General features: G+C 50.5%; 6 protein-coding genes and 2 long non-coding RNA genes across 27 annotated transcripts; 3 read left to right on the plus strand and 5 right to left on the minus strand.

Moving 5' to 3' along the window:
• Positions 1-1,396: 1,396 nt before the first annotated feature.
• On the minus strand, positions 1,397-58,093 carry LOC116940167 (uncharacterized). 13 transcript variants are annotated; one of them, XM_032949518.2, is made up of 16 exons: positions 57,594-58,090; positions 47,175-47,295; positions 46,110-46,175; positions 38,947-39,068; positions 37,315-37,468; positions 35,236-37,023; positions 33,276-33,484; positions 31,421-31,523; positions 25,703-25,778; positions 23,906-24,308; positions 22,066-22,146; positions 8,366-8,449; positions 7,267-7,383; positions 6,743-6,812; positions 6,138-6,169; positions 1,397-5,577 (listed from the first exon to the last, which is right to left on the minus strand). In XM_032949518.2, the coding sequence occupies exons 6-16, from the start codon at positions 36,920-36,922 to the stop codon at positions 4,558-4,560; spliced, it is 3,882 nt and encodes a 1,293-aa protein (XP_032805409.2). In that variant the 5' UTR covers positions 36,923-37,023; positions 37,315-37,468; positions 38,947-39,068; positions 46,110-46,175; positions 47,175-47,295; positions 57,594-58,090; the 3' UTR covers positions 1,397-4,557. The 13 variants fall into 13 exon arrangements, with proteins under 13 accessions (XP_032805409.2, XP_032805411.2, XP_032805405.2 ...); XM_032949520.2 differs by lacking the exon at positions 47,175-47,295 and having other exon boundaries at positions 37,383-37,468; positions 57,594-58,091; XM_032949514.2 differs by lacking the exon at positions 47,175-47,295.
• Positions 58,094-65,736: 7,643 nt separating this feature from the next.
• Positions 65,737-87,734, minus strand: LOC116940169 (uncharacterized). The gene is made up of 6 exons (XM_032949524.2): positions 86,447-87,734; positions 85,033-85,152; positions 82,521-82,627; positions 77,329-77,409; positions 74,464-74,619; positions 65,737-70,844 (listed from the first exon to the last, which is right to left on the minus strand). Exons 1-6 carry the CDS (start codon positions 87,181-87,183, stop codon positions 68,470-68,472), a joined length of 3,576 nt encoding a protein of 1,191 aa, XP_032805415.1. The 5' UTR covers positions 87,184-87,734; the 3' UTR covers positions 65,737-68,469.
• LOC142924097 (uncharacterized) lies at positions 87,075-108,925 on the plus strand. Its single transcript, XR_012941249.1, has 2 exons — positions 87,075-87,187; positions 108,491-108,925. It is a non-coding gene; the product is annotated as an uncharacterized LOC142924097 (long non-coding RNA).
• Positions 108,926-110,247: 1,322 nt separating this feature from the next.
• On the plus strand, positions 110,248-120,328 carry LOC116940171 (uncharacterized). 2 transcript variants are annotated; one of them, XR_012941248.1, is made up of 7 exons: positions 110,248-110,408; positions 112,304-112,466; positions 115,526-115,567; positions 117,107-117,243; positions 118,344-118,397; positions 118,974-119,071; positions 119,527-120,328. XR_012941248.1 is itself a non-coding variant. In XM_032949527.2 (6 exons), exons 2-6 carry the CDS (start codon positions 112,346-112,348, stop codon positions 118,977-118,979), a joined length of 360 nt encoding a protein of 119 aa, XP_032805418.1. In that variant the 5' UTR covers positions 110,248-110,408; positions 112,304-112,345; the 3' UTR covers positions 118,980-120,328. The 2 variants fall into 2 exon arrangements, 1 of the variants encoding a protein (XP_032805418.1); XM_032949527.2 differs by having other exon boundaries at positions 118,974-120,328.
• Positions 120,329-123,599: 3,271 nt separating this feature from the next.
• On the minus strand, positions 123,600-128,801 carry LOC116940380 (uncharacterized). Its single transcript, XR_012941250.1, has 3 exons — positions 128,685-128,801; positions 127,705-127,767; positions 123,600-125,928 (listed from the first exon to the last, which is right to left on the minus strand). It is a non-coding gene; the product is annotated as an uncharacterized LOC116940380 (long non-coding RNA).
• A 2,669-nt stretch (positions 128,802-131,470) lies between these two features.
• Positions 131,471-152,780, minus strand: LOC116940172 (glutamate dehydrogenase, mitochondrial). The gene is made up of 13 exons (XM_032949528.2): positions 152,196-152,780; positions 149,288-149,368; positions 148,459-148,514; positions 145,717-145,780; positions 144,985-145,079; positions 143,553-143,732; positions 142,431-142,568; positions 140,932-141,069; positions 139,366-139,446; positions 137,577-137,700; positions 136,290-136,381; positions 135,310-135,372; positions 131,471-133,791 (listed from the first exon to the last, which is right to left on the minus strand). The coding sequence occupies exons 1-13, from the start codon at positions 152,578-152,580 to the stop codon at positions 133,675-133,677; spliced, it is 1,614 nt and encodes a 537-aa protein (XP_032805419.1). The 5' UTR covers positions 152,581-152,780; the 3' UTR covers positions 131,471-133,674.
• A 193-nt stretch (positions 152,781-152,973) lies between these two features.
• On the plus strand, positions 152,974-208,349 carry SHLD2 (shieldin complex subunit 2). 5 transcript variants are annotated; one of them, XM_076065562.1, is made up of 11 exons: positions 152,974-153,043; positions 153,566-153,706; positions 158,114-158,231; positions 163,090-165,503; positions 179,641-179,748; positions 181,997-182,194; positions 188,676-188,831; positions 190,198-190,401; positions 196,677-196,971; positions 199,837-199,952; positions 202,307-208,349. In XM_076065562.1, the coding sequence occupies exons 4-11, from the start codon at positions 163,877-163,879 to the stop codon at positions 202,483-202,485; spliced, it is 2,883 nt and encodes a 960-aa protein (XP_075921677.1). In that variant the 5' UTR covers positions 152,974-153,043; positions 153,566-153,706; positions 158,114-158,231; positions 163,090-163,876; the 3' UTR covers positions 202,486-208,349. The 5 variants fall into 5 exon arrangements, with proteins under 5 accessions (XP_075921677.1, XP_075921678.1, XP_075921676.1 ...); XM_076065563.1 differs by lacking the exon at positions 152,974-153,043 and adding an exon at positions 153,063-153,311; XM_076065561.1 differs by lacking the exon at positions 152,974-153,043 and having other exon boundaries at positions 153,063-153,706.
• Positions 208,284-237,722, minus strand: LOC142924098 (synaptotagmin-15-like). 3 transcript variants are annotated; one of them, XM_076065568.1, is made up of 8 exons: positions 236,762-237,722; positions 231,884-232,154; positions 225,192-225,382; positions 221,986-222,329; positions 219,785-219,958; positions 212,029-212,149; positions 210,767-210,955; positions 208,284-210,102 (listed from the first exon to the last, which is right to left on the minus strand). In XM_076065568.1, exons 1-8 carry the CDS (start codon positions 236,766-236,768, stop codon positions 209,966-209,968), a joined length of 1,434 nt encoding a protein of 477 aa, XP_075921683.1. In that variant the 5' UTR covers positions 236,769-237,722; the 3' UTR covers positions 208,284-209,965. The 3 variants fall into 3 exon arrangements, with proteins under 3 accessions (XP_075921683.1, XP_075921682.1, XP_075921684.1); XM_076065567.1 differs by having other exon boundaries at positions 231,884-232,157; positions 236,762-237,721; XM_076065569.1 differs by lacking the exon at positions 231,884-232,154 and having other exon boundaries at positions 236,762-237,716.
• Positions 237,723-245,069: the final 7,347 nt, after the last annotated feature.

The raw sequence follows: 245,069 nt of genomic DNA on the forward strand, positions 1-245,069 counted from the left end.
AATCGAACTCGGCTCGCGCCGGGTTCGTAGCGCTGCGCGCTAACCGCTACACTACCGCTCCCCATCTGCTGGTGAGCAGCACCAGGTTCACGAGCATAACACTGACGAGCAGATGCAATGCCATCGCTGTACCAAGGCATGATGTCGTCCATGAGACCACATCACACACAGTCGCCCAACAATGAGTGCCACATGTTTATAGGACCCCCGCCGCCGCCCCTGGCGTATTCAGTGAGTCACCATCTTGTTAAAGCTAATGTCCGCAACAATTCTGCACAGCAGCAAAAATGACAAATCATTTTCCTCCGCCGTGTCAGAGGAAGCTGCCGTGGCAGGTGCCCTGCCACTATAACTGCACCCGGAGAGCAATTGAGGGACCTCAAATGCTGTTGCAGCATCAGCCTGGTTTAATGCACAGCGCCTGAGTATTGCTACCATTCATGACTTTGATGATGATGAATCTGCAGTCGTTACAAACATTCTACATTTTATATTATTATACGGACTGTTAACTGGGCTCCTAAAGATTCGCCTCCTCTTGTGGTTCGATCAATTGTGACAATTCAAGGTGCCTTACAAACACGACACACTTATACTCTTAGTTCTTTCGGTAAAGTCACGTTGAAGGAAAACAACAAAATAATAAAATATAAATAAAACAATAAAAATTCTCACGACGTTTCGACCATAACACAACCTGAAGACGACCGTTTGTGTTATGGTCGAAACGTCGTGAGAATTTTTATTGTTTTATATATATTTTATTATTTTGTTGTTTCCCTTCAACGTGACTTTACCGAAAGAACTAAGAGTATGAATTACTGCAGTCACGAAAGCTTTAAATCAAAATTTAAACGACACACTTAATTCACGTGGAATGTCCCACCAACCCACCACATTGACTGGAAGAATGGACGCGTGATCTCTCAGATGTGCCGTGGCCCTGGTAACCTTGGAGGGGTGGGGGGTCTTAACGAAACTATTTTTTATTTAACCAGGTAATGTCCACTGAGCTATATAGCTCTTTTTCAGAAGTGACCTGGCCACAAATGACGTGGAAATTTATAGCAGCCAAATACTCTAAACGGATATTTCTAAATGTGGAGGGAAAAACCGGAGAACCCGGAGAACAATCCAGTCACCCACGGGGAGACAGAACACGCAAATATACAGCAGGCGTCAGGGTCGGGATCGAAACCACGACCTCGTGTATACCAGGCGTGGTAGTTAACATATCGCCACTGCATCTTGATTGAGGGGCTGTCATAACGACGCATTAATGCGTTGGGGTTTGTGTTGTCATAGTGAACATGGAGAAATGCATTTCCATTGTGTGCTTTCCAACAATTGCCAACACAAACAAAATGTTATACACATGAGCAGAACTGCGTACGAGTGAAATTCAGACTTTGACATTTTTATTTTTTCACAGGTGAAACTTTAACCATTGAACGTTTTTTTTTTATCCGTACCAACAATCAGCAACACCTTCGCATAAAATCAGTTAAGAGTGTTTTGAACCTTGTATGGAGGGAATCCCGTAAAAAACATAAAACACCCATCACATACTACTGGAAAAAGATTAAAATGTGCAGCTACCCACTAGACACAAAAAAGCACTGCTGCTGATACAAAGAACGGGTAACAAAGAATGGTAGTTTAAAAAAAACCCTACACGAGCACAACATAGTTTATCTCCTCCCTTTGTCGGCTGCAAGAAGTGCAACCGCTCTCCCATATTGCACAGGCGTACCACAAATAACTATCGCCGCTGCACGTGACTGGCCGTAGGGGGTTATCCGCTCCAGTGTGTGTGCGCGCGCATATGTGCGTGCGTGGCGAGTGGTAGCGTACCGGTTGGCGCGCTGCGTTACGAACCCGGCGACCGGGCTTCGATTCCCCGCTCACGGCCAACGCCAGTGACAATTGTCTGAACCGGTGCTGGGCCTCCCCTGGGTCGACTCAGCCTTAAATAAGTACCTGGTGCGATGTGTAGCAAACATCGCCACTGGTTAGACAAAGGCGGCCGGGCGCGCGGTGCCGGCCAGCGCGCGCGCGTGCACACACACTCACATCCCGTGGGGAGAGCGCGTGCGGGATGCGATTCCGGTGTCTCATCAGCGTGGGAATCACTCGAGAAACTCTGCACGCGCGTGCCCGCAACGCAAAGCGCGCGTGCACACACACGCACGCACGCACACACACACCGCGTGCACAACGATGAGAAGAACACTGAAGAGGTTGGCCACCATCGGGCACACTTGGGAGTTGCTTGGCAACGAAGGGATGTCACAGCACCCCGCTTGAAGATGCCTCCCCGCAAGCGCTGTGGTGATAACATCAGGAGCTGGGGGGAGGGGGGGTCAGGACTCCTGTACGGAACATCCCTTGCGCGTGGTCACTTTACAAAAGAGATGCAAAGTTTCCTCGATTGTTATATTTGTACATTGATGTTTTTGTGGTTTTTAACACGTTCACAGTTGTTACATTTCGGCTGCATGTTAAAGCTTCCGTTACATTTCACGCGTTGTGACGAGGCCAGAGGATGCCTCGAATGCACGCGATGCTTGTGCATCGCGGGCTGGACATCCGTGTTTGCGAGCGGCGTTTTATAATTTGTTCTGGAAAAGCATGCGGCTAGACCACGCCCACCCCTCCCATTGTAATTAAATCTATATTTGCCCTCAAAGAGACCAACCACAACACACCCCATAACATCTGTTCTTGCCCACAGTACTTCATCAAGTAATTCAATGCACGGTTTTGCTTGTTCACCTATGGCTTAAAATATTAATAAAATATCGCTGCGTAACAAGCGAAAAACAATTCGCCGTGGAGTGATGCGGTGCGAGACCCAGGCAGCCGTACATATTCGCACACGAGCATCGCGATCCACAGTGCGCTTACTGTCACTCAAAAAACGTACCAACAAAAATGACTCTCAAGTGGGCCATATTGTTTTACATATTGAAGCCACCTGTCCCGCACAACCAACTGGAATCGGCGTTTATCATTCGTTGCAGCGTTATGTGCCAACAGGCGCACGCGCGCGCGCGCGCGCGCGGGTCGAAGATGCGAAAGATTCACACTTCGTGATCACAGCACGGAAGGTGGAAGGCGTCGCATCTCAAATGTCCAGGGACACAACCGCGTGCCGCCATCCCAGACAGACAAGACAGCCGCTCGTCTGCATCCAACCCGAGCGGCTTCGGCCCAAAAGAGCGGAGAAAAGTGGACCTTACACGGGGCAACGTCGCGCGCAATATATATTTAAGTGCAAATAAATAGGCGTCGTTGCACTTGCGCACGCAAACACGTGGGGACGTCAGACCCACACGCGGTGCGGAGCGCGCTCAGGCCGTGGAGATATGGAGGAGTTCGCCACAGCAACAACATTAACATTCTGCATCTCAACCACAAGCGATGGCGGTCGTGCTGTACACACGTTTTCGGGTTGTACAGCGCAATGTTCGGCACGGCCACGTGCTCGGTGGGACCTTGTTCAACTCCTCGGTTCCTCAACAAGCTCCCCGGCACATGGAGAATCACTTTGAGAACTGATGGAGCTCCCAAGCACGTGGAATGAAACGTCGGACATCAAGACGAACAATGCGCAGTGCAGCCTGAGAATGCCCCATAGAGTGATGAGTGAAAGGTTCCACAGAAACCCCCCCCCGCCGGAATCGAGCAACTACTCCCAGCTCCTGCCGCTGTCCACCCTGTACCACCACAATGCTGTTCTCCGATTGGCCACCTCCAGCCAAGCCTCTCCATTACCGCCTCCTCCACCCCCCTCATCAATGTAAATTGCATTGTGCCCACACAACAAGTAGATACCAAACAAAAACAATCGTTTACAGTCATTAGAAACCCAGTGTAAGAGTGTTTACTTATCCTGTACAATACAATGGAATGTGCAATATTTTGAGATGTACCCTTAAAGAAACGTGGATTTTTTTTTTATCTCATATATACATTCGAGTCGCCCGATGCATTTTAAAGTAATTCCTGTCACTCGACGTTTTTCCTATACGGAGTCTTCCAGCACTCGCCCCTGTTTGATAACGCTTGGAAAAGCACAAGTGTTTAAAAGGTCTTCTTCTATTCACGCCATCAAAATGTCCTTGGACATTTGTCTCAAGAAATAATATGTACAAAGAGTTTGGGTTTTTTCGTTTAAGAATACACGATGCATTCAAGTGGCGTGGGTACGTGCATGTATTTGTTTGTGTTTCTGAACCACAAATCTACTTTTTGGAGAATTCAACTTTCTAACCTCTACTGCGTTCCGTGTGTGTGATATAATGTCGAAAAATTTACACCTTATGTACACCACATAAAGCAGGCCACCGCTATGGCTATTGTTATTAATGTGGTACTCATAATCTGTGTGTTATTGTACTTTATGTATTGTGCATTAAAGTAGATCACTGCCCTTCTTTTATGTATCGTATCAACAAAAATCAATATCCCCAATAAACAGCTCCACAAAAAAAACAACCTTCATTCCCATGAAGGTAAAGAGAGAGAGAGATTACAAAAAAGGCATCTGGAGAATTAAACACTGACAACAAAACCGGGTTTGTCTTGAGCGATAAGTTGACAGCAATTTCCTTCTCCAGACACCGCAATACCCGAGCCGTTATCTGCAATCTCGCCTTCGGAGCAGACCCATTCCGCTAAGTGCCCCGGGAGCGGTGATGAGAAGCACCTCAAGTCCCCTCCTCCTCTTCCTCCTCCTGCCATGGGGATCGACGTCAGGTGACCCAGTCCTCGCATCTGGTCGCACGGTCGCCCCGTTTGGCTTTGCCATCCGCTCGTCGGTTCGTCCCGCCGCGGGCCAGGAAATCTGTCCTCCGAACCGTCAACCGGTTCGCCATTCCCGGTCGAGGCACACAGGCCTGGCGCGGGGCTATCGAGGCGGCCGCTACCGGCGGCGCCGGCCGCGAAGTCGGCGCGTTCGCCGCGCCCGTCGCCCACCGATACCCAGGCGGCGTGCCTCCGGAGGTCGACCGGCGCGTCGTCGACGCCGTTCTTCGCCCCCGCCGTCCGGGACACGACGGGGGCAATTCCCGCGCGGAAGCCTTCGACCGGCCCGCCTCGTGCGGGGTCGCACGAGCCGACCGGCCGGCTGCTTTCACCCGGAGGCCGTGCCGGCGCCGCCTCGCTTTCGCCCGGCGCGGCGGAAGCCGAGGCGGCGCAAGGTCCGCAGCGAGACTGCGGTTCAAAGAACCGCTCTCGCGGGCTCGCGCAAGACCTGCACTCGCCCGAGTCCTTTGCTCTCGCCGTTTTGCCGTCGCGATCAATAAGGACGCTGCAGGGCCCACAGCGGTAAAGGCCGTCGGATGCGTGCTGCTGCTGCTGCTGCAGCGACCGGGACAATTCTGCAGTCGCGACGAGTTCCGTTTTGACGAGTAGGTCCCCGACGCGTCCAGAGGATTCGTCATGGGAAGCTTGAAAACGATCGGCAAACTGGAGGTCTGGCCGAGCTGCCTCACTGGGGCCCGCGGATGGCCGTGTGGCTGCCAAAGTGGCCGCTACGCTGGCCACTGTGTCTGTAGTCGGGCGGCGGCACGTCTGAAATGAAATAAAATCAATAAAAAAAAACTTTAACACGGCCACTTTTTTTGGTGTGGAAAAAAACAGTTTTCTTTCATCGTTAAAAACTAAAATAAATAGACACTGTCTTGGAGGAAAAAAAGTCGATGTGCAAAAAATAAAACGTACAGCCAAGTTATACTCCACATGAGCTCCTATTTCTATTGAGAAAAAAAAGGATAAAAATATATATCCGTCGGCAAGGCTCTTAAATTAATGGGATAAAAAAAACGCCTCAGGTTATCTTAGTTAAACTTAATAAGAACAGGCTATAAATTAACCTGGCTTTCGTATGTAATCCAATTTTCTGGTATCAGAAACAAAAAACGGCCCATTACGCATGATTTCACACTTGCTATCATCGACTCCGCAATCCAGGCGGGGTAAGGGGGGCAACAACACAGGGGACAATGGTGGGTGGCAGGGGGGTGGTGGGTGAGGGGGGGGGTGTGGCAGGGGGGTGGTGGGGGGATGCACACCGCATAAACCCGCGCGCGGACATCACGGCAAAACTAAGCCGAGGAGTGCAACCGCTTTACCTTGTGCACTCGGACTGCGCTGAAGAAAATGGCTGGAAGGGGGGAGCGGGGAAATCGGCAGGATTACACGACAGGAGGAGGAAAAACAAAAGGTGGAGAACAATGAAATGAGAAATAAACCAGCAGCAGCGGCAGCGGCAACGCAACACGGATAACAACAACAAAAACCGTCGAGATGAGGAGTCCGAACATTCGTCTTTCTTCTTCACAAGTCCCATCGACGACACTCAATTAGGCCCGCTCGCGCGAGCCGCCGGTGGCGTCTAATCGCCACGCTGACACGCCTGGCGGCTTTGGTGAAGTCAATCAATTGTGGCAGCTAATTTCACCTCCTGAAATCACTCCAGACCCGACCGTGCCATTTTCGTCCCCTCTCAGGTGAACCCACTGGGGCCAACTTGTGGCATCGTTTGTTTTTCTTTTCCGCCCCCAACCCTCCTCGCCCGCCCCCCATTTTATTTTAATCGCCGAGTAGAGTGGGGGGGGGGGGGGGAGAAACGGAGGTGACGGCTGTAAACATTAAATACAAAAAAGACCACAGAAGGGGGACAGAGAGAGAGATAGGAAGGTGGGGGGGGGGGGAGTGATGCTGCAGAACCACTCACTCTGCTTGTCTGGACGCGGGCCTCGTGCCGTCCGCACAGGCAAAAAGGATTTGCGTGGCCCCGTGGCCTTCTGACGGCGGCACGATTTGATCAAGTCAGAGGAAGCAGGGCAGGAGGAGAAAAAGGAGTTACACAGGAGCAGCAACAGAAGAGACTTGCAAACAACAAGGGACGAGACGCTTAAAGTTAAGTCACCTTCAAGGCTCCTCTGAGACGCGCAGAGGCAAGAAAAGAGGTTTGGCTCGAAGCACCAAGGTCCAGAATAAACCCTTTCTCGCGTGGGCCAAGCTATCAAGATTACGGGGGTCAAGGCTTACTTCCAAGATACCACCGCAACGAATGTTAACACGGGGCACGACAAACGCTCAACTCTGCACACTCGAGGCAGGTGCCCCCCGCCCCCCTCCTGCCCTGCAAGATAAACAAGTGTGAACAACTGTGGTGGTTGTCTCAACGGTCGCGGTGTTTTTTTTCCCCTTCGGGTTTTTGGGACACGTGGACGGACGAGAGCGGAGGTCACGCACGTTCGCGGGCTGCGTGGGCTCGGTGGTTTGGGTCCCGCGCTCGGCGCGAGGGGGCCGTGACTCGAAGGAGCTCCCCGCCGCGACAGACGCCGATCTTCCGTCCCTGCCTCTCTCCTCCTGTCAGGGGCGACAACAGTCGTGGGCGTGGGGACACTTGGAGCAAAGCGGCTGGCATTCGTCAAAGGGGACAGCAATCGCCGGCAATAGGAGCCGTGCTCGTGATTTATTTTTGTTCCACCCTGCGCGTGATGGCATTCGGTGTCACCTTTGATCGATTCACTTGGAACGTTGAGCCGCCGCCGCCGCCGCCGCTCCCGAGCTCTACAAGTAATGGATCCTCTTCGGCTATTAAGAGGAGTTCTCGTGACTGCCCTGCGCCCGGCTACGACATGACTTCAGTTTGTCTTCCAAGCTGTAATTGTGTCTTTTTTTTATTTTACGTATGCATATACAAATGTGTCTAAAAGTTTTCGAACGTCATTTTTCAAGTATTTTTTTTATATTAAAGTGCGCGTTATTGCCATTATAATTCAAACACTACGCCGCACTGGCTCGTGGGATCATGGGATGGTGTAGTGGTCCGCATGCTAGCCGCTGGGCTAGTTTGTGCCGAGTCATCTGTTTTATTTCTGCCGCCACCCAAGTGCCTCTGCTTTTAGAGCAGGCATTAAAAACCTGTGATAAAAACAGGTAGACTCACGCCACATTGAATGTAGATCTCATAACAAATTGAGAACCACTCACAACTACAACTATCTCAAGTGTATTTTTTTTCAAGGTTGCACCACTCGTCCGTCGTCTGACGTTTCGCTCCAATTTTGCGGAAGCTTCTTCAGGAAACTCCGTCCCTCTACTTAGGCTCCTGAAGAAGCATCCGGCTTGTGAAGCGAAACGTCGGACCTTGGGCTGAACAACAATCGGCTGAACCTGGAAACGTGTCGGACAACTGTATGTGAAACCCGCTCGTGTTATGTAACTTACAGATATTTTTCTTATGAGATCAACTGCGAAAATGTGTGAGGATGCATCTCGGAGGATGCCCACCTGCTGAAGTAGGAACATACGTTTGAGAGGAGTCAAATCGATGCGCGGCACTCACCAGCTCCACCTGCAGTCGCTCGATCATCATCTCCTGATCTCGGACTTTGTCCCGGAGTCGTTCCATCTCCTCCAGTAGCAGAACCTACAGACAGCAGCACGTCGCCATGGACAACGTTAAACCATCATCACGTGAACTCCGGGCCATCCTCGCAGCTGCGGCTTTTGGCCGGCCATCGAACAAAGATGGTCATTACATCGTGCGCTTTCAGATGCACTTCCGCGGTAATCTGGAACGTACTTCCTTCTGATATTAGAAAGTCACTGGAGCTATGCATTATAAAATCCAGATTTCAAACTCATTTCTTTAGAAGTGCTGTTTGTGTTTAGTTTGTTTTCCTTCCCCGCACTCCCGATTAGCACGGTTGGCTACGTACGGTGAGGGGGGAAGTTCAACATACATACATGTCACCATGTCTGTACCACTACAACCATCCTGCAACTTTGTTCACAAAGGCGATGTTACCGAAACTCATGCACTTTGTGCAGTATGCTGTGTGCGCCTTGGGATAAACACGCTTAGGCAAAATGCTGCCCGTACCGACATGAAACTTGAACAAACGTACGTCCCGGTTGTATGAACTGTGGAGGAATACGAAGGTTGAAAAAGTATGAGCGCCAACTCTCGCACGTGGAGCGAAACGTCGGACGTCGTGCCAAAACAACACACGGTACGACCAAAAAATAAAACATCGGATAGCTGTTCAGCACGAACGTGAAAACCCACATGGACATACCGACTCCGACTCCTTCACAAAAACTCTGGGCCCCACGCATTCGACGGATCAACGGCCGCACGTTATTCTTAGGCGCACTCCACAAAGCGGGCACGTAGGCATTTCACGAATTATCCGTTTAGTGGGACAGACTCGTGCTCTCTTTCGTAGACGCAGCCCGTTCGCTCCGAACCAATCGGCACGGCGAATCCGCCAGCGATGAACCAGGTGGCGACGCCCGTGTACAGTTCGCCGCCTACTTCAAAACATTGCAGCAGCTCTTCACAATTCCTGACTGCACGCAAAACCCCGCTTTTTCTAACCATGACGTGCGCGTACAGCCTCAGTTCGTCAAGGCATTCTTTCAAAGGAGACCATCCTACTTAAAACTATTTTGTTTATTTTACCTAAGACCCGGAGATTCCCCCGTATAGCCTTTAACGGACTGTTAGGGTAAGTGCCCGCTAGTGAGCGCATATGAAGGCAGGCACAACACACGAGGAGTCGGATGGACGAAACAACGCCTGGCCACCTTTGTCTCCCCAGTGCTGATGGTTACATTTAAGGCTGAGCCGACCTAAGGGGAGGCCCCAGAACCAAATCAGATATTTGTCACCGATGTTGGCCGTGAGAGCGGGAATCGAACTCGGGTTGGCGCTCCCATACGTACACAGGCAGGCACTCGCGGGCAACCCTAGTCCCTGACCACTCTGCATGCAGGGCACAATTTCTGATACGCTGCTAACAACCAGACACAATTACTGCGTACTGTGTAAACAAGCCCCTGACCTGCACATCAGCAAAACAAAATTGATGTTTCACAGACGGCTGTAGAGGACATGTCGGAGCCACTTAGATGAAATAATTGACAAAACCAGGAGCCCAAATTTTCCATGAATTGGAGGCAGCTGATCTGCTAAGGGCATCCGTTGGCTGCTGTTCAACTCACAAAAATATCCCCCCACCCCCTCGCTGCCCCCCCCCCACCGCCCTAACCCCCCCCACCGCCCTAACCCCCCCCCCCACCGCCGTAACCCCCCCCCCCCGCCGCCCTAACCCCCCCCCGCCGCCCTAACCCCCCCCCCACCCGCCGCCCCCTCCTGCAAATAGGCTGGAGCCAAAATAATTTTCCAAATGGGTAGCCACCAAGATTCTAGGTTCAACGGCGATATTCAAGATAATTGTCTCAATTTTATTCATGCACGCTTGTTGCGTTTGCGTAAGCATTCGTCAAAATATCAAGCCTTCATATTGGCTGGGCAAACCTCTGTGAAAGTCTACGCGAGATTTGATTCACCACATAGAGCCCATCCGCGTTGCAAGTAGCAACAGTTACGAACCATAATCAGCCATGCGGCTGCACCGCCTGCACACTCGACGACGGCATCGCTACTGCGCGGTCGAGCAAACCCCACCAAGCCACGGATCCCCTTCGCAGCCGCGTGCAGCACAAAACCGCAAAGACAACCCCTTTTGTTCGGCCGAGATCAGAGCCAAGGGGACAGACACAGGGCCGCGACAGGCGGCGGCTCCTTTGCCTTGCGCCAAGCTCGGAGCGGACGGATTTTCCTCTATTCGCACGGCGGCCGGGCGCGCGAGCGTTGGCAGGGCAAAGCGGCGACCGTGTCACGAGGGCCCCGCTAATGGGGCAGCCCGTCGCAGAGCAGAGGCGGAGCGAGAATTTATAATTGCTGAACTATCGATTCCTCGCATCGGGGGCGGAGGCGCCGGCCGGCCGGCCGGTCGGCCCGGCCGACCGACCGACCGCCTGCGGCAAGGCGTATTAGCGCTCTACGCTGCTGCTGCGGTGGTTGTGTTGACCGTCTCAACGGAGCGCGATTCTGCCTGGCCCACCTCGAGCAACACAGCGGAGCCAGTTCGTGAAGCCGGTTCGAGGAGGATGGTCTAAGTTGGGCGGACGGAGGCGCGCCAATTGTTTTATGTGCCGCGCTGGGAGATCGAATCGGACCAGCGACCTCCGCATTACGCCGTCCAGAGTGGAGCCAATGGAGGTTCATGTAAAAGAGCTGAAGGTAAAAAAGGTAAAAGGTACAAAAAATGGTAAAGGTTCAACTCTACAATTGTTCGCTCATGCCACCGCTGGCAGAAAGGGCGTCCACTAGAGGGAGCTCTCGAGGGCATCTGTGCCTCCTCTTCTACGCTGACCAAGGGGTGCCAATGGTGGCGAGGTGTTCACTACCTCACCTGGTATACAGGAGGTCGTGTGTTCGATCCCGAACCCTGGCGCCTGGTATACATTTTGAGTTTGCTTGTCTCTCTCCCCGTTGTTGCGTGGATTTTTCTCCTGGTCCTCCGTTTTTTTCCCTCCACATTTAGCATCTACATGCGTTCACGAGCATTTAGCTGCCATAAAATCCACGTGATGATAAGCCACTTTGTTGAGCTAAGTGGCCAGATCACTTCTGAAAAAGAGATACAGCGAGGGAAAAAAGTATTTGATCCCCTGCTGATTTTGTATGTTTGCCCACTGACAAAGAAATGATCAGTCTATAATTTTAATGGTAGGTTTATTTGAACAGTGAGAGACAAAATAACAACAAAATCCGTAAAAACGCATGTCGAAAATGTTATAAATTGATTTCATTTTAATGAGGGAAATAAGTATTTGACCCCTCTGCAAAACATGACTTCGTACTTGGTGGCAAAACCCTTGTTGGCAATCAGAGTAGTCAGACGTTTCTTGTAGTTGGCCACCAGGTTTGCACACATCTCAGGGGGGATTTTGTCCCACTCCTCTTTGCAGATCTTCTCCAAGTCATTAAGGTTTCGAGGCTGACGTTTGGCAACTCGAACCTTTAGCTCCCTCCACAGATTTTCTATGGGATTAAGGTCTGGAGACTGGCTAGGCCACTCCAGGACCTTAATATACTTCTTCTTGAGCCATTCCCTTGTTGCCTTGGCCGTGTGTTTTGGGTCATTGTCATGCTGGAATACACATCCACGACCCATTTTCAATGCTATGGCTGAGGGAAGGAGGTTCTCACCCAAGATTTGACGGTACATGGCCCCGTCCATCGTCCCTTTGATGCGGTGAAGTTGTCCTGTCCCCTTAGCAGAAAAACACCCTCAAAGCATAATGTTTCCACCTCCATGTTTGACGGTGGAGTTGGTGTTCTTGGGGTCATAGGCAGTATTCCTCCTCCTCCAAACACGGCGAGTTGAGTTGATGCCAAAGAGCTCCATTTTGGTCTCATCTGACCACAACACTTTCACCCAGTTGTCCTCTGAATCAGATGTTCATTGGCAAAATTCAGACGGGCATGTATATGTGCTTTCTTGAGCAAGGGGACCTTGCGGGCGCTGAAGAATTTCAGTCCTTCACGGCGTAGTGTGTTACCAATTGTTTTCTTGGTGACTATGGTCCCAGCTGCCTTGAGATCTTTGACAAGATCCTCCCGTGTAGTTCTGGGCTGATTCCTCACCGTTCTCATGATTATTGCAACTCCACGAGGTGAGATCGTGCATGGAGCCCCAGGCCGAGGGAGATTGACAATTATTTTGTGTTTCTTCCATTTGCGAATAATCGCACCAACTGTTGTCACCTTCTCACCAAGCTGCTTGGCAATGGTCTTGTAGCCCATTCCAGCCTTGTGTAGGTCTACAATCTTGTCCCTGACATCCTTGGAGAGCTCTTTGGTCTTGACCATGGTGGAGAGTTTGGAATCTGATTAATTGATTGCTTCTGTGGACAGGTGTCTTTTATACAGGTAACAAGCTGAGATTAGGAGCACACCCTTTAAGAGTGTGCTCCTAATCTCAGCTCGTTACCTGTATAAAAAACACTTGGGAGCCAGAAATCTTTCTGATTGAGAGGGGGTCAAATACTTATTTCCCTCATTAAAATGCAAATCAATTCATAACATTTTTGACGTGCGTTTTTCTGGATTTTTTTGTTGTTATTCTGTCTCTCACTGTTCAAATAAACCTACCATTAAAATTATAGGCTGATCATTTCTTTGTCAGTGGGCAAACGTACAAAATCAGCAGGGGATCAAATACTTTTTTTCCCTCACTGTATACAGCTCGCTGGGCCTTATCTAGTAAAATAAAAAAAAATGTTGCAGTTTAGTTTAATTCATCTTGAAAGAACTGAAAGAGCTCACACTTGACCCCAACACATGGGGCCTGCTGACCGCCTGCTTTGTACACAATCTCATATTGCTGCGTGGACAGAGTTGGGGGGTGGGAAGGGGATATTGAAAAAACATGCACCGGCTTTTTCAACTGCAATGCCGGGAGGGGGAGGGGTTGGAATTGAACCGTCGAGTTGTGGATCGCACGTCCTGTGTGCGCTAACCATTACACCGCAAGCTAATGGAGGCGCCGCAAGACGTCGGTCGATCGATGTTGTCCCCTTCGACCGATCTCGCACGCCAGTTAAGCTCGTTTTTGCGGGATAATGGAGGTGACGCGAGATGGCACACGCGCGGCTTCGCGAGGAGATCGCGCTCGCAGCTCGGTCTACATTTAAACCCTTATTAGAGCACGGCTGCCCCCAAGCGTGAACATAATGTTCGGTGTTTCGTTCCACTCCGGAGCTTCATCGCCACGGGACAACCCGATAAGACACGCCGGAGAGCTCGTCGGCACAGCCACGAAAACCTACGCAGTTTGTTTTGCAGAGCACCTGTGATTGACTGTTTCAGGGCAATGGATGTGGGGTTGGTGGATGACATCGTGCATGACTGATTCTCAATCCGCTGCGATGCGAGGTGGTGACTAAGTGGGTTAGAAAATTTAAACGCTAAAAGGTGCACATTCGCAACGTGTACACGTTTCCTTAGATTCAAAGTGGTGGGAAACCATGGATAAGCAGGAAGGCAACCAGTAGCGGTGACAATAATTGCCCATGCAATTATTGTCACCGGGCCTAACCGGGTGTTTGGCCCACTCCATTCATTACTGATTTTGCATGCGAGTACCGGAGAAAGGAGAAAACCCCATGCTTGCGAAGGTGGGGGGGGGGGCAACACTCAATCCCCGTACAATGTGAAACTTCTTTCATACCGTATGTAGCCAACCGCGCTAATCAAAGGTGCGGGGGAAGAACAAACTAAACACAGAAAGAAGTTTTAAAGACATCAGTTTTCTATCAGTCAACAGGGCAAGATCGATCGACGTTTTACGTCACCTCCATTAGCTACAAATAGAAACAGATGGAGGTGAATCCACTCACTGTTCTGCCATCTGCTGGCGAGCCAGGTTTATGGATCCTCGACACTTAACGGAGAGGGAGTTTCACGACATCAGTGAGATCCACCAGCGCTCACCACCGCAGCGCTGGATTTATACAGCAGTGCGTAGCCGCAGCCGCCCGGGCTATCGGACTATTTTTACGTATATTCACGAGTGCCTATTTCTCTGGTAAATATTCAATCAGGAATTAGCCAAACATTACACACAGGACCGGCCTGGAAAGAACCCTCGAAACTCGTCGCAGCGTTTCTCGACGAGCGTAGAATTTCCGAAAAATTATTCAATTGCCTATGCTTCAACGGGACGAGTACGCTTCCCATAATTGCTTTATTTCCCCCCAGGTCTCCCCTTGCAAGAGGCTGTTCGGCTCGACGGGCGCTTGGCTGATCGCGGAGCGCACGAGCGAGCGAATGAAACGTCGGAGAGCTGCGCGGACGTTGACGACGTGAACGCAGGGGCAGCGAGAGCGCTCGAGAACGACCGCCGCCCTCCCTCCGAAACGAATGCCAACAAACAGGAGGGTCGTGCTCGACGCCAACGAGCCGCTTCGACGGGGGGGGGGGGGGGGGGGGGGGGGGGCGTTGCAACTCGTTTCAATTTCAGGAGTCCGTGCACGAGGGAATAAAGTGTTCGCCGCATCGTTCCATTGTGTCGTGATGAATAAGCGCTGTCAGCGCGGCGATAATGTATCGTGTGCCACTAATGCGCCATCTCCGGTTTGTGTCACCGCAAACGCCCATCGGCGCAACCGTTCGCAACATCCGGCAGCAGCAGCCGGCACCCTGAATTTTAAAGAACGCCAACCGTGAACGTCTTTGCCAATGGGCGCTTCTTCTTCTTCTTCTTCCTCTTCCTTTTCTTCCTGTTCTTCCTCTTCTTCCTCTTCTTCCTCTTCTTCTTCCTCTTCTTCTTCCTCTTCTTCTTCCTCTTCTTCTTCTTCTTCGTCTTCTTCGTCTTCTTCTTCTTCTTCTCCCAAAATCGTCTCCAATTTAGACATTGTTTTTTGTTGTGCATGCAATATCGTGTTTGTGTAGACTTCATTGGAAGTTCTCTATTAATCAATTTATTTTCCACGAACAAAGCAGAAGCATTGAGCAGCAGAATGTTAACGATGATGGCGATGACAATGGTGATATTGTACTGTAAGCACATGCGTGTGTGTCTGTAACTTATAAAATACAGTGAGGGAAAAAAGTATTTGATCCCCTGCTGATTGTGTACGTTTGCCCACTGACAAAAAAATTATCAGTCTATAATTTTAATGGTAGGTTTTTATTTGAACAGTGAGCGATAGCACAACAAAAAAATCCAGATAAACGCATGTTAAAAATGTTATGAATTGATTTGCATTTTAATGAGGGAAATAAGTATTTGACCCCCTCTCAATCTGAAAGATTTCTGGCTCCAAGGTGTATTTTATACAGGTAACGCGCTGAGATTAGGAGCACACTCTTAAAGGGAGTGCTCCTAATCTCAGCTTGTTACCTGTATAAAAGACACCTGTCCACAGAAGCAATAAATCAATCAGATTCCAAATTCTACACCATGGCCAAGACCAAAGAGCTCACCAAGGATGTCAGGGACAAGATTGTTGACCTACTCAAGGCTGGAAAGGGCTACAAGACCATTGCCAAGCAGCTTGGTGAGAAGGTGACAACAGTTGGTGCGATTATTCGCAAATGGAAGAAACACAAAAGAACTGTGACTCTCCCTCGGCCTGGAGCTCCATGCAAGATCTCACCTCGTGGAGTTGCAATGATCATGAGAACGATGAGCAATCAGCCCAGACCTACACGGGAGGATCTTGTCAATGATCTCAAGGCAGCTGGGACCATAGTCCCCAAGAAAACAATTGGTAACACACTACGCCGGGAAGGGCTGAAATCCTGCAGCGCCCGCAAGGTCCCTCTGCTCAAGAAAGCACATATACATGCACGTGTGAAGTTTACCAATGAACATCTGAATGATTCAGAGGACAACTGGGTGAAAGTGTTGTGGTCAGATGAGACCAAAATGGAGCTCTTTGGCATCAACTCAACTCGCCGTGTTTGGAGGAGGAGGAATGCTGCCTATGACCCCAACAACACCATCCCCACCGTCAAACATGGAGGTGGAAACATTATGCTTTGGGGGTGTTTTTCTGCTACGGGGACAGGACAACTTCACCGCATCAAAGGGACGATGGACGGGGCCATGTACCATAAAATCTTGGGTGAGAACCTCCTTCCCTCAGCCAGGGCATTCAAAATGGGTCGTGGATGGGTATTCCAGCATGACAATGACCCAAAACACATGGCCAAGGCAACAAAGGAGTGGCTCAAGAAGAAGCACATTAAGGTCGTGGAGTGGCCTAGCCAGTCTCCAGACCTTAATCCCATAAAAAATCTGTGGAGGGAGCTGAAGGTTCGAGTTGCCAAACGTCAGCCTCGAAACCTTAATGACTTGGAGAAGATCTGCAAAGAGGAGTGGGACAAAATCCCTCCTGAGATGTGTGCAAACCTGGTGGCCAACTAAAAGAAACGTCTGACCTCTGTGATTGCCAACAAGGGTTTTGCCACCAAGTACGAAGTCAAGTTTTGCAGAGGGGTCAAATACTTATTTCCCTCATTAAAATGCAAATCAATCTATAACATTTTTGACATGCGTTTTTCTGGATTGTTTTGTTGTTATCCTGTCTCTCACTGTTCAAATAAACCTACCACTAAAATTATAGACTGATCATTTCTTTGTCAGTGGGCAAACGTACAAAATCAGCAGGGGATCAAACACTTTTTTCCCTCACTGTAGCACCCTCCCCTCCTGTTTCGTGAACCCTCTTCAACTTGCGAGCGAAAGGAGAGCGCATGGCGGACACGGCTCCTCACGAACGGTGGGTAATTATCCAGCGCGAGCGGGCACACGGAGCCAGCAGCCGCCCCCCCGTAACAGAATGAGACGTCCGCCCGTAGTCCGTCCCACCACGAGTAATTTAGTTCCCCGCCCGCCCTCCCTCCCCACCCAGCGCAAATAAATAAATAAACGTGCGGAAATGACTTCCCGAGATGAAGTGTCAGTCACGTTCCACGAAAAGGCAGCTGCCGCCTTTTCAACACACGGGGAGAGAGGGAACGGATGGGGGGGGGGAGAGAAGCGACCGAAGCCTCTTTCTCTGGGAGGTCCAGCTCCTGCTCGCCGTGACGCTCCCGAGATTCGTGAGCAGGGGGGGGAGGGGTGGTGGTGGAGGGGGGAGGAGGGAGGGGGGGGGTGTGTGGAGGCGGGGGGGCTCGCACATGTGAGCACAGTAGATGTGAACTTAAGTATGAAACGGACAGGCAATTTTACAGGCGAATTACATTATTTAATTGCTTGAACCGACCACGGCCTTCAGATGCGTTTACCGTGTTTAACAGACATTACAGAAAGAGAGAAATATAAAAAAAATGTTAAACTGGTATGCAAGAAAATGTGAATTATGAGGGGGGGGGGGGAAGGGGGGTTTCCACGAATGTAACGACCAAAGTGATCAAACCGGTCATTTTTACTTGCATAAATATCTCCATTGAAAAGGCCAAGAACGTAGTAAATATAAATAAATGGCATTAAAAAAAAAACGGTTTACTTGTGCGTCACAGTGGAATATTGAATCGAGTTTATTGAGCGTTCAGTCAATATATCAGAGCATAGGACAGCTCATCACGGAATCTTAAAGTGAGCAGCGTATTTTATCCAAATGACGCAGCACTGTCAAAAAACGGCTTGCAATAATTTTTACAAACCAGACAGTGGTATCATAGCGGAAACCAAAAGTGTCGGCATCATTTGTGCTTTCACCACTGGACACGGTAATGCGGTAAAGAGCACCCGCACGCATGACCGCGTCTCTGTGCGGGACTCGCACTCCGCGTCAATGCAGGGGGAGCTGCACGCACGAGTCTACTTTCTAAGAGTTCCACGTGTGTCCGGCAAGCACCACCCCAGCCGATGATTTCAGAGGAGGAGGAGGTGGGGGGGGGGCAAATTCTTTTGCATCGTAATACAAAGTCACTGACTTTGGTTAACAAGACCGATGACCGAAACGTGCACCGCCGACAGCTCTCGGACGTGTTCCCAAGTTGTTGGGCGCGAGGTTCCGACGTTTTACTCCACGTGCTGCGAGCTTCTTTTTGTAACCGAACTGCCAAACGCGAGATGAATGCGAAACCGAACAAAAGTGTTGGGGCCCCGCGGAACATCACCCTGCAGGTGTCACCGCCGAAGTGTGCTGGCATCAAACGGAACGACCGCCGAACCCTAACAACGATGCCTGCGGGGGAAAAAAATAATTAAATAAACACTTCTCCAGTCACCTTCTGGCTCTGCCAAGCATGCTGACAACACGTCTGAGGTCCACCCCGACCCGCAAGCAGCGGCAGCAGGTGCGCACTTACAGCAACAAAAAGAAACGCTGCGCTGTAATCTCTCTGCGAACAGATTGCGTCAACGTGAAGCTGGGGGACCGCCGACCGGCCACTCATTTGCCCGCGCTCGCCACGACCGTGCCCTGGCTTACCCCCCCCCCCCCCCTTACTCGGCTGCTCTGTGACCGGCGAGGTTCAACGTGCCCGGCACAGGGCCCCGGTGTGTCGCGGTGCTCTCGTGCCGACAAGAATCCTGGCGCTTAACGAGGGCAAAGCCGGCGCAGGGCAGCGAGGGCTGCCTGCCGAGGAAAGGATTAATTTCTCGCTCGGTGTTTGACGCATCAGCATCGTATTCCGGGAGGTGCCACGTGATTCATTAGCCACGGCCACGGCGACCACATCAGAGATCGGTGCCAGACTGGAGCATATTGGCAGAAGACAGAGGAAAGTGGAAACAAATGATGACATTCGCAGTGGACACCTACTACGGGCTATCTGCCCATGGATGATGATGATGATGGCGATGGCGAGCGGAATACTGGATGATGTGGTGTGCCAGGCACGGAGATATTCCCAGGATCAACACAACCCGGAAAGATCCGGATACAATTAAGCCCTGCTGCCCGCGTGCTCAAGTGACACTTCGCAAAACCGCTAAGTGCATCGCTTGCTTAGCCAATCGCGGTTCACCGTCACGGGGATCCGATTCAGGTAGTTCATTCACTATCCCCGGAGCGTGTTGCAGGAAAATATGTATCGAGCTCGTACGGAAGTTTTTGATCAACGTGTTTCCAACAATAATCCATCTCCTCAAAGTGGCTTATTGTTCGTCACGTTTACAGTATATTAACCCGATTGTTGCATGAGAACGATTGACTTTCTTTCACTTAATAATGGCTATGACAGTACTGTTTCATGAAACTAACGTTGTACGAATTAACCATTAAAGATGTTGCTCCTTTGCACACAAGCAAGTTTTTTCGCACTATATCGATGCTGAATATAACTGCATGGGTTCGCATCATGGCATTATACATTTGAATAGAATGTATATTTAAGATAACATATAATGCTATGTAAGTGAAGCATGGTCAAAATAACCCCCGTAACCAACAGCGTGGCGAAGGTCTTCAACCAGCGGAGGACCGACAAAAGGGTCACCACGCGTGCGCACAACGCCGTTGCTAAAGATTGCTGTAAATGTCTACTATATCGCAGAGAATGACAGTCACTGGAAGGTGGACGGAGATCGGTTTTGAGAGACACACCCCAGGGTTAACGGCTTTGCCGATCTTCCCCTCGCAGCGCCACCAGTCGTCAGGAAGAACTGGCGTTGGGTGGGGAGGGGTTGGAAGGGCTGGCGCCTCGCTTGCGCACTCTGCTAGCGCGGCAGCTCCGCTCAGCGAGCAGCTGATGTCGCCCCCTCGTGTTTTCATTTTCCCGCCCGCACCGACTACAATGAATATATACCCACAGATATCTGCTGCCAAGAAAAATTTGGTGAAACCTAAAGTTGAAAATATCGTCTCGCCCGTCAGCGGTTACATAATTTTATGCTCTATCGGAAATGAAAAAAAAAACAAATAAATGTAAAATCTTCACAATATTACGTCGAATATGCTTAACAGCGTTACTGAATTACAAAAACCGTGGCAGGCGACTTTTTTTTCTCTTTCCGCCCGCAAATGGAGATGCAATATTGATTTAATCAGTCACACACAGACTTCGTGATAATATTTTCATGAAATTACGGCATAATGGTTGTAAATGAGTCGAGCGAAAAAGAGCGCAGTCAAATGTGAAACATTAATAGGAGCCCTAATGGGCACGCGTTGGCGTCCGCCGGGATTTAATGGCAACTCAAGACACGCGCATTCAGCGTTCGACGGCCCAGATAGAGACTAAAAGATGCGGTGCTCTTTTCAATTCCCAAGCACTGTGACCAATTGGAAATGACAAAATGCATTGTCCATTAAGGATTCTTCACGATCCCCCTCTCCGCACAGCTCGAGTGAAGCATGACGTCATCTCGCAAATGCACATCCATTCCCGACGCCCCAATGTCAGAGTCCCGCCGTCCCTCTCGCTGCAAGGAAATAATTTGCCCGGGAGGGAAAGCTCTCCGTCTGTTAAATACTGCATCATGCCAAGCTCCCGTCTCGTTTTTTTTTTTGGTAGCGAGAATTAATTTAAAAAATGGAAATCACTGTCGGTACCCCTGCTCGCGAAATGAAGCCACTAAAACATGTGTGACGGCTGGCGTTTTAATGCATTATCGGACGGATTGAGGTGGCTTTTTTACATCAAAAAACACGTATTCAGACACACAATGTTACATCGCGGCCGACGCGCGCAAAAGGTAATATTTGTTTGCGTATTCTGCAGGGCGATCCATTTCGAGATACACCAACTGACTTGTGATCTAATGATCCCCCTTCTTGCCTACATCAGGCGATTGAATAATGCGAAAGCGATGGCTCCATATATGATAGAACAGAGTGCTTCAATGGCCTAATACGTTGCATCGATACCAAGATGCAGGACGGTCACGGCTATGCGCCGCTTCTCGGTGGCTGTCCCAACAGTCTGGAACGCCATCCCTCTGCACATTCGCAGCATCACCTCAATTGTCTCCTTCAAGAGACACTTACAAACTCACCTCCACAACCTCGCTTCGAAGAACAAAACGCAAATTTGCGCGCGTTACAAATTGCATTATTATAATCGGTGGGAGACATGCGGTGGCTTTGAAATAATAATATCTCCCTATTATTTTATTGGGGGTGCCTCTGAACGGGTGGCCCTGTACTAGGGTGTACCACGTATTAAAGGCCGTGACGCTCGGTGCTCTGGCGTTTTAATGTTCCACTTGCTCGCGCTTCTCGGCAAGATGAGGAGACAAAACCAAACAAGAAAGCAAGAGGGGCGCGCACGGGGACGATTCTTACGGCAACTCCACAGACAACAGGGAACTCACGGAAACAACCAGAGAATGCGAAAAGTAAATGGCAATAATTGCAGCCCCCCCCCTCCCCCACCCACTGAACGGCGTTAACGCCGTGCAAGACCAACGATCGGGTGCGCGCGCGATACCGGGAAGAGAGCGGCGACGGCTTCAAGTGCAATGACGGGACGACATTGTGTCACCGAATGTTAAATTAGAGCCCACTGTACACGTGTCATTTTAAATCAATAACGCCGCCTTCACCCCCCCCCCCCCTCCCTTATCCGTTACCACACAGCTACAGCGCAGCACACCGGAATCTGCGTCTCCCATCCACCCATCTCATCAGTGAGGTGCATGTATATAGCATCCCCCATCAACACCCTCCCACATTGCCATCACCGCCCCCCCCCCCCACCGCTCCCAGTGTGTGAAACGTCAACCCTACCTGATCAATGCAGTCGGCCTCCTCCTTCCCGCCGGGGAACGCCGGCGGCGGAGTGGCAGGCGTGAGGCTCACATCCGAGTCCTGGGGACGGGGATGGGCGGAAGCGAGTCATCGATTCGGGGCCCCCATCGAGCGCCGCGTTCAAACGGGTGAACGTGCGCGCGGACGATGCGTTGGCTCTGGCTGCCGATCGCCACGTATGTATGTTGAACTTCTTTGGCACCGTATGTAGCCAACCGTGCTGATCGGGGGTACACGGAGCACATCCAGCTTGGTTGTTGCCCGGCAGATGCGGCGTCTCCCCCGATTGCTTTGTTTTTATTTCAAGAGCCCAAGCGGGGCGAGTGACCTTTTAAGTTTACAGGCACGCGTAAAGTAAGCAACAGTGATAATTCACAGCCACCTTTTGTCGACCCACCATTGGATGAGTTCCTCACCAAGCTGTGTGGGTGATGGACAGTGCGGAGCGTTGAAATAAAAAGTAAACGTGACTGTGTATCGAGTTTGTTCCTGGCCTACTGTCACTTAACCCTACCCACAATGATCAGAGGGATGATATTTTGATTATTTAAAAAAACACCAGTGGCATGGGAGGCTTTCATCCATTGATGGACTGGGAATGGTTGGTGGCGCAGTGGTAATGCTTGCGTCTCACAGCAAGGAGGGCCTGGGTTCGGTTCCCGACTCTGTGTGGACTTTGTATGTTCTCCCCCTATTCTGCATTGGTTCCCAACGAGTCCCTCAGTTGCCTCCCATAGCTAAAAACACATTCACACGTTGTAAGTGGAATTGGGCAAATATCCCAATGCTCAAATATTACCTACAAATTTACTCAACTGGGATTGGCACACAGCGGCATCCTCATCATCATCGCCAGCCTACGGCAAACACACTTGGCAGTAACTTCCTAAACTGAGTGAGGCTTTCCTGGGCAAACAAGGGCAAGTAAATAAAAAATATATATTTGTATTCTTTTTTTACTGAGGAAGTGCCTGCAATGCCGCGAATGTTCTGCTCAGAGCACAGTGGGTGCTTTGCGGTAGCCGTTTTCTGTCTTGAGCGTGCACGCGCGTGGCATGACAATACCGCTCAGCGGCCAGCACGCAGCCGGGGCCTGCCCGGCGGAGATCATCGTTTCACCTTCATCTCTGGGCCGCCTCCATCCATCCCCCACCCCCCGTGTTACATGAGATGAGGGTCAGAGCAGAATAAGATGTCAAGCTGTGTGGAGAGGCCAACCGAGATCAGAAGAGATATATAAATAATAAGACATCTGTCCGCTGCGGAAGAACAAAACGCCAAGTGAAAAATAAACTGCAGCATCAGTATTAAATTGTCAAGAAAAGATATCCAACCTAGGGCGGGTTTCACAAAATGTTCCGCAGAGATGTCTGGCCATATATTAGGGGATGTGTGAACTACTTATGGAAAAAATATAATCAAGTCACTTGTTTTTCTTTAAAAAAGGCAGTATTGGATAAACGATCGTGGACCCGATGTGTTCTGCATGGACGTCACTAAGCGTGACGTCCATGCCAGCTTAAGTGTACTTTGGGGCCAGGTGTATGTATGCATGTTGAATTTCTTTCGCATCGTACATAGCCAACCGTGATAACCAGAGGTGTGGGGGACGGACAACGAACTAATTAAAACAAGCAGAACATGCCGTTCTTTATATATCATAATAATAATAAGTTGTTGCTCTTGGTCAATCAACTGCTAGTTGAAGGCTTCCTCAAAGCCGTGTGGGTTGTAGCGGTGTGGGTGGTCGTGGGACAGACCCAGGTGCTATGGGTTTAACGCAACCCCAACACGGCGGCACCAGCGAAACAAACATCACCTCATGTAGCACTCTCCGCAAGCGGAACAGCATCGTCTTGAGCGCCGTGCATTCGGCCATTATGTGCCTGTAGGTGGTGCCACGCTGCTCGGGGCTGCAAAGGCCCTCCTCCGACGACCAGGGCAGCTCGAGGGGGGAGCGGGGGTGACGGCTAGCCACTCGCGACGGGGGGCTCCCTCCAAGGGGGGGCAGGGAGCAGCCGTGGTGGCGCACGCTGGGGGAGCTGGGCGGGGGAGCGCCGTTCCCGCCGCCGTCTTCGGGGGTGGCCGGCGACGGCGAGGGAAGGAGGGAGGTCAGGTGGCTTGCGTGGGCCGAACTCGTACGCTGATGCGGAGGCCCTGCGGGGTCCGGCTGCTCCGCTCTCTCCGGCTGCGAGCACTCAGAGCGCGTCCGGGTGCGGCCCCTGCGCGGGACGGCGACGGCGGGAGGAGGGAGGAATTAAACGAAACGAGGAAGGCGCCACGCAGCTCTTCGAAGGCCGTGGGCGACGCTCGCATCACCGCCAGCGCCGACCTCTTTTCCTGCATGCAAGCCGACGCCTTTGCTCACTCGCTCGCACGGCAACAGTGGCTCTTTGATCTCATCTGTCGCAAATAAGTGAATGAAATATAGCCGAGGTTTGTTTTCAGTCTCCAGAAAGACAAAGATCTTCTAGGAAGCCTCTGCCGGCTGCCACGGTGCTGTTAGTGAGCACTTTCTCAGGCTGGCGCAGCACATAAGGCGGGTGATGTGGCCACCGCCACGCCTGGCTGGCTTTGTCTCCCCCAGTGCCAATGTTTACGAACCACACCAGTCACGTTGAAGAGAAACAACAAAATAACAAAATATATATAAAACAATAAAAAATTCTCACGACGTTTCGACCATAACTCAAACGGTCATCATCAGGTGTGTCGGTTTGATGATGACCGTTTGAGTTATGGTCGAAACGTCGTGAGAATTTTTTATTGTTTTATATATATTTTGTTATTTTGTTGTTTCTCTTCAACGTGACTTTACCGAAAAAACTAAGAATATGAATTACTGCAGTCACGAATGCTTTAAATCAAAATTTGAACCACACCAGGTTGAGTTTAATGTTGAGTTGACCTAGGGGGAGAGCCTAGGAAAAGGTTCGGATATCACTCGCCACTGATGTTAGCCGTGGCTGGTAATCAAACTCTGGTTGACGGGTTGATAGCGCAGTGCGCAAACCGCTGCGTTATCGCGCCCCACATACGAACAGACACAAAGATAAAGATCCCCCGTTTAGCCTTGAACAGATTGTTAGGGCAAGTGCTGTTAGCGAGCACGTATTAAGGGCAGCACTGTGCCCAAGAGGGCGAGTTGACCCTGCACAATGCCCGGCCACCTTTGTCTCCCCACTGCTGATGTTTACACACCGCACCAGGCGCTCTTTTAAGGATGAGTCGACATATGGGAGGCCCAGGAACGGTTCAAATATTCACCACTATTATTGGTTACGAGCGGAAGCTGAAATCGGGTCGCGAGGTTCAAAGCGCAACGCGCTAGCCACTGCGCGACCGCTCTCGCGCAATACATAAAAGACAGACGCACACACGCATTCACACATGCACGCACACACGCAATACAATATCCCATCAATACAGTCGTGTCTACAGTGATCAACGTGATGAATGAGCATGTTAATTTAAATTAGGCAAATATGGAAAACATTTCCACAGGCTTCATCGTTGTCATAAGCGAGAATATTAAGTGGCATATTAATACATGCATATGAAAGGATTGAGCAAAAAAATATTACAGATGGTAATTCGGTGTAATTAAGTCGGAAACCTTTGTGCGTTCTCTGTCCAGCGCTGGAGATTCAGTTGCCGAATGTCCCCAGGGCTTTGCAGCGGCTCAATGCCACCTGGAAACAATGGCACAGCCACGGCGAGCATGAGGCATGAAGGAAAAATGACAATTCACGTGATTTTGCAAGATCTAATCCGGGAACAATTCTCCGCTGTTTAATGACAACAAAAGCGCACACCGAGCACACCCAGCGTCCGTTGCGTACGACGACAGTTGTTAGCGTTGTCATACAAAAAAAAACAGATGAGTGTAAATATAAACATTTTCCAACACTTTTTTTTTTTACTCAAATCTCTATCGAGCACCCTGATAATGCAGCCAATTCCATCGTTTCTTGGCCCCTCGGAAAGAGATTTATTAATAAGCGTGCACGCACGTGCAGGGTGCTGACGGAAATATGGTGACGAGGCAGAAAGCTGACGAAGCTAATCAGCAGTGCCAGTCACGACAAGGAGTCTGGAACCAAGTTGGTTCACGACGTCCGATATTTGTCCAAAGCATAAAGTTTAAATCCACAGCCAATACCTCTCAGAATGCATTTGCCGAAAGAGGGTGGTGGAAAAGGCTCCCAAAGCTAGTGCAGTGACACAAAGTCAGTATTACACGCATGCACAAATAGCGCCACGTATAAAAGCGGCCCATTAGCACCCGACGCTTATATTCGCCTTGCGTTTTTTCCCCCCCCCCACATTTAATTCTGCGCGGGCTACTGGCGCCTGCATCGTAAGGCGACGAATCCGACGGGAAAGCTCACAGAGCGGCGTGGCGGCCAGACGTGTCAGAGAAGAACGGCATGTGGGGGGAAAAAAATCCTACAGGTGGCCGCTTTATCCTTTAAGGGGGCGCACTTTCTCCCACACACTCTGCAAGATGTTGAGCGCCACGGTGGCGAGATGTTAACTAACTCGGCTGAGAAAGGTAACATCTCTGATGCCTATTTATTTGGAGTTTGCGGTGTCTCTCTCCCCGTGGTTGCGTAGATTTTTTTCTCCGGGTCCTCCGCTTTTTCCCCTCGACATTTGCAATCAACGTCACGCGTTTAGGAGTATTTGGCTGCTATATATTTCCACGTGATAAGCCACTTCATGGAGCTATCAACTGTGGCCAGGTCACTTCTGAAAAAGAGCTATATAGCTCAGTGAGCTATACAGCTCAGTGAGCTTAAAGGTCGAGGTCTGAGCGTGGCGGTGTTCCACTCCAGCGCTGTCCTCGAGACAGCCTGATCCCTTCACCTGATGAAGGCTGCTTGTGTTGTGGCCGAAACGTCGTGAGAATTTTATTGTGTTATTATATTTTATCAATTTTATTATTTTATTCTCATTCTACGTGACTTTACCGAAAGAACCAAAGAAGATGAATCCTGGCAGTCACGAAAGCTTTAAATCGAAAAATAAAAATCGTAGTTAGTTTAGTGTGTCGCAAGACAGTTTTGAAGCGATAATTTTTATTTTACTTCGGCTCAATCAAATGTATTAAAAAACAAATGTAATGACGGTTTGTTTACTCATGCAGTCCATTGCTAAACAGACAGGTGGAGCCCATCGGCCTGTCATATCTAATACCATTTGAGGAATTATTCAGGGACTTCAGAACAAGGATAAGGCAGAGGGTGTTCCAGATGTCCGCCTTGAAGTCACCACTAGCACCGCGAAAGTATAAAGTTATCCCAGAGGGGATAACTATGGACATCATCAAAAAAGTGAAACCAGCCTCTTGGTTCAAACTTAGAGGAGGTATTTATGAAATGTTTACTCAGCGATGATAGTGCCTTCATTTTAGTCTGATGGCCTCTATGCTATGGGAAGGCTCTCATCCAGAAGTGGATTGACACAAGTAAATGATTGTTATTAATGATTCAAATTAATCCCTTGCAATGCGAATCGGGACAACGCAATTACATTCGAAACCTTTGTTAATTTCACACCGTGAGTCTTCATCCAGATAACATTAAACAGAACGAGGATAATAGTTTTTATGTAAATTTAATTGTGATTTATTGTCACATGACTAAGAGGCATCCCTGGGCCCATAAGCCGAGCTCCGTTTGATATAACCATTTCACCTAAGGGGATATTTAATTTTCTGAACCGTCGCTATTAATAAAGAGACTATGGACAATTATAGAAAAATAATTAAGAGCGAGTGCCAGCCTAATCATTTGCTGTAGGACCCGAGGAAACATCACTGTGGGGCATCTGCCAGCTCCATAGCTGCTGCTACCACTGCTGTTACTACTACCGCTTCTCGAAACAAAGAGGGAAAACGGTGGGAAATATCTTCCACCCGTTCCAAAAATAAATGTTCTCTTGAGACGAAGAGCCCTGTGAAATGAGCTTGGGCCTGAAACATAGCAACGGCTGCTGCCTATCTCTCCTATTTCAAAAAAAATTATGATCAACGCGTCCGTCAATACCACTGTGCGGCATTAACAGAAAACTATGTAAATAATAGGCGACATTTCAGGCAATGGCCCATATTTCCTCTCCACTGTGGAGGAGGTAGTGGGTTCAATCCCAACCCTGATGCCTGCTGTATATTTGAAGTTTCTCTCCCCGTGGTCGCGTGGATTTTTCTCCGGGTCCTCCAGGTTTTCCCTCCACATTCATAATCAACAGAACACATTTAAGAGTATTTCGCTGCTATAAATTTCCGCATAAGCCACTCTGTTGAGTTATCATTTGTGGACAGGTTTGCTTATGAAAAAAGAGCTACATAGGCTCAGTAGAGGGCCTTACCCGGTAAAATAAAATAAAAATTGCGAGTTATTAGCCGTGAAAAGCTATTCAGAGGAGCATGGTGGCACGGTGGTGAGTGCAGAGAGGAACCGCCAGGGAGAAGACTGGGCCACGTGCCCCACCACGCGGGGCCACCGCGCAGCAATCTGTTGACCTTCTTGTTGGAAAACAAATCAGTGTTAATCTGCCCCAACGCCGATCTGACAGGGAAGTTCGTAGCAGCATTCCTTCATGGGATTTGGGACGGTAAATCAATTCAATTAATCAAAGGATTGAATTCTGTAAATCGATATCATTGATGAATTAACCTTCCATTTGAATTAACTCTTTCATCCATCTATTACCCTGAGAATGCACTAACACAATGCAAGTATGACAAAGCAATTGTTTTGACTTTGATTTTTCATGACGGAGTTACTAAAAGCATCTCCATTGGCAAAAAAACATTTGGACCACACGGAATCAAGTGGTGGCACGGTGGGGAATAAATTCATATGCACGTGCTTTGTGGGGCTTCTTAAATTATCTCAGATTCTGTAAACGAGCAGAGCACCTGCCAAACCCTGAGAGCCCGAGAGAACAAAAAATAAATACTATGCCTCCCCATCTAATAGCGATCCGAAATTATCAACCTTTTGGGGACTTTTCATTCCATTTTCAAAGTGGCTGGAAATCCAATACGCTTGTTGGCAATTTTGTCCAATTATGCTGCTGTGCCCTAAACCAAAGTATCTGAAACAGAGGGCCTGCATTATTGGATTCATGCAAATATCATCGGCAGAGGCGAATCAATGGCCGGGATACGCCCCCTGCTCATGGCCCAACCCGCCTGCCAAACACCCCGTTCCCCGTGCATCAATTAAGCCCATTGGTCACTAATTGAAAACAAATCCCCACGAGCATTCTCCACAATTAAAATAGGTATTGACAAAACGGTCCGATTCGGACGAAGGCTGACAATCCATCAGTCCAAACCTGCCGTCTCCAATTCGGTGGACAGATAACGATGGAATTGGGGTGCGAGTAGGGAGGGCAGGGGGGGGGGGCGTGTTTGTGTGTAGGCTATCTTTGAACACGGGGAGGTGAAAAATAGCAAGGACATCGCTAGCTTGTACAGCGGCGCGAGGGATAAAAAAAGGACCCATTACTCAAATTAACACGGTGCTGCAGTGTTGGGAAGAGGAGGACAGAGAGAGTGTGCCAGGATAGGAACACCGAGACGGGATTCCCTGTGATCCTGAGATTGAGCCCCAGGGCTGACAAGCGACGTAGGAGCAGTCCAGGTCCTGTGTTCAGGAGATTTCATACGCGCAGTGAATGTTACGGGTCTTAATTCAGTCACCTCTGCACGTCAAAAAAAAAAGCCCGCCTTCAATTTGCAGTCACATTCGATTTAACCGTTCTTAACTCTTAATGTGGGAACTCATTTAAGCGTTCAACGGCAGCACTTTTGCCATTCGGGGTGAAAAGAAGAAGGGAGGCGGTGCGTGGAACAGCGCTGTGTGGATCTGGGCTGAAACGGCGCCAAGCTCGTGGCTCCTGTGAGGATACACATTAACTACGGTGCACCGTGCTTCCTTCTTCCAGTTGCTGTAGTCCTTACCCCGCACCGACGATTAGCACGGTTGGCTACGTACGGTGCGAAAGAAGTTCAGCGTACACACGTACGTACAGTGACAGGGCCGAGCAGTAGCGCGTTCGCCGATTGTTGGAGAAGTTCACACTTCGAATCCAGCGGCCGCCCTGCTTATTACTACCGGTTTAATGACCATCTTACTATGGGTGTAAAGACCATCTTACTATGGGTGTAATGACCATATTACTCGGGGTCTAATCACCATATTACTACGGGTGGAATGTCCGTATTACTACTCGTCACCTGTTTCACAGTGGAAGTTCATGATCCCCTGATGCAGTGTGCCAGGGGTCAGCGTCCACATTTGCCAAAAAAAAAATACGCCGCAAATGACTAGATTGGTATCACACACAGCAGCGATTTATTGCCTACTGGCAGACTAATGCCCCGGGTCACTCTTGCAAGTAAGACTCTATCCTGGTCTCTGTGTTCTCACCTTGTTAAAGAAATGACAATAGTTACTTCCATAATGGGCACTTTTCCAAACGGCCTTTTGAGTAGGCCAAGATGTCTACATCATTAGACCTCCTTTGCCAGTACCAAAATGTAATAATAGGGTTTTTCCCCTTTTCTTTTTCTGGCAACAAAACTGAAACCAGAAAAAAGGGGAAAAACCCTATTATTACATTTTGGTACTGGCAAAGGAGGTCTAATGATGTAGATGCTCACCCATAGCCCTCATTACTTTGATAGTGCATTGTCTTTGAGCTGTACGCCTTTTGGCGTCATCTGGTCCAGCACCAATTGGGTCGAGGCTCAAAAGAAAGCCGTCCCTTGGTGTGGACCAATCAGTTTCAAGGACAATGCATATATTATCATAGTATGTTTTTTGTTTGCATTTTGACTGCAGGTATTGTGGCTAATGCAGACATGAATCCTCGTAAAAAGGTTTCAGTTTTGCTGCCAGAAAAAAAAGGGGAAAACCCCTATTGTTAGGCCAAGATGTGTTCGAGAGTGGCGTTCAAAAAGATGAGAGTGGCATTTTTAGGCATGGTGATGCGTGGTTGCAATCCATCACTGCACAGGTGGGGTTGGTGGCTCACAGAAAGAGGCCTCTGTGCGTGGTACACGGATCTGCTGTGCTACATGTGGTTGCCTACACAAGAGGATGGAGCAATGTGATTATTGACCTTTACATACAGATTTCTCTGGGTACAAATGTTTCCTCCCACGTGTATATATATATAAAAAAAATATGAAAAATAAGAATTTCCTAAATATCCTGTGCAGGTCCTGCTACAAAGAAAGCGTGTTGAGACACGGTGCGGATTGCACACTGCTAAACTGGTGTCACTCGCTCACACAACAACTCACTCACTCCCTCACCTGTGAGCAAGCTCAGCCCATTCAGCGATAGTTCAAGGTGCTCCGAGTCAAGCATGAGGTCATCCTCATCGAGCTCCAGAGAGCCCAGACTGTGCAGCATGTCCTGTACACACATAAGAGCGTGGGAGAAGACAGCAAGACACGTGCACAGAAGCGTTGGAAGCGCTGGCACCACGTAACGAACAAAGACCCTTCGCACCCAATAAGAGGAGCCCTCCCTCGACTCCGTATTCTACGCAAAAGGTCCAAGGCATCATAGAAATCGAGCCGTAGACGTTTTCGCACTTTTTTTCCGTGAAAATTTTTTTTATCTTTTAATGCCGCACTTTTTTTTTTAAACTTATTTTCAGCTGCACTGACCGGGGATGCATTCTGCAAGCGCCACGCAGACCACAAGACACGAGTGGCTGACTGGCCGCTGGCCCGCGAGGAGGAAGGGGCGGGGGGGGGCGGATGGGGGGGGGGATAGGGGGGAAGGGAACACTTGATCCTGCTGATGGACAGGGATGTGAATTAAATGGCAAGAAATTGCCTGCGCAGGGTGCACAGCCGTTGTGCTATGAGAAAAAAAAAGGGGGACATCATCAAAGGTTATATTTTCTTTTTAAATATTTTAAGTAGAGCAATAGAAGTTCACGTCAGTCACGAAACCAGAAAGTACATATATTTTTTTTTAAAACGCCTGGCGAAGACGGCGCAGAGGCTTTTAACGTGGCCACGCGTGCAGGGAGAGAGAGAGAGAAAGGGAACGTTGCTCCCAGCTGCGCGTGATGCACAACGCGACTGAGCCCACGGGGTTAGAAGGCCGCCACCGCCACCCGGTGGGCAGAAGTGGCAGCACAGCTCCCAGAACCCAGGCATAGGATTTCTCACTTGAGCATCAGATTCAGAATATTCATTTGTACTGGAGGAATCCGAAGTTCAGTAGTTTTCACAGATGTCCAGTAGACCTACAACTGCTGGACTACTACTACTGTCTGTAACTCAGTTATCTGGCGGTGCTTGCTGCTGCGTTGCAAGCGATGCATGAGCACAATTAACAAAAGATAAACCCCACATTCGTCAATAGCACTGCGGCATAAAAAAAAATGTAATAGGCGACGTTTTGGGCAATGGAGCTTCTTCACAGCGCATTGATATACTATGAAGAAGACCGCTGCCCAGAAAGCATTGTGATTTGACGAAGGACCATCATTGCCTGAAAATGCGCCTGTTATATATTTAGCATTTTCACGCAAAGTTATTGACGTACGCGTTGAGGTTTTTTTTTTGCATTTGCCTAATCATTTACACCTCTTTGGTCTGCCAAGTGAGACGTTATTTGGAGGCGAAAGGTGGCATGCAGGTGGCACGTGATGTAGAAACACAAGGCTCGAACGCCGTTCCTCTTGAATCCACCTTCCGCTTGTCATTGCACGGTGTTACGTTGTGGGCAACAGAGTGCGGCGCATCAAAATGCACCGTTCTACTGTACTTCTACACTCCCGAGTCTACCCTCCCAGGCCTCACCGCACTGGCCAGGATGGTGAGAAGCGCCGAGTTGACTCCCACGACTGAAGGTGGCACGTGTGGGAGGCCTTCGCCGAGGGCTGCAAGTTACCGTTACAATTCAATCAAAACGCAGCGGCGATGCTGGTGGGCACATCGCAACGACCCAATAAACGTCGTTGTGAAGTTCACACGGTGACACTTTATCCAGAAGACAAAACGAAAACGTGACTCATAAAAATTTAAAAGGCACCGCCGGTGCGGTCGGTCCCTCCGCCTTTCGCCCGCGTCTGAACTCATCGGCGTCCTGGGGCCAGCTCGGCACGGCAGCGGGGCAGGCGAGCGACGGCGCGCGGGCGCGACCCACCATGCTGTTGACTCCAGAGGAGGCGAAGCTCTCGCCGCGGTCCCTCCGGTCCTCGTCGTGCTGCCGGTGCCGCGACGCCGGCACCGGCATCGCAGCCGCAGTAACCGCCACGCCGCCGCCGTCGTCATTGTCGTCGTTTAGCGCTCCGTCTCCCTCCGAGCCCTCGGACAGCCGCCGCAGACACTCCCCGGCCTGCGCCCTGCCGCCCGCTGAGGAGTCACGCGCCAATCGCACGACGAGAACAAGCGTCAGGTTTAGGAGACCTCGGCAGGTTGTTTTCAGGAGATGCTTGGGACGGAGGGGCGGCCGGTGGAGAAGCAAAGAGGGAAGTGCGAGGAGACGGTTCAATCTTCGCTCGCGCTGCTCCACTTTGGATTTCCCTCCAGCGCTCTTTGAACCTCGCTCAATGCAAGAAACGTGTTAACGCTGATCTATTTTGCAGCTTCAATCGTGCTGTTTGTTGCTTGCCGCTCGGCGTTGTGGGAATTCGGAACCTGTGCTCAGCGACTGTATTTTAAAAAAAAATAACAATAATCGACTGCCTCAAGCGCGTTCAGCTCGCCTTGCCGTCAATTTCCTTCTCCACTCCCCAAACCCTACACGCCGAAGCAGCCAATCAGGCAGCCCGATACTGTCCTGCGAGAGCTACACGCAGTTAATTGTCAGGCGTGTGGCTCCCTTACGGGGGGAAGGGGAGGGTCAATAGCAGTGTTGGGAGTGGGCAGAGCAAAAGGAATGGATCCGCAGGCAATGCTGAACACAACTCTAATAGGCTCTGCCTATCTCGTGTTTGAGCTGTGAGGCCATTATACGTGGTGTCGACTGGGTTCCCCCCCCCCACCACCCCAGCTGGACGACGAGAGCTCAGAGAGTGACCGCGTGGGATTGTCGCGCTCCGTGCGCGGGGCCCCTTTGTTGGTTTACGCTGCATCACGAGGCGCTGTCGATGCACGACGTGCCACCGTGCACGGTAGCCTGTGTGCGGGCCAGCAGCCGAGTTGACCAGGGCACCGCGCTGGCCAGGAGATGTTCACTACTTCACCTGGTATAGAGGACGGCATGCCTGTCGGCATGTTCTCTCCGCGGTCGTGTGGATTTTTCTCCCGGTCGTAAAGGCTTTTCCCTCCACCTATATAAGCATGCATTTACAGTATTTGGCTGCTATCAATTTCCACATGATAAGCCACGATAAACATTGGGGTGGAGGGGAATACAAATTTAAGCGAGTTTTGCTTTGAAAAATCGGTAGGCAGTAAGACGGTTCCATCATCGGCAGCTTGCCACGCAAAACAGGGTTCGGCGAGTAGGCCGGAGTGCGCGCAAACTTCCGCTCGCCCGAGTTTCCCCGAACGGATCAATCGCGGCAGCGCAGAAGGACGGGCGAGGCTCCCCGCTAATGCGGGCTCCGCCCACAGCCGGGAGAGGCGCGAGCGACCGCGGCTTTGACGGCTCGAACATCCGAGACCATGCGCCAGCGATTGGCGTTTTTTGTTTCAGTCGTGTATCGAGTAACGTACAACTCGATTGGCCATGTGAGGACCAACGCACTGTCTGGCTTTCCGAGCCATCGTACACACTGGAGTGATTTGCACACACCGACAGTTTACCAGCTCAATGAAGCACTTGAAGTCACGTGGTGCCTAGGTGAAATGGTCGCGCGCTTTGGTTTTGTATTTGTTTTTATATATGAGCAGACCAACTGCGCAGGCTACTAACCCTCCCTCCATTTCACTACAATCTGAGTGTCACAACAGCCGGCACACGACCAGTCCTACACACCTGTTGTGACAGGCATCGTACTGACAACCACATGAACCACTGTTATTACATCAATTGTGTGTGCTAGGGAAAACGACGCCCCTCCTCTTACATCCGCGCGGTACAACGTTCGGGTCAACGAGGCCTCTGGTGAACCGTCACGGTCACAAGCGGCACGGTAGCGACGGCGGCATGTGTTTACCCTTCAGCGGAAGAACTCTGTGCGGAAAGCCGGCGTCTCCGCCAGGGTCCGCGCCGGGTCCCTCCACCGCCCCGGGCGCCTCGTCCCAGCACGCGGCCGCCACCGCCACCTCTTCGATGTGCAGCTCATGGGCCACGCTCCACGCCAAGCTCTCGGGGCCGCTCTCCGTGCGCCGGGGGTCGACCTCCCGGGCGCCGGCGACGTCCCCGGAGGGGGCCGGCGCGTCCGCCGCCGTCGGACCGGCGCCAGCGCCGACACCGCGAGGGTTGGTCGCGGGGCGATGCGCCGAGCCGCCCTGGTAAAAAAAGCGCGATCCGCCCACGGCACGCCCGTCGCCGCCGGGCGCCGCGGCTTCCCTCTCCGCGGAGCGAGTCTCGGCGACGAGAGGAAGGCCGCGCCGCGACGGGTCCGCCCTCGCCTGTGCCCTTCGCGGGGACTCCGGGCTGGCGGTGCCGACGTGCGGCACAGACGCTCCCGGGGCGGCACGGTTACGGCCGTGGTGCCCGTCAGTCGGCGCTGCCGCGGGCTTCGCGATGCAGCCCCGCGCGTCGTCATCGTCCGCTCGGTCAGCGCCGGCGTGCGCGTTGGCGTTTTTCATCGCCGATTGATTGGCGGCGTTCGGCCCGTCCGCTCGGTGGAGCCGACGCGGACTCTTCCCGTCGCCGGCTCGGGGGGCCGCATCGCCGTCGGCATCGGCTTGGTTTCTCTCCCAGACGTGGCTGGAGGTGCTCTGCGTCTTCACGATAATGTTCTGGAAGACGGAGCTCTCCCGCGACCCTGTCAGGCTCCACACCTCGCACACGTTGTCCGCCGACGCCGTCTTCACGAACCTCAGCGGCCTCTCCGCGGCCGCCTCAAGGGAGTCCACGCCTGGCGACCGCTCCTCCTCCTCCTCCCCTTCTACCGGCGCCGCAAGCGCCGGCGCAGCGACCCTCTCCTGGAGCTCCCGAGGATCCGTTTCCTCGGCCAGCTCCAGCAAGGGAAGCGCCACGGCGGCGTTGCGGTAGCCCGTCATCACCGCCTTGTCGAACTCTCCCGAGTTGCGGTTGGGCCGGATGCAGCTGCGGAACACGCCGCGTGTCGCCGACGTGAGCAGCGACTCGCGGGCGAACGAGTCGGAGAGCGACCGCTTCACCTTCTTGCCGCTGCGCTCGCCGCCCGTCGGGAAGCGGAAGCCTCGGGAGAACCTGGACCCCGAGGCCGCGTCATCCCTGCTGTCCACGCTGCTGCTGCAGCGGCTCGACTTGGACTCGAGGGTGGCCGAGTTGGACCCGTCACGGGGCGACTCGCAGAAGCTGAACTCCCGCTCGCCGCTGCCCATCGAATCGCGGTTGGCCGCATCGCCTCCCATCGGCCGCATCGGCACCATCGTGGGCGTCGCCACCGACGCCGCCGCCGTCGGGGACGACGGCGTCTTCTTCCTGCTGCTCCGGAGCGCAAACGACGGGCGCCGGAACAAGCTAAAGCGCTTGCCCGCCGAGTCGCCTGTCCCGGCGCTGCCGGCGATGTTGCCGCTGCCGCTGCTGCCGTTGCTGCTGGTCTTCCCCGACGTGGAGCTCGGGCCCGAGTCAACGCACAGGGGGCTGCTACCGCTGCTCGCGGACGGCCGTGCCGGAGAGCGGCGCGTCAGCCGCGGCAGACGAGAGGCCAGTGTACTTTTCTTGTGGTCTTTCACTTGACCCTCCATCGTTGGTCGCAGAGTTCGCGTTGGGGGGCCTGGCGGCGATGGGATTTTTTTGTTTGTTATATAATACTACGACGCCTCGTGTTCAGCAGCTCCACTCCCACCTGCGGGATAAAGAATAACAATTTGCCGCTTTTAATTAAATACGTTTGGAGGAACAGCAGCACAAGCCACGGCAACAATGATTTTAATTGTATATCAAATATGATAACACGGGAAAAAAGAAGAATGTAATCGAGTTGTCCGGGGAACAGCCCCGAGAGGACTCTCAAAATCGAAACATTTGGTCGTTTGTCCCGCGACCAATAACGTCGCGTGCATCAAACAAACGGAAAAAAACTCAAGTCACTTAGCGGATTAGAGAGACTCAGGGGATCCACGTTGGCGGCGCTCACCTGAGCCCTCTTACGAGCCGCCCGTCGCACATTACGGAATTAGGCCATGGCTCCCGGGCAGCGCTTACTCCGGGTCGCGCGTCATCTCCACGCGAACCACGTTTACGACGTCAAGGCAACCGCACGTCAGCACATCGCGCTCCGGTCGGTCACTCTGCGAAAGAGGAAGTGGGGGGGGGAGGCGACGTCAATGAGCCGGTGTCAGGACTTTTAGCGCGACGGATTGCGCCGCGTCGCAGCCAGAGCACGTCAAAGAGCCCCGGTAACGTTCCGGCCTCTACCATCGGGGGCCACGCGGTGGCGAGGATCCTATCCTCTGCCTCGGATTATTTACTTACAAAGCTGACTGCAATAGCGAGGCGTGCATTCATTTCCGTTCGTATATATTTTTATGACGCACAAGCAGGCCTTGCTGGTGTGAATACAGGAATGAGCGGCTGCGGGGGGCGAAGATATTCATCCGTGAAATAAATACGGGGTATGTCCATCGCCGTCTTTTTCCCCATGACAATACGAGCGATGAACGGGCGAGTCCGCGCGTCAATACCCCCCCCCCACCCACGAAGGACATTCAAACGCGCGGCAACACGGCACGGCAAGGACCGCAGCACTTTCACGCCGTAAGCCTTTGTTTTTAATTCCAAGCCTCCCTATTCGGAGAGAGAATGGGCCGTGGATAATGCAAATCCTTCTAAAAGCAGAAACACATTTTGGCACTTGTGCCGTGGACGCAAACACAAATGCCGAAACGACAACTTACGGAGACAAAAGGGTTATTCCAAAGGCTTATTCCGCACTCTATTACAGACTCTTTTAATTTCCTGCTCGTGCGGGCTTTTGAGAACAGAGCCGTGCTTAGCTGGCCACATTTTGCCTTGTGAGATGTATGGCTGCTTTACGATGGGCAAGTTGTCATGATACCCTGATCCACAGTAGGGAGCTAATGCAGGACTCAGCGTTGCGGTGTCTGTCAGTTACGGGGAACTCAGTTAGCGATTCAACCATGTATGTATGTATGTAAAAATGTCACCATCACCGATGTGGAGCAGGGGATTCGACCCTCTCCCCTCCCACAATGCCTCGCTCCGTTTGTCTCTTTCCCTGTCTCTCCTCATGTCTCTATCCTCGTATGCCAGTGTGTCTCTCCCTGTCTCTACTCATGTTTCTCTCTCTCTGCCTTCGCACGTCTCTCTTTACAAGTGTCTTTCTCTCCTCGTATTTCTGGTGCAAAAGAGAACATTTGCTCCAAAAATTCTGACCGTGACTTTTAAAATGTGGCGCTATACTCTCACTAGCTGTGCACATTAATTATTTCATATGGGTCTACATATCCATGAATGTGCTCGTATTGATTTCCCACCAGCTTGTTAACAAAAACAAAGGCCCCCTGTATAGCCTGAACAGACTGTTGGGGAAAGTGCTGTTAGCGAACACCTATGAAAGCCAGAACGGTACGCATGAGGTTGGGTGACCAGCACCACGCCCGACCGCCTTTGTCTCCCCCAGTGGCGATGTTTATACACTGCACCAGTTACTAATTTCAGGCTGAGTCGACCTCGGGGAGGCCCAGGACCGGTTCAAATAATCGGGTTCGTAGCGCAGCGTGCTAACCGCTACATTAACGCTCCCCACCTGCTGGTTTGCAGCACCAGGTTCAGGAGCATAACACCGATGAGCAGATGCAATGCCATTGCTGTGCCAAGGCATGATGTAGTCCATGAGCCCACATCATATATATCACTTGCAGGTATCACCTGGCAAACAACAGCGAATTGAGTGATAATTAACCATTTGAAACGAGTGTGTTATCAAATAATTCACTCTCGTTAGCGGTACAAATAAATCGGTATGACTAAAGTTTTGCTACTTTAGGTGGTACCAGCTTCTGCTCTGGCCCATGTGATGAGTTTGCGGTTGTGATGCGTTTGCAATAAACGTTTAAATGACCGATATGGCTCCAGGATCATATTCCACAGGGCAGTCAGTAATCATTAGTATAATAATGAAGTGTATCTTCACTTTTAAGCACAGTACGAAATCCAATTAGGACTGTGTTTCAGATGCAGATGATTTGTTTAACTTCCTTAATATCGGGTGATGGTGCTTATAGTTTTCGCGTTTGTACCAAACCACTAGCCGCATCCATTAATGAGCCACTTTTGATGAAATCATAATTAAATATCTCCAACGCGATACCTACCATAAATCATAGTTTCCTGATCCGTGGAGCTGCCCAAATGCAAAAACGCTTTGCCAGACGAGGCGGCGTACCAAATTATTAAACCGTGTGCGGATTACTCTCCCACCAAATTGTTCAACCTGTGGATTATGCTCTCTCACACACACCGGTCGTGCTAGTGAAGCCGTAATAAATTGGCACGTTTGTTCATCACGTGACAACTTTCTCAATTGACCGTGTCGAATGTGTATGCATGAATGTTGAACTTCTTTCCCACCGTGAGTAGCCAACCATACTAATCGGAGGTACGGGGATGAGTGATGGTGTTGATGCCGATGATTGTGATGAGACTGATGTTGATGACGGAATTGGTGGCAGCAGCGATTGTAATATGGGTGATGATAGTGGTGAGGTGCGAGTGGTGGTGATGATGGCAGTAATAGGCTAATTAAATGGTGCTTATCATTTATTTACCTGACAATGCCGATGCCTTTGACGCTGATGAAGGTGGCAACCCAGAGGTTACATTCACACACTTTAACAGTTTTACTCTTGGAGTTTAAAATTGTTTGTTTTTTTCATAAAAAAAAACTTTAAGGCAGCAATTGTGTACTTATAAACATGTAATTCACAGCGAGCGATTTTATTGTTATTTATTTATACGCTAAGGTTTACGACACAGTTTACTTACGCATCATACACACACAGCGACCTATCGCGTCATACACACAGCGAACCACCACCGCTCATAAACACAGCGAACTGCCACATCACACACACACAGTGAACCGTCTGGGAATCTTAAACGTGAGAACCCACCACCTCCTCGGTGGTGGTGATGATGGTGATGACAAGAATGACGTCGAACAGAGACGCATCGTGAAAACGCACGCCCCTTCATATCACCTGGTATCGGCCGCATTACCGCTCTCGAACGTAAAAATAATCAACGCCTAAATCGCCAGCTCTCTCACCGAATTGAGCCGCTATGCTCACGTTTTCTAGGAGTTGGCACAAAATCACCCGGCACGCGCCCGATTTCGTCAGAGGTTGCAAGCCAAGCAAGAGCTTGAGCCTGCATGCCGAGTGGTGGATGGGGCGACCACCACGGATGGTACCTGTAAGGGCACTACGGCAAAATCCATTGATGAACTGAAATTCTAAGCTCCAAACGTCCCGTCTATGCTCCTCGCCTACACCAAGCCCTGGCTGACCAGCGTGGTAAAGTATGGTCCAATAACCTCCACGTCCCCCACAGCGTGGCGAGGCCCTCAACCGTCAGCGGCTTGAGACAAGGGGCGATGCGTGCATGCATCGAGACCAGTACGAGTGTGGGTCCCCGCCACCGTTTTGTGTCCTTGGGGTAGCATTAAGAAAATGTGGGAGGGTGCATTCTATTTATGTACTGACTGCTATTATACAATGAGCCACGTAATTAATTGTAAACACGCTGCACAGTGGCCAAACAGGTCGGTCCGCACCTGTCAAGAGCCGCCTCACAGGTGTGGCCCTGGAGATTTCACGACATACGTGAGAGCCAACAAAATGGAACCAATCGGGCCAGTCACTTAACTTGGCCGCACAACACAACACAGGGCTGACCCTCGGTACCTTCCGAGGAATATAATGTACAGGAGGCCACAGCGAACCTCTTCCCCCGCAACCTCCAGTGCTAACGATTTAGAGGCGGCACCGCTGGAATACTGGGTTCAAGTCCAGGCAGCAGCCTGTGATTAAACTGGGTTCCCAAGTGCAGCGAGTTACGAGTCTCAACATGGCCACCAATGACTGCACAAACCCGCCTCCCCGGCCCCCATCACATTCAATTTGGTTTTGAACTTAATTTGGCTTAAATTACAACTCTAATGGGACTCATTTATTTGTTGTGATAATTTTTGTTGTTGTTGTTTCTGCTTTTTGTTTTGGTGCCATTTTCTAATTTGTTTATTCATTTTACATTTTACTTGGTCGTAGCGTTTTCATTTTCTCGGTATGCACACGTGTGCGGGATGCTGTTGGCATGAATGACGCTAGTATTATTAATTAAAATTATCGGTTTAACTGTCATGCGGCGAACATTACTCTCGGTCTGAAAGTGTTGCCACCTATTGCGTGGACCCGAGGTCAGTGGAAGGAATCTCAGAGGCAGCTCTGCGAGATCCACTTCCGCGGTCCCGTCGCAATGCCCTGCCAGAGAACCGGATGGATTCTGTCTAATAGACGCGAAGCCTATAGAATAATCTGGGGGGAAAAATGTATATTTTTGGACGGACAAGCTGGTGCCTGAGCTCCCCAGACATACCCCTGCTGTCTGCATCCTCCGCATGCCCCGCGGGGGGAGCTCGCTTGCTCATCTCATTTACAGATAACATCAGATGCATTTAACATTCCTTTCACAAAATGCCTTATATAGTATAACAGGAGCAGTGAGCCCATGTTTACTCCCCTCTCTCACTTCAATTACCCTACATATAATTAAACACAAATAATAATTATTGGTGTTTTTGTTATTATTATTGAAGCTGCTGCAACGAGTCAAACATAATCCATTACGAGGTCAACAAATACCATTAATGATGTTGGCAATAAAACACTGCAAATCGAACTTTCAATTTTTGATCAAATGTCAAACATAAGGTCAACGTGGCCCCTCTTAGTCTGGGAGGTACAAGCGCTCGCACGTCCAGAGCGTGCACCCGCTGTTCCCCGAGTTGCACACCACGATCCCTCTCATCATCATCATCATCATTTGCCATGGTCCGTCCACTGCTGTGCATGAAGGCCTCCCCAGGCCACCGCCACCTCCCGCCGTAATCACCCTCGTGAGCCTCTTAATTCCCGCTCGACCCTCGGGGCTGCGGTGCAAGCACCGTGCGGCTGCTCAGCTGGAGAGGCTTTTGCCCAACGGCTTCATTGTGGCTCAAGGGGTTGGGCGAGTGCCTCCTAATCCAAGCTCCTTGAGTCCAGAGCTTCGCAAACTCCAGTCCTCGCGACCCACCACAGTCCAGCTTTCGAAGGTAACCCATTTACCTCTGGCCACTAAGCAAGCAGCACATGCCTGATGATTGTAAAATACGTTCCACGTGACTTTGCAGAGCACCAATTCGTTTTTAATAAGCGCTCTCTTGCCGTTCGCCATTTAGTCACGGTGATGTTACCAAGGCGGTTGTGCCAGGCTAGGTGCACGTTGAGGCCACGGGAAGTTTGTAAAGCTCACCGGCAGGAGATCACAGGACAGACCCAGGTGGTATGGGGTGACTGAGTTGACTGGCAGATGCACCACCCGTGCTCCCCACGATGCCAACTGTTGGCATATGGGACAAAGATGCTTTTAGCGAGCACCTATGAAGGCCATCACAGCACACGAGGAGGTGGGTGGCCAACACCACGCCAGACCGCCTTTGTCTCCCTAGTGACGACGATTACACACCGCACTAGGTACTCATATGAGGCTGAGTCAACCTCGGGGAGGCCCAGGACCGATTCAGATAATAGTCACTGGTGTTAGCCATGAGCAGGAATCGAAATCCGGTCGCCGGATTCAGAGCGCAGCATGCTAACCCCTACACTGCCGCTCCCCCCACACGTGGGACACACGTGGGACACACATGTACCGTACACAGCCCGCGTTTTGCAAAAGCAAAACATTACAGTAAGATTTGGTACAGTACACAAAATTCAAAAACTAGTATCTTGCACTAAAGACGCATTACCTAAACTATCAACAGAAGGTGTATATCGGATTAATTGTTCATGTGGCAGCTGCTACATTGGGCAGACGGGACGTAACATCAGCGTAAGACTAAAAGAACATCAGAGAAATATTAAATTATCTCAAACACAACTGTCGGCAGTGGCAGAACATGCCTGTCAACAAGGACACTCAATTGATTTTGACAATGTTGCAGTGGTGTGTAAAACTAATTATTACTGGCAAAGACTAATTAGAGAATCCATTGAAATTGAGAGGAACAAGAATAACTTTAATCGCTCTGACAGCTACCGGCTTAGTGCGGCCTGGAAGCGTATTATTAAATAATACACATTACATTTTGATTTAAAGAATTACTAATCTACAACTCATTACTAATCATTACCAATGACTGATTACTAATCGATTATATAATTACATTACCCCCCCCCCCTCCGCCTCTAATCACTGCACCTGATGAGTTAAGTGATGACGTCACCCTGCTGCTCTATATAAAACCGGGAGCAAGCGAGGGCTTTACCATTCTGGCGAATTGCCCGATGATGCTGGAAGTATTTACCAGCGAAACGTCGTACTCAAACTGTAAATGTGGATTAACTCTTCAACACACCGGTGGGCTGAAGTAGTGAATTATTTGTCTTTTGTCAACGTGACACTTTTTTTTTTACTGATTGGCCGTGTCGGGTGGTGGAGGGTTACGACACATTTATAAATAAACGCGATCTAACCCAAAAACCTTTATTATGAATAATATTGGTCGCGAAAGCCTACGTGTTAAACTGATATGTTGTATAGTACTGTGTTATTTTACTTACCTTCATAAGGATGTCATAAGCATATTCAAAAGTGAAAATGTCAATTAATAAATGAATATTATATGGTGTTATTTAAACTTATCTGTAATAATGCAACTCTTCTTTCTTGCTTGGGGGTTATGGGTAACGGTAACACAGTACACCTTTCCAGAAAATTTATAATTAAAGGTAATTTGTCGCAAATAGCCAAAACCTTGATTGTAAAACCCGCGAATGTTAAGGGTTTATGTATCGCATTTTGTTCTTTTCTGGTTTAAGATGTGGTGTTGCCAAGAGAACTAACCATCAACATGTATAAAGTTTCATATTTTACTTCCGATTGTTAGGTTTCCGGAAACCAAACGGGCATAGAGAGAGAATGTCAAGGTTTTCCCCTCGCTTTATGCTGGTTTGGTTTGTGCGATTTCACGCTATATATGCGGCCTAACTATTTCTACCCAAAATTCACAATAAGCGGTTTTAATTCACTCTACATGTGGCTATGCGGTCGGACTTGGGACAATGTTGTGCCTGTATTCTGTGTACTGTGTGTGCTGTACGCACTACTCGGCAGGCAGCTGTCCTTCTCGTGCAGTTTCGCTTTGTCGCGCCCATTTTTTCGGAAAGCATCTACTACTACTACTACCGCGTAGAGCGAGAGGAAACCTGTAAATTTAAGTTTTACGAAAATTGTAATGGCACTAAGTGTTGCTGTTAATGCGACGCGATTACCCCACGCACTTTGTTGGCAAGATTACGACCGGATGCACCCGCTGCGCCACATCTCCGTTGAACACAAACTGGAGCCACCTTGCAGCTAAAGGCGATTGCCCTAGGACAGCGGTTTCCCAACCTGTGGTCCCGCAGACCCCTGGTGGAACCAGTCAACCCTCATCAGGGAAATGTATAATTTCGTAGCATGTGGTGGTTCGCAAAAATTTTGGAGGTTGAAAAGGGGTCTGCACACTAAGAAAAATTATATTATTTTTCATCTCTAGCAGGTAAGGCCTACTGGGCAATTTAGCTCTTTTTCAGAAACGACCTGGCCACAAAAGGTAGCTCAACAAAGTGGCTGATATCATGTGGAAATTCATAGCAGCCAAATACACAATGTTTCTAAACGTGGAGGGAAAAACTGGAGGACCCGGAGAAAAATCCACGCGACCACGGGGAGAGAGACATGCAAACTCCACATATACAGGTGTTAGGGTCGAAATTGAACCCACAATCTCCTTCACACCATGCGAGGTAATTAACATCTCGCCAGCGCGGCGCCCTTCTCGCCATCGTGAAAAGGTTGGGAACGACCTCTCCACGGCACTGTAAATAACTAAGCACATGTACAGCGGCGGGGGAGCATTTCCGCGTTGTTTCGTTTCCAACAATATGAACTCGACGGTGATGTCAGTTCGATAGCCAATAACCACTGGCACCAGCGGCGAGTGACATCCCAACTGGTCCTGGATGTCCCCCCAACTTCCATGGCACATGATTCGCCATGCTGGTCCAACAGCCCCCATCACCCACACAGCGTGGGGAGGCCTTCACTCGGCAGTGGGTTAACACGCAATTATCATTTAATGTTAATTGCGCACACGCACACACACGCATTTGCTGCATATGCAGCACAGAGCATTATCACACAAACACCGCAAACACGATCGATACATGCAGCCCTCAAAATGTTTGGTTGAACAAAAATCTAAACCTTGACTTAAAGCATTCGTGACTGCAGGAATTCATACTCTTTGGGTCTTTCGGTAAAGTCACGTGGACGGAAAAATAATAAAATGAGAACACATTTCTTTTTCTATCTACGTGACTTTACCAAAAGACCCAAAGAGTAAAAATTTAAACTTCAACATACTGGGAACAACCACCGACTCTCAAACTCTGTATTGAAGATTTTAAATGACCCAAGCGCGCAGAGCGCTAGAGAAAGTGAAGGACAGACTTTAATGCACTTAGCTAAATGGCAACCCCCCCCCCCCCCCGCCTTGCACACGAGAGCCACTGCAATAACCTTGCCTACCCCACAGGACGGCTTGGCCACCGCAGTGTGCCCCTACTGTGGCCGATTTGGGGAATGTCCCACGCACGTGCTATTTACCGCTCGCAGCTGGGCAACAACTTCTCCAGCGAGACTGCAGCTGCTGCTGCTGCTTGTTCACGAAGCCTGGAACAAAGACAAACACACACAAACACGAGCGTTCTGTTAACTTAGCCACAAGTACCAGCACCGCATAGCTCTTCCGTGTACCCAAAGCGACACTGGGCATCCGCAGCAAATGGCCACTTCCGTGACATCAGCCTCGCTGAAAACCACAGGTTAGGTTAATAATACACTTGACTTTTAAACCCCAATCATAAGAGACATATAACGGCCCTTTCTTATCTATGGCGAGGCAGTCAATCAATAATCAGCTCCCCAAACGTGTAGTCAACACTGCTTACCGCAAAATGGATTTTGAACTTGCCGAGAGTTTTTTTTATTTTATTTCATCCTTCCACCGCCGTGCTGCAATTCCAAAAAAATTAAGAAGTAAAAATCGCTCTCCTGGGAACGTACGATGCAGCACTTCTTACCGACCCACGGAGTGTTAGCTCCGCCGTGGCAAGTTTGCGGTGGAGCGGGCGAGGCGCGCAACATGGATCGAGACGCGTCCCGTCCGCTCGCTCGAGTTCCCTTGCCGGCTCTCGGGTTAACGAGCACTCACGTCGCACGCTAACACGCCCCCCCCCCCACCTCCCCACGTGAGAGCCACGCACGCGGCTGCGCTAGCCCCGCTCGCTCGCAGATGAGAGGGGCACGGCTCGGGGATGGGACGGCGGTCGTTCTATTCCGTGCCCCCGTTGCGCAGGAAGTGTGTAATTATGGCACGTCTCTTTTGGTAAACACTTGGCCCGAGGATGGTGTGGGAGTCACGAAAGCCAACGGTCTTGGCCACCGATTGTGACAATGTTCGCAGCGTGCCGAGGCAGGATAACGCCTTTTAATGTATTTTTGGGGAGTGATTTGAGATGTTATAAAGTTGTTTAACAAGCGTGGTGCCCCCCCCCCCCGCCCCCCTTCGATTTGGAAATTTGAACAAGTGTAATTTACGTGACACACTTGGTGAGGAGCAAAGGACAGTGCAGTAAAATCCATTGCTGTGATATACTTCTATGTTCCCACCTCTACATCCGCCACCTTCTTCACCCGGCAATTGCTAGACGCGGTGCAGTACGATCCAATAACACCCACGAGACCGCACGGTGTGTGGAGGTGATCATCCAGCAGTAGATTCAAAGAAGGGCTGCTTGTACATGTACAAGAGACACGAGTGTGTTTGCCTGTTACATGGCAAACACTCAGTGCACAGAAACGGTATTAAGTGACATAAACAGAGCAAACAAACAGGTGCTTCATATCATACACCCAGTCTGGTTGTAATATGGATTACATTACGTAACACAAACAATGCTTAGTGAAAAGCAATACCCTTTCCGCTAAACAGAAAACAATGTTGAGAAGCATTATTCTACGTCAATCAGCGTGCGAGATATACATCACACTCCAGTTTTGCTTTCACGTCTTATCCAAACTTCCGTACAATTGAAATCGTTCATTTCATCAGCAAAAGCCACACCGAGTCTCTGGTCTCCTTTTCAGTTCACGAAAAGTGCTTAGGCATGTGGATAGGAAACTGGCATGGGGGGGAAGGGGACACTGAAACCCCCTCCCAGTCGGGTTTGCGAACCCACTTGCTCTACTGCTACCTCATTCCTACCCGCCGCACAGCCCAACGCATTTGGGAGATTCACACGCACCCCCACGACCTGCTTACTACTGCCCAGGTATTACGAACACACACCCCTACTCCCTGCTTACTACTGCCCAGGTATTACGAACACGCTCCCCCCACGCCCTTACTATGGCCGATGCAGCAACAGGAGTGCTGTGCTAGTTCGTAAATTCGCCAAGCCCTCAGATAATAAAAGCACCGATAATTGCGCACACTTGAGCCAACTTACACACGGAGCTTCGGGTCACATTTTCCCAGGCTTCGAAGGGTCCTTTACCATTGTTCACCACCCGTGACTTTCAAGAGCCTAAGCACCCACCCTGGCCCATCAATGGATTAATTCCGATCAATACCATTATGGGAGGCTTTCAGCAACGCATGCAGGCGGGGATTCCCGAGGCCCTTCACGCATGTACCACCTTCTCTCTCTCTCTCAACGAGGGCGCACTTCAATAAAACCACTTAAATCCAGTTTTGTGCATCTTCTTGCGTCTCTGCCTCTGTGTGCAAGTACATGGCCTTAGGAGATCCTCCTGCCCCTGACAATCTTACAGTAACGTACTCCATACTGTACAGGAAACACTTGACTTTGTTTTTTGGTGGTGCAGTGGTTTGCACACTGCACTATGAACCCTGTGACCCGAGCTAATTTCCTGACCACGGCTAACATCGGTAAAATTTGGTATTACAACTTGTCCTGAAGCGTGGAATAGAATTTGGGTCGCAGGGTTCGTGGCGCAGCGTGCTAACCACCGCACTCCCGCGACCATCAACACAGACGCACGTGCACACGTCAAGGACCAGCTCTTCTAACCCGCGATGCCGGTGAACCGGCTGCCCACCTCACCCACAATAACTAATTCATGCGCGCCAATGCATCAGCATTTACAGGCGCATTGTAAAGTCCGGCCTGGGAGCATCGTCAGTGGACCTGGAGCCACCGTCGCTGTTGGCGGGCACCTGCCAGGCTCGAGCGGCACACCCTGCGCTATTTAAAGTGTCGGCAAGAACACGCAAATCGCGGCCACGCCATAGTTGCGGGGAGCCTTACCGATCACCATCATTCAGGGTAGCCGGGCAAAAACAGAACGGCACATTTGAGAAAACAAAGCATAGTTTGCGCACTGAGTTCCTCAGCTTTCATGATAATAATCATTATTATGAAGTCAGGCGGGTCAAGAGACACTGCGATTCTGACTTCCTGGATTATTACTGTGACCTACTGGATCCTGTCCTGACGAGGCTTGACACAGTTTCAGACTGTAGATCGTATCGAATTGCGTAATTTGGTTGTGAGAACTGTTCGTCAACTTAGCGGTGAGCGATGTGAAACAATAATTACCGGAGCTCTAAAACGCTTGTACATCGCTTGACGATTTATTTTATTTGACTGTGTTGAGTGCTGCGGGGTTCTTAATGACATGGATTTGGTCAGATCGTGAGATGGCCTAACCCAAAAAATATTATTAGGACTTATAATATTAGCTGTGAAAACCTGCGTGTCAAAACTTTTTCAGGAGGGTTATAATATATTTTCAAAATCGGGGGGGCGATTGCGATTATTGCGATACTTTCCTTTTAAGTAAAATGCGAATAATCTTTCAAATTTGGCAAATTCGGACCGTGACATCGGCACACATGGCTTACTCTTTTTTTGAATAACGTGAAGGGATCTTGAAAAGTCCAAAGTAAAGCATGTGGCGCGTAATACTTTTGTTTTTTGGGTGAATACACAAGCAGCAGCAATGAGGGGGCGGCCATAGGCTCAACAAAGGCGGATGTGCATTTATCCACGGGCTATTCCATGAAGCACCATTCAACATTTTGCACGATCACCCTTCTACTACCAACAAAGCGAAAGTGACATTCTCTTCACGCTCACCCAGCCCGTTAAAAGTACAACCAACAATGGCAATAAAACTGTTCAATTTGCGCTGATTAACATGCTGACAGTGACAGCGACATCTCAGAAAAGAAGTCTCATAAAAAATATATCGAAAGGTAAACACTAAGCATGCAAGGATATCTCAACCCCAGCATCAACAGCGATTTTATGAATTGTTAAGATTCATGGTTACAATTGAATTCAATAAATTATTGGTCTCGTTGTATCCACCACGTATGTTATTGGTTTCCTTTCTCGTCTCATTTGCACAGTCATATTTGCTCCATTCACCAAAAAATTATATTTGCACAAAACGAAAATGAATAAATTCTCACGCACAACTCAACGCAATTATCGCGTGCGTGAGAATCGATTTAATCCATAACTACATGCACGTTTGTGGTCTTCTGGATTAAGCTGCGTGTGTGAGCACATCTTTTCAACTCCTGAAGAGGCCCGCAGTAAGTGGTGCGTGGCAAAAGGTTGAGAGAAAAAATTCTCGACACAGGGCGCCAACCCGGAGTAGCACGATTGAATTAAAGGCTGCACAAAAACCCTCCGTGCCGAATCGATGCATCGTTACACGCCGAGCAGGTACGTCTCTTGCAATTCCAGAACTTTCTACCAATCCTGGGACTCCCTTGCACAAGGATATCGATGTCAATATTGTACACAACAGCTATATCGCATTTATATTACCTGTAATGTATTTTATAAATATGTCATTTTATTTATAAAGGCATATTCAGGACAAAGGCCTCACCGAGCAGTTAATAGGATCATAATAGGTATCGAAATTTAATAGTTATGCAATTTTACTATTTAACTAAAATTCCACCCAAAATATTTGCCTTTGTTTACAATGTAGTTTAGTTCTTAACACCAAGCTCAGTATGTTTTATTTCTACTACTTTTATCGAACTTTAATTTGCAATTCATGTTTTGCAATTCACATCACAGAGTGCACTCTCATTGCCAGGTATTGCTAAAAGATCAATTTAGTGTTTCTAAGAGACCTCTTCTGTGTTATTCGTATCCACAGATAAAACAAATAATGGGATGAAATTTCCATCACTTCCAGGTCACTCCTCTTATCTGTAAAAAAAAACATTTGAATTGAAAAAAAAACATCTACCCTAGGTTAAATGCATTTTTGGGGATCAATTGGGGCCACAAGTAGGATTTAAAGGAAATAGGGCCCTCAGATAAGAGCAGTTTGATTACATAGTAATTTTGGAAATGTAGCCTGAATTATGTGATGCTTTGCTCAGGAGCCCTAGAGTGTGTAGTTGACCGTAGCGAACATGGAATCCATCATGAACACCGACGTGCAAATAAAACTACGGCAGCTGCCAATGGTAACCACTGTCCACTCGAACTCGTAGAAAGGATACATTCTCATCATCTGACTATTTCTGCACAATAAAGGACAAAGATCCCTACAGAGCCTAACAGACTATTGAGGCAAGTGATTCGAGTGAGCACATTAACAGCCGACGCAACACGCGCAAGGGGATGGTGTGGTCAGAAGAACACCCGGCCACCTTTGTCTCCGCAATGCTGACGTATTACACACCGCAGCAGGTACTCATTTAAAGCAGTCGACTTAAGGGAGGACTAACGACATAATGGAATAACGCAACGGTTGTACAATATGGAACGATCATGAATGTATGTGTCTGGGTCCAATGAACTTGATACAGGAATCGCAGCAAATCAGATTATCGGAATCAAAATAAACTGCAGACTATTCTTGATGTATCACTTTAATCCATGCATGTAGTGCAACGTAGGTGAAAACTATTTACAGCCTCAGCATATCTGCTCGAGTAACACTATCATCTATGGTAATTGGCAGCATGTGTAACATGTGCACAACGGAACATAGATGGACTCGTCCATCTGAATAACTGCCAAATCGCTCTCCGTGGTGCTAACGTATTTAAAAAAAACCGCCACTTTTTTCAAATTTTCTTGCTGTGGTTTTCACACCTGATGACGATTGCTTGTGTTGCAGTCGAAATGTCGTGAGAATTTTATTGTTTTAGATTTTTTTATTTTATTGTTTCCCTTCTACGTGACTTTACCGAAAGAACCAAGAATATGTGCACAACCATTATCTTCTCCACGGGAAAGCCTATCGACTGAAACTCTGCGCCTGCATTCACACCAACTATTCAAATTACAGCCACTTACATTCGTTTCATCCACAGTGCGGGAAATGGAAAAACTGTGATGGCAGCCCAATAGAAGAGGGGGGGGGAGAATAGATTCTCACATGGCCATCTCTAAGCACATGCGGGATTGGAAAAATGAAACATGCCTACAGACGGCATTCAACGATATGCGCTTATAGAATCGGTTGAGTGGAAATTGGAAAGCCTGGACAAGACGTACAAGGGATGTTATGGTTTCGGGCACCCGGCTCAGATGCCCGCAGGGGAAATGATCGCGTGGCCTCCCAAGGTTAGAAGGCAGCACGATTTCCTGTAGCTTCACCCGACCCCCTTAGAGACATTACGTCAAGATAGAAATTTAACCAATATCCTCCTTTGTTTATTCACGTGAGGGCCTGGTGAAATGTATGATCCCTTCTGTAAAGAGCTTGGCAACCAGTAGATTACACGTGCAAAGTGATCTGTGTGTAAAGCACTGTACAGGCGACGTACAGAATTGGACTTTGAGATATGGCCACGACACAGCATGGCTCACGCTTGCTAATTACGACGGAGAATTTAGGCCCACAAATGACCACCGCCTGCAGCGCGCCCGTGACAAAACCAAATCTGTCAACACTCGGAAACCCGTCCACTCAGCGGCACCCAACGGCATCTCCACCGGCGTTCAGAACCGCGGTACTGGGCTGTGCTGCGAGCTTCCATTAGCCAGGCCGTGTCGACACGGCCCACGGGGTGACGATGTGGTGAGTGTGCCACGCTTTGAAAGCATAACAGTCCCCCCCATTGCAGTAATTCGTTCTGACTCTGCATTTAATGGAGGCCCTTTCACACGCGCACACACACGATTCACACTCACACTGGCGAACAAAAGTGAGGCCTTATCTCGTTCTTTTCACTCCGTCGGATACGTCGACACCGCTGGGATCTCTGTCGGGATTGAATGTATACGTGATCCATCACGGATTTATTATGTACGGCTGGCTCCAAGGTGATACAGCAGATGTTGCCTTTCTGGCTGTTTAAAGGTGCAGTGTCAACGAGTGAAGAAAAACCTTGCCGCCTGCCACCCAATAGTTGATGATGGTGATTGCAGCTGTATATGTGGCCGTGTATTGTGTACACGGTCACATATACGGAGGGAGTGGTGGTGTAGCGGTGAATCCGACGACCCGAGTTCGATTCCCGCTCACGGCCAACACCACTGACGATTATCTGTACCGGTCCTGGGCCTTCCCTAAGTACCTGGTGCGGTGTGCAGTAAACATCGCTAATAAGGAGACAAAGGCGGCTGGGTGTGACGCTGGCCACCCACCCCCTCGTGTGCCGTGCCGGCCTTCATAGGTGCTGCTCGGTAAGAGCACTTGCCCCGACAGTCTGTTAGGCTATATGGGGGATCTTTGTGTGGAGTGTATACACATACGGCCCTTGGGTGAACGCACTGCTGGATGAGGGGCTCCCCAATCTGTGCGGGTTATGGGGATTACCCGACGGTACTTCACCACGCCGGCCAGCCCAGGTTGGCAATGGACATGGGAGCATGGCTCAGTAAAACAATGCATCTTGCTGCGCTGCACTCTGCTTCTCACAACATACACCGCACAGCAGCCAATGATATCTGTTTAATGTGCGGCGGTAGCCCATCCGCAAGAGCTATCCAGGCTCGTACCTGCTTAGCTTCCGAGATTCGACCAGGTCGGGTGCATCCCAGGCGATGCGGCAACAGGTGTTGACCGCCACGGTAAGTAGCAACGCAAAGGGTGCGGCAATTGAACCTTTGGAATGTGTGGCAGCCCAAGGCTCTTTTGCCGCGTGCTAACCTACATTCTCTGGAGGGGCATTTTTTTTGTTGTTGACCACAATGAAACGGTGACAGGGCAACACGTGATTCAATCTCACTTCCTGCATTAGGGCACAAGAGGAATTCAGACATTCAAACCAACGCCAGACATGGACACACAGGCATGACCACCACTCCACTGTTAGCATGAGTCACCCATGCCTCCTCACCCCTGCAAATGCTAGGAATAAGAATGTAATTTCCCCACACGCCAAGAGAAAGCCTTGACGTAATCGCTCATAGTCCAACGTCATATATTTGTGATACGCATTGTCTGTGGCAGTGGTTCTTAATCTTTACTACTGCAGCCTGGCACTCAATTTGGTTCTCAATTATTAACAAATATATATGTTAACAAATACATAGAGGGTTTAATGACACAATGTAGTTGTATTTCGATTTAACCTGATGAAGGCCGCTTGTGTTGTGGTCGAAACGTCGTGAGAATATTATTGCGTTATTTTATTTTATCAATTTATTATTTTATTCTCATTCTACGTGACTTTACCGAAAAGAACCAAAGAAAATGTAGTTGTACTTAAGTGCCCGTGCTTGATTTTTTTTCGATGATTTACCTTCTAGAAAATCTGGTCATGTCTCGTACCCCATGTTAAGAACCACTGGTCTATTGGATGCCTTTTGAGCACGCTGGTTCGATCTCCAGGAGCGGAAGTTGAAACAATGGGCACGTTTCCTCAATCCACCCGCCTCTGTTTCACCCAGCGGTGGTGAAAGGGCGACTCTAAAGCGAGTCGCTATGGGCAGATCGCGTCTGGTGGGGTTAAAACGTGGGTACCACGATGAGCCAGTACGTAACGACCAACATGGACCCAGTACCCACAACCCAGTCCCCACGTACTGGATACGTACTGGCTCGTCACGGTGGCGAGATGTTAACTACCTCGCCTGGTATACAGGTCATGGGTTTGATCCCGACCCAGACGCCTGTTGTATATTTGGAGTTTTCGGGGTGTCTGTCTCCCCATGACTCCCGTGGATTTTTTTTCCAGGTCCTCCGGTTTATTTAGAATCAACATCACGCGTTTAGAGTATTTTGTTACTGCTATAAATGTCCACACAGTGAACGCACTTCAGTTGAACGGCCATGCGTAAGCCAGGTCGCTTGTACACGCGATCTGCCCAGTGGGGCCTAAAACCAGTAAAATAAACAACATAGTTTAGTTGTCATACCTATAATCTTAGCCAGCAATATACTATTACCTACACAACTGTCTATTATTGTTATTATTATCCGTACAAAATATATATGTATTTTAAATGTACTGTGCTCAACGTAAGTGTGCAAAGAAGTGTGGAAGAAGATGCAAGCTTGGGGTTACATTGAGAGGGCCCCCATGAACCCTCTGGATTCCAGGGGGTTCATGGGGGGCTGCAGGTTAACAACCAACATCGTCCAGAGGGTTCATGGGGGGCTGCAGGTTAACAACCAACATCGTCCAGGGGGTTCAAGGGGGGCTGCAGGTTAACAACCAACATCGTCCAGGGGGTTCATGGGGGACTGCAGGTTAACAACCAACATCGTCCAGGGGGTTCATGGGGGGCTGCAGGTTAACAACCGACATCGTCCAGGGGGTTCATGGGGGGCTGCAGGTTAACAACCGACATCGTCCAGGGGGTTCATGGGGGGCTGCAGGTTAACAACCAACATCGTCCAGGGGGTTCATGGGGGCTGCAGGTTAACCAACACAGTCCAGGGGGTTCATGGGGGGCTGCAGGTTAACAACCAACATCGTCCAGGGGGTTCATGGGGGGCTGCAGGTTAACAACCAACATCGTCCAGGGGGTTCATGGGGGGCTGCAGGTTAACAACCGACATCGTCCAGGGGGTTCATGGGGGGCTGCAGGTTAACAACCAACATCGTCCAGGGGGTTCATGGGGGCTGCAGGTTAACCAACACAGTCCAGGGGGTTCATGGGGGGCTGCAGGTTAACAACCAACATCGTCCAGGGGGTTCATGGGGGGCTGCAGGTTAACAACCAACATCGTCCAGGGGGTTCATGGGGGGCTGCAGGTTAACAACCAACACCGTCCAGGGGGTTCATGGGGGGCTGCAGGTTAACAACCAACATCGTCCAGGGGGTTCATGGGGGGCTGCAGGTTAACAACCAACATCGTCCAGAGGCTTCATGGGGGGCTGCAGGTTAACAACCAACATCGTCCAGATGCTTCAAGGGGGGCTGCAGGTTAACAACCAACATCGTCCAGAGGGTTCATGGGGGGCTGTAGGTTAACAACCAACATCGTCAAGAGGGTTCATGCGAAGAGAAGATAAGAGTCGGTGGCACTTCGGGGTCAGGGCAACGTCCACGGCTCAGACTCGAGGACGTCTGACGAGGAGATGGAGCGATGGGATCAGTTCAAGATTGTTTTACCTTCTGAATATCGTAGCCTTCATCCAGCAGTGGACTGAGCATGGCTGATGACGATGACGACGACGATGTTACTACATATGACCATCTGGCTATCAAGTATTCCACTAAGGTACAGCAATCGCCAGCCCGGATTCGACAACTGCCGCTTACTAACACTAACAATTGACCATCTGGCTATCAAGTATTCCACTAAGGTACAGCAATCGCCAGCCCGGATTCGACAACTGCCGCTTACTAACACTAACAATGCAGTGGCACTGTGATTGTCATTATAGTACATTATTAGCGAAGCTCACAGCAAGCACACAGCAACACCGTACACAAACATCACGTGTGTACAATATGTACACAGTACACACACACACAGGGGGCTATTTCATATCCGATTGGCGGAAATTCACAACAGCGACATTGCAATCTGTGCGAAGCATCAAACGTTACACAACCTTACAATTCTCACATCCTAAATTGTTATATCAGCTATGTACGGGGTACTGTACACTACAGTCTATACATTACAGTATATCATACGGTGCTACAGTAAACACTACAGTCTATACACGACCGTATATCATACGGTGGTACAGTAAACACTACAGTCTATACATTACAGTATATCATACGGTGGTACAGTAAACACTAGTCTATACATTACAGTATATTATACGGTGGTACAGTACACACTAGTCTATACATTACAGTATATTATACGGTGGTACAGTACACACTACAGTATATACACGACATTATATCACACTACAGTATATACACGACAGTATATCACACGGTGGTACAGTATATACACTACAGTATATACACGACAGTATATCACACGGTGGTACAGTATATACACTACAGTCGATACATTACAGTATACACACTACAGTATACACACTACAGTATATACACGACAGTATATCACACGGTGGTACTGTATATACACTACAGTATATACACGACAGTATATCACACGGTGGTACTGTATATACACTACAGTATATACACGACAGTATATCACACGGTGGTACAGTATATACACTACAGTATATACACGACAGTATATCACACGATGGTACAGTATATACACTACAGTATATACACTAAAGTATATATATTACAAATCACACACGTGCGCGTGATATCGCCATCAGCCGCAACGGCGGTCGAAGCGGCAGCCACGATCCATCCACTGCTGGACGAAGGCTCTCCGCCCGCGAGCCATCAACCACTCACCACCACCAACCACCACCAACAACAACAACAACCACCACCAAACACTACGGGACTGTCGTAGACATCAGGAGAGGCGGCGAGGGGGAGGTAGGTGACGAACAAGCGATCCCCTTTAACGCTACAATCAGCCGCGTCCTAGCCACGTATCATGGAAGGGAACCCATCGCTCCGTGTTGTGCCGTCAACACCTCGCGCACCACATTGCGGTAGGAACACGCAGTGGCGAACAACAACAATGACAACAACAACAAGTTTGTAACCTTCCTACGGAGAGGCTCACCTTGAAGGCGGCAGTCGGCGGCGTCGCATGGGGCCCACCTTCTTCTATCACTATTTTATTTATTTTATTTATCAATTCTCGCTCTCTCACATCCGTGTGGCTTGTGGTCCGGAGGGGGGGGCGGTACAGTGTAAGCTCACAACAAGCCTGCACGCACACACTGTCACCACCATCACCACCACCATCACCTCCAAAGATAAAGATCTCCCGTTGTAGTCTTTAACAGACTGTTGGGGCAAAGTGATGTTGGCGAGCGCCTATGAAGGCAAACACGCGAAGGGGGCCTTGTGGCCAGAACCACGCCCGTCCGCCTTTGTCTCCCCCAGGGGCGCTGTTTTACTACACGCCGCACCAGGTACTCGTTTGAGGCTGAGTCGACCTAGTGGAGGCCCAGGGGACCGGTCCGGATAATCGTCGCCGGCGTTGGCCGTGAGCGGGAATCGAAATCGGGTGGCCGGGTTCGTGGCGCGACGCGCTAACCACTGCACTGCGCCCGCTACCACCTCCACCTCTACCACCTTCTCCTCCACCACCGCTACCACCACCACCTCCACCACCTCCTCCACCACCTCCACCACCTCCTCCACCACCACCGCTACCACCGCCACCTCCTCCACCACCACCGCTACCACCTCCTCCACCACCGCTACCACCACCACCACCTCCTCCACCACCGCCACCACCACCAGCTCCACCACCAGCTCCACCACCGCCACCACCACCAGCTCCACCACCACCAGCTCCACCACCACCGCCAGCGGCACTTGCCACCATTCCCTTGCGTGGACGCCAGGCGGCAGCGCAGGACCACGAGTGGGTTGGTCCGCTCTGTACAACTCTAAACATTTTTATTTAAAGCTTTCGTGACTGCAGGGATTAATATTCTTGGTTCTTTCGGTAAAGTCACGTAGAAGGGAAACAATAAAATAATAAAGATATGAAACAATAACATTTTCACGACGTTTCGACTGCAACACAAGCAATCATCATCAGGTGTGAAAACCACAGCAAGAAAATTTGAAAAAAGTGGCGGTCTTTTTTTAACGTTAGCACCACGTTATGTTCGGAAAAGAGGAGGGGGTAGACGAAAATAATGGATGCGGTCTGAAAACCACCGTAAGCGTGAACAATCAATTAAGACCCGAAATGTCAGTTTTGATGTAGTTTCCTTATTCACCAAAGTTCCTGTACCTGACACCATCGCAATCATTGAAGACTTGGTTCATCAAGGACTAAACACTGAGGTACCCCCCCTGGTGAGACACTGCTTAACCAATACATACTTCACTTGGAATGGAACTTTCTACAAACAAACTGAGGGGCACCCCAATCGGCTCCCCCCTATCTCCGGTTGGAGCCAACATTTTCATGGAGAAATTTGAGACTGACGCCATCCAGACTGCCACTCTGCACCCAACCTTATGGAAGAGGTACGTGGATGACACTTTTGTCATCTGGCCACATGGCCGGCTTACTCTAGACCAATTCTTCGACCACATCAATTCCATACACCCAGCCATCAGATTTACCATGGAAGTCGAAAAAGATGGCAAGCTACCTTTTTTGGATGTCCTAATTTAAAAGAGACCTGATGGTTCAATGAGCCACTCTGTCTACAGGAAAGCTACCCATACGGATGCTTACCTGAAACCGGATTCCCACCACCATCCATCCCAGAAGAATTCCCTCATCAAGACTCTGCACCATAGAGCCCAATGCATATCCGACCAGGAACACATAGCCAGTGAACTCAAGCACGTACACCAAGCTCTTAAGGCTAATGGTTACTCCGACTACACAATCCGCAAAGCTATCACTCCAACCATGAAGAAGGACCCTCTTGAGGAGCCTTTCAAAACCACCACTTTACCCTACACTGCGGAGATCACAAAAAAGATCTCCAAAATCTTGAATAAACACAAGATCCAGGTCCGATTAAACACATTACATAAAATCCGTGATCTGGTTCCGTCTGTAAAAGATGTGATTCCTGGCGTCTACAAACTAAGTTGCCTCTGTGGTAGTAGTTACATTGGAGAAACCAAACGACATGTCTTGGACCACATTCGTGAACACAAAGCAGACCTAAAACACGGTAGGACCAACACCTCGGCTGTGGCAGATCACTGTTATAATTCAGTAGGCTCACATGACATTGACTTCTCCAAGACAGAGGTTCTTTGCAAAGCCATCTGGCTACCATGAGAGATTCGTTCATGAGGCTATCCACATATACAAACAGAGACAATTTCCACCGAGAAGATGGATTCTGGCTTAGCAATCATTGGAAGGATTTGATAAACCATTTCGGGTCTTAATTGATTGTTCACGCTTACGGTGGCTTTCAGACCGCATCCATTATTTTTTTGTTTCCCCCCTCCTCTTTTCCGAACATAGATGGACTCGTCCACCTGAATAACTACCAGATCGCACTCCGTGGTGCTAACGTTAAAAATAACCGCCTCTTTTTTCAAATTTTCTTGCTGTGGTTTTCACACCTGATGATGATTGCTTGTGTTGCAGTCGAAACGTCGTGATAATTTTATTGTTTTATATTTTTATTATTTTATTGTTTCCCTTCTACGTGACTTTAACTATAAACATTGTTTTTATTTTAGCAGATAAAGCCCCCCCCACACACACACACTGAGCTGCACGTAGCTCTTTATATTCGTATTACTATTTAACGCTTTTTTATTAACTCACTGTTGTTGTATTCCTCAAATCTTGTAACTCAATTTTAACCCACTTCCCAATGTGGTATCGACTGCAAACTTGGTATACTTATGTCATACTGATGACAATACTATATTCTATCATTAAAAAATACAAATAAATATTTTGAAACGTTATTTTTTATATGTTATGTTTCGCCTTGGGTATAATTGTCATTTACGTTGTGGCAAGCTTCGGGGCCACTTTCTGGAGTTGTGGAGTTCTTACATTACTAGTAGGGTACATTTCATTAAGCGTGTTTTAAAAAAAAAGTTAAAAAAAATATTTTTCAGAAGCGATCGCAAATGATAGCTCAGCAAAGTGGCTTATCAAGTGGAAATTTGCAGCAGTTGCCAAGGACTCTAAACGCGTGATGTTGATTGTAAATGTGGAAGGGAAAACCGGAGGGCCCGGAGAAAAATCCACGCGAAAACGGGGAGAGAGACCCCACAAACTCCAAATATACAGCAGCAGCAGGCGTCAGGGTCGGGATCGAACCCACGGATCTCCTGCATACCAGGCAAGGTAGTTAACATCTCCCAGCCACCGTGGCGCCCTCGAGACGCTGCTCGAGGGCGATGATAGCAGCAGCAGCAGCAGCTGTTGCAGCAGTAGCTACAACCGTGTTCACAGGGGCTATAGAATACAGGGGTATGAAACACAACTAACAACTAGAACTATTTTTGTTTCGAATTCGGTATGAAAGAAAACTCTGCATTTCAGGAGCCGCAATGCAATTTGGCAGCCGCATGCTGCTTCGGTGTGGCAGATTGCTGACTCCTGTCCATGGTAACTGGGCTTCCATGGTAAACTGAACTCCCATAGTACACTGGACTTCCACGGTAAACTGGACTCCCATGGTACACTGGACTCCCAAGGTCACAGGTCGGCAACCAAAATAACAAAAGAGACTTTTTTTCTGAAATCGGTAACCCCCTCTCCCTCAATATTTCGAAGAGCGGCAATGCAGTCCCTAAAGAGCCGCATGCGGCTCCGGAGCCGCGGGTTTGCCGACCCCTGGGCTAGAAGCCCACATATCGAGGTCTGCTGGCCACTACGAGTCGAGCTTCAGGAGTTTAGAGTTCGTGTGGCGTTGCTATTCTTCCTCCTCTGTTGGAGGAGCGCAGACTACTGTCGGTTTACTGTGAGCTCCATAGCTTGGGTTGCATGGCCACAATAGCACTACCTGTGACTTAGCAATTAATGTACAGGACTGTGTATGGGTCTCGATGTCTCTATGAGTACAATATGTATCTGCATGAGTCTCTATATCTCTCTATGTAATTGCGTATGGCAATGTGTCCAAAATCGAGGTGTGCTGGCCACGACGAGAGGGCTTCGGGAGAGAGTTCGTGTCGTTTTATTATTCTCAATGGTTCATAGTTTCGGTTGCATTACCACGACTGGCGTCTTGTGCTGTAGATTACACTGAAAACTATGAAACTTTTTTTTTGTTTACCGGGTAGTGCCCACTGAGCTAAATAGTTATTCTTTTAGAAGCAATCTGGCCACAAATTATAGCTCAACGAAATTAGCTTGTCCTGTGGACATTTATCGCAGCCAAATACTCTAGACGCGCGTTGATTCTAAACGTGGAGGGGAAACCGGAGGACCCGGAGAAAAATGCACGCGACCACGAGGAGAACGACATCCAGATCCAAATATTCAGCAGGCTTCAGGGTTGGGATCAAACCCACGACCTCCTATACCCCAGGCGAGGGAGTTAACATCACTGTGGCACGCCATTATTTTCACGGCAGGATTGCATTCAATCACAGACGGTTATAATTGGGACGATCACATGTGGTTTATTTCCACTTAAACCGCAACCACTGCGTCCTAAACGCATTTATTTAACGGCGAGTATTCGTGGCGAGCGATATTTGCACCGTTATATGCCTTCCCTTCACCAATTCGCACTGACCAGTGTGGTGAAGTATGGTCAAACAACCTCCCCCAAGACAGGCAAGGCGTGTGGAGACCTTCATCCAGAAATGTATTTGAGAACACCCGTGTCAAACCCAAGGAAGCTGCGAGTTCAAATCCCAGTCCCGATGGTCGACTCAACAGTAATTTCTACAATAAACATGGTATGTCCTCCAACATTGGAATGTGGAATTTCCACCACTGGCTCAGGATCTGTCGACAGGAGGGTATACGCACCGCCCGATGATGGCCTTAACGTGGAGTTACGGTTTGCTTTGACCAAAATCGCAATGCATTGTTCTCAACGTCACCTCTTTCGTCCCGCGTGGATTCCTCGAGATTAATTGTGCCGGGTTGGTTTTCGGACTCCCACATCGCTATCAGCGTTGTTTGCTTTGTTAACTACGGCACTACAGCAAAGTTTATTTGAACAAATCAGACGTCAATTGCCGGGTGCAGCGGTCAATTGTTCGGGCTGGTTTCCATGAGCTCAGCTGCCCTCAGCCCTGACCTCGTGACAGCGCGTGCGTGTTGACGTGTGATAGTGTGGGGAGCGGTGGTGCAGCGGTTAGCGCTCTGCGCGAACCTGACGACCCGAGTTCGAATCTCGTTCACCGGGAACACCAATGGCGATTATCTGAACCCGGTCCTGGGCCTCCCCTAGATCGACTCAGCCTCAAATGAGTACCTGGTAAGTGTAAACATCGCCACTGGGGAGACAAATGCGGCCGGGCGTGGTGTTGACCAACCGCACCCCCTCGTATGCCGTGCCGGCCTTCATAGGTGCTCGCTCACAGCACTTGCAAGTCTTTTATTAGAGGCTATATGGGGAATCTTTGTCTTGTGCGATTGTGTTGGGAGCGGTGGCGCAGACCGAGAGTAACGCACTGCGCTGCGAACCCAGCCACCTGCATTCAATTTACTGGCCACGGCGAACATCAGTGGGGTGTGATATCAGAATCAAGCTGCGTGCTTCCCCTATAAATATAGGTCCTGGCGTTGTTGTGTGTGCAAACATCAGCACTGGGGAAACAAAGGCAGCCGGCCATGGTGCTGGTTATTGGCTACACCACCCCCGTTGTGAGCCTTGCTTGTTTAAATAGGCGCTCGCTAACAACACTTAACCCCGACAGCCCGTTTTTTTTTTGCTTTGTTAGCGTTGGTCATATAAATCAGCGGCCAGGGGCCCCCTTTGCAAAGCGATATCTGGACACGTGGGCGCGCGCAGAGCGATAGAGGAGGAAACGGAGCTCTCATCCGCCTCTCGGATTTCCCACGCGGGAAGGGGGGGGGCGGTGGCTGAACGATTTGGCAAAAAAAAAACTGGTTGCAACTCGTCATACCCCGATTTACCAAGGCGCTTCACAGCAATTTTCAAATTGTGCATGGCGTGACAATCATTTGAAATTAAGAATTGGTGTTGTACGTGGTGTAGTTTTGATGCTGCAGCAAAGCGAGATGTATTGATACGGAGGGGTTGGGATAGGCCCGGTCATGGCGTTGTGTCGATATTCGTCCTCGCACCTGTCAGGAACGCATCCCCGATGTAAACCGGGGCATTACTGTGTTCGATTCGGGGGTGGTAGTGGGAGTAACGCACGACCCCTGGACCGATGCCAGCATCGGGTGAACTGCAAAGAAGATAAAGGTTCAGCCCTGCAATTGCTTGCTGGCGGAAGAGCCCGCCCCCCCCACGACCACTTGGCAGATATTGCGGTGGAGGTGGGAGTACCCACACTTTACCCCACCACACGTGACTCTCCCATCGATTGTGGTGTACCCGCTTATTCTGCTGGGTGGACACAGGCGGTGGGTTAGGAAACTCGCACCATTGCTTCAACTGTCGCTCACCAGAAAGGAAACGGAGACATCTAAATTGCAAGTCCGCTGTGCCCCCCCCCCACCACCACGTACGTGCTTGTGGGCTATAACTTTAATGTGTGTGCTTACCTAGGGAAGGTGTTTCCCCCCCCCACCCCCCGCATCTCAAGACTCTGTAACGTTCTGACCTGCCCCCTACTTGACACCTTTTTCACACATCATACACTGACTCACTCACACCATGCACTGACTCACTCACACATCATGCACTGACTCGCTCATCATGCCCTTACTCACTCACACATCATGCGCTTACTTACTCACACATCATACACTCGCACAACCACTGACCCATTCACTCATCATACACAGGTTCACTTATCCTGTGCTGGCTCACTCGAGCATCATACACTAACTCACACTGCCGCTAACTCGCTCACACATCATACACTGACTCACTCATCATGCGCTGACTAACACATCGTGCGCTGACTCACACATCATACACTCACTCAACCTAATACCGACTCAATCATCATACGCTGACTCGCACATCATACACTCACTCACGCTCCTGCTGACTCACTCACACATCATACACTGGGAGTGTCGTGCTGCCAGCTATGGCTGCAGGTTTTGTCGTACGTGTTTTGTATATCGTTTATTGTTAAATTTAAAATCACAGTTCTTGTGATTACTGATGTTACATTGTTTTGTAGCTTTATTTTGGTCTGGTTGTGGTGTAATAGTTTTCTGCAATGTAGATTCATATTTTGTTTGTTGTGGTTGCACCCGACTTAAGAGCCGCATAGCTCACAGGGCTATACCTAATAAATGAAACTTGAAACCTGTGAAAAAGCTCCGTTCCTGGGACGATCGGGCTTTTGGTAGTGCAGCTCCAAGACGATGGAACGCGTTGCCTCTGACAATAAGACAATGATAGTCTTTGGTGCTATTTAAATCTGCCCTGAAAACTCACCTCTTAAAAATGTCCTTTTCCCCATAGTTTAGGTCGTTCACGCTGCTGGCTCTGTCTTGTTCCCCTGCTTTCCCTCCACGGCGCATTAGGATCCTTGGATGAAATGCGCCGTCTGTATGTAAATTATCATTCTTATTTTTTTTTATAGCTCATCGGATTCTCATTTTAAGGAGGGCCGAGCAACACTGGCAAGTTTCAAAATTTGGTCAATTCCATGAATGAGCGTGTTTGTTTGCTTCACGTGGGCAGGAAACTGGGGAAATTAGGAGGAAACGTTTAAAGTTCTGCACGGACTGGTTCACGAAAGACACGTGATGTGCTGCCATCTTCTGGGCGCCTCTCAGCCCAACGGGCTTGGGAGTTTCACAACGCATTGAGGTAATAACGATGCAGTCACGACACAATTCACCATCGGGTCTGGCTAGTACGGTACGGCAATACCCTCCATTTAGTCTCCCCCTTTTACATAGTTTTCGCAAATACGTCGTCACTTTATTACTAATACCGCTGCACGATTTGCATCGCGTTAACCCCACACACGGTTGGCGGCGTATGGTGCGAAAGAAGTTCAACATGCGTACATAAATACATGAGAAATCTGCTTAAAGAACTAAGTTTTAAATAGCACTGTATTCAACTGCATCTCGGGCATCAACGAAGCAACGCGTCCGCACTTCAGCTGCAGGTCTACTTGTTCAGAAATTACGGTACAACTCGAATTTATTTATTAGGGAAACACTCGTGGTAAAACACGCGTGTACACACAATGCAACAAAAACAACAATATTCGGACAAATGTACATGAGACAATTTCATATGCACAGTGTAGGCGTTCACGACCGACATGAAGTGTTTTGGGTTCGATCATGTTGGCGCAAAGTTAATCAGACACAGCCGAACAAATCCAGTTATCAGCTGGACAAATGTGCCAATTGAATTTGGGTTTGAATTTTCAAAGGGGGAAAAAAATCAAACGATTAGTCAATAACAGAATCAGAATCTTGACTTATCCTGGAGAAATGCGAGCTATGAGGCTCTTTTTTCACACATGCCCACTAGGGGTGGGTTATAAAGTTACAACAACAGACACTTTGGCCTTAAAATAAAAAAAAACATGATAGGCAACGTTTCAGGCAATGGCCCTATTTCATCGCATATAGGGAGGCCAGAGAGAGTTCATGAGCGCTGGATACTGCACTGAACACCATGGGGACTCATGAGAGTTACGTTTTAAAATGTTTCCTGATGAGATATTTGTTTAAACAGGCATGTGAATTGTTGAAGAACAAAAACTGTTCCGCACATTTTTTCAGGTGACAACAAGATTTGTCGGATGGTGGAGGGTACACAACTCGAATCGAGTTTGCACCCACACGCTCTATCACCGAATACTTATTATGAATTACATTAGCCATATAGTATTTGGCAATTAAAGGAGCTTAACGTTAGCACAAGAGGTATATCTTCACACTTAAGGCTATATTTAGCTATACAATACTCCACGGTGTTCGCTTCCATTATATATAAAAAAAAATTGAAGAAAAAATAAGATTTACTTTTTTTAAAATACATCACGATCACATTGGTATTCTCCAGCTTGCTTTATTCCCCGCTGGATTCTAATGACAGCGTGTGATGATGAATTCTCAAAGCTTGCTTTATTCTCTGCTGGATTCTAATGAGGCCGTGTAATCATGAATTCTCACGAGGCCTCGCGGCCCCCGACCCACTCTTCTCCATCATCACCAACCATGATCAATCCACTGCTGATTGAATGCCCTTCTCCATACAGCGCCACGCCATTGTCCGCGTGAAACGCAACGGTCATCCCGCGCCGATCTCAGGGGTAAAAGTTGCGGTCCCGGTTCTTCCGTAAATTAAACAAAATACACGAAGGCTGCGCCCATGACACACAAGGTGCTCGCCACAAATGAACCACAACACCTCGCTGATCTCGACAAGGAGCATGAACCCATCACGCGCACTCCGATCAGCCTCTCAGCCGGCGGCCTTTGGCTAGTCATCGGACAAGGATGGTTCCCGCATCGCTCGCTTTCAGATGCGCTGCTTCTGTGGTCGTCTGGAACGCTCTTCCTTCCCACATTAGGAAGCCACTGGAGCTATGCACTTTTAAATCATCCAGATTGAAATTTTATTTCTTTATAACTGCTATTTGTGTTTAGTTTGTTGCCCTTGCTCCACACCTCCGATGAGTGTGGTCGGCTGCGTACGGTGCGAAAAAAGTTCAACATACACACCAACAGCTCTTATCTGGTAACCACTGGTAACCACTTGCACGCCTTTGCTGGGCGCCCCTTGGCTTCCGTAAGCAGAGCCGTAGCAAGCTTCTCGTATATCCACCGCAGCGACCTTTTGTGATTTTCGAATGGGTTTAACTGGTACAACTCAATAGCCACTGTTTGTCTAACTATTCACATGCCAATTCAAACACGGGTCGTTAGAAAGCAAATAAAACAATTTAATTCTTATCAGGTCCCATGGTGTTAAGTGCACTCTGAAACCGTAATTACCCTCTCTGTCTCTCTCTGGCATCTCGCGACCACGTTGGCGAGATGTTAGCTACCTCGCCAGGTATGCAGGAGGTTGTTGGTTCGATCTGCACCCTGACGCCTGCTGCTGCTGTACATTTGGAGCCTGCGTGTTCTCCTGGTGGTCTCGTGGATTTTTCTCTGGGTCCTCCAGATTTTCACTCCACATTTTTAATCAATGTGCATTTAGAGTATTTGGCTGCTATACATTTCCACGTGATAAGCCGCTTCGTTGAGCTATCATTTGTGGGCAGGTGCCTTCTGAAAGAGAGCTTTATAACTCAGTGGGCCTTACCTGGAAGAAAAAAAAGTTTATTTTTATTTTTTTCCATGTGCTATGAAGAAGGTCCATTGCCCGGAATGGAACCTATCAATATTTTTTTTTTATTTTAAGGCCGCAGTGTTATTGATGAATGTTGTTTATGCTTGTGCACCATGCGCAACGCAACAGAAGCAGCACCAGATGATTTGTAAAAGGAAGGGAATGGCAGTCACATTCCAGCGATGACACAAAACGATAATTCGCGACGCTCCCGAAAGCAACTTTAAAATAACTTTTTTTTTTGCTCCACATTCATTATTAAAATCCAATCTTTTTTAGATGATTTTTTTTATTTTATATGTCAAAGGAACTCTTTCCGCAAATGTGTTAGGATTTGCATTTATCATTTCAGAAGGGTCGTATAAACGAAACGAGTCCACCACAGTCAGTGGACACGACGCAGGAGATGACTGATACAAAAAAAGCTTCAAGCTGGCGTGGGATGGTCCGGCACACCGGCGGGGCCGGGCGTGGAGCTACAAGAGAAGAGCCGCTGGTGTTTTGCTTCTGGGTCGTGCTGCCTTCAACGCGGGTCCCTGAGTCGGCCCCGCCCTCTGGGCTCGCTCACGCGTCCCTGCGCTTCCTCCTCTCCAGGTGGCTCTCCGCGTCCTCGTCTCCCGCCAGCTCCCTGTACGCCCCTGCTCCAGCAAAATCCTCGCCGCCGACACCACCGCCACCGCCACCACCGGCATCGTCGTCATCGTCGTCGGCCTCCTCCTCGTCGTCGCCGCCGCTCCCGCCGCTCCCGCCGGCTCCCGGCCCGCGTCCGGGGCCCTTTCCCTTCTTGCGCTGGCGGCGTCGGCCGGCGCCCTTCCCCCGCCTTGCGTCGAGGAGGGCGGCGTTCACGCGCTCGCTCACCTCGGCGATCAGCTCGCGGCGCACCTCATCCAGCGGGATGGCCTCCAGCGTGAGGCGCACCGACGTGATGTTGTGCTCAACCTCCTGCCTGAACTCTTCCAGGACGTCTCCGATGGTGATGGAAGAGGACGAGTCTCCGCCGCCGCCGCCGCCGCCGCCGCCGCAGCAGCTGCTTTCCAGGTCCCGTAGCTTCTCCTCGAGGAAGCGCCGCTGTTGCCGCGACTCCCTGGCGGCCACCTCGAGGTCGCGCAGCCTCGCGACCTCCACCCCGAGGGATCCGTCTCTGGCCGCGTCTCCCGAGCCGTCCCCGTCCCCGCCGGAGCCTCCCACGCCTCCTGCCCCGCCGCTCAGGAAGCGCCGCTCCAGGTTGGCCACCCTGTCGTCCAGCTGCTGCTTGAGGTTGCGCACCTGCGTGACCATCTGGTCCAGCGCCTTGCCATTGCGGAGCGCCGAGTCCGAGGCCGCCAGCACCCCTTTGTTGAGCTCCAGGAGGTTGATGCTTCGTTTGGGAGCTCCGTATCCATCGTCGCCGTCGTCGCCGTCGTCGTCGTCGTCGTCGTCGTCGTCGTAATCGGACTCGTCGAAAGCCCCCATGGCCTCGAGCACCAGCGTGTGGCGCAGCGTGTCCTCCAGCAGCGTGTTGAACGAACTGTTGAGGTCGTCGAGGCGCTGGCCAAGGCTGCTCACGTGCAGCAGGGTATCCACGCTGGAGTTGTAGAGGCGCTCCACGTGGCGCTCGAGCTTGCCGTGGTCGTGCGCCATCGCCTCCCCGCGTGCCGCCAGCACGTCCAGGCGGGCGCCGGCCTTCCGCGCGCCGCCCTCCATGCGCGCCGCCAGCGCGTCGTGCAGCTCCTGCACGTGCAGCGCCTGCGCCCGCGACTCTTGCTGGACACGGGCGAGGAGGTCGTCGTGGGAGAGCTTGAGGGCGGCGACGTCGCCCGCCAGCTCGTCCAGGGTGGACGAGGAAGCGTCGAGGCGTTCGTCCGAGTGCCCGGGAGGAGGCCGCGTGTCCGGGTCCGGCGTGTCGGCCCGAGCGCGCGGCGCGTCCGTGTTCGACTGCTGCTGCTGCTGTTGCTGCTGCAGCTGCTGCAGCTGCTGCAGCTGCTGCTGCTGGAGTTCGCTCAGGGCCAGGCGCAGCTCCCCGGTCTCCCTGTACAGGTCCCGCACGGCGCCCGTCGCTTGCCGCAGCCCCTCCTCGGTGGATGACAGGTTCGCGCGCAGCAGCCGCTGCAGGCCGTCGAGCCTCTCCTCCGCATCGCGAGCGCCGTGGGCCAGCCGCTGTGCGTCCCGCGCCGACGCCACGAGCTCCGTGCACGGCATCCCGCACGCCGCCGCCTCCTCCTCCTCCTCCTCCTGCCGCCACTGGCGCAGCAGCTGCGCGAGCTCCCACACGCGCTCGCTCGTGTCGTTGATGAGCGCCGCGTGGATGGCCATCGTCTCCCTCACGCCGTGCCAATCCCCCGTCGGCGCCGCGTGGCCGGGCCCCGCCGTCGGGGGCGACTCCGGCGGAGGCGGCGGAGGCGGAGGAGGCGGCGCGTCGAGGAGCTTCCGCAGCGCCGCCTGCTGCCACTGCTGTCGCCGCTCCGCGTCCGCCACGGACGCGCCCAGGGCCTCGATGCGGCCGCGGACGTCCTCGCGGAGATCCCCGAGCTGCCGGGAGAAGTCCGCCACGACGCTGTGCCGCAGGCGCTCGAGCTCCTCCCGCACGCGCTCGGCCGCGTCCTCGCCCTTCTCCTCGTCCCCCTCCTCCTCCGCGACTCCGTGGTTCCCGATCGCGCCCGGGGGCGGGCTCTGGCTCCCCACGTGGAGCTCGGAGCTCGCCAGCTCCGCGATGGAGCGCTCGTTACCCCGCGCCAGGAGAAGCGCCTCCCCGCACGCCCTCGCCGCGTCGGCCACGCTGCCGTTGAGGACCGCGGCATCGCGCCGGCTCAGCTCCACGTCCTTGGCCAGACCTGCCACGGTGGAGGCGATTCGGCGCACGGGCTCGTACAGGGCCCGGTGCAGCTCAGCCATCTGCTGCTGGACCAGCTTCTTCACCAGCTCCGTCACGTCGTCCTCGGAGATCCTGTTGGAGGTGGCGTCTGCGTCCGGGGTGCGAACGAAGGGGGAGCGGGGCGAGAGCGGCACGGCGATTGGCGACTCGTTGAGTCTCCCTTCAGTCCCCACGCCCCACCTCCACAGCGCACCCTACCTTATTATTCATTATTATTATTAATATTATACCAGGTAAGGCACACTGAGCTATGTAGCGCTTTTTTGAGAGGCGACCTGGCCACAAATGATAGCTCAACGGAGTGGCTCATCACGTGAAAATGTATAGGAGCCAAATATTCTCCGATTAGCGGAGTTATTTGCAGCCAAATTGCACCTCCAATTAGCGGGGTTGGCTACCTACAGTGCGAAAGAAGTTTAACATACATCCTCTAAATGCATATATTTATAAATATGGAGGGAAAACCCGGAGGACTTGGAGAAAAATAATTTACCAAAGCAGTTAGGTTGAATGAAATTCAGTACTCACTGATTGATGCCTCGTTCCACGAAGTGGTCAGCTGCCTCCGTATCATTCTTCTATCGCTACTATTGTAGTAACTGGCCCCATAACTATTGATTACTTCGCCCATGTTAAAGTCTACCAGATTTGTCTCATTCACCCTGTGTTCAAGCACCACACTGCAGGTCACAACAACTCACTCAATCACCCACTCATTCACCCATTCACTCACCCAAACACTCACTCAATCATCCACTCACTCACCCATTCACTCACCCACACACTCACAACACTGCAGGTCACAACACTGCAGGTCACAACAACTCACTCAATCACCCACTCACTCACCCATTCACTCACCCAAACACTCACTCAATTATCCACTCACTCACCCATTCACTCACCCACACACTCACAATACTGCAGGTCACAACAACTCACTCAATCACCCACTCACTCACCCATTCACTCAGCCAAACACTCACTCGATCATCCACTCACTCACCCACTCACTCACCCATTCACTCACCCAAACACTCAATCATCCACTCACTCACCCATTCACTCACTCACCCACACACTCACAACACTGCAGGTCACAACACTGCAGGTCCCAACAACTCACTCAATCACCCACTCACTCACCCATTCACTCACCCACACACTCACAACACTGCAAGTCACAACACTGCAGGTCACAACACTTCTCTTGCCGCTTCTTCACCCTCCCACATCGCTTCAAATCCCGAGTTCTTACAGCCTTACTCGATCCAAAGAAAGCGTTGTATTATGATATATTACACCTTGGACAGTGCTGTTTGTTGCTGGCTGCTTGGAGTTTTGTGCATTTTGACCCTGTGCTCAGATACTGTTATCTAAAACAAAATGAAGCGGTATCCATTCAGTTATATGTTGTACGTACAAATTTTGATTTAAAGCTTTCATGACTGCAGTAATTCATATTCTTAGCTCTTTCGGTAAAGTCACGTTGAAAGGAAAAAATAAAATAATAATATATATATAAAAACAATAAAAATTCTCACGACGTTTCGACCATAACACAAACGGTCGTCATCAGGTGTGTCGGTTGATTGAGTGAGTTTGCAAACCGACACACCTGATGACGACCGTTTGTGTTATGGTCGAAACGTCGTGAGAATTTTTATTGTTTTTGTATTATTAATGCAAACCGACACACCTGATGACGACCGTTTGTGTTATGGTCGAAACGTCGTGAGAATTTGTATATATATTTTATTATTTTATTGTTTCCCTTCAACGTGACTTTACCGAAAGAGCTAAGAATATGTTGTACGTACGTTGAACTTCTTTCGCGCCGTAAGTAGCCAACCGCGCCAATCGGAGGTGCAGGGGAACGACAAGAAACGAAACACAAAAAGGAGTTCTAAATAAATGAGTTTTCAATCTAGATGATTGAAAAATGCATGGCTACAGTATCGTCCTAATATCGGAGGGAAGAGCGTTCCAGACGGACCGCAGAAGCGCATCTGGAAGAGCACGACACAGTGACCGTCTTTGTTCGATGGACAACAAACTAAACACAAAAAGCAGTTCGATAAGTAGAGTCGTCACTGGGTGAGGGCGCACTCCGGTGTGCGGGGTTATTCTATAAAAGTACGGGGAGGAATTTAGCGGAGTTGTCCGGGCGAGGCATTGGGAACGCGGCCACGTTCGCCGCTCACACCGCGTCACGTGACGGGCCGGGTGGCGTTTTCCCCCTCGTTGTTTGACGATGGAGACATCCGCCTCGGATTTTGCCAAATTCGGAACGAAAGTAAACATTCGCCCCCCACCCCGCATTCACCGTGTCGGGAATACGTCCACCGCATCCATGAGCCACCTGTACACCGCGTGCTCACAAAGGAACAATTCACTCCTGTGGGCCACACAAAGTTGTGTTTACTCAACGTTGCTGCACTGCACTGGCAAGCCAGTCCAGTAAGCGAGGCTCTTCCCGCATTGTGTCTCGTTGGTCTTTGTTTGTGGCGAGATGTTAACTACCTCGCCTGTATATTTGGAGTTTGCAGTGTTCCTCTCCTCGTGGTCATGTTCATTTTTATCCGGTTCCTCCGGTTTTTCCCTCCACATTTAGAATCAACGTCACGCGTTTAGAGTATTTGGCCGCTGTAAATGTTCACGCGATATGCCAACTTCGTTTAGCTATCATTTGTGATAGCCAGGTCGCTTCTGGAAAAGAGCTACATAGCTCACAAAGTCTGACCCGTGACCCCCGTTTGTCTAGAACACCTGACGCTCCACAAGCCCCACTGTGCTCGTGTAAGGTCCGTGCCTGGAACATCGGGCAAGCCAGTAGCAATCACTTAACAGGCCACACTAAGCTAATGAGACTCAGAAGGTTGAAACGTGTCCGGACTTTGCCTGTTTAGACAAATAATAAACGAATTGATACCGCTTATGTCTTTTTTAACCATCTCGGGAGGTATGGACAAGTAAAATACGTCACTTTGGCCAACAGTAATTCTACTTCGCAGAGTTTTCACTGTTGCATGTTTTGACGGTTGCATGTTTTCACGGTTACATGTTTTTGCTGTTGCATGTTTTCACGGTTGCATGTTTTCACGGTTCATGTTTTCACTATTGCATGTTTTCGCGGTTGTAGATTTTCACGGTTGCATGTTTTCACTGTTGCATGTTTTCACGGTTGCATGTTTTCACGGTTGCATGTTTTCACGGTTGCATGTTTTCACCGATGCAGGTTTTTCTGGCTGCAGGTTTTCGTGGTTGCACATTTTCGCGATGTCTGGCTCGATGTGCGACCGAAGAAGCTCCTAACGCGTGCAGCGAACCGCCGAACGTTGCGCCGTGCAACCCGGCGCCACGTCAGATCCACGTCCTTCGCCAGCCCCGCCACGGTGGATATTAGGAAGCCACTGGGAGCCTGCCACTTTTAAATCATCCTGATTGAATACTGATTCCTTGAGAACTGGTTTTTGATGTTCAGTTTATTGTCCTGTCCCTCGCACCGCGACCCCCAATATTAATAATTCTACTTTACGTCTATGTCTCCATTGGAAATAACAAAAAATATTCTGACACAACCCGCACCTCCGATTGGCACGGTTGGCTAGGTACGGTGCGTAAGAAGTTCAACGTACACACGTACACACCGAGTGGAGCGGAGGGGGGGGGGGGATAAGAAAAAATAAACCCCAGCAACCGCTCACCTGGTCGGGGCACGGCCACCCTATCCTCGAGGGCACGCAGGCTGCCACGCACGTCGCCCAGGGCACCGGACACGTTGGCCACGTCACGCTGGAGCTGGGCCAGGTGTACCAGGTGCTTCTCCAGGTTATTGATCCCGTCGTGGCGCCCGGGCCGGTCTGTGGGCAACGCGATCATCATCATCATCATCATCGTCGTCGTCGTCATCGCCTTCACCGTCGTCATGGCATCATCATTTAGTTCATGCAACATCACCATTGTATCTCATTAGACAATCTCTATCCACTGGCGGGCGAAGGCCTCCGCACTCTGGCGACATCCCCCGCGGGTCTTGCTGCGCCACAATCCATCGCACTACCTGCGCGTCTGTGGTAGCTCATCCTCTCGGTTGAATTCCCTCCTTTGGCAAACAATTCATTATCATTCTCGTTCATTTGGCCATCGTTCCTATTCTAGCTATGACGTGTCCTCCCCAAGCGATGTTTTTTTTTGTTTTACAGTAAATATGACGCCTCGGATTTTTGGCTGATTGTTGGTCCATCTGTTCCTCATCCTTGTCTCTCCATTTCACTTGGAGATCACGTCTGAGCACTTGGCAGAGAGAGGCGTCTAGCAAGGAGCAAGAATGCCAAACTGAAGTGCACGTGTAAAGAATCTATACCAGAGAGAGAGAGAGAGAACTTGGACTGAACTTCAGTTTAACACGCTTCGGGACCAGTATTCATAAGAACTTTATTTTTTGTTAGATCACGTAAATATAAATGTGTCGTTAACACGGTTGGCTACGTACGGTGCGAAAGTAGTTAATTATACATATACCGGTGTGATGAGGTGGTAACTAATTGGCACTTTCCGTTCACGTGAGAAGCATTACTACTAATTCGCTGTGTCGGGTGATGGTGGGTTAACGACACGTTGATATTTACGCGATCTAACCTCAAAAAAACCCTCGATTGTGGACCGAACTTAACAGGTACAGCCGCCTGACATTGAAACGCGTGTGAATTGTGGAACGCGACACTGTGACGATGATTGTCCGCGCAACCGACATCAACGTATTTAGACGAGAATGTGACTTGACGCAAGTTTGACCTGTGGTAGCGTGTGTTCTTCACGTGGGACACGTTTTGCCGTGTGTACATTGCCGTTTGCTGCCAAGACAATGGTCCGCATTGCAGTCGGAATCAATCAAATAAACTAAACATCCTCTCTCCCCCGACCGCTACCCTCAACAGTGGAGAGAAAGGTCGCCCTCGTACGAACACGGAACTCCCAGTAGCACTGCCTTGGGACAGGTACCAACCTCGGCAGTGCCTGCCGGCTGCACTCCAGACACTCAATCACCGTGGCAGTTTAAGGCTGAGTCGACCTTGGGGATGCCCAAGCAAAGGTTCAGTTACAAATAGCCACGAATGTTGTTCATCACGACCATGAAGCGACCCTGAGTGGCTATGATAGCCTACAAGGACAAAGATCCCCCGTATAGCCTCGTACAGGAGGAGACTGTTGTGGCGAGTTGCTGTCAGCGAGTGGCACCTACAGTGTGTAGGCCGGCACGGCACACGATGGGGGTGGGTGGCCAGCACCACGCACGGCCACCTTTGTCTCCCCAGTGACGATGCTCACACACCGCACCAGGTTTCTCAATTTGAGGCCGAGTCGACCTAGGGGCGGCCCAGAACCGATTCAGATCATCGTCACCGGTGTCGGCCGTGGCCAGGAATCGAACTCGGGTGGCCGGGTTCGCCGCGCGGTGCGCTCACCGCTTCGCCGCCGCTCCCCACGATGATAGCCAGCACACAAAACACACAACAGCAGCTGCCACTCAGTGAGGGTGACATCTCCACGCCGACCCGTGCCAGGGACACGTGCGCGTCGAGGGCACGCGCACGTGGAGATGGATGAGGGCCGTCTGGAGAAATGTCACCGGCCGAGAGGCTGCAGATGCTGTGGGTTGAGCCGATTGATCGGGGCGACGGGCAAAATCGCGCGCGCCGCGCGTTCTCGTCTGCCAAAGTGATCTCGTCATCGTCGTACGTGCATGGCTAAAACACATACCAACAAAAATAGATATATATATGTACAGAGATCCCCCGTACAGACTTCACACATTGTCTGGGCCAGTGTCATTCGCGAGCAACTACCAAGGGTGCTGCTTGTCCCACGTTGCGTGGGGGGGGGGGGGGGTGCTACGTGGCCCCCACCACGACCCTTAGACGAAGACAAAGATCCCCGTGTAGCCTTCAGAGAGGTTTTGGGGCAAGTGCTGTCAGCGATAACTCATGAAGGCCGTTACTACGACGCACTAGAACTCAACTCGAGATGTCACTACAAAGATAAAGACCCCCCCCCCACCGTACCCCCCATATAGCCTTAACAGACGTAGGGGTGGGTGGCCAGCATCACGCCTGGCCGCCTTTGTCTCCCTAGGGGCAATGTTTACACATCACACTCGGTACTTATTTGAGGCTGAGTCGACATACAAACACACACACATTTCGATTTAAAGCTTTCGTGACTGCAGGGATTCATCTTCTTGGTTCTTTCGGTAAAGTCACCACGTAGAATGGGGATAAAATAATAATAAAAATAAAATAAAAATAAATATTCTCACGACGTTTCGGGGGCAACACAAGCTTCCGTCTTCAGGTTGGACAGTCACAGCAAGATCGCTGATCACACTTGATCAGCGATCTTGCTGTGACTGTCCCACCTGAAGACCTGAAGACGGAAATTGTGTTGCCCCCGAAACGTCGCGATAATTTTTATTTTATTATTATTATTTTATCCACATTCTACGTGACTTTGCCGAAAGAACTAAGAAGACACACACATACATACACACATACATACACACAAACACTCACTCTTTTCATCGTTGAGTGGAGGCGAGGGGATGGCGGAATCTTTCGAGTCAAGCGGAGTGCCCTGCACGAACCCAAACGGCCCTGCGCACACAACACACACAACACACACAACACACACACAACACACACAACACACAGACAACATACACAACACACACACAACACACACAATACACACACACCACACAGACAACACACAGACAACACACAGACAACACACACAATACACAGACAACACACACAACACACACACAACACACACAACACACACAACACACACACAACACACAGACAACACACAGACAACATACACAACACACACACAACACACACAATACACACACAACACACACACAACACACACACAACACACACAACACGTGCGCTGGTTCACAGGGAGGCGGGCGGTCACCGTAGCACCGATCGTCTTTGCAGTACATCTTGCCGCGTCTCGTGAAACGAATGTTTAAATGTGGACACCACGTGCGCGAGATGTTAACTACCTCGCCTGGTATGCAGGAGGTCGTGGGTTCGATCCAGACCCTGACGCTTGCTGCTGTATATTTGGAATGTGCGTGTCTCTCTCTCTCATCATCATCACGGTGGCTATGAGATGTTAACTACCTCGCCTGGTCTACAGGAGGTCGTGGGTTCGATCCAGACCCTGACGCCTGCTGCTGTATATTTGGAGTTCACACTGTCTCTCTCTCTCTCTCCCCGTGGTCGCGTGGATTTTTCTCCAGGTCCTCCGGGTTTTCCCTCCACATTTATAATCAACATCACGCGTTCAGAGTATGTGGCTACTGCTATAAATGTCCACGTGATGATAAATCACTTTCGTTGAGCTATCATTTGTGATGGCCAGGTCGCTTGTGAAAGAGAGGGTTCGATCCAGACCCTGACGCCTGCTGCGTGTCTCTCTCCCCGTGGTAGCGTGGATTTTTCTCCGGTTTTCCCCTCCACATTTAGAATCAACGTGCATCTAGAGTATTTGGCTGCAATAAATGTCCACGTGATAAAGCCACTTCGTTGAGCTATCATTTGTGGCCAGGTCGCTTCTGAAAAAGAGCTACATACGCTAACTCAGTGGGCCTTACCTGGTAAAATAAAAATAAATACATAATAGTAGTAAACAGTTGTTGTTGTTGTTTATCGTGTTGTTTCGGACGTTCCCACCCTACATTTAGGATCGGAGTAAAGTTATTGTACGCCCTAGGCACTTCTGTTTCGTAGGCTGTGCAGGGATAACTTTCTACGTTGGTACTGCTGCCCACGTTACTACCGCCAGTGTCACTCCGCTCTCTATTGAGAATGAGATTGTGCGAACAACACCGTTTTTTAAAAATGTTGTTGCTCATTTTGCAATGAAAAAAAAATATCGAAAAGCTAATTTCCGTTGTACATGTTTCACCTTGTGAAAACAAAAACCGAATGACACGACTCTGCCTCTTTGTATGTACACTATGCCTATCCTTTTTGCTATATATAAATATATTTATTCAAGAAGATCTCTTGGTTTTATATATATACATTTTATCATACAAACTAAAAAAAGATGCTGCCACCGCGAGGCTCATCCGGGACAAGCGGATTGAGAAACTAACTAACCGACAAAAAAACACGCTCACAATTTTTGTTATCGCAGAGACCTTTCGTTTTCGTAGACCCCAGGCACAGTGCCTGCCGGAGGTTTGGGCCCGTGGCCGCCCTCGTAACAGAGCCGCTGAGCTCAGTGGGGCCTTAGCGGCTGAGATAATCAACTCAGTGTCTCTCTGCCCCTATCCGGCGTTCTCTCTGCATCATCCCACATACACAACATTGAATGATGCAATTGGCCAAAAACCGCAATGTAGCAGTTACCCTCCTTAAAAATAGTCTTGAGACTCAGTGAGGATGTATAATTACATTAACGTGTGTATGTATATATTATATATAACATGTGAGAGTGTAACACAGGAGTCTCCAACCCCCGGGCCGCGGACCGGTACCAGTCCGTGACCTGTTAGGAACCGGGCCGCACAGCAGCAGGAGGTGAGAGCGGTGAGTCCACGCGTGGCCCACCCCCATTATTTTATTATTTACCACTTCCGTCTGTGCCTCTTTCCCGCACTGCGCAACTCGTCTCAGTCACAGTTTTGGTAAGCCCACAAGCTGACCCCTAGTAGCCACAATGAGTAAGCCCACAAGCTAACCCCTAGTAGCCACAAGGAGTAAGCCCACAAGCTCTAACCCCTAGTAGCCACAAGGAGTAAGCCCACAAGCTCTAACCCCTAGTAGCCACTGAGTAAGCCCACAAGATCTAACCCCTAGTAGCCACAAGGAGTAAGCCCACAAGCTAACCCCTAGTAGCCACAATAAGTAAGCCCACAAGATCTAACCCCTAGTAGCCACAAGGAGTAAGCCCACAAGCTCTAGCCCCTAGTAGCCACAAGGAGTAAGCCCACAAGCTCTAACCCCTAGTAGCCACATGGAGTAAGCCCACAAGCTCTAACCCCTAGTAGCCACAATGAGTAAGCCCACAAGCTCTAACCCCTAGTAGCCACAAGGAGTAAGCCCACAAGCTCTAACCCCTAGTAGCCACAATGAGTAAGCCCACAAGCTCTAACCCCTAGTAGCCACAAGGAGTAAGCCCACAAGCTCTAACCCCTAGTAGCCACAATGAGTAAGCCCACAAGCTCTAACCCCTAGTAGCCACTGAGTAAGTCCACAAGATCTAACCCCTAGTAGCCACAAGGAGTAAGCCCACAAGCTAACCCCCTAGTAGCCACAATGAGTAAGCCCACAAGCTCTAACCCCTAGTAGCCACAAGGAGTAACCCCACAAGCTAACCCCTAGTAGCCACAATGAGTAAGCCCACAAGCTCTAACCCCTAGTAGCCACAATGAGTAAGCCCACAAGCTCTAACCCCTAGTAGCCACAATGAGTAAGCCCACAAGCTCTAACCCCTAGTAGCCACAAGGAGTAAGCCCACAAGCTCTAACCCCTAGTAGCCACTGAGTAAGTCCACAAGATCTAACCCCTAGTAGCCACAAGGAGTAAGCCCACAAGCTAACCCCCTAGTAGCCACAATGAGTAAGCCCACAAGCTCTAACCCCTAGTAGCCACAAGGAGTAAGCCCACAAGCTAACCCCTAGTAGCCACAATGAGTAAGCCCACAAGCTCTAACCCCTAGTAGCCACATGGAGTAAGCCCACAAGCTCTAACCCCTAGTAGCCACAATGAGTAAGCCCACAAGCTAACCCCTAGTAGCCACAATGAGTAAGCCCACAAGCTCTAACCCCTAGTAGCCACAATGAGTAAGCCCACAAGCTCTAACTCCTAGTAGCCACAATGAGTAAGCCCACAAGCTCTAACCCCTAGTAGCCACAATGAGTAAGCCCACAAGCTCTAACCCCTAGTAGCCACATGGAGTAAGCCCACAAGCTAACCCCTAGTAGCCACAAGGAGTAAGCCACACAAGCTAACCCCTAGTAGCCACAATGAGTAAGCCCACAAGCTCTAACCCCTAGTAGCCACATGGAGTAAGCCCACAAGCTCTAACCCCTAGTAGCCACAAGGAGTAAGCCCACAAGCTAACCCCTAGTAGCCACAAGGAGTAAGCCCACAAGCTCTAACCCCTAGTAGCCACAAGGAGTAAGCCCACAAGCTAACCCCTAGTAGCCACAAGGAGTAAGCCCACAAGCTCTAACCCCTAGTAGCCAATGAGTAAGCCCACAAGCTCTAACCCCTAGTAGCCACAAGGAGTAAGCCCACAAGCTCTAACCCCTAGTAGCCACAATGAGTAAGCCCACAAGCTCTAACCCCTAGTAGCCACAATGAGTAAGCCCACAAGCTCTAACCCCTAGTAGCCACATGGAGTAAGCCCACAAGCTAACCCCTAGTAGCCACAAGGAGTAAGCCACACAAGCTAACCCCTAGTAGCCACAATGAGTAAGCCCACAAGCTCTAACCCCTAGTAGCCACATGGAGTAAGCCCACAAGCTCTAACCCCTAGTAGCCACAAGGAGTAAGCCCACAAGCTAACCCCTAGTAGCCACAAGGAGTAAGCCCACAAGCTCTAACCCCTAGTAGCCACAAGGAGTAAGCCCACAAGCTAACCCCTAGTAGCCACAAGGAGTAAGCCCACAAGCTCTAACCCCTAGTAGCCAATGAGTAAGCCCACAAGCTCTAACCCCTAGTAGCCACAAGGAGTAAGCCCACAAGCTCTAACCCCTAGTAGCCACAATGAGTAAGCCCACAAGCTCTAACCCCTAGTAGTCACAAGGAGTAAGCCCACAAGCTAACCCCTAGTAGCCACAAGGAGTAAGCCCACAAGCTCTAACCCCTAGTAGCCACAATGAGTAAGCCCACAAGCTAACCCCCTAGTAGCCACAAGGAGTAAGCCCACAAGCTCTAACCCCTAGTAGCCACAATGAGTAAGCCCACAAGCTCTAACCCCCTAGTAGCCACAAGGAGTAAGCCCACAAGCTCTAACCCCCTAGTAGCCACAATGAGTAAGCCCACAAGCTAACCCCCTAGTAGCCACAAGGAGTAGAAAAACAAACGTGGCTGGAGAGCTTCTTTGAAAAGGGGGAAAGACCCAATGATGAACCCCTCCCACTCGGTCCGTGAAAAAACCGGTCCCTGGTGCCAAAAATGTTGGGGACCGCTGTTGTGACAGACCACACGGCCCAGCGGCAGAGCTAGAGCAGTATTCTTCTTTGCAAATCTCGCGGGTCACTGGCAACTCCTGGTGACCTTTAGTGCGGCCCCCGACAACACACGACACGTGACAACACCCCCCACCCCCCATCATCATCATCATCATCGTCGTGCTGCTGTCAAACCCAACAATGGTTTCAAACGTGTGTCGGCCCTCACACGCTGATGATGTCTCATCGGCGAATGTGGGCCCCTCCTCTGAAATGTAGTGAAGAACACTGGGCTAGCGGCTCGCAATCCAAAGGGTTCGCGGGTTCAAATCCTGACCAGGGTTTTTTACTCAGCCAACATTGCCATGGGGTCGAATGAGTGTCGCTTTAGAAGTCAACATTGGTTTCCCGTATGCACAGGATGTACAGGAAAATAACATATATATAATCTGGTCCCCCGCCATAATAATGTTGGAATGTCCACCACCAGCTTAACCAGAGATGAGCACCGCGTGTGCCGCTTCAGTCCCCGCAGGGAATGCCGCTCGGTGGCCTCCCGACCTTTGGGGTCGCAGTTGGTGCCGTCGTGTCCCGGGCAGCAGCGCCACTCGAGAGAGGTGACGATGAGATGCTTGACGCGGTATGACGGCCGCTGCATCACGCGGTACCTGCAACAATCCGGGGGGGGGGGGGGGCAGCGGGGGAGGGAAAAGCAATCAATGATGGGAAGGGAGCTCCAAAGTCAGTGTGGCGGTGGTGGTGGTGGTGGCGGCGGTGGCGGCGGTGGTGGTGGTTGAAGACGAGGTGGATGAGATTAAACAACAGTCAAGCTAAATTTTGATTTAAAGCTTTCGTGACTGCAGGGATTAATATTCTTGTTCTTTCAGTGTGGCGGTGGTGGTGGTGGTGGCGGCGGTGGTGGTGGTGGTTGAAGACGAGGTGGATGAGATTAAACAACAGTCAAGCTAAATTTTGATTTAAAGCTTTCGTGACTGCAGTAATTCATATTCTTAGTTCTTTCGGTAAAGTCACGTTTTTTTCCCTTCAACGTGACTTTACCGAAAGAACTAAGGATATAATATAACAGTCAAGCTGGTAGAGCGGAGTCCTCAAAAAATGGGTGGTGCAGGAGGAATGAAGGGGTGAAGTTCACGGCAACAGTAAACATTGTAGTCGCGATAGAAGAGTGATAAGGAGGCGATTGACTGCCCGAACGAATTGGGGAATGTTGGGCCATCAAGTCAACCGGGTTTCTTTACGTTGTGATATTCACAGACGTGTACACAACACGTGCATAAATTCCCGCTATTCGCGCGTGTGTAGTGTGTAGGTGGTAGTGTAGAGACAAAGGCGGTCGGGCGTGGTGCTGGCCACCCACCCCCTCGTGTACGGTTGCGGCCTTCATAGGTGCTGCTCGCTAACAGCACTTGCCCATACAGTCTGCTAAGGCTATACGGGGGATCTTTGTCTTTATCTTTGCGTAGCGGTTAGCGCGCTGCATTACGAACCTGGCGACCCGGAGTTCGATTCCCGCTCACGGCCAACACCGGTGACAATTATCTGAACCGATCCTGGGGCTCCCCGAGGTCGGCTCAGCCTTAAAATGAGTACCTGGTGCGATGTGTAGTAAACATCGCCACTGGGGAGACAAAGGCGGCTGGGCGTGGTGCTGACCACCCACCCCCTCGTGTGCCGTGCCGGCCTTCATAGGTGCTACTCGCTAACGGCACTTGCCCCAACAGTCTGTTACAGGCTATAGAGGGGATCTTTGTCTTTGTTTTGTCTCACTCTGACATCGCGAGCACGATTCCCTTGTGCAAATCACCGCTCGCGGCCACGCGTGCACTCCCGGGTGAGACGACGAACACAAGCGCCGCACATCCCGTGCGGACAACAGCGAGCGGACTCGGGCCGTGGCCAAATTGTCCGTCGGACGAGGCTGGTGGCGGAACGACAGCCGAGGAGGGGCGACACGACCCCCCACCGCCACCGCGGGGAATTGAGTCGATGAGCTCAGCTCGCGTGTGGCGGCGGGGGCGGCGGCGTGCACCCGTGCCTCGCGCGCGATGCGCGAATGCGAATTGCCGGTGAACGGAGGAGCTCCCCGATGCGAGTTCGGTGTTGCGCCGCGTGTCGTTCGGCGTGGTGTCCGACGTTTCGCTCCGCGTGCCGGGGAGCTTGTTCTTTCGTTTGTTTCGTTTCCCGAATAAGGGCCCTTGATGGCTCGTTCGCCTTGCCACCGTGCGTTCCGAAACAAGCTCCAGGCACGGTGGCACGAACCGTCGTACATCGTGCCGCGGAGTGCTGTGTGCAACACGACAGCGGCAACCTACGAGAGCTGATGGGGTTTTTTTTTTTAAAACACCTAACGGTGCTGGTCGTGATGGTCTCCAGCGAAACGTCGTACAAAAATAGGGAACGTTTTACTCGAGCTATTTAACATTACCTCATTCTCCTTGTTTGTGTTGCTGATAACCCAAATCTCAAATGGGGCATTTGCCCATGACGTGACGCAACTTGATCAGATTGGCTCTGTCGCTGGGCAGTGGAGAGCTGTACCATATTTAGAAGAAAAAAAATGGCATACAAACTATACACTAAAACTACTTTTTTGTTTCATTTTACCATGTAAGGGCCACTGAGCTATTTAACTATTTTTCAGAAGCGACCTGGCCACAAATTATAGCTCAACGATGTGGCTTATCATCACGTGGAAATATATAGCAGCCAAATACTCTAAACCCACGTTGATTCAAAAAATGTGGAGGGGAAAACCGAAGGACCCGGACAAAAATCCACGCGACCACGGGGCAGAGAGCACACGCAGACTCCAAATATACAGCAGCAGCAGGCGTCAGTATCGGGATCGAATCCACGACCTCCTGTATACCAGGCGAGGTAGTTAACATCTCCTAGCCACCGCGGCGCCCTCATTACGCAGTTCACGACGACGGTCTGGCCGGACAGAAACGAGTGGTGAACCGTGCACATATCTCGCGCGAACTGAATTCAACACGGGGGTCGATTGACCGCACGTGACAAAGCGGGGGGAAGGGGGGGGTGTGCAACTCACACGATGCCGCACACTCCGTACGTCCAGGGGCACTGCTGGGTCGCCTTGCCCACGTACGTCTCGCTGCCGTCGGCGAGCGCCGTGGGCGAGAGTCGGGTCCGCACGTAGGCGCACCAGTTCCTGCGCGCGCACAGAAAGATGCCCCCCCCACACACACACACAAACACCGTATAGCATCAACAGACTGTTATTGGGGGCGGGTGCTGTTAGCGAGTAGCGGGCAGCTACTGAAGGCCGGCACGGCACACGACAGCGCTACGCCCGGTTCGCATTTTGAGGCTGAGTCGACCAAGGACCGCTGAAGATAATCGTCACCGATAGGCTGCCTCGCTTGGCGCTCGCACCTCCGACGAGCACGGTCGGCTACGTACGGTGCGAAAGAAGTTCAACATATATACAGACACACACACACGCTCTGTGAAACGGCGCTTGTTCGAGGCGCGAGGGTTGACGGATCGCGCAGGGATCGGTGCGAAACGGCGATTCTCCACCCCAGCCTGGGCTGCTGCAAGAGTGGGCCAGCGAGGTCAGGAATCAACAAGTAATTGTGGCCAAAGCCGTTGATGTCACCACCACCACCACCCCCTCGCCAGAGCGTCCCCACCCTCTGCCAGATCCCGCAGCTGCTTCACCGCCCTGGCAGTCACCACCCCCCCACACCACCACCAGTGCGGCGAGCGGGTTCGCGAAACCCTTTGCGTCGTTGTTACAATCGTATCGCACGTCGGAATTTCTGGCGAGTTGCACTCCGATTCGCCTCTCGCACTTGCGCGGCGCTCATGATTGTGAAGACATTTTGACAAACACCCCCCACCCCCCCGCCCCGGTTGCAGGACCCTCCTGAAAACAGTCTTGAGACTCACTGATGGGCTTCTGTTTTGCTTATTTCTGAGTGGCAGCACATGGCGGTGATTTCACGTGGACAGTAGTTCTATGACACCCACGTATATGTGTGCCGTCTTCACGAGTGTGAAAAAGTGTGGTCAAAACATAAATTGTCTGCGGAGAAGCCGTCATCTTGCGGTGGAGCGACAAAAGGGTTGTGCGTGGACATGTCTAACGGTGGAGGTGTGTGTGTGTGCTGAGTGGGGAACGGAGGCGCAGCGGTTAGCGCGCTGTGCTACGAACCTGGCGACTCGAGTTCGATCCCCGCTCACGGCCAACACCGCTTAAGATTATCTGAACCGCTCACGCGCCTCCTCTAGGTCGACTCAACCTGGTGCGGTGTGTAGTAAACATCGCCACTCGGGAGACAAAGGCGGCCAGAGGTGGTGCTGGCCACCCACCCCCTCGTGCGCCCGTGCCGGCCTTCACAGGTGCTCGCTTACAGCACTTGCCCCTACAAGTGTGGTAAGGCTACCCAGGGGGGGTCATAGTCTTGGTTTGGAGTGGACCGTGTCTCCCAGCCGCTTACCGCCCTCTCGAGTTGCGCGCCTGCCGAGACGTCCGGGTGAAGCCCCCCTCCTCTTGAACCAACCCCGAAGCCTCCCAAATGATCCCGGGCGACCGCGCCCCTCCGCCCGCCTCTCCAGCAGCAGCAGCGGCGGCGGCGGCGGCGGTTCCCCCTGGAGTCTCCGTGTCTCTCTGTCGCTGCTGCTGCTGCTGATGACGATGAAGGAGATGGTGGTGGAGCGGCTGTCGATGAGGCTGTTGCTGCTGCTGCTGCTGGCCATGTTGTGGCTGATGCTGGGTTTGTGACACCACAGTCGCCACCTTGTCGTGCGCGTCTCCCGTGGAAGAGTCGCGCTCGTCCATCCTCCCCGTGTGAATCGCATTCTCGTCGCGATCAGGATGATGATGTTGCTGCTGCTGCTGCTGGTGGTGGTGGTGGAGCGCCGGGGTGACGATGGCACGGCCCGTGATGCGTCCACCGCGCTGTCTTGAGTCGGCGTGAGCGACAGGGAGGCGCGCATCGAGTCCAACCTGAGTCGCATCACTGTGAGACTGATGTAGCTGCTGCTGCTGTAGCTGCTCCTGCTGCTGTAGCTGTTGCTGCTGTAGCTGCTCCTGCTGCTGTAGCTGCTGCTGCTGCTGCTGTAGCTGCTCCTGCTGCTGTGCCCGAGCGGACGATTGGCTCGAGGAAAACGCTCCAGCACCAAGCGCCCCGCACCACGCCAGCGAGAAGAACAGCGTCCAACACGTCACCAGCATCGTGGTGAGTTCCGCGGTGAAACCTCTCGCAGAGCAGAAGTCCCCGTTCCAGCTGCTCTTTGTAGACGCTCGCTCGCCGCACGTTTCCCTGTGCTGCCCCTGGTCGCGAGTAGTTGCGGCGAATTGCGTAAAGTTTGTGTTTGCTTTTTTTTTCTTTTCTTTTTACGCAAGAACCGCGCGCGGCTTCCGAAGCTTTGCGCAAATGCAGGTTCCGCGAATTCCGCGACCCCTGGGCGTAAATTCGGCGTCGCCGCTCGAGAGGACTTCACGGACCCAGCGGCGGGGTTTGTCTGGTCAAGTCGCTCCCTTCCCTCTCCTCTCCCGAGGAGCGCGAATCGAGCGGCGCACCCGCCACGTCAGACGCAGAGTCTCTCCGCAGGTCCGTTCCGTGATCGCTCCATCGGGACGCCGGGGCCGTGCTCCCTCGGCCACTCAGCCCTCTCTGCTCGCCACTCCCTCTGCTTTCTGGGCGCTGCGTTCCGCTCGCCTTCCCTTAAAACAGCTGCCCCCTAATACAATTATTATTTTTTATTATTATTATTTTAAGAAGCTCGGTGTGTGTGTGTGTGTGTGGGGGGGGGGGAGGGTGGTGGAGACTTGGAGAGGGGAGTGTGTGTGGGGGGGGGGGGGGGAGGGGGTGGCGAGGTGAGTTGGAGGGGCAGTGTCGACTGAGCGGCCAGGAAGGAACTCGAGATGCAGGGAAACGAAGCCCCCCCTCCCCCCACCCACACACCCGCGAGCTCCGCTTCCTCAGCCCCACGGCACGAACAGCCGAAACGCCACGGTCGTTGAGCGCGCCGAGGTGGGCCAGCAACAAACAGCACTCTCTCATGTTAAGCTGAGAGAGTTGACGCGTCTCTTGAATTGAGCCAAGGTTCTTTGTAGAACTTGGCGGTGGGGTGCGGTTAACGATGGCAGGGAATTCCAAGGTGGAGCGGCAGGTAGTGGTGGTAGTAGTAGTAATAATAGTTTCAACTTCTAACACGCTGCGCAGTATTCGCTCGCTCTCGTAGAAAGACAGAGAGAGAGAGAGAGAACGACTCAGAGGCGAGAGAAGGAACCGCAGATCAGCAGCAAGGCAGACAACAATTCCCAACAATTCCCAAGCTCTGCGGTGTTCTAGGGATGAAGGTCTTATCAGACGATTAATGATGGGTTTTTTTTTTTTACATGTGGGAGGAAACCGAAGCACCCGGATTAAACCCACGAGTGCGAGGGGGAAACACTCGATCACATACAGACAGGGCAGGTGGAGTCTATATTTGTTGCTGTGCCGCATTATCCTGGCGAGGCAGGGGCACGGCTCTTCCTCGACGCACACAGGAAGGGATTGTCACAGCCCATCTGTGTTGCCATCCACCAACCCTCGCTGATGCCTCCAAAGTGCCGGCTCATGGGCCACGGGCAGAGGTCACGGGCCCAGCACGAGGGGAGATGCTGAAGTGTGTGGACCTGCAGTGTGGTGTGTGAGTGTGGTGAGTGAGTGTGGTGAGTGTGCTGTGTGAGTGTGTGAGTGTGGTGTGTGAGTGTGGTGAGTGTGGTGAGTGTGGTGTGTGAGTGTGGTGAGTGTGGTGAGTGAGTGTGGTGAGTGTGGTGTGTGAGTGTGGCGAGTGTGTGTGGTGAGTGAGTGTGCTGAGTGTGGTGAGTGAGTGTGGTGAGTGTGGTGAGTGAGTGTGGTGAGTGTGGTGAGTGAGTGTGGTGAGTGTGGTGTGTGAGTGTGGTGAGTGAGTGTGAGTGTGGTGAGTGTGGTGTGTGAGTGTGGTGAGTGTGGTGTGTGGGTGTGGTGAGTGAGTGTGGTGAGTGTGGTGAGTGAGTGTGGTGAGTGTGGTGTGTGAGTGTGGTGTGTGAGTGTGGTTAGTGAGTGTGGTGAGTGTGGTGAGTGAGTGTGGTGAGTGTGGTGAGTGAGTGTGGTGAGTGTGGTGTGTGAGTGTGGTGTGTGAGTGTGGTGAGTGTGGTGAGTGAGTGTGGTGAGTGTGGTGAGTGAGTGTGAGTGTGGTGAGTGTGGTGAGTGTGGTGTGTGAGTATGGTGAGTGTGGTGTGTGGGTGTGGTGAGTGAGTGTGGTGAGTGTGGTGTGTGAGTGTGGTGAGTGAGGTGTGTGACTGTGGTGAGTGAGTGTGGTGAGTGTGGTGTGTGAGTGTGGTGAGTGTGGTGAGTGTGGTGTGTGAGGGCGGTGAGTGTGGTGTGTGGGTGTGGTGAGTGAGTGTGGTGAGTGTGGTGTGAGTGGGGTGAGTGTGGTGAGTGTGGTGAGTCTGGTGTGGTGAGTGCGGTGTGTGAGTGTGGTGTGTGAGTGTGGTGAGTGTGGCGAGTGTGGTGAGTGAGTGTGGTGTGTGAGTGTGGTAAGTGTGGTGTGTGAGTGTGGTGAGTGAGTGTGGTGAGTGCGGTGTGTGAGTGTGGGGAGTGTGGTGTGTGAGTGTGGTGAGTGTGGTGTGTGAGTGTGGTGTGTAAGTGTGGTGTGTAAGTGTGGCGAGTGAGTGTGGTGAGTGTGGTGTGTGAGTGTGGTGAGTGTGGTGTGTGTGGTTTGTGAGTGTGGCGAGTGTGGTGTGTGAGTGTGGTGAGTGTGGTGTGTGGGTGTGGTGAGTGAGTGTGGTGAGTGTGGTGTGTGAGTGTGGTGAGTGTGGTGTGTGAGTGCGGTGAGTGTGGTGTGTGGGTGTGGTGAGTGAGTGTGGTGAGTGTGGTGTGTGAGTGTGGTGAGTGTGGTGTGTGAGTGTGGTGTGTGAGTGTGGTGAGTGTGATGTGTGAGTGTGGTGAGTGTGGTGAGTGTGCTGTGTGTGGTTTGTGAGTGTGGTGAGTGTGGTGTGTGAGTGCGGTGAGTGTGGTGTGTGAGTGTGGTTTGTGAGTGTGGCGAGTGTGGTGTGTGGGTGTGGTGAGTGTGGTGAGTGTGGTGTGTGAGTGCGGTGAGTGTGGTGTGTGGGTGTGGTGAGTGAGTGTGGTGAGTGTGGTGTGTGAGTGTGGTGTGTGAGTGTGGTGAGTGGGGTGTGTGAGTGTGTGAGTGTGGTGTGTGAGTGTGGTGAGTGTGGTGAGTGTGGTTTGTGAGTGTGGCGAATGTGATGTGTGAGTGTGGTGAGTGTGGTGAGTGTGGTGTGTGAGTGCGGTGAGTGTTGTGTGTGGGTGTGGTGTGTGAGTGTGGTGAGTGTGGTGTGTGAGTGTGGTGAGTGTGGTGTGTGAGTGTGGTGAGTGGGGTGTGTGAGTGTGTGAGTGTGGTGTGTGAGTGTGGTGTGTGAGTGTGGTGTGTGAGTGTGGTGAGTGTGATGAGTGTGGTGTGTGAGTGTGGTGAGTTAGGTGAGTGAGTGTGGTGAGTTGGGTGTGTGAGTGTGGTGTGTGAGGTGCGTGAGTGTGGTGAGTGCGGTGTGTGAGTGTGGTGAGTGTGGTGAGTGTGGTGTGTGAGTGTCTGAGTGTGGTGTGTGAGTGTGGTGTGTGAGTGTGGCGAGTGTGGTGTGTGAGTGTGATGAGTGTGGTGAGTGTGGTGTGTGAATGTGGTGAGTGTGGTGTGTGAGTGTGGTGTGTGAGTGTTTGAGTTTGGTGAGTGTGGTGTATGAGTGTGGTGTGTGAGTGTGGTGAGTGTGGTGTGTGAGTGTGGTGAGTGTGGTGTGTGAGTGTGGTGAGTGTGGTGTGTGAGTGTGGTGAGTGTGGTTGGTGAGTGTGGTGAGTGTGGTGAGTGTGGTGTGTGAGTGGGATGAGTGTGGTGAGTGTGGTGTGTGAGTGTGGTGTGTGAGGTGTGTGACTGTCTGAGTGTGGTGTGTGAGTGTGGTGTGTGAGTGTGGTGAGTGTAATGAGTGGTGTGTGAGTGTGGTGAGTGAGTGTGGTTGGTGAGTGTGATGAGTGGTGTGTGAGTGTGGTGTGTGAGTGTGGTGTATGAGTGTGGTGTGTGTGGTGAGTGTGGTGTGTGAGTGTGGTGAGTGTGGTGTGTACGTGTGGTGAGTGAGTGTGGTGAGTGGGGTGTGTGAGTGTGGTGAGTGTGGTGAGTGTGGTGTGTGAGTGTGGTGTGTGAGTGTGGTGTATGAGTGTGGTGTGTGAGTGCGGTGAGTGTGGTGTGTTGGTGTGGTGTGTGAGTGTGGTGAGTGTGGTGTGTTGGTGTGGTGTGTGAGTGTGGTGAGTGTGGTGTGTGAGTGTGGTGAGTGCGGGTGTGAGTGTGGTGAGTGCGGGTGTGAGTGTGGTGAGTGTGGTGTGTGAGTGTGGTGAGTGTGGTGAGTGTGGTGTGTGAGTGTGGTGAGTGAGGTGTGTGAGTGTGGTGAGTGAGGTGTGTGAGTGTGGTGAGTGTGGTGTGTAAGTGTGGTGAGTGTGGTGTAAGAGTGTGGTGTGTGAGTGTGGTGAGTGTGGTGTGTGATTGTGGTGAGTGAGGTGTGTGAGTGTGGTGAGTGTGGTGTGAGTGGGGTAGTTGTGGTTGGTGAGTGTGGTAAGTGTGGTGTGTGATTGTGGTGAGTGTGGTGAGTGAGTGCGGTGTGTGTGGTGTGTGAGTGTGGTGTGTGTGGTGTGTGTGTGTGGTGAGTGGAGTGTGTGTGTGTGGTGTGAGTGTGGTGAGTCTGGTGTGGTGAGTGTGGTGTGTGAGTGTGGTGTGTGAGTGTGGTGAGTGTGGTGAGTGAGTGCGGTGTGTGTGGTGTGTGAGTGTGGTGTGTGTGGTGTGTGTGTGTGGTGAGTGGAGTGTGTGTGTGTGGTGTGAGTGTGGTGAGTCTGGTGTGGTGAGTGTGGTGTGTGAGTGTGGTGTGTGAGTGTGGTGAGTGTGGCGAGTGTGGTGTGTGAGTGTGGTGAGTGTGGCGAGTGTGGTGAGTGAATGTGGTGTGTGAGTGCGGTGTGTGAGTGTGGTGAGTGTGGTGTGTGAGTGTGGTGTGTGAGTGTGGTGAGTGTGGTGTGTAATTGTGGTGTGTAAGTGTGGCGAGTGAGTGTGGTGAGTGTGGTGTGTGAGTGTGGTGAGTGTGGTGTGTGTGGTTTGTGAGTGTGGCGAGTGTGGTGTGTGAGTGTGGTGAGTGTGGTGAGTGTGGTGTGTGAGTGCGGTGAGTGTGGTGTGTGGGTGTGGTGAGTGAGTGTGGTGAGTGTGGTGTGTGAGTGTGGTGAGTGTGGTGTGTGAGTGTGGTGTGTGAGTGTGGTGAGTGTGATGTGTGAGTGTGGTGAGTGTGGTGAGTGTGCTGTGTGTGGTTTGTGAGTGTGGTGAGTGTGGTGTGTGAGTGCGGTGAGTGTGGTGTGTGGGTGTGGTGAGTGTGGTGAGTGTGGTGTGTGGGTGTGGTGAGTGAGTGTGGTGAGTGTGGTTTGTGAGTGTGGCGAGTGTGGTGTGTGAGTGTGGTGAGTGTGGTGAGTGTGGTGTGTGAGTGCGGTGAGTGTGGTGTGTGGGTGTGGTGAGTGAGTGTGGTGAGTGTGGTGTGTGAGTGTGGTGAGTGTGGTGTGTGAGTGTGGTGTGTGAGTGTGGTGAGTGTGGTGTGTGAGTGTGTGAGTGTGGTGTGTGAGTGTGGTGAGTGTGGTGAGTGTGGTGTGTGAGTGCGGTGAGTGTTGTGTATGGGTGTGGTGTGTGAGTGTGGTGAGTGTGGTGTGTGAGTGTGGTGAGTGTGGTGTGTGAGTGTGGTGAGTGGGGTGTGTGAGTGTGTGAGTGTGGTGTGTGAGTGTGGTGTGTGAGTGTGGTGAGTGTGATGAGTGTGGCGTGTGAGTGTGGTGTGTGAGTGTGGTGTGTGAGTGTGGTGAGTGTGATGAGTGTGGTGTGTGAGTGTGGTGAGTTAGGTGAGTGAGTGTGGTGAGTTGGGTGTGTGAGTGTGTGAGTGTGGTGTGTGAGGTGCGTGAGTGTGGTGAGTGTGGTGTGTGAGTGTGGTGAGTGTGGTGAGTGAGTGTGGTGAGTGTGGTGAGTGTGGTGTGAGTGTGGTGAGTGTGGTGTGTGAGTGTCTGAGTGTGGTGTGTGAGTGTGGTGTGTGAGTGTGGTGTGTGAGTGTGGCGAGTGTGGTGTGTGAGTGTGATGAGTGTGGTGAGTGTGGTGTGTGAGTGTGGTGAGTGCGGTGAGTGTGGTGAGTGTGGTGTGTGAGTGTGGTGTGTGAGTGTGGTGTGTGAGTGTTTGAGTTTGGTGAGTGTGGTGTATGAGTGTGGTGTGTGAGTGTGGTGAGTGTGGTGTGTGAGTGTGGTGTGTGTGGTGTGTGAGTGTGGTGTGTGTGGTGTGTGAGTTTGATGAGTGTGGTGTGTGAGTGGGGTGAGTGTGGTTGGTGAGTGTGGTGAGTGTGGTGAGTGTGGTGTGTGAGTGGGATGAGTGTGGTGAGTGTGGTGTGTGAGTATGGTGTGTGAGTGTGGTGTGTGAGTGTGCTGAGTGAGTGTGGTGAGTGGGTTGTGTGAGTGTGGTGTGTGAGGTGTGTGACTGTCTGAGTGTGGTGTGTGAGTGTGGTGTGTGAGTGTGGTGAGTGTAATGAGTGGTGTGTGAGTGTGGTGAGTGAGTGTGGTTGGTGAGTGTGATGAGTGGTGTGTGAGTGTGGTGAGTGAGTGTGGTGTGAGTGTGGTGTGTGAGTGTGATGAGTGTGGTGTGTGAGTGTGGTGAGTGTGGTGTGTAAGTGTGGTGAGTGAGTGTGGTGAGTGAGTGTGGTTGGTGAGTGTAATGAGTGGTGTGTGAGTGTGGTGAGTGAGTGTGGTTGGTGAGTGTGATGAGTGGTGTGTGAGTGTGGTGAGTGAGTGTGGTGTGTGAGTGTGGTGTGTGAGTGTGGTGAGTGTGGTGAGTGTGGTGTGTGAGTGTGGTGAGTGTGGTGTGTAAGTGTGGTGAGTGAGTGTGGTGAGTGGGGTGTGTGAGTGTGGTGTGTGAGGTGTGTGACTGTCTGAGTGTGGTGTGTGAGTGTGGTGTGTGAGTGTGGTGAGTGTAATGAGTGGTGTGTGAGTGTGGTGATTGAGTGTGGTTGGTGAGTGTGATGAGTGGTGTGTGAGTGTGGTGAGTGAGTGTGGTGTGTGAGTGTGGTGTATGAGTGTGGTGTGTGAGTGTGGTGAGTGTGGTGAGTGTGGTGTGTGAGTGCGGTGTGTTGGTGTGGTGTGTGAGTGTGGTGAGTGTGGTGAGTGAGTGTGGTGTGTGAGTGTGGTGAGTGTGGTAAGTGTGGTGAGTGCGGTGTGTGAGTGTAGTGAGTGTGGTGTGTGTGTGTGGTGAGTGGAGTGTGTGTGTGGTGAGTGGGGTGTGTGAGTGTGGTGAGCGTGGTGAGTGGGGTGTGTGAGTGTGGTGAGTGTGTGTGTGTGGTGAGTGGAGTGTGTGTGTGGTGAGTGTGGTGTGTGAGTGTGGTGAGTGTGGTGTGTGAGTGTGGTGAGTGTGGTGAGTGTGCTGTGTGTGGTTTGTGAGTGTGGTGAGTGGGGTGTGTGAGTGTGGTGAGTGTGGTGAGTGTGGTGTGTGAGTGCGGTGAGTGTGGTGTGTGGGTGTGGTGAGTGAGTGTGGTGAGTGTGGTGTGTGAGTGTGGTGAGTGTGGTGTGTGAGTGTGGTGTGTGAGTGTGGTGAGTGTGATGTGTGAGTGTGGTGAGTGTGGTGAGTGTGCTGTGTGTGGTTTGTGAGTGTGGTGAGTGTGGTGTGTGAGTGCGGTGAGTGTGGTGTGTGGGTGTGGTGAGTGTGGTGAGTGTGGTGTGTGGGTGTGGTGAGTGAGTGTGGTGAGTGTGGTTTGTGAGTGTGGCGAGTGTGGTGTGTGAGTGTGGTGAGTGTGGTGAGTGTGGTGTGTGAGTGCGGTGAGTGTGGTGTGTGGGTGTGGTGAGTGAGTGTGGTGAGTGTGGTGTGTGAGTGTGGTGAGTGTGGTGTGTGAGTGTGGTGTGTGAGTGTGGTGAGTGTGGTGTGTGAGTGTGTGAGTGTGGTGTGTGAGTGTGGTGAGTGTGGTGAGTGTGGTGTGTGAGTGCGGTGAGTGTTGTGTATGGGTGTGGTGTGTGAGTGTGGTGAGTGTGGTGTGTGAGTGTGGTGAGTGTGGTGTGTGAGTGTGGTGAGTGGGGTGTGTGAGTGTGTGAGTGTGGTGTGTGAGTGTGGTGTGTGAGTGTGGTGAGTGTGATGAGTGTGGCGTGTGAGTGTGGTGTGTGAGTGTGGTGTGTGAGTGTGGTGAGTGTGATGAGTGTGGTGTGTGAGTGTGGTGAGTTAGGTGAGTGAGTGTGGTGAGTTGGGTGTGTGAGTGTGTGAGTGTGGTGTGTGAGGTGCGTGAGTGTGGTGAGTGTGGTGTGTGAGTGTGGTGAGTGTGGTGAGTGAGTGTGGTGAGTGTGGTGAGTGTGGTGTGAGTGTGGTGAGTGTGGTGTGTGAGTGTCTGAGTGTGGTGTGTGAGTGTGGTGTGTGAGTGTGGTGTGTGAGTGTGGCGAGTGTGGTGTGTGAGTGTGATGAGTGTGGTGAGTGTGGTGTGTGAGTGTGGTGAGTGCGGTGAGTGTGGTGAGTGTGGTGTGTGAGTGTGGTGTGTGAGTGTGGTGTGTGAGTGTTTGAGTTTGGTGAGTGTGGTGTATGAGTGTGGTGTGTGAGTGTGGTGAGTGTGGTGTGTGAGTGTGGTGTGTGTGGTGTGTGAGTGTGGTGTGTGTGGTGTGTGAGTTTGATGAGTGTGGTGTGTGAGTGGGGTGAGTGTGGTTGGTGAGTGTGGTGAGTGTGGTGAGTGTGGTGTGTGAGTGGGATGAGTGTGGTGAGTGTGGTGTGTGAGTATGGTGTGTGAGTGTGGTGTGTGAGTGTGCTGAGTGAGTGTGGTGAGTGGGTTGTGTGAGTGTGGTGTGTGAGGTGTGTGACTGTCTGAGTGTGGTGTGTGAGTGTGGTGTGTGAGTGTGGTGAGTGTAATGAGTGGTGTGTGAGTGTGGTGAGTGAGTGTGGTTGGTGAGTGTGATGAGTGGTGTGTGAGTGTGGTGAGTGAGTGTGGTGTGAGTGTGGTGTGTGAGTGTGATGAGTGTGGTGTGTGAGTGTGGTGAGTGTGGTGTGTAAGTGTGGTGAGTGAGTGTGGTGAGTGAGTGTGGTTGGTGAGTGTAATGAGTGGTGTGTGAGTGTGGTGAGTGAGTGTGGTTGGTGAGTGTGATGAGTGGTGTGTGAGTGTGGTGAGTGAGTGTGGTGTGTGAGTGTGGTGTGTGAGTGTGGTGAGTGTGGTGAGTGTGGTGTGTGAGTGTGGTGAGTGTGGTGTGTAAGTGTGGTGAGTGAGTGTGGTGAGTGGGGTGTGTGAGTGTGGTGTGTGAGGTGTGTGACTGTCTGAGTGTGGTGTGTGAGTGTGGTGTGTGAGTGTGGTGAGTGTAATGAGTGGTGTGTGAGTGTGGTGATTGAGTGTGGTTGGTGAGTGTGATGAGTGGTGTGTGAGTGTGGTGAGTGAGTGTGGTGTGTGAGTGTGGTGTATGAGTGTGGTGTGTGAGTGTGGTGAGTGTGGTGAGTGTGGTGTGTGAGTGCGGTGTGTTGGTGTGGTGTGTGAGTGTGGTGAGTGTGGTGAGTGAGTGTGGTGTGTGAGTGTGGTGAGTGTGGTAAGTGTGGTGAGTGCGGTGTGTGAGTGTAGTGAGTGTGGTGTGTGTGTGTGGTGAGTGGAGTGTGTGTGTGGTGAGTGGGGTGTGTGAGTGTGGTGAGCGTGGTGAGTGGGGTGTGTGAGTGTGGTGAGTGTGTGTGTGTGGTGAGTGGAGTGTGTGTGTGGTGAGTGTGGTGTGTGAGTGTGGTGAGTGTGGTGTGTGAGTGTGGTGAGTGTGGTGAGTGTGCTGTGTGTGGTTTGTGAGTGTGGTGAGTGGGGTGTGTGAGTGTGGTGAGTGTGTGTGTGTGGTGAGTGGAGTGTGTGTGTGGTGAGTGTGGTGTGTGAGTGTGGTGAGTGTGGTGTGTGAGTGTGGTGAGTGTGGTGAGTGTGCTGTGTGTGGTTTGTGAGTATGGTGAGTGTGGTGTGTGGGTGTGGTGAGTGAGTGTGGTGAGTGTGGTGTGTGAGTGTGGTGAGTGTGGTGTGTGAGTGTGGTGAGTGTGGTGAGTGTGGTGTGTGAGTGCGGTAAGTGTGGTGTGTGGGTGTGGTGGGTGAGTGTGGTGAGTGTGGTGTGTGAGTGTGGTGAGTGAGTGTGGTGAGTGTGGTGAGTGTGGTGTGAGTGTGGTGAGTGTGGTGTGTGAGTGTCTGAGTGTGGTGTGTGAGTGTGGTGTGTGAGTGTGGTGAGTGTGGTGAGTGAGTGGGGTGAGTCTGGTTGGTGAGTGTGGTGAGTGTGGTGAGTGCGGTGTGTGAGTGTGGTGTGTGAGTGTGGTGAGTGTGGTGAGTGTGGTGTGAGTGTGGTGAGTGTGGTGTGTGAGTGTCTTAGTGTGGTGTGTGAGTGTGGTGTGTGAGTGTGGTGAGTGTGGTGAGTGAGTGGGGTGAGTGTGGTTGGTGAGTGTGGTGAGTGTGGTGAGTGCGGTGTGTGAGTGTGGTGTGTGAGTGTGGTGAGTGTGGTGTGTAAGTGTGGTGAGTGTAGTGTAAGAGTGTGGTGTGTGAGTGTGGTGAGTGTGGTGAGTGTGGTGTGTGATTGTGGTGAGTGAAGTGTGTGAGTGTGGTGAGTGTGGTGTGTGAGTGGGGTAGTTGTGGTTGGTGAGTGTGGTAAGTGTGGTGTGTGAGTGTGGTGTGTGAGTGTGGTGAGTGTGGTGTGTGAGTGTGGTGTGTGTGGTTGGTGAGTGTGGTGAGTGTGGTGTGTGTGTGTGGTGAGTGGAGTGTGTGTGTGGTGAGTGGGGTGTGTGAGTGTGGTGAGCGTGTTGAGTGGGGTGTGTGAGTGTGGTGAGTGTGTGTGTGTGGTGAGTGGAGTGTGTGTGTGGTGAGTGTGGTGTGTGGGTGTGGTGAGTGAGTGTGGTGAGTGTGGTGTGTGAGTGTGGTGAGTGTGGTGTGTGAGTGTGGTTTGTGAGTGTGGCGAGTGTGGTGTGTGGGTGTGGTGAGTGTGGTGAGTGTGGTGAGTGTGGTGTGTGAGTGCGGTAAGTGTGGTGTGTGGGTGTGGTGGGTGAGTGTGGTGAGTGTGGTGTGTGAGTGTGGTGAGTGTGGTGAGTGTGGTTTGTGAGTGTGGCGAGTGTGATGTGTGAGTGTTGTGAGTGTGGTGTGTGAGTGTGGTGTGTGAGTGTGGTGAGTGTGTGAGTGTGGTGTGTGAGTGTGGTGAGTGGGGTGTGTGAGTGTGGTGAGTGTGGTGAGTGTGGTGTGTGAGTGCGGTAGTGTTGTGTGTGGGTGTGGTGTGTGAGTGTGGTGAGTGTGGTGTGTGAGTGTGGTGAGTGTGGTGTGTGAGTGTGGTGAGTGGGGTGTGTGAGTGTGTGAGTGTGGTGTGTGAGTGTGGTGTGTGAGTGTGGTGAGTGTGATGAGTGTGGTGTGTGAGTGTGGTGTGTGAGTGTGGTGAGTGTGATGAGTGTGGTGTGTGAGTGTGGTGAGTTAGGTGAGTGAGTGTGGTGAGTTGGGTGTGTGAGTGTGTGAGTGTGGTGTGTGAGGTGCGTGAGTGTGGTGAGTGTGGTGTGTGAGTGTGGTGAGTGTGGTGAGTGAGTGTGGTGAGTGTGGTGAGTGTGGTGTGAGTGTGGTGAGTGTGGTGTGTGAGTGTCTGAGTGTGGTGTGTGAGTGTGGTGTGTGAGTGTGGCGAGTGTGGTGTGTGAGTGTGATGAGTGTGGTGAGTGTGGTGTGTGAATGTGGTGAGTGTGGTGTGTGGTGTGTGAGTGTGGTGAGTGCGGTGTGTGAGTGTGGTGAGTGTGGTGAGTGTGTGAGTGTGGTGTGTGAGTGTGGTGTGTGAGTGTGTAAGTGTGGTGAGTGTGGTGTGTGAGTGTGGTGTGTGAGTGTGTGAGTGTGGTGAGTGTGGTGTATGAGTGTGGTGTGTGAGTGTGGTGTGTGAGTGTGGTGAGTGTGGTGTGTGAGTGTGGTGAGTGAGGTGCGTGAGTGTGGTGAGTGTGGTGTGTGAGTGTGGTGTGTGAGTGTGGTGTGTGTGGTGTGTGAGTTTGGTGAGTGTGGTGTGTGAGTAGGGTGAGTGTGGTTGGTGAGTGTGGTGAGTGTGGTGTGTGAGTGTGGTGAGTGTGGTGAGTGGGGTGTGTGAGTGTGGTGTGTGAGTGTGGTGTGTGAGTGTGGTGAGTGAGTGTGGTGAGTGGGGTGTGTGAGTGTGGTGTGTGAGGTGTGTGACTGTCTGAGTGTGGTGTGTGAGTGTGGTGTGTGAGTGTGGTGAGTGTAATGAGTGGTGTGTGAGTGTGGTGAGTGAGTGTGGTTGGTGAGTGTGATGAGTGGTGTGTGAGTGTGGTGAGTGAGTGTGGTGTGGTGAGTGTGGTGAGTGTGGTGAGTGTGGTGTGTGAGTGTGGTGAGTGTGGTGTGTAAGTGTGGTGAGTGTGGTGTATGAGTGTGGTGTGTGAGTGTGGTGAGTGTGGTGAGTGTGGTGTGTGAGTGTGGTGAGTGTGGTGTGTGAGTGTGGTGTGTGAGTGTGGTGAGTGTGGTGTGTGGGTGTGGTGAGTGTGGTGAGTGAGTGTGGTGAGTGTGGTGAGTGTGGTGTGTGAGTGTGGTGAGTGTGGTGAGTGGGGTGTGTGAGTGTGGTGTGTGAGTGTGGTGTGTGAGTGTGGTGAGTGAGTGTGGTGAGTGGGGTGTGTGAGTGTGGTGTGTGAGGTGTGTGACTGTCTGAGTGTGGTGTGTGAGTGTGGTGTGTGAGTGTGGTGAGTGTAATGAGTGGTGTGTGAGTGTGGTGAGTGAGTGTGGTTGGTGAGTGTGATGAGTGGTGTGTGAGTGTGGTGAGTGAGTGTGGTGTGGTGAGTGTGGTGAGTGTGGTGAGTGTGGTGTGTGAGTGTGGTGAGTGTGGTGTATGAGTGTGGTGTGTGAGTGTGGTGAGTGTGGTGAGTGTGGTGTGTGAGTGTGGTGAGTGTGGTGTGTGAGTGTGGTGTGTGAGTGTGGTGAGTGTGGTGTGTGGGTGTGGTGAGTGTGGTGAGTGTGGTGTGTGAGTGTGGTGTGTGAGTGTGGTGAGTGTGGTGAGTGTGGTGTGTGAGTGTGGTGAGTGTGATGAGTGTGGTGTGTGAGTGTGGTGAGTGTGGTGTGTGAGTGTGGTGAGTGAGGTGTGTGAGTGTGGTGAGTGAGGTGTGTGAGTGTGGTGAGTGAGTGTGGTGAGTGTGGTGTGTGATTGTGGTGAGTGAGGTGTGTGAGTGTGGTGAGTGTGGTTGGTGAGTGTGGTGAGTGTGGTGTGTGAGTGTGGTGAGTGAGTGCGGTGTGTGTGGTGTGTGAGTGTGGTGAGTGTGGTGTGTGAGTGTGGTGAGTGTGGTGTGTAAGTGGGGTGAGTGTGGTTGGTGAGTGTGGTGAGTGTGGTGTGTGAGTGTGGTGAGTGAGTGTGGTGTGTGAGTGTGGTGAGTGCGGTGTGTGAGTGTAGTGAGTGTGGTGTGTAAGTGGGGTGTGTGAGTGTGGTGAGTGTGGTGAGTGTGTGTGTGTGGTGAGTGGAGTGTGTGTGTGGTGAGTGGGGTGTGTGAGTGTGGTGAGTGTGGTGTGTGAGTGTGGTGAGTGTGGTGAGTGGTGTGGTCAGTGGGGTGTGTGAGTGTAGAGCTGTCTGCTCAGCCTCAAACGAGTACCTGGTGCGGTGTGTAAACATCGCCACTGGGGAGACAAAGGCGAAGCGTGGTGTTGGCCACCCACCCCCTCGTGTGCCGTGCCGGCCTTCACAAGTGCTACTCGCTAACAGCACTTGCCCCAAGATCCATCTGAGACTATACGGGGGGGTGGGGTGGGGGGTCTTTGTCCAGTGTATTACTGTGACTGGTGGGCGTGGTTGAACTCAGTCAAGGTTGGCAGACCGAATCGTCAGCACGAGTGGAGGACTCCGTGGGTGACGTTCATCTCCGTGCCGAGTCCTGGGGGCAGAGCCGTAGCGGTGGTGGGCCGTGCCGATGGCCAAGACGCCCCGATGGCCAAGACGCCCCGTCGAGCGTCTTGGCCATCGGCACGGCCCACCACCGCTACCTTGTGAGGTCCGAGCACTTCGGACCTCACAAGCTAGGCGGGAGGGGTTGTGCCCGGTTAGTACGGTTCCTATTGAATGTGTGCGAGTTTTCATCACGCGGCAGGTAGCATCGGTCGTGCTCTATCCACCGCTGGTCGATAGACCTCACTCCAGCACGAGGTAGGGCACAACGGTGGCTACGAGATGTTGACTACCTCGCCCGCTATGCAGGAGGTCGTAGGTTCGATCCCGACCCTGACGCCTGCTGCTGCTGTATATTTGGAGTTTGTCTCTCTCCCCGTGGTCGCGTTGATTTTTCTCCGGGTCCTCCGGTGCTACCCTCGACATTTAGAATCAACAACACCACGCGTTTACAGTAATTTGGCTGGTGTACATTTCCACTTGATATCAGCCACTTTGTTGAGCTCGCATTTGTGAGAGCCAGGTCGCTTCTGAAAAAGAGCTACATAGCTCAGTGGGCTTTACCTGGTAAATTCAACACGTAGGCTGGTAAACTAAAAATAAATAGCTTAGTTTGGCATGCATGTTGAACTTCTTTCACGCCGTACGTACCCAATCGTGCTTATCGGAGGTGCGGGGGAAGGACAACAAACTAAACACAAAAAAGCATTTCTAAAGAAATTAGTTTTGGAATCTCGTAGATTTAAAAGTGCGTATCACCAGTGGCTTCCAATGATCGGAAGGAAGGGCGTTCCAGACGGACGTGGCGTTAGGTAGAGGACGGGTTATTAGGGTCAGTGCGTGAACCAGAACACATTTGTAACTACTCTTTGGATTTTTTTCGGTAAAGTCACGTAGGTAAAAAAACAATAAAATAAAATAAATGAAAAAGAACTAAATTAAGACGGAGGCTTGTGTTGCCTCCGAAACGTCGTGATTTAATTTAGTTGTTTTTTTCATTTATTTTATTTTATTGGTTTTTATCGACGTGACTTTACCGAAAAAACCCAAAGAGTATGAATCCTTGCAGTCACGAAAGCTTCAAATCTAGAACATTTGTAACTGTATGACCACTTTGTTCGGGTTATTGTTACGGCCAATGCCAGTGACTAGATTGATGATTAGTTAGGCTTAGAAGTAGGTTAGTACCAGTAGTTGGTGTAGTCATTGATTAAGGATAGGGCATGGCTATTGTTTATAGCTTAGTTAATCTAATCGGTTATAGATATAATAGAGCGTGAATATCAGTGGATGGTTAAATAGTTGGTTGAGGGTCGAGGTTGAGTGAGAGGGCTCGTACTGATGGTTAGCTGACTTAGTTATAGAGTGAGTCTAGTTAGGGGTAGGGTTCGTATCAGTGGTTAAATGACCATTTCCTTAGTGTGCGATGTGTAAACATCAACAAGAGGGCAAGTACTTCGTGGTTGGTAAGCTGGTAGACGAGGCTTAATGGGGCAGCATTTGGGTGCCCAGTTCAAATACCCGCCACTGTTATTGCTCGCGAGCGGGAATCGAATTCGGGTGGCCTGTTAACGTCGCTCTCAGTGCGCTAACCACTGCGCCACCGCTCCTGCTCCCACCCAACTCCCCGTCACCTTTCCAGTCATTGGCCGCTGCTCAGGCGAGGCTCGCGTTGACGCCTCCTGCGGAGGGAGCTCGCAACCATGAATGGATCACAAAACATATCTCCAAAATCTTGAATAAACACAAGATCCAGGTCCGATTCAACACATTACATAAAATCCGTGATCTGGTTCCGTCTGTAAAAGATGTGATTCCGGACATACAATACCCTGGCGTCTACAAACTAAGTTGCCTCTGTGGTAGTAGTTACATTTGAGAAACCAAACGACATGTCTTGGACCGCATTCGTGAACACAAAGCAGACCTAAAACACGGTAGGACCAACACCTCGGCCGTGGCAGATCACTGTTATAATTCAGTAGGCTCACATGACATTGACTTCTCCAAGACAGAGGTTCTTTGCAAGCCATCTGGCTACCATGAGAGATTCGTTCATGAGGCTATCCACATATACAAACACAGAGACAATTTCAACCGAGAAGATGGATTCTGGCTTAGAAATCATTGGAAGGATTTGATAAACCATTTCGGGTCTTAATTGATTGTTCACGCTTACGGTGGCTTTCAGACCGCATCCATTATTTTTCGTCTCCCCCCTCCTCTTTTCCGAACATAGATGGACTCGTCCTTCTGACTAACTGCCAAATCGCTCTCCGTGGTGCTAACGTTCAAAACACGCCACTTTTTCAAATTTTCTTGCTGTGGTTTTCACACCTGATGATGATTGCTTGTGTTGCAGTCGAAACGTCGTGAGAATTGTATTTTTTTTATATTTGTATTATTTTATTGTTTCCCTTCTACGTGACTTTACCGAAATAACCAAGAATATGAATCCCTGCAGTCACGAAAGCTTTAAATCAAAACCTGAATGGGTTGTTGTTATTATTATTATTACGTAACATCCAACCACCACACGAGAGCCGCAACAATGATGCAGTGCAGCGCGCGGTGCGCTGGCAACAAGAGTCCACACAAGCCAGTGCTCCAGCTCCCTCCTCACCTTGACCAGGGTCACAGTGACCTTGCATGTATGGGTATCGGGGTATGGCTATGTATGTGTGTGTATGGGGGCCTTCATAGGTACTCGCTAACAGCACTTGCCCCTACAGTCTGTTAAAGGCTATACGGGGGATCTTTGTCTTTGTGTGTATGGGGAGCGGTGGCGCGCTGCGCTATGAACCCGGCGACCCGAGTTCCGAGTCCCGCTCACGGCCAACACCAGTGACGATTATCTGAACCGGTCCGGACCTCCCTTAAGTCGACTCAGCCTCAAATGAGTACCTGGTGCGGTGTGTAACCATCACCACGAAGGAGACAGAGGCGGCTGGGCGTTGTGTCGGCCTTCATAAGTGCGCGCTAACAGCACTTTCCCCAACAGTCTGTTAAAAAAAAACTATACGGGGGAATCTTCCTCTTTGGGTAAGCGTCCATGTACGTTGAACTTTGTTTTCTTCACCGTACGTAGCCAACCGCGCTAATCGGAGGTGCGGAGAAGGACAACAAGCTGAACAGAAGCCGCCGCCGCTGCGAGGATGAGCTGAGTTCGCGTGACGATGGTTGATGCTCCTTGTACGAGATCAAAGATGTACTGTGGGTACATTGTGGCAATCACTGCGTGTGTCATGAGCGCAACCTTCTCTTCACCTTCCCAGTGATCTTCCTGCTTGAGTCAGTGACCAAACCTCAACCCCCTGCGCCCAAATGTTTCCTCAGTTGAGAAGTGCGTGCGGTACCGCAAATCCACCGTTGTACCGTACTTCAACGCCCTCGCATCTACGCTGCGCGCACATTTTTAGCGCCCCACGTTGACCAGACTGGTTGCAGCGTGGTCAAATAATTCCCACGACCCGCAAGGGGCGGGGAGTTCCTTATCCAGCAGTGGATTGACCAAAGTCTGTTCCATGAACAATGTGCATCCTGACGCACCGGTCCTCATCCCTCCCAGCACCACTCTAAAATAATATGTCTCTTGGCAGAGCCTCTGCGACAATTTGGCAGTTCCGCAGATTTCTAACGGCAATTAGAGTGGCCTGCGGCCAGGGCAGCATTAAGAATTGGAGCCTGTCGCAGAGAGCGAGGAAATGCACCTTCCACTCCTGGAGTCAAGCGTCTTCATCGCACGGGACACCCACTCCCTCAACCACTCACCCGCTCACCTACCCACCCACTCAATAACTCATCCATCCACCCACCGACTCACTCACTCGCTCGCTCGCCTACCCACCGAATAATTAATTACTCATCCATTCACTCACCCACCCACTCACTCACCCGTTCATCCACCCACTTACTCACCCACTCACTCATGCATACACCCATTCATCCAATCAACCACTCAGCCACTCACTCACCCACTCAGTCACCCGTTCATCCACCCACTTACTCACCCACTCACTCATGCATACACCCATTCATCCAATCAACCACTCAGCCACTCACTCACCCGCTCAGTCACCCACCCGCCCACCCACCTCGGGCGATGTCGCTGAACAGAGAGAGCTGGTGTCCTTCCTTGTTCGCCAGCTCCCTCACTTTATCTTGACATTACAAAGGCTCCCGGGACTCGACAATTGCCAGTCAAGGCGAGGCTGCAGTCGATAAAGTTTTACTATTCTAAAACAGCCACATCTTGCAAAACCGCGATGGAGTCATTGGTGACCCCGCGCAATAGCAAGACGAATGACAACAACTACGAATTATAACGCATTCCACTCTCGTGCAAGAGCCGCTGACACCATTGAGAGGCGCGGGATATCGTCATCATCATCAGTCGTGATATAGCCACTGCTGGCTTAAAGGCCATCTCAGACCAGCGTCATGCGCGCATGCAACCAGCCACCCAGGTGATGCACCCCAGTTGATCCCATCGCAATGAGCTCAGCGGTTTGCACGGACGCCCTCTCGGGCGAGTTATCGCCTGTGACTGAGAGCCGCGACATTGTGTGCGCGTGTGTGCGTCTCTCTCCCCGTCCGTGTGTGGGTATGTCTGTCTCCGTGGTGTCTGTCTGTCTCGGTGTTTTCGTGTCTGAGCTCTCCGCGTGTGTCTCTGTATCTCTGTGTCCGTGACTGTCAGTGCCTCTCTCCGTCTCTCGGTTTCTGTGTCTCTGTATGGCTATCTCTGTCTCTCTCTCTCTCTGCGTCTCTCTCCGCGTCTCTCTACTGGACATCTGTGAAAAAGAGCTTCATAGCTCATCGGATTCCTCCAGTCTAAATGAAAATTCTGATTCCATCTGTCCGTCCGTCTGCGTTTCTCTCCGCGTCTCTCTCTTTATGCGTGTCGGTGTTTCCCCTTCTTTCATGGCCACGGTGTTGTTTTGACGAATCGCCCATCCAATTGCTATTCAGGCTCGAACGCTGCTTAGCTTCCGAGCTCTGACGAGTGTCGGTCGCGTTCCGGGTGGTGTGGCCAGCAGCCACAATGCGCAACGCTTGCATACGTCACACATCCAACAAAGACAAAGATCCCCCGTATAGCCTTAACAGACTATTGGGGCAAGTGGTATTAGCGAGTAGCACCTATGAAGGCCGGCACGGCACACGAGACACACACACACACGTGGCCGAGCTAGGAAGTTAGGATTCCAAGAGGCGATCTAGCAATACATGCAGACAACACAGTGCTCTGCCTGCTGTGGTAGTAAAGACATGAGATCACCCACACTCACACGCGTGGGTGAATAGGTAGAGGCGCTGCCCTGCAATTGTTTGCTCACGTCACTGCTGGCGGGAGTGCCTCGGCTACAGCGAGCTCTACAGAGCCACTCTAGAGGGCATTTGGCCTGCTCTACCTCACTGGCCGGCTGTCTTGGTAGAGGTGGGAGTAACCACACTTTAGTCCACCGCATGCACGACCTGCCGATCGACTAGCTATAAAATGTAACACGATTTTTGTTCCTGGGTAGTAAGTGTTATTTTCTAATTGCTTATGCCTCAAAAGTATATAAAATGGCTATTATTCCCTACAAACTTTGCTTTTGTGACCAGGACTTTACGTGAAGGAATGACACAAATGCACACCACGTCTTCTCAATGAAAATATGTACATTTCAAAATATTTCTGTCCTGGTCACAAAAGCAAAGTTTGTGGGAAATAATAGCCATTTTCTGTACTTTTGAGGCATAAGTAATGGGAAATAATGGTTTTGTTCCACAGTAGCTATCAGCATCAGAATCTTTGTTTATGCTGGAGGAATCCGATGAGCTATAAAGCTCTTTTTCACAGATGTCCAGCAGAGGCAGATGAGAACGTTACAACAACAAACAGTACAACACCCACAAGAGGAGTGGGAGGGTATAAGAAAGGTAAACAAATAACTTGTTTAAAAATAGATGCAAATAAAACTAAATATTTTTTTTTATCTTACCAGGTAGCTATAGAGCCTACGAAGCAATTAGCTCAATTTTCGATCTGGCCACACATATTAACGGAACGAAGTGGATCATTATCCCATGGAAATGTATATCAGCCAAATAATCTAAACGCACGTTGGTTCTAAATGTGGAGGGAAAAATCGGAGGACCCGGAGAATAAATCGACGCGACCACGGGGAGAGAGAGAAACACGCAAACTCCAAATATACAGCAGCAGGCATCAGGGTTGGGATCGAACCCCCGAATCCTGCATACCAGACGAGGAATATAGCGTCACATCACTGTGGTGTCCTTTAAATAAAAAAAAGAGTATGGAGACAGGAGGGGGTCGATTTAAGAATGTTATGTTCCTGCCGCGGCAGGAGATCGAACCGACGACCTCAGGATCGCAGGTCCAGTGCGATAACCACGCCACCACCGAACAGTAATTCACATTTGTAAATGACAAAGACAAAACCACAACAGAAACAAATATAGTTCGGGATCCCAGAGGCATTTAGCAGCAGCAAACATTGATGACTGTACCGTACCGATGAGTACTAATGAGGACGAAACCGGTCCGTCTTTGTTTCCCCGCTACCGACAGTTTCTAGACTATTTGAGTCAGCGGTCTGAAGTGTCTCTCAACGACGCAATGGTCACACGTTCAGTTCCTTTGAGCTGATGGTCTGGATGAGGCTGAGACCTGTTTTTAGACGCAACGTGCATTTCCGTGCATTGTTAAATCTATCACAAAAATGGACAATACGGTTAATTTTACGTGCAGCTTTTCACGACCAATATTACAATTCATAATGAATTTTGATTTAAAGCTTTCGTGACTGCAGTAATTCGTATTCTTAGTTTTTTCGGTAAAGTCACGTTGAAGGGAAACAACAAAATAATAAAATATATATAAGAAAAAACTAAGGATATAATTCATAATGAGTTTATTTTGTGTTAGATCTTCGTGTGGGTGTAATGTCAACTTGTGTCTAAAAACCCTCCACCACCTGACAGAGTCAATCAAATTTAGTTGTCACCCCATGGGCAAACATGCACCGATTATTTTGTTTTGATTCATCAGCAAAAGCGGAGCAATGTTGAGAAGCGAGCAAGATCTTTTACTTTATTTTTGTACGTCCAACATCATCATCGTCAGGTGTTGACACGCGCTCAACGTGATTGTTGACGTTTATTTGATTTGTTACAGGGATAATGCCGCACTCTTACCGATAACTGTTAACTACCTCCCGTGGTATACAGGAGGTTGTGGGTTCAATCCCAACCCTGACGCCTGCTGCTGTATGTTTGGAGTTTGTGGGGTCTCTCTTCCCGCGGTCGCGTGTATTTTTCTCTGGGCCCTCCGGTTTCCCCCCTCCACATTTGCAATCAACATCACGCGTTTAGAGTCTTTGGCTACTGCTGTAAATGTCCACCGTGATGATAAGCCACTTCAACGAGCTATCATGTGTGGCCAGGTCGCTTCTGAAAATAAAAGAGCTACATAGCTCAGTTGGCCTTACGTGGTAGAAGAACACGTTTTAAATCAACAAAAAGATTAATTTCATTTGGAACTCACCACCACCACCGTGACGCGGATGTGTGGTGCCGTAACTGTTTCCCCTTCTCCTCCCTGCGCAGTCACCACCGAAGTGGCGCGGGAAGCTTGCATCACGGACAGCCATCAAACCCTGCGGTGACTGTGATGAGCGAACAGCATCGCGGCAGAATACTACGGCGCAATCCGGAACACCGGAACGTTTCAAAACGCGTGACGATGACTCACTCCGACGTTGTGCATTGTGCAAGGCCGTCAACGTGATTCTCACCGTGTCACCTCGGTGCTTTATGAAATAATTCATTTCATTTTGATGTTGAGCTAAGGCATGGGGACCACAATGCACTTCTTCAGGAATTCCTGGTGGTTGTTTGCATAATGCAAAAAGGCTGAGTGATATTTACACGTCTTTCTTTGTTACGTATGGGGGATTCGTGGTGATGCTTACAGCGTGCAATAACGTTGTGTGTAATATGTACTGAATATGAAATGATGATTAAAATTACAGTCATATCCCGGTCCACGTCGGGCATGCGTTCCTGGCAGGTGCGACGACGAATTTCGAAACGTCAATCAAAGCGATGTACAGGGTAGTCGTCGTAGTAGAGGGTGGTGGTGGTGGTGGCGGAGGGCGGAGAAGCGACGGATAACGAGACAGGAGGGACGATGCTGTCAACGACGTAAGTGTGGAGGTTGAGGCGACGCAAAATCACGTAGAGGTTTGTAGCACTTAATAATAAAGTGACAACGTATTTGCGAAACGACGTAGAAGGGGGAGTCGTACATCGGTGTATCCCTGTAGCACGAACATGGACAGCCGTACACCTGGCACTCTCTCGTGGCATTTCCTTATCGCAGTTTATTGTCCTTCCCCGCACCTCCGATTAGCGCGGCCGGCTACGCACAGCGCGAAAGAAGTTCAACATGCACGCACAGCACACACGTACGCACAGCACACACGCACAGCACACACACACGCACAGCACACACGCACGCACAGCACACACGCACGCACAGCACACACGCACGCACAGTACACACGTACGCACATTCCGACTCCAAACCGATCCCGAGGAGCGTTCCCGGAAAAGTGCCGCGCGAGAGACGTTCAACGCCCAGCGGTGAGTGCGCGAATTCACGCACGCGCCAAGCCGCATGCGAGCCGGCGCCTCGAGAACCCTCGAGGCCGAGGAGCATCCTCATCCTCATCCTCCTCCACTCCGCAATTGCTCGCCCTCTGGCCGCCCGCTCGCTGCTGCAGTGATGACGCGGCTCTCTCGAGAAAGGGAGCAGCTCCCACCCCGAACTCTGCAGCAACCACCACCACCACCACCCCCCGCCCCCATTCGCCAAGGCTCTCTGCCCACTCTCCCTTCCCAGTATATTGCTCTCCAAAAAATATTGCCCGAACAGACTGGTGGGGCAAGTGCTGTTTGCGAGCGCCTATGAAGGCCGGCACGGCAACACGAGAGGGGTGGGTGGCCAGCACCACGCCCGACCGCCTTTGTCTCCCCACTGGCGATGTTTCACACACCAATTTGAGGCTGAGTCGACCTAGGCGCGGCCCATGACCGCATCAGATAATTACCGTCACTGGTGTTGGCCGCGAGCGGGAATCCAATTTTGGTCACCGGTTTCGTAGCGCAGCGTAGCGCTCACCACTACACCACCGCCACTCTCATCTTACGAGCTCCCCTCCCTCCCTCGACCACTACCAATATCTGCCATCGTCAGCAGTAAGCCCCCCCCCAACCCCCCGCAGGGCCCCTAGACCCCCCCCCCCGCCCCCTCATAACTCTGGCACGCGCGCGAGGAGCGACCACTCCCCTCTCTGTTGCTCGTGAATCGATCCGTGATGGATTGATGTCTCCAAATGCTGATGCGCCCGCTCGTCCCATATATAAGCGACGCGCCCGCCGTGCCGCATTCGACGCAGCCAGCGAGACGAGAAGACCCAGCCCAGCCACAGCACAAGACCAGCCCGCCCCGGCACTCCTAAAGGTACAGAATTTCGCCCTAGACTCGGTAAGACGACTGCTCGAAGGGTGGTTGGTGGTGGCGGCGGGCGGCGCAGTGGTTTTGCGCGCCCGGCAACCTGAATTCGATTCCCGGCCACGGCTAACATCGGTGGCGAGTGGGTATGTGACCGGGTCCTGCATTTCGGCCCCCACCCTGTGCTGACCAGCGTGCTGAAGTCTGGTTAAGCAACCACCCGCCCCCCCCCCCCCTCTATGGGCCGACGCGGCGTGCGGAGGCCTTCATCCAGCAGTGGAGTGACACGAGGAACTACTGCGAATGGTTGGTGATTGTTACGTCTTAAAGGGAGGAGCCGAAAACGGAGTCTGTGCAGAGCAACCGGAGTCCTCCTCCTGCTCCGCGCGTCTCGCCGTCAGTGGCTCCGGGCGTGGCCGCCACCGCGCGTGACCGCGACTGGGCGGCCCAGCGGTCGCGCGCTCGTCGCTGATAGCGGGGGGGGGGGGCTCTCGCCCCCCACACCTCACTAGTGGCGTGGTAAAATACACTACCAGCTCAGGGGGGGAGGGGGGGAGGTGCAATCTGTCAGGTAGGGCCCCAAATACTGCTCGAATAACAACAACACGCGGAACGTAACTGGGAGTATTTTCATAACAAAAATGAATAAACCGCGTTTTAGATAAGCGCTGTTGTAATTTTACACTGTTGATGAAAACAGATCTCACGGTGGTTGTCACGGGGGGGGGGGCAACTCGTAGCTTTGGCCACCAGTTGGGGCGGGGGGGGGGGGAAGGCACCCCCTGCCTGCCCCACGCTAAGTTACGCGACTGCCCACGACCTTCTCTTGCTTCTTACACCTCTCACGACTCTGTTCCATCCCGCACTCTCCGCTCCCGATCTCTAACCACGCCGAGTCGCCTTGTGCCCCACAAGGACAGCTGCCACCGGGAGTGCCCCTTTTTCGAAATGTTTGAGATGAGATGTCAAGCGCTCTGAGACTCCCAGGCTTATATATCATCATCACTATCTCGATTTAAAGCTTTCGTGACTGCAGGGATTCATCTTCTTGGTTCTTTCGGTAAAGTCACCACGTAGAAGGGAAATAATAAAATAATAATAAAACATAATAAAATAAAATTCTCACGACGTTTCGGCCACAACACAAGTAGCCTTCGTCAAGTAACCTTCGTCATGATACTTGTGTTGTGGCCGAAACGTCGTGAGAATTTTATTTTATTGTGTTTTATTTTTATTATTGTATTTCCATTCTACGTGGTGACTTTACCGAAAGAACCAAGAAGATCATCACTATCGTTAAACTCCTCAATATTTAATTCTCAGAAGTTAAGCAGAACCGAGCCTGGCTAGCACTGTACTTGCATGGGAGACTGCCAGGGAATGCCAGGCGTTGTTGTTGGCTTGGGCTGCTTAGGTAGCCAAAAGATTATGTATATCAGTGACGGATTGTTGAATCCATCTGTGCGGGGCCGATGGCATTTGCCCTCTGGTATGCGTGAAGGGGTTTTATCCGGTTTTCTCCTACTTTAAGTCAAATATTAATGAATGTAAATGGCCAAACATCCCAATGTCGCATCAGGAGGACCCTGGCGAATGAAGAGTGAGACAACGATATCATGCTGGGGTTAATAATTGGCATCATCATTATCCATCCTACCTAAAACGAGTAGCAGACAGCATTGTGTTCCGAGACAGCGCCTGGTGGGTCACATCAATGCGCAATAGCCGGAGCGGGAAAAAACAAATATTGCGCAGTGATCGAGATGATAGTGATCATGATCAAGAGTGTTTCTCAACACCGCGCAGACGCGAACTTAACCCCACGCAGCAACAGCAGCAGCACGCGGTGCTCGCGTGAGTGACTTTCACACCGAGCTCTCTGTGCGTGCGCGCGGTCTTTTAAGACCTCTCTCGTTGAAGCACAGGAGTAAGACAAAGAAAGAGGAATGGACGCGCTGAAGAAAGGTTTCTCCAAGGCGAAAGAGGGCGTGAGCTCTGCCGCAGAGAAGACCAAGCAAGGCGTGACGGACGCGGCCGGGAAAACCAAGGACGGAGTCGTGGCCGTGGGTAAGGATGGCGCGCGCACCCCCGCACGGGAACAGCGGGACACGCGCTGTGATCTCCCCTGAAATATCTACTCGACGTCTGTGACAAGAAGGAGCTTCGTAGCTAATCGTATTCCTCCAGTGTAAATACACGTGACAATGGGCTTGCATAATGCGCATGCATTAGGGACGTTGGTTACCATGTTAAAAACCCAACCGGCAATGGATACCCATTGTCATTTATATGAATTCAAAAATCCCCCGCCACACTTCGCTCAAGAAGGGCTCCAAGGAACGGAACAGGAGGATTGCTCCACAAATGTGGCTGTCGCCTGATGAAGCAAGTTGTAATTACTGGTGAAACGTCGTACTCAGCTTGTAAATGTTGTGGCTTTGCTCTCCAACACACCGGTGTGCTGTACTAGTGACGAATTGGCCACGTTCTGTTTACGTGGCAAAGTTTACTAATTGGCTGTGTCGGGTGGTGGCGGGTTTAACGACACATTTATATATTTACGCGATCTAATCCAAAACAACCTGTATTATGGATGATATTGGGCTTCGTGTTAAACCGATACCTATTCTGATTGATTCTGATATACCATCGTCATCGTTTACTGTCCATCTCTCCACGCTGTGTTAATGTATCGAGATGTTAACGCCCTCGCCTGGTCTACAGGAGGGCGTGGGTTCGATCCCGACCCTGACTGCTGCATATTTGGGAGTTTGCCTGGTCTCTCTCCCTGTGGTCGCGTGGATTTTTCTCCGGGTCCTCCGATTTTGAATCAACACGCGTTCAGAGTATTTGGCTGCTATAAATGTTCCACGTGATGGTAAACCACTTTTTTGAGCTATCATTTCTAATATCCAGGTCGTCGCAATCTGAAAAAAGAGCTTTATAGCTCAGTTGACCTTACCTGGTAAAATAAAATATAGTTTAGTGTCGGTCATCGGCGTTGTTTGACCATACTTCACCACGATGGTCAATTTGGAGTTGGTTAAGCGTGAAAGGTGGCAGGGTGGTGGGGGGGGTGGGATGACAGACGCGATCTGGTTAGTATTCATCTCTGACGTTATTCGTGGGCGGGAATCGAACTCAGGTGGCTGGGTTCAGAGTGCACTGCTGCACGGCGCCCCCACCGGGGCAACGTTTCTCGGGAGCCAAAGCCCCCCCAAAGAATCTCCTGTGCAGCGGCGTAACCTGTCTCGGTACGCAGGCGGTGCCACTGCACCGGGGAGCCACAGGCCGGGGGGGGGGGGCCCAGGCGCCAGGGCTACGAAGAGGGGGGGGGGGCGATTGGACAGCGCCCCCCACCCCCCCCCCCCGGCCCATGCTAAGCAGGCCCAGGGATCCGTGTCACCATTCCCACTGCAGCAGAGCAGTGGGAGTTGCTATGGAGCATGGCGTAGGCAAGTCGCTTGTGAACAAGAAGCCAATGGCTCAGTGGGGCTTGAAAATTTAGTTTAGTTGTTATTTGTGTGTATATTTTTTTAATTATTTGATTGCCTGTCCTATACCTTGCACTCCTATCGTGCTTCTGTACTGTTTGTTGTTCTGACGTTCTGACCCCGTGCCCCTTACTGGATATCTGTGAAAAAGAGCTTCGTAGCTCATCGGATTTTCCCTGCAGTATAAATAGTGGCAAGTGAAGGCACCTTAGAATAATGTAAAGTGTGCCCTCTGGGTGTATGGTGGTTCTCGCTGGGTAGTGCTCGGATGGGTGACCACCAACAGCAGTCATAGGACTGCGCGGCTCCGTGGGTATGTATGTGGAACTTCTTTCGCACCGCACAAAGCCAACCGTGCCAATCACGAGTGCGGGAGAGCAGAGGGTAGTGCCGCATAACCAAGTTGTTGTACTGTACTATACACTACCGCGTCTATGCCTCCCCCCCCTCTCCCCCCACAATAACGAACTCGCAGTGACCAGTGTGGGGAAGTATGGTCTATAAGTCGCTGCACGGTGTTGAGACGTCCTCATTAGCACAGGGGACTGACGCAAGGGCTGGCGACACGAGCGCGTTCACGGATTGTAATTCTGTGATGTCATTTCCAAGTTCAATTTTTCTTATATTTTGATTTGTATTTACGGCACGAATAATTGTTTATCCTGTTTACAGTACGTTCTTGCGTAGGTTTCATGGACATTATTTGGCTTTGCTCTTGTTAATTTGCACGTATTCACCCTGCAATGTTCTTAACTATAGCCACTGCTGACGGTCTATGGATCTCCATGTAATTCTATGGATCTCTACGTAACCATATTTGATCTCTACGTAACTCTATGAATCTCTACGTACCTCCATGGATCTCTATGTAACTCTATGGATCTCTACGTAACTATTTTTGGTCTCTACGTAACTCTATGAATCTCTACGTACCTCTATGGATCTCTACGTAACTCTATGGATCTCTACGTAACCATATTTGATCTCTACGTAACTCTATGAATCTCTACGTACCTCTATGGATCTCTACGTAACTCTATGGATCTCTACGTAACTCTATGGATCTCTACGTAACTGTGGATCGCTACGCAACCATATGGATCTCTGCGTAACTTTATGGATTTCTATGTAACTCTATGCATTTCTACCTATCTCTATGGATCTCTATGTAACTCTATGGATCTCTATGTAACTGCCAGCACTGTCGACAGCGTTGGGCTGTGTCCCTTCTTGTGACGGAGCTGCCGAGCTCAGTGATAAACTCCCGAGTCTGGGAATGAAGGAGGGAACGCCGCAACGGCCGGTCACGGGAATTCCGAGCGGACCTTTCCTCCGCTCTCAAAGCGACACGGCCAGCAGCAAGTTCGGTAGGGGAGTGGGGGGGGGGTTACGTTGAGACGTAGGCAAGAAAATATAAACAAAAAATATTAATGAATATAACGCGGTGACGCTCGCTGCAGGGCAATTGCGTCACCGGAGTGTGGCGAGGGCAGGGGTGATGTGCATGGCTCAGGGCGTGGCGCTGCGATCAGATTAAAATAAAATAAAAACGGACTGCGAGGGGAATTGCCGATCGTGAAAGATGGTCTCGTACTAGAGTCGCCACGTGTCTCGCCTCCCTGGTGCCCGCAGGCACCAAGACCAAGGACGGCGTGGCTCACGGAGTCAGCACCGGTACGGCGACTCATCTCATCCCCGGCTCACCGCACGTCTCCCTCACGACACCAGTGGGGGGAGGGTCGGCGATCTGCGCATCTTGAGCCGCACGCGGCTGAGGGCTTGCATTCGCCACGTTATTTATCAAGGACCGCCACCCAACCTTCTCGTATTCGCCACAATGCATTGGCGGCTTTTGAAATATTGATGGGGTGTTTTTGTTTTAAATATTTGACAACCGAATCCGAAACTAAATATTTGGCTCTTCTTGGTTCTGTAATTTGGCTGCCGGCCCTCTGCACTCGACGATTCGTCATTCAGGCACCTGAGCTAAACGGGACACGTGGAGTGGCACTGCGGTGGCAGGGCTGCGCAAACAGACGCACACACAATGAAAACCACGAGACATATTTGTCAACCCCGCACGAAGGGCACCGCGGTGGCTAGGAGATGTTAGCTACCTCGCCTGGTATTCAGGAGATCGTGGGTTCGATCTCAACCCTGACGATGCCTGCTATATATTTGGAGTTTGCGTGTTTTCTCTCTCCCCGTGGTCGCGTGGATTTTTCTCCAGTTCTTCCCCCACGTTAATAAACACGCGTTTCGAATATTTGGCTGCGATGAATTTCCACGTGAGCGGCTACTTCATTGAGCTATAACTTTTGGCCAAGCCGCTTCTGAAAAAGAGCTACATAGATCAGTGGGCCTTACCTGGTGAAATATAAATAAATGTTTAGACTTTGGATAGTTTATGAGCGGCATGGTGAAGAATGATGAAACATCACCCATGACCCAAAATGGCGTGGGGAGGCCCTCATCCAGCAGTGGATTAGCAGTACTGGAATATAGATGGCGTGGGTGTCTGGCGTGGTTGCCGTGGTTGTCTGGCGTGGTTGCCGTGAGTGTCTGGCGTGGTTGCCGTGGGTGTCTGGCGTGGTTGCCGTGGGTGTCTGGCGTGGTTGCCGTGGGTGTCTGGCGTGGTTGCCATGGGTATCTGGCGTGGTTGCCGTGGTTGTCTGGCGTGGTTGCCATGGGTGACTGGCGTGGTTGCCGTGGCTGACTGGCGTGGTTGCCGTGGCTGACTGGCGTGGTTGCCGTGGGTGTCTGGCGTAGTTGCCGTGGGTGACTGGCGTGGTTGCCATGGGTGACTGGCGTGGTTGCCGTGGCTGACTGGCGTGGTTGCCGTGGCTGACTGGCGTGGTTGCCGTGGGTGTCTGGCGTAGTTGCCGTGGGTGTCTGGCGTGGTTGCCATGGGTGACTGGCGTGGTTGCCGTGGGTGTCTGGCGTGGTTGCCGTGGGTGTCTGGAGTGGTTGCCATGGGTGACTGGCGTGGTTGCCGTGGCTGTCTGGCGTGGTTGCCGTGGCTGACTGGCGTGGTTGCCGTGGCTGACTGGCGTGGTTGCCGTGGGTGTCTGGCGTGGTTGCCGTGGGTGACTGGCGTGGTTGCCGTGGGTGTCTGGCGTGGTTGCCGTGGGTGACTGGCGTGGTTGCCGTGGGTGACTGGCGTGGTTGCCATGGGTGACTGGCGTGGTTGCCGTGGCGACGCTGTCACCGCAGTGGCCGGCAAGACGAAGGAGGGGGCCCAGGCGGTGGGGGGCGCCGTGGTGAGCGGCGCCAACGCCGTGGCCACCAAGACGGTGCAGAGCGCCGAGAACGTCGCCTCCGCCGCGGGGATTCACGCCAAGGAGCGCAAGGTGGGGGGAGGGGGGCACGGGGTGGGGGGGGGCACGGGGTGGGCGGGGGCACGGGGTTGGGGGGGCACGGAGTGGGGGGGCACGGGGTGGGGGAGGGCACGGAGTGGGAGGGGCACGGGGTGGGGAGGGGGTACTGGGTGGGGGGGGCACGGGGGGGGGGCACGGAGTGGGGGGGGCACGGGGCAGGGAGGGGGGTACTGGGTGGGGGGGGGGCACAGGGGGGGGGCACAGAGTGGAGGAGGGGATCAGGGTTGGGGTGGCCCAGGGTGAAGGGCGGGGGCATGGGTTGGCGTGGGAGGGGGGCTCGGGGGGAAGGGTGGGGAGTGGCCCAAGTTAATGTGTGTGTGGGGGGGGGGGGCACGGTGCGGGGAGGACAGGGAACACGAGGGGGGGGGCAGTTTGCCCTCTGCCTCAGATCTGGAGGGGACTTCGTCTGACACAACCCGCCGACCGGCTTTCAAAACAACAAAAATGCTGCTTCGTGTTAGAGCCCAGAAAGCGCGTTCATAGCAGCAGAGCAACGTGGTGCAAAACGTACGGCGCGCTGTCCTGCTGTGTCTATCAAGGCCGTAGCCATGGAGTCAACATTGGGGGGGAACAAATCTCCCAGGGGGTCTAGGCGCCCCCCCCCCCAGAAAAAAATCTAAATTTTAAAACAAATCTGCCATTGCCTGTCTAAAATATTTTAAAAATTCACTAACACATGGGATGGACTGTTTGTTTTACAATAATGTCTAATAGTGTATTGCATTGCTCTGTTTTTTCTTTTTTACCTTTTCTTGTTTCATTCTGTGTAATGACAGAGATTAGGGATTTATAAAGTACAACCATAACCACAATCATATAAACAGAAATCTATGCATTGTTATATGAAGACAAGTCCAGATATTGTGGCCAAGGTTTAGCAATTTTTTGTTTTTATTTACATAGCATAGAATTTTTTTTGAAAAAAATATTGTTTATAGCAATATATTGTGGGGGACATTTTTAACATATTTGAAAATTGGGGGGGGATGTGTCCCCCCCAATATATATTATGATTACGGCCTTGGTGTGCATCGTGGGCTACGCGCGTTTCATCCGGCCGTGTCTCATCACAGGATGAGGACAAAGAGGCGGAGACGGCACCCGGAGCGGACGAGGCTGCACCACAGGCAAGGACAAGATCTCTTGAGACATTACACTCGACCTCACTCACACGCACGCACACACACACGCACACGGGTCGTGTGCGTGCGTGTGTGTTACACACACACAACACGTTAGCGTAGCGGTCAGCGCGCTGCGCTACGAACCCGGCGGCCCGAGTTCGATTCCCGCTCACGGCCAACTCAAGTTACGATTATCTGAACCGGTCCCGGGCTTCCCCGAGGTCGACTCAACCTCAAATAAGTAGCTGGTGCGTTGGATAAACATCGCCACTGGGGTGACAAAGGCGGCCGGGCGTGGTGCTAGCCACCCACCGCCCTCGCGTGCCTTACCAGCCTTCATAGGTGCTCGCCAACAGCACTTGCCCCAACACCTGCATTATTGGTTTTAGCACCTCCGGTGTTATTCTGTTTTCATCATCTCGATACCGGCCAAAAAGGGTCCCACAGATAAAACACAGAAACTGTGGTCTTGAAAATGGTGAACGTCCTCACCTCGTGTGATTGTGCGCTGGACAGCGCGGCAACGCAAAGCTACTCGTAAATGAAAAACCGTTCTGGTTCTTTTTCGATCTCTTACAGGAGTAGTAAAGTTCCGCGGAATCTGCTGCTCGTGCCGCCCGTGCCGCCCATTTGACGTCTGGGGGATGCGTTCGTCGTCGCTGTCACCACGCAGAGTTGCTCAGCGCCACCACGCTCAGCATCTCGCCCGTTCAGCACCACCACGCTCAGCACCACCACGCTCAGCACCACCACGCTCAGCACCACCACGCTCAGCGTCTCGCCCGCTCAACACCACTCCACTCAGCACCACCACGCTCAGCACCACCATGCTCAGCACCACCACGCTCAGCACCACCACGCTCAGCACCACCACGCTCAGCGTCTCGCCCGCTCAACACCACTCCACTCAGCACCACCACGCTCAGCACCACCACGCTCAGCACCACTCCACTCAGCACCACCATGCTCAGCGTCTCGCCCGCTCAACACCACTCCACTCAACACCACTCCACTCAGCACCACCACGCTCAGCACCACCACGCTCAGCACCACCACGCTCAGCGTCTCGCCCGTTCAGCACCACCACGCTCAGCACCACCACGCTCAGCACCACCACGCTCAGCACCACCACGCTCAGCGTCTCGCCCGCTCAGCACCACCACGCTCAGCACCACCACGCTCAGCACCACCACGCTCAGCACCACCACACTCAGCACCACTCCACTCAGCACCACTCCACTCAGCACCATCACGCTCAGCGTCTCGCCCGTTCAGCACCACTCCACTCAGCACCACTCCACTCAGCACCACCATGCTCAGCGTCTCGCCCACTCAGCACCACTCCACTCAGCACCACCACGCTCAGCACCACCACACTCAGCACCACCACGCTCAGCACCACCACGCTCAACACCACTCCACTCAGCACCACTCCACTCAGCACCACCACGCTCAGCACCACCACGCTCAGCACCACCACGCTCAGCACCACCACGCTCAGCACCACCATGCTCAGTGTCTCGCCCGCTCAGCACCACTCCACTCAGCAACACCACGCTCAGCACCACCACGCTCAGCACCACCACGCTCAGCACCACTATGCTCAGCGTCTCGCCCGCTCAACACCACTCCACTCAGCACCACCACGCTCAGCACCACCACGCTCAGCGTCTCGCCCGCTCAACACCACTCCACTCAGCACCACCACGCTCAGCACCACCACGCTCAGCGTCTCGCCCGCTCAACACCACTCCACTCAGCACCACCACGCTCAGCACCACCACGCTCAGCACCACCACGCTCAGCACCACCACACTCAGCGTCTCGCCCGCTCAGCACTACCGCGCTCAGCGTTTCGCATGTTCAGAACCACCGCGGCTGAGCGCCACCGCCCTCAGCTCGTCACAATAAACTATCACAGCATTCGCCGTGGACCTGGTCTCTGCTTGCAATGAATTTCCTTTTAAAGAGCACCGCTGCATTTGCTCGTTTGGAAGATGGCTTACTTCCAATAGCATCGAAAGCGCCTCGAACCTAAGCGATTACTTCAAAGTCACTTTGAAGTAAACACTCTAACTTGTGGGACTATTTTCCCGTGGTATGCAGTTGGCATCAGCACGAGTACTGGCACACAGGGTCACCAGTTAGAAAGTAAGTAGCGAATTATTCAGACCACGGACGTAGCCTTTGAGTCAGCCTCAGCGTTTGGCTTCAAATGCTGCGATATATCCCCGATCTTCTTGTGCCTTCCCTTTGCAACCAGGGACGGCTCCACCCGTCCATGCAGGCGATCTAAAGCGGTCGCCTTGGGCGCCAAGTTAAGTTGAGGGCGCCAAATTCGAGGGGAAAAAATATACAAATACAAAAAAGACAAATAAAAGAACGAAAGATGTCATTGTCAATTCCCGTGCGCGTACAGCTGGAATATGAATGATAATGAATTTCTTAACGTTTCTGAGAATGTATTGGTTGGACAGACGGACGGGCGGACAAACCGAATAATCATTCCTCTGTTTAAAAAGATACGCCTTCAAAAACACATGAAACGGAAAATAGGGGGCAAACTGTTTCCCAGTCTCCCAAAAACCTCGGCCTAGATCTGTTCTTGTAGGTGCGGGGGCGCCGATTGCACGGTCTGCCTGTAGAGAGGGGAGTACGACTCCAGATTGTTACAGCATGGACAGATGGTTTTGTTTGAGGGCATTTGGTAACTATTCAGGAACGAGCTTTCCCAACACCTCCCGCTGTTGTTCGGCCTCGTATGCTGGCGCATAGTGGCAGCAGTGGTACAGTGGTAGCACCCGTGCCTTGCAGCAGCAGCAGTAGCAAAAGAACATGCGTCTGGGTTCGATCCCGGGCTCTGTGTGGAGTTTGTGTATTCTCTCTCTCTGTTCTGAACGGGGTTTTGTCCAGGATCGCCGGTTTCCTCTCCCTAGCTAAAGAGACAAACTAACAATGACATTGCTACTGGCCAAACATCCCAATGCTGAGACATTACCTGCAATTGACACGACTGGAATTATACACAGCAGCCGCAGCAGCATCAGCATCGCACCCTGACTGCAAAAAACATCACACACACACACACTTGGCAGGACCCTCCTGAAAAAGGGTCTTGAGACTCGGCGACGCTTTCCCGGGCAAACGAGCGTAATCACTAATAACAATAAAATACTATTGATGTTCACGCGTTTTTTTCTCGCTGTCCTTTGTGAACTGGGCAGTTGAATGGGAAACACAGCGAATGTCCCAAGCGAGGAGTCGGATTCACGCATGCAACATTAAGGCAGCGACTAAGCAAGTGATGGTCGCACCGGTCCAAGGCAGTGAAAGCATCTTCAATGAAGCATTTTCTGCACGTGTTGACTCTAGTTTGTATTTCGATTATTACCATGCACGCTACCTTACAGTATACACGACTGTAATGTGATGTAGCTGCTGGTTATATATGCGTATGCATATTCAACCAGCGCTTAACTTCAGCCGGAATAGTCTAGAACGCTGTTCGGGGAATAATTTCAGCGCCCCATAATCCATCTCATATTTCGATTTAAAGCTTTCGTGACTGCAATGATTCATCTTCTTTGGTTCTTTCGGTAAAGTCACGTAGAATGAGAATAAAATAATAAATTGATAAAATAAAATAACACAATAATATTCTCACGACGTTTCGGCCACAACACAAGCGGCCTTCATCAGGTGAAGGGACGAGACTGTCTGGTAGGACAGCGCTGGAGTGCCACAACACAAGCGGCCTTCATCAGGTGAAGGGACGAGACTGTCTGGAGGACAGTCTCGTCGCTTCACCTGATGAAGGCCGCTTGTGTTGTCTCGTCCCTTCACCTGATGAAGGCCGCTTGTGTTGTGGCCGAAACGTCGTGAGAATATTATTGTGTTATTTTATTTTATCAATTTATTATTTTATTCTCATTCTACGTGACTTTACCGAAAGAACCAAAGAAGACCATCTCATTATTATTTTGTCTTCACGATATAAACCTGTTCGTGCAGTTATAGGAAGGAAAAACAAATACAGCCGTATAGGAGTATATAAAATACCTTTGCACTCTAGTGGTAGTGCCTTACACCGACGGTCCCAACTGCCTGGCGGCCTGGCAGAGCGATGGAAATGATCTGGTGAGAACTTAAGCCCTGAGCTGACGCGCAACGGTGCAGCGAGTGCGGTGGCGTCGCGAGCCGGAGACTCGCTTGTTGCGGTATAACGCTTTGCCTGGGGAGGGGGGGGGGGTTGAGAGGCCGAGCTCTTGGAAGGACGCCCCGAGAATCTGGGCAATGTGTGGGGGCGGAGAAGGCGGGGAGACATTGCGTGGGTCGCGCGTGACACCCACGCGCTCCGCGAGTGGCGCGCAAGTGTGAAGCGGTGCGGGCGACGGAGTGTCGCAAAGCCACCGCTAACACGGCGGCGAAAAATAATAACGATGAATACCATTATTGTTGAATTACGACCGTAAGTTATGCATAGACGGACCCGCGGACGTGCGAACCGTGGAATTTCTAGCACTGGCTCGGGGCTGCGAGTGGAGCACAGCGCTGCACCACGCTCGATTCGAGCTGGAAGACAAGCAGCGCCGGCAAACGACGGCTTCCTGTTGGAATGCCTCAGTGGCGTAACGCATGCGCCTGTGAATTGAGAAATTAGCTGTAAATTTAATTACCGTTCGTATTAATAACTTCAGTAATGTATTGCCATCGAACGGTTTCCAGATGCGCGTCTGCGGCCGTCTGGAACGCTCTTCCGATCTTCGGAAGCCACTTGAGCTATGCACTTTTTTTTTACTTTAGACTGAAAACTCATTTATTTAGAACCGCTTTTTGTGTTTAGTCGTCCTTCCCCGCACCTCCGATTAGCGCGGTTCGCTACGTACGGTGTGAAAGAAGTTCAACATGCGTATATTATACAGCCTTTTAATCCACTCCAAGATAAAGGCTTCCCCATTCCGTGTCAGTTATAAGGGTTGTTTGCCCATACTTCACCACGATGGTCAGTGTGGGTTGCTGAAGGGGGTGGCCAGGATTACCACATATTATTTGGCACTCATGTTAGCTGTGGCCAGAAAATGAATTGAGGGTTCATAGCGACGAGGCACGCTCACCAGTGCTGTCCACCAGAGCTCAATCCGCTTAAGAAAGTACATGGGATTTGATTTGGACAACCAATTTATGGCATAGAAAATGTACGACATATAAAGTTTAAACGGCAACATTTATTAAATGTTTGAACGTCAACTTAGGTTTCCAGAAGACATGAAGTCATCGCCGCCCCATGTGTGTCCACTGATCGCCAACCGGTGACGACCCAAGGAAACTCTCTCCCCCCCCACCCCCACCCCATTGGCGACCCTCAACATTCTCCCTCTCAACTCGGCAGACAAGAAGTGCAATGCGAGGGAAACGGAAGCAACTCCCCCACCCCCCCCCTTCCCCACCAGAGACTCCGTGAACACCACGCCTGCTTTAGCAAAACGCCATGGACGGAATGAGGCACTTGTCAAGAGTAAGAATGTCTTTTAGAGATAAATGCGAATCTGCAGGCTCGCGTATCGGGACTTGCAGTGCCCGATACGCGAGCCGAAGCAATGTAGAATGGTTTCACGGGCAGCAAACGCGTTGGCAACACATAAGAGGCTGCTTCGGTTAAAAATGCACGGAACGCAGGTGGCACATTGAGTGCGGGCGTCTCTCGCTGTTTAAAAAAAAAAGTGCTGCTGCCCCCCCCACCCCCCCAAAAATGTAAATCGTTGCCACTGAACTTCACGGGGGGGGGGGGGCAGAACAAGCTTGCACGTGCCAATGGACGGTACACGTTTGTGTGGATGCACTCAAAACGTAGAAGTCAGCCAGACTTCTTCGTTTAAGTCGCACGTTCAAAAAAATATAAAAAATCAACGTCCTCTGAAAAGTGTTCCTTGCATTCGCTTCAGGCCAGTGCAACGCATCGCACGATGTACGGCGAAGCCCATAGGAGACCGGGAAGTTATCTGGAGGGAGGTTTGCGAGTGAAATGCATTGTGGCCGTTATGGCATTTTGGACAGTGCTGCCGTCGACAGTGAGCAGCCTTCATCCAGCAGTGGATTTGGAATGGCTGAAAATTGGATACGTATGACAATATATGCATTTAATGTTAAGAGACTTTAAGCACATTGCTGAAATAATTTGTTTTTAAAAATAGCTTCTGTTGCTACACATTTTTGTAAATCCACACCAACACCCCAGCCACTTAAAAGGTTTGGAAACGCAAAAGACAAAACACACGTTTAAATGTGCCTCCAACTCTGCTGTAGCGTCCGAGTTGACAGTATTAATCGTGCTCGCAAAGTCATTGGTTGTGAAAGCATCAATGGCAGCCCAAGATTACACACAGCCTGGCATGATCAATGACAGTGTGCGAAGACGACAACACAGGTCTGACCAACTCGGTCCACCCACGAACGCAACAATGCACACCCAATAAAAATTGGCATCTGACAATGGCCTGGCCCATGTCCCCACAGTGACGGGTTGCATTAGTTTGAGTAATATTAAAGTGCAAAATGAAGCACAATCGTAAAAAAGAGAAAATATCGTAACATTTCTTTGGCAATATTTTAAACACCGTTATACTTTTGTCGAGACTGTATACGTGGAATTTTTTTTTTAAATTTAAAACGCGGATGACTTGGTCGCACCGGGGCAGAAGAAAGCAAGACGCAGTGTCGACATTTCCTGCGTCTGTCACGGGACGTATAAACGAGCATTCTATTTACTGTGTAGCTTCCTGCGTGGCGTGTTCTGGCAGGGGTCTGTGTACATTGTGCGGGAACCCGTCGAGTCTCAGCCTACAGGCTACACTTGCAGACGCGATAATCACTTCACTCCTAAACAGTGGCGATAACCCCACACCAACAGCTGACAGCCCACAGGTGACAATCGACACTACATTAGCCCTAAGGTACATCTTACGCTATTGTTGTTTATTTTGAAATGTGGCGTGGCTCATCCTTGAGGCCACAGTGGCTACAAGCATCCACTGTGCGGCAACGTATAACAGTGAAACTCCCACGTGGTCACCGTATCCATAGGGCAGTGGTTTAGAGAGATGCACGGAAAATCGCGTAACAAAAAAGTGAACCCAGGAATGACCGACCCTCGGCCCGTGCCATGGTCAATCTTAACTACTTCCTGCGCGTTGCACCGTTCAGAAGCTAAATGCCAACGGCCTGCTAGCCACGAGAGAGGGCTTCAAGGCGAAGTCTTAGCTCGTCATGCTAAAAGGTGCTGTGTGGGTTTTTGACACGTGGTGTTGTGCGAGTGTTTGACACGTGGTGCTGTGTGGGTGTTTGGCACGCCGGCGTTTGGCAGCGTGGTTGGTGTGCAGGCGTGTGAGTGTGGTTGTCCCGTTGTCTCGGGTGAGGGCCTTTAGAAGGTGAGGCCGGCCTCGTTGTAGACACGGAACACTTTCTCGATGGCGTTGACGTACGCCGCCGTGCGCAGGTCCAGCCCCAGGTTGTACTTCATCGCCGTGCGCATGATTTGCTGTTGCAACGCACACGTTCACACATACGCGCACGTGCACACACACACGTGCACACACACGTGCACACACACGTGCACGTGGAAAACGTGGCACAGTTAAGCTTGGAGAGAAAAAAAAATATATATCATCAAACCTGTTTGCTTGTTTTTTTTACCCGCAGATAAACGATTAAACTATTGTTTTAGTTTAACAGGTAAGGTCCACTGAGCTGTATACCTCTTTTTCAGAAGCAACCTAGCCACAAATGCTAGCTCGATGAAGTGGCTTTTCACGTGGCAATTTAGAGCAGCCAAATACTCTAAACGCATGTTTATAACATGCTCACAAGAAGGCGCACTGACCACGGGGAGAGAGATATGCAAACTCTATATATAAAGGCACCAGGGTTGGGATTGAACCCTCCTGTAAGCGACCGTGGCACCCACAGTTTCTACATAGTCAGAACTGCTTGCCTTAACATTCATAGGCACGTAATAAGTCTCCAGCCCCAGCGACTTTGTGAAATATCACAATGTGAGTTGCATTTGTACAGATCAGCCTACGTGTTAAACTAGCGTCCAACAGGTTTAAGATTATCATAACTTGCAAGATAATGTATTCTCATACCCACAACTCAATGTGCTATTATGAACGCAGGAATCGACTGCAATAAGTGGATCGATGGCTTGTCGCATACATCATAATTTCACACACGTCACATATATGCAGCCAGCGAAGGATGTTTCCACCGCTTGATAATTACGTTCATGATGATGTAATGAGAGCGTCTGAAGGATACATGACTCAAACTGCACGTGACGCGGCTGACTGATGGGAAGTTCTCCCTCTGCTTGATCACCACCACAGGGCACTTGGGATGTAGGGGACTCAGGATGAAGGGGACTCAGGATGTAGGGGGCTCAGGATGTAGGGGACTCAGGATGTAGGGGACTCAGGATGTAGGGGACTCAGGATGTAGGGGACTCAGGATGTAGGGGACTCAGGATGTAGGGGACTCATGGTGTAGGGGACTCAGGGTGTAGGGGACTCAGGATGTAGGGGGCTAAGGATGTAGGGGGCTAAGGATGTAGGGGACTCAGGATGTAGGGGACTCAGGATGTAGGGGACTCAGGATGTAGGGGGCTCAGGATGTAGGGGGCTCAGGATGTAGGGGACTCAGGATGTAGGGGACTCAGGATGTAGGGGGCTCAGGATTTAGGGGGCTCAGGATGTAGGGGGCTCAGGATGTAGGGGGCTCAGGATGTAGGGGACTCAGGATGTAGGGGGCTCAGGATGTAGGGGACTCAGGATGTAGGGGACTCAGGATGTAGGGGGCTCAGGATGTAGGGGACTCAGGATGTAGGGGACTCAGGATGTAGGGGGCTAAGGATGTAGGGGACTCGGGATGTAGGGGGCTAAGGATGTAGGGGACTCAGAATGTAGTGCACATATTCCAATTGCCTACCACACATCCCCCCCACCCACCCCAAAATATATTTAGATGGCATTGAATGTAGTTGAGGATTTTTTTGTATGTCATGAATGTAAAATTGTCAGGATATAATTCAACATTTTAATGTAATTTTCATTTTATACACATTTAATCGTGCAAGACGAAAACACAATTTATATGCTACTACTTTTGCTTCGTTAAACTTTGTACTCTGGTGGAAACAAGAATCATCCTGCGATTTGTATTCTTTTTTGCGTGTGTGTCACTGATCATCGATCCCACAACCTCCACCTCCCACCACCGCCCCCCCCCCGTACCGCCCCCTCCGCTTGTGCTTACTCACCCTTGCGGAGCGCTCCATCGTGTAGGCCAGCCCCGAGTGGACAATGTCCTTCTCTGAAGCACCCTGGGAAGCACGAGGAACAGGGGGCCACACGGCGAAGGAAACACGGCTGAGCGGCAGCAGACACCGCAGCAAAAACATCCTCGCGACCACCCACCGGCTTCGTAGGATAGACGTGAACCCCGGTTTAACTCTATTGTAATAGCGGAGCAGTGCGCGTGCCCACGTAAGTACACATTCACATGATGACGAATGGCTTTAAACGTGCAAAAAGAAATATGGCTACGAAGCGATGGTTTTAACCGAGCGAACACTGACAATTTTACGTGCCTTATCGATCTCTCGCTACACATGTTGCTGACAGAAACGTTTCAAAGATTTCTCAGCAGAAGAAGATAAATGAGTCGGTGACGATACGTGTTAACAATCGACTATGCAACAAGCTTCGACTGACAAGTCTTAAACCACTGTTGTGGATTTGTACATGTGTACATGCGCAGCCCTTTTTTGTCAATAGGCCACGAGACAAGAGCCGGCCGTGGTAGTTATTTGATCGTATTTCACCACGCTGGTCAGTGACGAAGGTGGAAGGAGGGGGTGGGCATAGATGTAGCAGTATAGCACAGTATAATAAGACATTTTCTGTACTGCCCTCTGCTGACAAGGTAAACCCACGGCAGCCTACAAGACCTGTTTTACACATGGGTATTATAATAATTATTGTGTTAGGGCCTTGCATACGAATGCCGTGAGGTTCGTTGTGCCAGGAGGCTTCAGCAGAACCACCGTCGTCGCCGTGAGTTTGTTGTCTTTCCCCCGCACCTCCGATTAGCACGGTTGACGACGTACGGTTCAACACACATACAACAGACGTGGCTCTTCACCGGCGCCTACGGGGCCATTGTGTGACCGAGTAGAGCGGCAGGGCGGGGGTTTGGTAAAGGGGGGGGGGGGCGGCTTCCCTCCGCTGAGACACTCACGGCGATCCGCGCCTGGAAGTCTTCGGTGGGCACGATGGGGATGCTTCCTTGGTGCTTCCCGAACTTTCGCTCGATGCTTTCTTGTACCGAGTCTGCGAGGTATCGGTGAAAACACAGACACACGTTTTTATAAACTAAAAGAAAATTCCCCCGTGTAGCCTTAACAGACTGATGGGGCAAGTGCTGTTAGCGAGCACCTATGAAGGCACAGCACACGAAGGGCTGGGTGGCCTGCACCAACCCTGGCCGCCTTTGTCTCCCCAGTGATGTTTTCACACCCCACCAGGTACTCATCTGAAGCTGAGTCGACCTAGGGGAGGCCCAGACCAGTTCAGATATGCGTCACTGGTATTGGCCGTGAATGGGAATTGAACTCGGGTCCCCAGGTTCGTGCACAACGCACTAACCGCTACATTACCGCTCCCCACCGGTGAGCACACACACCTGTACATTAACACAGACACTTACACATACATACACACGCACGCACGTTCACAATGGTGCGAAACTAAAGCTTGCCCATGGAGGTCGCTTGAGCCGACTGCCCCAGCACTAATCAGTGAGGGTTGGCCATGGGTGAGGGGTCCAGGAAGGGTTCAGATACCACTCGAATTATACACAGCAGCCGCAGCAGCATCAGCATCGCACCCTGACTGCAAAAAACATCACACACACACACACTTGGCAGGACCCTCCTGAAAAAGGGTCTTGAGACTCGGCGAAGCTTTCCCGGGCAAACGAGCGTAATCACTAATAACAATAAAATAATATTGTTCACGTGTTTTTTTTCGCTGTCGTTTGTGAACTGGGCAGTTGAATGGGAAACACAGCGAATGTCCCAAGCGAGGAGTCGGATTCACGCATGCAACATTAAGGCAGCGACTAAGCAAATGATGGTCGCACTGGTCAAAGGCAGTGAAGGCATCTTCAATGAAGCATTTTCTGCACGTGTTGACTCTAGTTTGTATTTCGATTATTACCATGCACGCTACCTTACAGTATACACGACTGTAATGTGATGTAGCTGCTGGTTATATATGCGTATGCATATTCAACCAGCGCTTAACTTCAGCCGAAATAGTCTAGAACGCTGTTCGGGGAATAATTTCAGCGCCCCATAATCCATCTCATATTTCGATTTAAAGCTTTCGTGACTGTAATGATTCATCTTCTTTGGTTCTTTCGGTAAAGTCACGTAGAATGAGAATAAAATAATAAATTGATAAAATAAAATAACACAATAATATTCTCACGACGTTTCGGCCACAACACAAGCGGCCTTCATCAGGTGAAGGGACGAGACTGTCTGGTAGGACAGCGCTGGAGTGCCACAACACAAGCGGCCTTCATCAGGTGAAGGGACGAGACTGTCTGGTAGGACAGCGCTGGAGTGCTGTCCTACCAGACAGTCTCGTCCCTTCACCTGATGAAGGCCGCTTGTGTTGTGGCCGAAACGTCGTGAGAATATTATTGTGTTATTTTATTTTATCAATTTATTATTTTATTCTCATTCTACGTGACTTTACCGAAAGAACCAAAGAAGACCATCTCATTATTATTTTGTCTTCACGATATAAACCTGTTCGTGCAGTTATAGGAAGGAAAAACAAATACAGCCGTATAGGAGTATATAAAATACCTTTGCACTCTAGTGGTAGTGCCTTACACCGACGGTCCCAACTGCCTGGCGGCCTGGCAGAGCGATGGAAATGATCTGGTGAGAACTTAAGCCCTGAGCTGACGCGCAACGGTGCAGCGAGTGCGGTGGCGTCGCGAGCCGGAGACTCGCTTGTTGCGGTATAACGCTTTGCCTGGGGGGGGGGGGGAGGTTGAGAGGCCGAGCTCTTGGAAGGACGCCCCGAGAATCTGGGCAATGTGTGGGGGCGGAGAAGGCGGGGAGACATTGCGTGGGTCGCGCGTGACACCCACGCGCTCCGCGAGTGGCGCGCAAGTGTGAAGCGGTGCGGGCGACGGAGTGTCGCAAAGCCACCGCTAACACGGCGGCGAAAAATAATAACGATGAATACCATTATTGTTGAATTACGACCGTAAGTTATGCATAGACGGACCCGCGGACGTGCGAACCGTGGAATTTCTAGCACTGGCTCGGGGCTGCGAGTGGAGCACAGCGCTGCACCACGCTCGATTCGAGCTGGAAGACAAGCAGCGCCGGCAAACGACGGCTTCCTGTTGGAATGCCTCAGTGGCGTAACGCATGCGCCTGTGAATTGAGAAATTAGCTGTAAATTTAATTATCGTCCGTATTAATAACTTAAGTAATGTATTGCCATCGAACGGCTTCCAGATGCGCGTCTGCGGCCGTCTGGAACGCTCTTCCGATCTTCGGAAGCCACTTGAGCTATGCACTTTTTTTTACTTTAGACTGAAAACTCATTTATTTAGAACCGCTTTTTGTGTTTAGTCGTCCTTCCCCGCACCTCCGATTAGCACGGTTCGCTACGTACGGTGCGAAAGAAGTTCAACATGCGTATATTATACAGCCTTTTAATCCACTCCAGGATAAAGGCTTCCCCATTCCGTGTCAGTTATAAGGGTTGTTTGCCCATACTTCACCACGATGGTCAGTGTGGGTTGCTGAAGGGGGTGGCCAGGATTACCACAGATATTATTTGGCACTCATGTTAGCTGTGGCCAGAAAATGAATTGAGGGTTCATAGCGACGAGGCACGCTCACCAGTGCTGTCCACCAGAGCTCAATCCGCTTAAGAAAGTACATGGGATTTGATTTGGACAACCAATTTATGGCATAGAAAATGTACGACATATAAAGTTTAAACGGCAACATTTATTAAATGTTTGAACGTCAACTTAGGTTTCCAGAAGACATGAAGTCATCGCCGCCCCATGTGTGTCCACTGATCGCCAACCGGTGACGACCCAAGGAAACTCTCTCCCCCCCCACCCCCACCCCATCGGCGACCCTCAACATTCTCCCTCTCAACTCGGCAGACAAGAAGTGCAATGCGAGGGAAACGGAAGCAACTCCCCCCCCCTTCCCCACCAGAGACTCCGTGAACACCACGCCTGCTTTAGCAAAACGCCATGGACGGAATGAGGCACTTGTCAAGAGTAGAAATGTCTTTTAGAGATAAATGCGAATCTGCAGGCTCGCGTATCGGGACTTGCAGTGCCCGATACGCGAGCCGAAGCAATGTAGAATGGTTTCACGGGCAGCAAACGCGTTGGCAACACATAAGAGGCTGCTTCGGTTAAAAATGCACGGAACGCAGGTGGCACATTGAGTGCGGGCGTCTCTCGCTGTTTAAAAAAAAAAGTGCTGCTGCCCCCCCCACCCCCCAAAAATGTAAATCGTTGCCACTGAACTTCACGGGGGGGGGGGGGGGGGCAGAACAAGCTTGCACGTGCCAATGGACGGTACGTTTGTGTGGATGCACTTAAAACGTAGAAGTCAGCCAGACTTCTTCGTTTAAGTCGCACGTTCAAAAAAGATATAAAAATCAACGTCCTCTGAAAAGTGTTCCTTGCATTCGCTTCAGGCCAGTGCAACGCATCGCACGATGTACGGCGAAGCCCATAGGAGACCGGGAAGTTATCTGGAGGGAGGTTTGCGAGTGAAATGCATTGTGGCCGTTATGGCATTTTGGACAGTGCTGCCGTCGACACTGAGCAGCCTTCATCCAGCAGTGGATTTGGAATGGCTGAAAATTGGATACGTATGACAATATATGCATTTAATGTTAAGAGACTTTAAGCACATATTGCTGAAATATTTTTTTTTTAAATAGCTTCTGTTGCTACACATTTTTGTAAATCCACACCAACACCCCAGCCACTTAAAAGGTTTGGAAACGCAAAAGACAAAACACACGTTTAAATGTGCCTCCGACTCTGCTGTAGCGTCCGAGTTGACAGTATTAATCGTGCTCGCAAAGTCATTGGTTGTGAAAGCATCAATCGCAGACTAAGATTACACACAGCCTGGCATGATCAATGACAGTGTGCGAAGACAACACAGGTCTGAGCAACTCGGTCCACCCACGAACGCGACAATGCACACCCAATAAAAATTGGCATCTGACAATGGCCTGGCCCATGTCCCCACAGTGACGGGTTGCATTAGTTTGAGTAATATTAAAGTGCAAAATGAAGCACAATCGTAAAAAAGAGAAAATATCGTAACATTTCTTTGGCAATATTTTAAACACCGTTATACTTTTGTCGAGACTGTATACGTGGAATTTTTTTTTTTAATTTAAAACGTGGATGACTTGGTCGCACCGGGGCAGAAGAAAGCAAGACGCAGTGTCGACATTTCCTGCGTCTGTCACGGGACGTATAAACGAGCATTCTATTTACTGTGTAGCTTCCTGCGTGGCGTGTTCTGGCAGGGTTCTGTGTACATTGTGCGGGAACCCGTCGAGTCTCAGCCTACAGGCTACACTTGCAGACGCGATAATCACTTCACTCCTAAACAGTGGCGATAACCCCACACCAACAGCTGACAGCCCACAGGTGACAATCGACACTACATTAGCCCTAAGGTACATCTTACGCTATTGTTGCTTATTTTGAAATGTGGCGTGGCTCATCCTTGAGGCCACAGTGGCTACAAGCATCCACCGTGCGGCAACGTATAACAGTGAAACTCCCACGTGGTCACCGTATCCATAGGGCAGTGGTTTAGAGAGATGCACGGAAAATCGCGTAACAAAAAAGTGAACCCAGGAATGACCGACCCTCGGCCCGTGCCATGGTCAATCTTAACTACTTCCTGCGCGTTGCACCGTTCAGAAGCTAAATGCCAACGGCCTGCTAGCCACGAGAGAGGGCTTCAAGGCGAAGTCTTAGCTCGTCATGCTAAAAGGTGCTGTGTGGATTTTTGACACGTGGTGTTGTGCGAGTGTTTGACACGTGGTGCTGTGTGGGTGTTTGGCACGCCGGCGTTTGGCAGCGTGGTTGGTGTGCAGGCGTGTGAGTGTGGTTGTCCCGTTGTCTCGGGTGAGGGCCTTTAGAAGGTGAGGCCGGCCTCGTTGTAGACACGGAACACTTTCTCGATGGCGTTAACGTACGCCGCCGTGCGCAGGTCCAGCCCCAGGTTGTACTTCATCGCCGTGCGCATGATTTGCTGTTGCAACGCACACGTTCACACATACGCGCACACACACGCGCACACATACACGCACGTGCACATACACGTGCACACACACGTGCGCACACACACGTGCACACACACGTGCACGTGGAAAACGTGGCACAGTTAAGCTTGGAGAGAAAAAAATATATATATCATCAAACCTGTTTGCTTGTTTTTTTTACCCGCAGATAAACGATTAAACTATTGTTTTAGTTTAACAGGTAAGGTCCACTGAGCTGTATACCTCTATTTCAGAAGCAACCTAGCCACAAATGCTAGCTCGATGAAGTGGCTTTTCACGTGGCAATTTAGAGCAGCCAAATACTCTAAACGCATGTTTATAACATGCTCACAAGAAGGCGCACTGACCACGGGGAGAGAGATATGCAAACTCTATATGTAAAGGCACCAGGGTTGGGATTGAACCCTCCTGTAAGCGACCGTGGCACCCACAGTTTCTACATGGTCAGAACTGCTTGCCTTAACATACTACAATTCATAGGCACGTAATAAGTCACCAGCCCCAGCGACTTTGTGAAATATCACAATGTGAGTTGCATTTGTACAGATCAGCCTACGTGTTAAACTAGCGTCCAACAGGTTTAAGATTATCATAACTTGCAAGATAATGTATTCTCATACCCACAACTCAATGTGCTATTATGAACGCAGGAATCGACTGCAATAAGTGGATCGATGGCTTGTCGCATACATCATAATTTCACACACGTCACATATATGCAGCCAGCGAAGGATGTTTCCACCGCTTGATAATTACGTTCATGATGATGTAATGAGAGCGTCTGAAGGATACGTGACTCAAACTGCACGTGACGCGGCTGACTGATGGGGAGTTCTCCCTCTGCTTGATCACCACCACAGGGCACTCGGGATGTAGGGCACTCATGGTGTAGGGGGCTCAGGATGTAGGGGGCTCAGGATGTAGGGGACTCAGGATGTAGGGGACTCAGGATGTAGGGGACTCAGGATGTAGGGGGCTCAGGATGTAGGGGGCTCAGGATGTAGGGGGCTAAGGATGTAGGGGGCTCAGAATGTAGGGGACTCAGGATGTAGGGGGCTCAGGATGTAGGGGGCTCAGGATGTAGGGGACTCAGGATGTAGGGGGCTCAGGATGTAGGGGGCTAAGGATGTAGTGCACATATTCCAATTGCCTACCACACATCCCCCCACCCACCCCAAAATATATTTAGATGGCATTGAATGTAGTTGAGGATTTTTTGCATGTCATGAATGTAAAATTGTCAGGATATAATTCAACATTTTAATGTAATTTTAATTTTATACACATTTAATCGTGCAAGACGAAAACACAATTTATATGCTACTACTTTTGCTTCGTTAAAGTTTGTACTCTGGTGGAAACAAGAATCATCCTGCGATTTGTATTCTTTTTTGCGTGTGTGTCACTGATCATCGATCCCACAACCTCCACCTCCCACCACCGCCCCCCCCCCCCCTGTACCGCCCCCTCCGCTTGTGCTTACTCACTCTTGCGGAGCGCTCCATCGTGTAGGCCAGCCCCGAGTGGACAATGTCCTTCTCTGATGCACCCTGGGAAGCACGGGGAACAGGGGGCCACACGGCGAAGGAAACACGGCTGAGCGGCAGCAGACACCGCAGCAAAAACATCCTCGCGACCACCCACCGGCTTCGTAGGATAGACGTGAACCCCGGTTTAACTCTATTGTAATAGCGGAGCAGTGTGCGTGCCCACGTAAGTACACATTCACATGATGACGAATGGCTTTAAACGCGCAAAAAGAAATATGGCTACGAAGCGATGGTTTTAACCGAGCGAACACTGACAATTTTACGTGCCTTATCGATCTCTCGCTACACATGTTGCTGACAGAAACGTTTCAAAGATTTCTCAGCAGAAGAAGAGAAATGAGTCGGTGACGATACGTGTTAACAATCGACTATGCAACAAGCTTCGACTGACAAGTTTTAAACCACTGTTGTGGATTTGTATATGTGTACATGCGCAGCCCTTTTTTGTCAATAGGCCACGAGACAAGAGCCGGCCGTGGTAGTTATTTGATCGTATTTCAACACGCTGGTCAGTGACGAAGGTGGGAGGAGGGGGTGGGCATAGATGTAGCAGTATAGCACAGTATAATAAGACGTTTTCTGTACTGCCCTCTGCTGACAAGGCAAACCCACGGCAGCCTACAAGACCTGTTTTACACATGGGTATTATAATAATTATTGTTTTAGGGCCTTGCATACGAATGCCGTGAGGTTCGTTGTGCCAGGAGGCTTCAGCAGAACCACCGTCGTCGCCGTGAGTTTGTTGTCTTTCCCCCGCACCTCCGATTAGCACGGTTGACGACGTACGGTTCAACACACATACAACAGACGTGGCTCTTCACCGGCGCCTACGGGGCCATTGTGTGACCGAGTAGAGCGGCAGGGCGGGGGTTTGGTAAAGGGGGGGGGGGGCGGCTTCCCTCCGCTGAGACACTCACGGCGATCCGCGCCTGGAAGTCTTCGGTGGGCACGATGGGGATGCTTCCTTGGTGCTTCCCGAACTTTCGCTCGATGCTTTCTTGTACCGAGTCTGCGAGGTATCGGTGAAAACACAGACACACGTTTTTATAAACTAAAAGAAAATTCCCCCGTGTAGCCTTAACAGACTGATGGGGCAAGTGCTGTTAGCGAGCACCTATGAAGGCACAGCACACGAAGGGCTGGGTGGCCTGCACCAACCCTGGCCGCCTTTGTCTCCCCAGTGATGTTTTCACACCCCACCAGGTACTCATCTGAAGCTGAGTCGACCTAGGGGAGGCCCAGACCAGTTCAGATATGCGTCACTGGTATTGGCCGTGAATGGGAATTGAACTCGGGTCCCCAGGTTCGTGCACAACGCACTAACCGCTACATTACCGCTCCCCACCGGTGAGCACACACACCTGTACATTAACACAGACACTTACACATACATACACACGCACGCACGTTCACAATGGTGCGAAACTAAAGCTTGCCCATGGAGGTCGCTTGAGCCGACTGCCCCAGCACTAATCAGTGAGGGTTGGCCATGGGTGAGGGGTCCAGGAAGGGTTCAGATACCACTCGCCACTGTTGGTTGTCATGGCGATTCGAACTCAAACCACTGGGTTCACAGTGCAGTGCACTCACCCACTCCACCACCACTACCCAAGCATGCATTACCACTCGTGCACACACACACACATGCGCGCGTGTTCGTGTGCTCGTGCAAACTCATATAGGCGCAAACATGCACATATAACATGCACGACCCTGCAGCAGCTAAACTAAAAACATGACATACACGATAAACAAATGGTGTCGTTCTGACTATGTAAAGTTATCGGTCAGTGTCGCATAATTAACACTAATTTTATTATTGTTGCTATGAACAATAACAACAGTTATTTAATGATATATAAAGTCACAAAATGGACGGCCATGATGCATAATGGCCCAGTTTAAAATCATAACAAAATCATTCAAGTTGGTTTTGTGTGGAGGTTTGTGCTATTTCTGGGCACGGAGGTTTTTTAGATGACGCTTGTGTACCCAGGAAAGCCTCACCGAGTCCCAAGACTCTTTTGCAGGAGGCTCCTGCCATCCTAATTGAGCTAATTCAAAGGCACATTTACAGCACTGGGATGTTTGGGCAACATAAGTTAAGTGTTTTTGGGGATTTTTTTTCAGGTACGGGGAAAAAACCGAGAATCCAGAGGAAACTGATAGGTGCGTGGAGAAGTGATGCATTGTGGGTCACTCACTCAGCAGGTGGTAGTTGGACTCGCGCTCGTATTTGAAGGTCAGGCGCCCGTAGCTCACATGGTTGAGGTTCTTGAGCCACTCGAAGAAGGAGACCGTCACACCGCCCGCATTCAGGTACAGGTCCTACAAGATGGCACAGAGAGACCGCCGGCTCCGCCTCACAGAGTTCACACACAGCGCGAACACCGAAGCGCCAATACGTACTTCACTAGAGAGATAGCGGAAGTAACAAAAAAAAAACACCACAAATAGCCAGACGGTTCCCACCCCCACCGCCCCCGACCCTTTTTCCCGTTAATTTTGCTCCGTTTCGCTCGCCTTCCCCGTATAAAAAGTCCGCACTCCCGCTCGCAGCCCCGACGGTCGTAGTAGAGTAGTGAGCCCATTCCACTCGCTTCTGCCCGTGGAATTTCTGTGCCTCCCTCCCTATTCTGTCTCGTGCTCTGTACCGGGCTCTTGTCAGAATAAATAAATAAAAAAACACACACAGATATATCACAGACTACATGTTTCCCAAGACAGGTTTCCTCTCGCTTTACGCAGTAGTAGTAGATGCTTTCCAAAAAAAAGGGGCATAAAGCGAAACAGCACGAGGAGACAGCTGCCTGCCGAGTAGCATGTACGGCGGTAGACATGACGTTGTCCGACCGCGCAGCCGCACGTAGCGTTAACTGAGGGCGCCATCCCACAACCCGAACCCGCGTAAAGCGAGGAAAACCTGTAGGAATAAGAATACATTTTGAAATAAGAAAAAAATGTATGTCTGCGTTGGTAAAAAAATTTAGACTAGCCATGTTTGTCATTACGACTGTCTAACAATGGAAAAATGTATAAGCTGACAGTACTTAATTTGGTCAGTAACCACATAGCAACTTTGTCCCCTACTAGCAGAGTGGTCCTGTAAGTGAAACGCAGCACCCTTGTGATGGACTTTCTCTAAGAGAATCGTGCGAATACCAAACGTACTCGTGGTCTGATTTGTTTCTCTCTGAAGAAGGGCCATTGCCCGAAACGCTAGCCTGTTAAATATGAATTTGTAAGACAGTGCCAAGGATGAATGAAGTAAAATATTAATTTTCATGAGTATACATTTTGTTGAAAGACATTGGCAACAATGAGACGATTATTCTGCTTGTTTACCCAAAAAAGCCTCACCGAGTCTGCGAGGCTCAGGCGAGGCCTGCCAGGTGTTCCCAGCAGGGTGGGATATTGCTGCTGTTCTGTGTGTAACCCTGTACAGGAGTAATTTGCAGGTGTTTTTGTTTTGCATTGGAATGTTTGGCCAATTACCACGGTGGTAAGATGTTAACTACCCCGCCTGGTATACAGGAGGATGTAGGTTCGATCCCGACCCTGACGCCTGGATTTTGCTCCGGGCCCTCCGGTTTTACCTTGCACATTTAGAAGCGTGCGTTTAGAGTATTTGGCTGCTATAAACGTTCGCGTGATGGCAAGCAAACTTCGTTCAGCTATCGTTTGTGGACAGGTTGCTTCTAAAAAGAGCTACAAAGCTCAGCGGGCCTTACCTGGTGCACGCTGGTTTATTTGCCAAAGGAGGAAACCGGAGAACCCAGAGAGAAAACCCATACACAGGACAGGGAGAGACAGAACGTACAAACTCCACGCAGGAAAACGCCCCGAGTGAGGAATCAAACCCACGCCGCCCGTCTTGCTGTCAGGCTCAGGTGTTAACCACTGTGGCAGCGGCGGTGCCACCCGCACAGCCCACTCGACGCCGCCGCTGCACTACGGCGGGATTTGCTGGAAAACGGGAAGCGTCCTACGCACCGGGATGACCATGACGTTGTTCTTCAGGAAGATCTTATCCGCGTCGGGGGTAGTGGGTCCGTTGGCTCCCTCCGCGATGATCTGCACGCAAAATCACGACCGCACGGCACCCGGGGGGGGGGGTGGGGGGTGGGGCCCAACCCGCCACAACCCGCCGGTCACACCGCGTTGCTTTCACCGTTCCTAGGCAACGCAATTTCAAACTGTAGCGCAGACAATGCAAGCACATCTCCAGCAGATACTGCGCGACGATAAGGGAACGTGTGCCTTACGTGGAAAATGAAAAATCGGGGGGGGGGGGGGGGGTCGTGGGGGTTTTGGTGGGTGAGGAAGTGAGGGGGTAGGGGTAAGGGAAGTGTAAGGGAAGTGACAGTATGTTGCGATTAAAGACGCTGTATGGAGTCATAGGCAGAGGAGGAAAGGAGGTTGTTTGAGAATGGGATCTTAGCCGGAAGGCAGTTGGCTGAGCGGATGGGTTGGGGGAGAGAGTTCCAAACTACGGAGGCAGCTGCAGCGAAGCAGTGACCTCCCATTGAGTGGCGTTTGACCGAGGGCATTCTCCCCTCATGTAATCCCAATCGTGCTATCGGCGTTGCGTCACGGGAAAGAGAATGCATTCGGATCTCTCGCACAGCAGCACGACTGTCTGTGCTAGATAACTGCCCACAAAGCTACCTCCTAGATCCCTTCCAGATATCTCTGGTCAGCACAGTAAGTGGCTGCACTTTGCCAACTGCCCTGCCACAGAGATTAATGTTAGCGGCATGACAGTCAAACCGATATATTTTTCACTGAGATTTAACCAAATAAAGCGGGCACATTTCTTTTAGGCGATAGTTTTTTCATTGCAGTCAATGGTGACCAGACGGAACCCATCAAGTCGCTACGCTTGAGAGCCCAGTTTAACCACAGGCTCGAACCGAGTATCTAGGCGGTGCAAGCTCAGCGCTCTGACATCTGAGCCCCGCGGCCGCCTGGGCTGCAGGCTTTAACGGAGGCCCTTGGTCGGTGGAGCGGCAAACAAAAGAGAGGGGAAGGGGTGATCAAAAACGAGGTCGCTTGACCCCACTGCCCCAACGCTGGTGAGTGCGAGTTGGCGATGGGTGAGGGATCCAGGGAGGGTTTAGATGCCACCCGCCGCCGATATTGGCCTTTGTAGCGATTCGAACTCCAACCACTGGGTTCACAGTGCAGTAAACTCAACCACTCGACCACTACCCAAGCATGGAAAACCACCCGTGCACAAACCCACACGCGCGTGCGTGAAAATTCATATAGGCGCAAACTTGCACATATAACGTGCACGACCCTGCAGTATGCAAAATAAAAACATAACATACATGACAAATAAACAATGCGGTTCTGACTATGCAAAGCCATAGATCAGTATCAAGTAATTAACACGAATTGACTGCTGTTATTAACTCGAATAAGGCACGCAGGCGCCTGGACTGCGGGGGCCTAACGGAGGCCTTGGCCGCTGGGGCGGCGAGCAAAAAGAGGCGGCAAGCGGTCACCAAAAGTGAGGCTGCGTGTGCATTCGTGCGTCCGCGTGTAGTTCACCACCTTGGCCTTGATGCGGTGGGCATTGAGCCTGGTGAGCTGCTTCTCTCCGGCGGCCGGGATGAGGATGTCGCACTGCGCCTCCAGGATGTTTCCCTCGTACGGCTTTGCCCCCGGGAAGCCCAGCACCGTGCCGTGTTGCTGTTGGGTGCCAATGGCAAGAGGCGGATCGTCAACGAAGTGCCAGAGACGTGGTCGCGGGCGAAGAGCGGTGTCATTGCGCGCGGGAGGCGATTGTCACATGCACTCCGCTGATCTCTCATGGCTCAAATTCGTAAAGAACGATTAAAAAAACATTAGAAAACAATTTTCATTTTACCAGGTAAGGCCCACTGAGCTATATAGCTCTTTTTCAGAAGCGACCTTGCCATAAATGATAGCTCAACGAAGAAGCCTTTTCATCGTGTGGAAATTTATAGCAGACAAATACTCTAAACGCATGTGGAGGGAGAAACCGAAGGACCCGGATAAAAATCCACGCGAAAAGAGGGAGAACATCCAAACCCCAAATATACAGGCGTCCGGGTCGGGATCGAACCCACGACCTTCTGTATACAAGGCGAGGTAGTAAACATCCTGCCACCGTTGCGCCCTCTAAAGGCACTGGAAAGGCCCCATATGGTCGTGGTGAAGACCATATAGAGCCCTTTTGTTAATCTGCTGCTGGATGACGGTCTCACCATCCCACACAGGTCGTGGAGGTGTCTTGACAATGGTGAAGGTGGGAAGCATAAATGTACGAGCAGTGAGTACATTCCAACAATGGATATTGCCGCACTGCCCACTTCTGTCCACTCTGCAGCAGAGCCCGACAGCCCGTCCACGAAATCCTGACGTGCGTGGTGTTCGCTCATCCGAGCACTATCCAGGCTCAACCCTGCTTGGCTTCCGTGATCTGTGCCATCCACGCTCCTATCTCAGCATTTTTTTCTGAACGTGGCGCGTTACAAATCTTGGACTGATTGGTCTGACGAGGTCGGGCGCATTCCGGGCGACTTGGTGAAGACCACAATTGTTACTCACAGATGGCTGAATGGCAGAACAGAGCATACGAATGTGGTAATACTAATTAAGGAAAGGGTTGCTTTGCTGGGCATGTTGGCAGCTTATGACAGCTGTCAGTTCGCCCTTTCCCATTCCGATGACGTATTATTACGTCATCAAAGCGAAACCGGAAGAAAAAAAAATAACTTTTATCGGTACCGAGGTTCTCACAAGGCCACACGGGAGGGCGTGTGGCAGTTTGGCGCCAGCTATCGTAGAGTGCAATCATGTCGCTACACTTCTCTGCGGTGAGCACAATGTTTTTAAAAACAACGTCGCGCAACGCCTCTCTAAATAAGACGTATCGCTGAGCCGCTTGCGCGTCCCAAGATTCAGCGGCGAACGGACCCCCACCCTGCAACTTGCGGACGTCTCTGAACAGGAAAAAGAGTTAAACTAAAAAAGTGAACAGGCGTGGAAGCAAGCCAGGGTGCGGTGAGCACGGGCGTGCATCTCACGAGCTTGTACTCCTCCAGGTCTTTGGGGTCGATGCCGCTGGGGTTGTACAAGTTCCCGTCGAGCTCCCCGATGCCCACGCACTTCGCTCCAGCCCGGTGCAGGTACCGCATCGAGTGCAGACCGACGTTGCCAAAGCCCTGTGTTCATTGCAAAAAAATGGGGAAACGACGCCATGCATTCAAAAAGTCTGACCCGCTTCTCACGGGTCAGGGTTATTTTACATTGCAGTGCACCTGTGTAGGCGTGTAAGCGATGAATGAACTGTTACAATTCGAGTTCACGATTCAATTCAACGGTTGATTTAGTTTTTGCCTCGTTTCTTCCCTTCTCACCTGCATTCTGTCATTATTCTCAGTAATGTCTGTAACGTATGCCTTGGTAATTATGTCTGTCTCAGTCATTCTGTCATCTCTAATTTGTTTATTTCGTCCAGTCTTGATTTGAGTTTCTCCCAAAGAGGGAAACTAATAACTTCAGGCCTGCAGTTTTTTATATATTATACACGGTAATTATAGATCCTCATCTGCTCTGCAACCCCAAGCCCCGGACCCCACAATTATGATATAAAATTTAAGCCAAGACTTCCCCCTAAAACCATGACATAAGCTTCTCCATCCTGTCAGTCAGGGAGATGTTTGCTACTACTGCACAGCACTAGTAAAGACGCGTTAGTAAAAAGGGGGGAAAGACAGGAATGGTCCAGGTATCACTTGCCAGTAACGATAGCGTGGCTGGGAACGAAATTCAAATCCGTTGTTGCAAGTTGCCCAAGCCACAGAAAACCGTGTTAATAATTCCTAAGATGACGTATATGCCAGTGGCATTTAGACTGAATTAACCGAACTACAGAAACGTATCGAACATTCGAGGAGCAGGAGAAAGATCTTTAGCCGTCTTGCCTTGTTAATGTCCGTACATTATGTATTATCTCGTTTAATCGTTCTCATTCGTCAATCTCATTCATTGCAACCATTAGCTTCAAGTAAACCTTTCCCTATATCACTCAAGCACGCGCGCAATTCGACGCACGTACTTCACAAGCGCAAGCACCAGCACCGATTCGGATCGACTAGTCGTCGTCGCGCCCCTGCGACCCGCTGCATGCGTGCGGCCGCCCGTACCTGCACAATGAAGGTCTTGTCCTTGAGCCCAGGGGGCAGACCCACGGTGCCCATGAGCGACGCCTCGTTCGTGAAGTTCTCGATGCCATGGAAGACGCCGCGGCCCGTGGCCGACACGCGCCCGTGGATGCCCCCCTGGGTGATGGGCTTGCCCGTCACGCACGCGTGCGCGTTGATGTCCTGTGAGAGGCAGCGATTCGCTTCACTCAGATTTATCATTTTTTGCCTGCCCAGGCAGGGAGACGTTTCTTACGTCGATCTGATAAAAAAAAAAAATATGCAAAAATAAGACGAATTAACGTTTGAAGGTGAAGCACCAATGAGGACGGAGCCTTTGATTGGTGTGCGGTTATATCTGCTTAGTTTCATATGGCCCACGGCCACATGATGAAGCCTTCCACTTCAAAACAGTCCTCAAAAAGATACTTATCCATCACTGCAAGCATCTTAGCCTCTCTCATCTCATACTGGAGGGCAATATTCACGACCTGACAGCAGTGTTTCTCATGTTAACGCGCACAGCCACTTGCATCATTGCAAGAGTCTCTTCATACCCGTTTGACACGCACGTTATTTTTCGCATTATATTTATCATTGGATAATGTTGAGGTGTGTGAGCGTGTTAATGTGTACTTAAAAGTGGGGCGCGGGTAGTGCAGTGGTAAGCACTCTGCGCTACAAACCCGGCGTCCCGAGTTCGATTCCCGCGAACGACCAATAACAGTACCGATTATATGAACCGGTCCTGGGCCTTCCCTAGGTCGACTCAGCCTTAAATTAGTATCTGATGCGATGTGTAAACATCGCCACTGGGGAGACAAAGACAGCCGAGCATGGTCCTGGCCACCCACCCCCTCGTGTACCGTGCCGGACTTCACAGGTGCTACTCGCTAACAGCACTTGCCCCAACAGTCTGTCAGTGCACCTAGCCTGGCACAAGCGACATGGTGACGTTATTGCTAGTTTGTGGCGAATGGCGGCTGTTGTTGTTGTAAATGTGTGGCCTGCCAAAAGCATCTGCAAGTCCTATCCAGCCCTCGGTATGGATCCAGTTCATTACCCCTCCCGTGGTCTCTAACCAATAACTATTTAACAATTTTTATTTTACCAGGTAAGGCCCACTGAGTAATGTGGCTCTTTTTTTTAGAAACGACCTGGACTCAAACGATTGCTCAAGGAAGTGGCTTATCATGTGGAAATGTATGGCAGCCAAACACTCTAGATGCATGTTTATAAATGTGGAGGGAAAAACCGGAGGACCTGGAGAAAAATCCACACGACCATGGGGAGAGAGACATGCAGACTCCAAACATGCAGTAGGCGTCTGGGTCGGGATCGAACCCACGACATCGTGTATACCAGGCGAGGTAGTTAACATCTCGCCACCGTGGCTCTGCTGGAGGTGGGGGGGCAGGCGTGTGCAGGGCCTTACGGTGTGGCCCATGGTGTTGGCGAAGGTGTCGGCAATCCACGACATCTCGCGCTCGCCCGTGCTCATGTCTGGCGCTGGCACATCGATGCCCGGTCCTAGCGCATCACAAGGGCAACACAGGTGAGAAGATAGCCCGAGGCGACACGGGTGAGATGATACCCGCAGGTGACATGGGTGAGATGATACCCCACATTCAAATCGATGCTCAGATCCTTGCATGGAGTGTGACTGTACACTACTTATACATCTTCTTAGCTCTTTCGGTAAAGTCACGTTGAAGGGAAACAATAAAATAATGAAATATATATAAAACAATAAAAAATTATCACGACGTTTCGACCATTTGTGTTATGGTCGAAACGTCGTGAGAATTTTTTATTGTTTTATATATATGTTATTATTTTATTGTTTCCCTTCAACGTGACTTTACCGAAAGAGCTAAGAATATGAATTACTGCAGTCACGAAAGCTTTAAATCAAAATTTAAATACTTATACATCGTTATGTTCTCAAACGTGTGATTTGGCATCTAACATGTCCCTATTGAAAAGTTTTCTTAATAAACTAGAATGACTTTCATGACGATATGATGGCAGCTTGCACACTGCCAACGCAATATATACTGCACTATCATGAAAGCCCATCGTATTGCTAAGTTGGATGAATCAAAACAAACATCAATTCACTTCCCGCACCCCCATCCCCCAACTCAACACAAACTCTGGCTCTTACCGATAAAGCCCTTCTTGGCCAGCTCGATCGTGAAGCGACGCGTGATCTTTTCCAATTCCATGTCCTGTGAAAGCAACGGCAGAGAACGGGGGGCGCAGGGTGACCCGTGCCACCGTGTTCACATTTTCATTGAAAAAAAAATCACCAACACGTGAAGTGAGAAGGTTAGTAGCTCCCCGGTCAATATCAATTTCAGAATGTCAAATTTGATGCTCTTAAAAACAACGTGCCTCTGATCAAATCTACTTTCTACTTTTTATTTTACCAAGTAAGGCCCACTGAGCTATATAGCTCTGCGAGCAAAGCGACCTGGCTAACACAAATTATGTCTCAACAAAGTGGCGGCTTATCATGTGGACATTTATAGTAGCCAAATACTCTAAAAAAATGTTGTTTCTAATTGTGAAGGGAACAACTGTAGGACCCGGAGAAAAATAGACGCAACCACGGGCAAAACGTGCCAACTCCAAATATACAGGTGTCAGGGTCGAACCTACAACCTCCTCCATACCAGGCGAGGTAGTTAACATCTCGCCACCACTTGGTATATGCACCCGATCTCACCAGAACTCAGAAGCTAAGCAGGTGTTAAGATGTGGTGAAAATGCTAGCAAACATGCTTTAATAATATATGCATTGTCTTTGAAACCGATTTTCATGTTCACGACAAGTACGTGTGGTTAATGCACACTTGATTCCTTGCAAAAAGTTTATATTTGGTGTTTGCACATCTTAACACCTGTTTTATTGTCAGAAAGGGTAAAACCTATTCTTATTTTTTTTTCCTACTCAAATACTCACAAGCCCACGCTTACCAGTGTGGTGAAGTTTGGTAAAATAATCACCATGGCAGGCATGCTGTGGTGGGGGAGGCTCTCATCCAGCAATGGATTGACATGGGAAAGGACTCGGTCAGAGAGGGGAAGGGTCTCACACTGCGCCCATTGGACAAGGCAGGACTACAGCGGCACTTCTTACGCAACACGGATTTCCACGCCGTTATCAGCACTTGTTAATGGTCAGCAAAATACCGGATTGTTAACTCGTACAAGGAAAGAAAAAACGGCAGTTCGCATTTTTCTTTTTCAGACAATTGTATGCCGCACTGAAAATCAACAGGTCACCACGCCAATTACTTTTTTGCACTTCGGTTTTAACCAATTATTATTCTAATGCCACTGTGTTCAAAATGCTGACATGGCCACAACTTTGCAATGTGTTAATAGATTAACCAACAGCGCCACCACCACCAGTGCACACCATTCATCTATGAACTCTGGCTACGGTCAACCCACCCCACTCCCAACTCCCAGCCAGGTTTATCTGCCAACGCTTAACTGATGAACACATGCCATCAAATATTTTATTTTACAGCCATGTTTTTTCACTCGCTGTATCTCACAAAAACCTAATCCCAATCCATTCGAGGCTGCCGAAGGTTGCGGGCAGGGATCAAGGTACTGGAGGAGTAGCGCTTCTCATGTCTGGCGTGGTCCCCAGGATGCAGACACAAACAAAAGATCCCCCCCCCCTCCCGTGTAGCCTTTATAACAGACTGTTGGGGAAAGTACTGTTAGCAAGTAGCACCTATGAAAGCCGGCACGGTACAAGAGAGGTGGGTGGCCAGCACCACGCCAGATCGCATTTGTCCCCTCAGTGGTGATATTTCTAAAAACAACACTAGGTGCTCATTTTGGACTGAGTCCACCTCGGGGAGACCCCCAGAACCGGTTCAGATAATCTTCACTGGTGTTGGCCGTGAGCGGGAATCGAACTCAGGATCCCGGGTTTGTAGTGCAGAGTGCTGACCACTGCACTACCGCTCCCCACTGCAGAAACACACGTGCGCTCGCACACCCACAATTCCACCAATCACCCAGTGGCATGGGTTTACACCCACACGGGCAAAGGTCAGAGCTCACTGTAGATAGCCTGCACTAACAATCTGCGCCTTTGCATCGTCCAAGTGCAATCACAGTTAATTATCATAGCAAAAAGATTAACAATAGCATCGTACAGATTCAGCGTTTAGGGTGTACGTTGGGGTAGAGTGATGGTGCAGTGGTTAGCGCATTGTGCGATGAACCTGGAAACCAGAGTTTAATTCTCAGCCACGGCCAATGACAAGTGACCATTGGTGCCGGTGCTGGCCATGCCCTTAACCAACCTTCGATGACTAGCGTGGTGGGGCTTGGTGAAAGAATCCCAATGTTCGAAAGGCATAGGAGGCTTTCACCCATATTAATCTAGAAAAATGCTGCTGGGTACTGTGCTGTGCAAAAGATAAATAAATATTTTAATGTTTCGACTCTAACGTGGCTTGTATAATTAATGTAAAATAATTTTCCAGAATTAATAAGTGATGACTCATCCCATTAAGTGGAGACAATGATTTTTTTTAAGTCCACGAGGACTTAGTCCTGTTAAGATTCCCATTATTGCAAAACTGCATGGGCATTCATTCCAAAACACCTGATTGTGATCATCGCAACGTTATTATCACGGGTCAAAATCCAGGCTGTTTATGCTTGCAAAAAAACCCACTATCTGTCACTGGGTCCCATGGGGTTGCTGATAGCTGTGGAAATGCAGAGTCCTACGAACTTAAGCAACATCATCAGTTTTTTGGTTCAGCATAATTGTCAGTGTGAAAGACTTTGGTACAGGCTCGAACTTTAGATATCACACGTTCCAGGGCAATATATGAAGGCTGAAGTGCATGCCTGCATGCTGTGTACACACCGAGTAGTTTCTGGGGTTGATCTTAACTCCAGCTTTTGCACCTCCGAAAGGCACATCTACACAAACAAGTGACACACGTACACAATCAGTCAACGTTCAGACATTTCAGGGAGGTTCTTTAATCAAAGACATTCGTGTGTTTAAACTCTCCTGCATGCGTATCACATACGTGCGCCGTGTATTTTGTCACCGGTCAATATAAATGCAAGCGGATATATTTGTGATGCTTTCCAACTAAAGTTGAGAGCTAAGGTGCAAATACAGGTTGTTAAGATGTTCAAACACCAAATAGACACCAATTACCAAGGTATTATGTCTGCATGAACCACACAGACTCGTTTGTGTTATTTACCACAAGTATTGGTGGTTAATGCAGACATGACCATTTGATAAGATTGAGAACATTTATGAATGATCTCTATCCGTCTGTAATCGGGCGGGGGGAAGGGTGCACATCCTAACTCTCATGAAGGGAATCCAATGCGACCAATATGAACCAATCTGTAGAATATAGATGTGTTGCTATTAGAGTTACCGGACTGAAAACCAGACAAATTGAACCAAGGGTTGCACAAATATATTTGTCCTGACAGCCACCCATCAGTTTCAGTACTGCTAATCAAATACTTCTAAAAACAACCACATGTTGGAAAGAGTTGCATAAGTCATGCATACGCAGGCTCTTCCCTAACGTGTTTAAATTTCTTGTTGTATGCTTGGTGAGAGTTTGCACTTGGTATGCCATTGCAAGTGAACAGCGTGTAATTGCGTGCATTGTTTCTCCATTTCCACCACCCCCTACCCCCCCAGGTGAACGATTAAAACGTACCCACAACAGCGCACTTGTAGGTCATGAGCGACGCCAGGGCCTTCACCTCGTCCACGCACACGTCCATGCTGTAGCGGATTCCTGGGAGTCCACACGCACCACCGCACCACATCACAACACCAATCACTATTTGGATCCATAGAGCATAAGAGAGAAGGTCTGAAGCCTGGACTTGAACAGGCTGGCAGGATGCATGTATGCTGAGCTCCTTTTGCACCGTACATAGTCAACCATGCTATCGGAGGTGCGGGGAAGGACAACAAACTAAATACAAAAAATAGTTCTAAAGATATGAGTTTTCAACCGAGATAATGATTTCAAAGTGCATATCTCCAGTAGCTTCCTAACATCGGAAGGAAGAGTGTTCCAAATGGCCGCAGAAGCGCACGTCTGAAAGTGTGCGATGCGGTGACCGACTACAAGAAACGTCTGACCTCTGTGATTGCCAACAAGGGTTTTGCCACCAAGTACTAAGTCATTTTTTGCAGAGGGGTCAAATACTTATTTCCTTCATTAAAATGCAAATCAATTTATAACATTTTCGACATGCGTTTTTCTGGATTTTTTTGTTGTTATTCTGTCTCTCACTGTTCAAATAAACGTACCATTAAAATTATAGACTGATCATTTCTTTGTCAGTGGGCAAACGTACAAAATCAGCAGGGGATCAAATACGTTTTTTTCCCTCACTGTATATATGTAATCGTAGATGGTTCCAGATTGGAATGTGTGTGTTAGAAATGCGCCCGTGTCACACAGTTTGATTTAAACCTCACAGAGAGTAAAAAAACAAGATGGCCCACATTTAATGGGGTATATAAATAACAAAAACTTAAGGAATTTATCAATAATGTTGCCCTAAGAGCAAACACAAAAAGGGCCACTGCCCGAGACGTCTCTTGTAAGACATCGCCTATTAAACATACTCTTTCCTTTTAGGGTAGTGTTATTGAAGGATCAGTAGTGCTTTTGTTATTTATGCTTATGCCAATTCAGTATTACAAAAATGTGTCTCGGGGAGGGGGGGGGGTGCTCGCTGGGTGTGGCCCACATAGAGTGGATGTCATTCCTGCAGCTTTCAGCCAAAGGCGTGGTCATTTAAAGCACAAGCAGATAACCCGTGTAGAATAAAGCAGTGTTGGTGTGCATTCCTATTCACGCCCGAGAGAAACATTTAACGGCGTGAAAGTTGGTGGCTGGAGAGGCACTTTGCAGGAGCTACTTTTATCCCAGTCTATTATAAAAAAAACATCGTCTATGATGCTGTTTTTTTTCTCTCTCTTTCTTTTCGGGCAGTATTCTTGCCGATTGTGCCGAGTTTTTAATTTGACTTCATGGACTGGGGTCACCTGAGTGTGAGTGTTGTGTGCCCCATGTAAGACGAGGATGCTCACCAACTTACACCGACGAGCGTGGGGAAGTATGGTAACATGTGTATCCCACCACCACCTCCAATGCCAGTTTTGGGAAAACCTCCATCCAGCAGTGGATTGATCATAGCTGACAATGCTGATGCCTTAATGTAGGCTGCACTGCCTTTGTAACGCGATGATAACCTATCACTCGTGTGTGGGTGTCGTTGGACTAATGAAGGCTCAATATGGGACCTTTCTTGCCAGTATTAAAATATAACAATAGGTTTTACCCCTTCTGGCAATAAAACAGGTGTCAAAATGTTAAAACACCGCACAGAATCCTTATTAAAGGAATCCTGTCTGCATGAACCACACGTGCTTGTGGTGAACATACAAACAAAAAACATGCTCTGATAACATATGCATTGTCTTTGAAACGGATTGGTCCACACCAGAGACAGCTTTCTTTTGAGCCTCGTCTCAAAGTGTGAGCCCAGAGAACGCCAAAAGGCGAACTGCACAAAGGCAATGCCACTATCAGGGCATTTATAGCTCGGGGTGAGCAGCTACAATATGCTGAAGAACATTCGGGGCCCCTGACAAATCAGAGCCCCTTATAAAATGCCAAAATTCCAACGGCCCTCACTTAATGACGTGGCTCTTAGTCTCCACCAAGGATGAGAGGTGGGGGCGGCGGGTGCCTTGGCTACATTTTGTTTGCTCTATAAGGAAAAGTTGCAAAGTTTAAATGAGACTAAGCCAATCAATGGAGACATGCAGCCAGCCCACTCGACACGATTATTATGTAACGTGCAGTGCTGCGCGTTTCAAGTTTTCCATCGCCGTCAGAGCTGCGAATGCCGCCGTGCCTATGACCTCTCTGCCTGTGCCAAAGTGCAGAGAGGAACAACGGAGAATCTGGAAAACATCCGTGGGTATGTTCAACAACCCCGGACGTGCACTTAAGACGCTTCAAAGATGTGGGCAACCATTAGTTGAACCAAGAAGTCGGTTTTAAATTGGGTCATACACTAAAACACCATTTAGGACTTTAATTCAGAGATAAATCGTTTGTCAACATTGACGAGGAAAATTAATCCCGAAAGCCATCATTTCCTTTATGGATAATGTTGCGCCTTCAAAATAACACCAAACATACGAAGGGACGGCACACAACGGAGGTGCCGTGTGCTGCCCTGAGGTGAGATCGCCCCGCCAGGTGACAACAGGTGATGCTGCCCCTAGTGACACATGCTTTCCACATGGAGATATTCTGACCAGGCCACTCGTGCTGCCCTTACGTAACAAGTGCTGCCCGCCCCCCGGGGCGAGATGACAGCCCGAGGTTACACAGATGAGATGATAACCCGATGTTCCACAGGCGAGATGACAGAATTGGGTGGCACAAATTATACTTTAATTGTAGGTGACTCAGGTGAGAGGATTGTCCCGAGGTGACCACAGGTGAGATGTTGACGATAGCCCCAGGCTACCCCTCACCACCACCACCACTACCACCACCGCCACACACACACACATACACAGGCGCGCACCTCCTTTGCAGGGCGTGCGGTGCTGGCTGTGCTGCGCGCGGTACGCCTCGATCACCTCCCACTCGCCGTTGTCCCTCTTGATGGGGAAGCACACGCTCAGGATGTGGTTGCAGGGCTTCACGATCTTGAGGATGCCTCGCACCCGGCGTCTCTTCTCTTCGGGCGACTCCCTGGTGCGCAGGTCCTCCACCAGCTTGTCCTCCACGATGCTCACGCCGCGGTCGAAGAAGCCCTCGACCATGTGGAAAAAGTTGGGGTCGTCCACGTCCGACGAGGTCCCCGCCGCCGCCGCCGACGAGAGCGGCCTCGCAATCGGAGCAGGCCCCGTCAAGGCGGCGCGGGAGGCGGCGCCCCGCAGCGCGGCAAGGCTGAGGAAGCGGTGCATTGCGACGGGAGTCGAGTCGAGTACGGGCGGTGGACGCGGCGGCGTGTGGCGGCGTGTGAGGTGCCCGCGGGGGTGGTGTGGAGTAGGCGAAGTGAAGCGGGCGTCGGGGAGGAGTGAGAGAGCGCAGAGGAGGACCCGGGGTCGGAGTCTAACCGGGGTGAGGACTTGGGCGCGGGGGTGGAGGGGGGGGGGCAGTCTGAGCTCAGCTGATTGCAGCGAAAGGGGGAGGGTGCAGGGTTGGGGCGTGGGGTGTGGTGGGCGGGTGCGACGTCATCAGCGGTGTTTGTGTGGCCATCTTGGTGAGGGGTAAGTTTGATTTGAGTGAGTCGCGCAATGGGGGAGACGAGCGGGATGGTGGGTGGCGGCCATATTGGTACAGCAGAGCTGAGTGTGATGAGGGGGAAGGTGGTGGTGGTGGTGAAGATGGTGGGGTGATGGTGGTGGTGGTGAACTGGTGATGGTGGTGCGTGACTGGTTTAACTCCATTGACCCCCCTCCCTCCCTCCCTCGCTTATAATAAATCAAATCTCCGCCACGGTTCGTGACGAAAAAAACAAATATTAGACTGTACTGGAGTGTAATGAAAGGAGCGGTGACGCAGTGGTTAGCGCCTCGCGCTGTGAGTTATAGCAAGCCCCTTCGCCAACCCGCACTGAACCAGCGTGGTGAAGTATGGTCGAACAACCCCCGATGAGCCCACACCACCTGGGGGAGACCTCCTTGCAGCAGCAGTGGGTTTGCTTGTAAACAATAACAATTTGTATTGTCAACATGAGCACTTGAGACGCGTAATGGGTGCAATGCACGTGCTCACACACGTGTGTGTGTGTGCGCATGCTTATTGACATTGCACAATTGCGGTTAAAGTCTTAGCAAATTATTGCGGGTTTTTTTTTACAGCGTAATTGTGTTTCTTGTTTTGATCAAATGTTCAGTTTTGTTATGAGAATTCTGATAGTATTGTCGGTACTGTGTTTTATCCCAGGTCTCTCTATTGAATAAGAGAACTGTGTTACGACAATCCTGTATATCAGACAAGGTCTTCGTTTGTACGCGGCTGGCGGGCGAAATGAAAGAAGATTTTGACAGTACCCGTAGTTCGAGGCGGATGTCCTGAACATTCGTGGTAAGTGCAGAGCTTCCAATTTTCTTAAAGAGAGAAAAAAAACGGACTTAAAGATGCTTTCTAGGAGCGCGCCGCTATGTTAATTACGTGTGCTGAACTTCTTTCGCACCGTACGTAGCCAACCACCGCTCATCGGAGGTGCGGGTGTAAAGACAACAATCTAAACACAACAACACAGCGCTCTCTGGACGTAAACCAGTGAGGTTACTGCACCCGAATGTCACTCGGGATGAGCGAGGATTTGGATTCAAGTCTTGACAACTGGCAACGTGTATTTTAGTTTTTTTTTTGGGGGGGGGGGGGGGCATTTAATGTAAAGAAATATTAACTGTTACATGAGTCACTCCAGTTGTAAATGAACACATCAAATTTATTTATTTTAGACTTTTACATTTTTTTTTTGCAACGAGTGCGGCTTGTGTTGATTAAATAGTATGGAATTGTTAAGGAAATGAAACGGATTCGAAAATAGTAAGCACACAAAAGACATGTCTATGGGACCCTTTTGCCAGTATCGAAATAGTTTCTGGCATAACACAGGTGTTATATAATACCATATAGACACACAAGTTTGTGCCCCTGCATGGAAATACAACGTTTAGATCACCAGCCTATGGGTTCAGATCAAATGTTTTCCAGCAAAGAGTTTGGTCATTCCACAGTAACGGAGTTAGAAGATCAAACACAGTTTTATCAGAGATGTTTTACTATATTGTTGCAGGATGAGGTTTCATCCAGCAGTGGACTGACAAAAAAAGGTTTAGCATGTTTCGCATGAACCTGCTATATAAGAGCATGACAACACGAAAACCCCCTATTCCTTTTACATTTTGTGAAGGTCAGATTCAATGCCCCGTTCTATAATGAATTTAATTGATTTTAAAACAACAGACAATATGCATCCTCATCATATTCGATTATACCCATCAGTTCAGTTCATTTATTTGGTATTGCCTTGTGAGCCATTCGGCTCTTGATTCAGGTGCAACCGGAACAAACAATTACATTAACAAGACATTTAAAATTGATTGAAAGCTTTCGTGACTGCAAGGATTCATCTTCTTTGGTTCTTTAGGTAGAGTCACGTAGAATGAATAAAATAAAATAACACAAAAAATTATCGCGACGTTTCGGCCACAACACAAGTGGCCTTCAGGTGAAAGGAACAGACCTGTCGGGACGACAGAGCTTCAATGAACGTTGTTAAGATTCGTAGCGTCTTTTAAGCTGGTTTAGAGAAGTGAGGCACCTTGGCAAAGGGGTTTACATATAAAACAGGAGAATTTAGCATTGAAATAGCTGAGTGATTAGCTTGTGACTGGTCACAGAAATGGCTATGTTAAAGTCAAAGCCTACACATCCACAGGCTTTGACTTTAACATAGCTATTTCTATGACCAGTCACAAGCTAATTCCTCAGTTATTTCAATGCTAAATTCTCCTGTTTGATTTGTACTAGGTGCCTCTGTGGATGTGTAGGCTTTGACTTTAACATAGCCATTTCTGTGACCAGTCACAAGCTAATCACTCAGTTATTTCAATGCAAAATTCTCCTGTTTGATTTGTACTAGGTGCTCTGTGGATGTGTAGGCTTTGACTTTAACATAGCCATTTCCGTAACCAATCACAAGCTAATCACTCAGCTATTTCAATGCTAAATTATCCTGTTTGATTTGTACTAGGTGCCTCTGTGGATGTGTAAGCTTTGACTTTAACATAGCTATTTCTATGACCAGTCACAAGCTCATCACTCAGCTATTTCAATGCTAAATTCTCCTGTTTTATATGTAAACCCCTTTGTCAAAGTGCCTCACTTCTCTAAACCAGCTTAAAAGACGCTACGAATCTTAACAACGTTCATTGAAGCTCTGTCGTCCCGACAGGTCTGTTTCTTTCACCTGAAGAAGGCCACTTGTGTTGTGGCCGAAACGTCGTGAGAAATTTTTTTGTATTATTTTATTGTATTAATTTATTATTTTATTCTCATTCTACGTGACTTTACCGAAAGAACCAAAGAATATTTAAAATTGACTGCACGCAAATAGCAACATCTAGGGAAAAACATTAAAATCTTGCAGAAAAAGCGCCGTTAGTTTATGCTGTGTGCAAAAAAAAATCCCAGTTGGATGCTAGATAAACAATAACAATACAATTTAGATCAAAGTAATGTCTAAATTAAATCTTATTCGAAATCACTAAAATAATGCTATAAAAACAATGTTACAGTGTACATAGGAACTGTGATCGAAGTTTAACAATAGCGATATACATAGCATGTACTAAACTCTGCAGCATATCGTTGGCTGTATGAGTCACTCCATGGCAGCACGAGTATCAGTTGGAGAAGCAGCAGCACACTATAATCAAAATACATGATCATTCTTTGCTGAGGTCATCCGTTACGATATATTTGATGTATTTGTTTAAACATGAAAGCCCTGGTACCGGTTTCGAATCCCCCCCCCCCAAAAAATCGAAAACTGGGAGCTCTGCTCTACTGGACATCTGTGAAAAGGAGCTTTATAGCTCATCGGATTCCTTCAGTATAAATACACATTCTGATTGCAGCCCCATCATAAGCGCGTGACCATTTCAACACATACTGACTCTCTCGAGCAGAGAGAGCTTATTTTCTCTATGAACATTCTCAGGGTTGGTACGTGAATAACATCCACAGACATCGCGAGAAGTATAAATACATACTGGATGTAATGTGAAATGAAGTCTGCCCTATTCATGGGTTAGCCAGGTTGTCTAATAGCAAGCGTCCTTCACTGCTCTTGCTCGGGTCAACGCCACGCGCGGGGAGGTCGTGACAAGGGGGCGTTGTCCGTTTCGTGCTCGCAGCCAATGGCAGGAGGGGGTGGTGTCCGCCTTGTTTGCTTGCGGGGAACCCGGTAGTGGGTGTGGTTGGCACGTGGTCTCGCAAGCCCACGTGTTGACAGAATTGTTGCGGCAGTGCAGTGTTCGCTCGTACGGGTTGGTCAGTAAGCAAATTCGCGATATTATTTATAGACAGATGTGATATAATGTAAGGGAGAAGTTACAGCCCCGTTTTCGTCCACTGCCGGATAGAGTCCTCCCCACCCGCCCCAAGTTGGTCATGGGGATTGTTTGACCATGCTTTGCTGGTCTGTGCGGGTTTGGGGATTGTCAGAGATTACTCGCCACTGATGTTTGCCTTGGCCAGGAATTGAACCGGGTTTATAGCGCAGTTCACAAACTACAGTGTCACGGTTCCCAATGTGATAGGACATTATACTGTGTTTGCGTGGCCAGACCTGTTTGTGAGCCAAAATGCGACTTTTTAACTGCGGCACTTCTGCAAGTTTGTCAACCCTGTCAATGTAAGCCGCAGCCTGTCAACTTTCAAACTCTTACCGCGTGCTGATTTTCAAAGCTAATAATACTACAAGATAAAAAAATGTTTTATCAGACAATCAGCAAGCACGTTATTTGGACGTTATCGTCCCTCCCTCCAACCAGCCAGCCAGCCAAACTATATTATATAGCGCGGTTGGCTACGTTCGGTGCGAAATAAGTTCAACATGTGAAGTATGGTGCACCTCCAACCCCCAACGTCTCCACCTCCCTCACCCCTGAGTGACCTCTCGCGCGTGACAACCCCCAGGTCCCCCGCATGTCTGCCCCCCCCGCTCCACCCGCGCCTGCCTCCTTGCCCCCCCACGCACCCCCCACCCGCGCTTACCCTCGGTGCCCCCCCCCACTCTCTGCACGCCCATACCCCTGTGCCCCCTCCCCTATACGTGCTGCTGTGCTTCGCATGGCCTCCAGCCAGACGGGTGGCGTGCTGGGGTGGGGTGCGTAGCCAGCCAGCCAGCCAGCAAAACTTCTGAAATTTTACGAACTTATTTTACCAGGTAAGGCCCGCGAAGCTATATGGCTCTTTTTCAGAAGTGACCTAGCCACAAATGAAAGCCCAAAGAAAGTGCTTTTTGTGGAAATTTATCCCAGCCAAATACTCTAAGTGCGTTTCTAAACATAATATGAATCTGATGCAAAATGTTTCTTTGAAAATCTTTATTTAAACACAGTTGCCGAGCACAGACCAAAACGCCCAAAACGCCAAGCAGCAAGCAACAAACATCACCTTTGAAGTTGTTTTAGATAAGATTTACAGGCAGACCTCGCTTAGCGCTCGTGATGCGTTCCTGGAGAAGTGGGCACTAATCGAATTAGTGCTAAAAGAGGTCATTATACCGTTGTATATATGGGGATGCATTCCCAATAGCGGCGTTATTAATTTAACATGAGCAACATATTGGGGTATTGGTAATAGCGCTCATATTTCAGATGGGAAACAATATTTCATGAGTAAAAATATTAATGTATTATTATAACATAAATATTATGTATTGTGCTCACAAGTGCATTCTACTCCTACAAGGCAGCGGTGGGAGAATGGGTTGGAGGATCTTCTGCTGCACTCCCAATCTGCGTCAATCTCAGAGAAGAGCTCCAGGACCTCCGTCATCTTAATAATGCCCTCGGTCTACATTTCTGTGGTGAGGCTTCTTTCAGATGGAGCCTGAGAGTCTATACTGGTTCCGTGAGTTCTCACCTGACTCCTCACCTGACTCAACGAATACTGTAAATATTGAAAAAGTTAGATTTAAAAAAATGTAATCGTGACTATAAATAGTGATAATCGAACCTCGGGGGGGAGGTGGGTCTGGTTGGCTTAGTGTACGTCGTTCTCATTGGTCACACGAATGATGGGGGTTGGGACATTTCCTTGCCCAGCGCTTCTGCGTGTTCTCACTCGTAAGCACTTTATAATATTTTAAGTTTTTGTTCATTTGTTTTAGTAAACCAAAACATCCAGGACGTAGAGCGCTTCGACGAATCGACGTGTAACGTGTTTCTCGAATTGAGCAAGGTTATAGCTGATGGGACGGAATTTACAAAGTCGGGCAGTGTGAGAAAAGCAGGTTAAATGTTTTAACCTGCAGTACTGCGGTTTGACGCGGTACGGACGATAAATGACAGTTTCAGTGGACCGAGTCATCGGCATGGGTGGTATGCACTGCGTGGACTTGGCCACTGAGCTGTGCGGAGTTGGGAATTGATCCAACGTGCCGCGGGGTTTTGCGCGAGGGAACGCCTCTCCATGGCCTGCTCGCTTAACACGCGGTCGGGGTTAGAGGAGAACACAAACACCGCAGTGTTCATGAACGCCCCCCAATGCTCGTTGGCCAAGAGTCGGCCACTACCCCCTGAGACTCCCATCGGCAGCTCCCAAGTTGCGTCAGTTGTGTTCAGTTGGGCTCGGTCGTCTGTATGAACCTCACTGGAATTTAATGACCGGCGATAACTCGCCACCAGCTTCGGTAATTCTGGTCACTGTGGCCACATTTAGAAATTTGAGATGATTTAACGGAGACATTTTTATTCTTATTTATCGTTCACTGTGAGTCTTATCACTAGATTAAATGGGGTGCACCCACCCCATCTCGTCAGATCTCGGAAGCCAAGCAGGCTTGAGCCTGGATAGTGCTGGTACAGGTGACTGCCATGCATAAAACAAGTGGTGTAGGCTATTGTAGGGTTACATTGTCAGCAGAGAGCAGGAGAGAAAAAATGCTTTGTTGTACTGTACCATGTTTCCAACGCCTATACTCTTCAAATAACCCTCACGATCTACATGACGTGGGGAGGCCCTCATCCAGCAGTGGATTGACAAAGGGCTGTAAATTTTTCTAATAAATAATAATTGTTTTGCTTGGTGGTTGGATATATTTGTAAAGGAGACACGAGCTGACAATCTTGAAACAAGCTTTAAAATGTGGGCAGTACAATACAGGATTAATATAATATTACATTGCTATTTACGATTGAGAGGGTATGCATCGGTGGCAATTTAGTGATATCTGAACCCATCGTGCCTCTTTACTCTTCGGTTCTTTCGGTAAAGTCATCACGTAGGTATAAAATAAATTAAATCACGACGTTTCAGGCGCAACATAAGCGCCCGTCATCAGGTGGAAACAACCCCAGCAATAAAAAAATTGCTGAAATGGGCAAAAGGAGGCTGCTTGTGACACGAGGCTATATATACGTAAGAGGGGGGGGAGGAGCCAGGGAGGAGAGATAGAGGGGGTGGGGGAGGTGGGGTAGGGGGCGTGGCGAAGTGCAAGCTCCAACCCGAGCCCGAGTACGACAAAATGCCGGGTCTGGGAAGTGAGCGGGACTGGAGGGTAGGAGGCTGAAGAAACTGGAGATGCGGATATGAAGGCAAACTATAAAGCAGTTAAGGTTTTACCTGGTTAATAACGTCCTTCCAATGATTGCTCAATTTGTACCCATCTTCTGGGTTGAAGTTATGTTTATATATCTGGATGGCTTCATGAACAAAACCTTTGATAGTAGCCCGAAGGTTTGCAGAGCAACCTTGGTCTCAGAACAAAACAATATCATGAGAGCCCACAGCGTTATAGCAATGGTCAGCCACGGCGGAGGTATTGGTCCTGCCGTGTTTCAGATCTGCCTTGTGCTCGCGAACACGGTCCGACACATGTCGTTTCGTTTCCCCAATGTAACAATCACCACAGGAGCAACTTAGTTTGTAGACTCCCGGATATTGCATGTCAGGAATGACATCCTTCACAGATGGGATTAGATCACAAATTTTATGTACTGTATTGAACCGGACCTGGATCTTGTGTTTGTTTAGAATTTTGGAAATCTTTTTAGTAACGCCTGCTATATATGGTAGTGTGATGGTTTTGATCGGATCCTCCCCCCCTCCCTCTTACGTATATATAGCCTCGTGTCACAAGCAGCCTTCTTTTGCCCATTTCAGCAATTTGTTTATTTCTGGGGTTGTTTCCACCTGATGACGGGCACTTGTGTTGCGCCCGAAACGTCGTGATTTAATTTATTTTTTACCTGCGTGATGACTTTACCGAAAGAACCAAAGAGTATGGATTCCTGCAGTCACGAAAACTTCAAATCTAGATTCATCTTGTCTCTTCTTCGTGAACTCGCGCTGACCAGAGTGGTGAAGTATGGTCGGACATTCACCATGACCAACGTGCCGTGGGGAGGCCTTCAATGATGGATGCTCTAAGAGGGCTGAAAATTGTCCTGGACTTCAGCGGTATATATTTTTAAAAGAAGCGTTATTTTGATTCAAAAAAATGTTTGGCTCGAATAAGCTCCTCAAAACGCAAACTGGAAGCCCAGTCGATGTGTTCTAAAGAAGGGTCATTTCCGAAAAGATGTTAGCACAAGCGGTGGACAAATATCATGTGCTGGGTGCGTGCAAGTTATCTCACAATAACTCATTAAAATGGCAAAACTGGGTCAAGAATTGGAACGTGTGGAATTTTCAGGATGGACTCGTTTAAAATTGTTTTGCAAACAGTGATAAGTGCTCGGCGAGTAAATAATCCGTAAATTGTTTCAAGCAGCCCAATAAAATAGAGGAAAGAGCAGAAAAAAATGGACCATTTGTCGTTGGACTCCCTAGGATATTGATATGTTCTTGCAGTAGACAAAACATACTACAGTTGTGGACCAGGAAACTCAAGGTTTCCTTAATATGGCTCCCCCGCACAGTAAATTTTAGAATGTAAAAAACAAATCCGTGTTCACATTGTTCGTACAATGGTTTAACACGTAGGCTTTCGTGACCAATATACAGGGGTTTTTTTTTTGGTTGTAACTACCGACAAAACGTTGTACTCGAATTGTAAGTGTTGTGGGTTTACTCTCCAACACACCAGTGTAACTAGTAACCCATTGGCATGTTTTGTTTACGTGACAAACCTTACTAATTGGCTGTGTCGGCTGGTTTAACGACACATTTATGCGATCTAACTTAAAAAAAAAACTCTTATTGACGTTGTTCGCTGTAAGCTGGTTGGATGCTACTATGGTCCATCAGTATGTGTAGAAATTAGCTAATGGGATGAGGTACCTGCAGCCCGTGACTTCACTTCATACGGCCACAAGAGGTCTGTCGCTTCGAAACGACTCAAAACATGAATAAGCAGGTCTCTTTCATATCTCCGTCACCATGTAAAAAATATATATTTCTTACACAGCCAATCAGCTGCACAGCTTTCTGGGAGTGTGTAATTCCAGCAGCATAGATTCAAGACAAGTAATCTCTGGACCGGTTTCAACGCACATTGTCTCATGAGTAGAGTCAGGCTTGCTTGAATCAAGGGTGAACTGCCGGTCTTACGAGCAAGGCGGGCGAGGACTCTGTCTTTACGCTATGGCGTCCTAGTTTTTCAGCAAAATTAAATAACGCGGAATATGTTGTGTTCTCCGCAATGACGTGAATGATTATTTTGAGTTACGCAAACAATATCATCGGCCTCCAAGTTATATGCGCTAATCATGTTCTCTACTAAACCTAGATTGAAAACTCATTTGTTTAGAACCGCTTTTTGTGTTTAGTTGTCCTTGCCCCGCACCTCCGGTAAGCACGGTTGGCTGTGTAAGGTGCGAAATAAGTTCATCATCCATAATACCAAGTTTTTTGGGTTAGATCGCGTGAATATGTAAATGTGCCGTTAAACCCGCCACCACCCGACACAGCCAATTTCTCAGGTTTGTCACGTAAACAGAGCATGGCAATTCGTCACTAGTACAGCACTAACCGGTGTGTTGGAGAGCCAAGCCACAACATTTACAATCTGAGTACGACGTTTTGCCAGTAATTACAACTAGCTTCATCAGGCGACACACATTTACGCGATCTAACCCAAAAAAAACCCACTATGTATGACATTGGTCGCGAAAGCCTATGCGTTAAACTAAGTTCAACATACATTTCATGCACTCGAGTTGAAATATTTTCCGGCTGACCACAGCGCTGCTAATTTTAACACGCTCGGTCACTTCTCTAAATGCTTGGGCCTTTGCAGTGACAGAAGTGACGAAGGTGCTTGTTAAGGCGTTTCTCCCGACCGGTATTGGAAAGTCATATTTCGCCCTCGACTTGGAAAAGGTTCCCCACCGCTGTTTTTTACGAGGGCTGTATCCAAATATTTCTCCGAGCTATTTGATGAGTCGACTTGACTCATAGCGCGAAGTTTTGTTTCCAATGGAACATCATTTTTCCACTCATCGTTCCACTCTCCTGGCCCGCTACGATCGCATGGATGCTCTCTGGCCATTGCTCATGTAGCGTGATTAATCGTGGGCTCCCGGGGGGGACGACGGGTGCGGTCAAAATGCAAGTCTAGGTGTAATCAAGGAGGTGTAGCACTGATATATATTTTATTATGTGTCAGGAAACTGGCTTGTCGGTTTATTTTTCGTTCTTTTGAAGGCGTAAAATTATCGTAAACATTATTTCGTTTCCAGTTGGCACCACTGAAGCTGAGACTGGTTTCTGTTTCCTGGCAGGATGTTCAGAACCTGGCAAGCCGGGGGGCGGGGGGGGGGGCGGGGGGGTTCCTCTGGACCTTTTTGTGCTGCCAGCCTAATCTACCCACAATGCCGCTACAACCGCCTGTTGGCTGCATCTCTCAACAAATGGAACGTTTGCATCACAGCATTGTCGACGAACTCGCGTGGGATTTTAGCGTTGTAAAAAAAAACATCAGAAACACCTCATGTTTTTAAATGTAACCCCCTTTTTTTACATATAACAATCGATCAATTGTACACTTGAAAGTCTGGGAGCGAATTGTGAATTGTGTGGACAGTTACAATAGAGTGGGGATCTGCTGCCAAAATGAAATATGACAGTGCTGACCGTTGCAAACCCCCGAAACAAATAAAGCAACCGCTGCAAACAATAGCACCGCTTCGATACTCGATGCCAGATATATTTCGTGGATACTCCCCTCTCATGAAAATTCACATCACTGTATATATCGCGCTTCCAATATGGATGTAATGAGTTCCTTCAAATAATTATTTTAACAAGATGGGATTCCAATGCGGGGATAACAATTGCTAATCATGGAAGGCGTAGGCTTAAAACTACACTTGAAAGATCAGTATCTTCCAAACGTCGTGTGAAACTCTGGAGATGAAATGAATACCGTTGAAGAATCATCTTCTTGGCGAGATCTGTCCTTACCGATACTTGCGAAGATATTAAAACGTAGTGTGAGCGGCCCACAAATGTGAGAGCTCCCAAATTTTTCCAACACAACGTAAAGTGTTCGTGTGAAATAATCGAGAAATGAGCGGGTCACGCCGAGTGAGGAGGGTGCACGTGTTCGTGGGTGCCCCCATCGTTAACCCCGATTGTTGTGACATGAGGAACAACGTGCCGGGGTCGTCAAGACCTCCAACGGGCTTCCAGGAATTCCTGTGCACTTGGCAAAAATCCACGTCGCAGCTCCTGCTGAAATGCACCTCAAGTGGCAGTGGCGGCGGTGACGGCAGGATTCCAATGTCGGCTTCTACAGCGGGAAGCGACGCGACCGAGCAAAGGGTGGACCGCGATTGGGAGGATGAGAGCGAGCCTTGCGTGATGGACGGCTCCCAAGAACTCTTCGACTTGCAGCCGTCTCTGCAGGAGTACATCGACAGCACGTTACCCGGGCCGTGCGACGACTTGACCCTCGGCAGCGCCGCCGCTGGCAACCATCACAAATGGTTCACGAATCCATCGGCGAGGACGTTGCAGGCTTCGGGGATCCTCGCGAGCCAGTCCTCCGCCGACGACTATTCCCAAGTAACCTTTCCTTCCCTTCTCACCCAGCAGCCGCCACTGGTTGCGGCGTCGGCCTCGGACCGGCTGCTATCACCTCCGTCGTTGGCAAAATGGAACGAGGAGCCCGGCGGCGGTGGTGGCGCCGGCACCGTCTGCGAGGAGTACCGGCGCGGTCACCCCAGTGGCCGTGACGTCGCGTTCAAGCGTGGCCTCGGTGCCGATGCCGCGGAGCTCGGGCGCACCTCATGCAGCTTCGGCCTAGAGGAGCTAAGTTTCGAAGCGTTTGGATCGGGGGTTCTGTGCTCACAGGTCGTGCCGCCGACCCCCGTGGCGCTCGCCAAGCGCGGCGGAAAGGCGGCTCGGTTGAAACAACACTTCGTTAGGAAGAGGAAGTTGGAACAAGAGGTCAGAGGTCACGGCAAAGCCCTCAGAGGTGAAAATAACAAATTGGCGACTTGTGAAAATGAGAAAGATGCTTCCGTAATTTTGAGTGGAAATGAGAAATGTGAAGTGGAAGCATCCCACCCTTTAACCCAATCCCCTTCTATTGTTGAAACTAAATATGCTATGGGGGGTGCTGGGGAAATTATATCAGAAAATCCACAAACACCAATGCTGCCTTTGCCTGAAATCAATGAGTGTGAGCTTGCAAGTCAAGCCGATTGGGTCGAAGAGGCGGTTTCAGCCACGGACCCAAAAACCGAACGGCCAAGAGATGGCGATGACAGTGAAGCACGGGCGCCGGCGCCGATTGTCTCCGACCTGGGGAGGCTGCTGCAGCGGCAGCAGCAGCAGCAGCAGCGGCAGGAGAGGGCGGCTCGAACGCGGCGCGGCGACCCTCAAATGCGCGCCGTCCACACCACCCCGCTCGCCGAATGCACCGGTGGCGGCGGCCGCGGCGGTCCCGGCAGCGGCAGCGGCCGCGGCGGCAGCTTCGGCGCGAAGCGGCGGAACGTGCTGGTGGCCGTGCTGGCCTGCCTGCCGGTGCGAGACGTGCGAGTGAAGAGAGGCGCATCGGCGGGTCGCTCCGTGCCGGTGGCGGGCGTGGTGGCCACGGACCAGTCGTTGGCGAGCGCCAGGGTGGTGATGTGGAGGCTGGCGGCGTTCTGGGCCCTTCTGCTGACGCCGGGCGACGTCGTCATGCTCACAGGTAAAGTGGCGGCGGCGGGGGGGGAGGGGGTTGCGAGGGGCAACTCTGCCAAGGTGTACGATGCGGCGGCGGCGGTGGCTTTCTCGTGAATGCGGTCCACGTGTCTCCCTGTTCAGATGAGCGATGGAGATGGTGCTCATCTCCTACTGGCGTATCTGAGCCATTTGCAGAAATGACATTCGCATAGGAGCGAGCAGTGCTCATTTTTATTAACAATTGGAAGGGTCATGTGTCGGCACCCTCGATTGGGCTTGAGCAGAAACCATCTCCTTGTGAGTTGAGTGCTTGAACCGCAGTGCTATGTGTGTGCCGCACGTCAAACTGAAATTATTGTGAAGTCTTGGGGAGTCAAGGATGTAATTTGAAAAGTGTATACTGGGTAGAGATGGGGACGAGGCCATGAGGGGTGAAAAATTCGTGGTGATTTTATTAAAAGCCTTGGCTTTGGTCACCAAATATTTCAATTCGTATCATCAAATCGATTGCGACACCTATCTACTGGAGCATTGGCTGACCGGCAGATCCCTCATTCAGCCGGATGTTCTCTTGAACCGTAGACATCACAGTGTCCGTTATAAATTCAAATTAAAAACTGTAATTATATTTTACCAGGTAGAGCCCACTGAGCTATGAGCTCTTTTTTTAGAGGTGACCTAGCCACACATGGTCCCTCATGAAAGTGGCTTATATCATCTAATGTGGGAATTTATAGTCGCAGCCAAATCATCTAAGCGCATGTTTCTAAATGTGGAAGGACAAACCGTAAGAACCCTCAGAAAATTCCATGTGACCCAGGAAGAAAACATATGGACAAATATACAATATTCATTGTACAATATCCAAATGTACAATATCCAGGCATTGTCAGGGTTGGAATCGAACCCAAGACCCCCTGCATACCATGCGAGGGACATAACATCTCCTCGCCACCACGGCACCCCATTAGAAGAAAATAAGTCAAAACGTCGAATAGAACCAAAGAGTAAGTCAAGGTGGGTCGGTGGCTCAGAGGGCTAATGCACCGCCAGTGCACTGATGCAGCACCACTGACATTTCTCGACGCCACCCATGATTAAACTAGAATCTCAAGACGTTTCGGCCACAACACAAGCGGCCTTCATCAGGTGAAGGGACGAGACTGTCTGGAGGACAGTCTGGAGGACAGTCTCGTCCCTTCACCTGATGAAGGCCGCTTGTGTTGTGGCCGAAACGTCGTGAGAATATTATTGTGTTATTTTATTTTATCAATTTATTATTTTATTCTCATTCTACGTGACTTTACCGAAAGAACCAAAGAAGATGAATCCTTGCAGTCACGAAAGCTTTAAATCGAAATTTAGAATCTCAAGGACAAGAAGTTGATGGTTGAAGCTCGGTCACCAATGGCTGTACAAAAACATCTGAAAATAAAAATGTCGAAAGGCAGCGGTGTCAACTGTGTGTGCCGACTGCCGAGTTTGCGTACAGAGGCCTGTTGAAGTGGCCTACAATGGTAGTTCTTGTGACATGATTTTTCCGGGGTTGTTTTCTCACCATCACAAGGTAGGGCACAGGCTCTCTGTGAGCGGAAAACGTCTTTGTCTCGTGACGCGTGACGCAGGTAGCAACACAATTCAAATTGGAAACAAAGCAGAAAATAACCATGAGGAAAATAGGTCGGGTGGTACATTGCCCTGCCGCTCCAATGCCGGTATACGTTGTGTGCAGATGAGGATGATAAAATGCTGTCCCTGGCCTTGGAAAGAGCCCAGCATTGTCTGTGAGAATCCTGCTTCCTGTTTACAGGGTGGGGGTAGGGTGGGGCAGTGGGAATGACAAGCGGTCCACTTGCAATGAACATTTTAACTAATCTGAAACATTATTTTACCAGGTAAAGCCCACTGAGCTATGTAGCTCTTTTTCACAAGTGACCTGGCCACAGATGATAGCTCAACGAAGTTGGCTTATCATCACGTGGATATTTATTGCAGCCAAATACTCTCAACGCATGATTCTAAACATGGAGGGAAAATAGCAGGGGACCCGGAGAGAAATCCACGTGACCAAGGGGAGAACATGCAAACTCCAAATACACAGGCGTCAGCGTCGGGATCAAACCCACGTCCTCCTCCACACCAGACGAGGGAGTTAATATCTCGCTGCCGCGCCGCATTTGAAACGGTCACAAATCCAAAACTTTCTCTTGCACTCCGTGCTTTTCTAAAAGGCGGTCAGTAACGGCTGAGCGCGTTGGTCAAGAATAATTACGGGAGTGTCCAACTGTGAGATGGAGCGATGAAATCATCCCGTGTGCAGGTGCAAGGTGAATTGGGGGGAGGCCTTCATCTAGCACTGGATTGACCATGGCTGCTGCTGCTGATGATGATTGTGTGAAGCCAAATGACCTCACTTTTTCGGGGTGAACAACAATGGTGTCAAAAATGCAGCTCGAGTTATTTAACCATTTTTTTTTCCCCCTATCCTTTCTGTTGATTGTCCCACCGAGGGGGCACTGTGTAAACGTTCCCACAGATACAAAGAGGCCCCTGCATAACTCTTGCACGGCCCCGAATAACAAACTGTGGGTGGGGGGGGCATTGTGCGGCACGGCACTCGCTCGCCGTACCAGGCTACGCCACCCCGCCGTTTCCAAGCCTTCCTTCCATTATTTTCCGCCCGTCCAAGAACAACCGCGCCCACGGCACTGGCGGGGGTGTTTTTTTTTTTTGCGTGTTTTACACGAGGAATGTTTTACAAAAACACTTGGAGCCGCAGTCAAGTAATGTTGTGTGCTGTACGTGTGTATGTTGAACTTCTTTCGCACCGTACGCAGGCGACCGTGCTCGATTGTGTGCTCGCGATTGATCGGCGGTGAGATGAGGTGTGTGCCCCTCTTTGCGTGTTTTTTTTTTAAATGATTAGTACAACCGGACATGTCACAGCAGGTGAGATATCTCCTCATCGGCGTCTTCCTTCTTGAGGCACGTTTTGTATGAAACTATCGATTTACAACAACAACTCCAACACGCTCGTCAATAACACTGTGACGTTATAAGGAAGACAAATATATGAAAATAGGTGATGGTTCGGGCAATTGCCCTTCTTCGTAGCACATGTTTTCTAAATTATTTACTTGCTATGAAGACAAGCCATTGCCCAATACTTCACCTATTGTATATATTTCCATTTAAGCCCACACAGTTTATTGATGAATGTGTTTTGTTGTTATGTGTGCACCACTACCAATGGGAGTACCACTAGATAATTGGAGTAGACTTTAGCTGTGTTGCTGTGTATATATATATCTATCTCTCCGACGCATATTCTGGGTGTACCGCGAGGTGTTTGTTGAGCACGATGGGAGCCTCCGTACGTCACGGCAGGGGCTCGACGTTGAAGAAGCTCCCACCACGCGGAGCGAAACGTCGGACTTCACGCCGAGCAACGCGCGGTACAACCAGAAAATGGAAGAGCGGAGCTCTTGCATTGGTGCAGTATGTTGCCTTCCATTCAGTAAGTTCAGTTTTCCATAAGCACTGCAGCCTGCTTATCATCTTTTTAAACGTGGGCGTTGATACGGAAAATGGAACAAAAGCTGGAAAGCATTGAGAGGTGCGTGCTTGGAATCACGTCTGGAAGACAGGTGGCGAGATGTTACAGTGAGGGAAAAAAGTATTTGATCCCCTGCTGATTTTGTACGTTTGCCCACTGACTAAGAAATGATCAGTCTATAATTTTAATGGTAGGTTTATTTGAACAGTGAGAGACAGAATAACAACAAAAAAATCCAGAAAAACGCATGTCAAAATGATATAAATTCATTTGCATTTTAATGAGGGAAATAAGTATTTGACCCCTCTGCAAAACATGACTTAGTACTTGGTGGCAAAACCCTTGTTGGCAATCACAGAGGTCAGACGTTTCTTGTAGTTGGCCACCAGGTTTGCACACATCTCATGAGGGATTTTGTCCCACTCCTCTTTGCAGATCTTCTCCAAGTCATTAAGGTTTCGAGGCTGACGTTTGGCAACTCGAACCTTCAGCTCCCTCCACATATTTTCTATGGGATTAAGGTCTGGAGACTGGCTAAGCCACTCCAGGACCTTAATGTGCTTCTTCTTGAGCCACTCCTTTGTTGCCTTGGCTGTGTGTTTTGGGTCATTGTCATGCTGGAATACCTATCCACGACCCATTTTCAATGCCCTGGCTGAGGGAAGGAGGTTCTCACCCAAGATTTGACGGTACATGGCCCCGTCCATAGTCCTTTTGATGCGGTGAAGTAGTCCTGTCCCCTTAGCAGAAAACACCCCCAAAGCATAATGTTTCCACCTCCATGTTTGACGGTGGGGATGATGTTCTTGGGGTCATAGCATTCCTCCTCCTCTAAACACGGCGAGTTGAGTTGATGCCAAAGAGCTCCATTTTGGTCTCATCTGACCACAACACTTTCACCCAGTTGTCGTCTGAATCATTCAGATGTTCATTGGCAAACTTCAGACGGGCATGTATATGTGCTTTCTTGAGCAGGGGGACGTTGCGGGCGCTGCAGGATTTCAGTCCTTCACGGCGTAGTGTGTTACCAATTGTTTTCTTGGTGACTGTGGTCCCAGCTGCCTTGAGATCATTCACAAGATCCTCCCCTGTAGTTCTGGGCTGATTCCTCACCGTTCTCATGATCATTGCTACTCCACGGGGTGAGATTTTGCATGGAGCCCCAGACCGAGGGAGATTGACAGTTCTTTTGTGTTTCTTCCATTTGCGAATAATCGCACCAACTGTTGTCACCTTCTCACCAAGCTGCTTGGCAATGGTCTTGTAGCCCATTCCAGCCTTGTGTAGGTCTACAATCTTGTCCCTGACATCCTTGGATAACTCTTTGGTCTTGGCCATGGTGAAGAGTTTGGCATCTGATTGATTGATTGCTTCTGTGGACAGGTGTCTTTTATACAGGTAACAAGTTGAGATTAGGAGCACTCCCTTTAAGAGTGTGCTCCTAATCTCAGCTCGTTACCTGTATAAAAGATACCTGGGAGCCAGAAATCTTTCTGATTGAGAGGGGGTCAAATTCTTTTTCCCTCATTAAAATGCATATCAATTTATAACATTTTTGATATGCGTTTTTCCTGATTTTTGTTGTTATTCTGTCTCTCACTGTTCAAATAAACCTACTATTAAAATTATAGACTGATCATATCTTTATCAGTGGGCAAACGTACAAAATCAGCAGGGGATCAAATACTTTTTTCCCTCACTGTACATATCTCAGTGGGCCTTACCTGGTAAAATAAAAAAATATAGTTAATAGAGCAGAAACAAATGGAATAGAGAACTTACATTAATGAAAGGCATTGGAATTGACTGTTAATGACAGTAAGTGGGCTTGGACAGCACACTTTCGCTAGAAGGGATGATGATGATAGCCAGGAGTCGAGACGAACGACGGAGCTGCAGCCGAAGGAGGGAGCGTGCTTGAGATGACGTCGGCTGCCCGGTCCCCCCCCACCGATGTCCACTGCGAGTGCCCCCCCCCCCCGAGCATGCCTGAGATTTCTCCAGGAACTCCGGCTTCCTCCCACATTACCAAACGAAACTCATCGATGGAATCGGCCAAGCACCCAATGCAGGCTCCTCCTGTAAAAGAGTCTCTTGACTCAAGAGGAGGCTTTTCCTGGGCAAGCGACTTCTCATCATTTGTATTGTTATTCCGGAGGGTGCCTTCCGTGTACGCGGCCGTGTCACTTTCCAAAGCGGCGTACGGGAACGAAGGGGGCATGCTTTTCCAAATGGATCTTTTAAATGTCAGCCTCACCTTGCGACTGACAGCATCTCTGCTTATTTATGCTCCCATTGTGTTGCGCGTAAGTGTTTGCGGAACAGAAAGCGCTGGTCGCGTGCCACGCGCATTCCAGGGCCCCTCCTTCCACTGCGAGGAATTGTCTCTCGGATAGGAAAAATACGTTTTAAGCTTTCTCCCTTTCCTGTCCAAACTGGGGTTGTGTTGGCACCGCAAATGGAGCGGCACCTCGCCGGCACGGCAGAGACAACGAATCCGGCCCCCCCCCCCCCCCACTCCGCGGCGTTTCACCCGCGCGCTGCCCTCTCTCGGCGGAACGATGCAGAGGAACGGTGCGGAAGAACCGTGTGGCGGAATGATCCGGTGCCGGCTGCGGCGTAGCTGACCGATCGAGCAGGCGGTGCAACTGCAATTTTATAAAGCGCCTTTCATCTTGAAGTATCTGAAAGCAAAGTGCGTCAAAATAAAACTTACACTCGCAAGTATAGATATAGAATCTAAGTGAAATAGAAAGCTGATAACAATATAAAATACTTACAATCGAAATTCCAATAAAATGAACAACTATGATAAAAGCGAATAATAATAATAATTACAGAGTAATCCAATCAGACGAGGTTTTTTTTTATTTACAGCGAAACTCTGCAGTACAAAAGTCTGCAGTACAAATAGGGGAGTTTTAAGACCGATTTAAAAAGTGAAACAGACTCGGAATCTTTTATAAACCGAAGAAGGAGATTTCACAATCGCGCAGCCTGGCTGCAGACGGCTCCGTGTCTCCCTTAGAACAACAATACCACAGTGTCCTGTCTTTGGATAGAGCCCATGCCAACCACGTTTCATCCGACTACGCACGGCATATTTCTGCGTTGAGTAACACCGACCCCTGCCAATGGAGTGCACGGTGGCCACAAGATTAGCTTTTTCTACACGCATGTGCTTTCTTTTGGGCGTGGATTTAATGGAATGTCCAGCTTCGTTAGAGAGAAGCTATTTCGTTGTAATTTGTAATGTAGCCTTTTGGGAGAAATCTGCCCAGCCCAAAAAACGTTTCCGTATTGTGATGAGAATAGCACCACTTCGCCGACCAGTACGAACCAGCGTGGTCAAGTATAGTCATGCAACCCACACAACTCCCCTGCGCTCAAGCATATGAATTGGGTGCCATATGATATTGTCTTTACAGAATTATGCAGATTGTATTATCAATTTCTGCACCATATTTACAATTTTATTTAAATATTTATTTTAATATTTACTTTATACGGCACGGTACCCGCCCTAGAACATAACTCTACCTAATATAGCGCATACATTACTCTGCCAGAACCTGCATTGGAAAATCGGTCACCCGTCCAAGTGTAATCCACATCCAAATCTGTTTAGACATCGAACGTAATGAAAGTCCGTGGCTCAGTAAGTTAATTATATTATGCAACGGGCGTGTTTTCTTGCGGAGATTAAATTCCGTACCGGTAAAATTCTCGTTTTGCATTTACAGCGACGGAATGTTCGAAACTGTTCACTGTGCCAGTATAACCACCTCCCCTGCGCATCAGCTGTGCCAGTATAACCACCTGTCCTGCGTGTCAGCTGTGCCAGTATAACCACCTGTCCTGCGCATCAGCTGTGCCAGTATAACCCCATGTCCTGCGTGTCAGCTGTGCCAGTATAACCCCATGTCCTGCGTGCCAGCTGTGTCAGTATAACCACCTGTCCTGCTTGCCAGCTGTGCCAGTATAACCCCATGTCCTGCGTGTCAGCTGTGCCAGTATAACCCCATGTCCTGCGTGCCAGCTGTGTCAGTATAACCACCTGTCCTGCTTGCCAGCTGTGCCAGTATAACCCCATGTCCTGCGCATCAGCTGTGCCAGTATAACCCCATGTCCTGCGCATCAGCTGTGCCAGTATAACCACCTCCCCTGTGCATCAGCTGTGCCAGTATAACCCCATGCCCTGCGTGCCATCTGTGCCAGTATAACCACCTGTCCTGCGTGACATCAGTGCCAGTATAACCCCATGTCCTGCGTGTCAGCTGTGCCAGTATAACCCCATGCCCTGCGTGACAGCTGTGCCAGTATAACCACCTGTCCTGCGTGACAGCTGTGCCAGTATAACCACCTGTCCTGCTTGCCAGCTGTGCCAGTATAACCACCTCCCCTGTGCATCAGCTGTGCCAGTATAACCCCATGCCCTGCGTGACAGCTGTGCCAGTATAACCCTATGCCCTGCGTGCCAGCTGTGTCAGTATAACCCCATGTCCTGCGTGTCAGCTGTGCCAGTATAACCACCTGTCCTGCGTGACAGCTGTGCCAGTATAACCACCTGTCCTGCGCATCAGCTGTGCCAGTATAACCACCTGTCCTGTGCATCAGCTGTGCCAGTATAACCCCATGTCCTGCGTGCCATCAGTGCCAGTATAACCCCATGCCCTGCGTGCCAGCTGTGCCAGTATAACCACCTGTCCTGCTTGCCAGCTGTGCCAGTATAACCCCATGTCCTGCGTGACAGCCTGCCTTGTTTTTCGAGCATGACTTAATACCTATTTAGGAACAAAAAGGAGTGGTTATTAATAAACACTATCCCAAGGGTTGCGTAAAAAAAAAGTTACGTAAGAAAAAACAATGCACAAGAAGGTTTGAACGAACAAACAACGCCGAGTGAGTCACGGTGGTGGTGGTGGGGCACGGGTGCCCGCCCGTCCGTGCGCGTGTGTAGGAAGGAAGGGTTGTACCGCTTCTGCTGCTGCTGCTGCTGCTGCTTCAACGGCTGCCGCTGCTAGCTAGCACGGCAAGCGATAAAATTAAATTGAATGTCTCCGTTCCGGAAAGCGCAGGGCGGTGTTGCGGGCGGAATAGACGCTTTCCACCCCAACAATAACACGCGGCCTGCAGTCGTGTGTTTCCTGCGCGCACACTTGCACGTGTGTGTGTGCGCGTGCAAAGTGAGTGGCCGTGTGTGTGTGTGAGAGCGCACGTGCACACTTACACGCGTATGCACGTGTGCGCACACGTGTAAGAGTGTGTATGCGTGCAAGTGAGTGGCCGTGCATGTGTGTGCGTGCATACTTGCACGTGTGTGTTTGACCAGGTGTGCGTGTACACGCGTTATTGTGTGTGAGCGTGTGTCTTTGGCCCGCCTGCTATGCATCCTGGGTTTATACCAGGCTGGATTGTGTGAGGAGCTCACAAATCCTTGAAAGATCTGAACACATTCCCACCAGTCGGCTCCTCCGGCAGGCAAGGCTGCGTTGGCTAGGTCATGTTGTTCGCATGCCCAACCACCACATGCCCAAGCAGCTTCTGTGTAGCCGGATAGAGGGGGTTAAACGGGCACGACATGGCTTGGAGAGAATATGGACTAATGTGGTACAGGGGGATGTGGATCTGAGTGGACTTGCCGAAGACTGGCACCAGTGGTGTCAAGATCGGCCTCTATGGAGGAGTCTCGTGAAGGACGCTACTGGGCATTTGAAGGCAGTTGCCCAACAACAATGAGTGGAGCACCGAGGGCAAAAATGCACCAAGTTGGCATAGTAGGGGGTACAGCTGGTGCATCTGCCAGTCATCAGCCAAGCCATGGCACCTGAGTCTGTCACATGGTATCCTGTCAGCGCGCCTTCGACACTTCACGTGGCCTCAAAGTGCACTTGGCCTGGCACAGGCGCTGTGGTGACATCACCGTCACTGTGGCAAATGGCGGGTATTCGCATTAGTCTTTGCACGTGTGTGTGTGTTAGCATGATCAAATTCTCAGGAAATCATCAACTACATGAAATGTAACTCAACACAATTTGTCGGATTGTGCACAACACTGCCGCTATATTTATTTTTGTTCTAATTTATCTTTTCATATCGAACAATTCGTCACTTCCCCCATCTCATCTGCAGGCAGGGATCTGGTTTCAGTCTCGCGGCTGAGCAGCCACAGAGCCCGAGCAATAAACCGCACGTTAGCGACACCCTACGAACTCGGTCGCTCGCGTCACCGCCCAGCGCGTTATCAAATCTGAAATCTGCTCTCCCAATGAGCTAAACAGCTCTCTTTCAGAAGTGACCTGGCCAGCTGGCCTTCCACACTCTTGTGGGCTCAAAGTGCACCTTGTCTGGCACAACCCCCATGGTGTTGTCACCACCACTTCGTGGTGAATAGCTCCTGTTGTATGCCAGAGATGTGCTTCAGCAGGGTGGTAGATACTCTTTGGTTCTATTCGGTAAAGTCACGTAGGTAAAAAAATTAAACAACAAAAATCACGACGTTTCGGCCACAACACAAGCGGCCTTCATCAGGTGAAGGGACCAGACTGTCTCGAAGACTGCGCTGGAGTGAAACAGAGCCAAGCTCAGACTACAACCTTTAAGCTGTGTGAAAGGGATTAAGGTGCCTCGACAAAGGAATTAGCATAAAAAATTAGCATTTGATTGGCGGACTTAGCATTATGAAAGGTGTAGCACGCGGCAGTGCACCTTTAAGCTGTGTGAGAGGGATTAAGGTGCCTTGACAAAGGAATTAGCGTAAAAATGAGCATTTGATTGGCGGACTAATCATGATGAAAGGTGTAGCACAGTGATCGGCACCGGCAGTGCACCCGCCTGTGCTGCGAAAGTTTGGGGTACCACTACTTGAAAAAATATACTGTACCAATGAAAATTAGTTTAATGTTTGGTTCGATTTAGAACATCTTTCCAATGGTTGCTTAATTTGAAACCATCTTCTCGGTTGAAATTGTGTCTGTGTTTGTAAATCTGAATTGCCTCGTGAACAAATCTCTGATAAAAACCCGTGGGTTTGCAAAGAACCTTGGTATCGGAGAAAATTATATCGTGATCACCCACAGCGTTGTAACAGTGATCAGCTACGGCAGAAGAATTCGTTCTGCCGTGTTTAAAATCTGATTTGTGCTCGCGAATTCGGTCAGAGACATGTCGCTTCGTCTCCCCGATATAGCAATCACCGCAGGTACAACTCAATTTGTAAACCCCGGGGTACTCTAAGTCAGGAATGACATCCTTCACGGATGGGATCAGATCACGAATTTTATGTACTGTATTGAACCGGACCTGGATCTTGTGTTTGTTTAGAATTTTGGAAATCTTTTTAGTAACGCCTGCTATATATGGTAGTGTGATGGTTTTGACCGGAGTATCAAGTGGTTGTTTCTGTATGGAGGGAGAAACAGCTTGGCAGATGGTACGGTCAGAGTATCCATTCCTTTTGAGGGCCAGGTGTACATGTTTTAATTCACTGGTCAGGTGGTGTTGGTCCGAAATGCAATGAGTCCTATGGTATAATGTTTTGATGAGAGAATTATTTTGGACTGGGTGGTGATGGGAATCAGGCTTCAAGTAGGAATCTGTGTCGGTGGGTTTCCTGTAGACAGAATGCCCCAATGAGCCATCAGGTCTCCTCTCAAACAGAACATCCAAGAATGGTAGCTTGCCATTTTGAATTTGATGGCGGGATGTCTGGAATTTATGTGGTGTAGGAAAAGGTTCAGAGCTGGGAGGCCATGTGGCCAAATGACGAAAGTGTCATCCACATATCTCTTCCACAGGGAAGGTCTGAGGGTGGAAGTCTGGATGACGTCCGATTCAAATTTCTCCATGAAAATATTGGCTATCACTGGTGACAAAGGGGAACCCATGGGAGTACCCTCATTTTGCTTGTAGAAGGAACCATTCCAAGTGAAGTAGGTGTTGGTGAGGCAGTGCCTGACCAGCGTAGGTACCTCGGGGTCTAGTCCATGTTGTACCAAATTTTCAATTATATCAATGGTATCAGGTACCGGGACCTTGGTGAACAAGGAGACCACATCGAAGCTGACGAGGATATCGTCAGGGGACAGTACAACGTCTTTGACCATAGAAACCAATTGGGTTGAGTTAAGTACTGCTGAGGCGGTCTTGCCAGTGAAAGGTAGCAAGGTATCCGACAGAAAACGTGCTAGCTTATAGGTAGGGGAGTTGATCGTGGATACGATGGGTCGTAGTGGAGTGCCTTCTTTATGAATCTTTGGAAGACCATAGAATCTAGGGGGTCTTGCAGCAGAAGGTTTTAGGGAGGGACGTTTAGTTGGTTCAATTAGGGAGGTCGAACTTGTGATGATCTTGGTGCACTGCCGTGTGCTACACCTTTCATCATGCTAAGTCCACCAATCAAATGCTAATTTTTACGCTAATTCCTTTGTCAAGGCACCTTAATCCCTCTCACACAGCTTAAAGGTGCACTGCCGTGTGCTACACCTTTCATCATGCTAAGTCCGCCAATCAAATGCTATTTTTTACGCTAATTCTGTTGTCGAGGCACCTTAATCCCTCTCACACAGCTTAAAGGTGCACTGCCGCGTGCTACACCTTTCATCATGCTAAGTCCGCCAATCAAATGCTAATTTTTTATGCTAATTCCTTTGTCGAGGCACCTTAATCCCTCTCACACAGCTTAAAGGTCGTAGTCTGAACTTGGCTCTGTTTCACTCCAGTGCAGTCTTCGAGACAGTCTGGTCCCTTCACCTGATGAAGGCCGCTTGTGTTGTGGCCGAAACGTCGTGATTTTTGTTGTTTTATTTTTTTACCTACGTGACTTTACCAAATAGAACCAAAGAGTATGGATCCTTGCAGTCACGAAAGCTTCAAATCTAGAAAGGGTGGTAGATGTGGAGGTGATGGTGATAGTAGTCGTGGTGGTAATGTTTGTGGTGTTAGTGAAGAACGTCGTGGTTGTGGAGGTAATAGTGGTTGTGGTTTTTGTGAGTGTGGCGATGGCAGCGGTTGTAATCGTGGTGATGGTAGTAGTAGTGGGGAGCATTGTAGCGGTTAGCACGCTGCGTTACGAACCCAGCGACCCGAGTTTGATTCCTGTTCACGGCTAACACCAGTGATCATTATCTGAACCGGTCCTGGGCCTCCCCAAGGTCGACTCAGCCTCAAATGAAGACCTGATGTGGTGTGTAAACATCGCCACTTGGGAGACAAAGGCGGTCGGGCGTGGTGTTGACCACCCACCCCCTCGTGTACCGTGCCGGCCTTCATAGTTGCTCGCTCACAGCACTTTCCCCAAGTCTGCTAAGGCTATACAGGGGATCTTTGTCTTTTGATAGAAGTCGTATTCGTAGGAGGACTTAACAGGGTGGTAGTTGTGGAGGTTGTGATGGTGGTAATAGTGGCGCAGCTTTTGAGTGTGCAGGCGGTGCAACCGCAGCGGGGCCCACGGTGCTGGAGGATTGTGGTTGTGACCGTGATGGATATCGTGGTGGTGGTGGCGGTGGTTTTAGCGGTGGTGACGGTGATGGCAGTGCTATTGATGAGCTGCAGAGAGAAACTGGCACCCTCTGCTGTTCACGAGCGACATTCTCACGTCGGCTTCTGGCTTGAGACGTCCGTTTAGAACGTGCATTACCGCTCATGAACACAGGTGCGCAAATGTTGATATATTTAAACGTGTAATTTGGTGATGCTGCTGCTGCGTTGGCAGTGGGGCAGAAGCACACTTACCAACAAAAAAATTCAACGCACTCATTAAGAGGAAAGAATATATAGTTCGCGACGTTTCAGGAAATGACCCGACTTCATGTTGCCCTATCAAGCAGGGCCATTGCCTGAAATGTCACCAATTATATATTTCTTTTTTTCAAGGCACTGTTGTTGGCAAGTGCGTTGATATATAGATTATACAGGGTAGCCCAAAAGTCAGCACACATACCGCGAGGTAATTTTTTTATACTTCCAGTTTGTTTGTTGAACTTCTTTCGCACCGTACGTAGCGAACCGCGGGAACCGGAGGTAATGCTTGTGGGTTTGAGGCGAAGCAAATCAGGCAACGGGATTAATAACAAAGTGACGACGTATTTGCGAGACCACGTTAAAGGGGGAGACGTAAATGGGGGGTTTTGCCGTACCGGATTTTGCCAAAGCGTTAGCCAGAGCCGATGGTGAATTATTTAATAGCTGCATCGTTATTACCTAAATGCGTTGCAGGTTCTTTGTGCCACAGTGGTGAGATGTTAACTCCCTCGCCTGGTCTGCAGGAGTTTGTGGGTTCGATCCCGACCCTGAAGCCTGTATATTTGGAGTTTGCATGTCTCTCTCCCTGTGGACGCGTGGATTTTTCTCTGGGTCCTCCTGTTTCACCCTCCACATTTAGAAAAATGCGTTTCGAGTATTTGGCTGCTATCAAGTTACACGTGATAAGTCACTTCGTTGAACTGTCATTGGTGGCCCAGGTCACTTCTGAAAAAGAGCTCTATAGGTCAGTGGGCCTTACATGGTCAAATAAAAAAAATGTAGATTAGTTTTTTTAATAAATGTCCCTTCCGTCGCCCCTCCCCCCCTCTCGTTTTCGCCTGCCCACTCCCCCCCCTCCCCCCAGACGTTTGCCCCCATATGGACACGTGGAGGCAGGAGGAGGTACTGCAGCTGAGCCCAGCGAGCCGCATGCTCAAGCTTGGGCTGTGGCCACTGGTGCAAGCCTCCCACTGTGAGCGACGCACACTCGCACACATTCGCAAATCGCGTTGCGTTACATTTCATGCAGTTGATGATTTCCTGACAATTTGATCCAAGTTACGTGGTTGTATTTGCATGGGTCCTACCAAATAGCTCTGTGGGCTTTTTCCTGGTAAAATAGAATATTTAAATAGTTTTTTTTTTAAATGAAGAGAGAGAGGGGTCTGAAAAGGGTCCCCAATTTATTTCCTACCGACGGGGCCCACGGCACTGCGCGGCGCGTCCCGTTAACGTCCCGTTAACATCCTGCTAGCATCCCACTAACGTCCCTCTAACATCCCGCTAACGTCCCGCTAAAATCCCGCTAACGTCCCGTTAACATCCCGCTAACATCCCGCTAAAATCCCACTAACGTCCCGTTAACATCCCGTTAACATCCCGTTAGTGTCCTGTTAACGTCCCACTAACGTCCCGTTAACATCCCACTAACATCCCATTAACATCCCAATAACGTCCCGTTAACATCCCGCTATTGTCCCGCTAACATCCCACTAACATCCCATTAACGTCCCGTTAACATCCCGTTAACGTCCCGTTAACATCCTGTTAACGTCCCATTTACGTCCCGCTTACGTCCCACTAACGTCTCTCTTACATCCCACTAACGTCCCGTGAACGTACCATTAACATCCCACTAACGTCCCGTTAACATCCCACTAACGTCCCGTTAACGTCCCGTTAACATCCCACTAACGTCCCGCTTACGTCCCGTTAACATCCTGATAACGTCCCGCTAACATCCCACTAACGTCCCGTGAACGTACCATTAACATCCCACTAACGTCCCGTTAACATCCCACTAACGTCCCGTTAACATCCCACTAACGTCCCATTAACATCCCACTAACGTCCCATTAACGTCCCGTTAACATCCCACTAACGTCCCGCTTACGTCCCGTTAACATTCCGCTAACATCCCGTTAACGTCCCGCTTACGTCCCGCTAACGTCCTGTTAACATCCCACTAACGTCCAGTTAACATCCCACTATCGTCCCGTTAACATCCCACTAACGTCCCATTAACGTCCCGTTAACATCCCACTAACGTCCCGTTAACATCCCACTAACGTCCCGCTAACGTCCTGTTAACATCCCACTATCGTCCAGTTAACATCCCACTACCGTCCTGTTAACGTCCCGCTTACGTCCCGCTAACGTCCTGTTAACATCCCACTAACGTCCAGTTAACATCCCACTATCGTCCCGTTAACATCCCGCTAACGTCCCGTTAACGTCCCGTTAACATCCCACTAACGTCCCGTTAACATCCCACTAACGTCCCGCTAACGTGCTGTTAACATCCCACTAACGTCCAGTTAACATCCCACTACCGTCCTGTTAACGTCCCGCTTACGTCCCGCTAACGTCCTGTTAACATCCCACTACCGTCCCGTTAACATCCCACTACCGTCCCGTTAACATCCCGCTAACGTCCCGTTAATGTCCCGTTAACATCCCACTAACGTCCCGTTAACATCCCACTAACGTCCAGTTAACATCCCACTATCGTCCCGTTAACATCCCGCTAACGTCCCATTAACGTCCCGTTAACATCCCACTAACGTCCCGTTAACATCCCACTAACGTCCCGCTAACGTCCTGTTAACATCCCACTACCGTCCCGTTAACATCCCACTACCGTCCCGTTAACATCCCGCTAACGTCCCGTTAACGTCCCGTTAACATCACACTAACGTCCCGTTAACATCCCACTAACGTCCCGTTAACATCCCACTAACGTCCCGTTAACATCCCACTAACGTCCCGTTAACATCCCACTAACGTCCCGTTAACATCCCACTAACGTCCCGTTAACATCCTGCTAACGTCCCGTTAACATCCCACTACCGTCCCGTTAACATCCCACTAACGTCCTGCTAACATCCTGCTAACGTCCCGTTAACGTCCCGCTAACGTCCCGTTAACATCCCACTACTGTCCCGTTAACATCCCACTAACGTCCCGTTAACATCCCACTAACGTCTCGTTAACGTCCCGTTAACATCCCGCTAACGTCCCGTTAACATCCCACTAACGTCCCGTTAACATCCCACTACCGTCCCGTTAACGTCCCGCTTACGTCCCGCTAAGGTCCCGTTAACATCCCGCTACCGTCCCGTTAACATCCCACTAACGTCCCGTTAACGTCCCGCTTACGTCCCGCTAACGTCCCGTTAACACGCACGCCCACGTTGCGCCGGTCTCGCTACGAGCGGCAGGGCGGGAGGTGGTGGACGTGCGCAAGTTGGACGCCCTGCTGCGCCACCTGTCGGAGCGCCACCCGCACCTGGGAGTGGTGGGGCCTCGCCTGGGCCTGGCTCACACGTCGAGCGTGCGCTACCGCGACCCGCGCACCTCTGAGCCCGACTCCATCCTCCATTGCGCCGGCCGGGTTACCGGCGTCGTCACACGCACAGGTGAGGTCATCGGGTCAAGGTCAAAGTCACTGTTTTTGCCTCTTGAACAGTGGGGTGAGCGGTGGATGATTCCCCATTGCCATGGGGGTAATATGAAGAAACGGGTAGACACTCTGGGGATATATTTTATATGACAGCAGTTGGCACTTTGGCCGAGAGGGCTTACAATGGCTGTGCTAGAGACTTCGAGAAAGCGACATTGAGGTGTTGTGTTTGAATTCTGGTTCCAATTGCCTGCAATGAAACCATTTTCTGAATTGTGCGGAGTTGATGGTCTCCGTGCTTTCTTCATGGAAGACAATCCACAGCAGTGTGATTGCGGCCATGCAACACAAACTGTGGGCCATCTAGTCCACCACTGTAGTCTGCACTCATTCACTGAAGGAGGCACAGGTACCCCGCTGAGGCCTACTCATCGTGGCTCGCCGACCTCAACTTGAAAATTTAGCTCCTGAACACAATGCCATCATGCGCAGGAATAGAATTGACCATTCAAGATAAATTTTCCCCACTGTGGTTTTTCACTCAGGATATTTTAAACTAATTCAACAAAACTTTTTTTTTTTTACCAGGTAAGGCCCATTGACCTATATAGCTCTTTTTCAGATGCGACCTGGCCACAAATGGTAGCTCAACAAAGTGGCTTGTGATGTGGACATGTTTTGCAGCCCAATACTCTAAACGCATTGTTTATAAATGTGGAGGGAAAAACCGGAGGACCCGGATAAAAATCCACACGACAATGGGGAGAGAGACATGCAGACTCCAAATATATAGGCACTAGCTGGTTTGCCCGTCCTAGGATGGAAGTTGTAATATTTACGAAGCAATTGAGCAGAGTATAATTGTATCTTGTGTAAATTTAATGGCAGTGAATCTTGCACGAAAGTATGTCATCAAACACTTCACTGCATTTCACTGTAGCACTATGTAACTGACCTTCAATTTGTTCAAATTCACTGCTTTGATACTTTTTCTCTTCTGCATTCGGTCGCTGAGTTTGAAATAAATTATAATTCGATACAATATCTGGAAAATCACAGAGAAATGTCTATTTTTACCATAATGTAGAAGCATAAATTAGACTTACCTTTTGTCTGAAGTGCATTGTTACGTGCAACATGTGTGCTTACCTGCGTAGCAGTATTGTATGGGTCACGTACACTCATCTCTAGTGGCGCCCTCTGTGTAGGGGGCGCAGAACAGCCAAGGGGGCTGTTGAGTGACAGTTGTACGACCCACGACTACAATAAACGTTGACCAGGGGTGAGGGGGCCAGAGCCCACTGAGGGAGGGATTTGGGGGGGGGGCAACGGTCAGACCCAGACCCTCGGGAGAGAGAGGACGTTTGGGAGAGAGGAAGGATATAAAGGGCAGCAGCTCTCCCAGCGTGAGTCAGTCCGCACTCACCTCAAGACCCGAAGACATCGAGATAGCGCCCTGGGACTTCCGACCCCCGGCCCTTGTCAGTGCCAGGTCCGAACGGCCCAGTGGCGGCACCCGTTACCCTGGCAAGGTCGGGTGAGCATGGCCTCCCCTAGGTCCCTTAGCGGAGGAATTCCCGATAGCAGAGTATAGTGTGAGGGCACACTAAGAGTGAGGACGTATCATCTAGGCTATCGGGTGGGAGAGGCCGTTACCTCTCTGTGTTAGGGACGTTCTCTATCGTTAGAGTGAATAAACGGTGTTGCCTACAAAGACGAAGTCTCTGCCTACTTTGTCAACACTACAAAGACACCAAATCCACTTTGTTGCTGCGTGGAATTATTTATTAGATTTACCTTTCAATAAAGAAACGTCAAACTTAAAGCGAATTTGCGGAAAAAAAAAAATTTCCGCTCGACCTTCTTAAGCGTGAATGTAAAAAAATCCACCCGCTCATGAATATTAAAAGACGGGGGTGGGGGCATGTGGAGTGACGTCACACGCGTTACACACAAACAGACATCCTTGGCTCATTATAGTAGCAATCAGGGTCGGGATCAAACCCGCAGCCTTCTGTTTAATAGCCGAGGTAGTTAGCATCTCGCCGTATACAGTCATACCCCTGTTTACGCCGGAAATACGTTCCTGAATTACGGTGCAACAAATATCGGAACGACGTAAATCAAAGCAATTTTTTTCCCGAATCACCAAAATACCGTACGTGAATCATACGTTGTAATCTACAGCACGGTACAGTTCTGTACGTACGATACGCAGTAGTTCGTGTACAGGGTTGGTGGAGGCGAAGACTGAGGCGACGTGAGAGTGGGGGTTGAGGCGATGAAAGTCGTGTAGCGGTGTTAATGATAAAGTTACGACGTATTTGCGTAAAAGGGGGGAGACTTAAATCGGGGGAATTACTTTAAATAGATTTCGATTTAAAGCTTTCGTGACTGCAGGGATTCATATTCTTGGGTCTTTCGGTAAAGTCACGTAGAAGGGAAATAATAAAAATAAAACAATAAAATGATCAAACTTGCTGTCGGTTTCACACCTGATGATGATTGCTTGTGTTGAAATCGAAACGTCGTGAGAATTTTATTGTTTTATTTTTGTTATTTTACTATTTCCCTTCTATGTCACTTTAGCGAAAGAACCAAGAATATTTTAAGTAGATTGAATCGCTATTCGCGGGAAAGATCGCCATCTAGCGTTGGCTGTCAAGGGGCTAATTTGTAATGGCTTCTGTGGACATTCCCACACAACGTGAGGCTTTGCGAATTGGAGAAGAGCCATAAATAAATGTCTTCCTCTTGTGACACGACCACCATAGTACAGTTAGTGTCCAAGCGTGGCGTTCCATTTTCAAAATGATTGCAAGCACATTTTAATTGCACACGTAAAAAAGGACTTAATAACCTGAGGTATTGCGACAAGTGGCGTCAGCGAGCGATCTATTAAGGCCAGCGCAAGGCACACGGAGGTCCTGGGGCGATCGCTGCGCTAGCCCTGCCACCTTTGTCTCCGCGGGACTGTTTTAGGGTTGCAATTTAATGCCGAGCTGACCTAGGCGTGGTCCAGGACCGTATTCGGATGCCGCTTATCTGTGGCCCGGGAATCGAGCTCGCGTTGCTGGCTTTGCGTTTGCTTGCCACTCTAAAAAACGTTCCACCACACACGCGCAAGTTGACACACGGGGATACACACAGCGAAATACGTCGGGTTTATCTCGAATCTGACCACATCACCGGGAATTCGGCCAGTCTCATCAGATCTCGGAAGCTAAAGCAGGTCTGAAACTGGATAATTGTCGGATCGGTCCGTGACCCATCATGCACAAACAGTTTGTCGTCGGTGTTAATATCTCGGTGTGCTCTGCCTGGAAGGATGGGATTGGTTTCGTTTTATTCGTACGTTTTTGGGTGATTTGTTTGCCTTTCCTGTACTCTGCACTCCTATCGTGTTTTTGTATTGTTTGTTGTAACATTCTTACCCGCCCCTACTGGACATCTGTGAAAAAGAGCTTTACAGCTCATCGGATTCATCCAGTAAAAATCAAATATTCAGATTCGTGCGGGGCTGCGTTACAGTTTGGGCAGCAGAGGGCAGTGCGGCAAAAGAATCCTGCCAATTGACCGACGTGGTGAAGTACGGTCAAATATCTCCCACTGCCCGCACGGGCGTGCGGGGCCATCCTCATTCAGCACTCGATTTACAAAAACGGCTTTACACTTGCAAAAGGCGTACAGTGTCTGCGGCGTGCGCTCTGGCAGCAGCGAGCATTTTGGCGTCTGCAGAGGGGAGGGAACGCAACAAAAATAGCCGCTTGGTCTGCGGTGATAATTGCCGGGAGGGTGCAAAATGATGGGAAAACCGTTGCAGAGTAATGAGCGTGTGATTTATTGCGCCGTAGCATTCCCATGCAAGGCCGCCGTTACACATTCGGAATTTTAAGCAGTACGTAAAAAAAAAGCGATGTTTAACGCGTGATGAATCCTGTTCTGTTCATAACCTTGAAGGCGGCGGCGTCTTGCGAAAAGGCTCGCTGTAAATTGTGCTCGCAATCAGATTCAGTGAGCAGGATCTGTAGTTTTTTTGGGGGTTTTTTTTTAATCAATTCTCGCGCCCCCTTTTTTGTGTGTGTTTTTTTGCCACCCACGGTGAAGCTGTCACGCGCTCTAACTGCGCATCACATTTTGATCGCAGTTTTCTGAAAATGTAATGGGCAGTGGAGCGATTGTGTGGTGCCGAATGCGGTTGCACCCTGAACCCAGCAACCTGAGTTAAATTCCCGGCCACGTGGTTTGTAATGTCCAAAACCAGTCCGGAGCCCGAACCCCTTGTCCCCCAACGTGTTGACCTGCACTGATCAGCGTGGACGTGTATGATCAAACAACCCCTCACGATGAACGAGGCACGGGGAGGCCTTAGGCTTTCGTTCAGTGCAGGATTAACAGAGGTGCCTAATATATCAGTGACTTGGACTGGGACAAAAAACATCTACCCGGCCATTTGTAAACACACCGAGCCCAAATGGGCCGGTGAGGGTGAATCTTTGGGGCTGCCGAATATGGGGACTTAATGCCAACTGAGAGTGTAGATAAGCAATGCATCTGTAATGAAATATTTTAATTACAAATATTTTTCTTTTACTGTGATCACAGTTCCAATTTTCTCACACAGAACGGCCCACCAGCCCTCGGAATTGACCGGCCCACCGGGCATTTGCCGTGTGGACTGCCAGTCTGGGCCTTGCTGTACACTGTACAGAAAGGTCATTACTTTTTCTGTCAAATAAGCAAAAGGATAGTGTTATTGAGTTTTGATTTATTTCCAAGTTCCGCAAAGGCATTGGGCAGCCGAGTTTAACTCGGCGATATTTTTAGCTACCATTGTGAGTGCTGGGAGAGAGAGGGAGAGAACGATTGTGGCTCAGCTGCTGAGTTACAAGCGCCACATGCGGGTAAACAGGACGAAGGGGGGAAGTGCATCCTGCCGATCGAGCTGTCGCTGGGAGTGTCAAGATTCTTCCGTTCGATTTGATGGCTCAGCAATGGCCGGCCTCGCTGATGAACGGCGGTAGCGTGTGTGCGTCTGTGTGGCACCGTACGGAGCTGATTTCCACGAGGAGCGGCAGTGTAGCAGTTGGCATACCACGCTACGAACCTCGAGACCCGAGTTTGATTCCCGCTCACGGCCAATAACAGTGACGATTATCTGAACCGGTCTTGGGCCTCCCCTAGGTTGACTCGGCCTCAAATGAGTACCTGGTGCGGTGTATAAAAACATTGGCACTGGGGAGACAAAGGCGGTCGGGTGTGGTGCTGACTACCCCCACCCCCTCGTGTGCCCTGCCGGCCTTCAAAGGTGCTCGCTAACAGCACTTGCCCCAACAGTCCGTTAAGGCTATATAGGGGATCTTTATCTTAATCTTTTGGGGTGACTTCCCCTCTTTCTTATTATTTTCCTTTTTTTTTCCAGGCAATGCCAACTGAGCTCTGTAGATCTTTTTCAGAAGCGACCTGGCCACAAATGATAGCTCAACGAAGTGGCTTAGCAGGTGAAAATGTTTTGCAGCCAAAATAATCTAAACGCACGTCGATTCTAAAATGTGGTGGGGGGGGGGTGGGAAACCGGAGGACCCGGAGAAAAATCTACGCAACCACGGGGAGGGAGACACGCAGACGTTAATAATATTAATTACATTAATAACAAATATCATAAGCGATACAAATATACTTACCTCACCACAGACTGGCTGAAGCACAGGGAGCGACGATGTGATGGTGGCCATGTTGCATGGGGACTACGCGGTGGCCATGTTGCATGGGGGTTGTCTTCCTGGCAGCTGATTGGTGTAGTGCGGTGGCACGCGTTGCGATCTGGCCACGACGTTGGCAAATACTTCACGTTTTGACCTAAACCGTTTCGGATCGTATGACTATCGCTGTCCGTTGGGGTTTACGTGCATTTTCTGTACTCGGGCACTAGATATGCAGGTTTAATGAGGTAATTGGAGGGAGTTTAACACGTAGGCTTTCGCGACCAATATTATCCATAACAAAAAAGTTTTGAGGTTATATCGCTTAAATATAAATGTGTCGTTACACCCGCCACCACCCAACACAGCCACGTGAACAAAACGTGCCAATTTGATACTAGTTCAGCACACCGGTGTGTTAGAGAGTAAACCCACAACATTTTACAATTCGAGTACGTCATTTCGCTGGTGATCACAACAACTATCATCATCGGGCGACATCCAGAATTGTGACGACGGCCTCTGGTTTCGGTCTCGTTTACGTGACAAACCTTTCTCATTGGCTGTCTCGGGCGGTGGTGGATTTAACCAAAACGCCCTTTATTATGGGTGACTGGAGGGGAATTTCAGAGTTGAGCGGCGTTAGGAACAGAAGGTGGATGAGAAATGTTGCATCCAACAGACGCAGTTATGACGCTGCTCAAAAGACAATACGTTGCAGAGGAAACGAGTCATCAACGTAGCAAACGTTTCTCGTTTCCTACCCGCTCCCCCGCCTCCCTCCCATCCCTGCAGAGTGGGACCCGTACACGCTGAACGGAAGAGCGCAGGCCGGCTACGGGCGACTGGTGGCCACCGCGAGGCTCCAACAGAGCTCCAGGGTGGAGCACACCCTCCAGCTGACGGGCCAGGCCGCGTCGTGGGCCGGGCACATCCGCAGAGCGCCCCTTGGTGAAACGTAGCACCACGATCGCGTTCTCTCCCCCCCCCCCCCTCCAAATAAATATTCAGAATCAGAAGATTTATTTATCCTGGAGAAATCCAATGAGCTATGAAGCTCCTTTTTCACAGATTTCCAGTAGGGGGTGCATGGCGTGAGAAAGTAACAACAACAACGAACGAAACAAAAACAACGATGGGAGTCCAGGGTATCGGAAAGGGAAGCAAATCACTCCAAATAAATGAACTAAAGTTAAACTATCTTTTATTTTAATCTTGATTTGAAGCTTTCGTGACTGCAGGAATCCGTACTCTTTGGTTCTTTCGGTAAAGTCACGTAGGTATAAAACAGTCTGCATCAGCAGCAGACCACGCTTTCCCACCTGATGATGGACGCTTGTGTTGCTCCCGAAACGTCGTGATTTTTATTTTTATTTTATACCTACGTGGCTTTACCGAAAGAACCAAAGAGCATCTTTTATTTTACCAGGTAAGGCCCACCCAGGTATTAGTTATTTTTCAGAAGTGACTTGGCCAAAAATGACAGCTCAGCAAAGTGGCTAATCACAGGCGTAGTTCGCCTTTACGTCGAACCTGGAGTTTTATTTTGTCACCTAAACACGGCTGATTGCTTCAAGTTGGGATTTCATTTGAAACTTAACCCTTTCCCGTTCCGAGAGCTGCGGGGTGCGTCCCGTTCACCGATTATTCTTGGAAGCGCGAAAGCGGTTCAGCGTTCATTTTTATTTTGAGGGGCGTAACGGCGCCGTTCTTAAAGACATTGGACTCACCGCAGAGAACTGTAGCGACACGACCGCACTCTATGATAGCCGACGCCAAACTGTGGCACACGCCCTCCCGCATGGCCTTGTGGGAGCCTCGGTGCCTATCAAGTTATTTTTCAATATTTTTTTCTTTGGAGGTGGCGATGGATCAGAGAAATATGGAGAGGACTCGGACGTGGCCTTCACGCCTAGTGGGACAAGTGCTTGGGAGAAGAAGATACGAACTGTCTTTGTGCACTTTCACAGCCAATACCCAGACATGTCTAATGTAACGTGCATTTGTATAAATGGCTGCGGCTTTGATGATTGAGTTGACCGCTGAGCTCAACGTCGTCCCCCCCGTCGACAAAGGAGGAAGCCCCCCTCGTCAGGGCGACGCGCGCCCTCTAGTGGTAGCACTGGCTCCATCGCCACGTTCGGTAGCAATGAACGAGAGAGAGACCACGACATTGCCAAGGTGAGGGAATTCGTTTTCCCTTAGAGCCCCCTCCTCATGGTAAGTTAATTTTGAAGTGCGTAGGCCCATCCGAATGGTATAAAATGTTAGTCATTTAATACTTGTTTTTATTATTATTATTACATTAATTCTACAGACACCATCTGGGCCTTCCACTACTTGGTGGTGCGCAAAGACCCGGCAGTCGCCACGGAGATAGAGCTGTGGAGCACGCCGCTCTCGTCGTGCGAGCGCCTGTTCCCCGACGACCCCAGAGCTGCCCTCTGCGCCGACCTCGTGCCCGAGGGAGCCGTCGCCCGGCCCTCCAGCCTGGCCGGCCTGCTCGCCGCTCACATCACAGGTAGGCTGGCGAGGGGGCGGAGGAGGCGGCGGGGGAGTGAAAGCTAAAATAATTTGGCATCGTGCGCAGTGCTCGCTCTTCTCCAGACGAGCGAGTGAATCCGAATATTTATACTGGAGGAATCCGATGAGCTGTGAAGCTCTTTTTCAAAGATGTCCGGTCGGGGCGAGTAAGGACGTTCCAACAATAAATAATACAAAAACACGATAGGAGTGCAAAGTCTAGCAAAGGTAAACAAATCGCTTAAAAATATACAAATAAAACAAAAATTGTATCTAACCAGGTAAAGCCCACTGCGGTATGAATTTATTTTTCAGAAGCAACCTGGCCACAAATGATAGCCCAACGAAGTGGCTTATCATGGAGACATTTATATCAGCCAAATACTCAACACATTTTATTACATGTAGAGGGAAAACCGGAGGACCTGGAGAAAAATCCACGCGACCACAAGGAGAGAGACACCGCAAACTCCAAGGTGGCCGGGGAGTGAAAGCTAAAATCATTTGGCACCATGCACAACGCTCACTGTTCTACAGACGAGCCAGTCGGAGTGGGGGGAAGGGTTGCTGTCAGATCTCCAGCATCGTAGACAACCACAATGCGGGTGGAATTTAATAATCATCAAACTAGCCGGCCTGCTGCGGCCGCATCTGTGGCACCAGACGTACGCTGACCGCTGCACGTATTTGATTCTACGCGTCGATGGCCTGAAATTATCGGGGAAGTTCAATCCCTGTGGGCCCTTTCTCTTTAGGCCTCACCTCCTTCCGCTTGATGCCCCACCCGAGTCCTCTTCATGAACTGCCCCCTTAATTCTTAGGCCCCAGCCCTACCTGGTGAGACCCCATCTTCTCTAGGCGCCGTCTCTTTCCGTTTAGGCACCCACCCCTTCCCCCCACCCCCGCCAGGACGCAGGGTTTGGCTGCTCATCACTCCATCTCCATCACCCCACCAGTGTTGTGTGAGATCATAACCCCTCCCCCCCTCCTCTGCTCACCACTCCCATGTCTCTTGATGTCATCACCCCTCTCCTCACCTGCCCAGTTTTGTATGACGTCATCACGCCTGTTCCTCACCTCCCCAGCGTCTCGTGACGTCATCACACCTGTCCCTCACCTCCCCAGTGTCGCGTGACGTCGCAACCCCCGTTCGCCCTCTCCGCGTCGCGTGATGTCATCGCCCCCTCCCCTCCCCCTCGCCCCAATCTCGTGTGACGTCATCCCGGTGCGTCACAGACAGACAGGCAAACAAGCACATTGTTATTATGTAGAGATCATCTCTGTATAATAATAGGTGACGTTTCGGGCACTGGCCCTACGTCACAGAGCATAGAGTCTCCACCTCTCTAACCTCTCTCGTACTTCATGAAAAGTGGATCTCACAATCGCCGTGGAACCAGACAAGCTGGTAGGCAACAAACGAGCGGTGAGCCTGCGCCAGCAATTGCCCAAGTTCTGCAGTCCCCTATATATCAAGATTTTTCCGTCAATTAAAGGAGTGTTTATTCATTTATGCATCGAACAGATTGTGACGATTTGTCTCATTGCCAGGGATGTGACTCATTGTATGCCAGGCCATCGTGAAGCCACCAAGTGGAGAAACACAGGTTGATGATCGGTATTTAAAATACAGTTTTCTTGATGCTGGCCTGAAAGTAATTTCCGCTGGAGGCCGCACGGGTCTTTTGCTAAACCTGCGTTGAAGAGTTAGATAATATTTCATGTGTGTTTAGTTAGTTCTTTGGAAGGTAAGCCAGATGGCATTACATGTCTTCTGTGGCTTATTTGTGGTCTTTAGTCAGACTTAACAATTCACTCTATTTCTTAGATGTTAAATGTTTTCCTGCAAAGCCACCAATTATATTATTACTCTCGTTTGTGTCTTAACATCCAATCCGACACATTCTCTTCATAAATTGTCACTATACCAAAGAGCTCGAGCCCAGTGGTGCATGTGTGGATGTCTTTGTGTGTGCACGTGCATGTGTGTGCACGTGTATAGTGTATGTCTTTGTGTGTGTATGTCTTTATGTGTGCACGTTTATGTGTGTGCACGTGTATATGTGTGTGTCTGTCTTTGTGTGTGCATGTCTTTGTGTGTGCATGTCTTTGTGTGTGTGCACGTGTATATGTGTGTGTATGTCTTTGTGTGTGCACATATATGTGTGCACGTGTATGTGTGTGTATGTCTTTGTGTGTGCACGTGTATGTGTGTGCACATGTATGTGTGTATGTCTTTGTGTGTGTACGTGCATGTGTGTGCACGTGTATGTGTGTATGTCTTTGTGTGTATGTCTTTGTGTGTGCACGTGTATGTGTGTGCACATGTATGTGTGCACTTGTATGTGTGTGTGTGCACGTGTACAGTGAGGGAAAAAAGTATTTGATCCCCTGCTGATTTTGTACGTTTGCCCACTGACTAAGAAATGATCAGTCTATAATTTTAATGGTAGGTTTATTTGAACAGTGAGAGACAGAATAACAAAAACAAAATGCAGAAAAACGCATGTCAAAAATGTTATGAATTGATTTGCATTTTAATGAGGGAAATAAGTGGCAAAACCCTTGTTGGCAATCACAGAGGTCAGACGTTTCTTGTAGTTGGCCACCAGGTTTGCACACATCTCAGGAGGGATTTTGTCCCACTCTTCTTTGCAGATCTTCTCCAAGTCATTAAGGTTTCGAGGCTGACGTTTGGCAACTCGAACCTTCAGCTCCCTCCACAGATTTTCTATGGGATTAAGGTCTGGAGACTGGCTAGGCCACTCCAGGACCTTAATGTGCTTCTTCTTGAGCCACTCCTTTGTTGCCTTGGCCGTGTGTTTTGGGTCATTGTCATGCTGGAATACCCATCCACGACCCATTTTCAATGCCCTGGCTGAGGGAAGGAGGTTCTCACCCCAGATTTGACGGTACATGGCCTCGTCCATCGTCCCTTTGATGCGGTGAAGTTGTCCTGTCCCCTTAGCAGAAAAACACCCCCAAAGCATAATGTTTCCACCTCCATGTTTGACGGTGGGGATGGTGTTCTTGGGGTCATAGGCAGCATTCCTCCTCCTCCAACCACGGCGAATTGAGTTTATGCCAAAGAGCTCCATTTTGGTCTCATCTGACCAAAACACTTTCACCCAGTTGTCCTCTGAATCATTCAGATGTTCATTGGCAAACTTCAGACGGGCATGTATATGTGCTTTCTTGAGCAGGGGGACCTTGCAGGCGCTGCAGGATTTCAGTCCTTCACGGCGTAGTGTGTTATCAATTGTTTTCTTGGTGACTATGGTCCCAGCTGCCTTGAGATCATTGACAAGATCCTCCCGTGTAGTTCTGGGCTGATTCCTCACCGTTCTCATGATCATTGCAACTCCACGAGGTGAGATCTTGCATGGAGCCCCAGGCCGAGGGAGATTAACAGTTCTTTTGTGTTTCTTCCATTTGCGAATAATCGCACCAACTGTTGTCACCTTCTCACCAAGCTGCTTGGCAATGGTCTCGTAGCCCATTCCAGCTTTGTGTAGGTCTACAATCTTGTCCCTGACACCCTTGGAGTGCTCTTTGGTCTTGGCCATGATGGAGAGTTTGGATTCTGATTGATTGCTTCTGTGGACAGGTGTCTTTTATACAGGTAACAAGCTGAGATTAGGAGCACTCCCTTTAAGAGTGTGCTCCTAATCTCAGCTCGTTACCTGTATAAAAGACACCTGGGAGCCAGAAATCTTTATGATTGAGAGGGGGTCAAATACTTATTTCCCTCATTAAAATGCAAATAAATTTATAACATTTTTGACATGCGTTTTTCTGGATTTTTTTGTTGTTATTCTGTCTCTCACTGTTCAAATAAACCTACCATTAAAATTATAGACTGATAATTTCTTTGTCAGTGGGCAAACGTACAAAATCAGCAGGGGATCAAATACTTTTTTCCCTCACTGTATGTGTGTGCACATGTATGTGTGTGTATGTCTTTGTGTGTGCATATGTATGTGTGCACGTGTATGTGTGTGTGTGTATGTCTTTGTGTGTATGTCTTTGTGTGTGCACGTGTATGTGTGTGCACGTGTATGTGGGTGTGCACGTGTATGTGTGTGCACGTGTATGTGTGTATTAACGTTGCCACTGCAGTGTTTATAAACATCGCCACTGGAGAGACAAAGGCGGTCGGGCGTGGTGCTGGCCACCCACCCCCTTGTGTGCCCTGCCGGCCTTCACAGGTGCTCGTGACCAGCACTTGCCCCAACAGTCTGTTAAGGCTATACGGGGAGGGATCCTTGTCATTTAGTGTCTGTCCACACGTGTCTGTGTGTGGGAGGGTGAGTTCAGCACGTGTATGTGTGTGTATGTATTTGTGTGTGCACGTGTGTGTGTATGTCCACACGTGTGTGTGTGGGGGGGGGGTGAGTTCAGCATGTGTATGGAATCCTAGACAGAGGCACCCAGGCATTTAAATTGTGAACAGCTGCTGGACTCTCTCCGGAGATTTTAAATGAATTTGTTAAAATGAATTCAACTCAGTACTGCTCCTTATAAGATTCCATACATAATGGACTGCGATGGAAGGTGTGTGTGTGGTGGGTGCGGGAATGCTTCCGTGGTGTAATGGTGAGCACGCTGGACTTGCAATCCAGAGGTCGCCAGTTCAATTTGATCTCTTGGGCACCTCAGTCTAAACAAAGGGGTAAGTTTATTAAGTTCCAACCAGCAGTATAAATTGGTTCACCACAGTTTAGTTGACCAGGAGGTTTGTGTGTGGTTGAGTGAAGTGTGGGTTCTCCCACCTTCACCAAAGTCTACATATGGCCAACGTGGAAGAGTAGGCCAAATAGTCTCATAAGAGGAGCTTTGTTGAGCTCTCTCTCGGAGATGGCGGGGTGGGCGGTGGGGCGTCCACCAGCAGTGGTGTGAGTGAGCAGTTAAAGCGGATTCCTCACAGTATAAATAAAGTTTCTGATGCTGCTTGGCTCGGCAAGCGAATGTCGCACCAGGGCACCTTTACCTTTCTGATTAATATTGCGCGCAACGGAATGAGAGCGTAGGGAAGAAAGCCGTGAGAATTGGAGACGTTCCACCGCCCAACAGCTCGCCAAGGCGATAGTTGCGGAGTGGCGCAGGTCAAGAAAGGCCGTCGCTCGCGTCCACAATGGCAGGAAGCCTGCCACCGGCGTTCGGGAGGCCGCCGTAGCCGGCTGGTTGCGTGCGCGCGCCCTCTCTCCTGTTTGTGCATGAGCGTACGAGGCGGCAATAATATTTGTTTTACGTAACCCCCGTTATTTCACGCTCGCGCCAAGGTTTGCGAAACTAAATCGGGCCCACGGCGTGCACCTTACGCCCCAACCGTGGAGTAACTTGCCGATTCCTGGATGCAGCCCCGTGGCTTCCTCTGATTATTGGGACCCTCTCGTGGGACCGGAGACGCTTTGGTTTCTAATCCCCATCGAGTTGCCTTTGCTCTCTCCGCCGGCCCCGCGCGCGGGAGGATTAGCTTCATCGAACCGGCGAGGAACGGGCGCCTCCGGGATGGGCGGCGGTGAAGGGTGCTCTACGCTGTTTGGTCAGCGGGCCGGGTGGTGGCACACGTGCCGCGCCGCGCCGCGCCGCCCGGCAGTGGCGTGACTTTCGTGGTGTTGGTGATTGTGGCCCTTCGAGGCCAGGAGCGGCGGTGATGCGAGTTTGCGCTCGGAAAATAAAGAGTTGCCATTGGACGTGAGCATCTGTGAAAAAGAGCTTTGTAGCTCATCGGATTGTTCCAGTATAAATGAAGTTTCTGATGCTGTGTGGCTCGGCAAGCGAACGTCGCACCAGGGCACCGAACCGACACGGCTGGGATCCTGGGTTTAAATCTGGCGTGGTTCAGCCTCCCGGAATTATAGCAAGGTTGCAATTTAGAGAGATTTAATGGTCTCAGCCTGGGCAACAATTAGGCACGATAAACATTCATTTAAATTGGGCCTTTGTCTAAATTTAGCTTCTTCCAGCCCTGATAATTGTCACGTTTTGCTTTGATCACTGTCCGAGGAACACTGTAGTGGAGCGTGCAAAAACGATGCTTCATCTCAGCTTGATTAGCACACTGCTTAAACGAACCTCAGGATTATTATCCGACACGTTTTGCCTTCTGGGGAACTTTTCCAAATGAAATCCCCCCTCCCCCACCCACCCCCCCCCCCCACAATCTCACAATAACATAACGCTGACATCCCACGCACGCAGCGGGGAGAAAAACATCTTGCGGCGGCGGCGTGCGAATCCAGTGCCCACGCGTCGTTTGCCGTGCCCCAGGCCGCGTGGAGGTGACGGCGCGCGTCGCCTCCCTGCTCTTCCTCCGCGCCGGCCGCCCGCCGCGCGGACGGCAGCCCGGGGGTCAAGCGGAGCGGCCCGGAGACGGCGGTGGCGGCACCCGCCCCGCCGGCCTCCGCGTCGACGCGACGACGCCGCTCGTCGCCGTGGCTGCGGCTCTGCCGGGCCTGCTGCTGCGGGGCTGCGCGGGATGCGGACGCGAGCTGTGGGAGGATGCCCTCGGCGTCGTGGCGCCGTGCCTGCCCTGCGCGCCAAGGGCCACGCGGCTCTTCTACCCGTGCGTGGGAAAACCGAACGGGGGGGGGGGGAGGCACTCGGTCGGTGGGGGAACGGTGTTTGTCCGTTTTTCTGCTCGGGCAATCATTTTAGTGCACGACCAATCGTCGCTTCGTGGTTAATGAATGGAATGCTGCCGTGGTCGAGCCTGCTAGGGATTGGCATGTGCTGTGCCCTAATGGCACTCGGTCAGACCGCACGACCAAAACGTTAGCCGTTAGCGTCGATGGAGGAGTGCGTTTACGTAGTTGAACGGTTACTATTTGCCCATTCTGCTCATGAACACCGGACGTTACGTGGAGAGGAACGGTCAACGTGCGATCGATACATTGACGCCGCGGTGGCGAGATGTTCATTTCCGTAGCCACGGCGACGCGTAGTCGCGTGGATTTCTCTCCAGGTCCGCCGAGTTTTCCCTCCACATTTAGAATCAACATGCGTTCAGAGTATTTGGCTGGTATAAATATCCACGTGACGACCAACTTCGTTGAGCCTATCATTTGTGGCCAAGTGGCTTCTGTAAAAGAGCTCTATATACCTCACTGGGCACCACATGGTAAAAAAAAAATAGCATAATCTAGTGGTATATAAAGTAGGTGACATAGATATTTGATTAATTGTAAATGGTTTTCGGTAACGCAACCAAGTGCTGTATTTCCGAGTGATCGTAATCGGCGGTGCGGTCGCCAGCCAAGGCAGTCTGACTGGTGCAACGTTTGCACAAGCTGTCGCGTTTCCCACCGCCAATCGTTGAGGAGGCGGCGGCGGTGGCGGCGGCCCAGCGGGTAGCGAGCGCCTCCCCCGCTGGTGGCAGAGCTTCACAGTTCCCGGGGTTATTTACCGCAGGTGTAATTTGCGTGGCGATAAAACCGCGCGCCCGCCATCTGCTTCACAGAGCGAACCCTAAGCCTCCCCTGACGTCACTCGCGAGTCCACCGTGCTGGCAGTCACGAGTTCAAGTTGGTCGAATTCTAAAATTGCGCCCAGCAGATTACTCGATTGGGACCATACACCCCCAGCAGTCATCAACATCTTCTAGCATACGAATGCCCCCAAGGCTATCCTTGCAAATGAGACTGTCCTGGTCGTTTTGAGTTCTCACCGAGTGAAACAAATTTAAACTCGAACCTCATCCATCGTCGCCACCTACAATTGAAATGGCTCCGTATGATCAGTCCACCGACCTCACGATACAATCACAACGTGGATTTAAGCACTGTCCAAATGAACACCGTATCTCAGTATGCTGTACAGACGCAGTAACATTCGTTTTTGGCTGAGAGAAACAAAGAAAGGTCTTGAGACTGGGCTTTAACATGGGCAGGGAGTTGACAGCACGGGACGTCTGTGGGTAGGGACTTCTCACCTTGCCACAATAACCTCTGGACAAATCCTGTCACATCACAACTTCCCAAGGGTCTACGCAGGGGGTTAGTTTTCAATCTGACCCTGGTTCGGTCAGATTGAAAACTAATTTCCTCTTAACTGGATTTTGTGTTTGGTTTGTTGTCCTTCCCCCGCACCTTCGATTCGCACGGTTAGCTACGGACGGTGCGAAAGAAGTTCAAAATCATTGAACAAGCTACATGCGCGCTCCGTACAGACGTCAGGGCTGGGCAGTCGCCACGAGGTGGCGCCGTCATCACACTGCTTCATCGTTCAGTTCTCCCAGGCGGGGAATCCAGCGGGGAACCCAGTGGGGTGACGCTGATGCGATTAGAAGAACCTGGCCCTTCCGACAGTCGTCAGTGAAATTGTAAATAATAATAACAATAAAAACATACACCACGTGGTCAGAGCTGCCTTTACAATACAAGCCTTTACCCCGTCTCGTTTCCCCGTTCCATTCCGCTGTCATTCGAAACCTCCATCGATGTTAACCTAATTACTTGCCATCTGTTTCTCATTTCTGCGTCATTACTGCTTATGTCACGAAAGGCCATCGTTTATCTCGCGCGGTGATTCCGCGCGGTAACGGGAGATGAGCCGTACCCAACTCTGTGGCTCCGTTGCTCAAGCGACGCTTGAGTGCGAACGCGTGCGTGAGTATGTGTGTGGGGAGCGGTAGCAGTGTAGCGATTAGAACGCTGCGCTATAAACCCAGCGACCCCGCGTTTCCATTCCCACTCATGGCAAAACACCACTGACGATTATCTGAACCGGTCCTGGGCGTCCCCTAGGTTGACATAGCCTCAAATGAGTACCTGGTGCGATGTGTAAAAACGTCGCCACTAGGGAGACAGGCAGCCGGGCGTAGTGTTGGCCACCCACCCCCCTCGTGTGCCGTGCCGGCCTTCATAGGTGCTCGCTAACAGCACTTGCCCCAACAGTCTGCTAAGGCTATACGGGTCGGGGGGGGTCATTGTTTTACTAAAACATTGCTCACTCCGTCTCTTTCCATGAATGCCTAAATGATAAGTCCAGAACTTGCAATTCAGGGGTAACGAGTTCGATCCGATTCGATCTCCCGGCGCTACCCGCCGCTCGCATTTGAAACTCTACACAACTATTGCATCGAGAGAGAGAGAGAAAGAGAAGTGAAGTGATGAGATAAAGTGATGAGAGAGTATGTGATGCGAGAAAGTGACGAGAGAAAGTGATGAAATTCATCATTTAAGGCCATTCACAAAATATATAGGTTTTTGTATTTAGGCCCAATCTCAGCGCTGGAGCTTCTGAGCTATAATCTCGGAGACAAGGAAGAAGAATACAGCACGTGCATGGGGTCCATTCGTAAACCTTCGAAGAGTCTTAAATACCTGCGCCCAGAACGTCAATGACCTGGCCAACCAACCCCCCCCCCCCCCCCCAAAGACAATCTCGCGGTGCTGCGCATTTAAGCTTTGACCTCTCATGTCCTCGACAGGCCGGCGGTGCTGTGCGTGACCGACGGAGTGGAACGCGTGGAGGTGCACGTATCCCCGCGTACCGTCGAGAAGCTGCTTCTCAACATCCCCCCCAGCTGGCTGCACAGACCTGCAGGTGCGCGGGGGGTGGGGGGGGGTGGAGGGGGGTGGAGGGGGGGGTTTCCCAGCTGCCCGATTTTTCATCCCGACATTCCCGGAAGTGGCCCGTCGACCAACTGGCTTTCGGGGATTTAAGGCAGCGTCTCGGATTTTTGACAAGGTCGGAAGGGAGCTTGGCGAAACCGTGAGAGGCCCTCATCCAGCAGTGGATTAATCACGGCTGATGATAATGATGATGCAAAAACGCTGAAAGGTAATTTTTAATTCCTGCCTGGTCATAATGATTAAAGTTGAGCTCTAGGGATATATATGATGAGACTGGTTCCCCGAAAGGAAATGTGGAATTTCCACCTCTGGAAATTCCACATTTGGAGCATACATAAAGTGTGTCGGTGCGTGTGTACTTGTGTGTGTACACGTGTGTGTGTGTGTACATGTATTCATGTGTGTGGGGAGCGGTGGCGTAGCGGTAAGCACGCTGCGCTATGAACCCAGCGACCCGGGCTCAATTTCCACTCACGGCCAACACCAGTAACGATTGTCTGAACTGGTCCTGAGCCTCCCCTAGGTCGACCCAGCCTTAAATGAGTACCTGTTGCAGAGGGTAAATGTCACCAGTGGGGAAACAAAGGCGGCCTCTGGTGGTGTTGGCCACTCACCACCTCGCGTGTCGTGCCGACCTTCATAGGTGCTGCTCGCTAACAGCACTCGCCTCAAAGGTCTGTTGAGGCTTTATACAGCGAGGGAAAAAAGTATTTGATCCCCTGCTGATTTTGTACGTGTGCCCACTGACAAAGAAATGATCAGTCTATAATTTTAATGGTAGGTTTATTTGAACAGTGAGAGACAGAATAACAACAAAAAAATCCAGAAAAACGCATGTCAAAAATGTTATAAATTGATTTTGCCACCAAGTACTAACATGACTTAGTACTTGGTGGCAAAACCCTTGTTGGCAATCACAGAGGTCAGACGTTTCTTGTAGTTGGCCACCAGGTTTGCACACATCTCAGGAGGGATTTTGTCCCACTCCTCTTTGCAGATCTTTTCCAAGTCATTAAGGTTTCGAGGCTGACGTTTGGAAACTCAAACCTTCAGCTCCCTCCACAGATTTTCTATGGGATTAAGGTCTGGAGACTGGCTAGGCCACTCCAGGACCTTAGTGTGCTTCTTCTTGAGCCACTCCTTTGTTGCCTTGGCCATGTGTTTTGGGTCATTGTCATGCTGGAATACCCATCCACGACCCATTTTGAATGCCCTGGCTGAGGGAAGGAGGTTCTCACCCAAGATTTGACGGTACATGGCCCCGTCCATCGTCCTTTTGATACGGTGAAGTTGTCCTGTCCCCTTAGCAGAAAAACACCCCCAAAGCATAATGTTTCCACCTCCATGTTTGACGGTGGGGATGGTGTTCTTGGGGTCATAGGCAGCATTCCTCCTCCTCCAAACACGGCGAGTTGAGTTGATACCAAAGAGCTCCATTTTTGTCTCATCTGACCACAACACTTTCACCCAGTTGTCCTCTGAATCATTCAGATGTTCATTGGCAAACTTCAGACGGGCATGTATATGTGCTTTCTTGAGCAGGGGGACCTTGCAGGCGCTGCAGGATTCCTTCACGGCGTAGTGTGTTACCAATTGTTTTCTTGGTGACTATGGTCCCAGCTGCCTTGAGATAGTTGTAAGATCCTCCCTTGTAGTTCTGGGCTGATTCCTCACCGTTCTCATGATCATTGCAACTCCACGAGGTGAGATCTTGCATGGAGCTCCAGGCTGAGGGAGATTGACAGTTCTTTTGTGTTTATTCCATTTGTGAATAATCGCACCAACTGTTGTCACCTTCTCACCAAGCTGCTTGGCAATGGTCTTGTAGCCCATTCCAGCCTTGTGTAGGTCTACAATCTTGTCCCTGACATCCTTGGAGAGCTCTTTGGTCTTGGCCATGGTGGAGAGTTTGGAATCTGATTGATTGATTGCTTCTGTGGACAGGTGTCTTTTATACAGGTAACAAGCTGAGATTAGGAGCACTCCCTTTAAGAATGTGCTCCTAATCTCAGCTCGTTACCTATATAAAAGACACCTGGGAGCCAGAAATCTTTCTGATTGAGAGGGGGTCAAACTCTTATTTCCCTCATTAAAATGCAAATCAATTTATAACATTTTTGACATGCGTTTTTCCGGATTTTGTTGTTATTCTGTCTCTCGCTGTTCAAATAAACCTACCATTCAAATTATAGACTGATAATTTCTTTGTCAGTGTGCAAACGTACAAAATCAGCAGGGGATCAAATACTTTTTTCCCTCACTGCATTTGTGCATGCATATGCGTGCCTCCTTGTAAGCGTGCTCGCGTGCGTGCTCTGCATTTAGGCTACGGGTTGACGTTCTCTGACCTCGTGGCTGACCTCTGCTCGGCGCTGGTTCGGGGCACCGAGCGCTTCCGGCTGCTGCTGGCGTCGCTGTCTGAGTGCGATGAGAACGACGTGGAAACACGTCGCTCCCTCACGCTGCTGCACCTCTCGCTCGACACCACGCTCCTCCCGCCGTGAGCTCCACCAGCCATGAGCTCCACCAGCCGTGAGCTCCACCAGCCGTGAGCTCCACCAGCCGTGAGCTCCGCCAGCCGTGAGCTCCGCCAGCCGTGAGCTCCGCCAGCCGTGAGCTCCACCAGCCGTGAGCTCCGCCAGCCGTGAGCTCCGCCAGCCGTGAGCTCCGCCAGCCGTGAGCTCCACCAATCTCCTGTGGCCATGACCTCTCTCGTTGACCCTCCAGCTGGGTCGCCGAGCCACGTGCTGCCCTTCCCCGTGACTCGCGCGGCCACAGCAGGGAACCGCTGCCGAAGACTTCCCGTCTCTCCCTCTCTCGTGGGAATCTTTCATCGCGGGACGATGTCGAGGATCGAGAAGATAAAATGGAGACTTTGAGTTTAGGCCGGGACACTCTGTCGCTCTCGGGTGAAGATTACCACATCACCATCGCGAATTAAATTTTAACATCTTGCAAATGATGGCATGCCTATAAGACGAGGCTATTTCTTAATATCCAAAGTGACATTTTACGAATGTTTTTTTTCTTCATTTAAGCACCTGACCTTCACGCCTTGCAATTGGCACGACCCTCAAATGAACCCCCCCGAGCGTTCTCGGCCTAAACAGCCACAAAATATTAATTAGCATGCAAATGACGAATGAATTAATGATGACTCAATCCTGCACCACGTTAGCTCTGCTGCACGTGGCTGGCTGCCTGCGGCCCAGCACCGTGGAGGCCGCAGTGTTAGTTGGCGGATCGCCACACAGATTGCTCGTGAAACTCCCTTCCTGTGGCCGTTGAGGTGCCTTGTCCTGGCTCGCCAGGGAGAAGGCGGCACAGCGAGTGTGAAAACTGATCTCCATCTGTTTCCACCTGTACGGGGATAGAGCGTTGTCCCCCCCCCCCCCCCCCTACGTGTGGGTGTTCAAAGGGCGCTCCGCTTTCCACCCATGTGTTTAACAAACGCTCATCGTTAATTGGCCGATAACATCTTTAAAATAAAAGAAAACGCAATGTGGCAGGACCCTCGTGAAAACAAGCGCCCTTGGACCCTGTGTGTTTCCCTTCCTGGATATATAAGTTATTGTTAAAAAAGAAGCTGCGCATGAAAACGAGCGCGCCAATGCTTCCACGCGATGAGCCGTCAACCAAAGAGTTTCGCAAAACATCGGCCCGCAAGTCTGCGTCGGCGGAGCGTCGCAGGGGCTGCCACGGTTGTTGGGGAGGCCTTTAGCGGCTGTGGCTTCGAGGGGGAGCGTGGGGGTAGGGGGGTGAGGGATGTTTCCGACCACTCGAGGGCCTCGTTGACGCCGTGACACAAGAGGGTTTATCCGCCGGTCGATGCGAGCGCACGCAACGAGCGGGGAGAGCGGTAGCGACTCGGACGCGGATGTCCATTGATCGTCCCTCACTACCCCCCCCCCCAGACGTCACGCAGAGGCATGGCAGTTTTTATGTGAACAGTCCCGTGCCGATGTGAAGTGAGTACGTGTGCGTGCGTGTTGAACGATGTGAAGTGAGTGAGTACGTGTGCGTGCGTGTTGAACGATGTGAAGTGAGTACGTGTACGTGCGCGTTGAGCGATGTGAAGTGAGTACGTGTGCGTGCGTGTTGAACGATGTGAAGTGAGTGAGTACGTGTGCGTGCGTGTTGAACGATGTGAAGTGAGTACGTGTGCGTGCGTGTTGAACGATGTGAAGTGAGTACGTGTGCGTGCGTGTTGAACGATGTGACGTGAGTACGTGTGCGTGCGTGTTGAACGATGTGAAGTGAGTACGTGTGCGTGCGTGTTGAACGATGTGAAGTGAGTACGTGTGCGTGCGTGTTGAACGATGTGAAGTGAGTACGTGTGCGTGCGTGTTGAACGATGTGAAGTGAGTGAGTACGTGTGCGTGCGTGTTGAACGATGTGAAGTGAGTACGTGTGCGTGCGCGTTGAGCGATGTGAAGTGAGTACGTGTGCGTGCGTGTTGAACGATGTGAAGTGAGTACGTGTGCGTGTTGAACTTTTTTTTGCACCGCACGTAGCCGGCCGTGCTGATCGGAGTAGAGGCCACACGGCGTTTAATTCCGCAATGGCAGCACTGAGAGGCGGTCGGTCACAGGATATAAAAGGCCTCTCTCGAGCCTCAACTTGAACAGGGACAGGGAGTCAACAGCATGAATGGCTGGTGGGGGGCAAGGGACTGTCAGAATTCGGAGGGGGGGGGACAGCTGACAAGAATGATGTTTACCAATCCTCCCCGCTGCAATACAAACCTAGCCGCAGCATGCCCCCCCCCCCCCCCATCCAATGAGTGCCAAACGCGGCCCACGCGATGTAGCAGCGCCGATTACAATTGATAGAAATCTCGCGTGCGTCTGTGCGTGTGTGTGCGTGTGTGTGTGAGTGACATCATCATATAGATCGTCTGGATGGGGAGCGGTGGCGGTTAGCGCACTGCGCTATGAACCTGGCAACTTGAGTTCGATTCCCGCTCACGGCCAACACCGGCGACGATTAAGTATAACCTGAACCGTTCCTGGGCCTGCCCTCGGTCGACTCAGCCTCAAATGAGTACCTGGTGCGGTGTGTAAACATCGCCACTGGGGAGACAAATGTGGTCGGGCGTGGTGTTGGCCACCCACCCCCTCGTGTGCCGTGCCGGCCTTCATAGGCGCTCGCGAACAGCACTTGCCCCAACAGTCTGTTAAAGACTACACAGATGGGGGATCTTTGTCTTTGTTATCGACATCCATCGTATACATGGTCTGTGCGCAGGATGCCCAGAGCGTCTGGATTGGACATCGTCAACCACTGTTCTTCAAGGATCGTGGCCCCAGTACGATGAGCAGGAGCTTCTCAATGCTTTGCAACTGTCGTATGCAATGCCCTTGGTCTTCCTCGTGCTCTGTGTCCAGAGTACCCATCTCTGGATGGTCTCCTCTTCGTTAACCGCGGACAGCAAAATTATAGGCGTCTGTGGACTGAGCTAACTGGCCGCCTTGTGTGGCTTCACCAGTGGTAGCGTACGGCCCTTTGTCAATCCTCCGCCGGATGAAGGCCTCGGCATTTCCTTTTCGGTCATGGGGGCTGTTCCGCCCATAGTTGACCACGGCGATCTTGTGCGGGTTTGGAACGGGCATTGCTCGGGGGTCGGTTCAAGAGATCACTTGCAGCCGATATGTTCACACCGTGACGGGGATTGGAACCCAGGTCGCCGGCGATCATGGTGATAGTGACGCGCTGCTTCCGTCCGCTGATAACCGCTTCGTTAGTCACGCGCTGTCTCTGCGACACATCGAAGTTGGTTGCACGCTGCGTTATAACTGTTTTTCTCTCTCTCTCTCTCTCATCTCGCCCAGAGTCTCCGACGCACGAAAGATGAGCTGGTCCGTGCGAAGGTGCTAAATTAATTTCTGATAATCGCCGTTGTGTGTTTGGAGTGGCTCTCCCCGACCCGGCTACAGCCACTATATTGGCAACTCGTCTCGCCTGCGCAATTCGATTTTCCGCTAACAATTTCCCTGAAAGTGGTGTAACGCAACGCTCTCCCCCCCCCACCCCCACCCACCCCCCTCGAGAGATTAAATCAGGCGGCTTTGTTTACACCGAGCAGAGAGAGAGAGAGAGAGAAAGGGCCCCCCCCCCCGCCCTAACCACGTTTGGCATTTTCCCGTCTGCAACATTCCACGCAGACTCACCGACGCGGGGAAATCGTCGGCCCTTGGCCGAGCCCAACGAAGAATCGCATTGGAGGCACGACGGCCGTGGTGCACGATTTTAACCGGGCGACCCTTTTTTTGTGATGTGGCTCTCACGAGACGCAAGTCCTGACCCGTCGATGGCGATGACGGTGAATTTTGAGTTCGTGCGGTAAGGCGGTGCCGTTATGGGTGCCGTTGCGGTGGAAGTTTCGAACCGGTCTGAGCGTTGAGGTGCGGGGTGTCCGCCCCTGTGCGCGGCTGGGGTTTTCTCCAGCCGCACCTTGTGACTTCATTCCACGAGCGACACACGTGACCCTTCGTTAGTGATCACAATGCTGACTCGGAGCGGTGGTGCAGTGGTTAGCGCACTGCACTATGAAACCCGCACGCTGGGTGGGTTTTGAGGTCCCGGCCGCTATGAAACCCGCACGCTGGGTGGGTTTTGAGGTCCCGGCCGCTATGAAACCCGCACGCTGGGTGGGTTTTGAGGTCCCGGCCGCTATGAAACCCGCACGCTGGGTAGGTTTTGAGGTCCCGGCCGCTATGAAACCCGCACGCTGGGTGGGTTTTGAGGTCCTGGCCACTGCTGACATTAGCGGTGACTCGCGATGACAAATTTTGTGAAGCACGGTCTTGACAAACCCTGTGAGTGCCACAGTTTTAGGGTAGGCTTTCGACCAGAGTTGCACTACTCAACGGCAGTGAGTTTACCGTGTTCGCCTCGGCGAGGTTAAGATTTAGAACAGATTAAAACCGATCGCATTGCCCTGCGATACAAAAGCCACTTAATTTTAATTCCGATAAACGGCATCGGAGTTGTTCCCTGTAATTTGTCGTTTTGTGATTATTGTTATTTTTTCACGCATTTGGCAGGACCCGTAACAAATGCAACCACGACATTTGGATCAAATTCCCAGGAAATTATGAGCTGCGTGAAATGTGTGTTCACCATAACCCCCGCCAAAAAAAAACCCAACGCAACACAATTTGTAGTAATATGTTTTACCCTTTTAACTGGCACAAAAACTGACACCTTTATTCAAGGCATCATGTTTGCAATAACCACAACACAAGCAGTCAAAATGCAAACAAAAGAGACAACTCTGATACTAATATTGGCACTGTCCTTGAATTTGATTGGTCCACACCCGAGACAGCTTTTCTTAGAGCCTAGTCTCCACTGGTGTTGGACCAGAAGACGCCGAAAGGCGACACAATTTGTCGGATTGTGCACAACACTGCCGCTAGATTGATTTCTCGTCGGCATATTTACATATATTTCCATATCGAACAATTCGTCACTTCGCGCATCTCATCTGCAGGCAGGGATCTGGGTTCAGTCTCGCGGCCGAGCAGCCACACAGCCCGAGCAATAAACCGCGCGTTAGCGACACCCTACCCGCTCGGTCGCTCGCATCACCGTCCAGCGCGTTATCAAATCTGAGCGCGCGTGAAATCTGCTCTGCCACTGAGCCATTTCAGAAGTTACCAGGCCACAAATGATCGCTCAACAAAGTGGGCTTTATCATCACGTGGAAATTGAGAGTAGCAGCCAGATACTCTAAACGCGTGGTGACGTTGATTCTAAATGTGAAGGGGAAAAAACGGAGAACCCGGAGAAAAATCCACGGGACCACGGGGAGAGAGACACGCAGACTGCAAACATACAGCAGCAGGCGTCAAGGTCGGGATCAAACCCACGACCTCCTGTATACCAGGCGAGGTAGTTAACATCTCATAGCCACCGTGGTGATGATGAGCGAGAGAGACACGCAAACTCCAAACATACAGCAGCAGGCGTCAAGGTCGGGATCAAACCCACGACCTCCTGCATACCAGGCGAGGTAGTTAACATCTCCTAGCCACCGTGGTGATGATGAGAGACACGCAAACTCCAAACATACAGCAGCAGGCGTCAAGGTCGAGATCAAACCCACGACCTCCTGTATACCAGGCGAGGTAGTTAACATCTCCTAGCCACCGTGGCGAGATGTTAACTCTCATCGCTCCCGTCTCCGAAGCGGTCATCCCCTTCACGGGCGAGTTTCCCATCCTTTGGCTGTCGCTCCATCATCAGTCTCGACCACTGGCCGTCAGCAAGCTAAAATCAGTTTCTTTCAACGTAAATGTTTTCTTTCTCACGTTGCTTTTATTCACAGTATGATGTCGTGTACAATAAAGTCGAGCACAATGAAGTTCGCGAAACACCACGGGACGTTCAATGTGTGCACCACTGGAAAAGCGCGCGTTCATACATCACTCTAAACGTAGTGTAGTTACAATACATCGCTCTAAACGTAGTGTGGTTACAATACATCGCTCTAAACGTAGTGTAGTTACAATACATCGCTCTAAACGTAGTCCCTATTGGACCACCCGATAGGACAACCCTATTGGGCCCCACCCGATTGGGACCCACCCTATTGGACCACCCTATTGGGTCCACACCCTATTGGGACCCACCCTATTGGGATCACACCCAATTGGGACCCACCCTATTGGGACCCACCCTATTGGGACCACACCCGATTGGGACCCACCCTATTGGGACCCACCCTATTGGACGTGTTAATGGGATCGCCATAACCACGCACGGGGGACACGGGGATGGAGTGGAGAGATTTGAGGTCAGGATTTGGAGTAATCGCGATGATGGCAACGATTGTGCGTCACACGCATCACGTCTGTAATCGAGGAACCCGTCCGTGCCTCATTATGATGCTCATTCTAAACACCATCGCACCGTAATAAAGATCGCGTAAATGTGAATATGTCGTGAACCCACCACCACCCGACACAGCCAATTAGTAAGGCTTGTCAGGTAAACCAAAACGTGCCAATCACATTACTGCTTCAGCACACCGGTGTGTTGGGAGAGGAAAACCCCACGGCGTTTGCAATCCGAGTACTGTGACGTTTCGCTTGCGATTACAACAGCCAGCTTCCTCGGGCGATTTGCCAGAATTAGTGAAGAAGTCCTTGCTGTTTTCGGCCTTGGGGACTGACCATCGTGCCACACGCAGCAGCTGTGACCCCACGTGGCGTGCAGCCGGCAGACCAAGCGTGGTCTTCCCCTGCGTGAGAAAGGGGCCACACTCGAATTGAAAAATCCTTTACGAAACAGCCCGGTTTTTTTTTTTTGGGGGGGGGGGCTGATAAAATCAAAGGAGGGCACCACCAAAATTGACGTCTGAGATCGCTTTCAGTGGCGTGGCTATCGAGTGCGCAGGCGGTGCAACTGCGCTGAGGAGGCCCAGGCGCCGGGCTACAAAGAGGAGAGAGGTGGGGGGGGGGGGAGGCAGACAAGGTGGGGAGTAGGGGGGGTCCCAATTCCATTCCTTGCATCAGTGCGGATGCCACCCGGCGCCACCCGGCACCACCCGGGTGGGGGTGGTTGGCAGTGTCACGATGACCTGGGGGCAGTCCGCTGATTGTCATCGCCGTGATGGGCCGTGTCTTGCGTATGGGGGGTGGGGGGGAGCGGCGGGGTTCGTGAGTTCCAGTGCAGGTGCGGGTGGTGTCCACGGACCGCCTTCACGCCCCCGACGATTGTCTTGCGGTCGGTTTCGCGAGTGGGTGCCGTTCCTCACGGTTGGCGCTGCCGCTGCTGGCGTTGCTGCTGCCGCTGCTGCTGCTGCTGCTGCCGCTGCTGCTGCTGCCGCTGCTGCTGCTGCCGCCCCTGCTGCCGCTGCTGCTGCCGCTGCCACTGCTGCTGCCCCTGCTGCCACTGCCGCCGCTGCTGCCGCCGCCGCCGCTACTGCTGCGGCCGCTGCCGCCGCTGCTGCTCTGTCATCTCGGCGACGGGGCGGCACTAGGAGTCGGGGCTGAGCGCGTGCCACCTCTTGACCATCTCCTTGGGCTTGGCGATCATCTCCTCCCAGTGCTCCAGGCCCCGTCCCCGCGCGTACATGAAGGGCCCCACCACCACGCGGCCCAGGGTCAGTTCACCTGCGAGGGAAGCGAGACAACAGCGACGTCACAATTTTACTGAACTTTTTTTTTAATGAGTACCTGCTGCTGCGTTTATAAACATCGCCACTGGGGAGACAAAGGCGGTCCGGGCGTGGTGCTTGTCACCTACCCCCTCGTGCACCGTGCCGGCCTTCATAGGTGCTGCTCGCTAACAGCATTTGCCCCTTACAGTCTGTTACAGGCTACACGGGGGATCTTTGTCTTTGATGTCTGTCAAACTCACAACACCTGGGTCTGTGTCGTGGCCTCCTGCCAGCAGCGATCCTTCGACACTTCACGTGACCTCAGGGTGTACCTAGCCTGGCACAAGCGCCGTGGTGACGTTACCGCTAGCTATCTACTGGAAAACGACGGCCGTTGTGTGAGCGCGCTGCCCTACGAACACGGCGACTCGAGTTCGATTCCCGCTCACCGCCATCACGACGATGATTTGAGCCGGTTCTGGGCCTCCGCTAGTTGAACTCAAATGAGTGGCTGGCGTGGTGCTGGCCACCCACCCCCTCGTGTGCCGTGCCCGGCCTTCATAGGCGCTGCTACTCGCTAACAGCACGAACAGTCTGTTAATGCTATACGGGGGCGGGGGGGGGGCGGTTCTTTGTCTTTTATCACCGGCAACCACTCGGGTGAGCGAACCTCTCACCTCCGTCTCCCGCGCCGGCGCCCGTGTGCAGCACGCAGAGGCTCAGGCTCGAGGAGTCGAGGTTCGTGGGCGGCAGGGGAAAGCTGAGCGTCTCGTTGTAGGGGGGGCTCGAGGAGCCGCGCGCCCGGGCCGTGCTCTTGTCGCGCACGCGCTGGTTCTGGTTGAGCAGCGTCGCCCGCACGTGCACCTCTGTCCGCACGCGGCAATCGCCGTCGTCATCGTCGTCGTCATCGTCGTCGTCATCATCAATCGGCAGCAGTCACGATCGACCACTCTGACGGATGCGCGCGTTCTACAAGCTGATGGCGTCTCTCACGCGGTTATACATTTCGATGTTATCGGTCGTGGTGAGTGACGTACCTCTGGATGGCCAAACGGTGCGCTTCGTCGGTGTTTGAAAATCCTAACCGGTACTTAGTGATGAAAAGGGATCCCGAGTCCTGACATAGGTCAGCGGTTATGGTTACTTATGATGATGATGCTGATGTATGTTGAACTTATTTCGCAGCGTACGTAGCCACCCACGCGGTTCGGAGCTGCGGGGAAATGAAGTTTGCTGCCGATGGTGGAGATGATGACAGAGAGCTAGATGCTTATCGTTCTGTTGTGCACATTGGCAATGCGTGCGATCATTCACGTGACCGCGGCTGTGCAGGACGCTGCCAAGATCGGTGTCGCTCGAGAGCCGGGCGAGAGGCGATGAGGCCTTTCGGTGCCGCGGTGGCTAGGGGATGTTAACTACCTCGCCTGGTATGCAGGAGGGCGTGGGTGCGATCCCAACCCTGCCGCCTCTTGTATATTTGGAATGTGCGGTGTCTCTCTCCCCGTGGTCGCGTGGATTTTTGCCCGGATCCTGCGGGTGTTTACATTCCTTTGGGAATATTTGGCTCCTTTGAATTTCCACGTGATGATAAGCCACTTCGTTTAGCTATCATTTGTGTTATCCAGGTCGCTTCTAAAAAAATATCTGTATAGCACAGTGGGCCTTACCTGGTAAAATAAAAAGTGTTTAGTTTGCAATCGGTGTGGATTGCTGCGAACGTGCAGCAGCGGGATGATTTTGTTTATGATGATTTTTTTCTGCTGATGATTTTTGCCGATGGTGATTTTTGCTGCTGATGACGATTTTGCCGATGGTGATTTTGTGGATCATGATGATTGTGCTGCCGATGCCAAGCGATGATTTTGCTGTTGATGATTCTGCCGACGATGATGATGATGATGATGTTTTTGCTACTGCTCATGATGCTGACGGGACGCACCGAGCTCCGAGCTGTCCCCGTGGAAGCGCAGACCTTTGGCCCGGAGCACCACCACGGTGAGACGGCTCAGGTAGGCGTTGTAGCTGAGAGAGAAGTGCAGGTCCCCGTGCTCCGAGCTGGGCTGAAGCGCAAGGAGCGGGCAGTGAGTGACACTGTGTGTGCACGTGTGTGTGTCTGTGTGTATGTATAATGGGGAGCGGTGGTGCAGCGGTTGCCGCGCTGCACTACGAACCTGGCGACCCGAGTTCGATTCCCGCTCAAGGCCAAAACTAGTGACGATTATATGAACCGGTCCTGGGCCTCCCCTAGGTCTACTCAGCCACAAATGAGTACCTGATGCGGTGTGTAAACATCGCCACTGGTGAGACAAAGGGGCCCTAGGGGGCATGGTTCTGGTGACGGTCAGAGAGAGGGCAAGTGAAGACGTGACAGTCTGGGTGAGCCCGAGAGGGCACGTGACCGTGACAGAGTAGCGAGGGGGCCCCAAAGGGTAGCTTGAGGGATACGTGGTGCTCGTTCGAGAACCTTCTGGTGAGATCCAGAAGGGGGCGTGGCCGAGGGCGGAGCGAGGTCACGCTCGGGAGCATAAAAGGGAAGTCCTGAGAGCGATCGCGGCTGTCTTCTAGAATCAACCCGCCGGGTTACGTCTCTTCTAGAATCAACCCGCCGGGTTACGTCTCTTCTGGAATCAACCCGCCGGGTTACGTCTCTTCTAGAATCAACCCGCCAGGTTACGTCTCTTCTGGAATCAACCCGCCGGGTTACGTCTCTTCTGGAATCAACCAGCCGGGTTACGTCTCTTCTAGAATCAACCCGCCGGGTTACGTCTCTTCTGGAATCAACCCGCCGGGTTACGTCTCTTCTGGAATCAACCCGCCGGGTTACGTCTCTTCTAGAATCAACCCGCCGGGTTACGTCTCTTAGATCTTTGTTCTTCGGTCGTCACGTTCGGCATCGTGGGTGAGGCAGTGTGTTACTGACTGACCCGGTTGTGTAGTTACCCTGTTGGGGTCTAGGTAACCCGTTGTAACGTTTAAGCCCTGTTAGGGCCGTGTAATAAACGTGCTACCTCCAAGTTCAAGTGTATGCCTCTGTAGAACCAACTACACTGGTGTGGGCCTTCCCTAGGCTGACTCAGCCTCAAATGAGTACCCGGTGCGGTGTGTAAACATCGCCACTTGGGAGACAAAGACGGCCAGCAGTGGTGTTGGCCACCCACCCGCTCGTGTGCCGTGCCGACCTTTAAGAGGTGCTCGCTCACAGCACATGCAAACATGCGGGCGATATTTGCATGTGCCATGGGTATGCATGCATGCTTTACAATCTCAAGATTGCCCAAGTCGATTGAGGAAGGGAGCACGTGACTAGTAACCGCAGCCAGCCTGAAAGGTATACTGGGTGTTGTGTGCCGGGTGGGATTACTCCCTGCACCTATGGATCAGTGTGTGTGCGTTCGCTCATTCTCCTGCCTGGGTCCGATCACCGGCTGGGGTCAATTTCAGGAGCCACTGGTAACCTGCGCTAAGGTCGACTTAGCCTTCAATGAGTGCCTGGTGCAATGTGTTAAAAACACCTTACCACCAGGGAGACAAAGGCGTGGTGCTGGCCACATCAAACCACTCGCTCGAGCGCCACTCTTGCCTTGACAGGTGCTCGCTAACAACACTTCCTCCAACAATCTTGCTTGACTGCACGACGATAGAATAATAATCTTGGTTTACATATTGCGTGCTAGGATGGACGACTTCAAGCGCAACGCAACCGGAATCTCAGGACGAACGTCCCCGCGCATGGCGAGATATCGTCGCCAACCAAACTTTTCATGCCCTGCAACGGCCTTGCGACAACCACAGCTCGAGAGCCGAGAGCAGCGGCATCTTACGTAACGTCGCTTGCGGGAGAAGCTCAACCAAAGGGTCAATCGCAATTGCGACTCATCACCACGAGTGAAGCCACCATTGCCTACCGCTGCCAATTGTGCCTGAGAGGCCTGTGTTGAGCAGCCCACACACAAACCTCCCCCTCTCGAGTGGCGTCGCTATCGAGTGCGCAGGCGGTGCAACTGCACAGAGGCGTGCGGGCCAGAGGGGGGAAGGAGGGGGGGGGGGGGGCAGGTGCCGGGCTACGAAGACGAAAGGGGGACGTTGGGACGGGGGGCAGGGTGAGAGGTGGGGGGGGTGGCATTTCGGTCCTTGTACCAGGGCCAATGCCATCAACGCCACTCCGATGCCCCCACTCTGCACGGTCGCGACGAATGGCAACATCGTCCAGGCACTTGCAGATGAGGAGGCAATGTGTCTGTGGCGTGGCGGTTAGCGCGCTGCGCTACGAATCCCGGTGGCGATCTGAGTTCGGCAGGTGCTCGCGAGAACAACATTTGCGGTACTCGCGCGTAGGGGTAGCACCCAAACATGCGGACTAGAAAAAGGGCGCTGGGGTGACGAGATGTTAACTACCTCGCCCGTTATACAGGAGGTCGTGGGTTCGATCCCAACCCTGATGCCTGCCGTTTATTTATAATGGGGAGCGGTGGTTCAGCGGTTACCGCGCTGCGCTACGAACCTGGCGAACCGGAGTTCGATTCCTACTCACGGCCAACACCGGTGACGATTATTTGGACCGGTCCTGGGCCTCCTCTAGGGTTGCTTATTCTCGCCGTGGTCGCGTGGAATTTTCTGCGAGTCCTCCGGTTTTACCCTCCACATTTCGAAACATGCGTTTAGAGTATTTGTCTTGCTTTAAATTTGCACGTGACAAGCCACTTCGTTGAACTATCATTTGTGGAAAAGTTTCTTGTGAAAAAGAGCTACATAGCTCAATGGGCCTTACCTGGTGAAATATAAATAGTAAAACAATATCTCATTCGTGACTCAAACATCATCGCACATCCTGGCTTTGACATTCCTCCTCGAAGACACCGGTGGTACAACCATCAACCGCTTTCAGAACATCAACAACTTCACGAATGGAAAATTAAAGACGCAAGTCACAGTAGTGCGTGTGATTGTGGCCGTGCAACACAAACTATCGACCACATAGACACTAGAGATACATAGAGACTCGGAGAGATACATAGAGATACATAGTAAACCCATAGACACATAGAGATACATAGAGATACATAGAGACTCGGAGAGATACATAGAGATACATAGAGACACATAGAGATACATAGAGATACATAGAGACACAGAGATACAGAGACTCGGAGAGATACATAGAGATACATAGAGATACATAGAGACTCGGAGAGATACATGGGGTCTATGGGCAGTGTTCAGTCTATGGGCAATGTTCAGTGTATGGGCAATTTTTGATTTAAAGCTTTCGTGACTGCAGTAATTCATATTCTTAGTTCTTTCGGTAAAGTCACGTTGAAGGGAAACAATAAAATAATAAAATATATATAAAACAATAAAAATTCTCACGACGTTTCGACCATAACACAAACGGTCGTCATCAGGTGTGTAGGATTGCATACATTTATTTATTTTTAAACGGTGTATTTATTTATTAAAAAAAAACGTTACTGCCACGCGCAGCGATTTGGCAGTTTATTTAGAAGGACTAGTCCATCTATGTTCTGAAAAGAGGAGGGGGGAGACGAAAAATGTAATGTATGCTGTCTGAAAGCCACTGTAAGCATGAACAATCAGTTAAGACCTGAAATGGTTTATCAAATCTTTCCAATGATTGCTAAGCCAGAATCCATCTTCTCGGTTGAAATTGTCTCTGTGCTTGTATAAGTGGATAGCCTCATGAACGAATCTCTCATGGTAGCCAGATGGCTTAGAAAGAACCTCTGTCTTGGAAAAGTCAATGTCATGTGAGCCTACTGAATTATAACAATGATCTGCCACGGCCGAGGTGTTGGTCCTACCGTGTTTAAGGTCTGCTTTGTGTTCACGAATGCGGTCCGAGACATGGCGTTTAAAAATAAATAAATTTATGCAAACCGACACACCTGATGACGACCGTTTGTGTTATGGTCGAAACGTCGTGAGAATTTTTATTGTTTTATATATATTTTATTATTTTATTGTTTCCCTTCAACGTGACTTTACCGAAAGAACTAAGATTATGTATGGGCAATGTTCAGTGTATGGGCAATGTTCAGTGTATGGGCAATGTTCATTGTATGGGCAATGTTCAGTGTATGGGCAATGTTCAGTGTATGGGGAATGTTCAGTCTATGGGCAATGTTCAGTGTATGGGCAATGTTCAGTGTATGGGCAATGTTCAGTGTATGGGCAATGTTCAGTCTATGGGCAGTGTTCATTGTATGGGCAATGTTCAGTGTATGGGCAATGTTCAGTGTATGGGGAATGTTCAGTGTATGGGGAATGTTCAGTATGGGGAATGTTCAGTGTATGGGGAATGTTCAGTGTATGGGCAATGTTCAGTCTATGGGCAATGTTCATTGTATGGGCAATGTTCAGTGTATGGGCAGTGTTCAGTGTATGGGCAATGTTCAGTGTATGGGGAATGTTCAGTGTATGGGGAATGTTCAGTGTATGGGCAATGTTCAGTGTATGGGGAATGTTCAGTGTATAGGCAATGTTCATTGTATGGGGAATGTTCAGTGTATGGGCAATGTTCAGTGTATGGGGAATGTTCAGTGTATGGGGAATGTTCAGTGTATGGGGAATATTCAGTGTATGGGCAATGTTCAGTGTATGGGGACTGTTCAGTGTATGGGGAATGTTCAGTGTATGGGCAATGTTCAGTGTATGGGGAATGTTCAGTGTATGGGGATGTTCAGTGTATGGGGAATGTTCAGTGTATGGGGAATGTTCAGTGTATGGGGAATGTTCAGTGTATTGGCAATGTTCAGTGTATGGGCAATGTTCAGTGTATGGGGAATGTTCAGTGTATGGGCAATGTTCATTGTATGGGCAGTGTTCAGTGTATGGGCAATGTTCAGTGTATGGAGAATGTTCAGTGTATGGGCAGTGTTCAGTGTATGGAGAATGTTCAGTGTATGGGCAATATTCAGTGTATGGGGAATGTTCAGCGTATGGGGAATGTTCAGTGTGTGGGCAATGTTCAGTGTATGGGCAGTGTTCAGTGTATGGGCAATGTTCAGTGTATGGGCAGTGTTCAGTGTATGGGGAATGTTCAGTGTATGGGGAATGTTCACTGTATGGGCAATGTTCAGTGTATGGGCAATGTTCACTGTATGGGCAATGTTCAGTGTATGGGCAATGTTCAGTGTATGGGCAATGTTCAGTGTATGAGGAATGTTCAGTGTATGGGGAATGTTCAGTGTATGGGGAATGTTCAGTGTATGGGGAATGTTCAGTGTATGGGCAGTGTTCAGTGTATGGGGAATGTTCAGTGTATAGGCAATGTTCAGTGTATGGGGAATGTTCAGTGTATGGGCAGTGTTCAGTGTATGGGGAATGTTCAGTGTATGGGCAATGTTCAGTGTATGGGCAATGTTCATTGTATGGGCAGTGTTCAGTGTATGGGCAATGTTTAGTGTATGGGCAATGTTCAGTGTATGGGGAATGTTCAGTGTATGGAGAATGTTCAGTGTATGGGGAATGTTCAGTGTATGGGCAATGTTCAGTGTATGGGGAATGTTCAGTGTATGGGCAATGTTCAGTGTATGGGGAATGTTCATTGTATGGGCAATGTTCAGTGTGTGGGGAATGTTCAGTGTATGGGCAATGTTCAGTGTATGGGGAATGTTCAGTGTATGGGGAATGTTCAGTGTATGGGGAATGTTCAGTGTATGGGCAGTGTTCAGTGTATGGGCAATGTTCAGTGTATGGGGAATGTTCAGTGTATGGGGAATGTTCAGTGTATGGGGAATGTTCAGTGTATGGGCAATGTTCAGTGTATGGGGAATGTTCAGTGTATGGGCAATGTTCAGTGTGTGGGCAATGTTCAGTGTGTGGGCAATGTTCATTGTATGGGCAGTGTTCAGTGTATGGGGAATGTTCAGTGTATGGGGAATGTTCAGTGTATGGAGAATGTTCAGTGTATGGGGAATGTTCAGTGTATGGGCAATGTTCAGTGTATGGGGAATGTTCAGTGTATGGGCAATGTTCAGTGTGTGGGCAATGTTCATTGTATGGGCAGTGTTCAGTGTATGGGCAATGTTCAGTGTATGGGCAATGTTCAGTGTATGGGGAATGTTCAGTGTATGGGCAATGTTCAGTATGTGGGCAATGTTCATTGTATGGGCAGTGTTTAGTGTATGGGCAATGTTCAGTGTATGGGCAATGTTCAGTGTATGGGGAATGTTCATTGTATGGGGAATGTTCAGTGTATGGGCAGTGTTCAGTGTATGGGGAATGTTCAGTGTATGGGCAATGTTCAGTGTATGGGGAATGTTCAGTGTATGGGGAATGTTCAGTGTATGGGGAATGTTCAGTGTATGGGCAGTGTTCAGTGTATGGGCAGTGTTCAGTGTATGGGCAGTGTTTAGTGTATGGGGAATGTTCAGTGTATGGGCAATGTTCAGTGTATGGGGAATGTTCAGTGTATGGGCAATGTTCAGTGTATGGGGAATGTTCAGTGTATGGGCAGTGTTCAGTGTATGGGAAATGTTCAGTGTATGGGGAATGTTCAGGGTATGGGGAATGTTCAGTGTTTGGGGAATGTTCAGTGTATGGGCAATGTTCAGTGTATGGGCAGTGTTCAGTGTATGGGAAATGTTCAGTGTATGGGGAATGTTCAGGGTATGGGGAATGTTCAGTGTATGGGGAATGTTCAGTGTATGGGGGCAGTGTTCAGTGTATGGGCAATGTTCATTGTATGGGCCATGTTCAGTGTATGGGGAATATTCAGTGTATGGGGAATGTTCAGTGTATGGGCAATGTTCAGTGTATGGGGAATGTTCAGTGTATGGGGAATGTTCAGTGTATGGGCAATGTTCAGTGTATGGGGAATGTTCAGTGTAAGGGGAATGTTCAGTGTAAGGGGAATGTTCAGTGTATGGGGAATGTTCAGTGTATGGGCAGTGTTCAGTGTATGGGGAATGTTCAGTGTATGGGCAGTGTTCAGTGTATGGGGAATGTTCAGTGTAAGGGGAATGTTCAGTGTATGGGGAATGTTCAGTGTATGGGCAGTGTTCAGTGTATGGGGAATGTTCAGTGTATGGGGAATGTTCAGTGTATGGGGAGTGTTCAGTGTATGGGGAATGTTCAGTGTATGGGGGATGTTCAGTGTATGGGAATGTTCAGTGTATAGGGGCAGTGTTCATTCTATTGGCCAGATAGTAAAGCCACTATGGCCTGCGCTCCATCAAAGGAAGATCAACAAGACGACACAACCTCTCCATCTCTCCCTCCTGAGAGAGAGATGGACCAGCACACAAGCACATTGCCCTGCGTACGCACGACTCCTAACAGCCTCCTCAAGGCGACACGGCGAGCAGGAGAAGGCGGGGGGGTCGTGGTGGTGGTCGTGGTGGTGGTGGTGGTCGTAGTGGTGGTGGTGGTCGTGGTGGTGGTGGTCGTGGTGGTGGTGGTCGTGGTGGTGGTCGTAGTGGTGGTTGTTGTGGTGGTGGTCGTGGTGGTGGTCGTGGTGGTTGTTGTGGTGGTGGTGGTGGTGGTCGTGGTGGGGGTGGTCGTGGTGGTAGTGGTCGTGGTGGTGGTGGTCGTGGTGGTGGTGGTTGTGGTGGTGGTGGTAGTGGTGGTGGTTGTTGTGGTGGTGGTGGTGGTCGTGGTGGTCGTGGTAGTGGTGGTTGTTGTTGTCGTGGTGGTGGTCGTGGTGGTGGTGGTGGTCGTGGTGGTGGTGACGGTACCTCGAGCGCGTCCGCGTCGAGCTCGCGCCACAGCACGAGGCGCGAGCGCGTGCACCTCTGCGCGTGCGCGCGCATGGGGATGAGCGCGTGGCCGAGCGCGCGGTGCTTCCTGTGCACGTCGACGGCCAGGGCCGAGAGGCGCAGCGTTCGTTCGCTCAGACTCCCGTGCGACACCTGCGAGGGACAGCGACACAGCCCCCCACCCCCGCGTAGCCTTCGATGGATTCTCCCGGGGCAAGTGCTGTTAGGGAGTAGCAGCGGCGGCTACGAAGACAGCCGGCGCAGTTCACGTCGGGATGGGCGGCCAACACACCACGCACGGCCGCCTTTGTCTCCCCCCCCCCCCCAGCGGCGATGTCTGCACATCGCGCCCAGGCACTCAGGCGAGGCTGAGTCGACCTAGAGGAAGCCCAGGACCCGTGTTGACCGTGGCCGCAGGATCGTGTGAGGTGGCTACGCGGGGGGGGGGGGGGGGGGGAGGGGGCCTTCATCCAGCGGTGGATTGGCCGTGGCTGACGGTGTCATAACACGGCACGCAGGCCCGCTAGATCGTGGCGTCTCGCTGGGGCGATTAGCGCCGTGGTGAGGAGGGAGCGGAGCGCCGCGATCTGTGGCTGTCGGGGCGGGTCGATTGTGACTCCAGGCTGCACGCCCCATGCGTGTTGTTGATGGTGGTGGTGGTGGTGAATGACAGTTTTGTTGTTGATGGTGGTGGTGGTGAATGACAGTTTTGTTGTTGTTATTGATGGTGGTGGTGGTGAGTGACAGTTTTGTTGTTGTTGATGGTGGTGGTGGTGAGTGACAGTTTTGTTGTTGTTGATGGTGGTGGTGGTGAATGACAGTTTTGTTGTTGTTGATGATGGTGGTGGTGAATGACAGTTTTGTTGTTGTTGATGATGGTGGTGGTGAATGACAGTTTTGTTGTTGTTGTTGTTGATTGTTATAACGATGATGCTGCGGCTGCTGCTAATGGTGGTGGGACTGCTGCTACTGGTGGTGGTTATGATGGATGATAGTGTTGCTGTTGTTGATGATGATGGTGGTGGTAATAGCGATGCTGATGGTGATACTGCAACTGCTGCTAATAATGGTGGTGCTGTAGCTCATATTGCTGCTGCTGATGATGATGGCTATGGTGCATGATAGTGTTGATGATTATGATGTTAGTGGTGGTTGCAATAATCATGCAGGATAAATTGGTGATGACGGTAGTGGCGGTTTTGATGGTGGTGGTGATGATGATGATGCTGCTGCTGCTTCTGCTCATGATTATACTGCTGATGATTATGCATGCTACTTCTGCAGCTGATGATGATCATCATCGTATCAATGTAGGTTTTTTATCATCATCATCATAGATTTTAAAAGTATGCAATGCAACTGCTGTTGTCCAAATACCTAAATGCTGAAAACTCGCTTGTAGGTTACTCAAAAGGGATCACACGCAGCAGCATCAGCAGCATCAGCAGCATCAGCAGCATCACCCCCAACTGTGAAAGCATGGCAGCACCCTCCTGAATACAAAAAAAGAGTCCTAAGACTTGGTGAGGTTTACTTTTTTTTTACGAAAAGTAATAATAATGTCAATTCGTAACGTCGCCACAGTATTCGCTCGCTCTCAGAGACAGTGAGAGAGACAGAGAGAGGAGGAACCACAGACAACAGGCAGGCATGGCAAATTTCGCCGCGGTGAGCCGGCGCAAACAAATTGCCAAAGCTCTGCGGCCCTCCACATGTAAGGGTGTTGTCGGCGCATTTCCCGAATATCTCCGATGAGCGCGGTTGGCTACGCGCGGACCAAAAGAAGTGCAACATACGTACGCACGTACAATGAAATGACGGGTGTGTACACGGTGTGGGAAGACCTACACACGTGGGGAGGGGGGCAAACACTATATCCCATACAGATGGAACAGATGGAGGTTAGTTCACACTTGCTGCCTGTACCACATTGTCCGGATAAGTCCAAGGGTACGGCACCTCCTCGACGCCCACGGGAAGAAGGGAGTTCCACAACAAGTGTGTGCGGTGATACACCAACCCCTCGCTGCTGCTGCTGCTGCTGCCGCCACAGTGCTCGATCACAGGCGGACACTCGGTGCAACAGGGTAGCCACAAGCGCACTGACACAGACATAAATAAACCATCATCATTGTCGTCGTCTTCATCGTCGTCATCATCGTCATCATCGTCGTCGTCACCTGGAAGACGAACGTCTCGTTGAAGGTGGGGTGCGCCGTCTTGCGCCGGACCTTGGACTGCACGTGCCTCCTCTCGTCGGGCAGGAGGAAGACCTTGACCAGGGGGTCTCCGACCTCCTCGGCGTCGCGTGGTGGTGCCGCGTGGTGGACCCCCCCCGGCAGCCACAGATTGCGCCCCTTGAGCAGCGTCACGTGGAGGCGCTCGGAGGCGAGCTCGTAGTGAAGCGACAGGCAGATGCGCGGAGTGTCGGGACCCCTGGGGCCCGACACGTGCTCCCACTCGCCCTCCTCGTCGCCCGTCGAGCCGTACAGCTCGGGGTTTATGGAGCCCAGCGCGAAGCTCTCTAAGTTTGGGGGGGTGGGGGGAGGAGGTGGTGGTGGTGGTAGCGGAGGTGTCGACGCTCGTTGACTTGGAAAGAGACTCGTTTTCATTTAGCGCCTCTGCTTTGGCGATAAATTGTGTTCGTTATGAAGTGACTTTTGGTGGGGGTGCGGTGGGTGGGGGGGGTGTTAGTTCGCGTGAGTGTGTCGTAAATGCACCGCCTCCACAAAATCTACCGATTTGTTAAATACTCAGAGTTGTAAATGTTGCGGGTTTGCTCTCCAACACACCGGCGGCGCTGAAGTAGTCGCTCACTGGCACGTTTTGTTCACAACGTGACACAGCATACGATGGATATAGAGTGGGGGGCTGGGGGGTGGGCTGACCACACATTGATCACGTGGCTTCCCGGTGGCTTGAGATGATTTAGAGATAAGAGATCTGTCGATAGAAGGGAGCGATTTAGAGTCGGGGGGTGGTCACGCGGAAGTCACGTGATTTACCGAACGCTTGAGCTGGCGCGCCACGGTGGCTATGAGATGTTAACTATCTCGCCCGGTATACAGGAGGTCGTAGGTTCGATCCCAAACCCTGACGCCTGCTGTATACTTTGAGTTTGCGTATCGCTCTCTCCGTGGTCGCGTGGATTTTTCTCCGGGTTCTCCGGTTTTCCCCTCCACGTTAAAAATCACGCGTTTAGAGTATTTGGCTGCTTTAAATTTCCACGTGATGATAAGCCCACTTCGTTGGGCTATCATTTGTGGCCAGGTCGCTTCTGAAAACGAACTGCATAGCTCGGTGATCCTTACCTGCTGAAATAGAAAAATAAAATAGTTGATTCTTTACTTACTCTCTCTGGTCGACTGTTCCGACAAATCCGAGACTAGGCAGCGCAATTCGCCGCCGCTCCTTGTTGGCACGTGGCCCGGCCACTCGGCATCAACACAACGTGGCCGCGATTTCTCGCGGAACGGACGCACGAGCGTGCAACCCTGATGAGCGATGCGTCGTGGATTTTTCACGATCGATGCGTCGAGACACAGCGGAAATAGAACAACGCAGCAATCCACACGAAGATATAATGACGGGAAATGCTGCGATGATACGTAGACAGAGAGAAAGAGCTCTAGACACACGGAGGCAGACACAGAGAGCTCGAGACACGGAGAGACACGAAGACACCAAGGGAGGACGAACAGACAGCGATAGACTCGCAGAGACAAAACCACAGAGACACACATGGAGACAGAAAGAGAGACAACAAGACACATAGACACGCAGGGATACACACACACAACAAGACACATAGACACACAGGGATACACACACAACAAGACACATAGACACGCAGGGATACACACACACAACAAGACACATAGACACACAGGGACACACACAAACACAACAAGACACATAGACAAAGATCCCCCATATAGCCTTAACAGACTGTAGGGGCAAGTGCTGTTAGCGACACATAGACACACAGGGATACACACACACAACAAGACACATAGACACACACAGGGATACACACACACACAAGACACATAGACACACAGGGACACACACAAACACAACAAGACACATAGACACACAGGGACACACACAAACACAACAAGACACATAGACACAGGGATACACACACACACAAGACACATAGACACACAGGGACACACACAAACACAACAAGACACATAGACAAAGACAAAGATCCCCCATATAGCCTTAACAGACTGTAGGGGCAAGTGCTGTTAGCGACACATAGACACGCAGGGGCAAGTGCTGTTAGCGACACACAGACACACAGGGACACACACACAACAAGACACATAGACACACAGACACACACACAACAAGACACATTGACACACAGGAACACAACAAGACACATAGACACACAGGGACACACACACAAGACAGAGAGACACGCAGAGACACACACACAACAAGACACATACACACAAACAACAAGACACATAGACACACACACACAACAAGACACATATACACACAGGGACACACACAACAAGACACAGGGACACACAGACACACATAACAAGACACAGAGACACACAGGGACACAACCATACACAGAGACACACAGGGACACACACAACAAGACACACGGACACACACAACAAGACACACACACATAACAAGACACAGAGACACACAGGGACACAACAATACACAGAGACACGCAGGGACACACACACAAGACACATACACACAGGGACACACACAACAAGACACACGGACACACACAACAAGACACATAGACACACAGGGACACACACAACAAGACACATAGACACACAGGTACACACACACAACAACAAGACACAGAGACACACAGGGATACACACACACAACAAGACACATAGACACACAGGTACACACACACACACAACAAGACACAGAGACACACAGGGATACACACACACAACAAGACACAGAGACACACAGGGATACACACAACAATACACAGAGACAAACACAGGGACACAACAATACACAGAGACACACAGGGACACACACACACACAACAATACACAGAGACACGCAGGGACACACACACACACACAACAATACACAGGGACACACAGGGACACACACACACAACAATACACAGAAACACACAGGGACACAACAAGACACATAGACACACAGGGACACACACACAACAATACACAGAGACACACAGGGACACAACAATACACAGAGACACGCAGGGAGACACACACATAACAATACACAGACACACACAGGGACACACACAACAAGACACATAGACACATAGACACACACACACAACAATACACAGACACACACAGGGACACACACAACAATACACAGAGACACGCAGGGAGACCGCTGCACGCACCTCGCGGCCGGTAGCCGAACGTCCTCCTTGGCTCCACACCGCCGGGGTCAAATCCTCCCCCTGCTCCCCCTCCTCTTCCTCCTCCTCCTCCCCCCGCGGGCAACCCCCGCTCCTGGGCGCGAACCTCTCCCGCGCCTCCGGCCTCCCTTCTCGGCGGCACCACGAACGGGATCGGCCGCTCCATGGAGCCGCTGTCATAGAGCCACGCGCGCCCGGCTCCCGTTATTCCCGCAGCTCGCGACGCCTCGGAGTGAGTGGTTTGGGAGGGTGAGTGTGTGGGTGGGTGGGTGAGTGGGTGGGTGAGTGTGTGGGTGTGTGGGTGGGTGAGTGTGTGGGTGGGTGAGTGGGTGAGTGTGTGGGTGGGTGAGTGTGTGGGTGGGTGAGTGGGTGAGTGTGTGGGTGGGTGAGTGTGTGGGTGAGTGTGTGGGTGGGTGGGTGAGTGTGTGGGTAGGTGGGTGAGTATGTGGGTGGGTGAGTGGGTGAGTGTGTGGGTGGGTGAGTGTGTGGGTGGGTGAATGGGTGAGTGTGTGGGTGGGTGACCGTGAGTGTGTGGGTGGGTGAGTGTGTGGCTGGGTGAGTGTGTGGGTGGGTGAGTGGGTGGGTGAGTGTGTGGGTAGGTGAGCAGTGAGTGAGTGTGTGAGTGTGTGGGTGGGTGAGCGTGAGTGAGTGTGTGGGTGACCGTGAGTGTGTGGGTGTGTGGGTGGGTGTGTGGGTGGGTGAGTGTGTGTGTGAGTGAGTGTGTGGGTGAGTGTGTGGGTTGGTGAGCAGTGAGTGTGTGGGTGGGTGTGTGGGTGAGTGTGTGGGTGGGTGAGTGGGTGGGTGAGTGTGAGTGTGTGCAGTGTTGAGCGCACGCGCGCGCGAGGTATGGAAAACGAGCGCGTGCCGTGCTGTGTGTCTGCGTGTTTAGCCGGTGGGCAGATGAAGTGGTGTTATTATTGCGATCTGTCGTAATTTCCTAAAGGGGCGTTCGCGCGCAGCGACGAGTGACAGTGGGCATGGCAAATGTCGGTGGAGGAAGAGGAGGAGGAGGAGAGGGAGGGGGGTAGGAGCTTGGCAGAGAGAAAGAGAGAGCGGGGAGGGTGGGTGGTTGGGTGGGGGGGCGAGAAGCGGCATGGAGGCAGCAGCAGCAGCAGCACGAGAGGAATGTTTGCTCGAGATTGTTGAGACGCATCGAGCGCGACCGCGTGCTGTGCTCGTGTCAGCTGTTGTCTCGGCGCGTCGTGGCCGAGCGCGCAACGAGAGACATCTCTCACGCATCGGTGCCTCGTGTTTGCTGTAAGAATTTACCGGTTCGCGCTCGCTCGCTCACTCGCTCGCTCTCCGTCTCGCTCTTTCTTTTTTGCTGACTTTGTTTTGGTCGAACAAATAAAAAAAAGGAGTACGATAATCCCACACTACCGCTTGAAACGTATCCTGAAATAGCATTTTCTGAACGAGGTTTGTACGTACGTACGTACGCATGTGTTGAACTTCTTTCGCACCCTACCGTGCTGATCGCAGGGTATCAGGGGTTGTGAAGGTAACGCGAATGCGTAAAACTCTTCACGGATCGGCGCAGGTCGCTTTGACGCGAGCGCGGTTTGTGGATTTGATTGAGCGAGGGATTCCCACAACGGGTGTTGGATTTTTTTTTCACGAATGCCGACAGAGAACGAGAGAGCGAGCCTGCGAGTTCCTCTACCCACCCCTCCACCCCCACCGCACGCTACTGCGACTGTCGTCAGTGTGCAGGTTGCTGGTGGCTCGGGAGAGACATCAACAGCCTGCAGCCCACGTGGCTGGTGGCTGCAGATACTCCCACCACCTTGTGCCACTCGTCAATCTAAACTCAACTATTTTTTTTTTTTTTTTACCAGCTTGATAGATCTATTTTTTTTCAGAAGCGACCTGGCTATCACAAATGATAGCTCGACGATGTTGGCTTATCATCACGTTGCGATGTATAGCAGCCAAACTTACTCTAAACGCGCGATGTTGATTCGAAATGTGGAGAGGAAAACCGGATGACCCGGAGGAAAAAAAATCCACGCGGGGATAGAGAGAGAGACGCGCAAACTCCAAATATACAGCAGCAGGCGTCAGGGTCGGGATCGAACCCACGACCTCCTGTAGACCAGGCGAGGTAGTTAACATCTCCTAGCCACCGTGATTATGATGAGAGAGAGACGCGCAAACTCCAAATATACAGCAGGCATCAGGGTCGGGATCGAACCCACGACCTCCTGTATACCAGGCGAGGTAGTTAACATCTCCTAGCCACCGTGATTATGATGAGAGAGAGACGCGCAAACTCCAAATATACAGCAGGCGTCAGGGTCGGGATCGAACCCACGACCTCCTGTATACCAGGCGAGGTAGTTAACATCTCCTAGCCACCGTGATTCACAGATTTTTGTGCTGGGAACTGTCGCTTGTTTCCCCTCTTTTAGGGAAGTGTTATTGAGCAGTTTGCTGAGATGTTGTACGTGTTGTTGTCTTTTTTAAACTCATGCACCACTGAGAACGCAGCATCACATACAGTACAATTGTAATACATAATAATAATAATACAAATTATCCTCTCAAGATGACACCGTCTCTCCCGACCCCGGGGTTCCTGAGATTTAAACCGAGCCATTTCCTGTCCCCGTCCCTGCGAGTGTCTCTCTCTTCCTGTCCTGTTTGTTCGATCAGGGAGGGCCCCACAATCGCCAGTCCATCTCTCTCTCTCTGTGTCTCTCTGAGTTATGAGACAGTAGCCCCAGCTCCCTCTGTAGACCCCCACCTATCATGGAGCATAAACCATCATCAAGCCAACTCCGGTCATCTTCGCAACATCAGCAGCGGCCGCTTTTGGCTGCGAGCCGTCGAACAAAACGGTCACCGCATCGCGCGGCGTTTTTAGACGCGCTTCATGTGCCCGTCCGGAACGCTCTTCCTTCCGACGTTAGGAAGCCACTGGGAGTTACGCACTGATAAATTAATCTAGATTGAACATTAATTTATATTAGAACTGCTTTTCGTGTTTCGTTTGTTGTCCTTCCCGCGCACCTCCGATTAGCGCTGTTGGCTACGTACGGTGCGTAAGAAGTTCAACGTACATTCATGCACACGTCACGTGTTCTCGTGTAGATGTTTATATCGAGCGCCTTCGCTCAAGGCACCCAATGGCGTAGCTTACAGCGCAGTGACACCCAATGTAATGATGTCGTTGACGGGGGGCGTGCTACAAGGATTGAGGAATGAGTGACAGCAGCGATCGAGGGGTGTTTGGGGATCACGAAAGGGTTCGAGGGGAGGGACGGGAAGGAGTGACGGGGCGAGGGGAGACTTTAAGAGAGGAACGGGAGCAGGTTGAGGAGGTGGGGACTGCTTAATACTGTAGTCATCTTGGGCGAAATGAACGTCGCTAATTAGAATCCAGATCAGTCGAGCGCACGTTTGGCTCGCTCTGTGCGGGATCGGTTCGTGCCGTTCCGCTTCTGTGTATATGCGGCTAACATATGTCTACCGAAAGTCGCTCTATGTGGTTTGAATTCACTCTACATGCGGCTATGCGGTTGGACGGGACGCAACATTGTGTGCGTGCTGTAAGGTCGTGTTACTGACGAATGTGTTGAGTTTCTGAGCATCGCTTAGGATGGGCGTAGTGTTAGTGCCTTTACGCCAATGATTCCTGCCCCCCAAGCCAGCCTACAGCGTTCCGGACAACATCTAGTGAGAGACGAATCCCCGGAATCGCACGCACAGTGACACTCGCGTATCGTGCGCGTGGCAGGTGGAGTGGTCGCGCAGCGATGAACGCACTGTGCTGTGAACTCTGCGACCTCGGTTCCATCGATTCCCCAGACACGGATATCGTCAGTGGCGAGTAATGTCTGAATCAGTCCTCGTCTCCCACCACCTCCGCCAACCCGCACTGACCAGCGTGCCGAAGTGTGGTCCAACAATCCCCATGGACAAACTTCGGCACGGGGTGGCCTTCATCCAGCAGTGGATTTGCAAAGTGCCGTACACTGTAGTGTTCACGATAGTGTACACACCAAAGTGTTAAGCATTCCCTGGGTGCCACAGCGGCAAGATGATAACTACCTCGACACGTGTACAAGGAGGTCGTTGGTTCGATTCCGACCCTCACGCCGCCTGTATATTTGGAGTTTGCGTGTCTCTCTCTCCCCGTGTCTCTCTCTCTTCCCGTGTCTCTCTCTCTCCCCGTGTCTCTCTCTCCCCGTGTCTCTCTCTCTCTCCCCGTGTCGTCTCTCTCTCCCCGTGTCTCTCTCTCTCCCCGTCTCTCTCTCTCTCCCCGTCTCTCTCTCTCCCCGTGTCTCTCTCTCCCCGTCTCTCTCTCTCCCCGTGTCTCTCTCTTTTATTTTATGCTTTGCTTTATGTAACCCCCCCCCCCCCTTTTAAATAAAAGACCCAACAGAATATTTTTTTTCTGCTCTCCTTACCCCTTCCCTCTCTCTCTACCTCCCTCTCTGCCCCCCTCTCTCTCTGCCCCCTCTCTTCCTACTCCATTTCGCTCTCTCTCACTCACTCTCTTTTTTATAACTACGACAAGTGCTGCATCTGCACGTAGCCCTTCCCACAGTCAAACGGCCTCCGACGGGTAGCTTTTATCTCTCTCTCCGTGTATCTCTCTCTCCCCGTGTCTCTCTCTCTCTCCCCGTGTCTCTCTCTCCCCGTGTCTCTCTCTCCCCGTGTCTCTCTCTCCCCGTGTCGTGTCTCTCTCTCTCTCCCCGTGTCTCTCTCTCCCCGTGTCTCTCTCCCCGTGTCGTCTCTCTCTCTCTCTCCCCGTGTCTCTCTCTCTCTCTCTCCCCGTGTCTCTCTCTCTCTCTCTCCCCGTCTCTCTCTCTCTCCGTCTCTCTCTCTCTCTCCCCGTGGTCGTGTGGATTTTTCTCCGGGTCCTCGGGATTTTCCCTCCGCATTTAAAATCGACATCACTCGTTTAGAGTATTTGGATGCAAAATGTAGCAATCATTGGAAGGACGTTGATCAACCAGGTAAAGTGTCAACTGTTGTGTTGGCCGACTCTCTGAGTTGCATTACATTTCTAAGTTTTATATTTTTTATTTTTCTCACCCTGTCCCCTCTTTGAATGTCACCCCCACCCTCTCGCCCGTTACGACAGCCCCCCCTCGGATTAGCCGAGGTATACCGAGCCCTGCGATCTTACATTGACTTGCAAATTCCATCTCCAGCCCCGCCCACTTACCCTTGGGTTGTACCCATCTCAGACCTATATCACCTTTGTCTGCAGTAGCTCTCTCGCTACATTTCTTCCTGCCTCAGCAGTCCGCCTGCTGTATTGTTTCACTTGGAGACGTGTTGCGATCGAAACGTCGTGTTCTATTATTATGTTTTCTATCTACGGGACTTTTATCGAAAGCACCCGAGAGTATGAACAAAATAGTTGAGTTTAGTCACAGCTTGGCGATGTACACGGACGTGAATGGAATGGGGGAATGTTGGCTGGGTTTAGACTGTGCTGAAGGTTATCAGCGAGGCGTGGCCTGGTTGAACCAATGCCACGGGATGCCTCGATCCTATCTTGCCTTGAGTCAATCCATTAACCATGTGAGACGCAGACATTGCATTTCATCCCTGGTAGGAAATGCAAACACTCTTGTCAAATTATATCCGGAAACTGGGCAGGAATGTGTTTTGCTGGCCGCTCCGTGCTGATGAAAATCAGATAAGTCTCAAATGAACTATCAAATGTGTTTTGTATGTTACGAGTTTAAGGCCTACTGACGGTTACAGCTCTTTTTCAGAAGCGACCTGGCCACCACAGATGACAGCTCAACGAAGTGGCGTATCGTCATGTGGAAATGTATAGCAGTCAAACACTCTAAACGTATGATGTTGAATCTAAAATACGGAGAAAAATCCACGCGACCACGGGGAGGACCTGCAACATTCAAATATATAGGCGGCGGCAGAGTCGGGATCAAACCCACGACCTTCCTGTACACCATTCGAGGTAGTTAACATCTCGCCACGAAACCAGCCTGCTTAAATATACAGTGCCGAAAAATATTGGTGAAGAAGGCTCCTCGGCTGATGGATTGGTGATGATGTTTGATATTGTGTGTGGGCGAGACGGGAACTTTCTCAATAATTATAAAAGGGTTTTTTTATTGCTGGAATTTAACCTTGAGATACACTGATCAATTGCTTTGAGCAAATGTCACTTACAGACACTTAAGTCTACTCCTGCCACCCCAGGCATTGTCTTACGGCTCACAAAACGTCGTCTTGAAGGGCGTTATTCCAGCCCGGTCGGCGACACGGACAAATAATTCCCCCACCCGGCATACAAACAACAAAAGCTGCCCCGTATAGCCTCAACAGGCTGTTGGGGCAAGTGTTGTTAGCGAGCACCTATGAAGGCCGGTGTGGTACACGAGGGGGTGGGTGGCCAACACCACGCCCGACCGCCTTTGTCTCCCCCAGTGGGCGATGTCTTTACACACCACTTCTATAACCTCCGAAATAGCACGTTCGGCTACATACGGTGCGAAAGAAGTTCAACATTACAGTCGGAAAAGGCGACCGGGAAAAATGATTCGGCGAGACATTAAAGCCACGGGCATAGAATCGTGGGCGGCGGTGGCGGTGGCGAGAGGGCGAATGCATTGCGACAGAAATCGTGCGGTCGAGTTAGAGTTGTGAGTGCGGGGGGGGGGGAGTGCGCCCGGGACCCCTCTCACTGTGAGTGGGGGGCTGGACGCTGCCACCCATTACTGCCGCTGCTGCTGCTCGTGGTCATCACGGGGGTCGCGGCGTCCCCGCTCGTAGGGGTCGAGGGGGCCCGGAGAATCACGGCGGTGCCCCGCGGCGACCCCCTCTCATCCAGCTCCTCGTAGCGCGACGTGGGGCCCAGCAGCGGTAGCGCCGCGTAGCAGCAGCAGCAGCTGTTGTTGCTGCTGCTGCTGCTGTCTGCCGTGCGAGTTGACCACCACCCGCTGGGCTCGCTCGATCCTACTGTCCGGTGCGGGGAGAGGTCGAGGCGGGGAGAGGTATGGAGCGGTGGTGGTTGTGGTGGCGGTGGTGTTTGTGAAGTTGGTGGTAGTGGATGTGGTGGTGGTGGTGGAGGTAGGGGTGACGGTTGTGGGTTTTTTTTAAGTGGGGGTGGTGGTAATGGATGTGATGGTGGTGGTCGTGGTTGTTGTGATGGTGGTGATGATGGGGAGCGGTGTAGTGGTTAGCGCACTGCGCTACAGACCTGGCGACAGGAGTTCAATTCCGGCTCACGACCAACAACAGTGGTGAATATTCTAATCGGTCCGGAGCCCTCCCTTGGATTGACTCAGCCTTAAATGAGCACCTGGTGCGGTGTGTAAACATCAGTACTGGGGAGACAAAGGCGGCCGGGCGTGGTGTTGGCCATCCAACCCCTTGTGTTCCATGCCTGCCATCATAGGTGATCGCTGACAGCACTTGGCCCAAAACATATGTTGAGGCTATACGGGGGATCTTTGGCAGTAGCGGGAGTTGTAGTGGTGTTATTTCAATTTATATAATTTAGCTAATCTGGTAAATATCACCATGAAAAATGCAAAACCGTGCATTTATTGCAACGTCATCAACATAATACGTAATAAGAAACAAGATACAAGAAGCTTAAATGTAATAATAAGGTTTTTCCCCTTTTTTCTGGCAACAAAGCTGAAACCTTTTTACAATGATTCATGTTGCTGCATCAACCACAATACCTGCAGTCAAAATGCAAACAAAAAACACACACTATGATACTATATGATGCACTGTCCTTGAAACTGATTGATCCACACCAAGGGACGGCTTTCTTTTGAGCCTCGACCCAATTGGTGCTCGACCAGGTGACGCCAAAAGCAACCAAATGTGTAAGATCTCGTGCGCCGTTTGCTCTATGGAGCGGTGGCACAGTGGTTAGCGCACTGTGCCATGAACCTCACGACCTTGAGTTCGATTCCCGGCCACGGCTAACATCAGTGGCGAGTGATATCTGAACCGGGTCCTGTCCCTACTTTCACCACAATTCACTGACCAGCGAAGTATGGTCAAACAATCCCCATGACCAACTTGGAGCGGGTGGAGGACTTCATCCAGCAGTCGGTTAACAAAAGACTGTAAATTATCATTACAATACAACGTGATAAGTTATCATTAATTACTGCGGACTGTTTAGTGACCTTATCCGATGATGATGATGATGTCCTACACTACCAGTGACATGAATTGTTGGGTTCACTATAACACGAACACGAGATCCTGGGTCCTGGCATCTGGAATATTTACCATCGAGTGATTTAGCCACTGAACCGCGTTGTTGTCCAGGGATAGGGTTCGATCCCTGGAGCCGGCGAGCCACGCCCGAATATCGCGTCCTGTCACACGACTCGCTTCGTCTGTTACATCAATCGCGAGGAGGTTGGAGCGGGGGGGGGTCTATAAATACCCGAGCAATGAACATTGTTGCGGTGTTCCGCTTCGTAGCCGAGGACACGAAGGTGGTGTGGGGTTGGGGGAGGATTAGCGCACACGCATACCTTGTAGATAAAATACTTTTACATGTAAAACGTAATAAAGTTATAGCTCGATGTAGTTTTACTGATGTTAATGACGATAATACTTTGTTATCCTTGCAGCAAAATCCGATGAGCACGGTTGGCTACGTACGGTGCAAAATAAGTTCAACATCCATATTGCACCGCCGCAGCACGGCATCCACTCGTCGCTCTTGTGGAGAGAGAGAGAGAGAGGACGACTCAGAGAGAGAGGACGACTCAGAGAGGACCTAGAGAGAGGGGACGACTCAGAGAGGATGACTCAGAGAGAGAGGACTCAGAGAGAGAGGACGACTCAGAGAGGACGACTCAGAGAGAGGGGGCGACTCAGAGAGGACGACTCAGAGAGGATGACTCAGAGAGGACGACTCAGAGAGAACGACTCAGAGAGGACGACTCAGAGAGAGGACGACTCAGAGAGGACGACTCAGAGAGAGGGGGCGACTCAGAGAGGACGACTCAGAGAGGATGACTCAGAGAGGACGACTCAGAGAGGATGACTCAGAGAGGGGGGGCGACTCAGAGAGGACGACTCAGAGAGGACGACTCAGAGAGGACGACTCAGAGAGGATGAATCAGAGGGGGGGGACGACTCAGAGAGGACGACTCAGAGAGGATGACTCAGAGAGGACGACTCAGAGAGGATGACTCAGAGAGAGGGGACGACTCAGAGAGGATGACTCAGAGAGGACGACTCAGAGAGGACGACTCAGAGAGGATGACTCAGAGAGGATTACTCAGAGAGAGGGGACGACTCAGAGAGGACAACTCAGAGAGGACGACTCAGAGAGGACGACTCAGAGAGGATGACTCAGAGAGGATGACTCAGAGAGAGGACGACTCAGAGAGGACGACTCAGAGAGGATGACTCAGAGAGGACGACGCAGAGAGGACGACTCAGAGAGGACGACTCAGAGAGGACGACTCAGAGAGGATGACTCAGAGAGGACGACTCAGAGAGAACGACTCAGAGAGGACGACTCAGAGAGAGGACGACTCAGAGAGGACGACTCAGAGAGAGGGGGCGACTCAGAGAGGACGACTCAGAGAGGATGACTCAGAGAGGACGACTCAGAGAGGATGACTCAGAGAGGGGGGGCGACTCAGAGAGGACGACTCAGAGAGGACGACTCAGAGAGGACGACTCAGAGAGGATGACTCAGAGGGGGGGACGACTCAGAGAGGACGACTCAGAGAGGATGACTCAGAGAGGACGACTCAGAGAGGATGACTCAGAGAGAGGGGACGACTCAGAGAGGATGACTCAGAGAGGACGACTCAGAGAGGACGACTCAGAGAGGACGACTCAGAGAGGATGACTCAGAGAGGATTACTCAGAGAGAGGGGACGACTCAGAGAGGACAACTCAGAGAGGACGACTCAGAGAGGACGACTCAGAAAGGATGACTCAGAGAGGATGACTCAGAGAGAGGACGACTCAGAGAGGACGACTCAGAGGGGATGACTCAGAGAGGACGACTCAGAGAGGACGACTCAGAGAGGACGACTCAGAGAGGATGACTCAGAGAGAGGGGACGACTCAGAGAGGACAACTCAGAGAGGACGACTCAGAGAGGACGACTCAGAGAGGACGACTCATAGAGAGGGGGCGACTCAGAGAGGACGACTCAGAGAGGACGACTCAGAGAGGATGACTCAGAGAGGGGGGACGACTCAGAGAGGACGACTCAGAGAGGACGACTCAGAGAGGATGACTCAGAGAGGGGGGACGACTCAGAGAGGACGACTCAGGGAGGACGACTCAGAGAGAGGGGGCGACTCAGAGAGGACAACTCAGAGAGAGGGGGCGACTCAGAGAGGACGACTCAGAGAGGATGACTCAGAGAGAGGGGGCGACTCAGAGAAGACGACTCAGAGAGGACGACTCAGAGAGGACGACTCAGAGAGGACAACTCAGAGAGGACGACTCAGAGAGGACGACTCAGAGAGGATGACTCAGAGAGAGAGAACGACTCAGAGAGGACGACTCAGGGAAGATGACTCAGAGAGGACGACTCAGAGAGGAGGCGACTCAGAGAGGGCGACTCAGAGAGGACGACTCAGTGAGAGGACGACTCAGAGAGGACGACTCAGAGAGGACGACTCAGAGAGGACGACTCAGAGAGAGGGGACATCTCAGAGAGGACGACTCAGAGAGAAGGCGACTCAGAGAGGGCGACTCAGAGAGGGCGACTCAGAGAGGACGACTCAGAGAGGATGACTCAGAGAGGATGACTCAGAGAGAGGGGACGACTCAGAGAGGACGACTCAGAGAGAGGACGACTCAGAGAGGTAGTGTAGCGGTTAGCGCGCTGCGCTACAAACCTGGCAACCCGGGTTCGATTCCCGCTCACGGCCGTCAGCAGTGACGATTATCTGAACCGGTCCTGGGCCTCCCCTAGGTCGACTCAGCCTCAAATGAGTACCTGGTGCGGTGTGTAAAACATCGCCACTGGGGAGACAAAGGCGGCCGGGCGTGGTTGCTGCCCACCCACCCCCTCGTGTACCGTGCCGGCCTTCATAGGTGCTCGCTAAAAGCACTTGCCCCTACAGTCTGTCAAGGCTATACGGGGGATGTTTTATGCGTGTGTGTGTGTGTTGAATTTCGTTTGCACCGTACGTAGCCACGCGTGCGAATCGGAGGAGAGCGGGAGAGGAGGAGAAACCGAAGACTCGCACAGCACAGCAGGCGGCTGCGAGCCGTGTGAGTGGTTCTCACACCACCGGGCTTGCAATCCAGAGGCCGACCGGTTCGGAACTCGCCGTCTCTCTGTCCAGCCTTGCCCGGCTCTGGGTTCACCAGAATCACAATCTCTATTGCGCCTGGGACGAGGTCTCGTGCGCTTGTGAAGCTCTTGCGATGGACTCTCCGCTCACCGCCGGTCTTGTCGGGAGTCGACGGCGCGTCACTGAAGAGCCGTGATCGCCGTGGGGGAACGCGGCGATCACGGCACGCGGGCAGCTTGGGAGTCAGCGCTGCCACGGATCATCGCGTCTCGCCAAACCGTGGTGGGTGGGTGAGTGGGTGGGGGTCTGTACCTGACATGAATCCTCCCCGGCTCGGATGAAGAAGAACCGTGGTTCTTCTCTTCTCTCTGCTTGGTCCGGGCGAGTGTCTTTGCGCGCGTTCCTCTGTGCCTGAAGATCGGTCACTGTGCTCGTGACGCTGCTACCCAGCTCTATTTATTGACTCGGAGATGAACGATCGCCCACCCCCCTTCCACCTCCTCCTCCTCCTCGTTCTCCGTTTGGCGACTCTATCCTTGTCGTGTGAACGGCTCTTTGCTCATCGATGGCAAAACAAAACAAAAGCTTTGGCTCGCGCAAAAATACAAAAAACGTCGGACACTTTTGACTGAGCGCGCGCGCGCGTGCGAGTGAGTGAGTGAACTTTGTCGACTCGACATGCGTGCTGTTAAAACTCGCGTCTTGTTGTTGTGGTTGTGGTGGTTGTTGTGGTTGTGGTTGTTGTTGTGTTCAGTTTGTTCTCCCTTCCCCCGCACCTCCGATTAGCACGGTTGGCTACGTACGGTGCGAAAGAAGTTCAACATCCATACACCGTGTGCTCGTGTGTGTACCAGCACGAGTGTGTGTCTCAGAGCGTTCGTGTGCTGTGGCGTGGGGAGCGGTGGTGCAGCGGTTAGCGCTACGCTGCGCTACGAACCCGGCGACCCGAGTTCGATTCCCGCTCACGGCCAACACCACAGTGACGATTATCTGGACAGGTCTTGGGCCTCCCCTAAGTCGGCTCAGCCTTTAAATTATCACCTGGGGCGGTGTGTAAACATCGCTACTGGGGAGACAAAGGCGGCCGGGCGTGGCCCTGGCCACCCACCCCGCCTCGTGTGCCGTAGCGGCCTTCGTACGGCACTCGCCCCAACGGTCTGTCGAGGCTGTACGGGGGATCTGTGTCTTTGTTATGCACCAGTTGTGAGCTTTACAGTCGCCGTCATCTGCCGCGGTTCCCGAGACACGTGGAGCGTGCTGCTGATAAATAAATAAATAATGCGACACCTCCGATGTCTGGCGGAGATGATCACCCGCCCCCCATCACCCCCCCCCCATCACCCATCACCCCCACCCCTGTCGCCCCCATCACCCCCCCGCTCCCCATCACCCCCCCCCTGTCGCCCCCATCACCCCCCCTGTCGCCCCCATCACCCCCCCCTGTCTCCCCATCACCCCCGTCCCCATCACCCCCCTGTCTCCCCCATCACCCCCCCCGCTCCCCATCACCCCCCCCCCCCCCCCACGTCTGAACGCGTTACCACCACAGCTGCCATTAACTTCACTGCTCATTGATGTATCTGTATCAAATGAGCAACGTGCAAACTTGAGGAGTTTGTCAAACAATGGACTATACATGAACCGATATCATTAACATAAGAAATGTTACATCCACAAACATTGTGGGGGGTGGTTTTTTTGTTTTGCTTAATTCGATTATTAATACCGCACTGTATATATAAGGAGGTGTTTTGGTTCGGTGTGGCAGGAACTCAGAGATGACCGGAGAGAACCCATCACACAGGAAGTTTCACAAATCATTGCGTGGTCCACTAACCCTCGCCTCTCATGCTGCTGGATCACACACGCGCGTTACCATCGCGGTGCGTCTCTGCTACGTACTTACAACACATTCATCAATAACAATGCGAACTTAAATGGGGGGGGGGGGTGGATTTTTTGTCATATATAATGGGAGACGTTTCGGGCAATGGTCCTGCATGATAGAAAGGGCCGGCGAGAAAGAGTTGATAACAAGATAACTCCTCTTAATTTTTTCTTTGTAAGGCCACGGTGTTATTCGAGAATGTGATTAATTGTTTTTGTGTTAATTGCTCTATTAAAGCAGCAGCAGCAACAGCAGCGCCATACTCAGTTGTATGTAGAGTCCAGTACATGTCGTACGTACTCTGCAGTAAATGTTGTATGTAGAGTTGAGTACACGTACCCGTCAACCTCTTATCAGACCAACTCAGACCTTATTCGTCACCCCGTGTCCTTATAAATCTCCACGTTCATCCTACAAAGTCCCATCACATGAGAGAAACACAAACACATTTAAACCGAATTTTGCCTCAATTTCCCTGCACAAGAATAGGGTAACCCATATGTATATACACGACAGTACATGTATATACACTACAGTACACGTTGTATGTACACTACATCACATGTATATACACTACATCACATGTTGTATATACACTACATTACGTGTTGTATGTACACTACATCACGTGTTGTATGTACACTACATCACGTGTTGTATGTACACTACATCACGTGTTGTATATACACTACATCACATGTTGTATGTACACTACATCACATGTTGTATGTACACTACATCACGTGTTGTATGTACACATCACGTGTTGTATGTACACTACATCAGGTGTTGTATGTACACTACATCACGTGTTGTATGTACACTACATCACGTGTTGTATGTACACTACATCACGTGTTGTATGTACACTACATCACATGTTGTATATACACTACATCACGTGTTGTATGTACACTACATCACATGTTGTATGTACACTACATCACACGTTGTATGTACACTACATCACGTGTTGTATATACACTACATCACGTGTTGTATGTACACTACATCACGTGTTGTATGTACACTACATCACGTGTTGTATGTACACTACATCACGTGTTGTATGTACACTACATCACGTGTTGTATGTACACTACATCACGTGTTGTATGTACACTACATCACGTGTTGTATGTACACTACATCACATGTTGTATATACACTACATCACGTGTTGTATGTACACTACATCACATGTTGTATGTACACTACATCACACGTTGTATGTACACTACATCACGTGTTGTATGTACACTACATCACGTGTTGTATGTACACTACATCACGTGTTGTATGTACACTACATCACGTGTTGTATGTACACTACATCACGTGTTGTATGTACACTACATCACGTGTTGCATGTACACTACATCACGTGTTGTATGTACACTACATCACGTGTTGTATGTACACTACATCACGTGTTGTATGTACACTACATCACGTGTTGTATGTACACTACAGTACATGTATATACACTACATCACGTGTTGTATGTACACTACATCACGTGTTGTATGTACACTACATCACGTGTTGTATATACACTACATCACGTGTTGTATGTACACTACATCACATGTTGTATGTACACTACATCACATGTTGTATGTACACTACATCACATGTTGTATGTACACTACATCACGTGTTGTATGTACACATCACGTGTTGTATGTACACTACATCACGTGTTGTATGTACACTACATCACGTGTTGTATGTACACTACATCACGTGTTGTATGTACACTACATCACGTGTTGTATGTACACTACATCACGTGTTGTAAATGCACTACATCACGTGTTGTATGTACGCTACATCACGTGTTGCATGTACACTACATCACGTGTTGTATGTACACTACATCACGTGTTGTAAATACACTACATCACGTGTTGTATGTACACTACATCACGTGTTGTATGTACACTACATCACATGTTGTATGTCCACTACATCACGTGTTGTATGTACACTACATCACGTGTTGTATGTACACATCACGTGTTGTATGTCCACTACATCACGTGTTGTATATATACTACATCACGTGTTGTATATACACTACATCACGTGTTGTATGTACACTACATCACGTGTTGTATGTACACTACATCACGTGTTGTATGTCCACTACATCACGTGTTGTATATACGCTACATCACGTGTTGTATGTACGCTACATCACGTGTTGTATGTACGCTACATCACGTGTTGTATGTACGCTACATCACGTGTTGTATGTACGCTACATCACGTGTCGTATGTACGCTACATCACGTGTTGTATGTACACTACATCACGTGTTGTATGTCCACTACATCACGTGTTGTATATACACTACATCACGTGTTGTATATACACTACATCACGTGTTGTATGTACACTACATCACGTGTTGTATGTACACTACATCACGTGTTGTATATACACTACATCACGTGTTGTATATACACTACATCACGTGTTGTATATACACTACATCACGTGTTGCATGTACACTACATCACGTGTTGCATGTCCACTACATCACGTGTTGTATGTCCACTACATCACGTGTTGTATATACACTACATCACGTGTTGTATGTACACTACATCACGTGTTGTATGTACGCTACATCACGTGTTGTATGTACGCTACATCACGTGTTGTATGTACGCTACATCACGTGTTGTATGTACGCTACATCACGTGTTGTATGTACGCTACATCACATGTTGCATGTACACTACATGACGTGTTGCATGTACACTACATCACGTGTTGCATGTACACTACATCACGTGTTGCATGTACACTACATCACGTGTTGCATGTACACTACATCACGTGTTGTATATACACTACATCACGTGTTGTATGTCCACTACATCACGTGTTGTATATACACTACATCACGTGTAGCATGTACACTACATCACGTGTTGCATGTACGCTACATCACGTGTTGCATGTACGCTACATCACGTGTTGTATGTACGCTACATCACGTGTTGTATGTACGCTACATCACGTGTTGTATGTACGCTACATCACGTGTTGCATGTACGCTACATCACGTGTTGCATGTACGCTACATCACGTGTTGTATGTACACTACATCACATGTTGTATATACACTACATCACGTGTTGCATGTACACTACATCACGTGTTGCATGTACACTACATCACGTGTTGCATGTACACTACATCACGTGTTGCATGTACACTACATCACGTGTAGCATGTACACTACATCACGTGTTGCATGTACACTACATCACGTGTTGCATGTACACTACATCACGTGTTGCATGTACACTACATCACGTGTTGTATGTACACTACATCACGTGTTGTAAATGCACTACATCACGTGTTGTATGTACGCTACATCACGTGTTGCATGTACACTACATCACGTGTTGTATGTACACTACATCACGTGTTGTAAATACACTACATCACGTGTTGTATGTACACTACATCACGTGTTGTATGTACACTACATCACATGTTGTATGTCCACTACATCACGTGTTGTATGTACACTACATCACGTGTTGTATGTACACTACATCACGTGTTGTATGTACACATCACGTGTTGTATGTCCACTACATCACGTGTTGTATATACACTACATCACGTGTTGTATATACACTACATCACGTGTTGTATGTACACTACATCACGTGTTGTATGTACACTACATCACGTGTTGTATGTCCACTACATCACGTGTTGTATATACGCTACATCACGTGTTGTATGTACGCTACATCACGTGTTGTATGTACGCTACATCACGTGTTGTATGTACGCTACATCACGTGTTGTATGTACGCTACATCACGTGTTGTATGTACGCTACATCACGTGTTGCATGTACGCTACATCACGTGTTGTATGTACACTACATCACGTGTTGTATGTCCACTACATCACGTGTTGTATATACACTACATCACGTGTTGTATGTCCACTACATCACGTGTTGTATGTACACTACATCACGTGTTGTATGTACACTACATCACGTGTTGTATATACACTACATCACGTGTTGTATATACACTACATCACGTGTTGTATGTACACTACATCACGTGTTGCATGTACACTACATCACGTGTTGTATGTCCACTACATCACGTGTTGTATATACACTACATCACGTGTTGTATGTACACTACATCACGTGTTGTATGTACGCTACATCACGTGTTGTATGTACGCTACATCACGTGTTGTATGTACGCTACATCACGTGTTGTATGTACGCTACATCACGTGTTGTATGTACGCTACATCACGTGTTGCATGTACACTACATCACGTGTTGCATGTACACTACATGACGTGTTGCATGTACACTACATCACGTGTTGCATGTACACTACATCACGTGTTGCATGTACACTACATCACGTGTTGCATGTACACTACATCACGTGTTGTATATACACTACATCACGTGTTGTATGTCCACTACATCACGTGTTGTATATACACTACATCACGTGTAGCATGTACACTACATCACGTGTTGCATGTACGCTACATCACGTGTTGCATGTACGCTACATCACGTGTTGTATGTACGCTACATCACGTGTTGTATGTACGCTACATCACGTGTTGTATGTACGCTACATCACGTGTTGCATGTACGCTACATCACGTGTTGCATGTACGCTACATCACGTGTTGTATGTACACTACATCACATGTTGTATATACACTACATCACGTGTTGTATGTACACTACATCACGTGTTGCATGTACACTACATCACGTGTTGCATGTACACTACATCACGTGTTGCATGTACACTACATCACGTGTAGCATGTACACTACATCACGTGTTGCATGTACACTACATCACGTGTTGCATGTACACTACATCACGTGTTGCATGTACACTACATCACGTGTTGCATGTACACTACATCACGTGTTGCATGTACACTACATCACGTGTTGCATGTACACTACATCACGTGTTGCATGTACACTACATCACGTGATGCATGTACACTACATCACGTGATGCATGTACACTACATCACGTGTTGTATGTACACTACATCACGTGTTGTATGTACACTACATCACGTGTTGTATGTACACTACATCACGTGTTGTATGTACACTACATCACGTATTGTATATACACTACATCACGTGTAGTATGTACACTACATCACGTGTAGTATGTACACTACATCACGTGTTGTATGTACACTACATCACGTGTTGTATGTACACTACATCACGTGTTGTATGTACACTACATCACGTGTTGTATGTACACTACATCACGTGTTGTATGTACACTACATCACGTGTTGTATGTACACTACATCACGTGTTGTATGTACACTACATCACGTGTTGTATGTACACTACATCACGTGTTGTATGTACACTACATCACGTGTTGTATGTACACTACATCACGTGTTGTATGTACACTACATTACTCGTACGAATTCAGCACGGGTTCTGCGAGTCACGTGCACGACAATTAACGACACGTGCACAAGCAGCGGGCTGTAAACAACAACAACGACGACAACAACAACGACGATGATGACGACAACGACGATTTCGTGATTCCCATCAAGAACGCCTCGATCGGGGGGACCCAACGCGCAGTCCACAGGAGGCTTCGACACTGCCGGGGTCGCGCCACGAGAGGGCGCGCGCGCCCCACGTGGGGTGGGTGAGTCGCCCCGCGTGGGGTGGGTGAGTCGCCCCACGTGAGGTGGGTGAGTCGCCCCGCGTGGGGTGGGTGAGTCGCCCCGCGTGGGGTGGGTGAGTCGCCCCGCGTGGGGTGGGTGAGTCGCCCCACGTGGGGTGGGTGAGTCGCCCCACGTTGGGTGGGTAAGTCGCCCCACGTGGGGTGAGTCGCCCCACGTGGGGTGAGTCGCCCTTGGCGTGTCCTCGACCCCAGCGACTGTGGAGCCGGGGAGGCGTCGTCCAGGAGTCGGCCGTGCTCCTCCCCCCCCCCCCCCAGCAATGATGTGGGATTCCATGTGAGTCGTCTGGATGGGATCGCGAGCACGGGGGAGGGGAGGGGAGGGGGCGAGTAACACAGCGATCCTGCTGTGTCGTGTTCACCGCGTCGTGTTCACCGTATTATGTGCACCTTGTCGTGTTCACCACGCCAGTACATTGCGGCTCTTGAAATGTTGAGGGATTTTTGTTGTAACGAATTCGAAAGAAAAAATGTCTCTTCTTGTTGTTTTGGTGGCCGACCCTTGGGATAGAGCGTTGCCCCCTCGCACGCGCGGGTTTTCTCCGGGCGCTCGGGTTTACTCCCACACGTATACACACTCGTTAATTGGCCAACGACACCTTCATATGTGGAGGATCGCAGAGCTTGGATCATTGTCGGCACCGGGTTCCAGCGTGTGGCTGCTGCTGCCTTCCCGCTCGCCTGTGGTGATTCCTCCTCCTCGTGCCGCCGAGTCGTCCTCTCTCTAAGTCATCCCCTTGAGTCTTCCGTTCTCTATCTCTGAGTCGTCCTCTCTCTCTGAGTCGTCCTCTCTCTTTGAGTCGTCCTCTCTCTCTCTGAGTTGTCCTCTCTCTCTGAGTCGTCCTCTCTCTCTCTGAGTCGTCATCTCTCTCTCTGAGTCGTCCTCTCTCTGAGTCGTCATCTCTTTCTATCTGAGTCGTCCTCTCTCTCTGGGTCATCCTGTCTCTCTCTGAGTCGTCCTCTCT

Source organism: Petromyzon marinus, chromosome 8 (assembly GCF_048934315.1).
Source record: "Petromyzon marinus isolate PM22_M1 ecotype Great Lakes invasive population chromosome 8, UKy_Petmar_22M1.pri1.0, whole genome shotgun sequence".
Taxonomy (NCBI): domain Eukaryota; kingdom Metazoa; phylum Chordata; class Hyperoartia; order Petromyzontiformes; family Petromyzontidae; genus Petromyzon; species Petromyzon marinus.

What these genes read in the sequence shown, in the direction of transcription:
- LOC116940167 (XM_076065560.1), bottom strand. Translation starts at nt 36,922, where the DNA reads ATGGAGGGTCAAGTGAAAGACCACAAGAAAAGTACACTGGCCTCTCGT. An exon ending in AGCCCACGCAGCCCGCGAAC is followed by an intron (nt 6,813 to 7,266) that starts GTGCGTGACCTC and finishes TGCCGCCGTCAG; the next exon opens with AAGGCCACGGGGCCACGCAA. An exon ending in GCGCAGTCCGAGTGCACAAG is followed by an intron (nt 5,578 to 6,137) that starts GTAAAGCGGTTG and finishes ATTTCATTTCAG; the next exon opens with ACGTGCCGCCGCCCGACTAC.
- LOC116940169 (XM_032949524.2), bottom strand. Translation starts at nt 87,183, where the DNA reads ATGCTGGTGACGTGTTGGACGCTGTTCTTCTCGCTGGCGTGGTGCGGG. An exon ending in GCGCGCAACTCGAGAGGGCG is followed by an intron (nt 85,153 to 86,446) that starts GTAAGCGGCTGG and finishes GTGCGCGCGCAG; the next exon opens with GAACTGGTGCGCCTACGTGC. An exon ending in TACGGAGTGTGCGGCATCGT is followed by an intron (nt 82,628 to 85,032) that starts GTGAGTTGCACA and finishes GGATTGTTGCAG; the next exon opens with GTACCGCGTGATGCAGCGGC.
- LOC116940171 (XM_032949527.2), top strand. Translation starts at nt 112,346, where the DNA reads ATGGACGCGCTGAAGAAAGGTTTCTCCAAGGCGAAAGAGGGCGTGAGC. An exon ending in GGCTCACGGAGTCAGCACCG is followed by an intron (nt 115,568 to 117,106) that starts GTACGGCGACTC and finishes CTGTCACCGCAG; the next exon opens with TGGCCGGCAAGACGAAGGAG. An exon ending in TTCACGCCAAGGAGCGCAAG is followed by an intron (nt 117,244 to 118,343) that starts GTGGGGGGAGGG and finishes GTCTCATCACAG; the next exon opens with GATGAGGACAAAGAGGCGGA.
- SHLD2 (XM_076065562.1), top strand. Translation starts at nt 163,877, where the DNA reads ATGAGCGGGTCACGCCGAGTGAGGAGGGTGCACGTGTTCGTGGGTGCC. An exon ending in ACTGGTGCAAGCCTCCCACT is followed by an intron (nt 179,749 to 181,996) that starts GTGAGCGACGCA and finishes TACGAGCGGCAG; the next exon opens with GGCGGGAGGTGGTGGACGTG. An exon ending in CTGGCTGCACAGACCTGCAG is followed by an intron (nt 199,953 to 202,306) that starts GTGCGCGGGGGG and finishes CTCTGCATTTAG; the next exon opens with GCTACGGGTTGACGTTCTCT.
- LOC142924098 (XM_076065567.1), bottom strand. An exon ending in GTTCGGCTACCGGCCGCGAG is followed by an intron (nt 222,330 to 225,191) that starts GTGCGTGCAGCG and finishes CCCCAAACTTAG; the next exon opens with AGAGCTTCGCGCTGGGCTCC. An exon ending in ACGAGACGTTCGTCTTCCAG is followed by an intron (nt 219,959 to 221,985) that starts GTGACGACGACG and finishes TGTCCCTCGCAG; the next exon opens with GTGTCGCACGGGAGTCTGAG.
- LOC116940172 (XM_032949528.2), bottom strand. Translation starts at nt 152,580, where the DNA reads ATGCACCGCTTCCTCAGCCTTGCCGCGCTGCGGGGCGCCGCCTCCCGC. An exon ending in CCGCACGCCCTGCAAAGGAG is followed by an intron (nt 149,369 to 152,195) that starts GTGCGCGCCTGT and finishes GTGGACTCCCAG; the next exon opens with GAATCCGCTACAGCATGGAC. An exon ending in CCCACCGCATCAAGGCCAAG is followed by an intron (nt 139,447 to 140,931) that starts GTGGTGAACTAC and finishes TTTTGCGTGCAG; the next exon opens with ATCATCGCGGAGGGAGCCAA.